The following is a 288,358-nucleotide window of genomic DNA, read 5'->3' as shown; positions in this document are numbered from 1 at the left end:
AATAGTGTACAGTCTAGTAGTGTTCACTGAGTAGATAGTGGTTACCGAGCTTCATAGTGTCTACTAAGCCATCAATTTGTGTGATGTGAAGCTAGTGTCTACTAAGTGATGGAATGAGTAGTGTTTATTGAGTTCCAGCAAGGCAAACAAAGTAATTAGTATCTACTAAGTAACACTATATCTATTGAGTCTCTAATGGTTACCGAGTTTCAAGCTACATTATGTGATTAGTATGGACTGAGCCTCTAGTTCTATCGAGTGCATGATGATGCTATGTAATGCAATGGACACCAAGTATTAGAAGTTCACCAAGTTAGCTTGCAGAACCCGAGTTTCTGTTGTTTGGTTGACTCAATAATATTTTGTTTGCTTGTGTTTTAGCTGACCTTGTAATTGTAAATATTGGAATGGTATATATGTAATGTATTATATCATTTTCAATGTGTGTATGAATGAAGGAATATATAGATGTATGGATATGTAATGTTTTGAGAAGAGTGAATGTGAATCAGTAGCAATGCAGAGTATTCAACAAGGTCTACAAGGAGCAATAAAGTTATATCAATTACAAGAGGTCATCTGTACTTCAAGATCTAATAAAAAATCAAGTTATAAATTAGATCCACTATTTCATCCTAATAGGTGAATCAATTTTCTAAATCCTTTAACAAGGTAGACTTAACAGTCTTTCTTTAAATCTCTTAACAAGGTGCATACTTTATTGTATGTTTGTAAAACCTCTAACAAGGTGGATCTAGCAATCCAAATTGCTCTTAATAGGGTAGATCATCAAAAGTGGTCAATGTAATCCCTAATAGGCCAACTTTATACTGTAGTAGTGAAGTTTTGTGGATATCTCTGCACCCTAGTTTTACTTTCTATTTGGAAGGTTTCTGGTTCCCCAAATATTATGTTCATGTGTAATGAATGTTTATTTTTCTCATGCATGTTGTAGATTAGATGAATAAATGGTGAATGGATTAAGTGTTGTATTAATTTAAAGTTGTTGAGGTAACTGATTCACCCCTCCCCTCTCAGTACCTTAGCTAGTCTTGATTATTTCCAACAAGCAAGGCATGCAATGCTCAAGAAAGGGAAGATATGCTCAAATTGTTCACAAAATATAAGGATGTCATTGCTTGGAGCCATGAAGAACTAAAAACGTATGATCTTGAAATCATTACATGGGACATTCTATTAAAGTTAGATGCCAAGCCTTTTGAAAAAGGAAAAGACCTGTTAATTCCATTATTGAACCATTGACAATGAAGGAAGTTAAGAATTTTCTTGATGCCAAGATCATTTTTCCCATGCACTATTCTACATAGGTGGCTAATCTAGTCCTAGTAAGGAAAAAGATAGGAAAGATTCATCTTTGTGTGGATTTTCATAACTTGAACCTTGCATCTCAAAAGGAAAATTACCCTTTACCCTCATTGCATGAAGTACTACAAATTGCTAATGGATCCAAGATGATGTCTTTCTTGAATGGATATTTAGGATATAACCAGGTAATGGTTGAGGAAGAAGATATGCTAAAGACTACTTTCACAACTAAATGGGGCACTTTTTCTTATAGAAGGATACCATTTGGGCTAATTAATGCAAGGGCTACATTTCAACAAGCCACGGATGAAACTTTTAAGGGATTAATAAATAAGTGTATAGTCATCTACATGGATGATTTAACAATATTTTCAAAGGATCAAACCACTCACATTGTTGATTTAAGATAGGTATTCAATAGATGTCATAAATATGGCATATCACTCAATCCCAAGAAGTGTTTATTTGGGGTTACTAAAGGAAATCTCCTTGGCCACATTATCTCTAAAGAAAAAATCTCCATTGATCCTGGTAGAATTGAAGCCATCCTGAAGTCCTTCAGGAAGATAAATTTCATACAAAAGTTCATAAGCATGTTTGCAGAGATAGTTCACTTCCCTAATGATTTACTCAAAAAAGGAGCAAAAATAGAATGGGTTCTAGAAACTAAGAAATCATTTGAGGATATCAAAGTGGCAATATCCATTGCCCCAGTATTGGTGAGTCTAGATTATGGACTACCTTTTAAAATATACTCTTTTGCTTTGGAACATTCATGTGTTGGGATTCTTACATAGAAGAAGGATAAAGAAGATGAAAAACCCATTGCTTTTATGATTTTCCCTCTAATAAATGTCAAATTAAATTATTATAACCTTGATAAAAAATCCTTTGCTTTGATCAAAGCAATAAAGAAATTCCATCATTATATACTAAGGAGCAAGGTATATGCGATTGTGCCTAATCCTATGATTAAGACATTACTGATGCAAAATGATCTAGGTGAAAGGTGAGGAAAGTGGATGGCAATCCTTCAAGAAAGTGATTTAGAGTTTCAACCCATGAAGTTGGTAAGAGGGAAATGATTATCAAGAATGATTGTTGATAACTAGATCTAGGATGAGAAGAAATTCAAATTTGAGGATGAAATAGATGTGGAAGATCAAAAGAATATTGTAGTATCTCAAGTTGATATTGACCAAGGTATAATAATAGATGTTTTTTACCAAGATATTGTTTACTATCTTTTACAAAATTAGTGACCCAATTGGATGAATAGTTCATAGTGTAGGGGATTCAAAATGAAGTGTGAATCTTACATGCTACAAGATAGAAAATTATACAAGAGAAACTATGAAGGGATTTATCTAAAGTTCCTAGGATAAGAAGAGGTTAAAGAAGTTTTCAAACAATTAAATGATAAATATGGTATAGGTCATGGTTCAACAGAAGCTACCACTCATACAATTTTAAGATCAGGTTATTTCTGTCATATGATCTTCAAGGATACTTTTGAACATTTCCATACTTGCCACATTTGTTAGACCAGTGCTAATAGAGAAAGACATCCTACAATGCCATTACAACTAGTGTTTGAGGTATACCCCTTTGCAACGTGGGGGTTGGATTTCATTGGTCTAGTGAACCCACCATCATTAACTAGACATACCTTTGTTCTCATAGCTACTAATTACTACATGTGTTAGGATAAAGTTGAGACTTTTAGAAATTGCACAGTAAAAGTGGTTACAGACTTCTTGGAAAAACACATTATTACAAGATATGTTATGTCATTCTTTCTAGTTTATGATAATGAATTAGCCTTGGCATCAATATTCCTTACCCAATGGGCACTAGAAAATTAGGTTATGATCAAGTTCTCTTCAAATTATTATCCACAAGGAAATTGTGTGGCTGAATCTACAAAGAAGAACTTGATTAGGGTAATAAGATGATTATTGAAGGAAAATCCTAAAGATTGGCATACTTAACTCAAATATTTGTTTTGGACATATCGATTCAGGGTGAAGAATACTTTGGGAACATCTCCATATTTGCATGCCTATAGACAAGAGACAGTATTCCCACTTAACCTTAGGATTCCTATTTTGAAATTCATGAGTGGGTACATCAAAGATGCTAATAGGGTTCAGATCAGACTAATGAATCTCTTGGAGATGGATGAGAAATAGACAATTACTTTAGAGCATATGGTGAAACATCAGGTTGTCATTAAGAGGTGGTTTGAAAAGAGGGCCATGATAAAATATTTTAGAATATCCAACCTTGTTCTTCTGTGGAACAAGGAAACCACACTAATTTTCAATGCTTGTCGATTGGTCCTTATTTGATTGCAAAAACTTTGGGAGAAAATACTTTTAGGTTGAGTTCCTTAGAAGGGGAATTGGTTCTATTGCCACTCAATGGGCAGTTCCTAAACCATTACTTTGAGGCCTAAAATCAAAAGCAAAAAATATATATATTTTTTCTACAAGTGTGTTTACTTTCACTTGTGTGTTTTCTTTTAGTTGTATGCTTACTTTCAAAGTTGTGTCAATCTGGGGGTTAGGTGCACTCAAGATTTTATCTTGACATATCTCAGTAAACTATTTTTTGGTTTCAAATTTTGTGAAGAGGTATATCCTTGTCAAAAAATTTAAATGATTTTTTTTCTTATACCAACTGAGGAATGGATGTTACTTGCAGTAATAGAGGACTTTTAGTCTTGAATTTAGAATTGCAAATCAACAAGTTTTCAACACTTTGCAAATTTAAAGATCGATTGTCTTACATGTTTTTGAACCAAGGTCGATAGCAGCAAGGGATAGTCCAAACCCTACCAGTTCAAACAAAAGGGTCTTCTTGAAGGACTTGCTAAGATTTTTTTTTGCTATGAGAGTTTCTATAAAGTTCTTGAAAGAGGAACACAATGTTTACTAAAGATTGAATCTGAGAAATGACACCAATGTCTTGGCCACACAGTTTAAGCACAGTTAGGGTACAAAAGGAAAAGGAAAAAGGAAAAAGGCTTTAAGAATGAAGGATTCTACAAAGCCTGTGAAAGGTCATTTGACTATAGGGATATACACTCCAAATAGGCTATCTAGTATCAAAATAATTGCTTCATCGAAGAATCAAATGGCGACATGCAAGCTATGCGAAGAAAATATTCAGAAGATTACCCAGGACTTCAAATGAAAAGTGATAACCCATTAAGATCCCTCAGGACTGATGCTCTCATTTGGTCATACAAGTGATTGATAAATAGCTTTCATGAGGATTCCCAATGAATTGACCAACAGGGTGGAAGATTGTTTCCAAGTTGTTGGAATTTTTCTAATAGATCACATTCTGAGATGTCAAAGAAAATGGATACACTGAACACATACAAAACTTGAAGATTTGAGATTCTAAGGTTTTGACTATGAAGTGACTCAAAATACACTTGGATTATTTAGGATTTAGTTGGTATTTGACACATATTAGAGGAATTTTTGCTGATGAAGAAATGCCTTTGTCATTTCTTTCCTTTTTGTCAGGGATATTTGTTGTGGTTTCACAATGCATGCCTCATTTCTAGTAGAAATGGGGACCCCCTAGTAAATTTTTTATCTTTCTCGATCCCTGGTCTAGGGTCTAAGTCTTTTTTTAAGGTTCTACCTAGTGTCTAAGCCTAGTCTAGCCCCCTGCCTAAAACTCTAGTTTTCAGATTCTGGAGATTTTTGAGAGAAAAGTGAGTTTTGGTAGTTAAGGTTGCATACTAGTGCACCTAGTGCACTCCTCAAGGTATGCTAGTGTGCTAAATGCATAAGTATGGGAATGCTTCCCTTTGGAAGTGTGCACCTATGTACCTCCAAAGGTGTGCTCCATCCTGGGCCTATAAAAGCTTGGGACTCCACCCTCCTCCTATCTCATTTCCTCTTTGAAATCTTCAGTGAGCGAACCTCCACACCTTGTGAGGTGTGCTTCATCTCCTACACCTACACACAAAAATAGGTTAAAACAACTAAAGAATGGTCCACACCTTGCAAACCTATCCAAGGTGCACAAGGTGAACACCCTTTTTTGCAAAAACTTAATAAAAAACTTTTAAAAAAAAACACTTCAACTAAGTGAGAGGTGAGCATGTGCACAACTATGCAAGGTGCACACATGGGCACCTTTCAAAGGAAAATCATCCCCACATGCAAAGTAAGGGTGCACACATATCACACCCCACAAGGTGCACTATGTGTGCATCCTTTTATTTCACACTTAGCCTACTCTTGCATTTTAAGGGTGTACACTTAACGCACCCCTCAAGGTGTGATATGTGTGCACCCTTAGTGTTGAAGGTGTGTTAAAGGGTAAATGTGCACCTAGCACACCCTTAAGGTGCACAAGGTGTGCCAAAGTTTTAAAAATAGGTTTTTTAGGTGTTTTGTGAATAGTTTTCAAGATTTAGGGTTTCTAGTTCATTTTTTAGTAATTAGGGTTTGTTTCAATTAATTTTTTCAACCTTCAAGACTAATTAATGTCTATTTTGTGTAGATAAAATGGCTTCCTCCTCATCCTCCCTTTCTACAAAGATGGCTTCAAAACTAGTGATCTTCAAATTTTAAGGTGTTCCATCAAAGTCACTCTTCCAAAATACTTATTCAGAGATTTGAGAAACTAAGTTAGGCCATATTGATTGGAATGCATTCCTAGTCCTATGCAACAAACCAACTAAGAGGCCTCCAATGGTATCTATACTCATTAGATCAGGGTTAGTAAATGTAGCTTCAGACCTAGTTTTAGTACAATCATTTGAGTTGATTATGGCATTGGTAGATAATTATGTTTCAGAGGAGAGAGTTGTGGAAAGCATAACTAGAGAGGTCATCCTAGATCTAAGGGCCAAGAATATAGAGAAAGTATTTCATCTTCTAAGGGAAAATCAATACATTAGGTTGGCATACCATCAAGTGAAAAGGTGGTATAGATAGCATGAACAAGAAGCCTCAAAAATTATTCAATCCTCATATCTCATTGATAAGACCCCTTTTGGGAAAAAAGAAGCAAAATTAGATATGACAAGAGGCCATATGAAAGATGATATCGGACATTCCATAGTGCTCCTAAGAAAAATCATGGGATTACCAATAGTGGGACAATTAAACATATAGATTGTACACTTCATTGAAACCATTAGAATGACAAAGATGCCAATTGATTGGGCCTCAATTCTCAGTGAGAATTTAGATGAACAACTGGTGGAAATAAAAAATGATAAAAGGTTTTACATGACACTTTATTTGGTGTATCTATTAGCTACAAGAGCAACATATTATCCAGAGTTGTTCAAAAGGGGCAACTTGCAAGACACAGATGCATGACCTTATGTGGTATACCCCCAACTAGTGAGGAAAAAGCTCTTAGAACATAGCAAGGAATATAGAATAGTGAATAATGCCTTCATTTTTGCAATCTTCCAATTCATTGAGGGAGATTATGTGAAAAGGATGTTAGAAGAGGCAATGGAAAAGATTACAGAAATAGGCACCTACTACATCTAATTTAAGACATTCACTTATTTGAGAGCAGTGGTTACAACTATAAATCCAAAGAAACTCCCTAGGTATCCTTGTGATAGACTTATATTGCTAGAGATTGCATGACAACTCTTGTATGCATATGAAAGAGTAAGGAAGCAACATAAGAAGACCTAGGTATGGCCCATCACTATAGGTCCATTTGGTGTTAAATAGAAGTAAGTTATCATGACTTTTGAGTTAGAATGAGATTAGTATCCCTTGGAGGATTATAAATCCCCTCATCCTTGTTTTGATAACATTAGCAGAGTTCAATACTTGGTAGGAAAATGAATCCGACATGAAGATGGCATAAAGGATTATTGGATGGATGAAGTAGATGACTACGAGATCTGAATAAGGGATTATTGTAGGATTACTCTTTATTTGGTAGGTAGTGCTCTAAAAATGAAGGTCCCATTAAAGGTTGTGTAGTAAGATACTTAAGAGGTCTTAGATCCCTTATATAATAGAGATAAGATATATTATTGGCCTATCATGAATGCAGAGACTGATAGAGAAGAAAGTACAAATATCAATCATAGGGTGAGGTATATCATCTAGTTAACCAAGGAATGGATTAAGAGACATTTCAAGCTGGATCTAATTCCACAAACAATAGTTCTTCAAGCTGCATCTCACCTCATGGAAGGTAGAGGAGAAAAAGTGATAGTGCCAACATTCATAGATTAATCTCCAATAAGGCTAGAAATAGTGCATCAGCTTAATAGAGAAGTAGGGTACTTCATGGCACAAAAGGGTAAAAGGAAAAGAACTTCCTCTTATCAAGTTGAGCCCAAAGAGGAGGTGACTCAAGCACCTAAGAGCCAAGGGACAGAGAATGTAGAGGGCACCTAGACCCTATTTAATCCAACAATGCCACTACCAAAACAAGGGCAAGAAGCTAAAGAAGAAGCATAAGAAGTTTCTCTACCTACCCAAGAGAAAGAAGCCTCTCCATTAGCTCCCAAGAAAAGAAAGATGAAAACTCTAGTTAAAAGGACAAGGAGACAAAAGGTGATAAGAAAGGTTATTCCTTTTTCATCAGTTCCAAAAGTTATTTTGGAGGAAGAAGAATAGGATGATGAAGATGGAGAGGATAACCTTCCATTGAGTTAAAGGACTCAACTTGTTAGGGCTACTAAGGTTGAATAGAGAACGATCTCCATGATAACACCACCATCTATTCCTACACAACCTATTCAGATTACAACTTTAGAGGATGAGTTACAACAATTGATTGACGAGCAAGAGGATCAAGGGGTTGATGTTTTTAAGATGACAGATTTTGATTTTATGCCTATAGGCCGTAAACTTGTAGAAGGTCAAATAAGGGATACACTAAAAATTCAACCTCCAAAAGAGGATTGGAGTCAATTTCCACCTCAACCATAAGGACCTTTAGTTACTCCATCATCACCAAGTCAATATTTATATTTCTTGGATAAAGTTTTAGTTACTCCTCTCCCTCTGGATAATGAAGAATAGGTACAAGTTGAACAAGTAGAAGAGCCACAAAAAAGACATTCCAATGAAGTATCAAAGGAGGGGAAAATAGATGAGGAACCTCAATAGACTTCCCAAGATACGAAGGTGAGAATTGTGGACTCAATAGACACAAAGAGTCCTGATATAGATCTCTCACAATAGGAGAAGACTTTGGAGAGGAGTGATAAAAGGAAAGGGCCTATTAGTACAAGCTCCCTCTTCATCTAAGAATAAGTTTCTAATGGAAGATACTCCAAGATGGTTGAGAAAAGAGGTGATGGTTAGACATAAAATGTAGCTTTATTGTATTGAGGAAGAGGGAATGAGATTAGTTAAGGCTCTCAAGAAACTTGAGCCACCCATGGCTGATGGATGAACATTGGCCTATGTTATGAGTAATTAAAATTAGGACTCATTTGACCATGTTTCTATCCCTCCTCTACATGTAGATATTGACAATTTTACCCCAAAAGATTATAAATCAAAGAGGTCTTTCTTGGAAAACTCACTACGGATACTACCAAATTGATGGTCACTACAGGAATCAAAGTAGTGTTTAGGTACTTAGAATAAGATGAGTATAAATTGTTAAACCTCTGAAAGTAGAATGAACTCCTAAGAGGTTATTTGTACAAAGTAGTTGGTCCATTGGATCTTAAAAATCCGGAGGATACTTTAGGTGTGGTACACGATAAAGGGGATAAGGAGAATATACAATTAGATCCATTTTTGAAGGCTTGTTAGAAATGGTGGGAAAGTTTTGAAGAAAAAGGTGTGTAGATTATACAAGGCAATCTTAAACTACTACACCACATGTAGAATAATTCAAATAAGTTGGTTGCTATATTGAACCAAGATTTTGGGTTAATGGAGGAAGTACATACTTGGGGGAACAACCTTCGAGCATTGCAGTCAATAAAAGGTCAAAGGTATTAGATGTTAATGGATGTATATATGGTAGATGAGTTAGATAAGATAGATGATTGGATTGAGAAGATTTCATATGGTAATAAAGTAATGGAGACATTACATGTGGATATTCATAAGCTCAAGGATCAAACCCAAGAGCATATTTTGGAAGTAGGGAGACATTATAGTAATGCTTGCCTTGAGATTTTTGAAGATGAGTCAAGGGATAGACTTATGACTATGCAAGAAATTGTAGAACAATTTTAGAAGACTTTTGAAGATGCTTCCACTGATTAGGATATTAGATAGGCATTTAAGACCAAAGAGGCATTGCTAGAATTGGATGTGAAATTGGGAGATTTTGCAAAGATTCGCATAAAGATGGGAAATTATCGACAAAAAGGTAAAGGATAAATATGAAGCTTTAGATTTTTCAGATGCAACCCAAGTCATAGAGATCATAGAGAAATTTAAGAGAAAATATCCAGACATAGCTCTGGTATGAAGGGGAAGAAAACCCAAAAGCTAGAATTTCATTTTTGACTTGGTAAAATTTTGCATTTTTTGAACCTATCTCCTACCAATTCTCAATTAATATATCCCTACAAATCATTAGTAGAGCCCCCAAAATGTAATCATTTATTGGATGTTCCTCTCAAATATTTGAGAATCCATTTTACTACATTCTTAATATCATTAGCCTAAGATAGATTCAATTTCTTTTTTTCCTATCTCTACATATTGTTATACCAAGGATTTATTATGTTGCCCCCATATTCATCATAGCAAATGAATGTGCTAACTATTATTTCAATCCCTTAATGTGATCCATGTTAGACCTAACTATAATCATATCATCGACATAAAAAAAAAAATAATGTAGCTATTTTTATGAATCAGTTTCTGGATTAGATTGTGTGACAATTTTTACCATCACATTAATGTAGCTATTATCATCCATCCTCTCAGAATGAACACAATGGTCGGATGACACCCAGTGTAACTGTGCTCATTCATAGAATTGTCAAAATTAAGATACCATTGTCAAGTTTCTTCCTTCAAACCATATAAACATTTCTTCAATCTATACACTAAGTTTTCCTTACCTTTGACCTCAAATGCCTCTAGTTGTTCCATATATATTTGTTCATCCAAAATACTATGAAGAAAAGTTGTTTGAAAAACAAGATTCTCCAATACAAATCTTTAGTAGCCACAATACTTAAAATAGTATGAATAGAATTCATTTTACAAACTAGAAAAAATATCTCATTAATATATATTTCTTTTCTTTTCAAATCATTTTACAACTGCCATTTCTTGAAAAAAAATCTTACCTTCATCCTCCTCTTTCAGCTTGTAAACCCATTTATTCTTTCAAGCCCTTTTACCTATAGGAAACTCACATAAATTCTAAGTGTGATTTTTTAGCAAGGAGTCAATTTCTTTTGTCATTGCAAACTCCCACTGAATCTTCATATCCACATATACAACTTCGTTATAACATTCTAGTTCACCTACATCTGTTAATAAAATAGAATACAAAGACAGAGAAACTCTTTCTAGAGATCTACTTAGCCTTGTTAACCATGTAACATTCACTGGGTTTTAAAGTAAAACATAAAAAACTAATAAAACATCATCTTTTAGAGTATTATCTAGTACTGCATAATCATTTTCTTTCTTCTCATGTTGTTGCAATATATCTTTTTACACCACTTTCTCTTTGAAAATTATATCTCTTCTTGCAATTTTATAGTTTAAAAAATCCCAAAGTCTATAACTAAATTCATCAATGCAATATCCAATAAAATTCACATTTCTTATATTTAGTTTCTAGCTTGATTCAATTTTTAGAATCTATATGTTCAAATGCTTCACACCCGAAGGTTTTGAGAAAAGAATAACTCACCTTTGTACTATTCCATGCTTCCTTTTGAATACCACAAGCCAAAGGAGAAGAGGGACCTCCATTGATAAGATATACATCAATATTTTCATCTTCTACCCCATATGTTTAAGGACAACCTAGCATGCAACCTCATGCTCCTTGCACACTCTATTATTGTCTCATTTATAAATTCAACCACCCTATTTTCTTGTGGAGTCCTTGGACCAATTTTCTACCTATGAATACCATTAGAGGAAAAATAATTTTCAAAATATTTGATGCAATACTCAGCATCTTTATTAAATTTGAGATATTTTCATCTTTTACGAGTCTCATTCTCAACCAAGAATTTCTATTTCTTATAAGTTTGAAATACATCAATAATTTATCTAAGAAAATTAACTCAATACTTTTCTAGTTATATCATCAATGAATGTAACATAATAATGAGATCCACCAAGGGAAGATACCTGAACTACTCTCCATACATCTGTATGCACAAGGTCCAATTTTTCATTTTATTTTCCTTCCCACTCTTCACAAAACTAACTCTCTCTTTTTTCCATAAACACTTTCACAAAAACCCATATTGACACATTTCATACCTAGTCAAGCTTTCTTTGAATTAAGTAATTTTATACCTATTTCACTCATGTGCCCAATTTTTTTGTGTCATAGTGTTATTTCAGAATCTCCAGAAACTATTTTATGTTCTCCCTGCTCAAATCCAACAATTATTCATGAATGTTCATATTTCTCTGAAATAATTAAAGTAGGAAGAATAATATGACCTGTACAAAGATATAACAAGTCTACTTTCACAATTTTTTCTACTATTAAGGAACCTTTTTTAACCTTCCAATTTTTATAATTAAAAGTAACTATGCAACCCTCATTACCTAGTTGCCCTACTGAAATTAAATTATTACTCAGTCTTGGAATGTGTCTTATCTCCTACAATAGCCAATGATTCCCATTTTGCTATTTAATTTTAATTCTTCATTTTCAAACAATCTGAAAGGGTTTATTATCTCCCAAATAAACTAGCCCAAAATCCCCTTGGACATAATCAAGAAATTAACCTCTATAGGGAGTGGTATGAAATGAAGCTTGTGAATTTAAAACTCATGAATCATCAAAATTTTAAAAGAAAAGAAGCAAAGAATCCTCTTCAAATTTATTACTTACCACATTTTCCTCCATATTTCCTTTTTATTTATCTCCTTCATTGTTCTTCCAAGACTAGAAATCCTTCTTATTATGCCCTAGTTTCCCACAGTACCAACAATCCCTTGGTCCTCTAGATTGAGACTTCTTTCCCTTTGACTTTTCTCTTGATTTCCCATTATTTAAATAAAATTATTTCCTCTCATTCATTATCCCCCTACTTTGTGCATTCAAGATACTTCCTGAAGTATCTAGATCCACCTAAGCATTTCCTACAAATTTCCTCACTCAAAATGACACCAACAATATCATCACATTTTAGGGAATTAGAACCAAAAATAGAGTTACTACGATTACTGGAAGCTATTCCATCTTTCAAGAAAAGAACATAGAATCTAGAAAACCTTAATTTCATCATCAAAATTAAAATTTATAAAGGATAACTAAGAGGTAAAAAATTTAAATGCATTTAAATGATCAATAATAGATTCACCCTCTACCATCTTTATATTAAATAAACACTTCATGAGAAATACCTTGTTTGAAGGATAAAGGTTTTCATACAACCTTGCTAGGGTTTGCATCAAATTTTCTATCATCTTCTCTTTTGTATATTAAATGCCACCAATTGTATGAAGAATAAACAAATACTTTCATGTGCCTTTTTGTCAAAAATATCCTATTCCTCATCTATCATATTTGGGTCCTTCTTATATTTTCCTTCCAATGACCACCATAAATCCTTATGATAAAGGTAGTCTTCCATTTTCATTTTTCATAACTAAAATTTCTTCATGTTAGACTTTTCAACATTCCACTTACTCTTGTTTGTCATCACTCCTACTCAACTATGTGATCTTCCTGAAGAGGATAATTGAAAGAACCTCACTCTGATACCACTTGTTAGGATTGGAGGGACATAAATAATAATTACATGTAAATATAACCAATATCAAAAAATAATAAACCATACAAAAGAGACCACAATACACAAAGATTTAACATGGTTCACCCAATCCATGGGCTACATCCACTAAATAATGAGTCCAATATTCTTATTATCTAGTGATTACAACTTGATATAATCTACAATCCCTTGTGACTCAATATTGCCACAAGAAGCTATTATTTCATTATATATTATGAAATCCCCCATCCTAAGCCATTTTATACAATATTGTTTCATCACTTACAAAGTTAGGGCTATAATATTCTAACCAATAGAAAAATATCTCTTGGTGCCTTTTACAATAATAAAGTAATTTGAACTTTCTAGACACCGCCCCAATAAACCCTCATGGGAGTATTTCACCTCAACCTTGCCCTACATTGTAACAAGGAGTGCACTTAGGGCTTTTCTCTAGGACCCCACAAGGGGCAATGCCCCTTGACCTCCTATTGGGGGTGTTTCTCCCAAATGCCCATAGAAGAATCTAGGGGGGGCTAACTAATTAAAGTGAGGAAAAATTAAAATTTGAGTATGATTAGACTGCACATAACAAAAATCTCCCACTTTGAGACTGATCAAACTCCACAATAATAACCTCCCACTTGGAGATTGATCATAGCACCGGTTAGCTTATAACTATCATTGGAAAGTAAAACCACCTTTAAATGTATATCTTTTTAATTCTATTCAATCTAGAAGACCAACTAAATTTGAAGAGGAGTACTTCAAATTCTTTCTTGTCACTACCTTTGTAAACATATCTATTGAATTATCATATGTATGTCTCTTTTCCATCTTTAATAATCTATCATCAAAAATTGACTGAATAGAATGGTACTACAATTGTATGTGTTTTGTCTTGGAATGTAAAGAATTCTTGGCAAGATGAAGGGTACTCTAGCTATCTGTAAAAAAAAAGTGTCCCTCTGTAAGTGTCCCAATTCTTCAACAAAGAACTAAATTTTTATCATCTCCTTTTCTTCCTTTGTAGCAACAACATACTCTACCTTTGTAGTGGATAAATAATTTACCTTCTATAATTGAGAAATCCAACTCATTGTTGTCCCACCTACAATAAATACATACTATAATACTCAACCTAGTACTAAGATCTCCTTAAAATTTTGAGTCAACATATCCCTTCAAATTAGTGGTAGAGCCCCCAAAATATAAATAGTCACTAGATGTTCCTCCAATATCTGAGAATTTGTTTTACTATATTTCAATGGTTAGTCTCAAGGTGACTCATATACCTGCTAAAAAATCACATTGCATGTGAAATATATAGCCTAGTATATACAATAACATACACAAAACTTCCTATACTTGAAGCATAAGGTACCTTGGACATTGTATCCTTCTCTTCTTCTATCTTTGGACACATCTCCTGATTTAATTTCAAATGACCAGGCAAAGATGTGCTAACAAGTTTGGCATACTTTATAGAGAAATGTTGCAACACCTTTGAAATATAATCAACCTAAGATAGAACCAATTTCCTATTTTTCCTCTTGTTGCAAATCTTTATACCAAGGATTTTTTTGTTGTCTTCAAATCCTTCACAATAAACAAATGTGCTAACTATTGTTCCAATTCCTAGATGTGGTTCATGTTAGACCTAGCTACCATCATATCATCAACATATAAACATAAAATAATGTAGTTTTGATCATCCAACCTCTTAAAATAAACACAATGGTCTTAATGACACCGAGTGTAACCGTTCTCATTCATAAAATTGTCAAGATTTAAGATACCATTGCTGAGGTGCTTCCTTCAAGCCATATAAAATTTTCTTCAATCAACACACTATGCTCTCCTTACCTTTTATCTCAAATCTCTATATTCTCTCCATATATATTTTTTCATCCAAATAACCATGAATAAAATATGTTTTATCATCAAAATGCAAGTATTTAGTAGCCACAATACTTAAAACAGTATGAAATAAAGTCATTTTAACAACTGGAGAAAATATATCATGAAAATCAATTCCCTTTTCCTATGCAAATCCTTTTACAACTAAACTAGCTTTAAATATTTTCTTAGCTTCATCCTCTTCTTTCAGCCTATAAACCCATTTATTCTATAAATTTCTTTTACTTACAAGAAACTTACTTAAATCTGAAGTCTAATTTTTTAGCAAAGAGTCCATTTCTTTTGTCATTGCAAACTCTTGTTGGATCTTTGTATACACCTACACACCTTCATCATAAAATTTTGGTATTTTTGCTTCTTTTTGTTGTGGGGCATAAGTAACTACTCAAACATCATCTTTTGGAGTATTGTCTAGTACCACTTAATTATTCTCTTTCTTATCATGTTGTCGTAATAGATCTTTATACAATACTTTCTCATTGAATATGACATCTTTACTTCTTACAATTTTAAGATTTTTAAAATCCCAAAGTTTATAATCAATTCATCAATTCCATGTCCAAAAAATACACAATTCTTAGAATTAGCTTCAAATTTGGTTCAATTTCTAGAATCTGCATGCACAAATATTTCACAACTAAATGTTTTGAGAAAAGAATTACTCGCCTTCTTACCAATCCATGCTTCCTCTAGAATACCACAACCCAAAGGAATAGATGGACCTCTATTTATCAAATATACAATAGTATTGACAACCTCTATCCACATGTTTAAGGGAGTCCTAGCATGTAACTTCATGCTCCTTGTATGCTCCCTTATTCTCCTATTCATGCATTCAACCACTCCATTTTCTTATGGAGTCCTTGGAAAAATTTTTCCCTACAAATACCATTAGAGGAACAATAAAATTCAAAATATTTTTTGCAATACTCACTACCATTATCAAATCTAAGACATTTTAGTCTTTTACTAGTCTCATTCTCAACCAAGAATTTCCATTTGTTAAAAGTATAAAATACATTTGAATTTTTTCTAAGGAAATAAACTAATTCTTTTTTAGTTACATCATCAATGAATGTAACATAATAATGAGATCCACCAAGGGAAGATAATCGATCTAGTCCCCAGACTTCTGTATGCACAATCTCCATTTTTTTGTTTTTCCTTTTCTTCCCACTATTCACAAAAATAACTCTCTTTTTTTCCATAAACAAAACTTTCAAAAAAATCCATATTGACACATTTCAGACCTAGTAAAAATTTCTATGAATGAAGCAATTTTATACATTTTTCACTCATGTGCCCAAGTATGTTGTATCATAGTGTTATTTCTAAATCTCCAACAACTGTTTTATGTTCTTGCTCAACTACATCAACTTCTCTAGAACATTCATTTTTCTTTAAAATAAATAAAGTAGAAGAACAATATGACTTGTACAAATATACAAGGTTCTTACATTCACACCTTTTTCTACTACTAAGAAACCTATTGTAACCTTTCAATTTTTATCATTATAAGTAATTGTGAACTCTCATCACCTAGTTTCCCTACTAGAATTAAATTCCTACTTGACCTTGGAAAATGTCTTACCTCTTATAGTATCCAATGATTCTCATTCTAAAACTTAATCTTAATTCTTCCCTTTGCAATAATGTGTCATTATCTCCCAAATAAACTGGCCCAAAATCCCCTTTGACATAACCAAGAAAACAACCTCTATAGAGAGTAGCATGAAATGAAGCCCCTGAATCTAAAACCTGTGAATCATCAACATTTTCTAAGGAAAGAAGGAAAGAATCATCTTCAAATTTATTACTTACCACATTTTCCTTCTTATTTCCTTCTTTTTTTTCTCCTTCATTGTTCTTCTAAGACCAACAATCCTTCTTCTTATGCCTTGGTTTTCAAGAGTACACACAATCTCTTGGTTGCCTGGATTTAAACCTCTTTCCCTTTAATTTTCCTCTTGATTTCCTATTATTTTTTAGAATTGTTTACTCTCTCATTCATTCTACTTATGCTCTATGCATTTAAGACACTTCCTAAAGTATCTAGATCCACCTAAGATTTTCTTGCAAATCTCCTCACTCAAAATGACACTAATAACATCATCAAATTTTAGGGATTTAGAACCCAAAAAAAGGTTATTCACAACCATTACCAAGCCATTCCATCTTTTAGCCAAAGAACATAGAATCAAGAGAACCCTAATTTCATCACCAAAATTAAAATTTACAAAATATAACTTGTAATCATATTAAATGCATTTATATAATCAGCAACAGATCAACATCTACCATTTTCGTATTAAACAAATCAAATAATGTTTTTGAAGTAGAAGGCTTTGCATACATCTTTGCTAGGGTTTTCAGCAACTCTTATGCCATCTTTTCTTTCATAATATTAAATATCACCGATTGTGCCAAGCACAAATGAATACCTCCAAGCACCTTTCTATTTAAAATATATTAGTCCTCATCTATCACATTTGGGTTCTTCTTGGATTTTTTTTCCAATAACCATCAAAAATCTCTCTAATAAGGTAGTCTTTTTGCATTTTCCATAACTAAAAGTTTTTCCCTTTAAACTTTGTAACCTTCATCTTACCCTTATTTTTCATCACTCCCACACAACTATGGGACCTTTCTACAGAGGATAACTAAAACAACCTTGCTTAGATACCACTTGTTAGGATTAGAGGGACAGATATAAAAATTACATACAAGTATAACCAATATCCAAAAAAAATAAACTAAACATAAAAGAACACAAGACACAAGGATTTAACATGGCTCACCCAATCCCTAGGATACATCCACCAAACAGTGAGTCCAATATTCTTGTTATCTAGTTATTACAACCTAGTTACAATCTACAATCCCTTGTGTCTCAATACCGCTGCAAGAAGCTACTATCTCATCATACATTTTGAAAACCCTAACCCTAAGCCATTTTATACAAGCTTTTTTTTTTTTGCTTACAACATTATGGTACAATATTCTAACCAATAGAAAAAAACCTCCTAGCGCCTTTTACAATTATAAAGTCATTTGAGACTTTGGAGGGGCTTCCTCAAAAACACCTTTGGGGACATTGCCCCTTGACCTTGGCCTATATTGAGATAGGGAGTGCACTTGGGGCTTAGCTCCAAGATCCTACAAGGGGTGCTTCCCCTTGACCCCATCTTGGGGGCATTGCCCCCAAACCCCCATAGAAATATTTGAGGGGAAACTATGTTGAATGAAGGGGGGAAAAACTAAACTCCAAGTCTTATTAGGATCCACATAACAACAATTAGTCTAAAATTTAGCTAAAAGATAAACCAACTATACATATTTAAAATAGTAACTCTAAACTAAGGAGATTTCCATGTAGCAAGTGATTTTCCCATGTTTGATTAAATTTGATATCTTTTGATGGGACAACTTTGAACTTGATAACAAAGAATATGCATTCAACACGTATAAAAATTTATTAATTTCCTCTTGGTGACTTTCAACTAATATCATGCTATCATCCAAAAAATTGAGAATAAAGTAAAACAAAATTGTCAAGAAAGGAAATCCCTTTAATGAATTTTATTCAATCATATTTTTCTGCAAAGTATCTAATTGCATCAGTAGTAACATTTTCCAAGAACAAAGGCAAGAGCCTACAACACAATGATAAATTGTGAGCTTCTTATTTGGGTGGTCTTGGATTTGAGTCTACTCAAGCTTAGCACATAATAATAATTAATCTCAATAAGTAATAGTAAATAATCTAGGATTTGACCCATTTCCTATCCAAAAATAATAATATATAATAATGATGCTAGCAAACACTAGTACATTTGGGTTACATTTTTGACAGCATGCCAATTTGGCTTGTCAAATTGTGTTTTTTTAAAATATGATCCTAATAACATCAAAATTTTGACATCAGTTAATTTTATCATCTAAATTTTGACATTTTCAAGGATATAAACAAAAAAAAAAAAGTGAAACTTCATTTATTCACATGGCAAAGTGCGCATAGGAAGCTTCAGAGGCATGACAAAGAGTCATTCAAGGTAAGGGTTTTCAGTGATTTGAGCTTGCATAATGGAACTATTTATTTTTTGGAGCCATATCTTGCATATATGGCATTGTAGGGTTTGACTTGGCACATCGATAAAAGAAAATTCAAATGGTGAAACCCGTGCTAAATAAATAACCAACATAATCAAGAATGTCTCCCATGCCCTGCAATATTGAACAAACTTTAAATTTTTAGATATCTTTGAGCATAAATCAACACAGTCACTTTTTGAAAATGTTTTGGATTCACCACTTATTAAACTTCTCTCATAGCCCATTGGTATTTAATGGTTTCTACGGAGCCCTTTGTATGAATGTTTGGAACTTCACAAACAAGATTCGAGATTTGAGACTCAAACTAGGGTGATAAATAGGGACCATTATGGGGTTGACCACTACCTTAATTAAATTTATCTCTATTAATATCCTCTTTTGAACCTTGGAATAATATAGGCTCTTGCTAATTCAAGGGCATTGGTGGCCAACCTAACTAAATGCCCTAGCTAGCAAGAAAAGAATTTTTTAATAGATGTTGCTTAAATTCTTTGTGAATCTTTTCTTTGTGCTAATGGCCCCATGATATTTATGGCTCTTTTCTTATCTATACACACTTTTGTTTTAGGTAAGTATGTCGAATCACCTATATTTATGGACATAAAATTTAGAGGGAAATGTTAAAAAATGATGGAATGATTAAGCAGTGACTACATATTTCAAGCATGCCCTTATTAGCCCACAATATGAATTCTAATTCCTAAGTTGTTATTTCTCCCACTTTTTAGGAGAATATTTGACGTTATACCTTATGATTGAAAAATAAGTGGCAAGTAGTTGCATGGCCCATGAGGCAAAGGAGATATCATAGAAGTTATGCAAAAGACCTTGAAGCTTCATCTAGGATTAGTTGAGTCAACCATATGCCTTTTCTGTTAGTTCTTAAATAATAATATTGAATCCTCATTACACCTCCAACTTTGTGAAAGCTTTCTTAATTGTGATGTGAAGATCTTCTAGCTAAGATGTCACTCCTTATATGGGTTTGATTTCATGTGTAGGGATATGGTATGGTGGTTTGCTAATGGTTTTGCCCCATGTTCCATAGGACTTGGTCATGGTTGTATAAATATTTATAAAGATTCTAGCCATGTAAATAAAAATTAATCATATTATGCAATGAATAAACAAATTCAACCATTAAATAGTACCGAAGGATGACAGTCTAATGCTCTAAGCCAAAAAATTAAAATGGTTTATAAAGTTATAGCTTCTAGTAAATATAGAATAATAGACATTAGGATAATAAAGGAAAATTAGTCACACTAATTCTTCATCTCCATCTACAAAAATAGTTAATCCTTGTAGCCTTACCAACAAATAAAGAAATTGTGGCTAGTTATGATAAGTATCACTCCCTTCCTCACAAGATACAACACATGCTTTCATTCACGCAATTTTTGGGTATCAAATCAAATGTAAAAAGTAAAAAAAAAAATCTAAATATAGTAATGAATCATTGGGATAAGTGAAGAATTAATTGTGCAAGAACAAGGAAAGGAAAAGGGTCACTTGTTTGAAAATTTTGAACTACAACGCATCAAAATCAATGTAAAAGTCAATCATCATGTGGTATCCATAAAGAAGGAAAAAATCCTTGGATCAAGAGGAGGCACATGGTACACCATTGAGACTTCATGTTGATTAAAAAATGGATCAAATTACGATCATGGCCTAGCCCATTATAAATGTTGAAAATATGTAACCAAGGTATGACATTTATTCTAATTTTTGTAAAAATAGTTTTGATCACGAGGTAGCATCCATTTCACATGAACTCAATAACATGGTTGAGTCTTCCTATGTTCATACTCAAGTTGATAGTGGTGCGCATGAGATATATATTTTGGACTCAAGGCATAAAGGTCATGATTTTGTTCATCACATTGTTGAAGATGTTAAAAGGACACAAGATATGTGTATGGGTGGTCACAAAAAGCTCAGAAGGCCAAAATGTTTATTGCCTAAGCAAGACAACACTTACAAGAGATCTAAGAAGGCCAATTTTACATGTTTTCATTTTTTATTGTTATATAAGGAATATATCATTGTAACTAATGGGTTTTGTAATTCATCCTTTCATAAGAATTTTGACTATAAGGAACTATATGTCTTTGCAAGTTGGCATCTTAAAACATCTTAGGTGGCTTCATCTCTTGCACTGTCTCTACTTACTTGTCCTCGAACTAGGTACTCCAAGCAGGTGGGTGTTTTGAAAATAAAAATAAAACATTCATCTCCATCCTATACCCCTTATACACAAAAGAATTAGGGTTTTCCACCCTGGGGATTAGGAAGGAGACTCCATTTCAATTAAAACCCTATGCACAGATTAGGGTAACCAACAGACACAAAATAAATCAAAATTACTTCAAGCTTGGGTGAACCCACAATAATGGGTTCCACTTTAGTGGGACGAAGGAAGGAAAAAGAAATTACAAAAAATGGAAGTCAGATTTTATGTACATTTGTGCAAACACTTAAAATATGTTCGTAGTAAACATATTTTAAAAAGTGTTCACTACGAACACAATCAAAAAATTTAAAGAATGTTCACGTGAACATATTAAAGTCGAATTCTGGCATTAAAAATGTGATTTTTACCCCCTCACTGTTCATTTTTATGGCGCTGAATAGTGGTTAGAGTGAACGTGCAATATTGGTGAGCCCCCCCATCATTTTCCTTTAGATTCTCATCCTCGCACTATTCAGGTATGTTTTTGATAAGATAAATAGGTTTTAAGAAATCCTAAAACCCATAAGTTTTACAAAAGTAAGGTTGATAATAAGCAAAAGAAGCCCAGCCAAAATAGAGGTCGAACAGCTGAAAAAAAAAAAAAAAAAACCCAAAGTCCTAGCCCAAAACAAAGGCCCACAGAAAGGCCAGAAAACAAACAAACTAAAACAAACTACAAAAAGCCTATCCAAAAGCCAAAAGCCAAAAAGATGAAAAGACAAAAGACAAGAAAACTAGTCTTTAGTTATCTTCTCCATTTCCTGCATAGTTTGAGCTGCCTCGACTATCTTTTGTTGCTCCTTTTCCATATGATCCTAGACCTTCTCCATGCCTTGATCCATACTGGTGAACGTATTGATTGTGGCCTTGTCATCATCTGACCTGGCCTTATCCCTATTCTGTCCTCCCTCCTCAACCAGCAAGCCCCTATCCTTAAGTTTACCAGCAAGGGATTGGATGTTGTCATTCATCGAACTTAGGAGAGAAATCATCTGACTTGCCAAGTTGTGGTTGTAGCTTTCAAGATTTCTAAATCTCCTTTAATTTAAGCTTTCTCTATTATCTTGGTCCTCCTGGCTATCATTAGCTGTCTTATTCTTAGTACTTTCCATTTGGGATACCCTTTCTCTAACTTCCTCCAGCTCATGGAAGAACCATTTGATTGATCTAAAGTTGTTAATCATACTACTGTGGGCATTATTTATAAGGTTCATTCCAGTCTCCCTTGTGTTGTCTTAAATGGCCAGGATAGCTTGGTCTATGAGCTCATTGAACCTAGGCTACTCTAGGTTGTCCACTAGGATCTGAGGGTTCATAACTTCCCTAAAAATCCCCATAGTAGCAATCCTCACATTGAAATTTTTCCAGGCCTATATTCTATTTTTGACCTACACTTCCCCCTCGTTCTCACCAGTGATGACATTCACTTTTTCCTCCGAAGGAGGCTAAGATTGGACAAGGGAGAGGGGAAGAGGAATAGCATCCATCCTCTGATTTCTAGTCTCCTCAACTCTCACTACCTCCCTCTTCCATTTTTTCCCAAGTTTCTCCTCTTCCAACTCCTCCTCTGAAACTTTGTCAAAATCTTCCATATCCATTTCCTCCTCCTCCTCAGCATAACCCTCTTTTGCTTGAGCTTGGCCATGATCCCTAGGGCTTTTCCAATTGGGAATTGTAGCTATAGACTATTTCCTGTCTTGACCTTTTTTCTTCTTTCCTGAGGAAACATTCTCCTCCTCCGAGCTAATGCTCTCAATGTCATCAGAGTTTGAAGAAAAGTTGGAGCTGCCTTTGTCAACATCCTCAACTTGAGGAGGGTTATTGCATATAGACTGAGCTTTGAAATGCTCATGGATGAGGAGCAATAATCCCTCATGCAAAGCAGGGTTAACAGTGGCTTTCTTCTTGAAACTAGAGATTGCCTTGTTCATAGAAGTGAGAAGGTAAAAGGGAATGGAAATTCTACTCTTATGGAAAAAATGATTTAAAATCACAAAATGGTGAGTTTTGACCCGATCAAACCTAGGGTCCAGGGTAACATAATCAATGAGGGCATATAAAACATACCTCCAAAACTTCTTTAAAGTCTCCATTACATAGAAAGACTCTTTCTTTACCAACTTTTTCATCTCTGCAGAATTTTTCACGAACTCCTTGACTGCATTGGATGAAAGTTTCTTGTCCCTGTAGAATTTGAAACCCTCCATAAGGATACCAGTGACCTCCACAACCACCTCCTCTGTGATTTGGAAAGAAACCCCATTCACCTTGACCTTGCCATTGTTCCACGAGTTCACCATGCTGTTGGTGACCTCAGGGTCAAAACCATGGATTTTCTTAAAAAAATTCGCAACCCCACCCTTTTCCATTTTTTTCCAGACTTTACCCATATTCTTTCGCTTCTCCACTTCACCCGCTAGCTCCTTTCTGCTCCGTTCTCCAATCATGACATCCATTTTTTCTTCAACTATTCTCATGAACCCCAATCTTTGCAATTTTTTTCCAGCCAAGATTTTGGCTTTGTTTCTATTATTGGGTTTGTGACCATTTGCCTCTTTGATACAATAGAAAGTGAAAATGATAACAATCCTCCAAATGTGTTGAAATGACGAAAAAAATCCCTTGAGATTACAAAAACCAAGAAACTTATTATGGCATGTGCCAACATCCAATCTTTCTTTATTAAACATGATAATAGTTAGATTGACCCATACTTCCATGGATTTTCTCTAGATCAATTAGTGACTTAGCCTCCATCAAAAAATCTTTTTCGGAATGCCAAATCATCTCTTTGTCTACTCCCACCCCTTTGTTAGGGAACCAGTCAGCAACTGGGTTTGCCTCTCTAAACACATGAGTGACGTAGACCTTCTTAAATTTTGTGAGGGTGGCACGTGTCTCATCAATTATATTTGCAATCGACCACGAGGGGGGGGGAGATTCCATTAATATTGTTAATTATGTTTTGGAGTCCCCTTCAAGCCAAAGTTTGGAAACGCCAGCTTTAACACACTGCACGCGGCTCTAGCTTCGGCCAAATGGTTGGTTTTGGTTCCAAGCGGGAGAGCAAAGGCCGCAATCCCTCCCCAAAATTGTTTCTTATAATTCCACCACTTCCAAAGGGGCCACGGTTGCCCTTAGAAGTTCCATCAAAGTTGGCTTTTAACCATCCTTCCGGGGGTAGAATCCATCTGGCATCCTGTCTTTTTCTTTAACTGTCTTCTTGTCGCCTATATCAACTTCCCCCTCCTTCATCACTTGAAGGTTTTCTTTTATATTTTTCAAAATCTTCCTTCCTAGAATTATTGCCGGCTCCTCTCTATCCCTAAAAATTTTGTTGTTCCTTTCCTTCCAGATGCTCTAGCAGAAGTGAAGCAAAAACCAGGCATAATTATCCTGCCAGCCTGCAATTTTACAAAGGCTTTTCAAATGACTGAAAAAGTCGATAAGGTTATCCGGCCAGCACCAGAGAATATTCATTTCCTGATTAAGAGAACTCCACACCTCCCTTGCAAAGTCACATTGAATGAAGATATGATTTCCTAACTCAAACAGGTTTTTACAGAGTAGGCATCTGCTGGGCATAACATGGCCTCTCTTCATGAGATTATCTTATGTTAGGATTTTTTTCTAAAAGGCCAGCTAATAAAATATGTTGATCTTTAGAGTGAGGCCCGTGAGCCAGGCGTCTACCTAAGGGGGTTTCTCCTTTAAACCCCAGAGAGAGTTGTAGCCAGAAGCAACAGAATAACTTCCATTGGGATTATCCCTCCAGACCAGCTCATCCTTATTATTACTAGGGCTCAAAGAGTTAAGCATAGTCATTACTGGTTTCAAATCCTCGAAAATGAGGGAAAGGTCTCTCCATTCCTGACCAACCCTATAATTTCTTACTTTAAACCCATATAGCTCTGTGCATTCTTGCACCCATCTCTCAAATACTAGGCTGTTAGAAAGTGGGCCTTGACATAACCACCTGTCAGACCAAAACTGAATATCCTCCCCATTGCCTAGTTTCCAAGAGACCCTCGCCTTAGCCAGGTTCCTAGCCTTCAGGATACCATTCCAAATAGTCGACCCTTTAGGGATGTCCTCATTGAATAAAGTAAAATGAAGAGAGGGTCTTCTGAGGTATTTATTTTCTAGAATGTCTCTCCATTCACCAATGTTATTGAAGATTCGCCAGATTTGTTTTGCAAGAAGCGCCTTATTGAGATGGGTAATCTTTTTGATGCCTAGACCACCATACCTCTTAGGGAGGCAGGCCTTCTCCCATGCAACAAGAGGGTACCTTTTCTTTCCTTCAAGTCCAGTCCATAGAAAGTCTCTTTGGATTTTCTCCATTTTCTCTGCAAATTTCATAGGAATTCCAAAAAGGCTCAGAGCATAAATCGGAAGGTTCTGAAGAGTGGATTTGACCAGTAAAAATTTTCCAACCTGGCTGAGAGAGGCACCTTTCCATCCAACCATCTTCTTGTTGAATATGTCCAGAATACCATTCTAGAAAGAGTCAGGGGGAGAGGAGCCCAAGGGGAGCCCTAGATAGGATGAAGGGAGAGAGCTCACCCCACAACCAAGGATTCTGGAAATTTTCCTTTGTCTGACTTCAGGGGTGTTAACAAAGAAGGTCGAGCTTTTGTTCCATTTAATCAGCTGTCAAGTCCCTCTGGAGTAAGTATCAAGAACCTCTTTCAAAGTCTTAGCTTCTTTCACAGAAGCTTCCCCCCCCCCATTATAGTGTCATCCACAAATTGCTGGTGAGTGAAGGGGACATTTCTCAAAGAAGGCTTAATCTATTTAAGACTTCCTTCAGACTTTTTACGTTCAATAAGCCTCCTAATGCATTTAGCTAAAATAATGAAGAGGATAGGAGAGAGGGGGTCTCCCTGCCTGAGACCTCTAGAAGGTTTAAAGAAATTAGAGGGGGCTCCATTAATCAGAACAGCAAGAGAGGAGGTAGACACCAATTGAGAAATGAGTTTACACACTTTATAGTCAAAACCAAAGGCTTGAAGGACCTTCCCAAGAAAGGACCAGTCCACCCGATCATAGGCTTTTGAAAGATCCAGTTTGAGCAACATACCTTCATGCTTGGAAGCTTCTAAAGAATGAATAACCTCATGAACCATTAGCACCGAGTCCAAGATTTGTCTCCTAGGAACAAAGCTAGCTTGTTGCTGCAATATGATTAGATGCAGGATTTTAAGCATTCTGGAAGTGAGAACTTTAGAGATGATCTTGTAGAAAGAGTTGCACAAATTGAGAGGCCTGAACTTGTCGAAAGAGTCAGCCCCTAGGGATTTAGGGATGAGAACCAAGAAGGTAGAATTTATCTCCTTAAGAATACTTCTAGCTCTGAAGAACTCCTGAACTACCTTAACCACATCCCCCATGACCACCGGCCAGTACATTTGGAAGAAAAAGGTGGGAAACCCATCCAGACCAAGTGATTTGTCACCAAGTAGGGAGAAAAGGGCCTCTCTAACTTCCAAAGCATTAGGAATAGCATAGAGAAGTTTATTATGGTGGGGTTGAATAATTTGAGGAATACAAGAGATGATATCCTCTTGGTCCAACTTGGAAAGCAGGGGGTCCTCGGAGAGAAGAGAAGAGAAGAAGGAGACTGCTTCAGCCGAGATATCTGGATCTTCAGACAATAACACCTGCCCCTTCCTAATTCCAGAGATCCTGTTGTTAGCCCTATGATTTAGGGTGGAGAGATGAAAGAACTTCATGTTCCAATCTCCATCCTTAAGCCATGTGATTCGAGATTTTTGCCTCTAGAACTTTTCCTCCCTGTTGATGATGTTATGAAGATCTGACAGGATCAACAACTCAGCCTCCCTGTTACTCTCATTATATCCTTCCTTCTGTATACTATCTTGGATAACAGATAGATTGTCTGAAAACTCCTCCTTGTCATGGAAAATATGGCCAAAATCAGACTTGTTCCAAATTTTTACCATCCTCTTCACATTGTTGAGCTTTTTGGTGACTCTGAACATGGTTGAGCCATCAACACCAATCCCCCACCATCTTTTGACATTATCCAATAGGTCGGGGTGAGTAGTCCACATTTTCTCGAACCTAAAAGGGCAATTTCTCCTGGGCTCAAGAGGGGACACCAAAAGAGAAATGGGGGAGTGGTCAAAACCAACTCTAGGAAGTAGAGATAATCTACAGCTAAAAGAGTGCAACCAATCTAAGGAGATTAAAGCTCTGTCCAATCTGACCTGAATGCAGTCCTTACCAGCTCTCTTGTTAGACCAGGTAAAGGTACCCCCCGAGAGCTCCAAATCCATTAGGGCTAGGTCATTGATGATATTGGAAAGATCCTACTTACTTTCCCAATCTGGGGGAAAACCTCCCGTCTTCTCCTTGTCCTCCAGCAAAGAGTTGAAGTCTCCCAAGATTATGCCTTTCTTAATGTCACTGGCATGCACCAACTTTCCACCTTTGACCCAGTAATTTTTTCTATCTCTCTTGTTGTTGGGAGCATAAATGTTCACTAAAAACCAGCAATCATTAGTTTGCAAATGTTGAACTCTACAGAAGAGGATGTTATCCTCATCATACTTGGGCACAATATTGAAATGTTTGTTATTGAATAATAGCAACAGCCCTCCAGATGCTCCTTCTGAGTTTGAGGAAATTCCATTCATATTTCTATTGAATCTAATATTTTCCAGATTTTCTTTCTTCATTTTCGTTTCTTGAATAAGAAATATATCAGGCCTTTGATCCCTTATCATATTCCTTACAACTTCTTGCTTGTGGATTCCATTGAGTCCACGAATATTTCATGAGAGGATCTTCATGCTTTAATTGATGAGCAGGCTTCCTGGATGGTGCGCTACGTTCCATCCATGGTGTTTCTTCTTGCTTCCTCCTTCCTAATTTCATTCTTGTTTTTCCTTCCCACCAGGTTGGTTTTATGACCAAGATATGCCTTGGCCTTGCTTCTAGTTGAAGTAGGAGAGGCAGGAGAGGGGTCCCGGCTATTATGCCTTAAATTCAGGTATGTTTATATATTATTATTTTAATGTTTTTTATGTTTTTAGTGTTTTCAAAGCATATTTCAATGTTTTTTTACATTTTTAATGTTTTCAAAGCATATTTTAATGTTAATGTAATATTTTTATAGTTTATTTACATTAAACTTAATTATATTAATTTAAAAAATAGTAGAAAAATATTAGAAAAACGTTATAAAAATAATTAGAAAACAAATTTAGAAAACATTATAAAAAAACATTAGAAAAGGATTATAAAAAACATTAGAAAACATTAGAAAAAACATTAGAAAATTTATAATAATATAAAACTTAGAAAACAAATTTAGAAAAAACATTAGAAAAACATTAGAAAATTTATAATAATATAAAATTTAGAAAAAAAAAAAAAAACATTAGAAAAAACATTAGAAAAATATTTAAAAATATTAAAAAAATAATAGTGTAGAAAATAAAATTTAGAAAAATATTAGTTTTATTAGAAAAAAAATTATATTTTTAAATATTAGAAAAACATTAGAAAATATATTTAAAAATATTAGTTTGAAAAATATTAGAAAACAGTGAGAAAATATAAGAAAAGACATCAGAAAATATTGGAAACATATTCTCAATATTCATATAAATTTATTAATGTTTATGTACATGTTATTGATCTTTTAATGTCGTAATCTTTTATGTTTACGTATACATTTTATTCATGTTTCTGTATTCATGTTATTCATCTTAATGCCTTAAATTCATCTTAATCTAAACTATGTAATTAACTATATTTAATGACATACATCTTAAGGGGAGATCCTAAATTATACATAAAAATGTATATTAAAATGTACATATTTTATTTCATAGATACATGTATATATGTTCATGTTAAATGTAGACATGTATGTTTTCAATATTCATGTTTATGTATATGTTAAACTCATCTTAATGCCTTAATCTAAGTGTAATTAAATGACATGTCTTAAGGGTCCAGATCCTAAATTATACATACGAATGTAGATTAAAATGGATTTTTTATTTTGAACATGTAGATGTATGTATATTTCTTCATGTTAAAAGTAGACATGTATGTTTTCAATATTCACATTTTTATATGTATATGTTATTGATCTTAATATCTTTATCTAAGTGTAATTAACTATATTTAATGGCATGTCTTAAGGGGAGATCCTAAATTATACATAATAATGTAGATTAATTTATATTTTATTTCATAAATGTACATGTTAAATGTAGACACATATATGTTTTCAATATTCATGTTTATGTATATGTTATTATTTTTAATGCCTTAATCTAAGTATATAATTAACAATATTCAATGACATGTCTTAAGGGGAGATCCTAAATTATACATATATAAGAATGTAGATTAATGCATAGGTAAGAATATAACATACATGTACATAAGAACACATAAAGAGTATGACCTACTTAGAATACAGGTTACAACATTTAATTAATAAAAGTTAATTATAAGAACATAACTTGATTATATACAAACATAAAGAATGTACATCATATAAGAACATAAAGATTATATACATAAATACATAACAACATTAACAATCATAAGAAAACATAAACAATGTTTGCACATAACCCTAAAACTAACTATAATCAGGATAAAAGATAACACTAACCATAACCCTAACCCTAACTCAAACTCTAACCCTAATTTCTAACCCTAACTTGAAAACTCTAACCTTATTTGTAACGCTAACCCTAATTTCAAACTCCTACATATATTTACACTTTCTTAAGACCAATTATATATACATCCACACTAGTAGCTCGAAAACAAAGAGAAGTACCTAGATCTACTTCTATTAAATATGTTAACAAAGAGAAGGAAGATATTAAATAGAAGAAGTTCATGCAAGGTTCACAACATTGTCTATCCATTTTAATTCTTTTGTATCTACCTAATTTAGTCATCACCATCATACCCATAGATCTGAATGATCTAATTGTAAAGTTACCAGTGTTATGGTGCCCCTAGAAAAATAATAATCAAATTGGAGTATGCACATGAGTTGTATTTGATATACCTAATCATTCACCAAAGACCATAATTCACAATTCCTTACTATAAGTTTCTTTAATCCTCAACTAAATTCAATAAACATGTTAAATGATACCAAATGAGAGAGCTTTAGAAATGTTTTGAATTGCACTTCTTAGAACATTATAAAAACATATTACTTAAAGAGAATAAGATGAACCCTTTATATTTCTTATACAATTAGTAATCAAACTAGACAAAATAAGATAACTATATATATTTTAGAATTTAACTACTCCAAATATTTGATCTAGGCCTAGTAAAATAAGATCTAATAGCCTAGATCATTCTTATTTTATATATATTTTAAATGATGGATTATGGAACAATGTGTTCAAATTAATAATTAATTACATGTTTAGACTAAATTTAGAAGGATGACAAAATTCAAGTTATGAAAATTACAAACATAAATAATCCCCCAAGATTTTGGGAGTGTATAATTTCTCCTAGTCAATAATAAATAACCTATTCTTGAATCTTTAACTCCTAGCCAAAGGAATATCCTTTTTATTTCCTCAAGCTTGTTGAACCACATGCCAAGTATATGTAAGAGATACATGATATAGATAGCTATGTAATTTTAATTAACCTTGTGAGTATTTTGAGTTACTTGCATTACTAAGAAGATACCATTTCTAGGCTTAGATAAGGCTGTAGAGTCTAGAACAAATAAAATTTTCCATTTTACCAATAAAAAAGGGCATACCTAGAGATAAGAAGAATTCCAAGATTGGAAATGTGGCTATGCAAGCTCCTAAAATGTTAGCACCCATTATTAGAGGCTCTAATAACTATTAGACCCCATTTTTGTGATTTTGAGGTGTGGATGTCTTTAATGTGTGTTTCTTGAATATATCTTTTGATTTCATTCCCTTATTTTTATAACAATACCAAGACTTGGCTGACTAGGTCTACTTTTAGGTAATATTTGAGCCCAATGTGAGGGATCTTCTTCCTAATCTTTATGTTCTATGATGCTGACAATGTTGAATCCAAAATTTATATAAAAGGAGCTTTCCTGCTTTCACTTTCTATAACATGAAATCAATAGATCAATAAATTTAAATCTTCCATGAATTTTTCAAGTTTTTGTGTAATTGAAGACTTCTACTCAACATTTGAAGGAAAACACCCAATTAAAGAACTCAAAGTCTTCATTTTTTTAAGATCCATTCAAAATATAGAAATATTCTACATCTGATGTACATTTTTCTTCATACATGATTACCAATTAGAAAAATTCTCAAGAAATAATGAAGATCCAAATTTATCCATTATTCTTATCTCTTCTTGTCCATTAATGACCATAAAGAACACCAATTTATTCTAGATCTAAGATTGGAAAGTGTATATATAAACATGCATTTAAAAAAGAATCCTTGATTCCTAAATACATTTCAAGCACATGTATTCAACCATACTTATGGATTCTAATATTTATTTCTTATTACTAAGAAGATACCATTTCTAGGTTCAAATCATGAAATTACTAAGAAACTATCTATACCAAATTTCTAGGTTGAAATCATGAATTTTTTTCTAGGACTAGGTTGACCAGACATGATCCATCTCAAGGTAAGTTTACTCTTTCTATCTTACCTCGTGTGCCTACTTTTATACATTAGATGTAATATCATACCTTTCTATTTTGCAATTTCCTCTATAGTATCACAAAATACTTTAATAATTTTATATAACATAAGCACATATTTATCTTGAAAGGAATACATCCTTGACTCCCCCATGATCCTTGAATCTATATCTTGCACTAGAAAAGGCCTCTATTCATTTTGGGTTGTGATAATTCACTTTTGGTTTTAGGGTGAGCCTCAAATTGAGGTTTTTATGTTTTTAGCATACCTAAAATTTGGTGAGTGATCATCACCATTTCATACTTCTCAAACATTCTTAGTTTTTATCATTTTCATCCGCAAATGATTAATATCTTCACAAAATGAAAAAAGGGTATTTAAGCATCAAATATACCCCTTGGTACATGACTTAGATGGATGATGATACTATTGCACAAGTGCAACACCATCGATTATCACAAAATTCACAAGTAGGGTAACCAACCTTTATGATACCACACGTGATATCTCAACAAAATAAAAGTAGATTATCATGAAATTGAGCAATATTTTGAATTGTTCAAACTTTTAATTACATATTAGCAAGTTTTGATGAACCACTCACTAGCTACTTTGAATCTTCATTAAAAATGACAAGTCTTAAAAATAATTTGTTTACATGCAATTACTTTGAACCCTAATCTAACTCATGTTGAACCATTTAAGTCATTTACCTAGGTACTAATCTTTAATTCCTAAAGTTCTGAAAACCCAAGAACTCCCTAAATAACTCTAACTCTAACTCTCATGTATGTATATGTGATCATATTTAAATTTTATTGGATATGTACATGTTATAGATTATCTAGACATGTGATGTAGGCTTAATTATATGTATAATTTTTAATTTTTAAATAAAAAATTACATAGTAGACTTAGCTCTTGATACATTTGTATAGATATGACTTCACACAATCAGCTTGCTACGGCTCCTAGTGTGGCTTCTGCTGCAGCTCCTATTGCAACTCCTGCTATGCCTCTTGCTACAACACCTAATGTAGTTCCTGTTGTGGTACCTGATGTAGTTCCTATTCTGGCTCCTCATGTAGCTCATTTTGCTACTCATGGTGGGGCTCATGGTGTACCTCATCCTATGGCTTGTCATGTAGCTCATGTTGTGGCTCCTAGTGTGGCTCCTAGTGTGGCTCCTAGTGTGACTCCTGGTGTGACTCCTGGTGGTGTAGGTCCTAGCGTGGCTCCTGGGGAGGCTCCTATTAGAGGTTAGGTTGCACCTGCAACTCTTGCTAGAGGTCCTGCTGCACCACCTCCATGCATTGATGTCAATGCATTATTTGCATTTTTAGAGCAGGAGGTTGCTAGACTATAGCATTCTATATTGTCCTCTGATGATGGTCTTTAGAAAGACATATGTGCTACTATATGTAGGAGTTTATAGGATTTGACTGCTAGATTTAGAGTGCACCATTCATTTACTCTTGACATATTAGCTTCCATATCTAGGGAGCTTAGGGCTAAGATTTTAGGAGATGCATATTTTGATGACATCAAGAGGGTGGCCCCCAAAGATGTCATCAAAAGAGATCTCTTTCCATCATATGAGGGAGCACATGGTAGGGTTAGAGCCTACCGAGTCACACAATGCATAGATCCTGTTATTGCTAGCATGATTTATCCTCATTTTTTAGCTGCACATGTTCATTATCTTAATAACAACTAGATACCTCTTTATTTTGCACAGCAATTGTACGTTGATTCTTGCATGGGACTCAACGTCGACTACTTGGACATTCCATATTATTGCAGATAAGGGCATGGTCAAATCATAGATTGTGACCAATATCATAGTGCATAGCATTTGCCACCTCCAGATGTTAAATAGTTTGTTGGAGAGAGATTGCCTCCAATGACTCTAGCACTGGCACCTATTGCAAATAGAGTTGTCATTGCTTCCCAAAGGGGAGCAATTAACACTATTGGACACATTGCATCTGTGGTCACTAGTATCACACCTAATTCTCTTATTCATTATATTCATAGTCGACATCCTAGTCCACCTAGTCGACCATCTTTAGAGGCATCTAGTAGCACTTCAGGCACCTCCTCTGATGATGCATATAGAGTTGTTGAGCTACCACTATCAGGTGATGTTTGTGCTCTTTCAAGATATCATACACATATGGATTTAACACTGTATTTTTTGGAGGATCCATTGCATAGTATCAATTATATTTCTAATACATAGGAGATGCTAGTTCACTTAGTGATGGATACCATTAGATAGCATTAGAGCCTCATAGTTCCATAGACACAAGCCAGCACACCAGTGACAGATGATACACCTGTGCATAGCTCACAGCATTCAACACTAGGTTCATGACACTCTACAAATGACTCCAGCATACGAGTTGGAGATGTTAGGATCATAGCTGAGGGTCTTGATGATTTTGGTGAGAAATTATGAGGCCTGTTTGAGATTGATACTAGTTTGAGCATGGGTATTTTATTGTACATGGAGATGTTATTTTGACCTAACAGCCATGATTCTACACCATTACCCAGCTGGTTACACAGTCCACTTCACTCATCATTACTAGCAATTGGACATGGTGTTGAGGGTGGTTCAATAGGTGTCAGAGTTTCAAGAGGTGCATCGATAAATGATACGATGGAGTCTGCCAATCATCCTCCACCTCAAGAGACCCAGGTACACACACACACACACACACACACACACACACACACACACACACACACACACATATATATATATATATATAGACATATATATATATATATATCTATATATATATCTATATATATATATATATATAGACATATATATATATATCTATATATATATCTATATATATATATGTGTATATATATATATATACATATATATATATATACATATATATATATACATATGTATATATATATATATATATATAATTTATTTTTAAATTTAACTATACATAAAATTAAAAAATATGAATTTATTTAAAAATTCAATTCATATAGATATTTAATTTAATCTTTAACTATAATAAATCATACAGGCATAGGTCACTGAGCACATGGTTACATCTAGTGTTGGTTTAGGGCATCATGTACATGAGAGAGATGATTCTATTGAGGCACCCAGTAGTGCTTAGGTACAAGTTTTAAATAGTTTGTTTAAAATTATTTATGTTTCAAACTAGATATATATGTGCACTTGTATTTAATTTGAATGTACACACATGTATATATATGTTTAGATAGAACTCTAATGTGTGTGTGTGTGTGTATTTGCAGGGCTTGGTTGATGCACCTCGATGAGAGGATGTACAAGAGACTCGATTAGAGGGTCGTTCTATTTGTATGCATCTTGAGGGGTCCCTCTAGTAGTAGTAGATTTTAATATATTTTTTGATGCATCTATATATTGGAGATAGTTTACATACACATATATGTGTATTTTAGTACCTTGACATGATACATGTATACATATGTTTCACTATTTATTTGATTATTTAGTACTTCAGTAATTAGATGGTCACATGTATATATGACTTTTTATATTTTTCTATGTACATGTATTTATTCAAGATTTACAGTTTGCATATGTATGCATTTCAATTGTAGAGATATATTAGATGTAGATGTTTATTCTTGAGATGTGTATATGTGTATTTGTATTTTTTATTATTATAGCTATAGAATGTTCATGTTCTTGAGACGTGTACATATGTATATACATGTGTTATTTTTTTGTATTATAGTAGAACATTCTTCATGAATTAGATTATAGCTTGTAAACTTTAGATTTTATTGTCGTCATTATAAAATAATCAAATTAACTTCTCTAAATACCTACTTCAATAGTTAAATAGTCAAAAAAAGGTTCCAAATTGATCTCTATGAGCCTAATTTAAAATTTTGAAAAATAATAATTTATAGGGTGATAGAATTGAATTAATATAGGTGCTTAAAACTACCAAATTAACCCAAATGATTTAGATTATAAATTTAAAACATTATATTTATTTGTAATCATTATATGAAATAAACAAGTAGTAGGACTAAAGATACGTAAATTTGGTAAATCAATTAGTAGGAATAAAGATAAAAATTTGGTAAATCAATTAGTTCGAAAAGATACAATTTTAAAAACACATTTAATTCACTTATGAAATTCAATAGTTTGAAAAAAAAGTTGATAAATGAATTTTAAAATATATATATTAAATTATCTTTGATATATACATATGTATCTTTAACTATTGTGTAAGTTTGAACTAACTTGTATTGCCTATTTATATCAAGTTGTTAAATTATTAAATTCATCCATTGTACAATTAATTTATTATTAAATTATATAGTTTTTTAATAAACTAATGATAATTAAGAACTTATGATCGTACAATTAAAAACACATTTAATTCAAGATGAAATTCAATAGTTTGAAAAGAAGTTGATATTTAAGAATTCTAACATATTAAATTATCTTTGGTACATGTATCTATAGATAATGATTGTGTAAGTTCGAACTAACTTAGCCTATTTATATATCAAGTTGTTAAATTATTAAATTCATCTATGGTACAATTAATATTATTAATTTATATAGTTTTTAAAAAAACTAATAATAACTAATCTAGTATGATCGTACAATTAAAAACACATTTAATTCAAGATGAAATTCAATAGTTTGAAAAGATGTTGATATTTAAGAATTCTAACATATTAAATTATCTTCGATAGATATCTATCTAATGATTGTGTAAGTTCAAACTAATTTGTATTGCCTATTTATATCAAGTTGTTAAATTATTAAATTCATCCATGGTACAGTTAATATTATTAAGTTATATAGTTTTTTAATAAACTAATGAAAACTAATAGTATGATTGTACAATTCAAAACACATTTAATTCAAGATGAAATTCAATAGTTAGAAAAGAAGTTGATATTAAATTATTATAAAATAAATCTCAAATGTCAGTTCAACCATGATGTACACTTATAACATGTAATATCTTCTCATGATCTTCACTATCTAGTCTCCACTTGTGATGTGCACACTTAACTTTGACTGAATGTAGAAAAAGCTCGGTAGCAATACCAGGTGGTTTTATTGTAAAACCTTGTTGTTGAGTTCCAAAGTTTATTCCATGTTGAACTATTTTATCTTGCTTCAAATATGTTCCCTCTCTCACAATAGAACCAGCGCCACAAATTTAAGTATTTCAAAATTTGATAAATATAAGTTACCTATATATATATATAAAGTTACCTATGGGGAACAACATACCATCACTTTCTTTAGGGTCATATAACTTTTTCCTCTATGCAGTACATTGCAATAAATAATAACTGACACCTTCATGATTTCTAGGCTCAGCAATTATTGCAAAGACATCTCCTGCATAACAAGTATACATGTGTGTGCGTATAGTACATATATAAGACAATTAAAATTGATAATTAAATAACACTTGTTGAGATTAATTTTTATGACACTTACCCACTTTTACCAATCCAGAGATATGATTACAATCATTAGAAATCAATGGAATATCATCAAAATTTTCATCATCTTTATCAAATGTATCAGTAACATCAATTGGTACTGAAATCCATGCACTTGTATATCCACATGCTTGATTGATGCATTCTTCATAATCTTCATCAATGCGACTATCACAAAAACATGAATATTCTCTTGTCTTCAATGTCCAATTGCAATTATTTGTACTCATGACTGAATGTAAGGAATGTGTCTTTTCTATCCTCTTGCAACCATGCATGTTTTTTCTATTAACACCTAAAAGTTCATTAAATTGAAAATATGGACAAATTAAATTTAAACTTTAACAAATTGAAAATTTTGAAAAATAAAACTTAACAATAAAATTTTATAACTTAATTGCATAAAAAATAAATAAATGTACACATCCATACATGTTATCTCCCAAAAGACTCTATATGGTACCTGTCGACTTGTTGTTGATGATGTCCCAACCTCATCTAATGCAAAATGTGTCTTACACCATTCAACAACATCATGTGCATCATTTAAATGAACTCCCTGATAATTCATTTGATACTTTCACAGAGAACGTTTGATGCAAGCTCTAGCACCATCATGTTCACCTTTTCTGTGGCCACTCTCAAAGAAATTCCATATGTGCTTTATAGTCTCATTGCAATGATATCTACATAATGCATAAAATGGTCTAGATGATTTGAACTGTGCAGCACATCCATCAAACCAAACATAATGTTTATCAACATTTGTGTTTCTTTCTTTCAAATAAGAAAAGAAGATATTGAAGTAATGTTTGACATAGTGAATGTCATGTTATTTATCATCACTTATATAAAAATGATATTCCTTTTTAATTACTTGTGCTTGAACTATACTTAACACCATCTGAATCTAACTATGCATGTCTATAATAAAAATGTACCATAATAGTAACCTACTTAGAAAAGTAATAATCTAATTGAATTGCTTTCTAATGAACAAAGGAATAGTTCTCTGCAAAATTGACAATTGATACAATCGTTCCAAGTGGAAAATTATCTCTGAAAGTTTGGAATTGTTATGCTTGCCACTTTGGAAAAAATGTGTGACAAACATAATGTTGAGTCAAATTCTTAAATTTGTCCATAAATGTTAGAATAGGTAACTTCTCTTCAACATATTCCAACCTTTTTGTCTCTTTCCCAAACTTTGTTTCATTCTTAGCATACTTGTAACTTTTGCAATTCAATTTTTTTGTTGCATCAATATTTTCAATTTTCAAAGAAAATAGAGCCAATTCACCACATGTTTCACATAATCCTTTGATGCAATTTATTTGACCAGCTAGATCATCTACTTTGTCACATAGAATGGATGATATAAACTCACTTCTCCTACTAGAAGGAGTAGCATGAAAACCATATGTGTCTTCTACAAACTTTCAAAATAATTGATAGTGGACATCAAACTCAATATGATGATGGCAACAACATGTTTCAAACACTTTTTTTGACCTCACAAAGTATGGCTTCAATTTTTCAAACAATTTTTGCCCAACTTTTACATTAGGATGTTCACTACAAAACAACACATAGAACTCATGTTGTGTTGTGTCCAACCAATGTTTTGTATGATGTTTGTATTGACTAGATGCAATCCTATGCCTAATAACATCTCTATTATTTGATGAAGGATGAGTGTTATCAATCCAAAATTATATAACTAAATTTTTTAATGGCTCTTTAATCCTATCAGAACAAGGTGCTCTACACATGATTTCCCAATTCCCCTTCTTAGTACTGTCATCCACAATTAATCTTCTCTTAACATATTTTCTCATTGTTTTCCTACTAAAACCCATTTCAGACAAAATTGAAGATATCTGACTATTTTGGGTCATATTCTTATTTACAGCAGACATCAACATCACTTTTCTTGCCACGGACTTATCTTTAGTTCGAGAGTATTTTCCTATGTTTCTCAAACCTTGTTTAACATTTTCAATCAGATTAGTTTGCATGCTAGAAAATTTTCTCTTCTTTGATGTTGTTTCTACACCTAACAATTTCAATGTCTCTTGCAACTTCTTTTGTGTAAGTAAAAGTGAAAGTAACTGAGCTTGTTCAAGTGTTTCAGTGTTATCAAATTGAGTCATAATTTCTCTTATCTTCTTATTCATTGACCTTTTCTTAGACAAACTTAATGGTTGAACAATAGCTGCAAGTCTTCTCAATTTATCCACATCCATTTTAAGTAAATGATCTAAATTTTTTGGAGAAATAGCATTCTTTATAGATTGGACAATATATAGGAGTTCATCCATACCAGTTCTTACACCTGATTCTGACCCTTCTCTGACTTCTATTAGTGGAATTTCTATAGGGAGCGATCTTGAGCCTTCTCCAACATTCATTGTTTGAGATTCTATAGGAAAAGATTTTACCCTTCTCGAACCTTTGTAGGGATCGATCTTGAACCTTTTTCAACATTCATTGTTTGAGATTTCGTAGGGAGTGTTCCTGACCTCTCTTCCATATCCACTTCTCCTACTTCTATCGAGCCTTCTTCAACATTTCTTTCACCTTGTTGATTGGTTGCAACAAATTTATAAATAAATCAAATTAGATAAAAAAATAAGATTGAAACATAATTAAATTCACAACCATAAAAAAACTAATATATATAATTACATACCTTGTTTAATTCGATGATAACATGCCACAGTATTCTGAAGATGTCTTTGTTCTACTTCATCAGATATCTTCCTTGCATATTTGTTTTGCCTTCCTTTCTTGTTTCCCATTATAAAATCATAAAAAAATAAAATTTACTACTTTCCTCAAGATAAATTTCGTGCAATAACTATATAAAAATGTCACTGTACAAATCTACACTACGGCTTCACTATTTTTAAGCTAACCTATTCGAAGCCAACATCGGCATTTTTTCTTTTATACATGTTCATACAAATGCCAAGAACTAAACATGTTTGTGTGAACATGTTTAGTTCAATTGTTGGTGACTAGAAATTTTTGGACCACATGTTCATTGCCAACATGTGTTCACAATGAACATGCGTTACATGTTTGCAGCGAACAATGTGTTCATGCGAACATGCAAAATTAATTTTTTTTGGGCCTTTTTTTCTTTAAATTTATTTTGGCTCTTTCAACACCCATAATTGCATATGAATGATCTCCTATTGTAAAATAAAAAATTCCAAAATGTGTTGCTCAAAGCAAGCTTTCTAATGTATAATTGTAATAGATATTTTAATCATTAAGACTTTCAAATATGAGTTTAACTCATCATAGGTTCATTACCAATTAAACATCAACAGACTTTGACACTTTGGGAAAATTAGTAAATTAGGTCAATTTTTTTTTGAAAAATATCTAGGAATTAGCTTATTGAGATAGCTTTCTATTCAAAAAAAATAGATTTATGATAAATTAACTTCAAGTTATCTGTGCCAAAACAAACATATGTCTGAATTACGATTGGTGTCACTCCAAAACTTCATAAACTATTAAATATTCAACCAAATTGAATCAAACCAAATGCATCCTCTAGATATTGATGTTACAAATTCAACATTGAAAGAATTACCTCATTATCTTTTTTAGAAAAAAAGTTATGTGTGTCAAGCAGACTGTCACTCTTTAAAAATATTGAATTTTATTATGTACCACTTTTCAAAGGAGAAGAAAAAATTGACATAAACAATTTTTCTTTTGAGATTTAAAAATATGGTTACAAAGTAGGAATAGGGTACTAAAAATCACTAGTTTATGTCATCTTAAAATTATTTCTAGTTTTAGAGATATAGTCACTCAAACATGAAGTTTGTTTCAAAAATATTGATTGTAGTGTGAAAATTGGTCAAAAAGTGAAACCCATTATTGTGGGATCACCCACTTAACCTACATGCCTCAAACTAATTAGCACCTTTTCTAGGAAGTAAAAACACAAATTTTCATAATATAAGTATGTGCATACTATAAAACTACAAGGAGATCTTAAAATTGTACTTGTTGTTTGCCAATATTTTTCCACCAAAATTGCTTTCTTATTGATTCAAATCTATACATATCAACTCCAACCCTTTCCTATGTTGAAGAACATTCATTTATAGGCTATATCTCTTGACCTTACAATTTATATATTCATTCCTACTTATTCAACCAAAAAAAAACTTTGATCATTGACCTTCCAAATTTGCAAAAAAAGTTGCTCAGTAACAATATTTGTTGCATGACAACTTTTTGCCAATTTTTTCAACTTTTCCATATTTATAATCAAATGCCTTCTAATGCCTACCAAGGTGATAAAATTACATATGTAGATGTATGTATGTATGTGTATATATATGTATGTATGTATATGTATGTATACATACATACATACAATTATATATATATATATATAGAGAGAGAGAGAGAGAGAGAGAGAGATCTTGTAGATTGTGCAGATCAATGGAGATCTAAGATTTTGTTGTCATGCACTTGTGATTTCTATATATGTATGTATGTATATAAATAGAGAGATCTTAGCAGAAAAGATCTCTCTATTTATATACATACATACATATATAGAAATCACAAGTGCATGACAACAAAATCTTAGATCTCCATTGATCTGCACAATCTACAAGATCTCTCTCTCTCTCTCTCTCTCTCTCTCTCTCTCTCTATATATATATATATATATATATATATCTCTCTCTCTCTCTCTCTCTCTCTCTCTCTATATATATATATATATATATAGAGAGAGAGAGAGAGAGAGAGATCTTGTAGATTGTGCAGATCAATGGAGATCTAAGATTTTGTTGTCATGCACTTGTGATTTCTATATATGTATGTATGTATATAAATAGAGAGATCTTAGCAGAAAAGAAAAACAATAAAACTCACTTAATAGGTAGCATGGCCATGAGTATTGTTACAAGCTTTTAAACATAACTATATAAGGAGTGAGTTAGGATGTATATAGGTTAAACTTACATAAACTGTAAACTACAATAGAAAGGTTGCACCAGTGTATTACATGTAGTATTAAATGCCTCCAATGCGTAGATGCCTTGGACATAGTTAGGTAGAACTTAACTATTTTAAGACATTATATGTTAACTCATGAGGTTCATTCCCTTATAGAAGCCTCTTGCCAAATCACCCAAGATGGCTAGAATATTTGGCTGAGAACCTCCTATATTGCTCAATTTCTTGAGTTCATCTTTGACATAATTTTGATTGTGTATAAGATGATAATATGTTTCTTCATTGTTGCCAATATCTATGTTCATTATAAATATGTACTAAGTGGAATCTTAAAAAATTTCATTTCAATTCTCCATTGGGGACATAATCATATTTTATTCCTTAATTTTGGATGTAGTAATGAGGGTTTTAGCTCAGGCCATGGGAGAGCATTTGAGTTGTGAACATGGGAATGATTTATGTCATGTTTTATTTTTATTTTTTTATATCTAAAATCAACTTCATATTGTGTTCTAACTTTGGCATAGGTGTTTGATCCTCGATAGCTTTCATTTCAAGTTTCAAGTTTTCAAGTTTCCTCTTCATTATATGTTTGGTTTATCAATGATTTCCTCTGGTTTGGTTACTATATGATCCAGAATGTTGTGAAGTACTAAAGCCAGTAGTAACTTGTCTCATGTCTCTAGAAAATGTAGCATAGGTTTAGAGTCCATTGGCTCCTAAGAATTTGTAGCATATGTTCAGGGTAGTAACTCCTTACACTTAACTCTTCACTAAAGTTATTCTTACTGCCACAATAAAATTACCTCTAAACCATGCAAAGGATGTTGAAGTGGTTCCTAACCTTGAAACACTATTATAAGTTAAGAAATGGCAAAGAAGATGCAAATGTAATACATGAAAAATTGCATAACTTGTATTCTTTATATATACAAAGAGATCTTTTTAAAGGTATTTTTAACATATTAGCAGAACAAGAAAATTGTTCTAGCTGGATACATATTCTAGAATCCAAATAATAAAACAATAAAAATCACTCAACCCATGCTAAGTGACAAGCCGTAACCTAGTTCAATTGGTCTAGTTGTTGATTAGTTGGGTTGATTAAAAATTCTTGTAGAACTAACATCAAACAAGGTATAATAAAATTAACAATCAGTTGTTCCCAGCTAGCATTAACTTGACTGGTCTATTTAGACCCATTGATTATTATCACAAGATTTTAAACATAACTATATAAGGAGTGAGTTAGGATGTATATAAGTTAACCTTACATTAACTATAAACTACAACACAAAGGTTGCACTAAGGTATTACAGGATTGTAATTATAGAAAGCCACCTTATTCACCCAAGTGGGTGTATGATGGAGAATAAATGTATTAGGTGAATAAAGCTCACCAATGGTTATAGGAATACAGCTACATGAAAACAATTAGAAACTTATTCATTAAAGTGAGTAGTTTAAGGGTCTTAATCCCATGGATATGGGTATGTAGGTAGCCTAGTAGGTGGAGTATATCTCCACTATGCAGATGCCTTGGACATAGCTAGGTAGCCTTGGAAATAGTTAGGTAGCACTTAACCATGCATATATGTATGTAACTGTTCTCTATAAATCAAAGGTATATAACTTTATCACTTGTAACTATAATTTTCAAATAGTACAAACCACAATAGTTTCTTATAATTCTATGGTTCTCTTTGTAAGTTTATAAAATTGAATTTTGAAAATTAATTGCATTTATGTGCATTTTTTTCAAGTTTGATATTTCTCTTTTTCTTGACTCACAGTCCAAAAATAATTTTTTAAAACACATACTAACTAGTTGGAGATTGAGCTAGAAAATTGTAAGAACAATTGTGCCAAAAGAGCTAAAAACATGATTGATGCACAATAATCATCTTTTTATGCTTTTTTTAGCACAAATGTTCTTACATTTTATGATTTTTGGTGAGAACAAAATTCCAAACTAATCAGGTAGGTGATCCAAAATTAAATCATAATTGGTTGAGGCATGTATAAATACCTTATTTCACATGTTATTGAATGTTATGTGTTTATGTGCCACTATTAATGAATGTTAAAGGATGAATTTTCTAGGCTGTTGTATCAATTCTTAAGCCCAAAATAGATAAATCATGATTTGAAATGAAAACTTAGGTACTTAACTTAATGAATGAGTACACCAAGCAAAAGACCTTGTGTGATGAAGGATTATATGATTTTCTACATATTTCACCACATAGCAATACATTGCAGGTTTACATACGTTCTTAAGTAGACATTTGTGAGCACTAGGTGTCTGAAGGCTCCATGCAAAAATGTGTAGAAGGAAAAAAGGTCATGATGAACATTTTCAATGACATGTTTTCCAAGAGCATACACAAGTTCCTCAAGGTGACTTTTCATTATTCAATTTTCATGTTTGCTACACCATTGCTCTTCCTCCATATCCTACACAAATAAAAAATGTTTCATCCAATATTGCAACCATATGATAAATGGGAATTGCATATGCTTGAGCCATAACCTAGTTGAATTGGTATAGTTGTTGATTAGCTAGGTTGATTATAAATTCATGTAGTACTATCATCAGATTAGGTACAATAAAATGAACAATCAAGTGTTCCCAACTAGCAAGATCAAATACAATTTTCTAAGGTAATAAAATTGCATATGCAGATGCATCACTTGATAGACTAATTATATAAAGGATGTGAAAATCATATGAGCACAATAAGAGGAATACTTGATCACACCAATCACTTTTTCTTCAAATTTTTTCAGATTCCAAAGTACAGTAATATCATTAATGTTTTGAGATCATCAAATTTGTGTCACTTAATAAAATTTTCTTCTAATCACATTAACTTAAGAAATAATAGAGTTCAAAATCCAAAAAACTTACTAATATTTGATAGCAGTCAAGTCATGTTTTGTTATCATTAAAAAGAGTAAGAGGGTGTTGGTTCATGGAATAGATTATTGACCTATTAATAGTACAATAATAGCACTAGTACAATTTCAGCACAACAACAACCTATCAAAAACCAAAAAAAAGAGTCAAAAATCAAAATTTTCTAGTAATGATGTTATTAGCCGATGGGCTTTTACATTGGGACAAAGCCCATTATTAAAGTCTCACACTATTGGGACGTTGGAATTGTCGACATCAAAAATTGGATCCATTGATGGGAAAGCAACTATCGTCAAGTTAGAATTGTTGACATCATAAATTCCTTACGTTGACGAAAACCCAACTGCGCTTTAATCAAGCATTATAAATATTCTTTCTAGATGCACCTCCATAGCTTCAAAATTAGTTTTCCAATGGACATATCTATGGAAAACACACAAACAAACATGTATATGAAGTGTGGGTTTGTTGATTATATGCATTAGGTGTTTGATTGATATATGAATAGAATGTTGCCTCATGCACAACAATGATTTTAGGATATGCTCAAAATTGGCATTGGGAGGAAACCCTTGAGCTTTATAGGATGTTTGTGTAAATTTGGCATTGATAGAACATGGGAAGAAGGTCCATACCAATGCTATTAATCTTGATTTTGCATGGATTGTCACAATGTGGTATGCACTTGTTGCCATGTATTCAAAATGTGGAAATATGGAGAATGCCCTCAACTTGTTTGTCAAAAAGTATGAATCAGATAAATTTTTGTGGTTAGCATTGATTGCATGGTATGGTCAAAATGGACATAGAACTAAAGCCAAAAATCTCTTCTCACAAATGTAATTGGAAGGGGTTGAGTCTGATAAGAAAAGCAAGTCCACTCTCTATAGGTAGCACTCTTATTACAAAGTATTCCCAATGTAGTTGCATAGTATGGTAGATGTCCATATTGTTTTTGAAAAAATGATTAGGTTGAATGTTTTATCATGGGTTATGCTCTACATGGGTTGGACAAGGAGGGAATCCAACTTTTTGAACAAATTCTAAGTGCTAGAATCAAGCCACATCATGCTAGGATCAGGGTAGGGAATGCTTATGAAAACATAAACCCAATCAATGAAACAACATGCAAACAAGCATGCATCAAGTATTTCTTTTGCATAGTCATGATCTTCACCTTTCTAGATAATGTAGGTGAAGTAAGTGGTACCAAAAATGACTTTTTCAAAGTATACAAAGAATATCCAATCCGAGGACATCAAAGTATCAATTAAAGCTACCATGGAATAGACCAAACCCAGCAATGGGATTTCCCATCCAATGTTACCATCACTACCTCATTATTCTATACACAAGAAACCTATACAAAAATGCCCAACTCAATTTTACAATCACGACCATAACTAGACCAATCTTGGTCTTCTCCCCTATATAGATAGAAGCTAGTGAGTCGAATATTGATGCCCTATCAAGCAATGAAAATGTGAAAACAAGAAAAGAAAACAAGAATGAAATAAATTCTTGTGATATGTGTATGGTGCCAATTGGGAAATCCAATCACTTGAGTAGAAGCCTAAATTTGTACTAGGTGTGGGAAAAGAGGGCATGACAAACAAGAATTTCAGTACAAACATGAGATAGAAACAATAGCGTAATTTTGGTCAATACACACAAATTATGTACCAAAACTATTGTAGATGTCGTGTACATAAATTTTCATGCATATCCTATCATATTTCTGAAATGATTGACTGTTATTGGGTATAACTTGCACCTATTCTTGGGGTAAGTGCTAGTTGGCCTATTATTACCTTGATATACAGTGAGAATATTTCTTTTTTTTTTTCAAAACTTTGGCTATCATTGATATTTTGATGCGGCCTATCATCAATGGTATGACAAGCCTATCAAATCATCTCTAGATGTCCTCAATATTTCAACACGAAGTGACATTGATGGTGTGATAAACCCATCGAATCATCTCTGGCTGGCATTGATAGTTTAACATTTACAATTATTTTTCTGATGCCTCCATGTGACATAGATGGGGATGATTTTTTACGGAGTGGCACGTCGATAAATTGACAACCGTGGAGTGTGTTAAACTTTTGACACAATTCTAGCATCATTGACTTTCAATGTTTAAGTGTTGAAATTTTGACCACCCACATGTTGAAAAATAGGTCCAAATTTACTAGTGAAACATCGTTTCTCAATTGATCATTACAATGGAAATGATTTATATGGAGAATGATTAGAACAAATAAAACATTAGAATCATGAAAAATCATCTTGTGACCAAATATTAAGTCAAAACACCAACTAATGTAGAGTCTTAAGGATGAAATTCCCCTATATGATATCATATGCTTTGTCAAAGTCTAGCTCAACTAGTAACACTTTTTTCCTAATTGGTGACATTGATCATTGGCTTCCCATGTAGACATTGAGTTATCAATAATAAATTTATTCTAAAAAAATTATTTGTTCTTGTATGAAAATCTATTTTATTGTATGTTTTATCCTTTAATGGAAAGAGGTTTCATAATACTTATATAAGAGGTATTCAAAAGAGAATTCCACCAAATAGCATTAAAGATAAAGACCATTAAAGCCTAGCATAAAGATATCAACAAATCAAAAATAGGCATGGAAGATGATAAAATCCATCCAAGACAAGACAACATGAACAAAAAAGGGTAAGCCCACAAAAAACACCACCAACCAAAATAAAAAGGGACAAAAAAAAACATAGCTAACCTAGGCACTCCAACAGCTTTATAACTTCAAGTTCCAACTTTTCCATCTCCTTAGTAGATTTTACTATCTCTTTAGCCTCATTAGAAATAGTGGATTCCTTCTTCTTTATATTTTTTTTGGTACTTCTACTAGGGCTAGAATGAGTATCCACCAGAGACTCCTTATCATTAACAACTTGAATGATAACTATATTTGTATTGGGGTTCTCTATCTTTCCAAGGAGCATCTTAATCTATTCATTAGAAACTTTTATGATCTTTTATCTTTGATGAAAAATAATTTTCAAAGCCAAACCAATGTTGGAAGCCTTACCTTCTACTACCATGATCCTATAATGTATAACCCTTTAACATCAATAGTATCCTTCCCTATCTTGATCATATCATCATTGTCTCCCATGTTTAGGTTGACCACATTTACCAAATTCCTAGCCATAAAAGTTGCCTCTAGAATGTCCACCTTGCTTTGAAAAGCCCTAATCTTTAGATAAACATCCTTGAACTCATGGAAGGACCATTTAATTTCTCTATAAAAATATAGCACCCCATCCCTAGAAGTAAGGAGAACATCAATCCCATGATCTCTATTGGAATCACTAAGAATGAGCATGAAGGGGTTAATCATCTCATATATATGTATATCACCCTTCTCTATAGAATTGATAGAAAAATAATTATTCTTCCTTGGGACCATTATCTTTATCTTATCTACATTTATGGCCTCCCAGTTATCAAGATCCATATTCTATGGAATGTTAACATTAATGATATCATCCTAAATAGGAGTGGAGTCCTCAACATCCAAGGCATTGCAAGGAGGCAACAAGGAACATGTAGAAGGCTCATTCAAGATTTTTGTATTATCATAGGGGTGGGTCTTCATATTCCTCTTACTTTTCATCCCCATCTCATCCCTATCAGTATTGTTGAGTTGTCATTTTGCACTATGCTTAATGGCAGGAATCCTTTCAAACTCCTCTCTTGAAAACTTAATCTAGGATCAACTCCAAGGTTTTGGGTGATCTTGCAACCTACTGGAATCCACTCAATTGAAGATAAATGTGTATATTCATGAGGAGACCTTTTCTAGTTCAACTGATTTTAAATAAGATGATTGATTTGTTGTTTTGAAAAGTAACCACAAAAGAGATATATTTTTGGTATTTTTTGTTTTATGATGAATGAAATTTATTGATGTAACTATACGAATTCCTATCTTAACCAAGTTTTAGCAAAGAAAATAAAAAAGGTAAGATAATGAGAGATTAAAGAGAATAACTTGAAAGGTAAATTCCTAACGAACATAAATCATGGTAAAAACACGTCAGTGGGTTAAATCATAAAAAAGATAGGTAGAAAACCAATGAAAATAGGAGCAGTACTTCCTCAATTCCACTAATGTAATCATCAATGGGAACTCAGTAAAATTTGAAAAATGTTTCACTTCTCATCAAATTGTAAGGTCATAAAAATTGTGTTCATGTGAGACAAGAAGCTATGTAGGAACAATAGGTGATCTTTTCTCCAACTCAGTACATTAGTAGAATTTGTTAGCATAAGGAAAACACCAAAACTAAAAGGTCATACAAACATGAAAACATAATAAAACCATTGGCTCCATTATTATTCATGAACATGCATTCACAAAAATAACACACTATGGAAAAAATAACTACACTCAAAATGAGATCACCAATAACATATATTATTGCATCAAAATAATGGCCTAGAGTACATATTACATCCATGTATTTATAAAAAATCATCTCCTCCCTTTGTGTTAGGAGTGAGAGCTCTTAAAATGAAAACTCATGTTGAAAACTAATAAAACAAATCTAATTATTTACAAACTCACTCTCTAAATGGTGCTAAGTAAGTCTCCTCCCTTGTTTATATTTATTAATGGGTGCATGAGCTTTTACATGACACAAAAGAATAAAAGAATGAGAAGATAAGAAGAATGCAGCTACAAGATGATCTAGGAGTCTTTGGAAGCTCTAAAAATAGAAGCTCAACATTCACTAGGCATTTTTGGGAGTTGAACTATCGTCAAAATGCATTTTTGGTGCATGGAATGCTCTAAATTAGGAACTAGAAGTTAACTATTGGAGCATTTCTTTTTCTAGAAAACTATTTGTGCACCTCTAAGAAAAGTGTACCTACACACCTTCAAGGAATTTGTGCAAGGTGCTCAGTTCACCAAAAAATCAAAGTTCTCAATTTTGAAAATGGTTTTTGAGTTTTTCTCAGACAAGGTTTGGGAGCACTCTTGTGTACTTATTTCACCCTTTTTAATGATTTATACCCTCTTTATAGCAAAATTTTTTTTATAGATTTGAGCTCCTACTTGTTCTATCTAATATTCCAAGTCGTCTATTATCTAGGAGTCTCCGGAAGCTCAACATTCACTAGGCATTTTTGGGAGTTGAACTATTGTCAAAATGCATTTTTCGTGCATGGAATGCTCTAAATTAGGAACTAGAAGTTAACTATTGGAGAATTTCTTTTTCTAGAAAACTATTTGTGCACCTGCACACCTTCAAGGAATTTGTGCAAGGTGCTTAGTTCACCAAAAAATCAAAGTTCTCAATTTTGAAAATGGTTTTTGAGTTTTTCTCAGACGAGGTCTGGGAGCACTGTTGTGTACTTATTTCACCCTTTTTAATGATTTATACCCTCTTTATAACCAAACATTTTCATAGATTTGAACTCCTACTTCTTCTATCTAAAATCCCAAGGTGTCTATTTTGAAAATGCACATGCAATACCATGGATATTTTTTGTGCTATGGATAATGAGGATGCCTTTTTATCTGCATAAAGAAGAAAACATTAGTTATCTTATGTTGGAAGACCTAAAAGAGGACTCCACAAGACTTGGACTAACAAAAAATTGGGTCCACACTAGTCAAAACAAACAAGACAGTAGATTTTTCTCCCAAAAAGTTAGTTTTGCACACTAGCGCACCTTGCCAAGTGTGCTAGTGCACTAATTTTGCCTTGGAAATGGCAAAGTGCATAGTTGCACACTAGTGCACATGTGCACCTTGACAAGGTGCACATGTACACAACTATGCACATGTGCATATGGAATTGTGCAAGGGGGGAGTCTTATATAAGCTCCCAGGGGGGACCAGAGTGCGCACCTCCAAAGGTATGCAGCTCTAAAGGTGCGCACCTTTGAGGGTATGCACATGCACATGTGCAATTCCCTAGAGCAGGGTTGAGGTGTGCATATGCACACTTAGCACACATGCACATGTGTGCAAGTGCACATGTGCGCACTTTAAGCATAATAAAGTCCTAAACTTGATTTTGTTACTTGTGTCTAACAACCCAACCCTTCCCAATCAAAGACCAAGGTTTGACCTAGACCCAAGGGAGGGTCCAAAATGACTAAGACTTTGGACTAGATGCCTCATAGGAAATTTTGAAACTAGGGAGACCCTATTTTGTGACTCAAAATGGGGTTGCATTGTGAGGCCATGAAAAATAGCCCCAGCAAAAGGGAAAAAATAATAATGGCATTTCTTCATTAGCAAGCATTCTTCTAGCATGCTTCAAATAAGTGAATTCTAAACACTTCAAGTAGCTTCCAAGTTCCTTAATAGTCAAAACTTCAGAATCTTGAATCTTCAAGCTCAATGTGTTCTCAATGTATTCATTTCCTTCAACTTCTTGAGGTGTAGTCTATCATGAGTATCTAGTAACTTGGAAAAAATCTTTTGCTCCATTGGTCCATTCATTAAGAATCTTTGTAAACTTGTTTATCAATCACTTATCTGATTAGATGAGAGAATCCATTTTGAGGGCTCTTGGTGAGTTATAAGTTCTTTCATTTTTGAGTCTTTGGTAAGCTTCTTTATCTTACTTTGTGAGAGCTTGTGTGTTTCCACTTGATTCTTTCTTGGAGCATTTTCATAGAATAGGATAGCCATTTTGGAGTGCATATCACTATATATTTGATTACCTTTTAAAATCATCTAGAATCTTTAGATGTAACACCTTTGTGATTGTTTTTTTCTTTATTTTCTACCCTGACCACACTTAGACTATGTGGCCAAGGTATTGGTGTTATTTTCAAGATTTTTACTTCAGTTGATAACTCTTGCATTCATCTTTTGATGAAATTTTAGGAAACTTTGAAACTAGATAGTGATCTTAGCAGTTCTTTGAAGAGACCCTTTGTTTGAACTAACAAGTTTTCAATTATCCCTTGCTACTATCAACCTAGATTTGAAAATTACCTAGACAATCAATTCTTAAGTTTGTAAAGTGTTGAGAGCTATCATTTTTTAATTCTAATTTTAAGACTAGAAGTCTCTACAACTACAAGGAACACCTATTTTCAGTTGGTACAAGAAACAAAATCATCTAAATGCTTTGATAAAGAAATACCTCTTCCCTAAAGTCAAGACTAGTTGGGGTGGACTACATGTTGGGAACAACCCCAACAAAACATAGTGACTCCCTGACTAAAAGACTAAAAAAGAAAAAAAAAGAAAAAAGATATGAAACCCAAACTAAAAGACTCAACTCAAAAAAAACTAAAACCTAACTAAAAGACTAAAAAAAACAAAAACAAAAACTTATGTATAGAAAACCTTGAATAATAAGAATGTGGGGTGGTTTTCAGTAGATTTCTCATTATTGGCAATACTAATAAACCACCCCATATAGTTCTAAAAAAATTTGATTGTCTTTGTACTCAAAAAAATAAAAGTTGGACAATCTTGGCTCAAATTTTGGGTACAAATCACACAAAATAAGAAGTTGTGGTAACTCTCTATAGCCATGATTAATCCATAAACAAGTTCTCTTACCTTCAACATCATGTTCAAACTGAAAATTATCAAACTAAAAAGGGATAAAGGGAAGATATCACCTAATCTAGTGAGTCCCCCACCATAGGGGTACAATCACACATTGTAATTTCTCCTTCTATTGGTCTTATCTCATGGTACACAACTCCTCATGCACATGGAAACACTAGCATCAATGGTGTAATATAGTATTAGAACAAGACCCAAAAGATAGAACATTGTTTTTATGGCCCTTATTATCACCATCATTAGCCTTAAACCATGAATTGTCACCTTTAGGATCCTTGGGACTAGAAAACTCAATCATAAGCCTTCCTTTTGAATTACAGGATTCATTAATGTCATTAATCAAGGCATTTCCTCCTTCATGTCCCAAAGAAGCCTGTTCAAAATCATACTTACCCTCCATTGCTATCTCACAAGCTAACAAGAAATTAGGACAACTTCCCTTTGAATGGAACCCAAATGGATGGATTCTACATGACTCTATTATTGTATAGTTTGATATATGTGTAAAATACCCACAAATAGACATTTCCTCAATCAAGCTTCATACCAAATTAAGCACTCTATCCATCTATTCTAATGGCATATCTTTTTTTGAGAGAGGTATCTTAATAAGGAATCAATATCACAGTAGGAAGCATTGGTATATTCTTCTTGATGACTTCCTGATTCAAAAATCTCACCAACCTCAAGATCTTCTACATTTTCATCATTTTTTGCAATTTTGAGAACTTTTACAACTCCATGGAGTTTTGGAACTTCAAAAATTTTTGTGTCCTTAAAATTTCTTAGCATATCCACACTAATTGCAACACTAAAACTTGGAAGAATTTCAAGGTTTCCAATAATTCTAGTAGGTTGATCTATCTACATTAGATACTACATCATGGCAACTAGCACATTCCAACTCTGAATGAATCCTGTCATGGAGATGACAATGGTTAGGAAGCAAAAGGATGTTTGGATTCTGACCTTCAATTTCTTGTTATGTTATTCATAAAACCTTTCAAAATTTCATCTTTTACATGTAAATCCTTCTGAACTATAGGGGTAATGTTTGTTGGAGCCTCATAATGGATTGGAGTATTACAAACCTACATGTCTAGAGGAGTGGGTTGTAACCATTGAGATCCATCATCCATTAGAGATTCTTCTCTTATTTTCAAAAATTTTGTGTTCATATTATTGCTGAAATAAACATGTATCCCTGAGTGGCCATGCTCTTCTTGTTCATTGAATGGGAACACAAACTCCTCTTGATCGTCTTTTTCATTTTGTCCTTCTGCAGATTTTTCACATGACTCAAACACCATTGCACTAAACTACAAAGGTTGTTCCTCCATGATTTGGGGAGGCTGATCCAAAACATCATTGTGCCCATATCCATTTTCACTTGGACTCATAACTATAATACCATTATTCTCATTATTGATGTTACTATAAAGGCCAAAATTTCCTCTCTGATTTTGAGCATAATTGTTTTAGGTAGCAAGTTTTCTTGAATGATTTCCTTGGTTTCTTGAGGAATTCAACTTTATTTTGATGAGTTTATTGGATAAAAGAGACATCATTTCCTTCATGGCCTTAACCTCAATAGCCATATTTTTTTCAATTTTAGTAGGTGGAGAAGTCCTTTTCTCAAATAATATAGCCTTTTGGGGCTCATACCCTAAATATGTAATTGTTGGCATTGGAGCAGTAGTAACTTGTTGTAGTAAAGGTATTGGATTCAACAAGGGCATTTGATTGAGCATAGCAGATGCTCCTACAAGAAATGGCGGTATGGCTATTGTATTATTCAAAATGAAGGAAGACACAAAGTTTCCTCCACCATGGGTATCTACTTTCTTTGTGAATTTAACAGCCTCTTTGAAAACCTTTTCAATGGTATCAATGCCTCTATGTGGGAGCCTTCTTAGAAAAATAGAGGTTAATGAATCCATTATTCCCAAATAGATCTGGATGGTAGCCTCTTCTGGTACAATGTAAGGAAACTACATTCTTTGATACATCCTATAGAAGTGACGATTAAACTAGGAAATAGTCTTGTAGGGATCCCTCCTAATTGAGATGAAATTCTTCTACAAAATTTCTCTCAAAAGAGTTCTAATCCGTTATTGATGCTAGTGGCAGATAGAGATACCAATTGAATGTCGTTTCCCCCAAAGTATAATGAAAAAGGTGATAGAGCATGTCCATACGCTAAATCTGGTTTCTATTACATATTTCCTTGAAAATTTTAATATGATCTTCTGCTATTTGTGATTCTCCATAGATGAAGTGTGGGAAAAAAAATTTAGGATTTTTGGACAAGTCATGTAATGGACCAGTTAGGTTCAAAGGAGAACTTTGGGCATTGAAGAAAGACATGGTGCATAATGATGGGAATGTTTGAAGAAGAATGTAGAGTGGATGATGATGATGCAATTTGTAATGTGAATGGGTGTAGTTCTTGGTATCCCTTTATCACTATGAGGCTTGTGAAAGTGATTGAGTTCTAGGAACTTATGTTTATTTTAGAAAAGCACACCTTTGAAAAGTGCACCTACGTACCTTCTAATAGTTCACAAACTTGAAATAATCTTCTTTTTTAACTTTCAAAATTTTTAGAACTTTCCAACAGTAACTTGAGTTTTTGAGTTGAATGGTTTCTAGGCCCTCCTTCTATCACCACTTCTATTGTGTTGTCATTTTGCATGATGCTTAATGATGGGAATCCTTTCAAACTCCTCTCTTGAAAAGCTAATCTAGGATCAACTCCAAGGTTCTAGATGATCTTGTGACCTACTAGAATCTGCTCAATTGAAGATAAATGTGTATGTTCATGAGGAGGCCATTGCTTGTTCAACTGATTTTAGATAAGATGTTTGATCTATTGTTTTCAAAAGTAACCACAAAATATATATATTTTTAGTATTTTATGTTTTATGATGAAGGAAATTTATCAATGCAACTATATGTATTCATATCTTAACCAAGTGTTAGCAAAGAAAATAACAAAGATAAGGTAATGAGAGATTAAAGAAAATAACTTGAAATGAAAATTCCTAATGGACATAAACCATGGTAATGTAAGACATCTACAAGTTAAATCATCAAAAATATTGGGTAAGAAACCAATGAAAATAGGAACAATGCTTCCTCAATTCCACTAATGCAATCATCAATGGGATCTCAGTAAAAATTGAAAGATGTTTCACTTCTTATCAAATCGCAAGGCCATGGAGAGTGTGCTCATGCAAGACAAGAAGCTATGTAGGAATAATAGGTGATTTTTCTCCCGCTTGATACGTTAGAAAAATTCGTTAACACGAGGAAAACACCAAAGTTGCACAATCATAACAACACAATGAAACCATTGGTTCCATTATTATTTATGAACATGCATTCACAAAAATAACACACTACAACAAGAATAACTACACTCAAAATGAGAGCACAAATAGCATATATTATTGCATCAAAATAATAGCCTAGAGTACATATTGCATCCATGTATTTATAAGAAATCATCTCCTCCCTTTGTGTTAGGAGTGAGAGCTCTTAAAATGTAAACTCATGCTAAAAACTAATAAACAAATCTAATTATATACAAACTGACTCTCTAAATGGTGCTAAGTAGGTCTCCACCCTTTTTTATATTCATTAATGGGTGCATCAACCTTTACATGACACAAAAGAATAAAATAATGAGAAGATAAGAAGAATACAGTTGCAAGATGATCTAGGAGTCTCTGGAAGCTTGACCTTCACTAGGCCTTTATGGGAGTTGAATTGTCATCAAAATGTGTTTTTGGTGCATGCAATGCTCTAAATTAGGAAATAGAAGTTAAGTATCAGTGTAGCTCTAAGAAAAGCACTCATGCATACCTTTTCACCTACACACATGTGCACCTTTAGGAAATTTGTGCAAGGTGCTCAATTCACCAAAAAATCAAAGTTCTCAATTTTTAAAATAGTTTCTGAGTTTTTCTCAGATGAGGTCTGGGAGCACTCTAGTGTATTTATTTTTCCCTTTTTGATGATTTATACCCTCTTTATAGCCAAATATTTTCATAGATTTGAACTCCTACTTATTCTATCTAAAATTCCAAGGTGCCTATTTTGAAAATGCACATGAAATACCATGGATATTTTTAATGCTATGGATAATGAGGATGCCTTTTTATCTACACAAAGAAGAAAACATTAGTTATCTTATGTTGGAAGACCCAAAAGAGGACTCCACAAGACTTAGACTGACAAAAAATTGGGTCCACACCAGTCAAAACAAACAAGACAGTGGATTTTTCCCCCAAAAAGTTAGTTTTGCACACTAGCACACCTTGCCAGGTGTGCTAGTGCACTAATTTTGCCTTGGAAATGGCAAAGTGCATAGTTGCACACTAGTGCACATGCACACCTTGACAAGGTGTGAATGTGTGCAACTATGCACATGTGCATATGGAATTGTGCAAGGGGGGAGTCTTATATAGGTTCCCAAGGGGGACCAAAGTGCCTAGTGGCGCATGGGCACATCCCCAAAGCAAGGGTGAGCTATGTAAGTGCACATGTGTGCACTTTAAGCACAATAGTCCTAAACTTGGTACATGTGTCTAACTGCCCAACTCTTCCCAATTAGAGATTGCAGTTTGACCTAGACCCAAGGGAGGGTCCAAAATGACTGAGGCTTCAGACTAGATGCCTGATAGGATTTTGAAACTAGGGGGTCCCCATTTTGTGACTCAAAACGGGGCATGCATTGTGAGGCCACAAGTATCCACACTAGTATCATTCTCATTGTATTATTTTTCAGACGAGACTTTCCTTTAGGATTCTTTCTCTTCTTCCCCACAAGATTTTTGGTCTTAGGATTGGAATTATTCTTATGGGTATCTCATTTGCCTTTTTTTTATTGGTACCCTTCCCCTCTTCTTCCCCTAACTTTGAATCCCCACTAACATCAATATCAAACAAATTCCCACCATCAAAGGAATCAGAGGCTCTCGTCTCCTCCCTAGATTTGGCACTACCTTGAATGGATGGTCAAAAAGAATTTTCTTTGAGCTGCTTGTAAATAAAGATCATCAGTCTGTCATGTGTAAGGGTTTAGTGACTTCTTTAGAATTGATCTCATTAGTAGTCAGATTTAGGGAAGTGAACAAGTAGTAAGGGATGGAAATTTCATTATATTGTCGAAAATGGTTTTGCAACACAAAATGTTGGGTGAAAAATCTAAGAAAATGGTCATCAAGTGTAACATAATACATAATCACCCTGAGTACCATCCTCCATATTTTTTTGATAGAGCTCAGAGAGAAATAATTTTTTCCCTTATCCTCATCCTTGACACAAGTATTCATAGTAGTATTAGAGTTCTTGCTATCCCTATAGAATTTTTCCCCAATAGCTAGAATGCATGTAACGTGGGATATCCTTTCCTCATTAAGAGTAAATTTCTTCCCTTGAAAAGCTAAAGAACCCTCATCCAAATTTTTATATAAAAATCAAGTGACCATAGGGTTACCTCAATGAAGATGCTTCATGAATAGAGTAAGACCACTAGCTTCAATGATCTCCCAAGTCCACTTTCTATTCCTCCACTTCTCATAGGAGAAAAGTTACATGTGCCTCCTCTAGCTACCTATTCTAACAACATAACGCTTCCAATACCCCAAATAGCTAGCAATATGAGACCAATCTACAACAATATTACAAAAAACATAATAAATCTAGTGGTATTGCACATAATGAACAATAGAAGAATGGTTTTAAGGATAGCCGAAATTAAAAAACACCCATAAATATGTTATTTAAAGTGGCAATAATTATCACAACTAATATGAGGATAGCTCACTTTCCTCGTGATCATAGAAACTCCTTTTGAAATCCTAAGTTATTCATTTTTTAATAATCCTTCCCTCCTATTGATCTTATTAGAATTAATATGGGACATGACCTCAATGAGAAAGTCCACCTCCCCATACCACCTCACATATTGATTAGATTTAACTACCTCATAAGTCAAAGAATCAATAACCAAATTTAATTCTCTAAAGGCATGGGAAATATAATATTTTTCCATAAGCTTTAGAATTTTCTAAGCATTGAAGATCATATTAGAAGTTATCCAAGAAGGTTGACATAATCCATTCAAACATCTAACTATGTTGTTAGAGTCTCATTCAAGCCAGATCTTAGTGAATCCCATCTCCTTAGCCAACCTAATGGCTTGATGGTCCAAATACCCAATTTTGGTCTAGTAAACTATAAGTCCTCTTTCCAATAATTTTTTAATCTATATGCTAGACCACATTATGAACTTAATCAATTTTGCATAACTAAAAAATCCTTGATCAAATCATCACATAATCATTTATTTAATTTTATCCTAAAGTTTGACCACTTTATCCTAAATTTATTTAACTAAAAGAACATGTTCCTTTTTAATTAAATAATAAAGGAACCCTTTATCCTAAGTGTATGTTAAAATTACTTTTATAAAATAAAAATAATAATAAAAGAAAAAGAAAATAAAATCCTCACCCACTTGGTGCACTTCCTAATGAGATGGAACATTTTGACTTTTCAAGAAGGTTTTTTACCTTTTTATCTCAACCACACATTGTTTTGCCTCTTAATATCAACCACTCATTTTTCCTCTAAAGACATGAGCACATGGATCAATCAAGAATTAGTCTCCACCATTACTTATTGTTTTTCCTCTTAATCTTAGTCATCCATTCATTTCTTGATTTCTATAAAAGGAGGCTCTCTTCTCACTCTTTCATACCATCTTTCCCTTAACTATTACTATACTATCACTTTGATTCTTGAATTCTTGAGCACTTACATTATTGCATTCTCATATGGCTATGTATTTCATTTTCTTGTACTTAATTAAAGAGAATCTACTCTAATTGGAATGGAAAGTAATGTTTCATCTTATTATTTTAGATTACTCTTCTTGTACTCTTGGATGTCATCTTAGCTTAATCATGCATATCTTAGTTAGACTACATTTCATTTAAGGATCATTGATACTTTCATTCCCATTTCTTGATATCTATTGAATCTTTCATTCTATGGTGCACCTTGCAAGGGTCACATCTATTGGGTTCATTTGAGAGCCATCGCCTATATCTCATTGATTCTTTCATATCATAGATAGGAAACTCTAAGCCACCATATGGGAATCAATATCCATATTCTAGGGGATTTTATGATTGATTCTCACAAGGAGTTTGGAAAAGAGTTGAAGATTGAAATTGAATGATTTAGAGAACCAATCATGAAATGAATCCCACCATTGATGAGAAAAAATAGAGAAATTTATGACCAAGGAAAAATGCATTGCAAAATGCCAAAAACTACTCGAGAACACCCTTGTTGCTACCCAAAGTGATAGTTTTGAGGTAAAGGAAGGGACTAAGCATGGAGAGGTTCATGGAATTGGAGATCATGTTCAAAATGTTGTGGAAGATGTGGATACTTGTATTTCTCCAGAATACTTGCAGCATGTGGTTGATTTTGGAAAAATTGCAAGGGATTAAGATCTGTGTAACTAAATTTATTTTGTAACCAAATCCTCATTTATATATAGAAGAATATAAAATTCATGTGTGTGTGTGTGTGTGTGTGTGTGTGTGTGTGTGTGTATGTACATAAATGTATATATATATATATATATATATATGTACATATATATGTATGTATGTATATATATATGTAGATATATATATGTACATATATATATGTACATATGTACATATATATATGTACATATGTACATATATATGTACATATATATATATGTACATAGATACATATATATATATGTATGTATATATGTACATATATGTATATATATGTATATATGTACATATATATACATATATATATATATATATGTATGTATGTGTGTGTATATATATATATGTATGTGTGTGTGTGTGTGTGTGTGTGTGTGTGTGTGTACATACTCACACACACACACGAACATGCGCTATTAACAATAGGTAATAAAACAATTGGATTTTGTCCCTTTGAAAATGCAAAACTGTAAATAGACATATGTATGAGAGTAGTTGATTGATTTACTTTACTACAATATAAGGATCAAGTGATTAGCATTTTGGTGATTATATCTTTCATTTTTTTTGAACAAGTTCTCTTTGATAAACTTCTTTGCAAGATTTACTTCAATGTGCTTCTTTGACGATATTATAGTTTAAGTTGAGTTTTCACTTTGAAGATCAATATGAAATATTGGTTTTCAAATTTCATTCTCTCTTATTAGCCTTTCTGAAAAGAGTTAAAACCAATAAGACTAACTGTAAATTTAGATTTATATTATAATTCATTTAGGTACTTTTGAAGTGATAGTTTTGATATCATATTATTAAAACTATCTCCAGAGCCATACATTTTATCAAGTAAATTGAATTGATAAGGAGTCACAAGGGATTGAGGCACCAGTCTAAGTATTCATTTGAGATAATATTACTAAGGCATTTCCAAAAAATACGTCTAACCTATATCTCATATTTACTATCACAACAATTCTTTTGACAATTTTGGCATTTTAGTACTAAGTAATTAAATAGTACAACTTGATTAAACTCAAGATTTAACTTGCCAACTTGAGGGGTCATATAAGTTTTCACAGTATCTCCTATAAAAAGCCTATGAGGTGTTGGCCTAATTTTTCACCATTCAAAAATTTTCCATATTACAGTGAAAATTCAGCCACTTAATTAATTTTTAGGGTTGTGTTGCAAGATTTATTTGCCTTAAATCCAAAACCCTCAATTTTGTGTTAACTTAATATTGTTTGTGCTCCTTGTTTCCAAGGGTAGGGTTTTCTTTTGTTTGATTTCAAATATATCGGAGAGGTTTTAGTTTTTCTTAAAATATTTTATTTCAAAATTTTTTGCATATATCTTTTAAAATTCCTTTCCCAACCATTTTACCCCAGTCACCTTTATCCTAACCTTGGTTATTTTATTTTGTTTTTCACAAAGCATCTTAACTATGATGGTTTGTTTTGGGCTAACCATTGATCTCTCCTAGATCAATGGTGGGCACATACCCACAAGATGGATCTGCTCAACTTTTATGTAATGCGGGCAAGCACCTTTGTGTCACGTAGCACCTAGTGATGTTGGGTTATAACTGCACTACTAGGACTAGGACTTATCAGTACCTTGTTAGAACTTTTCAGAGTTGTCAGTATGGTTAGAACACGTGCAACTTGCCAGAAATATCATTGGTTGAGTCATATAGTGGGTTCACTTTTTGGCATCACATCTTTATGTTGTTAATCTTTGGAAGATCAATGGCCAGTGCTTGCCCAAATTTTCAAAATACTAGAGATTTAAACAATGCAGGGAAGCGCCTGTTCAACACGTGGGAAGATCTTTAAAGCTATAAAGCAATTTTGCTTTTTGAATTAAGGTCATCCAATTGAATGAAATCAACAAATAAGATTCAAATCTAAGTGCAATATGGAAATAACAACTAATGGAAGTTAATATTGCTCAGAGCTCATTTGTGTGATTTTAATGCCTTGATATAGTTTATGATCTCACCATTATTGAATCACATACTAGTAATAGGCTATCAGAGCATAAGGGTTTTTAGAGTCAGGGCATAGAATTTCACTAGGAGATTTAGTCAATTATAGCAAAAATTCTACAAGAAAGAAGTGTAATTCAGTGGGTAAGTACTCTACAACTTCTAAAAATCAAGAATTTGGTGTTGTATAGAGCTTAGGGTTTTCAAGATGCCTCCACGAAAGGAATTTTATGGACAAGCTTATTACCTTAAGAGGGCTATACATGATGATTTCCTTGAACAACTCCCACTATCTATAAATGAAATAAATAAGGGGAGAGAGCTTATTCCAAAGAACCCTAGGTTAGTCATAGCAAAAGGTTTTTATGACAGAGCTAATTGGGTAAGAGATGCCAAGGTTTCTATGGGAGGTCTATAATTGTTTAAAAAATGGTTTGCTAAGAGAAACCTTGACACCCCATTGAGAAATGTTTGGGAATTTGATATTGGAAAGTTAGTAGTACCTGGGCTTTTCTTTGACAGTGATCTACTTGTTGATTTGGCTAAAAAGTATGATCATATTATTGGATTTGTGAAGAATTATGCTAGAGACAATTTTTTTAAGGTTTCTCCTAAACTGATTAGGGAAGTGTTCAATCTTAACCCTAACCGTGTTGTGCATGAGACCATTGAAATGGATGACCTTTAGGAAAGGTATGATGCATAGAGAACATAACTAAGGACAGTGCCTCTGCAAAAACATTTTTCTAGGATTGGTACATTACCTTTGGTTACAACCCAAACACCAAAACCATTAATGAGGAAACGTTTCAATCCTAAGGCTCAAGCATTATACTTCACCCTATGCAAAAATTTTGGGATGGATGAGGAGGAACATATTAAAGGCTCTATTGTTCTTATCATGGCTCAGACATTACAATTTGGAATGAGTAGTATTCTTGATTTTTCCACTTTGCTTGCATAAGAAATTCATAATGGTTTGGTGGTGATATCACAAGGAAAAGTAAATAGACTTTTTTGTTGGTATTCATTGCTCATGCATATATGTTTGTTTAAGGGAATTACTTTATTATCTAAAGGTATGGAATTGGAATTAACAAAGGATGGTCAAAAGAATCCAGTTCAATTATGGAGCGTTGATATGACTTTAGAGGCTAGAGATGCCAGTTTTGTGAGATTTAATAGATATTTTGCATCTAGGCTTAGACTGCTTTTGAGAGGGGATAGACCTAGGATTCCACAATCACTGTTAGAATTGGTCAGACCCAAGGACCATGCAAAGGGGCTTTTGGTTAGTCATAACTGGGGGGATATAATCCCATACAATGTTTCTATAGTGATTAGAGTATATGGTTTTATAGGGAAGCCTCATGTGCTACCTTTCCATGTGCCTTTGAAGATAGGGATAGTATAATTGTTATGGCAAATTGGGATTATTGATGAAAGAGATTTGCCTAAGAAAGGTACCTTCTTCCTAGTTGTTACTGTGGCACATGATTTTGTTTTTTTAAGAAAGGGATGAAAACATCTTAGTTTATTTCTGAATAGATACAATATGGCAGAGTCCCATGTAAGATATATACATCCAGAGGGATTTTATGATCTTTTAAGAGAAAGGAAAAAAGCTTCCCATATGACACAGCAGGTGTATTTTCTTGAGGATATTATCCAAAATATTTTCTCTTTATAGGAGTAGGAGGTTAGGAAAGAAAAGTGGATAGTATTCAATAAAATTTTGGAATTCATCAATGCTTTTGACTCTGCCTATGATCCCTTGAAAGATAAAAAAATACTAGGGAGCCAAAATGCATGTGTTGATGAACAATTTTTCTGCAATAATGCAAACAATGAATGAGAAAAAGGCTACATTTGCCAAAACCTATCCAGACAAAGCTGCAAAAGTACAAAGAAGAATAAACAATAGGAATTTAGTTGATCCTGGTCAGTATACATTGCAAAAGAGGGTAGGATATGTGATGGTGTAGCACATAAAATAGGTTCCCCCTCATGGAAGACCAAGGCCAGAGAGCCCATCTGTAGCTAGTGCCCCAAAGAGGCAGAAGTTGGAACAAGGATCCTCTTCTCATGTAGAAGAGTACTACCCAAGCCAAACCCCAATCCAAATAGAGGATGAAGCATCCTTAAGGGAGCAACTAAGACAGACTGGTGGAGAAGAGGATGTCATTGTTACCACTATAAACTTGGAAAGTGGAGTACCTCAAGAACCTCCTGTACCCTCCTTGGAGCTTACAATTGTTGATTATATAGGTAAGGAGATAGACCCAATGATTGCTCAAGATTCTAAGAAGTTTATCAATGATGAAATTTTTGTTAAATCTAGGGCTTTTGCATAATTTTTGTGGAGGAAAAATATAGGAAATTTTGAGAAAACATGTGAGAAAATAAAAGTAGAGAAACCTAGCAAACCAGACTCTATTATTAAGGAAGAGGTAAAAGCCAAATTTTTGAGTGACTTTTCCCAGTTCACACCTAAGGCTGGGAGGCAATTAGTCAAAGAGTCAGGGGTCCTAATTTTTCTAGAATGGGACATAGGTAATGCTATGATTTTTTATTCAATTAGAAAGGAGAAAGATGTACAATATAAAATAGAGGAAGAAATACTACAAGCCCACAAGGGAGTTAAATTTAGTGATGACCACCAAGCCCTAGTAATCTGGTCAATTGAGAAGAGAGACAAAACCAGAATGCAGGAAATCTCTAGTGTAGAGCATACTGGTACACTTATAGTATATAGGGTTGGTGAGGTTAGTAGCAAACAAATTTTTGGAATGGCTTTAGAAATAGTAAAATTTGGGAATGTGTTGTCTGGACAAGAAGAGGATAAGTTCTTGGAACTTAATGCTAGATTTGAAGAGGTTTTGAAAGCATATGAGGAAAGGGGTAAGCAGATACAATTATTGGAAAACCAAGTATCTCAAATGGAAAAGCAACTTGGGAAAAGAAAGGTGGGAGAATCTAGTAGGCCCAGAATTGTATACCCCCAACCACCCATTGAACCATTTAAATCAACTCCTATTATTGAGATACCAGACACCCTAGAGAGGCTTGAATTATACACAATAGAGGAATTTGAAGAAGAAAAGAATAAATTATATTCAATGCATGTAGAGTTGAACAATCAATATGAAGAAAAAATAAGACAGGGTATAATGTATTTGATAGATAGAATTGAATGGCCAACATTTTTTGATCAGTTGGCAAGGATTGCAACAATCAAAGATGAATTAAAAGGAAATGAAGATAGATTAAAACCCCTTGTACAAAAGTTGACTAAAAGAAATAATGATAATATTACTATCATGAACATTTCTATCATCCAACTGCCATGTCATTAGATAGAGAAGACTTTTGATTTGTTAGATAAGTTGGAGGGTTTTGATGACAAACAAGATTCATTTAAAAAAAGAGTGACAATTTGTTTCTCTAAATACATAGCTGAAAAGTTTGATCTATTTCCTAGTGCTCTAAAAACTATTGATAAAATAAAGGAAAAGGAAGAGTGGAAAAAGGAATTGGATGAAATATTTTTTCAAAGAATGAATAATGTTATAAATGAAACTGGGCATTTATTATGGGCAATGACCAATGACGAGTTGGTTAAAGTGCAGTTATTCTATAGCACCATCAGAAAAGACTTCGTTGAAATATAAGCAATTAGAAATTCTTTAATAATTGTACAAAGGGAGATCCTAAATTTTGATTGGCCTAATGACACTATTTTCAACAAATGGAAGGAACAATTCATGTCTATAGAACAGATGGTAGAAGGTGATGAGGCAGAAGAAGATGCAGATGTAACTGTTACCTTAACAGTTAATGATGAAGACAAGGACAACCCCCAAGTTAAAGTAAGCTTGTAGGTAACTGAAGAGGACAGATCACTTTCAATCTTGATAGCCACTTATTTCAAAGATTCATAATCATAAGAGAATCAAATCATAGAGTTTTTATTATTCCAAGAGATGTAATAGAAAAAGAGCCTACCAAAAGAATGTAATTATGTATAAGTTTTTCTATTACATACAATTTTGTCTTTTTGTGATAGAAAAATGTGAATATCTTTTGTAAAAGGACACCTGTCATTTCTCTATGCCGAAAGCTTGTTGCATCTCACATTATATAAGTGAGATTATAGGGCTAGAGAAGGGTCCAATTTCTAATGCATTTTAGTTTTATACTTAGGATGTTTTCGATCTAGTTATTGAGCAAAACTTTATGATGTATCTTCTCTATTATTTTTTTGAGAATACATTAATGTTGTGTGATCCTTGTGTCTCTTTCTAGAGTCATTATAAGTTTACTACAATTGTATACAATTGTCAAAGAAAATTAATACAAAATTGAATTGTCTGCATATCTGTTCTTATTGAAGTTTTTCTCCTTTGTTATTATCTGGTTATTTTGATATTGTATGAGTAACGCTTGTCCAATTGAATGCAATTCATTTAGGTTCTATGTTAATTCATTATTGCTATTGATTCAAAGAATTATGTAAAGGCTTTAATGAATTTGATGGGATTGCTATGATTGTAGAAAGGATGTCTATAAGAATGAATTCCAGTAAGAACTACTAATAATATTTTTTGTAATGGAACAAATTAGATCTATGGATTGGAGTAGACTATGAATCCCCATGGAATAGGCACTGATCTAATTAATCTAGTTTGTAAATAGGTATGTCATGAATAAGCATCAAGTCTAAAATCAAAATCACCTTTATTTTACTACTTAAAGAGCATCAAAGATGGTCAACACTGATTTGCATGTAGCATTTTAGCTTTAGTTAGCTACTATGGTTAGAAATACTTACAAATCTGAGAAGAATAGTGACCAAATCTGCTTATAGGGATACATATCATCTAAAAGCAATAAGAAATGAATAAACTATATATATGTTAGAGGTATGAGATGAGAATCAGAATGAAACTAATAGAATTCTAATGCAACAACATTCATTTTGGATTATCTCTTAGGTATACCCACCTCGATTTTGAAGAGCCTAAAGAGTAGAAAGCCAATCCTGGCTTTGTTGAAGTTGGTTCCAGATAATATGCAAGCATAATTGTTAATAGGACATAGCTAATCCTTAGATTTGTGAGCATTATTATTTTGGTATTGAGTCTTTGTTATTCAATAGTTGAAAAACACCAACATGAGGCATGCCAACAAAATCTCCTTGAGGTGTAGGCTGACCCACTTAGGTCTTGTAGAGCCTAAAGTGCAAAGGAATTGGATCTCTTAAGATCATTCTTGTTAGTTGAACAAATTAAGTTTGAAGATCCCATCACTGGATAGGCAAGCTCATAGGATTTCCAACCAATCAATTTTAGTACCAATAGATTGGTGACTTGACTAGGAAAAGTTTCTCATAAAAAGTATTGTGAAGTTACCCATAGATTATTATTTTGCAAATCAAAATCAGAAGATATGTGCACTTTTCTAGAGGGAAGAGCCCAAAAGAACAAGTACAGTAACATTTTCCTTGAATAGGGTGGTGACTCTATGTTAATTTTTCTATTTTATGATCAATTGCTCCATGTGGAGTGAAAGAAATTTTATAGACATTTGACTCTAAAGTTTGTGTGGGGAATAAGGTATGTTTATATAGGAGGAAATGCTTGGACTTAAGTCATAAGAAGAGAGATCAAACCAAGAAAAAGAAAACTTCAAACATGTCTTTTACAAGATATAGAATATTTTCTGACCAGGAAAGTGGGGCTTTATTTGGGGATGATGCTCAAACAAGTAATCATACCCTAAAATATGATAGGAATTCATTTTTTGTGGATCCAAATGATGAAGATCGACCTAAGAGTAATCAAGAAGAGGATGAAAGGGGGGAAGAAGAATGAGATGAGGATGATGAAGAAGATGTATGGAAGTTAGATACTATGTAGTATAGCCCCTAAAAAAGAAACTAAAGCTTTAAGGAGAGTCCTAGATTGAAATAGTGACTCCCAAAGAGAATGAAAATACTAGAGATGAGGCAGCAAATAAACTGCCAAAATATGCACCACCTCATAAGAAGAATGGTGAGCATACTTTGAATACTAATTATAAGAATCCATTGTATGAGGCAAATAGGAAATGATAAAATGATGTTCGGCTAAGAATTAAAACCCAAAATGATAGAAGGGATGACCAGTATCATCACAATGGGAACTATTGACACATGAGTCAACACCCCTACCCAATGTGTTATCCTTAGGCAACCCTGTGTAACATGGAAATAATCTCAAAAGTGGGGGACTTTACAATCAGAAATTGACTCTCTGGAGAAGGACAGATTCCTCACAATCTGGGTACACCTAAGACTTAGAAGGAAAAGGGAGAAGGAAACAGAAAATAAAATGCTGGAAGTAAAAGCGGTGATGCACCAAATAGATTGTTTGATTCATCCCTGCATGTAGATGCACATAACATCAATAAACACTCAAACTTATACAAATCTCACTCTAATCTATTATGTAAGGAATCATATGCAGGTCAAAGTCAATGGGGTGTTGTAAGGAAATGAGATTCACAATACAACATCCATAGACTAGATTGACACAATACATAAACTTAAAGAACATAAAAGAAACATTTAGAAATAGGCAAGGAACATGTACAGATAACTAAATGGGAGAAAAAATAAAAAATAGAGATTTTATTCATGCATGGCAAGACAAAGCTACAGTTGTAGAACAAAAAATTCTACAAAAGGACCCAAAAGAAGAACCCCAAAAACTTAAAAAAAACTTGTCTTTATGGGGTGCAAGCATAACCTAGATATAACCTTGAGTTTAAACTCCAACCACAATGGAGTTGAGGTTACAAATCATACAATAAATAAAGAATCATAAAAAAAATGTGGGGTGGGGTAACATGAAATGTTACTTGCCTGTGAAAATGTAGAGTTGACCCGCCCAAAAAAAGATCAAATTTTCCCAAAAGTGACGACCGTCGATGTAGATCTCTTCATTTGAAATAGATGGCTCAAATGCTTAAAACATAGTCATTGATCAAGATTTCCTTTATATCAAATAGACAACTAAGATGCATTTAGGAATCTCCCAAAGATGTATCCAAATGTGACGGTTGTCACATCTTTGCAAGGGTGAAAGGCAGAGATGCAAAAATGTGAGAGTCGTTGGATCAAAAGCAACCCAACAAAAATCTTGAAATGGGATAACATTTCATGTTATCCCCCACCGCCATATGACACAACCCTATTTGTCATAACCTAATTTCTCTATTTCGAGAAGGAAAGAAATGAAACCTTCTAAAATAGTGAAATTCACTATTTCGTGAAGGTAAGAAAAGTCACTTTCCAAAATAGCAAATTTCTCTATTTCAAAAAGAGCATAGAGGTCACTCTCTGAAATAGACAAATGGTTAACACACAATGTTATCCCATAAAAAAGCATGTGTTAACCCAAAATAAAGAAAATAACCCATTGAAAATATCTTAGATCAGTTATCATTGGTGGGCTGAATGAGGGGCAAAATGGCCAATAGGAACCAACATGGAGAGAATGGTAATGGTAATAACGGTAGAAATGGTCACTAAAATAATAATAAAAAATTGGTTAATAATCATAGGCAGTGTAACCCACACCAACTAAATATGGGTCATGTGATAAGAGCCCCTATGGTGATTGAAAGATATAGACAAGTTGGCTTCACAGGTATAGTGGGATATCCTAACAGGATCACAAATGAGTTGAGGACTATTATCCCTTGATTTGTTGGAAATCAAGTGCAATCAAAAGTATCACATGTTATTAATTTAAAAAACATAATTGAAGAGTTAGAAGAGAACCATGAGGATGTGTTCTTCAAATTATTTATCCAATCTTTGATAGAAGATGTTGCATAATGGTACAAAGGATTACCTGATAGATCAATTTCTAGTTAGTTGGAGTTTTTTGACCAATTCATTGAACAATTTGGTGATCACAATGATACATCCTTTGCATATCATGAGTTAACAAGTATCAAGAAGAATCAAAATGAATCTATTGCAGAGTTTAATGAGAAGTTTAATAAGGTCCTTAATAGGATACCATGAGACATCATACCTATGGATTCATTTTTTATTAATTTATATTTAAGTTTCTTTGACAATAAGATGCATTATTAGATGAGATCTCATAGATTGAGTACATTACAAGAGGCTCTCAAGAAAACATCTACAATTGAAAATGATCAAAAGGCAATGGGTAGGATCGGAAAAAGGGAAGATCTAAAATTGTTTAATCCAAGAGCACCTAGGAAAAATAAGGAAAATATTGACAATTTGTTAAATAGGCGAGGGAACAACCCAAGACAAAATGAACACAATAGGAAAGAAGATTTTTATTATCAAAAATGATATGCTAATACATTCATTACAGTAAAAATAGACTCAACTATATGCCCTGTGGGCTTACGACATAATCAAATCATTTCTTCTCACAATACCTTTTCCTGAACTCCAAAAAAATTGCCTTTATAATGCAAGAAATGACCTTAAGTAACCTGAATTACGTTTAGGGTTAGGAATACATTTTAGAATATGTCATTTGGCATCTACCGCCAAAGAAGAACATTCTAGAAGAGAAATGTCAGAAGTCAATGCAAAATTAGAAGAATCCAGAAATGGTAGTCCATTTTTCAAGAGGCATAACTTTTGTTCTGGGGCTCTGATTGATGAACTATTTACATTTCTGAAAAGCTCTCCTAGCAATCTATATGCCTATGGACCAGCTTTGTTGACCCCCATTTTTTGGGCCCGTACAAGATCGCTTTGTGTCTCAAATCTGACTTTGAAGCATTCTTAGGAGTTCTCTAGGTAATTTAAAACTATAATAACTCTCAAACCATGAAGCCTTTTGACCTAATTCATTCTTTGGGGTTCTTGAAATTACAAGTACAATCATCCCTCAAACTTACACCCTCTGAAACATCATAATTATGGATCAATTATAAAATAACCCATTTTCTACACTGACATGTATCCCGAGGTACTCAAAAATGCTAACCCAGAAAACTAATAGTAGAACTATGAGAGTTGGAATCTCTATTTGGCCCAAATGGGTATCCAAAAATGAAGACACATTAAACAGAAACTAATCACTAAGAATATGTTTGGGTGATACATGATTGTCCTTGCACCAGTAGATGCTCCCACATCATAAACATGGTCAAGGAATTGTAGAGAAAATAGAATAAAATCAAAAAAATTCCACCAAATAGGAATGAATGCCCCTTTTTTTAAGAATGAAAGGTATATGTTGTAGGATATGCCTTATAACACAGCATGGAAAGAGATAGTAAGCCAGATACTAGTAAGAAAGATGGGGATACTCATGTTCCTTTGAAGAAAGAAAATATTTTTTCTTGACACTGGATTGTGGTGTAAAGTGCATGAAATGCCCCCATACACAAGAATAATGTGTAATAGCACAAAATATTTTGGAAGAATAGAATTAGATTGAAGATGAACAACCTATGATAAATGCTTTATCTTCCAATCCTTGGTGGAGTGGAGATGATGATGACTCTTTAGAGGATGGTCATTTGCAGGATATAAATGATAGGAGGATGAGGCAATAGGGTTTGCAATAGGTATTCCTTGATAATGATGAAAATGCTAGAATCAGGTAGTTGACAGATGAAGAAAAAAGGGCATACACAATAGCACCAGTTGAATAGGATTGTAGCAATTGCCGCTTGAGAAATCAAACTATAAATGTTGATCAAGGGAAACTTCAATGAATGTTTTCCAAAAATACTAGAAAGGATACCAACAAAGAAAATAAGAAGAGGAAGAGTGCTGAGCAATTCCCAAGGAAGCAATGTGAATAGGTGCAAGCCCCAAAACTAGTTAAACTTGTTGACAAACATTTTTCTGGTAAGAATGTTTCAAATTGTAATTCTTTTATGTCTCAAGCATTATCATAGGTAAAGATTTTTGTTCCCTTAATGGAAATCACGAAATTTCCTAATAACAAGAAGGAAATCTTAAAAATATTACCTGATGTAGGAGTTCCAAGAGAGAATGATGAAGAACCACTAGTGATTTATTTAGGAACTACTATAAATAAAATTTCATCTCAAGTAGATCTGTTTTATCTAGCATTGCTAATCAATAACAACTTGGTCGAGAATTGCATGATTTTTAGGAGCAGTAGTGAACATTATGCTAGTTGAGCTCATGAAACGTATATACCACTTATGGGAGATGCTATGCTATGGACAATACATCAATCCCTATGGTAGGCATAATAAAGAACATAGAATTCAAGATACCTGAATGCCTTGAAGTATCCTACAAAATTAATATCACAATGGTTGAAGTCCTTGCATACTATGAGATGCTACTATCAAGGAAATGGTCTAACTTGGTTGGAGGTCATGTCCAATCAGATCCCTCATATGCAACCATCCTAATTAATGGCAAAGATGTGAGGATTAATAGAAAACCAAGGTCATCATACATTATTGAACATGTTGATCCAAGTCAAATGATGTGTTTTTTCCATATGGACATGGACAAATTTCAAGTAAGTATAACCAAACTTGCTTTAAAAAATATTGAACCCATTGAAATATGTGCATCAAAGATCCAGAGGGAGTATAGAATATGTATATAGATGGTGCACATTGTAAAATTATAAATGGTGTAGGAATTACTTGTATCTCTCCTGAAGGTAAATCGTTTAAATATTCCTCTCTATTAACATTTTAATGCACTAATAATATTGTTGAATATGAGGCACTATTATTGGGACTTAAGATTGCAAATAAATATGGAATAAGGTCACTAGTTGTCTATAATAATTTTGAATTAATTGTCTCTCAAATTAAGAATAAGTTTGGTATAGAAACACAAGATTTAAAAGATATAGAAATGAAACTTGGGATATGATTGAGTTATTTGATGTCTTTGAAGTGATAGTTTTGATATAAGATTATTAGAACTATCTCTACATTGCACATTTATTTATTTAAATTGAATTGATAAGGAGTCACAGGATTAAGGCATTGGTCTAAGTACTCATTTGAGATAATATTAATAAGGCATTTCCACAAAATACTTCCAATCTATATTTCATATTTACAATCATAACAATTCTTTTGAGAACATTCTTGTGGCATTTCAATACTAAGTAATTAAATAGTTACAATTTGATTTAACTCAAGATCTAACTTGCCAACTTGAGGGGTCATATAATTTTTCATACATTACATTATCTATTATAAAAAGCCTTTGAACCATACCAACAGAATTACCTTGAGGTATAGGTTGACCCACCTAGGTCTTATAGAGCCTAAAGTGCAAAGGAGTTGGATCTCTTAAGATAATTCATGTTAGTTGGAAAAATTAAGTTGGAAGATCCCAACATTGAGTAGGCAAGCTCGTAGGACTTCCAACCAATCAATTTGAGTACCAATAGGTTTGTTGAGTCTTACTTGGCATTTGGGGTGCAAACTTGATGGATAATAGTTTCCGGCAAGCCCAATAGGACAAGAATGATGAGAATCATCATTCATTAATAGCTTTAGTGTGATTCTTAGTGCAATCAGCCTTTAGAGTTAGTTTTGTTAAATGCTATAGTGACTTATGTTCATATTTGTTGGTTTAAGCAATCTAAGTGTTGGTATGTTTCACAAGAAAACCATTTATAACATCTTTTGTAATGTATAAGTATGTCTTTATATAATGAATATTTTTCTAATCACCCTCCATTTCAAGAGAATGGGACCTATATTCCTTCATACTTATCATGCAAGCTAATTAGCCACTTTTTGTAGCCAAAATAGCCTATCAACATGACTATCATGCATACAACCTACTCACCTTAACGCAACCTTTTTAACAACCTATCCATGCATACAACTAGTCTCAAAAAGGTCATTTTGGTTTCAAATCGGCATGATAGCTATTACTATCAACCACAAAGTGTTCAAATCATGGAGCTTAGAGAAACAACAAATGTGATCAATGATATATTGCCAGACTTCAACAAAAAAATGGAAGACATTTAGAGACAGGAAGAGTTCAATTTTCAATAGGATGAATGGTCTTATCGAGCTAATCTTTACAAGAAAGAGGTTAATTATCAATCTTATCTTCATGAGAAAGAATTAGAGGCACAAAAAAGACAATATGAGGAAAATATTAATAGGGAGATTGCTGCAAAATAAGAATAAATGAGATTTTTTCTTGTTCAAGTACAACAACAAAAAAGCAGCATAAACTTCCAAGTTTCATAACTTGGGCCTCATGAGTCTTCTAAGTTTTATATTCCTCATTTGAGAGGGTCCCCTTCATTGCAAGAACATATTCTTAAAAAGAAAACCATCCAGTTAATACCTTTTCCAAATTGATTCTTTGGAAAGGAGATCCCTACGTTCAAAACAATATGCTTCATACAAGACGAACACTTTCTAGCTTCTAAAGTTAATATCTCAAGATTTAGGACTCATCCTTCTTTTCAAGATCCTATAATACCTCAAGATAAGCCTTATCAAGAGCACATTATCATTCAAGAAAATAAATAAACCCCCAAGAATTATTTACCAAATGAGTTTATTCAAGAGAGTTGTAAGGAAAATATGAAGTTTATTAACATAGAAGGAAAAGCTTTTTCTAGTAGTGTACTTGTCTCTGAGTTTAAAATTGAAAACTCAAGGTTCTTGGAAGTGAATGATGAACATTTCTAGCTAGGACAACAAGGTGAAGAGAAAATGGTGATTGTTGAAAGGGAAGAATCCAGAATCAATTGATTTCTCCCAATGAGATTCCTAGTTTTATTGAGCATAATGATGAAATATTTACTGATTTTCTTGATAAGCCTCCTAGTTTTGTTTATAATAATGAAGATAGCATGCTTGAGAAAGAGTATCAATGGGTAGCTTGAGAAAGATCATTTCCCTAGTATCATAGAAGAATTTTGTTTAAAACTTGATTAAAGGTTAACATTTTTTAAAGTAGAAGTTTACGAGTAGCATGATCAAATGGATAATCCATTGTTTCAGTTGATTCACATGGAACAACTCTTTGCACCAAGAAGATGATTTCAAGGAGATGGTTCCTAGGCTTGAAGCAAGTATTTTGTATCAAGAAAATGTTGTCAGGAGGGAAAATTACTAGTATAAGATCATCTTTGGAGTTCAAACAAGAGATTGTCCTATTAGACACCTAATGAGAATTGTGGAAAACAAAGCATCACAAATCATGCTTGCACCTAATTATGAAAACATAGTCGATGATGTAGTTGAGCATAACCTTGTAGTTGAAGAAAAGAATATTCAACTCACTAATCAACAAATAGAGCAAGTTCTATTCACTTATCAGCTCAAAGAAATAAGACAACTACATGGTGTCCTTAATGAAGTAGTGTGGTCGCTAGTTGGATGCCTTTTTTTATCTTCATTTCTCATTAGTTGTCCTCAACTAATGAGAAATATTGCAAGATAATAAGAAAGGGGATATATATTAGTCAACCACTAAACGATTTTGTTTAAAAAAAAGTTATTCATGGGTAGTATAGTGTAGGTTATCTTTTTAATTCCTCCAAGTGTTGTTTGCACATGTTTTAGTTTTAGTTTTGCTTTCTCCAAGTGCAATTGAGAATAGTTAATCAATTTGTTTCCAATTAGTTGTTTCAATTTTAGTTGTGTTACTATTTTGAAGCTAAGCTGGATAAATACATCATACTATCTGAAGGGATGTCTATCATATGAAACAGAAGCTAGTCAGCTCATTGTTTCATACCATACACATTCACTCCACACAACGTTGAAAAGTTTCAGCAGCTCAGTTTTTGTTTTGTTTTGTTTAAGCATTAGTATAGTTTTCTGTTTTAGTTTTGATAGGGATTTCTTGTTGTTTACCATCATATTTCAATCAAGGAGATACAAATCATTTATGAATAAGGTATATCCACTTCAGTAGAATATGTTAAGAATGTAATTGCAGTTACAATTTCAACAAGTAAAGTGGATCTATTATGAAAAGGTTTCGCCAAGTTTTGAACTTTGTGACCAATGGATTCACAAGAGGCAATTGATCAATATGCTAAACAGGAAAGCGCACAACATAAATCACTAGAAATGTTACCAATTCACACCCATGGCTCAAATTGGTATAATAGATTCAAGTTCTATTCATTTTAAGTGAAAAATCTTAATTTATTTGTGCTTTGTTCAGCCCATAGGTGAATAGGAAATAAACATATAATGATTCAACAAAGTAAAATACTATTCATTAATCAAATGTTTTTGGTACATAACAATAATGTTTCATATAATGATGCCAAATACATAAGTGTTCACCACATTTATAATATTTGATATGGTGCTAATGAAACGACACAACCGTGTCCACACCGGTAATTGTCTAACTACCCAATTTGCCGAACAACATCATCCCACCCAAAAAAGAAAAGTCATCTCCTAGAGACTCAAAATTGACAAAATTAGGAGACAACATACAAACATAGAAACAAAATAGACTAGGGAGGACGTTGCATCCCTAAAGTGTTTCGCTACTAATGCAACTCATAAACTTGATTAGTGTGGATGTGTAAGTCCTTCTGCATCTGTGTGTTAACTTCCACTACCTCCTTTAGGAGAAGCGCTGCCTCCATGGCCTGGGCCTGGGTTGTCTGCAATCCTTGTTTGGCCAATTGCAATCCTTGTTCAGCATTTTCCTTATCTCGCAGGAGTGCTGCTCACTCAAGCTCCCATGTTGCCTACCAATTCAGCACCTAACTTGTCTCGAGCTTCTATCTCAATTGTTGTAGACCTCACAACTGCAATTCTCTCTGCTTCCCTATCTAACTCTGCACATCGATGAGCATAGTAGACATCTTTATATGCCCCTACTATCTCATGTGCAAGATTCTCCATAGTAGTGTTGCACAGTCCCAACTCAAGCTCTATAGCCCAATCACCCAACATCTCTAGTGTTTCCATGGCTGGCCATCCTCTAGCCTCAAAGCAAGAGCGAAAATGCTCCAAATAGACCCTCCAAATATAGCCTCAGACCAACTACAACTCTCTCATATGGGTCAAACCCTAATGCCTAACAATTCAACCTCTCTCCAACATAACATCCATGGCTTTGATGTATGCCTTGTATCTCTCCTTATCCGACTGATAATCCTTTTTGACCTTAATGTTGGCATCCTACTCCATATCTATATCCATCTCTGCCTCTTCTATCATAGCCACATCCACAGCTAGTGTGGCCTCCTCATCTTCAACGCATCCTCGAACTGTGGTACTCTCACCTCCTGTGGCTCTAATATGGTAGCTACTCTTGGGGATACCTCTCCCTACCTCAGGGACTAAATGGAGGAACTGACATCTGCAGGAATGAGCTAGAACTGCTGCCTTAAGAATTCACTAGCTCAGTCTATCACCTCAACTTTCTTCAGTTGTGTTGTTTGGGTTATTCCAATGCTCTTGACTAGTTGTGTTGTGTACATTGGCTTGGCCTTAGCTAACAAAGATGAAGCTATGGTGATAATAGCATCAAAGCCAACCACTTCTAGTTGAACTTGAGGCTTGGGCTCTAGCACTTGTATCTCCACTAACCCTATTGTTGTCAAAAGTCTAGTGCAACTAGATCTACTGAGACATTCCATGAAGTCATAACATCTGGGGTTTCTATCATGCTTGTGGGTGGAGTCATGACAACTGGTGATGCATCTAGCCAAATGGAAGAATAAGCGGTGTGGTGGTTGTCAAGTGTGTCAAAGTTGGGAATTGAGGAGTGAAAAGTGTGGACCCTCCAAATGTCACATCATTCACACTCTGTCGATGTACTCTCTTCATCTGAATGGGTCCCACTACCCTCTATGGTCTCCTCCCTTCTATTGTTTGTGTCACCATACACATCTAAACCCTACAATACCCACTTTTGACTAGTTACTATGCCACCCATATCTAAATGCCTCCAGTAGAATACTAGGGGTTCACCTAGTACCAATTTCCCTCTTGGTGGAACTTCAAAATTGTCTGCTGGAATGTGATGAAGGGATGTTTCTAGAAACAATCTGATGGCTTGATGTAGCATATAAAATGTCTGATGTTGTAATGTCATAGACTCCTCCATTCATGATGTCATAAACCGTACCATTCACTATGTCATTCATGAATGTAATTTGAGGCAAGGTGATATTTGAGGCCCTACTCACCCTGACTAACCTATTTTTTATTACATCCATAATACATCTCCAATGGCCCTCTTGAATGAAATCCCATCATAGTCCTCGAATCTTGATAACTTTCACGACGGACTCAAATTTCTTTGGTGTGAGGTCGCATCCCATCAATTTTACCCAATACTTCTTGTGTTCTTGCGGCAACTTGTGATTTGTGGTCACCACTTTGTGACCTCCTTGGCCAAGAATGCCAAGTACCCTGCTAAAATATCAGGCTTTGAAGGAGATCATCATCCGATGCTTCTTGTATATAAATGTGTTTATTCGGCTATTCATGTTGTACATTTCGGTCATGGTTCTTAGGATCATCTCAAATAGTCGAATGGAGAACACAGGGAGTTGTATTGCCCAATGTACTTGTGCACGGATCAAAATTTGTTTATTAGGTCTATGTCCATCATTTCATGCCACCATCTCCAACACTTATTGCCACTCAACCCTTTGAACTGAATTGTGAGGTGTGATAGGTCAGCCTTCGCCTTCTATTTCTTATTGCTCGATGTTGTCAGCCCTGCAACTCGAACTCCTAAAGCCAACACTCTTGCCTTTTTGTCCATATCTATACTATTCCCCTTCAACTGAGCCTTCCATTATTTTCATTTTCCTGTCAAGTGCATAGTAACGATCTCTTGTTTTGTCTTCTATTATAACAAAATGGAAATGGTTAGGTTTTTCTTCTCCTCTGTGGCTTGCTTCAGCCCTTCGTGTTATTGTCAACTCCTACAAAATGCTTCCTTCTTTTACTCCTTAGCTTATCTGGAGGGCAATGGTTCCCTTGTCATTCTTTGACTCACTTCTTTCACTTTTATGTCTTGTTCCCTTTACCTAGACCTCCCCTTTCCATACCCTATGAGTGCTCCAGTTTCATTGTTTTCTCCTTTGTGATTATGTGGTGGTCCCTTTCTTTCCCGCAGCCCTTTGTCCCTCTCTATGGACACTTCTCCGTAGAGGACACTTTACTCTCTTGTCAACAAATGTTGTTGTTTTGAGCACTTCCTTTTATAATTACCCATGGTGTTCCTTTTCTTTTTCTCCGATGTGAGCACAAACACCTTCTCTGCAGACACCCCTTTCTTCTTTCCCTTGGATACTGCTCTCCTTTGTCATGGATGTGCTCTGCAAATGTGTTTTCATTCTCTACGGATGGCCTTTATTCGTCGCAGTTGCTTGTTATTTGGCTGTCGTGGATGCTTGTCCACCGAAGGGGTCCACAGCCACATTTCTATAGTCATGTGTCCACGACACAACATGTCGACAACCATGTGTCCACGAGGAGTTTCTATTTTTTTTTTAATTTTTTTTTTTTTTTTTTTTTGTTTTTTGTTTTTTTGCTTGTTTTTTTTTTTAAACAAATTTTGGTGATTATCACTCCTGACATTGTCTTCTTGTTGTTCATGATACATTTTTAGCTTCAATCCATTGATGGCGTCAAGAATTTCTCACCCTTCAAGGGTCCATAGTTTTATGGAACCATTGTCGCCTACTTCTCTGATTTTATATGATCCAAGCCATTTGACCTTGAACTTCCTCTATTTTATCTCGTTGCGGCTATTGTATGGAAGCACCAGTTAGCCTGGTTAGAACCTTGTTCTTTTCAAATGTTTTTCATGCCATGTCTTTCAATGGGTTTGCGCCACCTTCATTACTCATTGTGTTGTTAATCTGCGTTCATCCAATTTGTTTAGTTGATATAGGCATTCACATAGACTCTCCATAGCTCCGAGTCTATTTTCAATTGCAATTTGTAGGCTTGGGACCATGAATTTAGCATGTACCATGGCTCCTTGGCCAAACATTAACTAGAACGACATCTGTCTAGTTGTGACTTTGAATGTTGTGCAATAGGCCCATAGTGCTAAAGGCAACTTTTCCTCCCAGTCTGCTTGTTCCACCCCACATGATTTATATATGATAGCCACAAGGATTTTGTTTTTGGCTTCCACTTGGCCATTAGCTTGTGGGTAATACAGACTCGACAATGAATGTAAAATCTTGAATTTCGTTGTTAGTAATCTAATCACGTGATTCACAGAGTGACCTCCTCTGTCACTTGTCAATTGAATGGGTATGTCATACCGTATTATGATTTGTTCAAACAAAAAAATTGGGGTTCTTATTGCAGATTTGTCAGGTAGTGCTCATGCCTCTACCCATTTTGTTAAATACTTTGTGGCCACCACCACATATTGACAACGTCAGGCCCTACTGGCCTTCAGCGGACCCACGAAGTCTAGTCGCCAACATTCAAACAACTCTTGGGCATGGGATGGGTTTAATGGCATTAAGTCCCTCTTGAGTGGTTTGTTGGCTCTCTGGCATGTATCACAGCTTAACACCCATTCTCGTGCATCGTTGTAAAGTGTGGGCCACCATAACCCAACAAGCAGGACCTTTCATGTCATTGTGTCAGGTCCCATGTGGCCACCTGCCAGACATTCGAGTGCTTCCCTCAAAACATTCTACACTCCTCTTCCATTACACATCGCCTTAGTACTTGGTTTGGGCCCATCTTATATAGGAGAGCATTTATCAGTTGAAAAGTCTAGCTCCTTAATACTAGCTTTCGTCATTTACCTGGTAGCATCTCCCTCATAAATTGAGACGTCGATAGATATTCCCCGATAGGCTTGTACCATCCTAAAAGAATGACGATTCTGAACAAGTGTGCATCAAGAAAATCATCATTGACTCCTTCTGGTGGCTCTCCAGACCTGATTCAAGAGAGCTGGTCTACAATGACATGACTCTTCCCAGGTCACACAACAATGGTGAAGGTGAATTCCTACAATAGCAACAACCATCTACTAATTTTGCCTTGGATAAATGGTTTGTTCACCAGGTATATTAACACCTAGTGGTCCACATAAAAGGTGAATGGTGTACCAAGAGGTAATGTCAAAATTTTTGTACCGAGCACACCATCCCAAGGGCCTCCCTTTCAGTGGTGTTGTAATTCTTCTTGGCCTTTGAAAGTAGTCAACTTGCAAAATATTGAGTGATCCAAGCCATGGTCACCAGTCTATGCCAATGTTGCACCTATGGCACATTTTGAAGCATCCACATGGATGTGGAACTCATTGTCCTAGTTTGGGTATGCCAAGATGGGCACCCCCAACAATCTATTCTTCAATTTTGTGAAGGCAATCTCCTACTCGGAGCTCCAAATGTATGGTTCTCCCTTCCGTGTCAACTTGTCCAAAGGAAGAGCAATTAAGGCGTAGCTCTTTATGAACCATCTATAGTATCCAATGTGCTCGAGAAAATACTTGACTCCAATTACCTTCATGGGGGCTTCCATTTCCACGATCACCCTTACTTTATCTAGGTTAGTCTTTAATCCTGACTTGCAAAGAATGTGCCCAAATAGCTTGCCTTGAGGAACCATGAATCAACACTTTTTAGAATTCAACACCAGCCTTGCACGCCAACATCTCTCCATACATTCTTGGAGTGCCTTCAAGTGGTTGTCTTGTCCACTAAAGATAGACCAATCATCCAAAAATACTCTGAAATTTCCTATTGACATTTTGTCAAATATGTGTAAAATAATCCTCTGAAACGTAGTAGGGGTGTTACACAATCCGAAGGGCATTTGGTTGTAAGCATATACTCCATCCTCCACCACAAAGGTAGTTTTTAGTTTATCTTCTTCGACAATGGAGATCTACTTATAGCCAGAGAATCCATCCATGAAGGAATACATCTCGTGTCCTGCCAATTCTTCCAGAATTATGTCCATGAACGGGATTGGGAAGGAATATTTTATTGTGAAAGCATTCATGCACCAGAAGTCCACACATATCTAGATTTGGATCCCATCTTTCTTCATGGATATCACGATTGGTGACACCCACTCCCTTGTTTGGACCTTGAATATTATGTCGAATCCCAACATTCGTTGTATTTCCTCATGTACATGTGCTATGTAGTTCTTGGTAATTTTGTATGGTCGCTTCTGCACAAGTATGGCTCCAAGTACCAAAGGTATGTGATGGACACACATCTTTGGCAAGACCCCTTTTAGATCATTGTAAGTCCAGGCAAATACATCTTTATACTCCATAAAGATTTTAAATGTTACGGCCTTTAGTACCGGGTTCCAGTCGTCTCCAATAAGTAAGTTCCTTAGGTTCTCTGCATTGCCAATATTGGTAGCCTCCACTGATGGCTCTTTGTATCTTATAGCTTTCCCTTCAAAGCAATGGGTAAGACACTCGTTGATCTCTATGTTGCCTTCTTTGTATTCCATGAAATCTGGTAGAAATACCTCCTCATCTTTAGGGTCCTCAATGCCAAGCATGTAAGAATGGAAGAGCTGATAATCTTCCATCTGCCAATGAAAAATTCCATTCAGTGAATTGGTCTCATCTCCTAAACATTCCTCCAATTCCAAAACGCCTTCATCGTTTGGATCCATATGGCCTCCTCCCTCATCTGTCTACTCGGACTCCAATGACGACATCATTTCTTCACTTACTACTTGAGTTGGGAGATCAATGGCAAACTTTCACCCTCTACTTTCCATCAACAAAATATTTTTCTTCCAATTGTGATTCACCTTGGTTGCACCCAACCATCCTCTTCCGAGAATAGCATCATATCCCTTTTTCTTCAAGGGAATCACCACAAAATCTAGCACAAATGGTTGTGTTTGATGGTTACCTATTGAGCCACCAGGGTCCTAGGGGCTTTATCCCCTGTTGGTTGGCACCAAGTATGTTAAATGTGAGTGGCCATAGGGTAGGCTTGTGTGGTTTCTTCCATGTCTCCTCAGGGAGAACATTCACCCCAAACCCACCATCCACAATGGTGTCCATCAGGATGGTTCTGAGGATTCCCATCTTGACCACCACCGGGTGACAACCATTGCTTACCATCAGCAACATGGGATCTATGGCTGACCCTCCTAGTACAATTGGTTGTTCCCTCATCTCTGAAGAGTTTGTGTGGGCATTCAATAATGTCGTCCTTTAATTGTGGTACTATTTGTAATAGGTCTTGAAGTCTAATGAGCACCTCCATATGCAACATCTGATTCACCAAGTTGTTCTCCAACTCTGATTGTCTAGGAATAGTACCTTTCATATATTTTGTATCCTTCGTTGCCCTTTCTATTTCTTCTCGTGCCTCTCTCGATCACTGCTTCTTCTTGCGAGGGTCAGGATAGGTTGCTTGCTTGGCCTAGGTGTGGGTGACAACAAGAACTTTCTCCTCGTCAATGTTAAGGAAGGTTTACTTGTTTTGGGCAGTTGGTGTCTTTGTGGTCCCTTGGACCACAACATCGACATAGTTTTTGAGGAGTGTCGTTCTTAGGACACTCTCTAGTGAAGTGGCCCCATTGGTTACATGCTCGGCATTGGATTATGGGCCTTCCCTTGGACTCATATTGTATCTAATTCATGTTGTCATTTTTGCCCTGTTCTCCTCGACAATTGTTTTTGTAGCCGCCGGATGTGGCATTGTTGTGGCCCTGGGTCTCATTAGTGTCAAAGGTAGATGGTTGTTCCTATGTGAACAATATTTGTCAATTTCATGTCTTCATGTTGAACGAGCACTCCTTCGTAGAATGACTCAAGATCTAACAGATATCGCACATTCCCTTTTTAGGGAACACTCCGTTTGGGTGACCTTTCTCTTTGCAATTCGTACACCATATGTCTCCTTCCTCCATGTGGCCAATGGTTCTCCTCATGAACTTGAACTTCTTCCTCATCCACTCCAAGTCCTTTTGGAGGGCCCGTACTTTCTTGTTGGGTTCCTCCTCGCTATTTGCACTACTTTCCTCATTAGAGGACTCATCACTTTCAAAGAAGGATGAGGATTTTCTTTTCTTCTTCTTTTTCTTTGTCGTCTTGCCCTCACTTTCTAAGTTTAGGGCATGATCGTAGACATCTGTGTATGATGTGGGTGGAACTATCTTCATTTTCCTTCTCAATGCCTCGCAGAGTCCTTCGACAAACCAACATTTCTTTAGTTCATCCATGGGTTGAGTACGCATCCAGCTAAGAAGATCCTCATGCCTTCGATTGTAGGCTCAAACGGTGTCCTTCCCTTGTTTATAGTTGTAGATCTCCACGAGAACCTCGTCGTCATCCCGTAGCAGTTGAAATTCTACTCGAAATTCTTTCTTAGATCATCCCAAGTGGAGATCTTTGCATTGTCCATGTCAGAGAACCAATCCACCACTACTCCTTGTAGGCTAGCTAGAAACTGGTTCGACCACTCATCAACGCCAGTGATAGAGTTGGTGGTCCATATGGTTTTGCATGTATGGCAATGCCATATAGGGTCTTTCTTCCCCTCGTGTGTGAACTTCAGGAGTTTTTTCTTTTGAGACATTGTTATTCTCATCCTTTGATGACCACTCAATCGTGCCCTGGAACTATTAGGAGTTGGTCCCGACAGGTTACTCTAACCACCGTGCAGTGTCCCTCTGATACTTTCTTGTGCCCTGATGTCTTATGTTGGCCTCAGTGCCTTTCCTACTTCTTCAAAGGTTCCCTCTCGTAGTGGTGTACAGGATTAATACAGAAATTGTTCCCTTGTCTCCTCAAGCATAATTAATTTGTGTCATGTTTCCTCAAGCAACTCGTTGCTTCGTACTCATCCTTCCGACGAATTGTAGCACCCTTCGGCAGTTCCTGTGCCTCCTGCATGGTTGCCTTCTATCACCCTTGGTGATTCCTCCAACTGCCCCACAATTTGATCTTTGGCAAGTTGTCTTAGTCATCGCCTCACTCAGCTTGGATTAAATCTCCCTGCACAAATTATAATTCATCAACATCCTCCCTCAAGTTCCTATTTTTATTTAAGAGATTGGGCATTTATCATATACCATTATATTAAAAAAAAAAAAAAACACTCTTTTATTTATTTAATCTGTATACATCATGTGTCGACTCATGCAACAGTTACAGACTCCTAAATGCTCTTGACACCATGGCTCAAGAGCTCATGTTCAATTTTCCAATGCCATCCGTCTCTCATAGAATTTCTTGAGGGTTTCTTGACGACATTCCTCTTGTTTCACTTCTTCCCTGCATCTCTTCTATGTCAGGTATGCTTGTGCAATTAAACAAGGGAGTTGGTCTAAGAATATGTTCATGGTTGGGCTTGCATGCATAGCATCCCACATGTTTGGTGTAACCTTGTTCTCCACAGCTTCTCTCTGTACAAATGTTTCAAGGCTCACACAATACAGGATGTGGAAGTTCTGGGTTGCCTTGTGCTCACCTTGTAAGATTTCTATTTCATTTTTCAATTGTCTGGTACAATTATTCCCATTTATCTTCGGCCTTTCATACTACTCCGGATTCAAACTGGCAACAATACCAAATGTTTAGCCTATGGGTGAACAAGAAAGAAACATATAATAATTTAACAAAGTAAGATACTATTCATTCATCAAATGTTTTTCATACATAACAATAATGTTTCATACAATGATGCCAAATACACAAGTGTTCACCACATTTATATCTGATATGGTGCTAATAAAATGACACAACTGTGTCTGCACTAATAACTGCCTAACTACCCAGTTTTTTGGACAACATGCTTTGTTCAAACCATTGCATTTACTGGAATTAAAAATTAGTTTTCAGCTTCATTGTGTAATGTGTTTTTATTAAATAAAAAACTAAAATATCTACATCTTAATTAGTTGGAAAAATCATCAATAACATATAAATTCATGTAGGAAAATAAATAATGATTATATGTTGCATCACTGCATCTTAAAAGACCAATCACTGCATTTTTAGTTTGAGCTAGTTCATTTTTTTGCTAGCTACCCATGGGTCTCATGGGCTGTTTGGCCTCGTGAACATTATTAAAAACTTTCATTCATTTATTCAATGGCTTTGTGAATGACACTTATCTATCACTAAGAGTCCTCTTTTGCTCCTTTAAACTCATTTGTATTATATATCTATTTTGGAATCTAACAGAGATATAAGATTGATTCCTTACACCTCTTAGCTATGGAAATTTTGCCCAAGCCAATAAAGGTTAAAGTTTGCATTTCAATCAAAGGAATGGCTGAGTGAAATATATTTCCTCAAGCCACAGTTTTCTATCATATGTTAACTATCCCATTTATTAGACAAATTAATAATACAACAATTGCCATCATATAGAAAGTTTGACAAGAAAACTAAGGAAGGAAGCTGATATAATTGCTTATAGACTTTCTATTGCACATTTATCAACTAAGAGCCCCCTTCAATTCCAACAATAATATAAAAAGTTCAAAAGCTCCTCCAGCATACATTATAAACCCATCATCCGGATGATATGTTGTTCTCACACTGGTCCTGTCTTGTGCAGTCTTTTCTCTGGGCTGCATTGTATTTTTAACGTAATTCTTTCAGCTTTACTCAATAAAGGAAAATATTACAAACACATCAATATAGTGCAAAACTCAAAAACTTGAAAACACGCCTATAGCTTACTAATTTTTGACTCAAGATAATGGCCCCTTGAATGAGTATTTTAACCAAATAATAACCATTTAGACAATGCAACCAACATAATAACTGACATTTGGACATCAGCTTGGGAATACCAGACATATGGGCTACTAAATATCATCTAGAAAATTCATATAAGCATCTCGTTTCATAAATGTACACAGGGAAATCAAACTTAGAAACTACATAAACTCAAGTTCAAATTCAAGCTCAATCAGATATGCTTGTTCTATTCCACTAGCAATTATCAAGCTCTACTGTACATTAGTTATAGGGTAGAACATCAGGCTGGATACTTGACCATCAAGATTTTGAATACATCATTGCTATCTTGAATTTTATGTCCCTCAATAATTTTAATTCCAAAGCCTCTGTATATAACAACCAGCAGACTAGAATTATATAAACTTTTCCAGGAGTAAACCGTAATGAGATGGACTCTCCATAGGCTTCCAATTCTCAAACAAACATCAGACTTCCATTTTCCTCGCCCTTCTCTTGGAACAATATATAGCTATGCATGTACAATTATATCTTTTTGCATCCCAAAATGCAATTTCATCTTTATGGCTTTATTCGTTTCATTCCTCTAAAAATTTTGAAATGCCTTTCTGTAAATGCAAAATTATGATGCTAAAAGCTTTGATTGGCAGAATCTATCAAATCAGCTCTGTTTGAAACATTCAATCAAGGTATCCGGTACTGCAGCCTGATATCTTGGGCGATGTTTTTCACACAGAAAATTATACTCAATTCTTATGTGCTATTGATTCTTGTAACCTCATAATGCAAGTTGGGTTGGTACTTTGAATAAGGTATTTGTTAGGCACAACAAAGTGGATTTTGTTTTGAAAGACCATCAAGATGATAAAATGCTACTGACGTGGCTTCTTGAGTACTGGTCCACTTGGGGCTGCTGCCTGAAAGATCCAATGCAGATATAATAAGAGCCTCACATTTTTCAGAAAACACTTGCTGAGAATACAGTCCTACCAGAACATTATAATTTTTTACATCAAGAAAAAGAATTTAACATAGACAACTGTGATCTGTTTACTCTTTTTTGAAGAAAAATGACAGAAGCATAAACAAAAGTGTGTACTTACAGCATTTGACAACTGATCTCTTATATAATACATAGATCTCAACATTGCCTCCAATGTATCTCTTGATAACTGGAACTTGATCTCTGTTTCTCCAGATGACGGCTTTGTGTAATCTTGAAGCTGCATGTAAAAATGCAATTGTAGACCAAATAGGAGAACAAGGTTTAAAGAAAACATTGATCTTTTTCTACGCAACGGTTGATGAGATAATCACGTTCTTAATTTTCTTCATATGATAGCACAATAGAACCTATAACCACTAGTGACTACAAGGATCATATGATAGCACTAAAAAAGCCAGAATATCCATGGATGTAATTTAGCATGTTCTGAATACTGGAAAAACTCAACAATCAGAAATGTACATATGAGAACGAGAAGACAAACATACATATGTGCAGTTAACTTTGAAGCGAATAAGCAAACAGATATGAACAACACTGGAATACACATACACCAATTAGTACAGAATCACAATGTTGTGAAAATCAGCAGATAACCCAGTCCCATAAGCAGGTCTCACAGAAGCTTGCAACCAAAGTCGTGGGTTTTCAAGAGGAATGGGCAAGGTGAGGTGCACAAGATCTAGACTGTGTCGGAGACAATATTTTCTAGTGAAAGATCCAACAGTAAAGTGCTCAGATAAAAGCCTGCTCACATTCATGTTTTTGGATTATCATTGAAAGGAGGTAATGACCGAAATTAATAAAAGATCAGACTACTGCTCATCAGCATAATGATCTTAGGCAATGAATTCCAACTATATATTAAATATGTTAAGAATAATGTTATGTTCATCATGATTTAGGAAATTATAAAGTTGACTTTGTGGTTTCGTTGTGATATATCCCAATGTCACAACCCTTATTTTATGTTATTATTTTATATTTATTTTTGGTATATATATCATGTTAAAAGAGGCCATTACTTTTGGACAATTTTATTTTATTCACTCGAGGAGTGAAATCCGGGGATAATTAAATGTTAAGGGGTCTCCCTCATTACAGTAGGTACAACCAAGTTTAGCCCAAAATTAAGAACAAATGGCAGCATGACTAAGTTTCATTCCTCAACTACACTTTAAGAAACGAATATCTTGTTAATCATTACTACTTATATATTAAAATAGTACATAAAAATACTTTAACAATTACCATATATGAAAAATATATTATTTAAATATAATAGTATATATTTCCTCTATTTTTGTTCTGAACGTAAAAGTCAAGAAGCACATTAACACCTATCACATCCACAAAATAATGCAACACTTAAACCAGATATTTTTGTCTTGTGGAAACCCAACTTGGGTGAAAACCACGGTAGGAATTAGTATCCACAAATTATGCACCCTTATGAAGTATGCCCTTTTAGGAGCTTAACCTTGTTATGAATTCACAAAGACGCTATTAAGTGCTACTCAATCAAGGGATTTACCTCTAGCCATGTTAGGAGCTTTACCCTATCAAGAGTAGCTTTGTTAGAGGACTTAGAACACTAACTAAAGTGCCACCTTGGTAAAGGATTTACAATAAAGGACCTGTTAGGATCCACCCTGTTAAGGGATTTTACTGCTGCAACTATTAGGGAACAACATGTAGAATGATCTAGTGAACAACACCTCCTTTGCCTAATGAGGTCCAATGTAGCGCACACAAACACTCCGCTTCATTCCACACTAACCTTTGGCTTGATCACACCTTCACACTTCAACAACACCACGATCAACACTTCAATTCTTTCGCCTTCATCAAATATATAATGTTTTGTGAAACCTTAAACATTTCACCGCCTTAGACTTGCCCTAATATGTTTTCCTTCTACTTTCAAATGCATCAATCGCATATCATGCATCCAACCACACATCTCGATGTACACAATGAATTTCCTAAACCACATCATCCCACTATTAACTTTACATTCGCATTCATGAATAATAGTCAAACACACTTTGACCAAACAAACCCTTCAAGAGTCTTCATGACATGCATGCATTGATCCTTGGAATGCCAAATCATCACCCACAATCATTGAGACGTGTCACCACATTGTGTCTAGCTCAACCAATTTCACTAATTCATCCTTACCGGTCACCGATCTCCAATCTACTATCGGTAGCTCAAGAACACAAACAGATTATCTAGAAACTTTGTTTAATTTCGTAATACCTAGTCAAGGATCATCCAAATGATTTTCGATAGTAACCACAACATCTACAAGCCATGTTTTCCTTACTCCTGTGACGAATCCACTTAACTCTTCATAGATTTGATAAAACAATCAAATCGCCTATTGCATGTCAATAACTATTCTAGCAGTTTCCTTATTAACCTTCAACATACCATAACTTATTCAAACTTTCTCATCAAGAGTAGCAGTGATGCATTTGACTGGCAAAGACACTCCTAAGTCTTCTATAAAGATAGCAACCATTAAAACTCGTTGCAACATTTTACATCCCAAATTTTTGATCTTTTAAAAATAATATTATAGCCATTGTAATGGTTAGTTAGAAACTCTTGGATATCATGATCTTGTGAAATGGAAGTTATGATTAACCAATTTGATTCATGTATAAATAACTTGTTAGTTAATAACTGTTATTTCAACTAAAAATGAATGCATATATTTTAAGATAAAGGTTCATGGTGGTTAGCCGTTGTGGCAGTTATCGGTTATTTTGTTTTTTTGATATCTTAATTTAAATGGAGGAACATGTTCTTATTGTGTAATATGCATTTTTGGTTGCAAGAGTAGACGAAGGGGGAAAAGTATTGCTAAACGGGAATCAAGGAATGGAGTGCCAAGTTTAGTCCATCGTTAGACCCTCGGGTATGGATTTTAACTATCTTGATGGAGGATTTATCGATAGGCAACGGAGTATACCTTGGACAAGTCATGAGCTATTTGGTCAACTTTTGAAAAAAAAGGGCAAAGAGAATATTAAACATTTAATATCATGAAAAGAACTATTTCCTCACTTATTTTGAGACTGGAAGTGATCAACATTATGAATTTTACATATATATAATGATAGTTATGCATACTCTAAAAAATCACACACGCATATAGATATATGTATATATGTAGGTACAAATATAGATAGAATTCAATAGCATAATGACATTATATTTATATATGTACATATATGTGTGTGTGTGTGTAAATACATTTGTAGAGTGGAAATATAACTCAAGTTCATAGAGATATACTATGCTAACCATATAGAATAACCCAATTGCAATACATATGAAGTAAAACACAGAATATACCATTCATACCACAATACCAATAGGCGAGGAAATGATTTCTTTATTAATACCAAAATCAACATAAGTAAAATGACAATAATCCAAGTACTTATAGAAAGGTCGGTTGGTTGGAAACCAACCGACAAATTCCCTCACCTCCTACCTACCCAACCCAACTAATTCTAATAAGAACACATCACAATAGTTATTTTATTCCGACTACATCTATCCCCCCAAAAAACTGAACATGAAAACAACAAAAAGAACTTTGACATCAAGAAGAGGGATGGGATGACATACCTGTGCTCAGAGCTCCCCTTAGCCGTTGCAGGTCTCGTTCAGCTGTCTTCTGCTTTGTCCGAACACCTTGCAATACCCGTAAAGCGTCCATCTTCTTGGCTTCGGTGGTGGCGACCTTGCTCTCCACTTCAGCTTTCTCTATCTTCCAAGCTTCCTACATGGCGACTTCCTCGACTGCCCATTGATGTTGAAGATTCTTCTTTTCCAGCCCCCATGCTTTAGCTAGGCCTTTTTCTTGTTGAAGTTTCAAGAAGGTTCCCCGAAAGGCAACTTCCGTAGCTGCAAGGGCTACCATGAGAGGCAATTGTTCCTATCCACTGGAAATGATAAAACTGCCTATCCATGTAGTAGCCATGTCCTCCTCTGAATATCCACCCTATTCTAAAAGTCCCCAACTTGTATGGAATCAGTCTACATAAACGCAGCCAACACCTCTATTGCTGTTATGATAGCTTCCAGATTCTGAGCCCTAGCTTGCTGCACGAGCTCCCTGGTAGATTGCTCCATGGCATGTAGCTCAGTGAGGAACAATTTTTCCTTGGCTACAAAAGAGGCCGTGTCCGGAGGTTCCCCACACTCACTTTGTATCTCGACCTGTTCCTCAGTAGCTGCCCCTAGAGGGGAAGACACCATGCCTTCTTCCTCGAGTAACCTAACAGCCTCCTTCAGGACTGTATCTGCCCTGGCCACATCTGGCCCAGTCATAGTCATTATACTTTCCTAAGTGTGAATTTCCCCATTTTGTTTATCCTCTCCTCCTATTGGTTGTACCACAAGAGCAACCGGATGGACTATTTTTAGGCCAAGAGGTGTTTGTAACCTCACTTTATGGGCATACTTTGGCTGGCATCTTAAGTCAATTACCTTAGTATGGGAGTGTTGTTTCAGATAGATAAGTGGGGCCAACCTCGGAAGTGATATTCTCGAAGCCCCCCATGTCGAAATTTGTTGCGTATCGCCTGCTCCTTGATTTGGTTCAGAAATATCTGTTGTAATAATTCCTTTCGGATCACCAGTCATGTTAGGGTAAATCTCTGGGAATTATGATATTCCCGTTGGGAGTGGCCCCACAGGTGGTAAAAAAGTAACTTCTCATGGAGTCCCCTGTAGGTGACTTAGGCGGATTTCTGCCTCCTATGAGTCCGAGGAAGATGAATCCGTATCGCTGCCCTCCTCTTCTGAACTCCCTTCATCCTCTTCATCTTCGATCACCTCTGTTTGTTTCGGTTTCTTTTTCTTTGGTTCACCTCCATTGTGAGATCCTACACCCATGGTATCTAGGTGGAGCCAGTATGTCATAGCCGGCTTGTAGGGTTCTACTCTATTAGCTAGTACCAATGTCCCTCGATGCTCACTGCTCACCTGAGTGCGAACTGCTTCTAAGAATAAAGCCACAGTATGATGAGGCATGTAAAAGGCTTTGTGTTTCAACTCCATGAATTCTCAAAGTCTATCAGAAAGAAATTTAGCCCAATTATATGCCTATCCTTTATACAGTCCATCCACTACAAGCAACATCCAAAGGGCAATGTCGAAAGTGTGGCTGCCCGCAATGAGCTTGCTTTTAACCAAATCTACAACACATCGTCATTCATCATTTGCAATGAAGATTTTCTTCAGACCCCTACTGTTCTTCAAAATTCCTTCCCATTCCAAACTTGTAAGATCTTTCCAGCACATTAGTTTCAACCATTTCTTCTTGTCTTCTACTGTCATAGAGGTTTCTTCAAGGGATGATCCGCTTCTACTTTCTCCCACCAAGCCCTGCACTCGCTTCCCATCATACTTTCAAACATAATATTCTCAGTTGTGATTGTGATTTTCTGTGCCATTTTCCCTTTGCTTTTTGTCATTTTCCTTATCTCATTTTTCAATTTCAATGCCACCAGTTTCTTCTTTCTAGAGTCAATAATGTTTCCTCTGCTTGGATTTCCTATGCTTAATTTCACCATGGTGTGTTGAGGCGTCAATTCCAAGATTTCTTTAACTATTTGTATATGCCACCTATACCACCCTTTCCTCTGATGTGATTGCTTGTAACCAACTTCCACGTGTAGCACTAAAGTCCGTGCATATAGATTGCCACCGTACGACCTAGAGTTTCTTCCTGTCTCGAAGATGAGAAGTGCCTCCACTATTAATGTCCCATGTCGTATATGTACGGATAACCTCCCTAGTACAAAATTCGATATGGCTGCTTCTATGGATTCACTACGTATGGCTGCCTTCTCTCCTCCTTTCTCTGCCTCTCGTACGGACTCCTCCTGTACTTGTATGGATGTCTATGTCCATCGTACGGCTACAAATGCCTGTCGCACAGCCTTTTTTGCCTCCCGTACGGATTCCTCATGTACCTTTCCTTCCTCCCATACAGATTCCTCACGTACGTGCACCTTTTCTTCCTCCCGTAGGGATTCCTTATGTACGTGCACAAATGCTTGTAACTTCCGTACAAAGTTACCACATGCAGACTATGCCTGTCGTACAGATGTCTACCCTACGGACACCTTCCGTACTCTGAAATATTCTTGTACAGCCCCCTTTTGCTCTCGTTGTACAAATGTCCATACAGCTGCTCTCTCAACTACTTCTTCCTCTACTTCTCTGTCAAGTACAGTAATGTTTTGTGACTCCATCTCTTTATAAGAACTTTGTTTAATTTTTTCTCCTTGGTCACTTTCACTTCTTGCTTTTTGTACTTGTCTTTCTTCCATACTTATAAAATAGCTCCTCACCAATTCATTTCTTTTCTCATATGCTTTTAAGTTGGACCCATTTACTAGGTCTCTGATAGGTTTATTATCCAAATTAGATAACTTTATTGCTCCATTCTCTTTTATTTCTAATATTCTAAATGGTCCTAGCCATCAAACTTTAAATTTTCCTGGCTTTATTTCATTTTTCCCATTATACCTTAGTACCAGTTACACTTTTTTTAAATTCATTTTCTTCAAATGCTTGTCATGCCAAAATTTTCGCCTTTGTTGGGCCACCCATGTACTCCATTCAGCAAATATCCTCTTTTCATCCAGTTTGAGTAAAGTACATAGTCTTTCCTTGAGGCTGACCTCATCACCCAATCTTTTTTGGATTACCACCCGTAAGCTTGGTACTATATGTTCCATCGGCACCATGGCCTCCTATCCGTACATAAGATAGAAGGGAGTGTGTCTAATAGTGGCTTTATACATAGTCCTGTATGCCCAGACCACTGTCGGGATTCGTTCTTCCCAAGTCCTACCCTTCTACTCCACAAGTTTTATATAGGATTGCCACTATTACTTTGTTCGTGGCCTCTGCTTGGCCATTTGCTCTTGGATAATGACTCGAAAAAAATGAAAAATTTTATACTCGTCATCCTCCTGATCGTATGATTCACAAAATGTACTCCTCTGTCACTTGTCAATTGGAGTGGAATCCTAAATCTCATGACCCTTTGTTCATACAATAATCTGGCCATGCTGAGAGCCGTGTTGTCTGGAAGGGCCCGTACTTCATTCCATTTCATTAAGTACTATGTTGTCACCACTGTAATTACACCAATGACTTTTGCTTACTAGTAAGGGTTCTACAAAGTCTAGTCCCCACCGCTCAAATAATTCTTGTGGTTTGGACGGAAATAGTGGCATGAAGTCTCTTTTAAGTGGTTTTCCTACTCTCTGACAAATGTCACAACTCAATACCCATTCCCTTGCATCTGCAAACAATGTTGGCCACCATAGTCTTGCCAAGAGTACCTTCCTCACCATAGTATCTGGTCCCATGTGACCTCTCGCTAGTCCTTCATGGGATTCGTTTAGAACACCTAAAATTTCTTCCTCCAACACACATCTCCTCAGTATTCCTTCCAGTCCCATTTTGTACAATAACCCTTCAATTAGCTGGAATGTGCTACTTTTTAAGGCAATTTTTCTCCTTTCCACTATAGGCATTTCTTTTGGAAAGGTTGTTGTTGATAAGTATTGTCCAATTTTTTCGTACCATTGAGGTAACATTGCAATCTAAAATTAATGTACATCTGGAAAATCCTCACACCTCACTACTTTAGGCTTCTCCTAACTTGATCCTTGACAATTGATCAGCAATAACATGAAATTTTCTCGGCCGCACTATAATTTTAAATGTAAATTCTCATAGTAGAATTAGCCATCTACTTACTCTCCCTTGGATCACCAGTTTGTTTACAAAGTACATTAGTGCTTGGTGGTCAACAAAAAATGTGGAGGGTGTAGCTAGTAAGTAATGTCTGAATTTTTGTACCACATACACCACACCTAATGCTTCTCGCTCCATGGTACTATAGTTACGCTCTGCTTTAGATAGAAGCTTGCTTGCAAAATATACAAGATGATCCAGCCCTTCCTTCCCTGTTTTTTGCCAAGGTGGCACCTATTGCATAATTGGAGGCGTCCACATGGACACGGTATTCTTTGTCCCAGTCAAGATATATGAGGATAGGGGCCCTGACTAATCTTTTCTTTAGTTCTTGGAAGGCATCTTCCTGCTCTTATACCCAAACCACTCTCCTTTCCTGGTTAATTTCTCCAGTGGCATTGATACTTTGGCAAATCCTTTTATAAACCTTCTATAGTATCCTACATGACCGAGGAATGATTTGATACCTATTACATTGGACGGTGCTTCCATTTCCAAAATCAGCTTGATCTTATCAAGATCTGTCTTCAATCCTTCTTTGCACACAATATGCCCAATAAGTCTCCCGTGTGAAACCATGAACCTACATTTTTTTGGATTGAGGGCTAGTCTTGCTCTTCGACATTTCTCTATGAATTCTCCAAGAATTTTGAGGTGTTGCTCCTACCCACTGTAAACTGACCAATCATCTAAGAATGCTTTGAAATTCCCCACAAACATGCCATTGAAGATATTTAGTATGATCCTCTGGAACGTGGCTGGTGCATTGCATAGTCCAAAGGGCATCCTATTATAGGCATATACCCCGTCTTCAACCACAAATGTAGTTTTAAGCCTATTTCCTTGGCAATGCTAATCTGATTGTATCCTCAAAATCTGTCCATGAAAGAATACATCTCATGGCTGGTTACCTCCTCCAAAATGCTATCAGTAAATGGAATGGGGAATGGGTCTTTTATTGTCACCACATTCAAACATTTGAAATCTACACATTTGAATTTGAGTGCCATCCTTCTTGAGTGATATGACTATAGGAGATACCCATTCACTTGTTTGTACTTTGAATATTATCCCTGCTTCTAACATCTTTGTGATTTCTTCCCCTACCCTTTTTGCATAGTTTTTATTCATTCTATAAGGCCTTTTTTGCACTAGTCTTGCTTCGGGTACCAATGGAATCCGATGGACACAGTTCTGGGGGTACTCCCTTCAAGTCTTTGTACATCCAAGCAAAGACGTCCTTATACTCCAAGAAGATTCTAAGGGTTGTCGCCTTCAACACTGGGTCCTAATCATTTCCTATCCATATTTTTGTAGATTGATCTCCTTCTCCGAGGTCTAAAGCTTGGAGCTTAGCCTCTTCGTATTCCACCTTTTTTTCAAAAATGTGGGCAAGTGTCTTGTTGAGAGTTGGCATCACTTCCTTATACTCTGTGTACCCTTCCGGGTATCGTTCCTCCAAGTCAGATTCATATATTAAATTCCACATGAAAAACATCAGTCTCCCATTTGCCAGTGAAATAATCCATTAAGGGAACTTGTGTCGTCTTCTGAGCACTCCCCTAATCTAAGTACTCTTTCCTCATCTGGTTCCATCCCTCCATAGTCTTCTCCTTCAAAGTTTGATGCCAAAACCTGACTTACTAACTGGTTCTTGAGATCTATGATGTACTTTCTACCTTCGGACACAACAGATAGAGTGTTTTGTTTCTAGTTATGGGTAGCTTTTGCTGCACCCAACCATCCTCTTCCTAATAGAGCATCATATCCTTTCTTTTCTAGGGTGATAACCACAAAATCAAGAAAACATTGTTGCATACCAACTATGACTTTTTGTCCCATCAGCATTCCTATACTCTTGATTCCATGTTGGTCCACTCCCATTAGTTGAAATGTCGGTGGCCAAAGTGTAAGTTTCCCTATTTCCTTCCATGTTTCTTCTAATAAGACATTTACACTGGAACCTCCATCAACAATAGTATTTGAGAGCTTGCACCCTAGTATCTCCATCTCTACTACCGCTGGTGTTTTCCCCATTCCTATGGTGAACATGGTATCGTCTTCTATCTGTACTTCTCCTTCTCTTTCTTTGAGGTTATCCCTTTCGGGTTTACCCCCTGTGTTAGTGCTACTTGCAATTGGGGTAATGTTTCTAATAAATCACCTAATTTCACTAGGATAGTAGTTTCCAATACTTGCCGCACAGTATTCGTTACACCCCTATTGAAAGTAGGCTTTTCTGGCTTTGTCTTACCTTCATCTCTCATGCTATCTTGAATGTCTTTCTTTGTTTCCTGAAATCTTTCGATCTCCATAGTAGCATCTAAATAGATTAATTTTCTATCTTGCATCCTGGTGAGTGCAAGAATCTTGCCTTCTAGATCTTCAATGTCTAGCATATTTACCCCCTTCTGTCTCGGGCAATTTGCATCCTCATAATTGCCTAGCCCACACCATTTGCAGAGCATTCCTCCATTTTGTCCCCCTTCGCTTTGACAATCTAATGCAAAATGTGCCCATTCATTGTATCTCCTACATTGAATCATCGATCTCCCCTTGCAATCATACTGGAGTGGCCATCGTTGTATGTTGTTATTGCTATTGTTGCTATTATTATTACTTCCTCTTCTATTATTTTTGTATCCTTTTGGGGAGGCTTTTGTATTTGTGTTCTTGGGCAAAGTAGAGGGAGGTGTAGATTGCCCCCCTTGGGTCAGGAATACTTGAGTGCTTCTTGTTTTTAAATTATAGGGGCAATCTTTAATTACGTGCCCCAGTACCTAACAAATCTCACAAAATGCTTTCTTCAGGCATGCTCCTTTTGTGTGGCCTTCTTTTTCACACTCAGTACACCAAAGTTCTCTCCCTTCTTTATTTTCTTCTTTACTCCTTGCCACTTCGTTCATCAATCGCCTGAGGTCTTTTCTCAAAGCTTGAATGGTTTTGGATTCTTCTTCACTCTACTCTGAACTTTCACTTGCACTTCCATGCCTTCTTGCCTTGGAAGGTTTACTCTTGCTTTCTATGTCCATGGCATAGATACATGCATCTCCAAAGGTCAATGGTGGGACTATCTTCATCTTTTTCCTGAGGGATGATGTTAATCCTTTGATGAACCATTGTTTCTTTAGTCCATCTATCAACTTGTTGTCTAGTTTCCCTATCAGCTCTTTCATTCTTCTGTTGTAGGCTTTGACAGATTCAGTCTTCCCTTGTCTTGTGTTATAAATGTCTGTTACTATTTCATCATCATCCCTCAGGAGTCTGAATTCTTCCTCAAAGGCTGTGCGGATATTATCCCATGTGTTCTTCTTTGTTGCCTCCAAATTGGTATACCAATCAATCGCAATACCCCTTAATGTGGCCAGGACGGCTTTTAACCATTCCACTACATCATTTTGTCCATTCGCTTGCCATATGGTTATACATGTTTTACAGTGACGAGCAAGGTCCTCTGAGCTGTCCCCTATGAACCTTGGTAATTTTTGTTTGCCTATTGCCATTATGTGAAGCTTTTTCCCTCCTGTTGAAACACTTCTTCCAGATGGAACACCTCCTCCCGATGGAACACTTCCTCCCGATGGAACACTTTCTCCTGATGGAACACTTTCTCCTAACTAGAAGTTTGTTCTCGAGGAGGAACTACTGAAAGTATCCTCTTCTTCTTGACTTTGCTCTTGTCAGAGATCTCTCCCTACAGGTGTCTTTGGATTTCTGTATCCCAACTTCCTTGCTAGTGTCTCTGAGATGACCAAATTTGCTATACCTTCAATTGTATGCTTGATCAACCCTTCTTGGATTCTCGTAGAATCCCATTGTCCTCCCTTCAATTTACGACATCTCTCCTCCTGCTATTGGAGACATAGTATCCTCAAAGCTACTTCTTCCTCAGTTTCTTCTCCTTGCACCCGCCTGGGGTATTTTTTTGGAATCAAGGGCATGAATCATTTTATTGTTTGTTTCCCTTTTTGGAATCTTCACATTCTTCGTGCTCCCTGGTCCTCCTTTGCACAAATTATTGTAGTACTTGTTGTCTCCTCCATGCCCTTTGTGTCTCAACTCTTTTCTCTTCCACTCGTAACAAATTGTGTGCTAACAGGCGAGGGATCTCTCCCAGGAGATCGTACACCGCTGGTGGCACCAAAAGTTCATTGTGTACTGTACCTTCAGGGACCGTTCTCTCACGAGCTTCCCTTTGTACGTACTGATCGACCATGGCTTCCTAGGCTGTTACCAGATCACGTGTCAACTGATCTTCCCTAGTTATTTCCTCCTCTTCCCCGTCACTATTTGTTACTTGGATGAGTAGTACAAAGGGCCTTCCCATTACTCCATCTTGTCGATCTCCAAGTTCGGACTTAGGCAACAGCACCAAAAATGTAGAGTGGAAATATCTTTGTACTCAAGTTCACAAAGATATACTATGCTAACCATACAGAATAACCCAATTGCGATACATATGAAGTAAAACATAGAATATACCATTCATACCACAATACCAATAGGCGAGGAAATGATTTCTTTATTAATACCAAAATCAACATGAGTACAATAATAATAATCCAAATACTTATAGAAGGGTCGGTTGGTTGGAAACCAACCGATGCATTCGCTCATCTCCTACCTACCCAACCCAACTAATTCTAATAAGAACTAAACACAATAGTTACTTTATTCCAACTACAACATTTGATTTAAATCATGGTAAAATATAATCTTTATGTTTTAATATGACTCCGAATGGTGAGCGTTGCCACCTTTCCTATTGGCACCTGCTTTTTAAATTTGATATTGGAGTTCTTGTAACCGATATCGAGCTCCTTGTAACCAAGCGAGAGACTACATCTCCCTTCCAGGCAGCTGAAGGATCATTCAATCGCATGATCTTGTCTCATTCTTGTTCCATCATTTTTCTTCAAATCAAGTATTTTTCTCACCCTTCCACCTAAGACTTGGAGCATAGTACCACATCACTCTGTAGTGTTGAGCCGAACAGGCAGAAGTCATAAGCGTGCACAATAGGATCACTTCAGCGATTGCATTTGTTAACCATTCTCAAGTCATGAACATTTCGCATGTTGCTCTCATTTTATGCTATGCCTTTTTACATTGTAAAAACTCCCTTCTTATTTCATGTCACTTACAAATGACACAATATCATGTTCACATGTTCGATTTCATATCTAAGAATAGTTTTTCTCTCTATTGTATGTTTGACATAGTATCTTGTTCATATGCTCCATTTCATATCTGAGAAGCATCGGTTCTATTCTTTTCTATATGTTTGACATAGTATTATGTTCATATGCTCAATTTTATATCTAAGAAGCATTGGTCCTCTTTCTTTATAAATGGCAAGTTCACATCTATGCATTTCGGGTATCTACCCATAGGAATGGAACTGCTATAATCCCTTGAGGAAGAAATTCTCAATAATTGATAATGAATAATATTCTTTCACTATATGAGGCTGGCTATAACAGCCTGAAGTATTCCTTCTGATTTCTATGGAGCTTTACACATACCAACAGTCTCGTAGGATGCACCCAAGACCGGTAGAGCCAAGTATAAATGGGTGAAGAGGAAAGATATACTACAAGAAATAAAAACTATTAATTAGTATCTTTTATTATATGAACACAACAAGAAAGAAATTGCTTAAGACTAAGTAAGCTCATGTTTATCCAAGATATAATCGGTTGTCAAGTCGAGTGTTGGTGATCAGGCTAATCAGTGCCCACCTAAATCCTCGGCCAAGGTAGGTTAGAGGCATGCTTGCCACAAATGATCACTAGAGGTTAGGAGTGCTAGCTAACAGAGAGAAGGTTGATGAAGAAACTCCTCAGCCTTCTCTGTTGCTTAGCCGACACTCTAACACCAGTGTGCTCAGGATGGCAGGACTATGGTGCCCCAAGCCTAACCCCGGGTAGGGAGGGCCTTTCTCGTAAGAGATTGTGTGGGGATATGTTAAGGTCCACAGTTGGGAGGTTAAGCCTATGTCAATGCTTCTCCTCTTCGCCAGATGCCGAGGCTTGCACAACTTGTCAACAATTATTTCAATTCATGTATGAATTTTAAATCTTTTACTTGCATGTACCTTTATTTTTACTTTGAAATGTATAGATGTAAATATGGTTAAATATATTGCAACTGTAGAATTCAGTTATGGAAGTTAATTCAGTTGCTTTTCCTATGAAATGGATGTAGTCATTATTTAATGTAGTTTCCATGTTTTGTTTCTAAATTACTTATGTCATTCAATTATGATATTTGGTTATAGTTTTAGAAAATGTTCTTTGTTTTCAGCATAGAAAAAGTGGCATGTCAATAACTATTCTAGCAATTTTCCTATTAACCTTCAACCAACCATAACTTACTTAAACCTTCTCATCAAGAGTAGCGGTGAACATTTGACTGACAAAGGCACTCCTAAGTCTTCCATAAACAAATAGCAACCATTTAAACTCACTGCAATACCTCATTCATCACATTCATCCTTAGCAACCTAATATGAACACTAGGTCAATACTTGACATCAATGACAACACAATAACTAATCATCATGCAAAATCTGTATCATGAAAGCTCCAATCATCTCCTACCATCAGTGCATCAATTACGCCAATAGAATGGTCCAAGAGCACCTAATGGTTTATGGAAGACCAATAAGTCATTGAGGTATGGAGAATGTAAACAAGGGTCTAGAGAACCTAAACTTGATGTAATAAAGCCTTCTAAGGCAAAAGAATCTAATAGGTTGGATAATGGAGTTAAAAGTCCTAAAGGACCTAATAAGGGTCACTGGACCTAACTGCGTAATAATGGCATGAATGGTGCATAATGGATTGGGATAGGTATGTCTAGGTATGTTTGATGTAACAAGGTCAAATTATTTGCCTTCAAGATGGAAAGGTCCAAGAGGTTATAGAGTTAAAGTTAGCAAATTCAAATTTTTAAAACATAATGGCTAGTTAGGGAAATGGCAGTTATTGGTGGTTTGGTTGGTTTGGAGCGAACTTTTGAGAAAGGATGATTGTAATGAGAAGTGGATGCAAAAATAAGACTCGAGAATCCATGAATAGGGGGAGAAGTATGTATTGAAACAATTACATAATAAGGAGAGTCTCGGGCTCCTTTCTTATAGTGCTCTTTAATAGAGTGGTTTGCAGCGGCTTCCCCTACTCTTGATCACAACACATTATCTATCCAGTGCATAAGTCCAAGCTAGTTTTTGACCTCGACAATTATAGGACCATCATGGTTTTACCAAACTCTACCCCACTGTGTTAAACGCTATCTTATCTAGGGAGCTTGATTAGCAACACTGTCAAGCTAGAAGTCAAGCTGGTTTTCATATAGATTTTCAAACCATGGACCACATCTTCACTTTATGGGCCATCATTGAGGAGGTTCGACACTGCTTAGAAAAAGTTTATTGTTGCTTTGTAGACTTTCACAAAGCTTTTGATCATGTTCCTCGGGTAGCTCTCTTCCAAAGACTTAGGGCCATTAGGATTTGTGAGATTCTCTTGACGACCATTATGAGGTTATACGAGAGTGTTGTGGGTAGATTCGAGACTCCACATGGATTTTTAGATCCTATTTAGAGCACCATCAGGGTGAAGTAAGGCTGCCCTCTCTCCCCCACTCTTTGTTTTATCTATATTGACAAGCTTGAGGCCTTCCTCTAAGATTTCTTGCTCCCTGGCGATGGTTGCTACTTACACTAGGTTTTGATCTCCATTCTTCTATTTGTTGATGATGTGGTTCTCCTAGTTTCTTCCCTTGATGGGCTTCAGTGGCTTCTGTATGAGATTGCCTCCTACTCACGACAACTAGTAGTGAACCTAGGTAAGATCCGAGTTATGGTCTTCAATTTTTTGAAGACCTCACATCTCCATTTTCACTTCCAGGGCATTGAGATTGATATCACATTTTCATATACTTACTTGGGGGTTAAGTTCTCTGGACCTTGTTTCGGTTTGAGACCACCCATGTAGCTTTGGGTTTGTAAGGGGCTCAGCTCCCTTGCTATGCTTGAGAGATGGTGTTTTCATCACCACTTCCAGGATACCACGACCAAGATGTACCTTCTGGACTCTTTGGTCAGGCCGACTATCCTATATAGCTCTATTGTGTGGGCCCTGGGGTCCCTCCCTCTTGGAGTCTAACTGAGCTTCAGTTGAGAGAGTCGAGGCTACTTTTCTTCAACGCATTATTAACTGTCACTAGTCCACACTTCACAGTATCACTTTGGCCAAGTTTAGGGCTCATCCTTTTAGATTAGGGACCATTTTTTCTTTGATTTGGTTTCTTCACCGACTTTGGAGCTTCGCTGACTCTTTCGAGGGTCCTCATAGATATTCCTACCTAGCATACTATTCTTCTAAGGTGATTGTGGGCTCGGATCTTGATAGCAAGTCTCGCAGTTGGTTTGCTCAAGCCTTTGCCCTTCTTGGTTCGATTGGTATTGCTATGGATTGTGTTGTGAGGTTTTCACACCATCGCCCCAAAATTTTTGGGGACCCCCTTTTTTCTAATCGCCTTGGCAAATTTTTGGATTGTCCAACAATTTTGAGTTTTAAAAATTTTGAGCCTTTGACACTTTCAGGCCAGTTGGAGAAAGGTTAGATTTATTTTCACCCGATTTCAACTTGATTTTCCAGAGCTATCAATTTTGTCCTTAGGCCGAATAATTTTCTAATTTAATTTCAACTTGGTAGGATAAAGTTGTGAATTTTGTACTTAGACGTTTTCTTTTGAAAATTTGGTCTTAACTCTGTAAATTTGGATAATTTTCAAAAGAGAAATTTTAGTTACGCTTAAGTTTTTGGAAAATCTCAAATTTTTCTTTGGTGAAAATTTTTAATTTTGTTGAAATGAGGAAAATTGCAAAAAATCGATTTTTGGTTCTAAATGCAATTTTTTTTTTTTTTTTTAGTTTGGCAAAATCGATTTGGTGGAAAATTGCAAAAATTGGCTTTAATTGGATTAAAATTGCCTTGAAAGTTTTTTAGTTTTCAATGAATTTGGTAATTTAATATTGAAAAAATAGCTTTTGGTTAGCCAAAATCCAAATTTAATGACGTATTAATTACTAAACCCTCATTAAATGGAAATATTTAACACCCTCAAGGCCATTTAATTTTGTTTTGCAATTGGGGCTAATTGGTAAATTTAAAAGTGTAATTTTCTTTTGGCAAAATTAATTTTTTTGAGCTAAGTATTTAATTGTGGGCCTTAACTTGAATTTAATTTTTGTATTTTGTTTTCTCCTAGACCATGTAGGCCAGCTTTATGGAGAGAGAAAATTGGCTATAAAGGGAGTCTCCTTCTCATCTCATTTTCACAAATCATTTCTTCCTCTCCATGTGGGCGAATTTTGTGGAGGAGCAGATTTTTTCCAGACTTGGGCGAATTTTGTGGAGGGCAGTTTTTTGCATGCTTGGGCAATTTTTGCTTGCATTTCTCCATTTTCAGACCTTGTTGATTTTTCTTGTGGGCAGATTTTTGCATTTTTTGGTGATTTTCTCCTCCATTTGTGGGTTGCGATTTGTGCCCTAGGTAGCATTTTGGGCAGATTTTAGACTTCATGCATGGGCGAATTTGAGACAAAGGCAAAATTTTCCATTCTTGGCATTTTATTGAGGCAGATCTAATTCTGATTTTTGAGCAATTCATGGTGAAGGTCTGATTTTTTCCTACTTAGGACTGCATTTTTTATATCAGATTTTGGCAATTTTGTTGGGAGAAGAGATACATATGAAAGTTTGATTTTGGCATAGAAGGCAAGTGTTGGATAATTTTATGAGTGTAAATTTCTATTTGCAGAGGGATTTGAACTACTTGAAAGTCATATCCTAAGTTCCGAAAAGTCGCTGTAAGTTTATCGGTTAAGGTGAATTTTCATCATCTAGAGTTGCAAGAAGTGCTTAAGCTGACATCCATGTTTTATTCTAGTCTAAGGAATGCTCCGCTTGGTTCTTCTTGCCTTTTGGTCCACCACTCTACTATCCCGTAATAGGGTGATGAGCATGGAAGATGATAGTGCAAGTAAGAATCCCAAGCGGGCGAACACTAAGAAAGACAAAGAGGATATGATGCCCAATACTTCCTTCTTCTTGAAAATGAAGAGAATAACTGACATCAATATCTGTACAGTGGACATGATACGGATGAGGGATAGACTGAAGGAAGGACAATCCCCCTTGGCAAAAAGGATTTACAAGAGTGGAATTGTACACGCAGCGGCCTTTCCTCCCACATTGCCCTGTCCAGAATTGATTATGGAATGTGCATTCAGATTTGATCTAAACAGTAATTCCATCATTTTTTATGAAAGGAAGAGAGTGTTGGCCAGCATTAGCGAACAAGCGATTGAAGAAACATTTAACATTCCCCAGTACAAGGGCATGATGATTGTAATGATGGATCAAGCAACTAAGTCATTTCAAGATAACCAAGGGGCCTATTACACTCATCTAAAGCAGAATTGGATACGCGAGGGAAGGAAAGGAGTTAACAGATCATCGAGGCTTATAGTAGCACTTGTTTTTGAGGATAATAGAGAAGAGGATGTCAATGAAACAGATTTCGGATCAAGATTGGATGAGTTGAGAAAGGTTGCTCTCAAGAAGAAGCATTTGGGCACCCTCTCCTCTCTCAACGCTTTTATTGGATTTGCAAAGGAATATGAGAAGGATCACGAAAAGATACTACAAGCAGCGAACAGTGTGGCGAAGTCAACGGAACTCAAGGTGAAGCACACACCTTGTCCTCCTATGGAAGAAGTTAACGAAAGGCTAGCTAAGTTCATTGCCTTAGCTAAGAAGATGAAAGAAAAGGGAAGAGTTATATTAGAAGATCATTTGATGTAAGCTCAAGTGGCAATTTCCCTTTCTTCTAGAATAGGACAAGTGTCTATTTCTGATTGGCCACCATTTTGGTGCCTTCTCATTGGTTGCCACTTTTTGCACTTTTTTCATTGGTCCATTGATGAGGTGGCAGCTTCTCATTGGCCGATGGGGTGGCAACCCTAATTAGGGTTTTGAGGATCCAATCTGGATTGTTGATCTTGTTTTGATCTCCACCGTTCGTTGTATTTTTGGCCCCTATAAAAGGCCATTTGCTCTCATTTGTAAAAGGTTGGAGAAATTGTTGCAAAGATAATACCAAAATGCTCTCTTTTCCATTGTTGCGATTGGCATGTTGATCAAGAACATTGGGTGTTATTGCATATTTTCTACTTCCACTTAGTTAGATTTCATTTCAAGTTGTTTAAGTTGTTCAAGTGAAAGTAAAGTAGGTGGATATTTGTGTGGTAGCATTGGTAAATGTTTGATAGGGATCAATACTAGACCGCTAGCATCCTAGCGGCTGGTTGGGAAGCCTGGTGTGGTAAACTAGTCTATTATTCCTTTGAATCATTGCAACTATGGAAGTGAGGCTGTTGGTCAGCTCTCATTAGGTTCGATCTCCGTCTATTTGCTAACCTTCCATTCATAGGTAGGAGTAGAATAGTGAGTAGTTGGGTAGTCGAAGCTTAGAGAAGTAAGTTAAGTGATAGAACTCATCCATTCACCTTCCACAACCATTGCTTTCCCATCAACATCATCACTGGCAGAGACATCCTCCATCACCACCATCATCAACATTATCTGCCTCCGCACATTTCACAAACCGAGTCACCATCACCTTCATTCCACCAAAGTCCAAGTCATCCTTGAATGAATAGCGTAAGGCCGCCTACGTGATTACCAGCAACTCACAAAGATAAAACTGAGCGAGTATCCAACGGTGTAAAGAACATTGGAGCTATTGCTTATGTCTTCATGAGTAATAACTTTTCAAGAGAAAGTTGCATGTTTGATATCCCATATTGAATATTCAAATCCTAATATGTTATGTAAGTGATACAAAACTCGCATCAACAGACCGCCTTCTTCCCTTCCAGTTTTCTCTAGACACCCCTGCTCACCTCCTTTAGCCTCAGTAGGAGTTGAATGAACACGTCAAACTTGACATCTACAGACAATATACTATCACGACTTCGAGTAGCCCTTCAAGGAGGCTCTATCTGCAGATGGCCTTCTACGCTGAGCACTTCCTTGACATCCACAACGGGGTCATTATGCACCCTTCCCACCTCACTCGTCACTGGACTTATGCCTTCCGCATCTTCTTGGGATCTTTTTAAGTGGGTTCTCAACAGCTATGTATCTAGACTAACCACCAGATTGATTGAGAGGACAAGACCCGCCGCCTTTCCCCTTGAGGAGGTGGAGACTATGATTCACTTTATTTATTGTTGCTCCATCTATTATGAAATTGGGAGAGGTTTCACTACTTGTTTAGAGAGTGAAGGTCCCTTTCTTTATTCTTCAGATATACCGACTAGCGGTGTCTCGCACTTACCTTCAGGAGACCTTGCGACTACATGATCACATTGTACAACTTCAGTTCCCATCTAGACAGACTCTTGAGCAGCTCATCGCCTCCTTCACTCTTGTGGCTCCTACCCGAGGGACTAAGCGGTCTCTCTGCCTTATCTTGAATCACACCAGATCTGTGAGACACCATAGAGATCACACTCAATAATACCACCCTACTTCCAGTAGGCTCCAAGGACGGCATTCCAAGGCGCCTTCTCGTCCTAGATCGTACCCTTCCATTCTGGAATACTACTCACTTGTGAGGAGTATTTAGTTCTTTCTTTGTTATGTTCTTTTGCTTTCATGCTCTTTCCATGGACACCATTTGGTGCTCCCCTTGTTGGTGTTTGCCTTTTGTACTGTTTCCAGTCCCTTAGACCGTTGTTGGTCTCTTGTTGGACATTAATAAATTTATCTTATTCATAAATTTTGTCACTCTTCCTTCAATGCATTGAAATGAGACTCAAAGGGGTTTCCAAACATGTTTAAATTCCTTTAAAGAGTTTTCTCATTCATTTTGCAATTCATATCTTGACTGGGCTTAAAACAAAATTTAGACAAGGCACAAGGTTTTTGAGAGTCATTATGAAATAATGACCCATTCTACTTTATGTTCCTATTGTAGCTTGTACAATGGGTTACACGTGTCGTATAATAATGATTACTAACAAGATCCAATGTAGGGAAGAATAGAAAGTTGAAGGTTGAAGCCCTAGGGTAAAGATTGAACGGTGAAAAGGTATGCAAGATGAGGCTATGGTGAAGGTTTGAGAGTTATACCTTAAGGAGGGTATGTTTTTCTGATGGAAAACATTTAGATATGTTGAGGACATGGTGAAACAACTTAGGTTTGATTCTAGAAATATTGGTAAAGTGTCTTTTGAGGAAGCCCTAGGTTGTGAGGCCTAAAAGTAAAGGTACATGAGTTGGGAGAACATGGGGGACATGGTGTAATGGCCCTCCTCAAATCTGCTCTTAAAAAATGTTGATGAAAGCTCAAGGAATTTCATCAAACAATTCACATGCAAAAGACGTATGACTCTTATAGTATTTCAGCTGGCTTTAAATGACTCTTTTTTCAATTTGCATCAATGAGAATCTTGTGCTAGAAGACTCCAAATGGACTACACAATGACCTAACGTGAGTGTGCTACTAATTTTGTCAATATTCAGTGCATATATATGATCTAAGCATGAGAAATGAACACCTACAGCCAACTGGCATTTTTACAAATAGTTGGTATGCAAACTAACTAGTTGATAAATAATGATATTGAATTGCTTAAATGACACCAGCAACTATTATATTCTTAATTTGCAATGAAATTTCTAATACAATGCTCATGAGATATGGCTAAGACTTTTGGCATTTACATGGATTACAAAATGATAATGCTGGTATAATGCTCACTTACAGCTGAAACTTATAACACCTAAGAAAGCAATACTAATAAAGGAACCTGGTTGTAGATGGCTGTAATAATTTTTCTTCAATGCTGCCCCTTCTGCTTTGCTTTTCCGATTTTCTTTTTCGAACTGCTTTTTCGGATCTGCTTTCTGAACTGCTTTTACGGACTGCTTTTTCCGCCTGCTTTTTCGATTCCCCTTTTTCAGACTACTTTTTCGGACTGCTACCATGTTGAATCTCGAGACCATATCTTTCAATGGCGTCAAGATTTCCAGCTTGAAGGGATTTTGTCCTTCAAACTATTGAGACATAATCTCTAGAAAATTTTCCAATTTCTTTGATATTTCCAAGCATACTTAAAAGAAGCTCTTCCATTTCTTTTATAGTATTCTCACAAGGGCTCCATCCTTCGTTTTCTCAATGTGGGATAAAACATAACTCCCTTTATGTAACTTATGTCTCCAATGTGTTATAAAATAAAGGGGACTCTTTTAATTTAAATATTTCCCACAAACTATAGTCTATGCATTAATAAAGTTAAATATTTAAATTTAACTTTATAAAATAGCTTTATCAATGCATAACAAATCTTATCAATGATAAACAAGTCTTCTTGTCGATTTTAAACAATTACCATCGACATACCGTTGCCACTGGATATTCGCCCATGTCCACGATGACTTACTATAAATAGTAAATATGCCCAAAGTTGCCTCAAAACCCCTCAGAAAGACCTGCAACTGAAACTATCTAGGCCAAATGGCCTCTACGCCCCTTTATTGTCTTGGTTAGCCTACGGGACCGTGGGGAAATAGGCTAACGACAGCATCATGCTATGAATGCTAAAAAGGGGACATTACAGTCCGCCTTTCCCAAAATTGCTTGTCCCCAAGCAATGGTTGAACAACAACCCAATCAATCCACCTGAATCCCAAATGTAGTCATGAACTATACTGCTGTTAGTCAACATAGGCTCCTGCAACAACCTCTGAAAATTAACCAAGAGGAATCCATAATCAAATTGGCGAATACAACTCACCCAAACTCCAAAGTCAGGAACCCATGAGAAACAAGCTCTCGAAATATCAGAACCCAAGTAGAGTAGATAACCCAAACTGCCAACATAGTAAATACCATCAACACATCCCACTAGTCTATGTGGAATGTACAATACAATTCTACAATAACGATGAATACTCCCGCATGAAACTGCACCAAATACAGAGAATCCACACACTGCACACCTACTGCAATTATCACAACTCTGCAGATCACCGGTCACTGTCTCATAACCATAACACCCATGCACTGCTGATGGTGAATAGTCATTACACGGTAGATAGCAAAAACAAGAGCCCAGACCAAACCTGTCTGCCATCAACTCCTCAACACATGGATCAAAAGCAAACCCATGAGCATATCCTACAGTATAATGCCGGTAAAAAGAACCAATCCCAGTCAAAGACTCATCCTGCAGACCTGATACAACCAACTGTGACTGATCATCAGCTAAGTCAGAGGATGATATAGCCAAGAGTGCAGAATCAACAACAACATCACTAGTCTCGGTGCCCTCCAAGTCAAACATATCACAATGCTCAGCTGCAACGCCCAACTCAGTTGAACCTACCTTCAATGGAAAACGACCAAATATGCCAATACTAGTGTCGTGGACAGATATATCCTCATCTCCACTACCTCTATCAACCTCGACCATGGACATCCGCGGATCACCAGACACCACGGTCCGTGATTGTACAGAATCTGGTAAAGACTGAAGTCATTCTAACTCCATGGTCACCTTAGCTAAATGAAACTGTGACTCCTTGAAAGCCAACTGTGTACTCTCAAGAAACTCAGAAGTCACCTTGAGTTGTTGAGTAAGCTCACTCACCTCATCTTCTTTGGCCAATAATGCATCGTATGCTGTACTCTCCCACTCCATAAGATAATCTCTGTCGGCTACCAACTGCATATAATTCTGTCTCAGAATCCGAATAGCCTCCCATAAAGAGTGGACCTCTGTCAAGGAAAGATAACTACGTCCCTGCTCATCACTAGTAGAAGAACCCCATCCATAAATTGCTAACAACTAACAAGCGGCATTGAAATGCTGGCAAGCGATAGCAATGTCTCGTTCACTAACTCTCAACTAATTAGACACATGATGGCACTGGCTAGACTCTCCTACAAACCTCCTTTGACGCACTGTCTAAAGGAGTATCCTCAAAGTTACTGGCCTCTAAACTATTACCATCCATATCCTGCGAATCAACTCCAAAGCTCATATCAACATACGGAGTATCAAAGTCTGTAGCACTGCTGTCCAACTCCTCTGTACCAAAAGAAACTGCCAAGGAAACTAAGTCTTCAAAACTACCCACTGCATCCTCCTGGATGTCATCAATGCCAATATGATCCTGGGACTCATCTGTACACACTGCCAAATATGAAAGATCATCAACACATTCCAGCAAGAATGGTCGACTGGATATATGAACAAACCCTAACACCGGTGTATAAAAACTAATACCAACATCGGACAATCTGTTGGCACAAGAAAAGACAACACCGTGCAATCTGCTAATCAAATCAATGATAGCACCCAAACAATCACTGCTACCAAAAAGTGTTAAAGATCTCCGGTCAACTGAATCCCAAATGCCAATGAAACAATCTCGAGTCCATATCCGTGAACTAGAATCAGCTGGTAACTCAAGCAAACTCCTCAACTAAGTAATATGACCAATACCAACTAATTCCACATACCTATCTGACATTGTCCTTGTATCTTGGATGTGAATGCAAGATGAACTCACAACATTATCAACGACCACATATGATTTACGTGCCGCAGAAAGCTAAGTATCAAGAGTGCAAGATGAAACTAAACTCAACTCCATGCCATACTTATCCCCATGTCTCTCCCAGTCCTGTAATGCCAATGGAGTATTCACCAAAGAAGCTCGAGTGTCCTCAAGCTCGCGAGAAAGCCTATCAACTTCCTCCTCCTTTCCTCCTCAAGGCATCTGAATAGTCTCCAACAAGGCTAAGAAGATGGTCACGATCTGATAGAAGATGTAAATAACTCAACTTCATCGTTCCCATTCCTTCCCTAATCGCCTGTAAGTCAACACAAGAAGACTTTGCCTGAACTCCCTTATGTCTACCCTGTAACTGAATCATCCGAATGTGATCCTCTATCATATCCCGCATCCTGTCATGATGAGATAATAAGGTCACAATACTGTCTTTGCTCACCTTCAGCTAGCTGGACAAATCATGCGGAGTTCTACCAGCCTCAACCTCATGTGACGAAGCATCTAACTGTGCCTGGTACTCTTTCTCAGCAAAGTCATGAATGCTCACTTTCTGATCAACTGTACTATCCTCAAACATGACAGTATCCTCAACTGCAGTAACTTCATCCAACCCAACTGTACTGGAATCACTATCTGTGTCAATCACGCAATCTGGTGTGTCTGTGATATCACCTTCTGATGCAACTGGCTCAACCTGCACAACATCTTTAACCCCTTCTGCCTGTGAAGATGATGCAGATAAACCATTACCTGAAGATGTGCTAATGTCTCCCTGTATCAAATCCGCATATCTGTTAAACTTATCATACAAGTTTCTACCTATCATAGGGAAGGTACGATCCTTAGGCCTATCAATCAAGCTCTTTAACCACGTACATGCCATAGGTAACAAATTCCTCTCTTTTGTCCAAACACACCATAAGTCTTCTGCCAAAAGTTTAGAAATTTCATCCTCCCCCTCAAACAAGATTGTGAACATGATGGAGTGCATTGATGCCAATACTCTGCTCAGATGAAACTCGTCCATAATATTCCAAAATGTATTAAACATCCTGCGAATGTCACTAATACAACCAATTGCCAGCATAATATTTTCAAATCTACACCTTGCAAATACTTCAAGTAATCTTGCCCTCTTTGTGAAATAAGGATCTCGAATGTTGTCCAACTTTTCAAAGCTTTTTACCATGGCATGAAGTACATCTTTCATAATCTGATCGTCATAAGAATCAAGACCAGCTATTATCCTCATGATTTCACTAATGCAAGAGAGAGCTGTAAGTCTTATTACCTCATCATGATGTCTCAATAATCGGGGCTTAACCAACGAACCAAATGCTGGAGATAAAGCTATTTGCATAGCATCGGGTCTTGACTGATCAAACTTGCCTAAATAAGTTTCCAACTCCTCCAAAGTTCTTAGAAAGTCCTCTGTTTGCTGAGATGGACAATCTAATTTCTTCTTTACATTGTGCATTCTTTCTTCCAAATCCTTGTCTCCTGTTAAAGCCATACTGATAATTGAATTCAATCTGAAATAACCCAATCAAGCTAACAGGAAACCGCTCTGATACCACTGTAATGGCCCTCCTCAAATCTGCTCGCAAAAAATGTTGATGAAAGCTCAAGGAATTTCATCAAACAATTCACATGCAAGGGACGTATGACTGATATAGTATTTCAGCTGGCTTTAAATGACTCTTTTTTCAATTTGCATCAATGAGAATCTTGTGCTAGAAGACTCCAAATGGACTACACAATCACCTAACGTGAGTGTGCAAATAATTTTGGCAATATTCAGTGCATATATATGATCTAAGCATGAGAAATGAACACCTACAGCCAACTGGCATTTTTACAAATAGTTGGTATGCAAACTAACTAGCTGATAAATAATGATATTGAATCGCTTAAATGACACCAACAACTATTATCTTCTTAATTTGCAATGAAATTTCTAATACAATGCTCATGAAATATGGCCAAGACTTTTGGCATTTACATGGATTACAAAATGATAATGCTGGTATAATGCTCACTTACAGCTGAAACTTATAACACCTAAGAAAGCAATACTAATAAAGGAACCTGGTTGTAGATGGCTGTAATAATTTTTCTTCAATGCTGCCCCTTCTGCTTTGCTTTTCCGATTTGCTTTTTCGAATTGCTTTTTCGGATCTACTTTTTGAACTGCTTTTACGGACTGCTTTTTCCGCCTGCTTTTTCGGTTCCACTTTTTCGGACTGCTTTTTCAGACTGCTACCATGTTGAATTTCAAGACCATATCTTTCAATGGCGTCAAGATTTCCAACTTGAAGGGATTTCGTCTTTCAAACTATTGAGACATAATCTCTAGAAAATTTTCCAATTTCTTTGATATTTCTAAGGATACTTAAAAGAAGCTCTTCCATTTTTTTTATAGTGTTCTCACAAGGGCTCCATCCTTCGTTTTCTCAATGTGGGATAAAACATAACTCCCTTTATGTAACTTATGTCTCCAATGTATTATAAAATAAAGGGGACTCTTTTAATTTAAATATTTCCCACAAACTATTGTCTATGCATTAATAAAATTAAATATTTAAATTTAACTTTATAAAATAGCTTTATCAATGCATAACAAATCTTATCAGTGATAAACAAGTCTTCTTGTCGATTTTAAACAATTACCATCGACATACCGTTGCCACTAGATGTCTGCCCATGCCCAAGATGACTTACTATAAATAGTAAATATGCCCAAAGTTGCCTCAAAACCCCTCAGAAAGACCTGCAACTGAAACTATCTAGTCCCAATGGCCTCTAAGTCCCTTTAATGTCCTGGTTAGCCTACGGGACCGTGGGGAAATAGGCTAACAACAACATCATGCTATGAATGCTAAAAAGGGGACATTACACATGGTCGCCACTTGAACCTAGAAATTCATTGGTTTAGGATCGTAGCTTAATGCTGCCCAATGGTTTGGGGCTATGATCATATATATTTTATTAGTTCCTTTGTGAATTTGACCTATTTTGGGCTAATTTGGCCTAATTTGAGAGTTGCAAGGTACCGATCCTATGTGGCAGTATATGCTTTTGAGATATGTTGAATATCTTCCAAAAAGGTATCTAAATGTAATTTTTTTAGCAAGTGTTTTGGAAAAAGTTGGTGAAACTTGTAATTTACCCGATTGATAGGGCTACTAGGATTAGGTCTAGATAGTGTTGCATAATATAATGTCCCCATTTTTAACAGGTTCCTGCAGTTGTCTAGGTCAGGCCATCATTGCGACTCTTTTGAGCGGATTGAGTTTTGAGGGTTTCTGAGATAGACTTGCTATTTATAGGAAATCTATTTTGGGTGAGTGCTATATTTGGCAGGACAGTGGTGGCGTTGGCAGTTGGTCATCTTCTGCATATGGTTGAGCTATTTATTGATGGAGTTCATATCTATTAATTAATTAAGGAGGCTTCATTATTATTAAAGCACTTTATGTTACTTTATTTTATAATTTGGTGTTGTGAAATTGAAGCCTCTTAAGTGAAAAGCATCTTCATGAGACCATGTGCTAGAAAAGTTATTTATTTAAAAGATTTAGATGGGAGCTTCTAATTAATGGTGTGTTGATGAAGCAATTTTAATGATAAAAAGATGGATTCATGAAGCAAATAGATTATCCAATTGTCATTTGCTTTTATTATCTCTTGTGAGGGTTTGTATTGAGTTGTGAATTCAATCCATTGCTAATGGATTTTGATTGAGATTTTGGTGCTTTCTCGTACTGTGGCTACTATGGCTGAGAAGCAATTGACTTCTGAGAAATTTGGAATCTGAGTTATTTAATTAATCTACTGCTGAGGTATAGTTGATTAATAATGAGCTTTGACAAATTTGGATTCTTGTGTCTTGCCTCTGTACTTACTGTGACTAGGAAGACGTTACTGGCGACTATAGAATTAATTGCTATATTACTTGCAAATAGTGGAGATTGATCCTGCATTTAGGTGATCAGAATTTGGGTTTGGGTGTGGACATTGGGCGTTTGTTATATCTGCTATCTGGTGCAATTTCCTCTATGCATTCTGAGCGTCAGTATTCTTGTTATCTAGCACTTGTTTAATTTGCATTCGGAAATGCCTAATATTTTGTTAGTTGGCAACTGATTCATCCTACTGCTAGGCGTTTGAGGTCACTGTTTTTTGGTACCTCCATCATCTGCATTCAGTCACCTACCATTCTGCACTTTGGGGTGATTGGCAACTAGGAGAATTCAGGGGTTGCTCGCTAGCATTGGGCATCATTCAGTAAGGGTTTGGGCTGAAATTAAAGGGCACTATTAATTCATCTTCGTGGGCCCGTTACAACGCCCACACTAGGGTAATTGCCTTGCTGAAGCAGACACCAAGATTGGCGTTGATTTGGACTGTTGTAGCATTATCATTTCAGGGCTGCAACTTGAGAAGTTGGACATCCATTTGTGCATATCGTTATGAGGTTCTGTTTGATTAAAATAAGAAATGCCTTGACTTCAGCGAATACTCTGTGTTAGCAATAATTGTAGTGGAAATTGTTCATTTTGCTGCTCATTGATATTCAAGTATTGTAGTTTCAGACATCATATATATGCAATGAATTGGTTGAACAAGTTATCTCTATTCTGGCATTGTGTTTAATAATTTATATATATTAATTAAAATAAAGAAATCAATTCTCGAAAATCCACAAGATTTTTTCCAAGCCAAATAGTTTTATTCAACTTTACAGGGGTGTGAGCTAGTTGGGCTCTTCAAAGTGGTATTAGAGCAGTTTCTTGCCAGCCTGCAGGGAATTGAGCTCAGTGACATAGTGGTCAGTGCACTATTCAGAGGTTTGATTTCAGTGCATTATGGCTCAAAGGTTTCTTTTGGGTAGACACTATACCCGTAGAGACCGCACCTTTCCACCTTGGGATGGAGAGCCAGATATTCAATTTGGTAGTTTGAGTGATAGAGCTGCTGGTAATCCAGAAGGTTCAACTGATACACGTTATATAGAGATATTGGCACTGGTTTTGAGGTGCATAGAGAGTCCTGGGAGACATTGTCGGATCTTGTGCATAGTCAGCACCATGTTGCCAAGGTGTTGCAGTAGCTTTCTAACACATTGCAGCAGATCGCACTCCCTAGAGATCAGAGTAGGGAGTGAGGTGCTTGAGATGCTTCTGTCAATTCTCATAAGTCCTGAGTGAATGACAAGTTTAGAGATGCAAAAGGATTAGAGCCAATATCTCTATATAGGTTCATGCTAGATATAGGCACTGATATAGGATATGATATTGGCACTGGTACTAGATATAGGTTCATGAAGCAAATTGATCATCCAATTGTCATTTGCTTTTATTATCTCTTGTGAGGGTTTGTATTGAATTGTGAATTCAATCCATTGCTAATGGATTCAGACTGATATTTTGGTGCTTTCTCTTACTGTGGCTACTGTGGCCGAGAAGCAATTGACTTCTGAGAAATTTAGAATCTGAGTTATGCATTTAATCTACTACTGAGGTGCAGTAGATTAATACTGAGCTTTGACAAATCTGAATACTAGTGTCTTTCCTCTGTACTTGTTGTGACTAGGAAGACGTTGCTGGTGACTAGAGAATTAATTTCAATATTACTTCCAAATTGTGAAGATTGATCATTTAGGCGATCAGAATTTGGGGTTTCGGTGTGGACATTGGGCATCTGTTATAACTGCAATCTGGTATGATTTCTTCTATGCATTCTGAGCGACAATCTTCTTGATATCTAGCACTTGTTTAATCTACATTTAGAAATGCCTAATGTCCCATTAGTTTCCTAATGAGTTATCCTGTTGCTAGGCATTTAAGGTCAGTGTTTTTCGGTACCTCCATCATCTGCAATTAGATGCACACCATTCTGCACTTTGGGCATCATTCGGTAAGGGCTCGGGCTGCAATTAAATGGCCCTGTTAATTCATCTCCGTGGGCCTATTAAAACTCCCGCACTAGGGTGACTGACTTGCTGAAGCAGGCACCAAGATTGGTGTCGATTTGGACTATTGTAGCATTATCATTTTAGGGCTGCGACTTGTGGAGAAGCCGGACACCCATTTGTGCATATCCTTATCAGGTTTGTTGTTTGATTAAAATAATAAGCGTCTTGAGTTTAGCAAATATTATGCATGTTAGCAATGATTATAGTGGAAATTGTTCATTTCACTGCTCATTGATATTCCAGCATTGTAGTTTCAGTTATCATATATATCATATGCAAAGACTTAATTGAATGAGTTATATCTATTTTGGCATTGTGTTTAATTATTATACATTAATTAAAATAAAGAAAATTCCCAAAAATCCACAAGATTTCAACTTGACTTCAAAGCCAAACAATTGTATTCAACTTTACAGTGGTGTGAACCAGCTGGGCTCTTCACACATAAGGTATTGTAAATGAAACAGTCATATGAGTGAGTGTAGTCTATTGAGACAAGTTGAATAGGCCATGTTGAGACCCTAGAAATTGACAAGACAAGTGGTTGAAGTTGGGAACCTAATTTGTGTACTTGGGTGGAGTTGTGTGAAGGAGAAGGGCTGGTGAGGCTAGGGAATCTTATGGTTGTGAAGCCATAATTGAATAGATCCTTTTGATTTTTGTTGAAGCTTGTGTTTGGACAAGATAGCTTTGCATCTAATAGTCAAAGTCTAGTACATTCCTAAGGATGAACAAATAGAAAACATCCTGACAAAGGCTTTGTTGAAGAATAAGTTTGTATTTGTCAGGGATAAGTTATTTGTTCTTTGTTTAGCTCAAAAGGTGGAGTGGATTTGTTGGATATTTAGCAACAATATTATTTTTAATTCTTTACAAGAATATTTTTAAGTTTGTGAGGTTGCATAAAATAAAGAGTGATTTTATATATGATTTAAAGCCAAGAAAAGCAAGAAATGATTGTGTGCAAGCTAAGATAAGCAGCTAGGCTCTATACATGTAAGATTGTAGCAAAAAACTTGTATTGGATTTTGAAAAGAAAGTTGGATGTTAAGCTAAATAGAAGATCCAACATTTGTAGGTTTTTCCCTACACTAGAGTTTCCTAGGTATATTTGTATTATTGATTATTTGTGATTGACTTTTGTTATTATTTTCACTTCTATTATTTACAATTAATTAATCTAGAGTATTGATTGTTATAAATAAGATAGTGTTTCTATCAATGAAACCCGAGGATGTGAACCTGACCCAAAACACAAGAGTAGTCAATGCGGGAACATCCCTAGGACGGGTACCTAGCATACCCCAAGTAACCCCACAACCGCCCAATCGTCGCCACACTACAGCCACAATTGTTGTCACACTACTTGGGTGCTTTGGGACATCAAAGTTACTTGGATGCTTGGGTACTTGTGTGCTTGGGTGCTTCATCCACTATGTTGAGAGGGACAAACTTACCTCTAATTGGATGCTTGGGTGTTACATCCACTGTGTTAAGAGGGACAAATTTACCTCTAAGAGAGTAGAGAAGCTAGTTGTACACACTCTCTTGCATATCATAGATTGCAAGACACACATGTACAAAGAGCCTAGCAGCATAATGGGATGTAGAGCTAAAGGATCTATCTCATATTAATGAGGATGAGATTGACACACAAACAGATGTAGGGTTGTGATGGCCTATATTTTCACCATTCCAAAAAAATTGAAAAAAAACATAGTGAAAATCAGGTAAATATAGGCAAACAGGGTTTCATGTACTTTATTGCAAAGTTTTAGCAAAGAAACCCTAAATTGATTAGCCCATGCCCTATGTTATAGCTGAGCGGGAAGTCGTAAGTCATAATAGGAATATTCATTATCCTTTCTTGATCTCCCAATGAAGTGTTAAGCATAGAATCGTAAAGGCTATTAACCATGTATCCCAACCTTACACTTAGGCTTTGAGCGTATCACCGTAAGTCTATTCTTTTAAAGGTTAAAATGTTTCCTGACCTTACGTTCCAAGGGTTGAGTGTAGGGTTGTAAGTCCAAATCCTTAAGTGTAAAAAAGAGTCCCAATGATACAGCTACAGTTTGAGCGTAAAGCGCATAAATAGTTTTTCAATAAGGCACCAAATTTTTCAATGATATGATTTAAGGTAAAGCGTAAGAGCATAAGGTCTCTTGCAAGGTCTTCCAAAGCTACGACTTAAGTGAAACATAAGATCGGAGGATCATTTTAAAATGTAACATTAATAGCCCCGATACTACAATGAGGAGACTTTAACCACCAACATAAGTTCGTGGGTTCAAGAGGGATATAACAATTACGGTCTTCGACTATACGATAAGTTGTGGGGCATAAGATCAGAAGGCTATGGCAGTAAGGGTCACGAGGTTACTATAATGTCCCTATTTTTCCCAGCATGCAAGGATTGGCCTATTTTTGTGATCCTCGTAGGCTAATTAATGTGGATAGAGGGTCTTCTGTGGCAATGGCTTGGCTTGGGCGGGTCTTATCTTCTCCACATCTCAGTAAGCTAGAGGTTGGTCTTCATTTGGGCCAGATCGAACTTTGTTTGGGCTTAGTTTTGTGTACTTACTATTTGTGGTAAGTTGGTGTTGATCAAGATGGGCCCCTTCTATTTTTGGAAAGTGCATTTGGTCACATGGAGAAATGATAGGTATGACTCCTATTTCAAACGGCATATTTAAATGATGAGTATTTTGGGAGTTATTATATTTTTAGTGGCCAAATTATTATTAATTATTAAATGGCTTATTATAAAGTTATAATTTAACTTTATAATTTCACTTAAGTAGAGAGTTGAATTATCATTGGAAAGTGTCATTTATTAATTAGTTAAGCCAAGTCAAGTGAGAGAATCTAATGGAAGCTTCTAATTAATGTTGTATGGTGAAGCTTCTTGAGTGAAGTTACATTTTGGCAACAGAAGGAAATCCAGAGGTTATAAATACAAGCTCATTTCATTGGGAAAAGCATGCTTGGAAATTTATTTTCTTTTGTTGCCTTTGTAGCTTTTTTGAGTTCTGATTTTTTGTGCCCTTGCTGAAGTATAAGGGACTGAATTCTGAGTTGTTCCATTAGATCTACAGCTGAAGTATTGTAGATTCAAATCTAAGATTTTATTCTAGATTATGTTGCAAATAGTTGCTGAGGTAAAACTATTTGCTATCTTCTCCTACTGTTCTCACTGTGTCTAAGGAGGAATTTGTTTTCATTGACTGTTGAACGAATTGGAAGTAATTCATTGACTGAAGATTGTCTTGAAGATCTGAGAATTGCATCTAAGCGTAATCATTGTGCATTTGAAGAAGATCATTTTCCTTCCTGGCAGCGATTTGTTTTAATTTAGTGATATCTATCATTGGGCAGCTGCAATTGTATCGAACAGATTCGAATTGGTATCTGCAACTAAGTATTAAGCATATGCCATTTTGTGTGGGGTGGTGTTTGGTATTATAGAGCTGGCTGATCCATATTATAAAGCCTACGTTTGATAGAATGTGGCCTGCAATTTCCCATTAAGGCTTACATCTGATGTTTTTGGGTCTACAATCAGTGTTGGAGGTTGGTGAGGGTTTTAATAAAAATCGCCCAGTATTTAAGGAGAGTGTTGCAGCATCTCAGGGCTGCATTTTCATTTGGGAAGAAAATTGCAATGTGTATGGCCTAGCGTCTAAACTTGGGAGTGAATTTCTGCCAATAACATGTTCCCATTTAATTGTTTGCTCGTTTCAAATCATATAGTGTTGGGAGTAATTTGTTTTGCATTTGTTTTTCCAAACATATCATTGGAGGATCAGATAGAATAGCTACACTGGGTGTGACAAATAAAAATCAGGTTCCTTCGTTTTTGGGAATTGAATTTAGTTTTGAGCAAACTTTATCATATTATGTTATTTTCCATTGACAAGTAAAACTCTGGAAATTCATTTTGCAAAGTTAACACTTCTAAACCAATTCCAATATTCTGAAATTTAGTCTATGGGTTTAAAATGCAAAGCAACAAATTCAATCATTAGAGGTTGTTCGCCAAGTGATTGATAAAATGTCAAACCTAGTTGAGTTTTGATTTGGGACCATCGGGAGATATTACAGTTATGATGAAAATAAAATTCAACGGATCGTAAGTTTGGAACCCTAACAGGACAAAAATGCATAAAATGACTTCACTAAATTGAAAAAAGACAAAGGTTTCCAGCCAATCAGAAATATTGTATATAAAATAAAAAAGGCTTTGTTGGTTGTCAACGTCACCAAAATTTGAAGTGACATTCATACTAAAAATTTTGAATCCTCCTGCATTCAAACATTTAATGTAGTAAATGAAGTTGATGAAGCACACACATACATAAAGACATTCGCTGTGACCAAGAGGAGTACCAATTGTCAGGGTTGGAGAAATCATTGAGTTGTAGAGTGTCAAAGCTACCAAATTGCTGAATTGTTTCCTGTAAAGCTTCAGAGTCCAAGATCTATTTGCAGTAAAAAAATGTCTGAGATTGGAGGAGACGGGGGACAATCCAAGGACATGGAGGTGGTCCAAACATCAATATCAAAAGCAGGCAAAACCAGACAAAGAAAGCCGAACAAATATGTAGAGGAATGGATTCGACTCTGACCTGGATCATCAAATGAGATTTCAACAAATGACTATGATTTTAGGGATCCATATATGTATTGCAAAGACGCTATATGCCTGGGAACAAATGGGTATGAGCTTTTCATGTTCTTTTACGGCAATAAATTCAAGAAGCCACAAACCTCGAATCGATGGGAGAGAAATTTGCCAGAGCTAATATTCCTAGAAGTGTATGTGGATGTAGATTTACTGATGGCTCTTATAGCATCCTATAACCTTGCAACAAAATCTTTTCATAAGAAGGATAGGAGCATACTATGTACACTGGACTGCGCCTCTTTCATTGAAGCATTTGGGCTTGAGGGCCAAATGAGTGTAGAAATTAATGTCTAGGAGTTTTAGGAGAAATTTGAAAGGAATGTTTGATGCTCCATCAAATTCCATATGAACTCAAATCAATGGGAGATATTCCACAGAAGGTCGAGAAAATGCTCCCAGTGAGTAAGTTCCGTAATTATCTTCAGAATACAATCTACGGCTTGCATAAGGTGCATGGGAGTGATGGTTTGGATGTGCTATATGGAGGACTGTACCTCATGGCTCTAAATATTCAAGACCCATTCATGAATATTGAGTATAATTATGTGAAGTATATTATCGAAAAAATGCAAGAACAAATTGAAGCTATCCAGAGAGGAGAATTTGGAAATTTCAAATTCCACCATTATTTATTGTTGATGTATTTGCTCTTGTACAAGAACATTGGCTACTTTAGTACACATTTCATTGATCAAGCTTCAGACCTTGATGGAGATCTGCCAGTTCAGCTTTGGACCTGGGTATGGGACAGGCATTACCCTTATTCCAATTCTGGGTCATTTTTTAATAATTTCAAATTTCAATTATGCTATTATGAGGATGTTAGGTGCCCAACACGCTAGGGCTCCAGAAACTTTAAGGAAATTGTTAAGGCCTACCCTATTAAGAGATGATACCAAATTAGATCATAATTGGGGAGATGTGTTTTTGTTTCAAAAAAAATCAGTTATGAGAATTTATGCTTGCCCCCAACCCCCACACATATTGCCAAGATACATGCCTACGAGGCTGAGGATAACAGAGTTCATGTGGCAACTTATTATAATGGATACGGAATAGTTAGGCCCAAAGTTGCATAAGGGAACTTTCCTATGTAGATGTTTTAAGATTGGTGATTTCACAATTGGAAAAGAAGCCATTGACCAAATTCATGAATTTTTGAGACATTATAATTTGTCTTCTACTCCATATAAAATATATAATCCTAAGAATTTAGTCAGGAGTGCCTTGAAAGAAATAAGAAACTACACTCTCTCTAACAACAAAGAATTGCCCCAAGAAGACATAATTAGAAACAATCTGATTGGAAGTGATGTAGAGGAGAGGTTCAGAAAATATGAAGATATCCAAAGGGTAGAGAGGGAACTGACAAAGAATAGCCCTGATTTCAAGGGTTTTTTGCTTGGAAATTGCCTAACCTTTCAAAATAGGAAAAGTTATTAGAAAACTATCACCACATTATGTCTCAGATACCACAAGACCCATTAGGGGAAGAAGATAGAGTAAACCCAAACTCTCCTGAGCCAGATGTAGTTCTGGAAGAGACAAATGATCAGCCTAAGACATCTGCTTGGGTAGCAAAAGGCAACAAGAGGCAGAAAATTGTCCATATGCCTGAGAAGATTGAGGAGAGGACAATGCAACTAATGCCTGGCAAGAGCCAATACTTTGCTGATATGAGGCACAATTTCTTGCAAGAAAGGGTTAAGGCAGCTGAAAGTTCCTTGACAGACTTGCAATTGACTGCAGCAAGACTGGATGATAGGATCATTTAGGCAGAAAAATTCTTAGAAGATGATGAATTCATCAAATTAGAAGAATTTAGAAGTTTCTAATATAAGGTTAAGCAAAGTCAGTTGACACTGACACTAAAGCCAGGAGAGTTAGAGGAAAAAACTAAGGAACTCATTGAAAAACTACTGATATATGACCCTGACAGTGAAACAATGACAGTGAATGAGGCAAGGAACTCATGCAAAGGAGTGGGATGCTACTCATGCTTGGATGGGACTTGGGAACAGCATTTGTGCTGGATCAAATAAGGAAGCAGGAGAAGTCAATATCATATGAAGCATTTGGTGCACAGGGTCTGCAAAGAGGCTCTAGTTTTAATATTGACACTAAAACATTAGATGCGTGAAGCATTGCTCCTAAATCAAATAAGCCCAGATTGATAGATGTACAGGATACAACTTAGGGCAGTGCAATAATATTGGCATTGGACTCAACTACTAGTAGTGAGATCTCAAGTGCTTTGATGCACTTCTCTTTTATGAATGAGGACAAGGTTGAACAGATTGAGAATCGACTTGCCCAGACATTCAGCAAATGCATTGACATTCGAAAGTTATATGAAGAGGAGCTCAAGAAGAGCTATGTGCTAGAACAAAAGATGAAGGAGTTGGAAGATAAAATACAAGAGTTATAAAGTGAAATCGCTTCTTTGAAGGAGCAACTCAAAGTTCAAGAAGAAAGTAGAATTTAAATGAGGGCTGAGGAATCTAAAAGAACAAATGAACAAGTTGCTCCCATGACTAAAGACAAGGAAATTGAGACTAAACATGCAGTTGCTGTGATGGAGATTGAAGCTCCACGTCAAAGAGATCAGCTGAAGATGGATGTGTTAAAGGGCATGCTATATCAAAGATTAGAGGTATTGAAAAGGATATCCCAGCAAGTTCACAGTGTTTTCATCTCCTTACAAAGTGCAGAACATGTGTGCAATGAAGCTCTGGCATGGCATTCCCCTATTTTTAATCAATGGGGCCCATACATTCAATTCTTTGATAGGTTAATTATTTTGATGGCTAAGAAACCAGAATTGCCTGATAAGATTTTCATAGTAAAGGAGGCTTTATGGTAAAAGAATTGATTGGTTTCTTTATGTAATGTCCCTTTTTTTGCATTCATAGCATGATGTTGTCGTTAGCTTATTTCCCCACGCTCCCGTAGGCTAACTACGACATTAAAGGGGCTTAGAGGCCATTTGGCCTAGATAGTTTCAGTTGCAGGTCTTTCTGAGGGGTTTTGAGGCAACTTTGGGCATATTTACTATTTATAGTAAGTCATCGTGGACATGGGTGGACATCCAGTTGCAACGGTATGTCGATGGTAATTGTTTAAAATCGACAACAAGACTTGTTTATCATTGATAAGATTTGTTATGCATTGATAAAGCTATTTTATAAAGTTAAATTTAAATATTTAACTTTATTAATGCATAGACTATAGTTTGTGGAAAATATTTAAATTAAAAGAGTCCCTTTTATTTTATAACACATTGGAGACATAAGTTACATAAAGGGAGTTATGTTTTATCCCACATTGAGAAAACAAAGGATGGAGCTCTTGTGAGAACACTATAAAAGAAATGGAAGAGATTCTTTTAAGCATGCTTGGAAATATCAAAGAAATTGGAAAATTTTCTAGAGATTATGTCTCAATAGTTTGAAGGACAAAATCCCTTCAAGTTGGAAATCTTAACGCCATTGAAAGATATGGTCTTGAGATTCAACATGGTAGCAGTCCAAAAAAACAAATATGAAAATGCAGTCTGAAAAAACGGAACCGAAAAAGCAGACGGAAAAAGCAGTCCGTAAAAGCAGTTCAAAAAGCAGATCCGAAAAAGCAGTTTTCGAAAAAGCAAATCGGGAAAGCAAAGCAGAAGGGGCAGCATTGAAAAAAATTTATTACAGCCATCTACAACCAGGTTCCTTTATTAGTATTGGTTTCTTAGGAGTTATAAGTTTCAGCTGTAAGTGAGCATTATACCAGCATTATCATTTTGTAATCCATGTAAATGCCAAAAGTCTTGGCCATATTTCATGAGCAATATATTAGAAATTTCATTGCAAATTAAGAAGATAATAGTTGCTGGTGTCATTTAAGCAATTCAATATCATTATTTATCAACTAGTTAGTTTGCATACCAACTGTTTGTAAAAATGCCAGTTGGCTGTAAGTGTTCATTTCTCACGCTTAGATCATATATATGCACTGAATATTGACAAAATTACTAGCACACTCACGTTAGGTCATTGTGTAGTCCATTTGGAGTCTTCTAACACAAGATTCTCATTGATGCAAATTGAAAAAAGAGTAATTTAAAGCCAGCTGAAATACTATATCAGTCATACGTCCCTTGCATGTCAATTGTTTGGTGAAATTCCTTGAGCTTTCATCAACATTTTTTGAGAGCAGATTTGAGGAGGGTCATTACAGTGGTATCAGAGTGGTTTCCTACTAGCCTGATTGGGTTATTTCAGATTGAATTCAATTATCAGTATGGCTTTAACAGGAGACAAGGATTTGGAAGAAATAATGCACAATGTAAAGAAGAAATTAGATTGTCCATTTCAGCAGACAGAGGACCTTCTAAGAACTTTGGAGGAGTTGGAAACTTATTTAGGAAAGTTTGATCAGTCAAGACCAGATGCTATGCAAACAGCTTTATCTCCAGCATTTGGTTTGTTGGTTAAGCCCCGATTATTGAGACATCATGATGAGGTAATAAGACTTACAGCTCTCTCTTGCATTAGTGAAATCATGAGGATAATAGCTGGCCTTGATTCTTATGACGATCAGATTATGAAAGAGGTACTTCATGCCATGGTAAAAAGCTTTGAGAAGTTGGACAACATTCGGGACCCTTATTTCACAAAGAGGGCAAGATTACTTGAAGTATTTGCAAGGTGTAGATTTGAAAATATTATGCTGGCAATTGGTTGTAGTAGTGACATTCGCAAGATGTTTAATACATTTTAGAATATTATGGATGAGTTTCATCCGAGCAGAGTATTGGCATCAATGCACTCCATCATGTTCACAATCTTGTTTGAGGGGGAGGATGAAATTTCTAAACATTTGGCAGAAGACTTATGGTGTGTTTGGACAAAAGAGAGGAATTTGTCACCTATGGCATGTACGTGGTTAAAGAGCCTAATTGATAGGCCTAAGCATCGTACCTTTCCTATGACAGGCAGAAACTTGTATGAGGAGTTTAACAGACATGCGGATTTGATACAGGGAGACATTAGCACATCTTCAGGTAATGGTTTATCTGCATCATCTTCACGGGCAGAAGGGGTTAAAGATGTTGTGCAGGTTGAGCCAGTTGCATCAGAAGGTGATATCACAGACACACCAGATTGCGTGATTGACACAGATAGTGATTCCAGTACAGTTGGGCTGGATGAAGTTACTGCAGTTGAGGATACTGTCATGTTTGAGGATAGTACAGTTGATTAGAAAGTGAGCATTCATGACTTTGCTGAGAAAGAGTACCAGGCACAGTTAGATGCTTCGTCACATTAGGTTGAGGCTGGTAGAACTCCGCATGATTTGTCCACCCACCTGAAGGTGAGCAAAGACAGTATTGTGACTTTATTATCTCATCATGACAGGATGCGGGATATGATAGAGGATCACATTCGGATGATTCAGTTACAGGGTAGATATAAGGGAGTTCAGGCAAAATCTTCTTGTGTTGACTTACAAGCGATTAGGGAAGGAATGGGAACGATGAAGTTGAGTTATTTACATCTTCTATCAGATCGTGACCATCTTCTTAGCTTCGTCGGAGACTATTCAAATGCCTTGAGGAGGAAGGAGGAGGAAGTGGACAGGCTTTCTCGCGAGCCTGAGGACACTCGAGCTTCTTTGGTGAATACTCCATTAGCATTACAGGACTAGGAGAGACATGGGGATAAGCATGGCATGGAGTTGAGTTTAATTTCATCTTGCACTTCTGATACTCAGCTTTCTGCGGCACGTAAATCATATGTGGTCGTTGATAATGTTGTGAGTTCATCTTGCATCCTCATCCAGGATACAGGGACAATGTCAGACAGGTATGTGGAATTAGTTGGTATTGGTCATATTACTCAGCTGAGGAGTTTGCTTGAGTTACCAGCTGATTCTAGTTTACGGATATGGACTCGAGATTGTTTCATTGGCTTTTGGGATTCAGTTCACTGGAGATCCTTAACACTTTTTGGTAGCAGTGATTGTTTGGGTGCTATCATGGATTTGATTAGCAGATTGCACGGTGTTGTCTTTTCTTGTGCCAACAGCTCGTCCGATGTTGGTATTAGTTTTTATACACCGGTGTTGGGCTTTGTTCATATATCCAATCGACCATTCTTGTTGGAATGTGTTGATGATCTTTCATATTTGGCAGTGTGTACAGATGAGTCCCAGTTGAAGACTTAGTTTCCTTGGCAGTTTCTTTTGGTATAGAGGAGTTGGACAGCAGTGCTACAGACTTTGATACTCCGTATGTTGATATGAGCTTTGGAGTTGATTCGCAGGATATGGATGTTAATACTCTAGAGACCAGTAACTTTGAGGATACTCCTTTAGACAGTGCGTCAAAGGAGGTTTGTAGGAGACAGTCTAGATAATGCCATCATGTGTCTAATCAGTTGAGAGTTAGTGAGCGAGACATTGCGATCACTTGCCAGCATTTCGATGCCGCTCGTCAGTTTTTAGCAGTTTATGGATGGGGTTCTCCTACTAGTGATGAGCAGGGAGGCAGTTATCTTTCCTTGACAGAGATCCACTCTTTATGGGAGGCTATTCGGATTCTGAGACAGAATTATATGCAGTTGGTAGTCGACAGAGATTATCTTATGGAGTGGGGGAGTACAGCATACGATGCATTATTGGCCAAGGAAGATGAGGTGAGTGAGCTTACTCAACAGCTCAAGGTGACTTCTGAGTTTCTTGAGAGTACATAGTTGGCTTTCAAGGAGTCACAGTTTCATTTAGCTAAGGTGACCATGGAGTTAGAACGACTTCAGTCTTTACCAGATTCTGTACAATCACGGACCGTGGTGTCTGGTGATCGGCGGATGTCCATGGTCAAGGTTGATAGAGGTAGTGGAGATGAGGATATATCTGTCCACGACACTAGTATTGGCATATTTGGTTCGTTTCCACTGGAGGCAAGTTCAACTGTGTTGGGTGCTGCAGCTGAGCATTGTGATATGTTTGACTTGGAGGGCACAGAGACTAGTGATGTTGTTGATTCTGCTATATCATCCTCTAACTTAGCTGATGATCAGTCACAGTTGGTTGTATCATGTCTGCAGGATGAGTCTTTGACTGGGATTGGTTCTTTTTACCGGCATTATACTATAGGATATGTTCATCGGTTTGCTTTTGATCCATGTGTTGAGGAGTTGATGGCAGACAGGTTTGGTCTGGGCTCCCGTTTTTGCTATCTACCGTGTAATGACTATTCACCATCAGCAGTGCATGGGTGTTATGGTTATGAGACAGTGACCGGTGATCTGCAGAGTTGTGATAATTGCAGTAGGTGTGTAATGTGTGGATTCTCTGTATTTGGTGCAGTTTCATGCGGGAGTATTCATCGTTGTTGCAGAATTGTATTGTAAATTCCACATAGGCTAGTGGGATGTGTTGATGGTATTTACTATGTTGGCAGTTTGGGTTATCTACTCTACTTGGGTTTTGATATTTCGAGAGCTTGTTTCTCATGGGTTCCTGACTTTGGAGTTTGGGTGAGTTGTATTCGCCAATTTGATTATGGATTCCTCTTGGTTAATTTTGAGAGGTTGTTGCAGGAGCCTATGTTGACTGACAGTAGTATAGTTCATGACTACATTTGGGATCTAGGTGGATTGATTGGGTTGCTGTTCGACCATTGCTTGGGGACAAGCAATTTTGGGAAGGGTGGACTGTAATGTCCCCTTTTTAGCATTCATAGCATGATGCTGTCGTTAGCCTATTTCCCCACAGTCCCGTAGGCTAACCAAGACAATAAAGGGGCTTAGAGGCCATTTGGCCTAGATAGTTTCAATTGCAGGTCTTTCTGAGGGGTTTTGAGGCAACTTTGGGCATATTTACTATTTATAGTAAGTCATCGTGGACATGGGCGAACATCCAGCGGCAACGGTATGTCGATGGTAATTGTTTAAAATCGACAAGAAGACTTGTTTATCATTGATAAGATTTGTTATGCATTGATAAAGCTATTTTATAAAGTTAAATTTAAATATTTAACTTTATTAATGCATAGACTATAGTTTGTGGGAAATATTTAAATTAAAAGAGTCCGCTTTATTTTATAACACATTGGAGACATAAGTTACCTAAAGGGAGTTATGTTTTATCCCACATTGAGAAAACGAAGGATGGAGCTCTTGTGAGAACACTATAAAAGAAATGGAAGAGCTTCTTTTAAGCATGCTTGGAAATATCAAAAAAATTGGAAAATTTTCTGGAGATTGTCTCAATAGTTTGAAAGACGAAATCCCTTCAAGCTGGAAATCTTGACGCCATTGAAAAATATGGTCTTGAGATTCAACATGGTAGCAGTCTGAAAAAGCGGAACCGAAAAAGAAAGCGAAAAAACAGTCCATAAAAGCAGTTCAAAAAGCAGATCCGAAAAAGCAGTTCGAAAAAGCAAATCGGAAACGCAAAGCAAAAGGGGTAGCATTGAAGAAAAATTATTACAGCCATCTACAACGAGGTTCCTTTATTAGTATTTGCTTTCTTAGGTGTTATGAGTTTCAGCTGTAAGTGAGCATTATACCAGCATTATCATTTTGTAATCCATGTAAATGCCAAAAGGCTTGGCCATATTTCATGAGCATTGTATTAGAAATTTCATTGTAAATTAAGAAGATAATAGTTGCTGGTGTCATTTAAGCAATTCAATATCATTATTTATCAGCTAGTTAGTTTGCATACCAACTATTTGTAAAAATGTCAGTTGGCTGTAAGTGTTCATTTCTCATGCTTAAATCATATATATGCACTGAATATTGACAAAATTAATAGCACACTCACGTTAGGTCATTGTGTAGTCCATTTGGAGTCTTCTAGCACAAGATTCTCATTGATGCAAATTGAAAAAAGAGTCATTTAAAGCCAGCTGAAATACTATATCAGTCATACGTCCCTTGCATGTGAATTTTTTGATGAAATTCCTTGAACTTTCATCAGCATTTTTTGAAAGCAGATTTGAGAAGGGTCATTACACTTTACAAGTAAGTTACAGCTAATCCAAGGGAAGATGAAGATAATAAATGAGGGTATTGTTATTTTTATTCCTTCCATTGTTGATGATGAAAATAAGTTGAAGGATTCGCAAGAGTGGTCAACATCCTTTAATCACATCATGACGTTGGAAAAGGTTGCAACAATTTCTGACGGGGATGTTGATGACAACTTATTTTATGATCTGATTGATTCTTTGTTCAGGGTAGAAGTGGATATGAATAGGTTTGTAACTGAATCAAAGGCCATTGCAGATGTTAGGTGCAACAAATTTGTTAATGATCTAGAAGCTGTTAGAGGTATTGAGTGGCCAACTAAGAGAGAAGTTTATGTGTGGGAAGCAGTTGGTGAAATCAAGGCCTTGCCCATAGGAAGAAGTTAGAAGACAATTGATGAAGACAAATAAAGACAAAATAGAGGAAGGACAGAAATCATATTAGGGTATCTTACTTTTGCATTGGCTTGCTATGGATACACCTATATTACAAACAAGGATTGTACCTGAACATCCAGATGCCAGCTGTCGAATTTTGAGCTATTTCCCATATCATTTTAGTTGTAGAGAATATTTGTAAAACAATATTTTGTCTTCTCTGTAACTTGTTTTTGAGTCATGTAATGACATGTATCTTCCCATATCTGAAGCTTGTTGCAATCCTTATTCTATAAAAGGATTTCCAAGATTGGAAAGGGTCCGAATTCTAGCTATCTGATGAATATTATCATTTCAGTCGGTCCAATTTTTTTGGTGTTAAGTCTTGAAGTGCTTAAGCTTGTTTTCTTTGGGAATTTTGGAGTTAATGAAAGGCTGGTTTTAGTCTTACATTTTGTCATAATTCTTATATCAGAGTTGTGTATAACTCTCAAGGAGATTAATACAAGAAATGTTGCAGAGTATCTGTGTCTTAAAATTCTATCTCTATTTTCATGGTTTTATGATTTTGAGAATGAATGAACAAGTTTCAATTTATTCAAATGCAATTTAAGTGAGTTGTATAGCATTTCATTGTTACTTTTAATTCAAGGAATTAAGTAAATGCTTATGAGGAATGATAGGATCATTTAAGGTATGAGAAGGATATTGTAATTAGAGAATTTGGAGGTCAATAGCTGATACATTAGTTGCAAGTGAATTAAATAGATCCATTAATATTGACCGATATGACTCTATTATGAAAATGGATGAAGGCACTGGTCATTAAATGAGGAATCAAGAAAATCAGTTTCAGCTTTGCATTGATTAAAATTTCAAGTCAAAAATCATTAAAATCATTGTCAAATGGGATATAAGAGTTGTTCATCACTTGTTACATTAGTTTGTCAAGTTTATTGTTGGCTACTATAAACGTGTCAGTAAATTGCAATTATAAGAAGATTTAAGGCCAAATCTGTTGTGAAGGGTTTGTAAGATAAAATAGAATATAAGAAGTGACAAATCCTTAGGTTGACCCACCTTGAAACCAGATTTGTTCTCTTGATACATAATCCTTAGGTAGAACAAAGCACTGAGCCTAAAGAGTTGAAAGCATTAGTGCTTTGTTAGTTGGTCCAGGCTCAAATAAAATGTACCAAATATGGGAAGTAGATAACCCCTAGGTATTATTCTATTTGTTGTCCCATAGTATTATTAAATCTGTTAAATCAGAAACCAACAAAAATGGTAACTCTATTGACAACTATAGAGGTATCTTGAAAGTATTACAATACTTGTCAGGTCTTTTTCCTATTGGATAATGCACAATTCTTTTGTGTCCAAATGCTTGCTTCATGAGTATTATCTAGTGAAAGCCAGTCCTGTGTATTTTGTGATACGTGACTTAACAGATTCTCAAGATTTGTTTATTTCAAGGTCACAAATTCTCATAAGTAGTGGGTGGCAACTCAAAGGTTATAGTGTAATGTTCCATTGTCGTCGAAGACCAGACTTTACTGAATATCAATGGGAGGGTGTGGTACAGATCAACTATGACGACTGGGATGACTGTATACGGCAAGAATATTGATGCAGATGGGTCGTACGATATCAATGGGTTGGTCATACGGTGTCTCTATAGTGGCCATACGAAGATGAGGAAGGTGTACGGTGATAGGGCTGAGACAGTGCGGTGGAGGTAAGTGGAAGGTGTATGGTGTACGGTGTCAAGGCCGTACGGTGGAGACAGTGGGAATGGTTTTATGGTGTGGGAGTAGCCATGGGAGTTGGTCATACGAGGGTATATGAAGTCGTACAGTATTTGATGCAAACTGTACAGTGATGATTGGAGGCAAATGTGCCCATATGATGGTACAGGAGGGTGTACGAAGGTAGGGGTGATGCAAGGGATTCGACGATGCCACTCAAAATGCAGAATAACATATATTAAACACGCATAGTTTGCAAAAGCCAGAGTATAAAAGATACACACTTGTTATCGGATATTATTTCCACATACAGATAACACTCCGATTTGCCAGATCTGAGTTGAGTAGTACAAAGACAGAATAGGGTGAGGGATGAATGCCACCGAAACCGCATGAGCCAAATAGAGAAAGTCTTCCACTTCCGAAATGGCGAATTACAGAGAATTCCAACAGGAATTCAAAGTACAAAGAAATAATCCAAATAAATTGCATACTTAAAAACTACCTACAAGTCGTGCTTAAATATCCATCGGGAAAACTTTCCGAGGGTATTATGAAGATAGCCAACGGCAACACAATCTACGGAAACAAAATAAAAATGGGTCTGAGATATATTAAATCAATCGGTCCATTAACAATAGTTTGATATATAATTTATTTTATAATGGGAATATTACAGTACTCCCATCTTAAATTTTGCTTGTCCTCAAGCAAATGCAATGCCAGGTGTTGGAGAATGTGCTCACCCTCTCACATTGTGTCGCCCAATGGCAAGCACTTCCAACGTACCAAATATTCCTTCATTGTGTGCTTTTGCAAAGTCTTCTCACGTACTTCGATGATTTTGGCTGGTTCCAATATGAGCTTTCCTTCTTCATTGAGTGGTGGAAGGTCTATGGCTACTGTGACGTTCTGCCCTACGACCTTCTTCAGGCATGAAACATGAAAAATGTTATGTATACGGCTTCCCTCCGAAAGTTCCAGCTTGTACGCAACTTCACCAACGCGACGAACTACACAATAGGGGGCCATAAAATCATGGCTTCACTTTTTCTTTTCCCTTTTCCTTCAATGAGGGTTATCGATATGGCTGGAGCCTGAGATAGACCAAGTCCCCTACTTCAAAACTCCTCTCCATTTTGTGCCTGTTGGCATACATCTGCTGTTGATTTTGTGCCCACTATAAGTTTCCCTTCAAGCACCTTAGTATGTCCTATCCCTCCTGAAGCCAATCCCTCGCCCTTGGTGCGCAACTGTCTCCCAGAACTATGTAGATGAAGGAAAGGGGTTTGTACGCCTACAGAGCTTTGAATGGTGTCATTCTGATGGACATGTGGTACATGGTATTGTAGCAATATTCCCATAGATGTATCAATTTGACCCACGCCCGTTGTTGTGCCAAAACATAGTTCTGAAGGTAACCTTCGAGCCACTTGTTCACAATCTTCGTTTGTCCGTCTGTCTGCGGGTGGTAACTAGTACTTGGTAACAATTTTGTCCCTGCCATCCAAAATAGTTTTGTCCAAAAGATACTGATAAATTGCCCATCCTAATCACTAACAATGTTTTGGGGTAACCCATGCATACGAAAGACTTTTCTAAAAAATAGATCGACACCTTGTGCAGCCTGAAAATCTGAGAGGATGGAGACAAAATGTGCATACTTTGTCAATCTATCAACCACCAGAAAAATACAATCCTTTCCATTTACCTTGGGAAGCCCCGTTATGAAATCCATTGAAATACTTTGCCACTTATGTTTTGGAATTGGCAAAGGTTGCAATAACCTAGCAGGTAGAGTATGTTCGGATTTGTTCTGCTGGCACACTGCACACTCTCCTACATACTGCAATACGTCTCCTTTAAGTTCTTTCCATGAAAACCTCTCCCAGAGACTTCTGTAAGTTTTGAGGAAACCCGGGTGTCCTGCCAAGGGTGAGTCGTGAACCTCCTTCAGGATTTTCTACTTCAGTTTGGATTCTGACGCTAAAAATATCCGACTCTTATAGTAAATAATGTCATCCACCACTTTGTACCGATCATCCTTAGTGTTGCCATCCATTAGCTCACAAGCAAATGTGTTTTTGGAATATTCTACCAACAAATGTGCTTTCCAGTCGGCTGAAATCTTGGTTAGTAAACAGACGGTGGGTTTCCTAGATAAAGCATCTGCAACCATATTGTTTTTCCCTTTTACATATTCAATGTCAAAATCAAAGGCTTGAACCTTGCTTACCCATTTCTATTGCCTCTCGTTCAAATTTTATTGCTCCAGAAAATATCTCAAACTGTTGTGATCCGTACAGACGACAAACTTGGCACCCACCAGATACTGTCAAAACTTGGTTAGTGCATGTACGATGGCCAACAATTCTTTGTCGTAGATGGAATATAAGCATTTTGTTTGTGTGAGCTTCCTACTCTCATAAGCTATGGGGTGTCTATACTACATTAGTACTACGCTAATGCCTTTAGATGCATCGCACTCCAGAATGAATGGTTGAGTGAAATCAGGTAATGCAAGTATAGGACAAGTGCTCATTGCCTCTTTTAGTTTATCAAAAGTGAGTTGTGCCTTTTCGCTCCACTGGAAAGACCCCTTCCTTGTCAGATCCATTAAGGGTGCACTAAGTTGAGAGAATCATTTAACAAACCTCTGATAATAGCTGCATAATCCAAAAAACCCTCGCAAATCCGTGAGTGATTTTGGGGAAGGCCAATCAAGGATAGCCCGAATCTTCTCCTAATAAACTTGAACTCCATATTTACTGACAACATGCCCTAGGTACAATATTTCTGTCATACCAAATTCACACTTGGATTGCTTGGCGAACAAAGACTGTTCCTCCATGATCCTTAGGACTTCATCCAGATGCTTCAAGTGCTCCTCCCATGTCCTACTATAAATAAGATCATCAAAAAATACCAATAAGTACTTACACAATTGTTTGTTGAGCATGATTGGAATGTAGTAGGTGCATTTGTCAATCTAAACAGCATGACCAAAAATTCATAATGTCCGTAGTGACAACAGATGGCCATCTTTTCTACGTCTTCCTCCCTCATGCGGATCTGATGGTATCTAGAATGAAGATCTATTTTCGAAAAATAGACCACGCCATGCAATTCATCCAGCAACTCATCTATCCTTGGAATGGGATATCTATTCTTTATTGTTTTTCTATTCAACGCACGGTAGTCCACACACATGCGCATCGTCTCGTCCTTTTTGACCAATACCACTGACGATGCGAAAGGGCTAGAACTGGGATGGATCCATCCTTTCTCTAGCAATTCCTGAATCATCTTTTTGATCTCATCAATGAATTTCTTGGGATGGCGGTATGGTGTGTTTATGACCGGCTTGGCTCCTGCTTCCAATTCGATAGTATGTTCAAACCCTTGATGTGGTGGTATGCCGGGGGGAATGTCTACAAAAAATTTATCATGGTCGCTCAAAATTTTCTGGAGATCATCTTGGGGAGGTGTCTATTGCCCTTTTATAGGTTCCACCGAGACAAAACAATTTGCAGCCCAAGTCATGCCGAAATATTGCCTCCATCCAATGTGCAGAAACTTCCTTCAGACCTTCATTTGCCATTCCGCGGAGAACAACCTTTTTTCCATCGACAACAAAAGTGAAATCCATCTATTTGAAACTCTGAGTGTATTCATCAAGTGTCTCCATCCACTATAGGCCTAGGATAACCTCCATATCATCAAGATCCACTATGAAGAAATCTTCGGTCACCATATGATTCGCCATTGTAATACTTAGCTAAGGAACAAGGTGTGTGCAGGGCAGGAGAGTCCCTCTGAAAACCTTGTCCTAAAATCCTGCATGCATCTTCGTAGATAGACCTCTTCGTTTCATTAAAGAGGAGTTTATGAAGTTTAGCGTAGCTCCACTATCGAGCATCACCATAACCCTTTTCCCTTGAAGGGTTCCTCGTACATGAAATACTATGCACCTTGGTCTATCGGCTAGGGCGATGTTTCCTCCACATCATACTAGCGCTGCAATTCTTTCTGTATGGTTCAAACCAACCATGTTGGTGTCATCGTGATGTTGATTGTCTTTGGCAGGTATTTCTTCCTATTTATCCTCATCATCGGACATGACCTCAATGTAATGGATCTTCCCTTTTCCGAGGCCTTTTGTGGCCTAGTTCCCAAGGTCTCTTGCAATTGAAACATAGTTTCTTCCTTCAGAGCTCTTGCCTAGTAGCTTCGTCCAACAACGGCTTCTTGGGCGGAGGTTTATTATCTTTGTCCCTCGGAAACACCGGTGATTTGGAATGAGAGAGCAAGGATGATGTTGATGATGATGCCATACTCTGTGCCTTCTTAATGGCCTCCAACAGGGTGGTAGGATTGAACCCCTTTACCCAACCTTTCAATAGTTTTGTCAATCTATCCATGAAGAGCACTACTTGTCGTCTTTTAGAAATGTCCGTTACCAAAACAGAGAGTTTCTAAAATTCCACAATGTACTGGTCGATCAATCCAGTTTGTCTCAGTTATGCCAAATCTTTGAAATTGAGTTCTGGATCTTTACCATCAAATCGATCTATCAATCTCTCAGTGAATTCTGCATAAGTATTTATTTGATCATGCCCTAGTGTGATGGTGTCGTGATGCCACCATTCATGTGCAACTCCCTCCAAGTGCACTGTAGCAAATTTAATTGCTTCTTCTGGCACGGGATTAAGCTAGAAGTAAGTATTGGTCTTCATTACCCATGCTTGTGCAAATATAGTTCCGGATCCGTCAAATGGAGACAGATTTACTTTACTCAACTTTCTTCTAAGATCATCGTTAAAATATCTTCAGTTTCCGCCTCTCGAATATCTCATTCTCAAATCCGCGTACTCTTTGCAGGATATATCTTCCTCAGAATTCACATTCTTCCAGTGTTCTCTCAATTGTTCTTGCATCTCTTCAAAGGTTAGTTGTTTCCCTCCACGTGGTGCCTCCGTCCGTGGGAGAAAAGATGGCATGGAAGGTCGAGAGCATGTTGAATGAGGGTTTGATGTACCCATATCGAGTCCGCGCTATGACCATTTTGTTCTCCAAATATTTTATTGTCTGCCAACTTCTTGAGAGTCTCTTCCATGAGTCGATGAGTATCGGTGATCTGTGCTTGATTCCTGGCAAGTTCCCTCAGTAAGGCCACGAGTTCAGCAGCTATCGATTCTGGTTTGGCAGCCATTCTATCAACGGAATGTGTTCTTTGTCTCTTTCGGCTATAAACTCTCATTCACTATTCACAGGATGGCAAAATCAAAGCGCTTTGATACCACTGTAATGTTTTGTTGCCATCGAAGACCAGACCTCACTAAATATCAATGGGAGGGTGTGGTACGATCGTACGAATCAAGTATGATGACTGAGATGACCGTACATGGCAAGAATATTGATGCAGATGGGTCGTACGATGTCAATGGGTTGGTCGTACGGTGTCTTTGTGGTGGTCATACGAAGGTGAGGAAGGTGTACGGTGATAGGGCTAAGATAGTGCGATGGAGGTAAGTGGAAGGTGTACAATGTACGATATCAAGGCCGTATAGTGGAGACAGTGGGAATGGCCATACAGTGTGGGAGCAGCCATGGGAGTTGGTCGTATGGGGGAATATGAAGTCGTACGGTATTTGATGCAAACCGTACAGTGATGATTGCAGGCCAATGTGCCTGTACAATGATACAGGAGGGTGTACGAAGGTAGGGGTGATGCAAGGGATTCGACAATGCTACTCAGAATGCAAATTAACATATATTAAACATGAATAGTTTGCAAAAGCCAGAGTATAAAAGATACACACTTGTTACCAGATATTATTTCCACATACAAATAACACTCCGATTTGCCAAATCCGAGCCAAGCAGTACAAAGACGGAATAGGGTGAGGGATGGATCCCACCGAAACCGCACGAGCCAAATAGGGAAGATCTTTCACTTCTGAAATGGCAAATTACAGAGAATCCTAACAGGAATTTACTATACAAAAAAATAATCCAAATAAATTGCATACCTAAAAACTACCTACAAGCCGTGATTAAATACCCATCGGGAAAACTTTCTGAGGGTGTACAAAGATAACCGACGGCGACACAAACTACAGAAAAAAAATAAAAATGGGTCCGCGATATATTAAATCAATCGGCCTATTAACAATAGTTTGATACATAATTTATTTTATAATGGGAATATTACATATAGAACCAGTGTCATTCTAGTTTGAAACTATTGACAAAAGAAAGAATACACGAGCTTTTGTTAGGAAAAACCCAGAAGTAAATCTTCAAGAGGAGCTTCCTCCAAGATGAAGGGTTGGTAAGTAAAGAAAAATGAATCACCAAGAATACCAAACCCTCAGGAACAAGCTGCAATCAGTAAGAAGTCACATCTTTCTCAGTGAGAAAGAGTCTTCATATAAAAGTTCTAAGTCTTTTAGTGAACTTTCTAATGATAATTTCTATGACACCTCAAAAGTTATAGGTCAAGAAAAGGTGATACATCAGGATCCATTGAATGTAGAACAAAGGAGAAATATAAATTTGTTGCATACTATTGATGCCAGTTTTGTACCACTACATAACATATAACAATCAAATACTTGATATGGAATATCAAACACTCAATTCCTCTCTTGAAAAGTTAATACTCATGAAGACATGAGATAAACTCCAATGTTCCTTACACCTATGGATACTAACTCAGTTATCAATGTGATTTGTTGGTAATCACGTAGGCAGCCTTACCTTGTTCATTCGAAGATGACTTGGGTTTTGGGATGATGGTGTGATGATGGTTTTGTATGAGTGCCAGATGATGTTGATGGCGGTGATGATGGGGGTGTGTCTGCCAATGATGTTTCTCCTCTTCTAACTTTCTAAAAATGAACTCCAATTAATCAACTACTTGCTGCTCTACTCCTACTCCTATGAATGGAAAGATTAGCAAATGGACGAGGATCGAATCTGATGAAAGCTAACCAGCAGCTCTACCTCCATAGATGCAATGATTCAAGGGAAAAGGACTAGTTTACCACACAAGGCTTCCTAACAAGCCGCTAAGATACTAGTGGCCTAGTTTATAGATCCCTATCAAATATCCACTAATATTACCATGCAACTATCCATGTACTTTTACTCTTACTTAACAACTTCTTGAAATAAAATCTACTTTAACAACTTCAAAGGAAATCTAACTAGTGGAAGTAGAAACCATGCAATAACACCCAATGTTCTTAATCACCATGCAAGTCACAACAATGATAAAGAGAGCGATTTTGGTATTATCTTAAGCAACAATTTTCTTCAACCCTTTACAAATGAGAGCAAATGGCCTTATATAGAGGCCAAAATTACAACCAACGATAGAGATTAACAGGCAAAATCAATAATCCAGATTAGAGCCTAGAAACTCTAACTAGGGTTGCCACCCCATCGGCCAATGAGAAGATGCCACCTCATCAATGGACCAATGAAAAAAATAGGAAAAGTGGCAACCAATGAGAAGGCACCAACATGGTAGCCAATCACAATCAAACACCTATCCTACCCAAAAGAAAGGAGAAATTGCCACTTGGGCTTACATCAAATGATCTTCTAATATAGTTCCACCCTTTTCCTTCATCTTTTTAACCAAAGCAATGAACTTGGCTAGTTTGTTGTTGACTTCCTTCATGGGAGAACAAAGTGCATCCTTCATCTTGAGCTCAGCTGAATTCATCATGTTGCTCGCTGCTTGCAGTGTTTTCTCATGATCCTTCTCATATTCTTTCGCATATCCAATAAACGAATTGAGAGAGGCAAGGGTGCCCAAATGTTTCTTTTTGATGGAAACCTTCCCAAACTCATACAACCTTGATCCAAACTCTGTCTCATTGACATTCTCTTCTCTGATATCTTCAAAATCAAGCGCAACCCCAACATCTCTCATCATGTTTGAAATTGAAGTGTTGGCCTAGGCTGCGTTGTGCAATCTTGTTCTGTATTTCTTCAAGTGTCCTCGATCTGATGGTCAAGGCAACAAACCAAGACTCCACCGTACTCAATCCTCCTTCATCTACCAACTTGGCTCTTTCCAAATATGTCTTCGGTAGTTCAATGAATGCCTGTAGCCTGGGAATGGCTAAGTCCTTAACTAGAAGGAAATCCTTCCACTCAGCTTCAAATGTTCTGAATTTGTCTCTAACAACCACTAATGACCTGAATGTCGAGACAAAGGAAGGCAAGAAATTTTGCCATCTTGGATTGTATCGTGGATCCAATCCTTGACTTTGTCCAGCTGAGCCGATATTTCTTTTGTGATGCTCCCACTGTCTTGAGGAACGGTTGCCTGGTGCAACTGTTGGATAGGCTGGCAATCTCTCCAATACTTGTTTTCAACCTCCAACTTTACAATCCTTTTGTTTTTCTTCCTCAACCTTTCTCCAATTGAAAGCATGCCTTCCTAGATCTCCTCACATTCCATGTCATCTATGACTCTTCCCAAGTTATGCTCTAATATCTCATATTCCTGAGTTGCAATCTCATCCACTGCCTTGCTAACCGTTGGTATAGCAATATGAACTTTTCGGTGACCATCATTGTCGCTCTTGATTACCTTTGCCACCATTTTTGCAATTTGTCTTTGGCTCTCACTATCACCCCTTTCCACTAACCCTTGGATATCTTCAACTGTTCGGGTAGTCACGACCTCGCCTCTTGGCATTAGCATTTGCCTTAACCATAGTGGTGCTATGCATCTCCCCAAATCTGGATTCAATTCGACTAACAAATCATTACCAACAGCCTCAAGCACCTAGCTTATTTCTTCAATATCAATTGGCCTATCTTCTTCTTCACTAATGACTGTCACATCTTCTCCATGTTGGTTCTCCGAGAGAGAAGAGTACTCAATACTGTCATTGTAACCACTTGATTCTAAATCAGAGCTCACCTCTACTATGGCCCCTTGTTCACTTGTATTAACCTATTGGCTTCTAGCCTCAATTATGCTCTCCCTTGATGTTGCTACATTCTGTTTCTTTGCTAGAGGTTCCTGATGTTCTTTACTTTTCTCAACCTCCAAACTTCTCTTCTTGCTCTTAACTGTTCTTTGTTTTTGGCTACTGCCTCCACCTTTTTGTCTGATTGACTCTGCTGGACCTTCTTCCTCTGGCTTCATCTTCTCATAAGTAAGGTGTACCCTTTGACTTTGTCATTTCCTTAACTTCCCATTATACCACAACTCGGTGTGCGGATAAACTGTCCTTGTAACTACCTCTAAGGAAGGATCCTAATGATCATCCCAATCCACTCGACTCAACTCTGTTCCATCCATTGTATCATAATCTTCTCTCAGCACATTTTCATCATCTTCCAATTGATCAGGAATATCAAAGCCTCTCCATCTAATTGCCTTCATCATGCCCACTGATAACCTTGAGAAAGCTAGCTTTCTCACATGAAAGTCATCCCATGCATTAGCCCAAACATCCTCTATAGTAGGAACATGTTTGAATGTATTTCTATAAGATGCCTTGATAAAACCATTAGGAATGAATCCTTGTCTTGCTCTATACCATCCTAGATGATAACATTCTAACTCTTTCTCTACAGTTGCAAAAGCGACAAGATTGGGGCAAGTATCATTGCCTATTCCAAATGAGAAGGTAATCCCTATCTCACCTCTAAGTTTCATTATTTTGTTATAATGCTCAAGTTGCCTAGCCAACTCCATCAAAACTACCTTGTCGGGTGGGTACCTTGGAAGTCTCTTGGGACAAACTGTACTTCCTGCTACTCTACTATATGTGAATTGCGGAAATTGGATGAACCAACTCCCATACTTCTTAACTTTTACTTCTGCTTCCGATGAGAGCCTCCTAACAGGTGTCCCTTGTAATATCCTTACCGTCTTCATGACAAAGGCGTCATAAAACATCTTATAGTCTTTGGTGTTGTGCAAATGAAGCTGTGGATAGCACTCACGCACCAAACATTGCCCCAGCCCATTTGCCAATCACTCCTAAAGCCTTAAGTCCAAGATTTTTATATAGTCTCGCAATCAAATAGAAAAGATAGGACTCCATATAGAATTGCTTTTGATTTTGCACTGTCCTTAGTTGCAACTCTAAATTTTCACTTATGATTCTAGCCCAATCAAATTTTCTCTTTCCATTTTCAATTTCATCAATAAAGAAGTACATCCAGTTTTCGAATTGCATACCTTGAGCTAAGCCCATGATCCAACTAAGAAGCACAATGAGATCGCCATACTCTAGTTTGAAATCTGACATGGTGAGCCTTGATGATCTGGTAACTTCCTTCTTGCCTTCATGTAGCCAATTTTGATTTAGATGAATGAAGTAAGCGTCCTGATTATCCTGAAATAACTTAGCCGCCTGATCCATCACTACTACTAACATGCCTTTGTACTAGGGAATATTAAATGCTTCTTCGACCACTTGTCCACCGATGTTGGCTAACACTCTCTTCTCTTCATCAAAAATGATGGATTTACTAACCAGATCAAACCGGGATGCACACTCCATTACCCATTCCGAACAAGGCAAGGTAGGAGGGAAAGCCGCTGCATGTACGATTCCGCTCTTGTAGATTTTCTTTTCCGTGGGGGATCGTCCTTCTTTCAATCCTTCCTTCAACTGTATCATGTTCACTGTACCGATATTGGTATCACTTATTCGCCTCACCTACAAGAAAAAGGTGGTCTTAGTCATCATGTCTTCCTTGTCTTTTTTGGTATTCGTTCCCTTTGGGTTTTTGCTTGCACTAACATCTACCATCCTAAACACTTATTTCTGCCCCTTCGGTCTAAATGATATGGACTACACTTATCAACCTCCAATCTTCTTTCTATCGATGGAATCTAGCTTATTTCTGCCTCACCAAGTCCTATCTATACACTTATCAATCTCCAACCTTCAACTTAGGGGTGGGACTACCACTTATTTCTGCCTTTTCGTAACCTTAGGATGGACTACATTTATATCTCCCAACTTCAACCGAGGGTGGTCTAGTTTATTTTTGCCTCGCCAAGTGTCCTATCATGAAATCTACACTTATCTCTCCAAACTTAAACCTATAAATGGAATGATGAAGTGGTGGATGATGAATGCAAGAAGAATGTAAGGGAAATGAAACCAAACAAGAACAAGGAGTGGAATCCGCCTTTGAGAGCAATCTTAACCTCTAAAATGAATTGAATTTGTTTTTACCGATAATCGGACCCTCTTCAAGTTCGGATCAGATTTCAGAAATTTCAACCTCCTTGCAAATAATGATGCCCTAGCAAGAAATTAGAATTTTGTCTCCTCGAAATCGCCCATGCACTTGCCACCAATCAGATCCTGGACCAAATAACTTCTTCATAAATAAAATTGCCCAACTTTTAGGGCAAAATTTGCAGCTCTTAGAAAGAAAAATCAATCTTTGAAAAAATCGCCAAATAAGAAGTTTCAAATCTGCCACAAATCGCCTAGGGCAGAAATCATAGCCCCAATGGAAGAAGGAAAATAATGCCAAGCAATGAAAATCTACTCCAAGGAAAATCACCAAGTCTGAAAGCTGCCCTCCAATAGAAATTGCTAAACACATGAAAGCTGCTCCTCCAAAAAAAACCGCCAAACATAGAAGAAGAGAAGAGGTGGAATGAGAAATAAAAGAGGGGGGAGCCTCTCTTATACCACAATCCTCTTGCTCCTTCAAGCTGGCCGACTTGCCCTGGAGGAGAGAAAAATTAATTTAGTGTCTTCAATCATGGCCCAAATTTAAATGCATTATTAAAATTACCTCTTCCATAGTGAAAGTTGCCCGTTTAATTGCTAGTTGTGATCAAAAATTGCAAAATAAAATTAGGAAAGCCTAGGAGATGCCAAAATTATCAATTAAAAGCATTTTAGCAATTAAAATATCATTAAAATTGAATTTAGCAAGCTAAAATCAATTTTCAATTTTAATTTACCAAATGCCAAAATTATCAATTAAAAGCATTTTAGTAATTAAAATATCATTAAAATTGAATTTAGCAAGCTAAAATCAATTTTCAATTTTAATTTACCAATTTCTTCCAACATTTAAAAATCTTCTAGGCAATATTTCAACCAATTTAATGCAAATTTTGCAATTAAAGTCCACTTTCAACTTTGCAATGCAATTTTAATAAACCATTTTTCCAGCATTCAAAAAATTGATTTTCCAATTTAATTTCACTATCACAAAATTTTCTTTTTCACCAAAAATTTCCAAAACAATTAATCTAAAAATTCCATTTTGAAAATATTCAAGTCTATACAATTATTTCCAATTTCCAAAATCCATCTGAGTACAAAAATTTGCAATTTTATCCTACCGAGTATTGTTCTAACCATTGAAAAAAATGTTGTTTTTTAAATTTGTTTGGCCTAAGGATAAGATTACATGCTCCGGAAAATCAAGTTAACACTGGGCAAAAGAAAAAAAAAAAAGGAAATCAAAACAAATCAAATCCCTCTTGGCCCAAAGGCATCCAAGGTGTGAAATTTTCAAATTCGAAACCTCTTTGACCGAAAAAAATGCTAAGGCAACCATAAAAAGGGGAACCCCCAAATTTTGGGGTGATGGTATGAAAACCTCACAACACATACCAACCAAGCTCCTATTCTTTCAAATCTTCCTCAAATGGAGTCAGGACATGTCCATTCAATTCATATAAATCCTGTGGATACAGATATGACTCCAGCCCCAAATGACTTGGGAATATAGAGAACGCAACTTGCTAAGCAGTTGGCAATAGAAAGACGTCTCCAAAAGGAGAGAGAGGAAGAAATCAGAAAAGCAATAGAAGGGAAAATTTACTCAGAAGCATTGCTGCCCTGAAGGAGAAAAATAAGAAAGTTGTTGCTGCTTGGCAACCAACTATGTTGAACGATGTTGATTTGAGGAAGGAGCAAGAACGCTAGTTGAACAACCAAGAATTTGAAAAGGAGGGCCCTGTTGTTAGACAAGTGTAGAGTTATAAATCCATACTAGTTGAAACCCATGAAGATAAAAATGCAGGATCCTCTGTTGTTGAAAAGGACAAAGGTAAGCAAGAGATGACTGGTATTACAATCAATGAACCTATGAAAGTGACAAAGACTCAAGTTACTATGTCAGCCTCTGATATAGAATTGGAGAAGAAAAGAGAGGGAAGATTTGGCAAAGGAATTAGAGAGACTAGAGAATAGTGCCTTTATTGCTGAAATGAAGATGAAAATTCAATTTCTCACAAGCACTTCCAATATCTTGACAACAACTACTCTTGAAATAGGTATGCCTTCAAGTTGTATTTCAAAAACTAATGCTGATAAGACTATTACATTTGATATTCCTCCTTCATCTTCTCCAAAAGTGGATGTTAATGTTAAGATAGTCTCAAACATTAGTACAAATAATACCTCTACCTCTAGTGGTAATACTAGGGTGGGAAAACAAAGAAGACCAATCCAATTAGAGGGATATAGGAAATTGTGTCTTAATGGGATCCCTAGATATCCAAATACTATTGCACAAGAATTGAGAAATAAATTGACTAAATTTTCAGGGAACAATGTTGCTTCTTGTGAAGATCATTTGAGATGTTGTAATGGGCACCCCTGAATGTCCCAAAAACTAAACCAAATTGCTGAAAGGAATTATGTCAAACAGTTTGCATTCAACCTCTTATTTCTCCGTTTAATGTTTTAAACCCCTTATAACTCTGAAAATCAAACGTTTATTTGTTTGTTGTGTTTTGTGCATGGAATTGGTATCATACAACATAAACAAGAAAGAAACTACAATAATATGCAAAGTGGAAATGAACTGCTGCCAATAAAATGTTATTTTCAGAATTCATAAAACCAAATACATGGCAAATTTATCAACTCGCTAATTACTTCAGCATTATTGACATAATACTCCAGTCCACGCTTTCGAACTTGCTGCTACAGTGCCACGTGAATAGTGCCGCGTGAACAGTGTCGCGTGAATAGTGCCACGTGAATAGTGTTGCGTGAATAGTGCCGCATGAACAGTGTTGCTACAGTACTTTGTCCTTCAATCAGTCCACTACCTTCGTACTATCATTCCCTCAAAGCAGCATAAGCGTCGGACAAGTAGTGAAGAAGATATGAGCAAAATACCAAATCTGCCTGTAGCTGGAAATGCAACTAAACTGCCTGATAATGAAGCCGATAACAAAAAATTCCAAAGGCCAAACCCCAAGGGAATGACGTCTAGAATGTTACAAGAGAGGATAAATGTCCTCAAATGCCAAGAATGGAGCTGCAACTCACACACCAATTTCTTCTCATATTCAACCTGTCTAATGAAGCCACAAATGCTTCCTTCTATTCTATTTCCAAGGGTCCGCTCAACTCATATGGGCAATGTGGGATAAAAGATGTGTAATATATAAAACATATATTAAAATACCCCTTATGTCTCCCTTGGGTACACATCCCCATAAAATAAATATTAAAGTAACACTTTAATATTTTACAATTAAATTAGACGTTACTTTAATAAAACTTCAGGCATTAAAATGTATTAGCAATCGGACTCCGAATAATGCGAGTGATAGCTCATCAGAAAGCTCTCACCAAGGAGTATCAAATCCAATCACCAAAATTGACCTGCACTGTGTCCTGCCACCTTACTAAAAATAGTAAGTATGCCTGAAATTGAGTAAATCAACTTTGTTTTGGCCCAAACTGGAAATGACTAGGCCAAAACACTCCAGTATCCCATTAAAACCTTCGTTAGCCCTCGAAACCATGTAGAACAAGGCTAACGCGCACACACTTGGTCAACTGCTAAAATGGGGACATTACAGATGTTTCTTAGATTTGTTAAATAACCATGAGGTTGAGCATGAAGATGTAGTTATGAAATTGTTTGTACAATCATTAGCAGAGGATGCAAGGGAATGGTTCAAAAGTTTGCTTGAAGGGTCCATATCTTCATGGAAAGAGTTGGAAAGAGTTGGAGCATTGTTTTAAGGAGCAGTGTGGTGATAAACCTAATGCCAGCTATATCTTGAATGAATTCAATAATATAAAAAAGCTCCAAAATTAGTCTGTCCCTGAGTTTAATGCTAGGTTTCAAAAGGGCATGTACAAATTGTTTCAAGTTATGAGGCTCGATGATAAAGTTTGTCTTACCACTTATTTTAATGATTTTGATGGTAAGATGGGATACCAGTTAAGAGATAAGGATCCATGAACCCTCAAAGATGCTTTTAGGATTGCAGTAAACATTGAAAACAATATGAGGATCTCTGGTAAGTTGGAGAGTAAAAGAGATGACCCTAGATTGTTTGGGGGTAAGGGTAGCAAGAAAGATGATCATAAGCCTCCAGGGAACAAAACACAAGAAGTAGATAAGATAGATCAATTTCTTAGTGCCATTAAGGATCTCAAGGTTCTTACAAATAGAAATGACAAAGGCCCATCCACAGAAAAACCTTTCAACCAAGGGAATTTCAATAGGCAAACTAGGCTTTAGAACTATCCTTACAATATCCAATGGAAAGATGGTGAACCTATTATTCCTCCTCCCAAAAATACAAATGAAAGGACCAGCCCTAATCCTCTGCAAAGAGTTTCTATCAACGTGGTAGACGATTCTCAATGGTGCACGGTATGTCAACTACCCCATTCATCAAAGCATTGTGTTGTTGCAATGTCTTTTTTCTAACTGTCAGAGTGAAGATGATGAGCAATCTGACCAAGAAAATAACACTAACGATATAGGTTGTAACATGGTTGAATCTTACTATGATGATGTGTTTGATTGTGATGATACTAAAAATGATGTAAATGTAAAAAGACAAATTCATGATATTGTACACTAGCAAGTTTTCTCAGATGAAGATGAAGTAGATTATGTAACTTGCAATATGATGTCTTCAAAGAATGAAGTGGTTTTGAGAAGACCTACTAAGGAAGAAATTGATAAGATCACTAGTAACATGGTTGCACAGGTGCAAACCAGGGGTATGCTGTCTAGAAATCATGGTGGTAAGGCAGCCAGTATCTTTGCCAAGAAGACTGATACTACAAAACTTCCTAAAGTTCAAAACAATGATAGACCAAAGGGAGGAGAAAAGTCATCTAATGCAATTGATGGAAGTGAAAAACAACAAAATCATAGTGTTGTTGTGAAGGGTTTGTAAGATAAAATAGAATATAAGTGTCAAATCCTTAGATTGACCCACCTTGGTTTAGCAGAGCCTAAAGAGTAGAAAGCATCAGTGCTTTTTTAGTTGATCCAAGCTCAAATAAAATGTACCAGGTATGGGAAATAGCTAACCCCTAGGTATTATTTTATTTGTTGTTCCATGGTATTATTAGATTTGTTAAATCAAAAACCAACACGTTGGTTGGTGCCCCTTTTGTAGAACTTGAGCATGAGGAGTCCAGCAATTCCAATGATGAGGACTTTGGCTTGGGGAATGATTAGAGGCTTCCCCTCACAACATTGTCATTTTGACATGACTTTGTACTCATTTTGATATTAATCGTGATTCATATCATGCATTATGCTACTCATTGTAATCATCTTTATCATTATGATATAATTGATATTTGATAGAAATAATAGAAATCCTATTTGCTGATAATTTGGATTTCCATTTGAATCTTGATTTATGAATGTTAGTATTGGGTATGTACTATACTCTTATGTTGAGTGTTCAATGGTTTTGGTTCGTGTTGCAATTTTGCTATGTGCAAGTACTCCAATTTGGTATGTTATACAGAAACATCATTTCCTAGATTGCATTTCATGTTTTATATGTATCATATGCAGTACACCAACCCCCTATTATTACCCCTTATCTCCAAATTGAGGCCTTTTTTCCCATCTCAAAAACTCGTTCCAGCATCCCATAGTCCCGATGTATCCTCGTGTTGGTGTTATACTGGTTTCTATTCTATGAAATTATTGTGCAATTAATCCGTAGCTGGGATATAAGAAATTAACACTTACATTGTTCAATCAATGGATACCAACTTGACTTCAACTTCTTCCAACCAAACTCACTCCAAAAGATAAGGGTTTAGGAAGACCTAATATACTCCTAAAATGCAAGAAATTGTGAATGCTTTTGTTACTCTACTAGACTTAATTTAGTCATCGACATCAACCAAGCTAGTGTGGCAAGCAATAATCAAAGTAAAACTCTTGACTATGTCATTTGACCATGCAAGGTGTACTAATATACTCCTAAAATGCAAGAAATTGCGAATGCTTTTGTTACTCTACTAGACTTAATTTAGTCATCGACATCAACCAAGCTAGTGTGGCAAGAAATAATCAAAGTAAAACTCTTGACTATGTCATTTGACCATGCAAGGTGTACTTACATTCAGCAAGCAACTAGTGCTTTGGCCTAACCAAGTTCACCAAAGATGCATCCAAAATATCTTTCATTCACTGAAACACTAGTTCTAACCAACATCAAATGAAATCCTAATCTAAGTGGGGAAATGAAGAAACCTTGCAATACTCCAAAGCAACACAAGTAATCCACCATGAAGAGCAACAATAAATTACCAATTACTTTGATAGCATTACGACAACAATTTCAACAAGTCTCTCCCTCGGATAATCTAATCTAGTTCTAATCTCATCTCTAATATCCTAATCTCATGCCTTAAAAATGATGAGGCCTTGGCCTTCTATAGTTCAATTATAACGAAGGGTCAAGACTGATTTGAAATTAAGGGCTAAGATTTGTCCACCAAAACCCTAATTCAGCTACCCCTTACAACCATTAAATGCCCACTCAATTGCATTTAAGGCACCGCTATGTGGGCCAATTAGAAAATCGTATTGCCTTCATAGGCAAGTAAGAAAATAGATAAGGTAGAAGCAGAAGATAAGGTGTAGAAATAAATGGACCAGTAAAATAATTACAATTTTTTGTGCACTAATGAGAAAGGTTAGGTAGAATCTTGTAGAAGAAGCCACCATTTAATGAACCAATAAGATGATGCCACTTGCATTTACACAAAGTTGTCTCTAAAAATATTCTTCACTTCATCCCTTTCTCTCTTGGCACATTCGATGAATCTACACACAATATGGTGAAGCTCTTCACTACAACACTTCGTGCATTCCAATTGGTTGGGGTGGGATGGGTGCCATCTCAACGTGCTTATCTCGTAGCCTTGATAAATACCCTTTGTCTTCTTCAAACTATTGTTGAAACTTAAAATAATCACTTACCTGCGATATTTTACTGCTATGGATGTTACGACCTCGGGATTTCTGGTGTGGTTACGGTTGTTGTTTGCAATGGTTTGCAACTTGGTTGATCCTCCTCCTTCCCACAACGTATTGATACTGGGGTGCTTTGCATTGCAGCCTGGCTCCTCCTCCTCCTTCCTACCAAAGTGTTTACAAACTTTGTGAGACTTGTCAGGACTGAGACTGTTGTTCTATTACGACAAGAGGTTGTTTTGTTTGATACTACTGTTACGGATTACTGGTGTTATGGCAGTGGTTTGTTTTGATACGGCAATGGATTGTTTCAATACTACAGTGGTGGGTTTGATTCTCCTGTTACAGGTTACTGGTGATACCTATTGGGACTGTGTTTGTTGTTTTGATATGGCAGTGGTTTGTGGGTCACAAGTTTGTGTTTTTTGGTGTTCTTGACTATGTCTAACACTGGGGACTCTTGCTCATCACAAGGCCAACAACCTTTGACTTATCAAAGGCTTTGTGATAAGATCTCCAAGCTGGAGATGGATAATCTGTAGTTGAGAGAGCAAATTACCTCTTTGACTAATACTATATCTGAACTCAAGACTACCGCAAGGTCCAATTCGTGTTTGATCCAAAGATTTTCAGATACCTTCACCTCTGAGACTGCAAATCTTCAAACCAATATCCACTCCATTATCGCGCAACTTGAGGAACTTGATACCATCAAAGAGCAACAATCAATTATCGCAGCAAAGCATTCTTCTCTAATCTCTGAAACTGAACAGAAAGTTAAGTCGTGGGCCTCCCTCTGCAATAACACAAATACAGCCAGTTTTGACAAGATGGTTCAAGGAAAGATTGAAGATGAGCACATGAGGCGGGTTCATGGACTCCCTCCTACTTCTGATCCTCTCTCAGCTGGACGATCTTTCCTCTATGATCAGCTTGGTTTCTCCGATATCATAGTGGATAAGTGTTGGGTTGGTCATAGTGACGTCTTTTTTATCCGGTTTCTCACACTTGCAGATAGGCTCTGTGCTCTCAGAGCAAAGAGGAAGTTGTTCTCTCTTCCTTCTAAGATTTTACTAGATGAAGATCTTACGAAGGCTCAAGTTGTAGAGCTAAAACATGCTCGTGGTAATGTGGCTGAGGCTAGACAGGCTGGTAAATGGGCATTTATTAGAAATCTCAAAGCAGTTATTCAGGATTCCCCCCTAGTGAATGGGAAGCAAGATAGGCTCCCAAGACCAAATGACAGTCCCACCAGCAGTCAGACAAGAGGGAGACCCCCACTTGCTCCCTTCTTGTTAACTATTGGAATGGTAATGGATCTTTATGGTCATTACCCGATCTTTTACATGATGCTGTGGGGCCTGCAAATATACTTGTCATTACCAAGACTCATGAGAGTCCTGTGCGTCCTCTTCCAAGGTTTACAGGCTATCAGTGGTTATCTGTTTGTAGAGAGGAGGTTCGTACTTCCTTCTGCTTCCCATTGTCCATGTATGAGGACATGTCTTTTGTAATTCCTTTAATAAGGATATTAGTTTATCATCCTTACAATGATCTTGACATTTTGCACACACTTATTATGAATGGTGGTATTCATAGAAATGGGAGTTACACATGCAACTACTTTCTCATCTCTATTTAAGAGATGTCTCCCTCATTCTTTTACACACATCACATTGATGTTATTGTAATGAGCTTTTTGCTGCAACTCTCTCTCTCTTATTGCTGCAACTCTCTCTCTTTCTCCTTCATTCTAGGCTTTTGACTTATTCATAATACTCACAAGGGGTTTTCTTTGCTTTTCCCCTTTCAAAATCTGTCTCCTCTTGTTGGCTTCTTGGTGCATGTTCTTGAAATTTGGTTATCTCATGGTAACAATTCTTCACACTCTTGGTCACTTAGATTTATTTGTTTTCCTTTCTCTACTTTCATTTACTTAGATGGTATCAAGAGCTTGGGTACTAATTCATGTTTTGAGTTTCAAAGTGTTCAAAGTTGTCATTCTTTGTAACTCACCTATTTGGAGATAGTCTTCAGAAGAGGGCTGATTATTTTATAGCTCATTCTAACTCTTTATGTTCTAGGTGTTTGATTTTTTTTTAACATCTAACTCTCTTTATAAGGCTTGCCACCAAAGAGTCTTTTCTCTCTGTTTTTTTTTTTGTTATGTTGGTTTGCAGCCAAACCCATTTGATATATTTTCTTGTTTTGGAAGGCTTGCTGCCAAAACTAAGAGAAACATTGTTTTAACATTTTTCTTTGCAAGCTCTCTATTTCATTTTCTTGTAGATTTCATTAACAAAAACTAATCCGTTGTGATTGCAGTTTTTTTTTTTTTTAATTCTAATGTATTTTGTTGCAGCATTAAAAGTCTAATATTTTTTAGACTTTCTTTGTTCATTACTCTGCAGATTTAAATAATAATAATTTCTTTATTTTGCTACTTTTAGAATTTTCATTAAACCATATTGAATTCAATATTTTAAATATACATTTAATATTAAGTCTTTGTCTTTTTTGTAATATTGATTTTTCATTAAATATTAAATGATATTACTTTGTTTTCTTTGTTCAAGACCCCTACCCAGCTCACATCAACTCTACAGCCACATTCTTTGGCACCACCACTGTTTTTTTCTGCAATTTTTTTTAGACTTTCGCCCTTTCCCTTCACAGGCACCTGCCTTCCCTCTCTAAATTTTGCATTCCAACTGCATCTTTGCTTCAACTAGTGTTGTCACGAAGGGAGGATATTGCAATCCCAGTGGTAGTCGACATTCATAAGTCATTGTTCATGGTCTTCCTGTCTTCCACAGCCTCCGAACTCCATCTCTGTTACCCAGCGGGTTGGAGACCCCTAGTGTTGTCAAACTTCAGGGATTCGATTCAGCAGGCACTTTACATTATAGATTGTGCATACACAAGTCAAGCAAATACCACAGAGCTCTAGTCTGCATTAAGTCAGCAAAATCATGTGATGTCCACTCTTGGAGGAGGTTGTCCCTTCAAAATAATTAATTCGGCTCTTCACACTTACTCTATCTAATTTTGCACTAGCCTCCTTTGACAAAAGTTTAAATAAGTATATCAAATGATTTATGGTTGTCTGTAATGCCCTTGCTTTATAAACAATATATCCATGTTGTGAGTCACAGATGCTGATATCATCACCAGATTGGAAATAACTCCTTATATGGGTGTGTGTGTGTGTGTATTGATGTTTTTGACATTTAAAGTAATATATCTATGACAATGAAATTTCTATCATGAATATGCAGTGACTCACTATGAAGGATTTAATAATTGACGGTCTTATAATTCTGTATCTCCACTTGATCAATTTCATTGATGATAACCCACTCTCAATTCATAATCGGTACTGTTGATAACTCACTCTCAGTTTGCCTTTTATCTCTACAATGACCCTTTCCTTTAAATGGACAGACCATATTCCCTATGTCGATGCTTAATCTCTTATTGAGAATCATTTACAAATCGGCTTATGCTACCAACATAGATCTGCATTCACCCTCTTTGTGTGATGCATATGAATGAAGTGGGCTTCTTATTGATCATCGTTATTCTAACTCTTAAGTCCATTCACTAACTGTAATTACTCATTCCACTTATACTCTCATTCTTCACTCTTCTGATTTCATGTTTCTATTCTGATCTTCAACTATTGGCAACCATTGTGGATCTGCAAGAATTGCATAAGTACTCATGATTGTCACCAGATTCAATGCAATTGTTGTCTCTGTCTTACGATCACTAATCTCATATGGAAATGGATGTCCATCAAGCCTTAGGGATAAGTATATATCTCTTCCCATCGCATGATTGTCCTGCTCTCACTTGCACCTAGGAAAAATGGTACCGATATATATAGCTCTAACTGCAAATTCGATATGGGATTATAACCACTAGCTATTCCTCCGCATTTGTACCATTCTTCCTCTTTATGGCTCACTGGAGTCTTCTCCTTATTCTTCATTTTTTGTCATGGCTTCATTCGTGTTCCCATTATAGTCCTCCACAACTAGTCTTTGTGCTCCTCCTATGTGCACGTCTTCCCATTCTTCTGAAAGCCAATTGCTTATTTTCCGCTGACCTAAAACTCTGAATTCTTCATACCACGATGAGAGTAATTTTGGCATTGTCATGGCAGATTTACTAACTGCCTTAGTTGTCTTCGCCACCATCTAGACTAGGCTAGTTTCGTGTACTGTACATTCTTGTTCATGTTATCTCCTATGTTTTCTATATAGCCGGTACCTAGTGGAAGGAAAACGCATGACTATTCCTTCTAATTATTTTATTTTATTTTTTGGTATATGAATATGTGGTCTAGTTCGAGATCTATCAATATAATTTATTCAGGATTATAAGTATGTGTTGATAGTCATCCTCAGCTGTGACAACTTAATGTGATAATATAAAATATTAATATTAATATTTTGTCTTCTATGATGATATAGGATGTCAATTAGTTTTTATTATTTATTTAATATCACTAAATTAATGTTAATATGAATGAAATAATATAATTATAATATGTAATATTATATGACGGTTCATTATATGCAGTCTTATAACTATTATATTTTAATAACTCTTGACTTTACAAATTGTATAATGTTATACTAGATTATCATTATATATCTATCTATCTATCTATATTATACAATCTATTTGTTGGCAATGTTATTATATGTAATGTCCTCTTCTCCACGCTAGACATAATGACGCCTATCCTCTTCTCCGCACTAGACATAATGGCGCCTAGTTGGTCTATCTTTGTGTCCAGATAGGCTAACGACATTTGTTTTGAGGATGCTAACCAATCACAGCGATAAATCTGGTTTCAATAGGGAAGATATTTAAGTGGGAACTCCTAAGGTTAAGTCACTTTATTCTATTACATTGATTTATAAAGTACTTTATCATTTAAAAGTCACTTTATGACAAAAATGACTTAAGTGACTAAAAGGCAAAATAGGCTTTTATCCCACATTGCTTAGTTGTTCGCACCTTCCCTCACTTCGAGGTTATAAAAGCAAGCATTTGCTTTGGGATTATCAGCACAAATATATGTTATTATTCAAACCCTAAAAGGTTGCTTAAATGTGACTGTGCCTTCTTGAGGACGAAACCCCTTAGGAAATTTAGGGATCTGAATGTGGCCCCAGTATTCCTTGTGAGAATTGCATCAGATTATGGAAAATCGATGGATATTATATTTGTTTCAAGACAGGGTCTTTATGTAGCCGTGAGGCATACTGAAGAAAGTGACTACTCATTAACAAGGAAGACTCACAAGACCAAGAATAACGTGAGGTGCAGAAAGGTGGTGTATGAGGTATCAGACATGGCCCGATAATCCTTGTTTGCACATACATTCTGCAGTGTAGTAGGAAGGCGAAAACTCTGCTACAGAAAGACGACACTTATATCACTACAGTAGTCATACCCTAGGAAGTGAAGGTGAAGCCAAGCTTAATAGAGGTGTCTGCTGGAATTGTAGATACCGCGGAGCATGAACAGATACAGACCCCATGTCTAGGCACCAAGCGCAACTTCATCTAGCAGGAGTGACACCAGACAGTTGTCTAGACTATCATTGCCCACGCTATACTTTGAGACGAGGACCCCACATCAACGGCAAGTCATAAACACAGGAGAAACCATTAGTCTACGGTTAAAACCAAGTTTCATCCTCTCATCTTGCTTGCATCTTATTGAAATCTATATAACAGTATTGTCTTAAGGATAGAAATATCTGTACGGGTATGTTGGCTAATGCAAACCCAGTCTAGGATATTACATACGAGATAAGTTTGTCTTTTGGGTTGGAAATTTATGCATTGATTGCTGGTTGTGAACTCTGAATTGGTTCAATACTATCACATTTGCATTATACTTTTGTTATAATTGTGAAGTTTCCTTTCTACTGGTTCGAATAAAAAATTTCTCTTACCCCGTGTTTGGTCTAGACCAGTTCATTTTTCATTATTAGCTAAATTGGAATGTTATAGTAGTAGTAGAGCTGAATACCTGGGTTACACGCCAACTGTTTGACAAAATTCTGCTAGTGCAAGTTTGAATTCTTTGATCAGACCAAGTAGGGATTCTTAGAATGGTATCAGAGCCATAAGTCCTGTTAACTTGTGGGAAAAATTATCACGTAACAAGCTAGATTAAACATGAAAAATGACAGTTAGGCATGAGAAGGAAACCTTATAAATTTAGTCACTTCTAGCCTGAACAGACAAAATCTTCAGATCAGATTGACATTGAGGATAGTTATTCAGTTGATGAGAAGTTAATTTTTGAGGCAGGTGAATAGGTTGAACAGGGTGAACAAGTACAAGACACTCAAATGGCTCGTAATGAGAATGAACAAGAACAAGAAGTGAGGGAAACCTTGTCGGCTATTAGAGATGGGTAGAATAATATTGCAACTGCACTTCAAAAACTTACAAGTGCTATGCAACAGTTAGCTTTGCCTCATAGGGCAGCACCGAGTCATCACAGTGGAAGTGGTAGTGTGGCAAGATCACCCCGAGTTGTTAGGGCCCCCACATGGAACATTGACAAGCCTTTGATGCCCATTTTTAATGCAGAGGAAGAGGTAGCACCACCCGCGGCACCAGTTTTACTGCCGAATAACGTTATGGCAATGTATGATGAATGGGATCTATTCCCTGATCTGATTAAGCAGAATTTGTCTTTTGTTCAATACTTGAATCAAAAAAGGGAGATAGAGAGACCATAGCAAGACAGGAGGCCTAGCACATAGAACAAGGACTTGAAGCACGCCATGAACAAACTATCTCTCCCCACTTTTGATGGCAACAGTAAGACATCTATGGGAGCTTGGATTCACAAGCTAGACACCTACGTAACACTTAAGCCCATGTCAAAGACAGAAACCATTAGATTCACCACAATGCATTTAGAGGGAGCAGCATATGATTGGTGGCATCATGGGCTGCTCACCCAGGATCACAGTCTCATTACGTCTTATGAGACTTTCAGCTCTAAGCTGATTACTCACTTTAACAAGGAAATTGAGGTCTATTACAAGGATTTGGCACAGTTGCGACAGGGTGGATCTCTAGATGACTTCATACATGAGTTTTAGCGGATTTCGGTGATGGTTTCGGATATGTCAAAACAGCGTAAGATAATGTTGTTTACTGAGGGTTTACAGGCCAAATATAGAGGTTTGGTTAAGGTACTTATGCCAAACACTTCGGATGATGCTATTAAGATCACACATGATCTAGACTCACCCTCTTCGATATTACAGCCTCCTAAGAAACCTTATAAGGGATCCATTTCGTTCCAAAAGAACAAGAACCAGCATAAGGCTACCCCTCCCAGATTAGACTTTGAGACACAGAATGAACTCAGGAGGAAGAAGCTATGCTTCACTTGCAGGGAACCATGGACACTAAATCATAGATGCCTTGGCAAAGGCAAAATACATTATGTCGAGGTACTCTCGGAGGACGATGAGCAGCAAAAGGGCAACGATGTTGATGGCAGCGATGAGGAAGAAAGTGAGGAACGACCACCTAGAAAGAGAAAGAAGGAATCCATTCAAGGACAGCCTCCTATCATAGCTTCCCTTTCCAACGATCCCAGAGGACATCCTTTTCATTTGAATGGAATAGTTAGGGGACAGCGTATTGTGTGTCTATTAGATACAGGTGCATCGCATAACTTCATAAGCACACGTTTGGTTACAAAGAGAAAGTTACAGATTGATGACATACCCGAGTTCAAGGTTAGAGTGGCAGGAGGTGAGAGATTGAGATGCATAGGGAAAGTGTCAGGACATCCGATTCATTTTGATGACTTCCTTCTTGAGGCACTTTTTAATGTGGTCGATTTGGATGGATTAGATGCCATGTTGGGAAGACAGTGGTTGCAGACCATTGGTAGGTACATAGTTGATCATGCTAAGATGTTGTTGGAATTCTTACAGGATGGCCAACAGGTGATCCTCAAGGCTATGCCAAAGGGTGAACCCAGGTTGACTTCAACCCACAGGATGGAGACCATTACAAGGCATGATGACATGGAGTAGGCAGCACACTGTTTCATTTCCTCTAAGGCCACATTAGGCTTAGGACAGCATATTCATATTGACATTCAGTTGATGCTTGATAAGCACAAGAGAGTTTTTGAGGACATACCTCCAGGCATTCCCCCAGATAGAGGGTTTGAGCATATCATTGAGTTAGAGGAGGGCGCCAAACCTGTCATCACTACACCTTATCATCATCCCAAGCACTATAAAGAGGAGATAGAAAAGATAATTAAGGAACTCTTAGACATGGGACACATCAAACCTAGCTCCAGTCCCTTCGCTTCTTCAATCGTATTGGTGAAGAAGGATGGCACTCTTCGCATGTGTATTGATTACCGTGCTCTCAACAAGGGGATCATCAAGAATAGGTACACTATTCCTCGCATTGATGAGTTACTAGATGAACATGATGCAATTTATTTCTCTAAGATAGACCTCAGATCTGGGTACCATCAAATACGGGTTTGCAAGGAGGATGTGCATAAAACAACTTTCCAATGTCACTAAAGGCACTACGAGTTCTTAGTTATGCCATTTGGACTCACTAATGCGCCAGCTACATTTCAGTCATGTATGAACCATATTTTTAGAAAATAGTTGCAAAAGAGCATGTCAGTATTTTTTGATGACATCCTGGTTTTCAGCAAAACTTGGGAGGAGCACCTGCAACATCTAGGTGAGGTACTTAGTATTATGGAGGAGCATTTATTGTTCATGGAGCCAAAATGTGAGTTCGGTTTGACCAAGATTCTTTACCTTGGTCATGTGATTGGTGTAGATGGGGTGAAGGTTCACCAAGAAAAGATTCAAGCAATCCTAGATTGGCCACCACCGAGGAACGTATCAAATTTGAGGGGCTTCTTGAGTCTTTGCTCTTATTATAGGAGGTTTGCTAGAGGCTTCTCATAGACAACAGCTCCCCTCATTAATCTCACACAGAAAGGGGCATTTAGGTGGATAGTTGATGTAGAGGTGACCTTTGCCAAGCTCAAGAAGGTGATGAGCACATGCCAAGTCTTGGCACTGCCCAATTTCTCTTCCCCTTTTTTACTAGAGTGTGATGCTTCAGGGAGCAGGATTGGTGTAGTTTTAATGCAGGACAAGCACCTGATAGCTTATGAGAGCAGGAAGCTCAAGGACAGTGAGAGACTATACTCGACCTATGACAAAGAAATGTTGGCCATTATGCATGTGTTAGCCAAGTTTAGACAATACTTGGTGGGTGGCAAATTCACAGTTAAGACAGATCACAATAGTTTGTGCTACCTCTTAGAATAGAAGGATCTAAAAGAAAGACAACAAAAGTGGGTCAGCAAGATTCAGGCCTATGATTTTGACATCAAGTATGTCAAGGGTAAGAAGAATGTAATTGCTAATGCGCTTTCTAGGAGACCTTTAGTGGCAGAATGTTGTGGTATTTATGAGATATAGGCAGATTGGAAGTCCCAATAGCTGGTTGAGTATTCTAAGAATACCCAAGCATGTCAAATTATGGACAGACAACTTCAGGACAGCAAGTACAAGGCAATCAATGATGTGATTTTTTATAAGGATAGGATCTACCTCGTACCAAGATCTAAACTCAAAGGTAAGATTATGGAAACTCTTCATGATGCACCATCAACAAGACACCTAGGTTTCTTCAAAACCTATAGACAGGTCAAGGAAAGATTTTAATGGAAAGGCCTCAAGGACGATGTCCTCCAGCATATCAGACAATGTCAGACTTGTCAGCAGAACAAGTCAAATCACAAGTTTCCAGCTGGATTATTACAAACTCTTCCTATTCTAACACAGAAATGGGAGAGTATCTCCATGGACTTTATTACATGGTTGCCTAGGGTGCACGACAGAGATTCCATTTTTGTGGTGGTGGACAGATTGACAAAATTCGCTCACTTCTTTGCTATAGCAGCAAATTGGTCAGCCCCTCAGGTAGCTGAGTTATTTTTCCGAGAGGTTTTTCATCTACATTATCTTCCTCGCACCATTTTGAGCAACAAGGATAGCAAGTTCTTCAACACCTTTTGGCAGGAACTATTCAAATTGATAGGTACGAAGTTGACACCCAGCAAGAGTTACCACCCCCAAACGAACAAGCAAACTGAGATAGTAAACAAATGGGTGGAGGGTTATCTTCGGAGCTATGTAGCTGGGTAGCAGAGAGCTTGGGTTAAGTGGTTATATTTAGGAGAGTATTACTATAACTCCTACCACATGTCCATCCAGATAACTCCATTTTGAGCTCTCTATGGTAGCGAGCCTCTGTTGTTCGTAGATTTGGCTTTGCAGGACAGCAGGGCACCACTAGTTGGGGATTGAATACAGGATCAGCAGGACATTCTCAGATCTCTTCGAGAGAACATTCTACAAGCTTAGAATCAAAAAAAGATGTACGTTGATCGTCATCGGACAAAGCGGAGTTTTGAATTGGGTGACATGGTTTATCTTCGTCTCCAACCTTACAGACAAAGTTCCTTGAAGAAGAGTGGGTCTCGAAAACTTCAACCTTAAATTTTCGGTCACTATTGCATTACTCAAAGGGTTGGGGAGGTCGCTTATGAGCTGGACTTGCCAAATGACAGCAGAACTCATAACGTTTTCCACATTGCTTGCCTCAAGAAAGAGATTGGTCAGCATGTAGTACCCTCCATTGGATTGCCTCCACTTCATGAGGAAGGGAAGTTAGTAGTAGTTCTAGCAGAGGTGATAGAGGTCAAAGAAAGGAAGCTGCATAACAAGTCCATCAAGGAATATCTAATTCACTAGAAGGATTTTCCATATGAAGATGTCACTTGGGAAAGCGAGTCAAACCTGTAGCATCCGACATTGAGATTGCTTGAGTGCAAGCAATCTTGGGAAGGGAGGACTGTAATGTCCCCTTCTCTGCACTAGGCCTAATGGCGCCTAGTTGGTCTATCTTTCCATCCGAATAGGCTAACGACATTTGTTTTGAGGATGCCAGCCAGTCACAAGGATATATTTGGTTTCAATGGGGAAGATATTTAAGTGGGAACTCCTAAGGTTAAGTCACTTTATTCTATTACGTTGATTTATAAATTACTTTATCATTTAAAAGTCACTTTATGACAAAAATGACTTAAGTGACTAAAAGATAAAATAGGCTTTTATCCCACATTGCTTAGTTGTTTGCACCTTCCCTCACTTCGAGGTTATAAAAGAAAGCATCTGTTTTGGGATTATCAACACAAATATATGTTATTATTCAAATCCTAAAAGGTTGCTTAAATGTGACCGTGCCTTCTTGAGGACGAAACCCCTTAGGAAATTTAGGGATCTGAATGTGGCCCCAGTATTCCTTGTGAGAATTGCATCAGATTCTGGAAAATCGGTGGATAGTATATTTGTTTCAAGACAAGGTCTTTATGTAGCCATGAGGCATACTGAAGAAAGTGGCTGCTCATTAACAAGGAAGAGTCGTAGGACCAAGAATAACATGAGGTGCAAAAAGGTGGTGTATGAGATATCAAACATGGCCCAATAATCCTTGTTTGCACATACATTCTACAGTGTATTAGGAAGGCGGAAACTCTATTACAGGAAGATGGCACTTATATCACTACAGCAGTCATACCCCAGGAAGTGAAGGTGAAGCCGAGCTTAATAGAGATGTCTGCTGGAACTGTAGATACCACGGAGCGTGAACAGATACAGACCCCATGTCTAGACAGCAAGCACAACTTCATCCAGCAGGAGTGACACCAGACGGTTGTCCAGACTATCATTACCCACGCTATACTTTGAAACAAGGACCCCACATCAATGGCAAGTCATAAACACAGGAGAAACCATTAGTCTGCAGTTAACACCAAGTTTCGTCCTCTCATCTTGCTTGCATTCTATTGAAATCTGTATAACAGTATTGTCTTAAGGATAGAAATATTTGTATGGGTATGTTGGCTAATGCAAACCCAATCTAGGATATTACATACGGGATGAGTTTGTCTTTTGTGTTGGATATTTATACATTGATTGCAGGTTGTGAACTTTGAATTGGCTCAGTACTGTCACATTTGCATTATACTTCTGTTATAATTGTGAAGTTTCCTTTCTACTGGTTCGAATCAGAACTTTCGCTTACCCCGTGTTTGGTCTAGACCGGTTCATTTTTCATTATTGGCTAAATTGGAATGTTATAGTAGTAGCAGAGCTAAATACCTGGGTTAAGTGCCAACTGTTTGACAAAATTCTGCTAGTCTAAGATTCAAATCTTTGATCAGACCAAGTAGGGATTCTTACATTATATCAACAAATGATATAATGTGAATTATGATTCTAATTAATTATATTATTTATTTTAAATATTATATCTATTATTATGTTTTATAAGTATTGAATTTGATCTTTGGAATAGGGGACATACAAATCGGCAAGTCAGCAATCCCTTATTAGCACTGCATCGAGTTAATACCTTACATTGTGCCTCTATCACCTAACACCCAGCTTTGTGTGTCGAGCAAATTTCAACCAGGCTGAATCACCCAAATTGGGCTGCAAGGCGCACCCATGTTGCCCAATTTGAGGGTTTACTAGTCATATCAACGAAAAGCCACTACATTTAGTGATTGCTCACCTGCGTATTTCATTCTTGTTTCTATCTGAACTTCTCAGTTTGGGTTGTATCGCATGTTTTTGTCTAATATTCTCTGTGTAACAATTTTCTATCATTACTTTCCCTTGTTTTTTGTGTCTAATATTCTGTATAACAATTTTTTATCATTACTTTTATTCCCTGAGGATTTCTATAGATAAGTTTTTTTGTTTTGTGTTTTTCAACTTTTGTTTTTAGATTTTTTTAGATTTTCATATAAAATTCTTCAGTTAAATGAGAAAGTTTGGTTTTTTATCAAAATTTAAAATAATTTTATTTTAATACTTTCAACTTAAGTCTTTTAAATTTTCTATCTATTTTAAATTAAAAGTTAGTTTGAAGGACTAATTAAATGTTTTTACTGTTGCTTCTTTTTAAATCTTGTTAAAGCTTTAAATACATAGAATTTATAATGGTACAATTATTATAATCAAGGGGGCTATTTTTTATTGTGGTATGTTAATCTTGTAATCTTGTCTACATTAATTCAGAAAATTAAATTGAATAGCTCTAACTATCATTCATGGAAGACCCACATTTCTTTTATTTTTTCATTTTAAACATATATCAGATGTTGCCACTAGTCCATCTATTGTACCAGCTGCCTTGGTTACTCAAGCTGAAAAAGATGCATGGAGGGCTAAAAATAAAGAAGACTTAAGGTTTAATTGGAATCTCCGTGATTCTTGATTATATGTTTTAATTGCAAATTGTACTAAAGATCATGAAGCATGGGCAACCTAAAAAAATACTTATGATAGCACAGACTCAAGGATCCCAGGTATACTGACTTCAAAACCATGGATGAATTTCTTTTAAAATTTGATGCTCTTAAAAGTCAATTAATGGGTTTAAGTGTTACATTAATTGATATTCGTTTAATCCATATAATTTCAACAGTTTTTTACTAATATTCATGCTCAACTTGTTATTCCTAGTTTAGCCACTCGATTAACTTATGTAACTTTTCAAAATTTATTGCTTCAAGAAGAAGCTAAACTATTTCAATTTGGTACTCTTAAATCCAATGAACATGCTTTCATATCTAGGAATCAAAATAATAATTTTAGATCAAATATCATCATCATAATAATCATAATCATCATAATAACCATAATCATAGTCATCATAGCTCTACTAGTCATAGTAATTCAAAAAACAAATCTTGCTCTAAGTCCTATAATAATACTAATAATCGTTAATAATACTACCTATAATAATAATCAAAGGAATGTTTCTAACTCCAAACCTCATTGCACTTATTGTGGCAAAGATGATCATGTGACCAATTATTGTTTCAAAAAGCAAAATGATAAGAAGCTTATGAACCACAATAATCATAATCAAAACTCTACTCATAAAAAAGGTAACTCTAATGGTTCTCATTCCCGTCATGCTTTTACATGTAGTTACAATGTGTCTAGACCTTTAGAATGGATTGTGGATAGTCGTGCTTCTCAACATGTTACTTCAAAGAAGGAAGTGTTTGATTCTTTACAACATGATTTGTCTAGCATTCCTATTCAATTAGATAATAATCATACTTGTAAAGTTGAAGGATTAGGTGAAGTGAGTGTTTCTAATTACACGATGTGCTTTATGTTCCTGATTTGAAAACAAATCTTCTTTCTATTGCCAAGTTATGTCACGATTATAAAATTGAATTTTATAAGGATATGTGCTAAGTGATTGATCTTCAAACTAATCAAGTCATTGCTAATGGTAAAATAGATTTTGAGTGCTTGTTTAAATTCCCTGAGTTTGCAAATTCAAGGTATTCTTTACATACTGCTATTAAGTATGGCATGAGAGGCTTGGAGATTTGAATAGCGCTTATATTACCTTAATGCAAAAAGAAAATATGGTTAAAGGGTTGCCTCATGTTATTCCTTCCATAGTTGTTTGCACTGGTTGCAAGAGTAGTAAGTTGCATAGGGAGCCCTTTCTATGTGATCAATCTTGGAGGGCAACTCATAAGTTGTTCCTTGTCCATAGTAACCATTGGGACCCATGGAGAATAACTCCATCCAAGGATCAAGGTATGCACTTACTTTTGTTGATGACTTTTCTAAAAGAACTTGTACCTATTTCTTGCATGGTAAAGATCAAGTTCTTGATACTTTTATTGAATTTTATTTATATGTTGATAGGCAATCCAATTTTGAACTTAAGATTCTTAGGACCGATAATAGGAAGGAATATGTGAATAATGCTTTTTATTCTTATTTAAAATCATTTGGATTTAAACATGAGCTACTATTCATTATACACCACAACAAAATGGTGTGGCAGAAAGAAAGCATAGGACAATTGCGGAAATGGCTAGATGTATGTTACATGCAAAAAATATGGATTATAAATTTTGGGCTAAGGCCATGGCTTGTGTCACTTATCTTATTAGTAGGAATCCTACCAAAGCTCTTAAGGACATAACTCCCAAAGAGGCTTGATCAGGTAAGAAGCCCAACCTTAAACATTTAAGAATATTTGGTTCTACTGCATTCGTTCATAACCCAAAACAGAAAAGGCACAAACTAGAAGCTAAATCTTCTCCTTGTATTTTTTATGGGTATGATGAAAATAATAAAGGTTATAGAGTTTATGCTCCTATTTCTAACAAAGTAAAAGTTGCAGGGGATGTGCATATTGCAGTAAATGGAATCTATGATTACTTTAATGTGCAAGAGGAAAAGTTTAGTGGAAGTAAAATTATGGTAGTGAAGAACCAACCTCCTCTAAACCCTACTCCTAAAGCATCTGATTCTATTCCTACTTCTAGTGATAGTAATGATGATAATGATACTTCTACTCCTAATGAATCTTCTTCTAGTGATGAAACTGTTACTTCTAAAAAAAGCCTAAATAGTTTAAGGATTTACTTCTAGAAGGTGAAAATTATTTAACTAGAATAGGTGGAATTCAACCTAGGCGAGTTAATTGTTGCAACTATGCTTTAATGTCTGTTCTTATGCATTGTAATGATCCTAAGTCTTTTGAACAAGTTAATTCTCAACCTCATTGGCAAAAGAGCATGAAAGAGGAATATGATTCTTTAACTACTAATCAAACTTGGGATTTAGTTCCCTTGCGTCATGGTAAAATTCTTGCCTCATGGTAAAATTAAGTTTTATGCAAAAGGTTATACAAAACAAAATTGAATGCCAATAATAAAATTAGCGAGTTTAAAGCTAGACTAGTTGCTAGAGGCTTTTCACAAATTGAAGGATTAGATTATAATGAAACTTTTGCACCCATTGCTAAGATGCCTCCTGTAAAACTTGTTCTTGCTTTAGCCTCTAAAATGAATTGGCCTATATCATGGTAAAATAATGAATGTGTTATTAAACAAAGATCATAAATGATCTATATATACAAGTATACACAAAAATGTTTCTATAACGAACAAAGAGAGAGAAATAGAAACATTTTGAAGACAGTAAGAGAAAGTTTCCATAAAGAGCATAAGGAGTTAATGGAAGCATTAGAAAAAGAGTGAACATTAGAAAAAGACAGAAGAGAATAAATAGAAACTATCTGATATCGTAATACCCTCCCTTAATGGTCAATCTATGGTCAAAAAACAGAAATCGATATGCCCTCAAAAAGTGTAAAAGGCAGCCTTAGGTTGATCAAAGAGGCCTTCATGTTCTGCAATGTTGGCTTATTCTTCAGAAAGAAGAATGTGCTTTTATCTGATGTCTCGTGGAGATCCTCCAATGTTGTCCAAATCTCTTCAGCTGTCTTGACAAACGAAACTTGAGGCAGCTAATCATCAATAACTAAAAGCTTAATAAGCATAACTGCTTCATGATTACACTCATCAAACTTCTCTTGAGTAGCATCAACTGTGATAGGATGAGTCTTGATACCCAGAACAAGTGCCTCAAGGTGAAGGTACTCAAAGAACGTCATCATTCTCTATTTCCAGGTTTTGTACTTCTTTCCATTGAAGCACTGACTACCTTCTAAGAGAATATTGGTGAGAGATGCCATGGCACGTTTTTCAATGAAAAAGCATAAAAAAACTAAGATGGCATGAACTTCGAGGCAGATTGATGGAAGACACAGAAAATTTGAAGAGACACTCAGATAAGAGCTCAAAAAATGTAGAATCTATTGTCAGATTTTGATTCCGTTGGCTTAAAACTTGAGGCACAAAAAAGGATGTAGCCAAAAAAAAGAGAAACTACCCAATAAAGATTTGCAAAAACCCACCAAGACTTCAAAAATTTTGTTAATCCAACACAGGAATCAAGGGTTTTCAAAAAAACCTTAGTTGTATTTAAAAACTTGAAAAATTTGCAGAGTTCTTTAATAGAGGGCGGATTTGAAAAAAAAGGCAGATTTTAATCCATACACAAAAAAAATTGCAAAAAAAAAAAAAAAATTGAACATTGAATCCCTAGTCAAGTTTGGAGGAAAAAAAGATGCAAATTTTGAACACACTAGAGCAAATATTTCAAAAAAAATTGAACATGCTCAATTTCAAAAAGAAATTAAAATTATTCAAAGAAGCCAGGAATTTTCTCTAATACCATTGGAGAATATTTGCTTGATATTAACAATGATCAAGAGATCAATTTATACAAGAGACTAAACGATGTTTCTTTAGGAAACAATCGTAAAGAATAGAATCATTCTATTCTAGAAACAAGAAACCAAATATTAGAAACTTTCTAATATTTACAGGAGATTACAATAGATAACCATTAGATACTTAAACAAAGATAATAGAAACTATCTATTATCATAATAGCCTAGTCATCAAACGGATGTTAAAAGTGTTCTTTTAAATGGTGATTTGCATGAAAAGACTCTATGGCTCAACCACCTAGTTTTGTTAAAAAGGTACTAAACACTTGGTTTGCAAATTGAAAATATCTATTATGGTCTCAAACAATCTCCTAGGGAATGGTATTCAAAGATCAATTCCTTCTTTCTTTCTCAAGGTTTTGATAGAAGTAAAAATTATCCTAACTTATATATTAAACATACTAAAGACAATATCGTCATTATTATTCTCTATGTAGATGATTTGATTCTTACTTCAAGTTCAAATGCTTTAATTTTTTATTTTCAAAATAATCAAAAATTTCAAATGACTGATTTAGGAATTTTACATTACTTCTTAGGAATGCAAATATGGCAAACACCTAAGGGTATTTTTCCTTCTCAAAGAAAGTATGCTCAAGATCTTTTGGAAAATTTTAAGATGAATGATGTCAACCATGTTTACATTCCATGTGAATTAGCAACTAAGTTAAAGGTTGATATGGACACTCCATTTGTTGATGCTACTTTGTATAGACAACCTGTAGGTAGTTTGAGTTATCTCACTCTTACAAGACCCAACATTGCATATATATTGTTGGTTTGGTTTCAAGGTTTATGTCAAAGCCTTAACAAACATATTTTAAAGTTGCTAAAAGAATATTAAGATATATGAAAGGAACTATTAATGTAGGATTAATTTATGATGCAAATTCTTATTTTTCTTTACAAGGATTTACTGATTCAGATCTAGGTGGAGATCCCAATGATGGGAAATCTACTTGTGGTTATTGCTTCTTTGTTGGGTTAGCTGCAATATCTTGGAAAAGTAAAAAAGAACATTCTATTTCTCTCTACTTAACTGAAGGTAAATATAAAGGTTGTAGTAATGCATCTAAAGAAGCCTTATGGTTTGGAAGGTTACTTGAGGATTTGGGTCTACCTCAACAAGCACCTACACCATTATATTGTGACAATCAAAGTGTTATTGCATTGGCCAATAATCTTGTTTTTCATTCAAGAACTAAGCATCTTTCTCTCTAACATCACTTCATTAGAGAGCAAGCTGAAGACAAGCAAGTGGCACTTCTCTATTGCAAAGGGGAAGATCAAGTCACTGATATTTTGACAAAGCCTCTTTCTAAACAGAAATTTCAATTTCACTGTAAAAATTTGGGGTTACAACCCATCCATGTAAACTCCCCAAGTAAAGATTAAGGGGAGGTGTTAGAAATTAACCTTTCCTTGGATGTATTAAATATGGGATATGCCAAGGATCCCTAAAACTTGTTTTTCCTCTAGTCCAAGTGTGAGGACATGTTGTTTGCTTGTCCTATTGGCCATGTGTAAGGACATGTCATTTTTGTAATTCCTTTAATAAGGATATTAATTTATCCTCCTTAACAGGATCTTGACACTTTGCACATACTTATTATTAATAGTGGCATTCATAGAAATGGGAGTTACACATGCAACTCTTTTCTCATCACTATTTAAGAGATGTCTCTCTCTCATTATTCTACAGACATCACATTGATGTTATTGTAATGATCTTATTGCACGCACTCTCTCTCTTGGCTTTTTCCTTATTCATAATACTCCCAAGCAGTTTTTCTTTTCTTTTCCCCTTTCAAAATCTTTTTTCCCTCTTGTTGGTTTCTTGGTGCATGCTCTTGGAATTTGGTTATCTCATGGAAACAACTCTTTACACTATTGCTCACTTGGATTTATTTGTTTTCCCTGCTCTACTTTCATTTACTTGTAAAAGAATTCTGAATTAAAAAATAAATAGAATGAATTCACAGTGTTAGTCATAGTAATAACCTATATGGAGAAAATGCACATTTCCAAATCAAGGATCATATTGGCATTTAGGGATATGTGTGCCTCACAAATGCTAGGAAAGTCATAAGAGTCAAAGAATTAGATTTATTTCACGACTGTGCATTTGTGTAAATTAAAATGGTGCTTGAAATTGAAGCCTTTAGTCACATTGTGAGGCACATGCTTGGTAAAGGATGAGAGGATTTAAGCTAAAAAAAAATGAAACCATTCATATAGGTGTGTCCCTTGTAAAGCAATAGGAGTTAAGTTTTTGAAGTTATGATTGGCATATAGTGGAACGTGGGCCAATCAGGTTTTGACTAAGGTTACCCAAAGTCTTGAGGATGGGTATGTAATAACCCCAATAGGTTATAACTTCTTCAAACACCAAAAATCTTTATACTTTAGTTGTTTGACATTTCGTCAAACACTTTGCAAGCAAGCTCTGATACCACTGTAATATGCCACCTCAAATCTGCTTTCAAAAAAATGCTGATGAAAGCTCAAGGGATTTCATCAAACAATTCACATGCAAGGGACATATGACTAATATAGTATTTCAGCTAGCTTCGAATGACTTTTTCTTCAATTTGCATCAATGAGAATCTTGTGCTAGAAGACTACAAATGGACTACCAATGGCCTAACATGAGTGTGCTACTAATTTTGACAATATTCAGTGCATATATGTGATCTAAGCATGAGAAATGAACACCTACAGCCAATTGGCATTTTTACAAATAGTTGGTATGCAAACTAACTAGCTAATAAATAATGATATTGTATTGCTTAAATGACACCAGCAACTATTATCTTATTAATTTGCAATGAAATTTCTAATACAATGCTCATGAAATATGGCCAAGACTTTGGCATTTACATGGATTACAAAATGACAATGCTGGTATAATGCACACTTACAGCTGAAAGCTTATAACACCCTAAAAAGCAATGCTAACAAAAGAACCTAGTTGTAGATGGCTGTAATAATTTCCTTCCCCCTTCTACTTTGCTTTTCCGATTTGCTTTTTCGGCCTACTTTTTTTTTCGGTTCTGCTTTTTCGGACTGCTTTTTTGTACCCGCTTTTTTCGCCTGCTTTTTCGGTTCCGCTTTTTTCGGACTGCTTTTTCGTACCCGCTTTTTCAGCCTGCTTTTTCGGTTCCGCTTTTTCGGACTGCTACTATGTTGAATCTCAAGACCATATCTTTCAATGGCGTCAAGATTTTCAGCCTGAAGGGATTTCGTCCTCCAAACTATTGAGACATAATCTCCAAAAAAATTTCCAATTTCTTTAATATTTCCAAGCATACTAAAAAGAAGCTCTTCCTTTTCTTTTATAGTGTTCTCACAAGAGCTCAATCCTTCGTTTTCTCAATGTGGGATAAAACATAACTCCCTTTATGTAACTTATGTCTCCAATGTGTTATAAAATAAAGGGGACTCTTTTAATTTAAATATTTCCCACAAACTATAGTCTATGCATTAATAAAGTTAAATATTTAAATTTAACTTTATAAAATAGCTTTATCAATGCATAACAAATCTTATCAATGATAAACAAGTCTTCTTGTCGATTTTAAACAATTACTATCGACATACCGTTGCCACTGGATGTCCGCCCATGTCCAAGATGACTTACTATAAATAGTAAGTATGTCCAAAGTTGCCTCAAAACCCCTCAGAAAGACCTGCAACTGAAACTATCTAGGCCAAATGGCCTCTAAGCCCCTTTAATGTCCTGGTTAGCCTACGGGACTGTGGGGAAATAGGCTAACGACAACATCATGCTATGAATGCTAAAAAGGGGACATTACAGTCCGCCCTTCCCAAAATTGCTTGTCCCCAAGCAATGGCCGAACAACAACCCAATCAATCCACCTGGATCCCAAATGTAGTCATGAACTATACTGCTGTCAATCAACATAGGCTCCTGCAACAACCTCTGAAAATTAACAAAGAGGAATCCATAAATGAATAGTGAATCACGGTGCAACTGAACTCCAAATCCACTACTGCCACAGTCAGGAATCCACGAGGCACAAACCCTCAAAATATTAGACCCCAAGTAGAGTAGATCACCCAAACTGTCAACATAATAAACACCATCCACATAACCCATCGTGTTATGCGGAATGCACACTCCAACTCTGCTACAATGGTGACCACTCCCACATGAAACTGCACCAAATACAGAGAATCCACACACTGTACATCTACTGCAGTTAACACAACTCTGCAGATTACCGGCCACTGTCTCATAACCATAACACCCATGCACTGCTAATGGTGAATAGTCATTACACGGTAGATAGCAAAAATGAGAGCCCAGTCCAAATCTGTCTGCCATCAACTCCTCAACACATGGATCAAAAGCAAACCAATGAACATATCCTTTAGTATATTGCCGGTAAAAAGAACCAATCTCAGTCAACAACTCACCATGAACAAGTGATACAACCCACTGTGACTGATCACCAGCTAAGTCAGGAGATGTCATAGCCAAAGGAGTAGAATCAATAACAACAACCGCTGAAGCATCACTCCCAAACTCCTGCTCTAAGTCATGTATTATCAAGCTATCAACCATAGAACCTATTACCATGTCATGCCCATCACAACTCTCATCCTGTGGCGTCAAATTGTCCCATAACTGATGACAAGCACTAGAAATCAAAGTATATCTATGTATCATCATCTCATCAACATGGTCATCAAAGGTAAATTGATGAGCATACCTCACAGTGTAATGCCGATAGAATGCGCCAATCTCAGTCAATGGCTCAGACTGCAACCCAGATGAAACTAACTGCAATCGATCACTAACCAAGCTGGAACTGACTACTACCTCCGAAGACATCGCCAAGGGAGTAGTATCACTAGCAGGAACCATGCCAACTACCGGATCACCAACATCACACATGATCTTTGATACAACATCTCTAGTCTTCGTGCCATCAGTACTAGAGGCCACCACCATGTCAGGCATACCACAACAATCTGCTATAGCACCCAACTCAACTGAACCTGACTCTAGTGGGAACGGAACCGATATGCCAATGTTAGTATCAAGGATGGATGCATCCCCATCTCCACTGTCTCTGACAATCTCGACCATGGACATCCTCGGATCAGCAGACACCACAGCTTGTGACTGTACAGAATCTGGTAAAGACTGCAATCGCTCTAACTCCATGGTCACCTTAGCCAAATGAAACTGTGACTCCTCGAAAGCCATTGTGTACTCTCAAGAATCTCAGAAGTCACCTCGAGTTGCTGAGTAAGCTCACTCACCTCATCTTCCTTGGCCAATAATGCATCGTATGCTATACTCCCCCACTCCATAAGATAATCTCTGTCGGCTACCAACTGCATATAATCCTGTCTCAGAATCTAAATAGCCTCCCATAAAGAGTGGATCTCTGTCAAGAAAAGATAACTACCTCCCTGCTCATCACTAGTAGGAGAACCCCATCCATAAACTGCTAACAACTGACGAGCAGCGTCAAAATGCTGGCAAGCGATAGAAATGTCTCGTTCACTAACTCTCAACTAACTAGACACATGATGGCACTGGCTAGACTGTCTCCTACAAACCTCCTTTGACGCACTGTCTAAAGGAGTATCCTCAAAGTTACTGGTCTCTAGAGTATTACCATCCATATCCTGCGAATCAACTCCAAAGCTCATATCAACATTAGTATCAAAAACTGTAGCATCGCTGTCCAACCCCTCCGTACCATAAGAAACTGCTGAGGAAACTAAGTCCTCAAAACTGTCCACAACATCCCCCTGGGTGTCATCTGTAATAATTAGATCCTGGGACTCTCTTGTAAACTTTGTCATCTTTGAGAAATCATCAACATGTGACCTGACTGTAAAAGAAAACTGAGTCCCTGCTATATGCACTAACTCCCGAACTGAGCTCACCTCAAGACAAAGCTCGTCCACATGTCTCTCAGAATCCTGGAGAGCCAACTGAATAGACACCAAGGAATTCCGAGTATCCTCCAGCTCATGAGAAAACCAATCAACCTCCTCCTCCTTCTTCAATGCATCTAAATAGATCCCTGCAAGATTAAGGAGATGATCGCGATCTGAAAATAGGTGTATGTAACTTACCTTCATTGCCTCCATGCCTTCCTTGATCTGCTGTAAGTCGTCACAAGAACCTGTTGTGACTCCTTTCTGTCTCTCCTACAGTTGAATCATCCAAATGTGATTCTCAATCAATCCATGCATCTTGTCATGATGAGATAAAGCCGCGACAATATCTTTGTCCCCTATCTTTAGCTGGCTTGCCAAACCAAGTGAAGAGCTACTAGCCTCTATCTCATGTGAAGAAGCATCCAACTGTGCTTGATACTCATTTTCTGCAAAGTCCTGAATGCTCACTTTCTTATCAACTGTAATATCCTCAAACATGACAGTATCCTCAACTGCTGTAACTTCATCCAGCCCAACTGTACTGGAATCACTATTTGTGTCAATCACGCAATCCGGTGTGCCTATGATATCACCTTCTGATGCAACTGGCTCAACCTGCACAACATCTGAAACCCCTTCTACCTGTGAAGATGATGCAGATAAACCATTACCTGAAGATGTGCTAATGTCTCCCTGTATTGAATCAGCATGACTGTTAAACTCCTCATACAAGTTTCTGCCTATCATAGGGAAGGTACGATCCTTAGGCCTATCAAAACGTTCAATCAGTCTCTCCGTAAACTCCACATATGAGGTAATGTGTGCATGACCCATAGTGACCATACCATGATGCCACCACTTGTGTGCTAACCCATCCAGGTGAATTGCTGCATACTTAATAGCTTCTTCCTCAGGCATAGGGTTCATTTGAAAATATGTGTCAAGCTTTTGAACCCAAGCTCTTGCTGTAGACTTCCCCGAGCCATCATAATATGGTAACTGAAGTTTCCCTACTTTCTTCCATAGCTCATAACTTTGGTTCTTGTCATGTCCACGTGGCATATGCTTCATCCGCACATCTATATATTCCCTAAAGGTACTTGCAGCTATAAAATTTGGACCTCCGGCTTCCCAATCTCTCCTCAGTTGGTCCTGTATATCAGTGATCTGGGACTCTGGTATGGGCTGCTCTGGAGCTCTAGGAGGAAATGTTGGAACCATGGGCCTCGAACTCACTGTCCTAGTTTGCTGGAGTGCATGACCGAAATTGTTCTCAACTTGTTCACCTCCATTATGTGCCCCATCCTAATTATTACCATTCTGATTATTTCCTCCAACCACATTAGCATTCAACCCCATTTGACGAGCCATCATCTGCATCATAAGCTCAAATCTCTGACTCTGTTCCTGTGCTCTTTGCTCTGCTGATCGCTGTCCCTGTGCTAAGGTGTCTAATAATTGTAAGAATCTTTCCTTTCCCTGATCTGGACCAGCATTCATTTTGTCAAACATTTTTCTCTCTATCTGGCTAATCCAAATTCCCAATAAGACCTCCACAGGATGGCAGGAAACCACTCTGATACCACTTTAATAACTCCAATAGGTTATAACTTCTTCAAACACCAAAAATCTTTATACTTCAGTTGTTTGATATTTCGTCAAACACTTTGCAAGCAAGCTCTGATACCACTGTAATAAGCCACCTCAAATCTGCTCTCAAAAAAACGCTGATGAAAGCTCAAGGGATTTCATCAAACAATTCACATGCAAGGGACATATGACTAATATAGTATTTCAGCTAGCTTCGAATGACTTTTTCTTCAATTTGCATCAATGAGAATCTTGTGCTAGAAGACTACAAATGGACTACCAATGGCCTAACATGAGTGTGCTACTAATTTTGACAATATTCAGTGCATATATATGATCTAAGCATGAGAAATGAACACCTACAGCCAATTGGCATTTTTACAAACAGTTGGTATGCAAACTAACTAGCTAATAAATAATGATATTGTATTACTTAAATGACACCAGCAACTATTATCTTATTAATTTGCAATGAAATTTCTAATACAATGCTCATGAAATATGGCCAAGACTTTGGCATTTACATGGATTACAAAATGACAATGCTGGTATAATGCACACTTACAGTTGAAAGCTTATAACACCCTAAAAAGCAATACTAACAAAAGAACCTAGTTGTAGATGGCTGTAATAATTTCCTTCAATGCCGCCCCTTCTACTTTGCTTTTCCGATTTGCTTTTCCGGCCTGCTTTTTTTTTCGGTTCTGCTTTTTTGGACTGCTTTTTCGTACCCGCTTTTTCCGGCTGCTTTTTCGGTTCCGCTTTTTTCGGACTGCTTTTTTGTACCCGCTTTTTCAGCCTGCTTTTTCGGTTCCGCTTTTTCGGACTGCTACTATGTTGAATCTCAAGACCATATCTTTCAATGGCATCAAGATTTTCAGCCTGAAGGGATTTCGTCCTCCAAACTATTGAGACAATCTCCAGAAAATTTTCCAATTTCTTTGATATTTCCAAGCATACTAAAAAGAAGCTCTTCTTTTTCTTTTATAGTGTTCTCACAAGAGCTCAATCCTTCGTTTTCTCAATGTGGGATAAAACATAACTCCCTTTATGTAACTTATGTCTCCAATGTGTTATAAAATAAAAAGGACTCTTTTAATTTAAATATTTCCCACAAACTATAGTCTATGCATTAATAAAGTTAAATATTTAAATTTAACTTTATAAAATAGCTTTATCAATGCATAACAAATCTTATCAATGATGAACAAGTCTTCTTGTCGATTTTAAACAATTACTATCGACATACCGTTGCCATTGGATGTCCGCCCATGTCCAAGATGACTTACTATAAATAGTAAGTATGCCCAAAGTTGTCTCAAAACCCCTCAGAAAGACCTGCAACTGAAACTATCTAGGCCAAATGGCCTCTAAGCCCCTCTAATGTCCTGGTTAGCCTACAGGACCGTGGGGAAATAGGCTAACGACAACATCATGCTATGAATGCTAAAAAGGGGACATTACAGGGTATGGTAGGGGATAAGGGGATGAGTTTTGAGCATTACATTCATATGAAAACATGGATAAAGCTTAATGTGATCAGATTTCCACAATCCATGATAGCTATGGTACTTAGTTTCTGGATTAGATTGTGTAAAGATTTTTGCCATCAACGTTTCAAATCACACTACGTGATCCATCAGCAGGATGAGAGAGCAAGAGATGGATAAAGCTTGTTATTTAAACATCACAAAACCTTAACAAACAACATTTCAAAACCTAATTTGCATTCACAATTTGGAATTCATTGTTCGTATGCATATCATATTAATATAATAACATACAAAATTAAAATACACCCAAGAACATAATTTGGAGTTCATTGCCAATAGCAACAAGAGTAATAACCCATCTTCCCAATTGAAGTCCACTACTATCATTTAAGTGTGATATAAATTAGCAGTGTACACATTCTAGTGTCACATTGCATTGGAGGATAATCATTCACACAGTAGTGCTAGTACATGAGATAGCATTCCTATGAAATACCTTGGAAACTGTGCTTCAGTTGACTGTCATGGATTTGAAGTTCACTCTAGAAAGGGATGCTACAAGCAAAGGATCAAGTATATGTCTCCCTATGCTCTTCTAACTCTTAACCAAATTCACCAATGATCTAAATTGGGGTTAAACCCATCAAACTACATCTTCAACTCATTCTAAGTTCATTGATATTAATATAAACAAGTCTTCTATGCAGTTCCAATCATGATATGGGTCCGCTACAGCAAGATGGCACCCTAATGCAACCTCCAATATTCACCAAATCTTCCAGAAAGGACCCAAATCAACCCAGCAGTGATATATTGCCACAAACTGACTAAGATGCATGTGTCGGGTCTGCAATTCACTTTTCAGACTTTCCCAACACCTTGCAAACAGTCTGCTATATGATTTGGAGCATGTACCATGACTGTAACAACATCCTTAATTTCATGATTATTAACGGAATGTTACCCAAAATATCAGACACTTTAATTTTTTCCCAATGCTAATAAGAGGATCCCAATTAGAAGGAATTAACTACCAAACAGCAGTAAGCATGTCAGGGCGAACTTGGAAGGAGAGAGCCACTCTAAAATGAAAAGATAAAGAGTTTTATAAAAGAAAGAATTAATATGTGTTTTTTAAGTTGGGATCAACTATCCCATCAGTGTGCCCATCTGCCCTAGGGACAGTCAAGGGACATCCGAGGCATCCCCAGCCATCCCTAATATGTACAGCTGTGCACAAAAGAAATTGAAGCCATCCACGTGTTTTGAGCGGATATGGGGAGAGAACAGCCCCTGGCTGTCCCCAAGTCCCTGAATCGTTTCCAGTACAGGGACTGGGGTTTTAGAACTTGGGATGTGTCCCCGGGTAACAAAGGTTTTTACAAAAGATACAACGATAGACATAGGTATGCACCTACATTAGGGGATGCCTTGATTTTACAAAAGTTGCATCTGGTATTGTTGAGCAGGTGCTTTTCCATGAAAGGCTCCGATTTGTTTTTCAATTTTGTATTAAAGGTGCACAACTCAAAATAGGAAATTCCTTGTTTTATCAATAGCAAAGACTTTGTCTATAAAAAGGTAATAGCAGTGATTAGATATCTCTCCATAGTTCTGAGAAGCAATAAAAGCTTCATCAAACAGCTGTAATCATAGTCATTTGATTAAGGTTCGAACAGTCAAAGAAGCAGTCTTTAATGATTTATGAAAACTTGTAACAGCAATTAATTATAAAAAGGTCAGATTTTATTAGTTTGCAGCATCACTTTAAAAAAGGGCACTTAGTTAAGGTTTTTAAGCATACATCATCATTCCAGGAGATCATCTTCCCAGAAAAGTTTATGCAGCGGTTATTTGTTATTTATACTAGAAAAACTTTTGTCACTATTTCAGTGGCATGCCATGATTAACCAAAAACAATGATTTCCGTATGCATAGCTTCATCATATTAGCATGTTCTAGCAAATGTTTAAGGCAGAGAGGTCAACAGAACAAAGGATTTATCAGATTCAAATCATTGGTTTTCAGAACATCAAACTTCAAACTTCATCAATGGGTCCAACATGATCAGAAGAAAGGAAAATGTTATTGAAAAATAATCTCCAAAGGCACCAGTCAGTAGTCCAATTTTAGCTCTGTATTTTCAAGAAGATGATATTCTATAAAATGCTGCATTTAGCACCTATTTATTGAGAGACTATTACCAGATGACCTTCTAGATCTGCCATTTGATGTATGTATCCATGATCCTTATCAAAGATTGCCTAAGTTAGGATTATTACTGGAGTTAATTTTAGTAATAGCTTGTGTTGCATGCAGCCAATATATTCTTATGAGATAAGTGGTGTTTACCCTTTTTAATACCTTTCATGCAACAGATTTCTAAGCATTAAACAAAGTTCGTTTCGCACTGTGTTGAGGAATCTAGTATCATTGATTCAGTGTTATTTGGCAATGTTTATCTTGCTTCTTAATTGCTATTATGTTGTCCTGTATCATTTGTTATGTGGCTTGAGGTAGATAAAATTGTTACTTGCAACTTTCAAGCTTTGAACAGCCCATTTACTCTTAGATTTGGAGCTTGTAGCTTTCTACTGATGTTTAATATCAATTATGTGCTTGAATTCTAGCCTATCCAATCCTTATATGAGTACTTGCATTGTTGAATGACATAAATATGATAGTTGTAGGGTTTAGTTTCTGTCAAATAGCATAAAATCCTTTCCACCTTGAGTTGACCGCACATCAACCTGCACCCTAGGTGAGTCCAAAAGGACACACCATAAGTTTGCTTAGCACAAGCATGAACAATTCAGAAAAACATTGTACAGATTGTACGTAGCAATACATACTGTTCAAATTAGATTGGTGTTGGCTAAGGCTTACAAGAAGTTCCCCTTCTAATTCAAAGAGCAATTATAGCATACATCTGTTTTATTTTATCACACTAAAAGGTGCAAATTAAATTATTAAAATGCTTATATAATGTAAGACATTAGAGGTGCATGAGTGAATATGAAAAAAATAAAAATACAAAAAACGCATTGCAAATATCAAAAGAGTTCTATGTAAGATAAATACTTTAAGATTAATCACAGCCACTCGATTTGCAGGGGTAGAATTTTGATTCTCCATACTCCATGTCATTGCCTTGAGACGAGGCAGAGACACCTATATGGCATTAATAAGTCAAAGTACTCTTCCATAAGTAATTTAACAAAAAAGGAACAAGCTAATCATAATTTCATTGAATCTAGTATATTTTAATATATATGAATGGAAACCAAATTTTGAACAAATTTTATGTTAAGATCATGCATTGAATTTCTATGTATTGCACATATAAAAAGAAAACCATTATAGAGACTGAAATTGTAAAATGGGATTTATTTCTCTACTAAAATCAGTTTTTAAAAACTTATTTCCCTCCAGTTCCATAAAAATTTACTACAGTTCATTTATCCAGGAAAAGTCATAATCTCATTAACTAGTTTATTGCAATGAGAGGAATTCTTTAGCCACATAAATGTTCAAAGAACCTCTGTACGTAATAAAGTATACTAAAAATGGTAATGTAGATGTTATGTTTCTTCAAATTTAGGTTTGTGCAGTGATTAAATTTGGTTTCATTGTCTCAGAACCATTAAATGAAGCAGTTAAAATTGATTTTTCTGTGTTTCTCTTTTGTTCATAGTTTAGCCACTACGCAGAGAAAAGTTGGTGTGGAGATTTAAGAAATTAAGTTGCTGCAGATTTTAGCAAAAAGTGGGGTGCCATCCATCACCTCAAAATAGGAATGATTTTAAATAAAGAGATAAAGGGGGGAAAGCGTGCAACATTGTGGGGAAATACTATGGAGAAAAGGAGGAGCACAGGAGTATTCAAGGTGGATACACATGATGTAGCAAGACAATTTTTCGCAGATTGCAGGAAATCAAGTGAGAAGGGAAAGAAAGAAATTGGAGGCAAGTAATTGCACGGAGAGCCATCCTTACAAAGATAGATCACAATATACAGGTTAGATAATTTACTGCTGTCTTTTAAGTCACAAGCACTCATTCTCTCTCAATGAGACCTTATACCATAGAATTTGCAGAAATTTGGACTTCAGCCTGTGGTTGTATAAATGATTTAGGTACGTGTCTCCAGCCCTACGAGCTCCATGTATATTCATTTGTCTTGCATTCAATAGAAGGTTTCTTTTTAAAATATTTTCTTATTCGATTTTCCTTTCGGCTACCCACTCACACAAATTCCCTTTGTGGTGCAGGCTAGAAAATGAATGCAGTGTCAGTTGATTTCATTAACTTTTATCAGCTCTAGTAGTTGTCTAATCAGACCAGCTATAAAAGTTAGTCTGTCTACTGCATTTCTTGCATTCTATGCAACCCTCCATTTCACTTTGCCTTATATCATATCAGTCTTCCAATTATATGTTATCAATAGTCGACTCAAAATCTTTCTCAAGATCATACTTTAAGCTTCTATATTTTGTTAAGTGTCTAATAATGTTGCCGATGATTCATGTATCTTAAATAACCTCTATTAATGATAGAATGTTCATCATTGCCAAGGACGTTGTAGAGATTTTGCTAGCAATAAAATCCGCTTGGATTCAATCTTGACCAGTACACATTATTGAATTCATCAAACACTATATCTATGAGGCATTCCATAATGCGCAATGTGTGGGTGTCTACTTTGCTCATGTAAGGTCAATAGCAGCATAATCTAGCTTTCCACCAGTTTTTCACATTACTGGTACCTTGTGCTTATTACGATAATAGATAATCGTCTATTATTAGTTAATGGTAATCTATTTTAAATAACTAGTTAGCTTTAGTTAGCTTTCGCTTTTTTTGCTTTCTGTGTTAGAATAGAATGTTTCTATTCTTTACAATCGTTTCCTAAGGAAACATCGTTTTATTCTTTTGTATATATTGACCTTTCGGTCCCTGTTAATAACAAGCAAGTATTTACCAATTACTTCCCTAATATGGTTTTAGAGCCAATACTTCAAATTTTTTTCAAAAAACTAAATTATAATTTCTTTTGAAATTATTTCTTAAATTTTTTTTTGAAATAATTTCTAAGTTTTCTTGTTTCACAAAAATCCAGCTAGGGTTTCCGTTCAAATTTTGGAGAATCATCAAAAAAAAAAATCGAATTCGTCTAAAACTTGCATGATCTCTAGTTCATGAATGAAAACAAACTTGCATCCCATGTGATTTTTCGTCTTTTTGCAAAGTAGTCATCCCTCAAAATCGCGATTTTAATAAACTCGTGTTTTCTTACTACTCTTATTTTCACTAGCTAAAAAACTTGGTGCTGCTACAAACCGTGATTTTCTTTGCTATCTCAACTTTGTGTTGTAGAATCCTTTTTTGTGCATCACGTTTTTGGGGGCAAAAACGTGTCGTTCTTGCAAACGGGTTTTTGCATTTGATTCTTCAAACTTCGGCTTGTTAGGCCATTTCTTTGGTGTATGTTCAACACTCTCCAATCATGTTCTTCCATCCTTGAAGAAAAGTCGGTGTTTTTATTAGAAAACCTCATTATTTCTGCAATTTTTGACCATTCATGGTCGTCGGCTAGGGTTTTGCTCGAAACCCTAAAATTTGAGCTCAGAAAAAATTTTTGATTTCAAATTCTTGGTGGGTTTTTCGAGAGCTCAACTAGGTCATTGCCAAATTTTTCTAGGTGCCTCAATTTTCGAGCTAGCAAATCCAAAAAATGACACTATATTCCTTATGGGTTTTTCGAGCTCTCTTATAGGTCACTCTCTGATTTTTCTAGGTCTTCCTCTTTTTTGCCTTGAAGAACATGTCTTCACAGATTTTCACGTCTCATCTCTGACAAACATTTTGCTCAAGCACAACTCCAAATTCAATGGTTGAAATTATGGCACTTGGAAGCAGCGAACCATCACCATTTTTGAATATTAGAACACCAATCAACTTGTACTGGGTGTTACGAAGCATCTAACTGCTCCTAGTTCTGATCAGGATACGTGGGATTTGAATAATCAGGAGGCAATGATACTTCTCAAATTATCCGTGGCTGATGATCAGCTTTCACAGATTCCATCCGACAAGACAGCTGCCGAGATTTGGACACATCTCAAAGGTCTTCATGAGACTTCTGACAAAAACAAAGCTTTCTTTCTAAAGAACACTTGGTTTTCTATTGTCATGGATGAGCACACCACACTCCAAGCACACCTAAATCGGATCCAAGAAATCCACAATCAATTACTTGCCATCAGTCTCAAGATGGAGGAAGAGGATATTGTGGTCATCACTCTTCGAAGTTTACCAAAGTCCTATGAGCATTTTATCAAGACTCTTAACATCACGTCTTCTAGTGTTCATTTGAAGTTCACTGATCTCTGCACACTTCTGCTTCAGCAAGATCGTTGGAAACAACAGTTCAGTAATAGCTCCACCTCCACCTCCACAGAGAAAGCCTTTGTTGTGAAATCCTTTCAGAAGGATAAAGGCAAGTTTCAATAGCCATCTCAACAGAAGTCTTCTGCTCCAACATCAGATGGTTCCCGAAAGAGGAACATTCAATGCAACTACTGCCACAAGTTTGGACACATGAAGGCTGAATGTCAGAAACGCTTAGCTGCATAATCTAAGCAATCAAGTTCATAGCCCAAAAGGAATAGTGCAGAGCACACTAAGCAGACGGAGTGTGCCTTTTCTACCTTCATGGCTAAAAAACCTACAGATCATGTGAAGTTGTCTGCCTAGTACATTGATTCAAGTGCCTCTCGTCAATTCACTCACCACAGAGACTAGTTTACTGACTACAATCCTTATTCAGACTCTGTTATTTTTGGTGGTGGAGAAGAGTACATGATTGTCGGCAAAGGCAACATTCAGATTTAGTCTGCAAGGAGGAATCTCATATTCCTCGATGTGTACTACGTTCCAGGTATGGAATTAAATCTGCTCTCAGTCAGTCAGTTGTTGTGACATTCTCCCTTCTTGGATGTCACCTTCAATTCGCATCAGTGTGCCATCATTGATTGGGCAACTTAGTCTATTGTTGCAATGGGTCTTGAGGACCATGGTCTTTACAAACTTACTAATTCTGGTGATTCTCAGGACTTAGCTATGGCTGCTCGGCGGTCTTCTATCAACACACTTTGGCATTAGTGATATGGGCACTTAAATGTGCTCGGGATGAGCTTGTTCTTGGATTGCCAGAGATTCAGACTCAACAGCTTGGAGTTTGTGATGCATGCCAGGCTAGGAAGCAACATCGCACACCTTTCACCAGTGGTGATTCATGGCGAGCTTCCAAGGTACTTCAACTTGTTCATGCCGATATCTGCAACCCTATGGCCACTCCTATTCTTGGGTCCAGGTATTTTCTGTTGTTTGTTGATGATTTTAGTAGAAAAATGTGGGTGTATTTCCTTAAAAAGAAATCAAATGCATTTCCTGTATTTCAGAAGTTCAAACCTTTAGTTGAAAAAGAGTCTAGGAAATCTATTATTACTCTTAGATCAAACAAGGGGGGGGGGGGGGGGGGGGGAATTTTGCTCTAATGTTTTCTCCAGGTTCTTAGATACACATGGCATCAAACGCCAGTTAACCACACACCACAGGCCACAACAGAACAATGTAGTTGAACATCGGAACCGGACAATCACCGAGTTGGCTCAATCCATGCTCGAACATAGACATGTTCCAAAGAAGTTTTGGGCAGAATCAATTAACACTATAGTTTATCTGTTGAACCTATCACCCACAGTGGCAATCAAGGGTAAAACTCCAAAAGAGGCTTGGTTAGGTTGCAAGCACAGAATCAATCACCTGAAGGTTTTTGGCTCCCTTGCTTTTGTTTGGATCCCTGATGTGTCACACACCAAGTTGGATGTCAAGAGTCAGAAACTCATGCTTGCTGGATACAATAGTCTTCATAAACCCTACCGCCTGATCGATGTTGAGACATCTCGTCTCATCTACAATCATGATGTAGTCTTTGATGAGCAGCGAGGACCTCTCATGCCTATTTCTCATGTTCCTAATCTAGCATACCAACCTATGAAGGCTCGTGATTTAGGAGTTTGGCTTCCATTAGATCCACCTGATGAGAGGGTTCCAGTAGCTCTTGTAGCTCTAGTTATACCAGTGATACCTGTACAGACACCTCCAGATTCTTCTAATGAGGAACCTAATCATCACGCATCTCCTGATACTAATTTCGGTCATTCTCCTAGTTGGCCCAAGTGGTAGGCTAAGATACTTACTGATCTTTGTGATGATGAGCTCATTGATGAGAGAACTGCTTGGAAAAAGAGCAAAACTACAAAGTTTGTTAATTTTTCTCTCATGGCTAACATTCACAGTGTGCTTGAACCTCAAGCATACTCCGAGGCTAAAGGAATTCCAAAGTGGGAACAGGCCATGACATCTGAACACCAAAGCCTGCTAAAGAACAACACCTAGGTCCTTTCTAATCTTCCACCAAGGAAGAAACCCATTGGTTACAAATGGGTTTACAAAATCAAATACAAATCGGATGGTACTTTGGATAAATACAAAGCAAGTTTAGTGGCAAAGGACTTTTCTCAACGTCATGGCATTGATTATGAGGAGACCCTTGCTCCTACTACAAAGATGAGCACCATCAGATTAGTCCTAGCCATGGCAACACAGTTTAGCTAGAAGGTCCATTAGATGGATGTCAAGAGTGCTTTTCTGAATGGTGATCTCCATGAAGAGATCTATATGACGCAGCCTCTAGGTTTCAAGGTTGCTAGTAAAGACCATCGGGTTCTCAAATTGGTAAAAGCTCTCTATGGCTTGAAGCAAGCCCCTCGAGCATGGTACATCATAATTGATAAGTACGTCAATGATCAAGGCTTCAAGAGGAGTTCTTCAGACTCAAATCTGTACATCAAGACTACTGAGTCACTGACAATGACATCATCCTTCTGGTTATTTATGTGGATGATTTGACCATCAATGGCAGTTCGGCATTTTTGATTCAGGGAATCAAACAGAATTTTTGCCAGTCTTTTAATATGACTGACCTTGGGCTCATGCATTATTGCCTAGGTGTTGAAGTTTGGCAACAGTCTTCTGGTATATTCATCTCTCAATCCAAATATGCCAGGGCCCTTTTAGACAAATTTCGTATGCAAGATTGCAAGCCTGCATCTACACCTATGGAGAAAGGTCTCAAGTTATTCACAAAGTCTACTTCTCCTTCTGTTGATGATACTACATACAGGCAACTATTAAACAACCTCATCTGCCTCTCTACTATTAGGCCTGATATCAACTTCGCAATCAGCTATATCTCATGCTTTATGACAGCTCCTCAAGCTGATCATTGGATGGCAGCAAAGCTTGTGCTTCGTTATGTGAAGGGCACTTCAGATTATGGACTTCTATACTCTCAAAGTTCTAATCCTAAACTCAGTGTGTTCACAAATTCAGATTGGGCAAGCTATATTGATGATAAAAAGTCAACTTCTAGATATGTGTTCAATTTGGGATCCGGTGCAGTCAAATGGACTAGTAAGAAGCAGCAGGCAGTTTCTCTCTCCTCTACAAAGGCTGAATACAAAGGAACCGTTAAGGTAGAAGTGAAGCTATTTGGCTTCATCGGATACTTGGGGATATGCAGATGTCACCAACATGACTGACTACTCCATTTGTTGATAATGAAGGCGTTAATAGGTTAGCACGAAATCCAGTCTTCCATGAACGAACCAAGCATGTGGATGTTCACTATCATTACATACGACAACTGGTTGAAGACGAGACTATAGATTTGCAGTATGTTCCTACCATAGATCAAACTGCAGACATCCTCACCAAGCCTCTTGGTCCTGATAAGTTTGTCAAATTCAGAGGACAGCTTGGTGTTCTAGATAGATTAATCATTAAAGGAGGGTATTTCGATAATAGATAATCATCTATTATTAGTTAATGGTAATCTATTGTACATAACTAGTTAGCTTTAGTTAGCTTTCGCTTTTCCCGTTTTCTCTGCTAGAATAGAATGTTTCTATTCTTTACAATTGTTTCTTAAGGAAACATCGTTTTATTCTTTTGTATATATTGACCTTTCGGTCTCTATTAATAACAAGCAAGTATTTACCAATTACTTCCATAATAGTGCTAACATTGAAATCCATGAGATCACAGATTCCTGTAGAATTTTGCATCTTCTTTATTAAATTGCCTAACCTCGCCATTTTTACACAAAATTGTAAGCACTTACCTGTGTCACATTTTGTTGACTAATAAACAAACTATTTCTTTGCTTCTTTCTTCCATTCACAGGGCACGGAGGCAGCACCTATCATTGGGCAAATAGGTATGAATCCTAAACCACCATGGCTAAGGGTAAGCAGTTAGGCAAGCAAGAGTATACTTTGGACGACCATGAGCTAACTAGGTCAATATGTGCATATCTTTAAATCATAAAAGTATTCACTTGAGCTTGAACAAACTAGGAACAATTGTAATTTATAAAACATAAGGAATAAAATTATTATTGTCATCATATGTCAATGTTTTATTATTTCCAACTTATGCCAATGTTTTTATAATACTATTTTTCCAATGGCCTTTTTATATTATTTTCAACTTTGGGTAATCTTTCAATATTACTATTAGTTTTCATTGTTCAACCTTGGTAAAAGTTTTATTATTCAACATGAGTGGTCATATTTCTATACTTTCATTTCATTGGCCTTACATTATTTTTGGTGGCCACTTTAATATTATTGCCACATTGAAACGATGGCATTGTTTCTTGTAACTCCTTGCCACCTCCACAATCTTGTTCGTAACCGAGCATGCAGCCACAAAGGCAAAGTTTATGATACAAGAGCTCATTTAGTTTAATGAACCCGTGATTTAAGATTAAAAAATAATTATTTTTAACAAATTTAATAATAAAATCATCACTGTAAAGAAAATATAATAATTTCATTATTTGACAAATTTAACAATCCTTATTTAATAATGGTCAATAAAATCATGATTGTAAAGAAAATATAATAATTTCACTATTCGACAAATTTAAATCATTATTTAATAATGGTCAAATTTCTTTGTAATTATATAATTACTAAAATACATACTATTACATAATAATAATTATTACTAAAATAAATATTATTATAATGAAATAACATACAAAAAAACAAAAAGAGTATTCAAAATATGTTTATCATATACAAGGTCGATGAGTCATGACCAACTACCCCTAAACCAACCCACGTATATAAATGGGACAGCGAGGCTTAGATTGGGGGAGACAAAAAAAAGAAAAAAATGGAGAAAAAGATCGAGAAGTAGAGATAGAAAGATCCAAGTACTACCCTCCAAAATGATTCATCACCACTTCACACAACGATATACCACCTAGACATCAATATTTCCAGTTCAGAATTACAACAAACTCAACGTCTGCAGTCCTATGCAGATGTGACCGAAGGAAGACAACACAAGGGAAGTATATATCCTTCGACAAACTCCATTCTCAGTCACAAACGTTGCATAAAGAGGGAGCTTTGAACCCGTCAGTGAATAACAACATCAAGAGAAATCTAATTGAGCACGTATAATTTCCAAGACACATCCTAAGCCTTTATGCCTGACAGAGATAATTAACTACTAGCCTCAGAACAACGAGAGCACACAAAACCAAAGAAGCAATAACGTGATTCTTATCCACCAGGTACAGTCCACAAGGTTCAAATACCTCAAGGATGTTGAGCACCCATCATACAAACAGTCACGAGTGGTAATCAAAAGACGATCAATCCAATCCATTCTAATCCATCCCTTGCATTAGACAAAAGTACAATCATTAACACAGACCCTACAGCAACCGAGATACATACTATCAATACACAAGCATAGAAATAGTAGAGTAACTCATAATAGAATTCTCTCAAGATTAAGACAGAGATCAAGCACCTCTAAAGGTCAGTATTATATTGAAAGAACTAAACCTATGCACATGATAAGATGAACCTACCAAAGGTAGTTCATAAGGCTTAGGTTGAGAGTAATCTCTCCTAAGAAGGATGGATGTATCTAATCAATCATCCATAAGGCTTATTGAAAGGGAAGACCGTGGGATGATGTCACTTAGTGAAGTGTTGTTCCAATATAGGAGCCCTAGGAGGCACTCCTCAGGAGCTAAGTGTCGGATCATGACCTCTCCTTAAGATGGGAGCAATGGTTAGGAAATAGGATCTATGTTAAATTCCAATATATATAATGTTTTAGATAATTTTTATTATAATTGTTGAGAACTAACATACTTGCAAGTTCATTAGCTAGGAGACTACGAAATTCTTTCATTTATGTACAAGGGACATTACGGTGGTGATCATACCATCTTGAGAACAACATTTTATGCAAACCTACAAGAGAAGTAGGAAAACTACGATGAATGAAATGGCCAATGAATTAAGAGCTTTCATGGAACAAACCAATCAAACTCTCATAAGTCAAAACAAAAGATTAGATCAATCCAATCAAACCCTTCTAAAAGCTTTGCAAAATATGGGGAATTCTATTAATAACCTCAGGAATAACTCTTCCCACGGGAGAGATATAAGTTCAAATGAACCGGATATTAACAAGTCATCATCATCTAGAATCTCGAGATCCCCCTTCTTACCAAGAGAAGAAATTCAAATGGAAGAGAAAGGAATAAACCAACCTACCAATAACACAGTAGAAAATGCAAGAGCCTATGCAAACCTTGAGCCCAAAATTAGGGAACTCATAACATTTGTAGAGTTTTGTGAGGGACAAAAACATGAGGCCCCTAAAAGAACCATAAGGCAACTAAACAAAGAGCTTAAATATAAGGTGAACAAAGTAATGCTACCAAATTTTGATGGATCAAGAAAAATAACAGCCCGCAAAGGGCTCCAAAATCTAAACACCTATTTTACTCTTAGCCCAATGACGAAGGAAGACGTGCTTCAATTTGTTGTACTCCACTTGGAGAGTACAGCATATGAATGGTGGCACAATGGGCTTCTCTCTTTAGACCATCAGAACATAACTTCTTACTAGGAATTCTCTCAAAAGCTTATCAAACGATTTGACCAAATCAAATCTGAATGGTACTTCAAAGAACTAACCCATTTAAAACAACACAGAACCATAGAAGAACTTTCTAACGAGTTCCAAAAACTTTCGATCGTGGTCCCTAACTTATCCCAAAGAAGGCTTACATACTTATTTGTTGAAGGCCTAAAAGACTCTATCAAAAACATGGTTAACCCTTTAGAACCTCAAACAATGGAAGAAGCCATCCAAAAGGCCAAAAAAGTGGAATCTAATGTATCCAAAGAAAGATTTAGAACTTACCCCCCTAAAAATAAAGATAAAACATGTTACTTTTGCAAAGAACAATGGAATCCAGGGCATCGATGTCAAGGTAAAGAAGCAATGAAGAATAGGGATGAATTATCTAAGAAAGGTTTGTGCTTCAAATGCAGAGAACCATAGGCTCAAGATCACCAATGTAAGAGGGGAAAACTTCATAGAATGGAAGAAATTAAAAAGGATAAGACGCCAAACAAAAGAATAAAGATGGATGAGAAGCAATTTGGAACACCAGCCGTAATCACCCAAGAGAGTGGGAAGAAACCTTTTTGTCTAAAAGGAATATTAAAGGGCCAAAAGGTGATTGTGTTAATAAATTCAGAAGCCTCTCACAACTTCAAAAACAGGGATCTAGTAGTTCAAAGAAGGTTAAAAACACAAAGATTTAAAGGCTTCACGGTGATAATGGGCAATGGTTCCATTGATCAATGCATGGAGATCATCCCCCAATTAGAAATTTCTCTAAATAACTACACCATTAAAGCAGATTTTTTTGTTGTGAAACTACAAAATGACATCATCCTCGAGATGTCTTGGATTGACTCCTTAGGGCATTTCACCATAGATAACCCCAATCTGGAGGTATGTTTCAAGCATGAAGGAAAAGATATAACATTAAAGGGACTGCCTAATGGATTGCCCAAAGTAGTATCTTGCAATTGAATACAATGCATCCTTAGACATGATCAAGGAAAGTGGATAGTTGAGTGTATGATTCTTGATAAATCACTCACTAATGAACCAATGATACATGTAGATATACATCCCATCTGGAAGAAACACAAGAAGATTTTTGAAGATATTCCCCCATGCTTACCACCCAAAAGAGGCTTTGATCATTGCATAGAATTAGAGGAAGGGACCAAATTAGTCATAACCGCCCCTTACAGGTACCCCCATAAATACAAAGAGGAAATTGAAAACACTATTAAAGAACTATTGGAAATGGGACACATTCAACTTAGTAGCAGCCCATTTGCCTCTTCAATAGTACTCGTCAATAAAAAGGATGGAACTATGAGAATGTGCATTGAATATAGAGCCTTAAACAAAAAAAACCATCAAGAACAGATATCCAATCCTAAGGATAGACAAATTAATGGATGAATTACATGGTGCGCAGTATTTTTCAAAAATTGATCTAAGGTCTGGATATCACCAAATCAGAATTATGGGCATTTTGAATTTCTAGTACTCCCCTTTGGCCTTACAGCCACATTCCAATCATTTATGAACCATAATTTTAGGCAGCCATTAAGGAAGTTTCTCATATTTTTTGATAACATACTCATTTATAAACTTGGGAAGAATATTTGCAACATATTGAAGAAATCCTAAATATTTTAGAAACAAAGTCATTATATGCTAAAATCTCAAAATTTGAGTTTGGACTAAATGAAATTCTTTAATTGGGACATAAGATTAATGTAGGAGTAAGTGTAGATGAAGAAAAGATCAAAGCCATTAAAGAATGGCCGAAGCTAAAGACCGTAACTCAACTTTGGGGATTTGTTGGGTTATGCAGTTACTACAGATAATTTGTAAAAGAGTTCTCTAAGATTGCAGCCCCCCTTACAAACTTAACTAAGAAAGGTGCTTTCTCATGGAACGAGAAGGCTCAGCAAGCATTTGAGCAATTAAAAGAAACAATGAGTAATGCCCTATTTTAGCCATACCCAATTTTACAATGCCTTTTGAACTACAATGTGATGCATCAAGGGAAGGGATTGGAGCAGTCCTCATGAAAAGGAAACACCCCATAGCATTTGAGAGTTGCAAACTCATAGAAGCAGAAAAATATTATTCCATATATGACAAAGAAATTCTAGCCATAATGCATACTTTAGCCAAATTCCAACAGTATCTAGTCTGTCGGAAGTTCATTGTTAAGCCAGATTATAACAACTTATGTTTCTTCCTAAGCCAAAAAGATCTTAATGATCGACAACAAAAATGGTGAGCAGAATTCAAGCATATGATTTTGACATAGAATATGTTAAGGGGGTGAATAATGGAGTTGCGGGTGCTCTATCTCGACGCCCCCACCTCAATATGATTACCACTATTTCAGGAGATTGGAAGAAAGATATCATTGCTAAGTATGCGAAAAATCCTGAAGCTAATGAAATATTAGAAGGAAAAATTCCAAATGAAGACTTCAAAACCTCAGATGATATTATATTTTATAAAGAAAGAGCATTTCTAATCCTGCAATCAAAAGTTAAAAAAACAATCTTACAAGAGTATCATGATAATCCCTTGTCCAACCATCAAGGGTATTTCAAAACATATAAACAGAGAAGAGAGAAATTCTCATGGAAAGGTCTAAAGAAAGATGTCCAAAAATATGTACAAGAATGCATGACTTGCCAACAAAATAAGGCAAAACACACACACCCTACAAGGCTACTACAACCATTACCCATTCCTAATCAGAAATGGGAGAGCATTTCGATGGATTTCATTACCGTCTTACCCAAAGTTCAAGTGAAGAATAGTGTTTATGCAGTGGTGGATAGACTCACCAAATACACTCATTTCTTTCCCATTAGTACCAAGTCATCAGCACATCAGATAGCTGAACTATTTTTAGATAAGTATTTAGACTCATGGATTTCTATAGAACATAATCAATGATAGAGACAGCAAATTCATCAGTCAATATTGGCAAAACCTATTCAAACTAGCAGGGACCAGTTTGACCCCCAGCACAAGTTACCACCCGCAGATAGATGGACAAACTGAAATAGTAAATAAGTGGTTAGAAGGATATTTGAGTAACTACGTAACAGGGCAGCAAAAAGCATGGATCAGATGGCTACATTTAGGTGAATTTTGCTATAATACAACCCATCACATGTCCATCGGAATGACCCTCTTCAAAGCTTTATATGGGTATGAGGCACTCACATTTGCAAACCTAATCCCACAAGAGAGTCGAGTACCAAGTGCACAAGATTTTATTCAACAAAGCACAAATATTTTAAAAACTCTTAAAGAGAATTTACAAGCCCAAAATCAACAAAAGATATATGCCGACAGGAAACGCATTGAAAGGACATTTGTTATTGGTGATTTAGTGTTCTTAAGATTGCAGCCATATAAACAAACATCAATTAAAAAGAATGGGACAGAAAAAATCAGATCCCAATTCTATGGACCATATCGAATAATCAAGGAAACATCGAGAGGTGGCATATGAATTGCAACTTCCTAAAGGGAATAGAATCCATAATATTTTCCACGTCTCCAGGCTTAAGAAAGTAATGGGAAAGCAAATAGAACCCTACATAGAACTACTCCCACTGGATGATGAAGGTCAAATTGTCCTAGAACTCAAGGTTATTTCGGATACTTGGGAGAGGAAGCCTAGGAATAGAACCATTACCGAGTATTTGATCCAATGGAGAAATCTACCTAAAGAAGATGCCAAATGGGAGAAGGAAGAAACTATCAAATTGCTTGAGGACAAGAAAAGTAGGGCGGGAGGGACTATAATGACCCCTGTAATTTAAGATAATAAATAATTATTTTTAACAAATTTAATAATAAAATCATGATTGTAAAGAAAATATAATAATTTCATTATTTGACAAATTTAACAATCATTATTTAATAATGGTCAATAAAATCATGATTGTAAAGAAAATATAATAATTTCACTATTTGACAAATTTAAATCATTATTTAATAATGGTTAAATTTCTTTTTAATTATATAAGTACTAAAATACACACTATTACATAATAATAATTATTACTAAAATAAATATTATTATTATGAAATAATAAACAAGAAAACAAAAGAGTATTCAAAATACATTTATCATATACAAGGTCGATGAGTCACGACCAACTATGAACCAACCCACTATACATGGAACAACGAGGCTTGGATGGGGGGAGAGAAAAACAGAAAAAAAACGAAGAAAAGGATCGGCAAGTAGAGACAAAATGCATTGGGTACTACCCTCCAACGTGATTCATCACCACTTCACACAGCAATATACCACCTGGACGTCAATATTTCCAGTTCAGAATTACAACAAACTCAATCTCTGCAGTCCTATGCAAATGTGACCGAAGGAAGACAACGCAAGGGAAGTCAAGTATATATCCTTCGACAAACTCCATTCTCAGACGCGAACGTTTTGTGAAAAGGGAGCTTTGAACCCGTCAGTGAATAACAACATCAAGAGAAAACTAATTGAGCATGTATAATTTCCAAGACACATCCTAAGCCTTTATGCCTGACAAAGATAATCAACTACTAGCCTCATAACAACGAGAGCACACAAAACCAAAGAAGCAATAACGCAATTCTTATCCACCAGGTATAGTCCATAAGGTTCAAATACCTCAAGGAAGTTGAGCACCCATCATACAAGCAGTCAAAAGTAGTAATTAGAAGATAGTCAATACAATCCATTCTAATCCATCCCTTGCATCAGACAAAAATACAACCATTAACTCGGACCCTATAGCAACTGAGATACATACCATCAATACACGAGCATTGAAATAGTAGAGTAACTCATAATTAAGTTCTCTCAAGAATAAGACAGAGATCAGGCACCTCTAAAAGTCAGTATTATACCGAAAGAACTAAACCTATGCACATGATAAGATGAACCTACCGAAGGTAGTTCGTAAGGCTTAGGTTGAGAGTAATCTCTCCTAAGAAGGATAGATCTATCTAATAAATCATCCATAAGGCTTATCAAGAGGGAAGACCGTGGGATGATGTCACTTAGTCGAGAGTTGTTCCAATATAGGATCCCTAGGAGGCACTCCCTCAAGAGCTAAGTGTCAGATCACGACCTCTCTTTAAGATGGGAGCAACGATTAAAAAATAAGATCTGTGTTAAATTCCAATATGTATAATGTTTTGGATAATTTTTTATTATAATTGTTGAGAACTAACACTTGTAAGTTCATTAGCTAGCAGACTGCGAAATTCTTTCAATTCAGTGACAAGGGACATTACATTTAACTATAACAATCTTACCACCAGCAAAAAATTACCACATGTGATCATTCTTACTCTAAATCGTGCTTCACATTATCGCTGCAAGCTCCATACTTTCTTCCAACAGACATACCTTCTATGATCACCATTTTATATTTAAGTTTTGCTTCCGCCTTCTTCAGGCATTGAGTTTATCACGACCAATAAATTCGGTGCCAAGCTTCCTGCACCAAATTGGAAGTAGCCACTTGATATCTTCCTTGTTTCATAAGCATTCAGTCATCGTGCATTCCAGCATGGTTTCAAGAATCATTCGAGTTGTGCAAGGACGACCTCCAATCAAGTCATGGAATCACTACTACTTAACTTATGTTTTGTTTTCAAAATGATATAGTGTGGCATAGCCAAAACTAGTATGAAGTTTAAGTAATGTTGTTAGAACTGCTCAGATGTGATCCAATGCTCTCTTCTTTATGTTTATATCGTAAGAATGCTTCAGAAATATGGCTTTTGCTCATATAAGAAATTCTCTTTTCAGTATCATGAATACCTAGAGTGTGACTTATATGAGGATATCTAAAAGATATCCCCTGAGATAAGAAACCGCACCTTGTGAATCAATAATAGACTTTCCAAAATTCAATTAGAATATCTTTTATAATGCCAAGGCCAAATCGGAAGATGCATTCACTGTGATTATGAATGCTTATACATCGAAATTATCCTTTATAATGCCAAGGCCCAAGTCGACAAATGCATTGGTTGTGATTACAAATGCTTATACATCCACCCAATGATTCATCCAGGAAGACCAACATTGTCAAGATGAAGGGTGAGAAATGGAAATCATTAAACTGTGCTTTATTCCTGCATGATAAAGAAAGAAATAATTAGTAACATATGAAAGTAACAAAAGATGTTTAAGGTTGAGTCAGCTCATGGTAGTCCTTTGTATAGGTCTTGTTGTCTAGTCAAGCGGTGGGTTGGCCCTTTAACACCAGGATGTTCAATGGTTGGACAATGGTGCCCCAAGCCTAATCCCAAGGTAGAGAGGGTCTTTCTCAGTAGAGATTGTGTGGGGATACTTAAGGGTACATGGTTGAGAGGTTAAGCCCTTGGCAATGCTTCTTCTCTCCACTAGATGCCAAGGCTTGCACAAGACAAAGATATGATCTACATTCAAACCTCTTCTAGTAACGGGCAATTTACATTTATGAATTTGTGATTTTCAAGTTGAAGATATGTTGGATGGTTAATATCGTTTAATCGATTACTTCTTTCTAGTTATTTTGTTATAGTCATTGATTCTCTTCCATCTGAATATGTAAAGTAGTTGTAAAATTGTCTTCATTTGAAAAGTAATGTATCCTTATTTCCATTAAGAAATGGTTAGTAGTAATGGCAGCTATATCTATTACATTTGTTGGTTAAATGCTCTTCCAAATGTTGGCTAAGAAAAGTTAGTTAAACTGTTATAACCATTGATCTCTTTTATATGAACATGTAAAATAGTTGTTATAAACGCCTTCCCATGCTCATGAATAGGAAAAGTAACTATGCTCAATAATATGATAGTTGTTATTTAAGGCTGGGAAAAAGGGGTTGTTACATGGCTGAGCAAGAGGGAGTTGAAGGATTGATTTGTGAATCTTCATCAAATGTTTGTGTTGCATTCCTACTCCTTCGCATGCTTCTATTAGGTAAAAGTGATAAGTTTAATTTCATTTTATTCATTTTTTGTTTAAGTTTTTGTTATTTTTTTCAGTTCTCTTCAATTGTCCATAACATCTACATTTTTCTTTTACCATTCTCTTATTTTTATTTTGAATGTTTACAAAATTTCTTTCCATAGGAACTACAATGTGTGGATATGTTGGAAGGGAAAAGCTGAAAATCCCTAGAAAAAAGGTGCTCCTATACCAAATGAAACGGTATTAAAATAGATTGTGGAGCATAAAGAAGTAGAAGAGAAAGAAGTATGTTAAAAAATATGCCCACTAAAAAAACGCAAAGGGAATGTAGACCTCCATCTTCAAATATTGTAATAGAAGAGCACACCTTTTATACTACTATATTGAGCCCAAAACTAATACTTAAGCACTTGTTTCATGCAAAGAAAGGGACCTTTGGACACTTCATTTTCAAAATAGATGTTAAAAAATATGCCCACTAAAAAAACGCAAAGGGAATGTAGCCCCCCATCTTCAAATATTGTCATAGAAGAGCACACCTTTTATACTACTATATTGAGCCCAAAACTAATACTTAAGCACTTGTTTCATGCAAAGAAAGGGACCTTTGGACACTTCATTTTCAAAATTAGAGTTGCAGCATTGTCGACCAAGAACAAGATGCATATATGCAAATAGATTCCCTCTGACCGTTCACTCCCCATAGTGGAAGAAAATGTTGAAAAATGTCAATGAAGCTCCAGCAGGGTATAAAGGCCCCAATTATGAGAAAATATGCAATAGCTTGTTGGTAAGATAGGTCAAGGGGGTTGAGAATGCATTGAAGCCCATAATGGTATCATGGATTGAGACAGGGGTATCAAATGTTTCTAGATGGAAAGATGTATGAAATCATCCATTGATCAATGTCATAGCGGATTCCCCTAAAGGGACAATGTTTTGCATATCCGTGGTTTATGAGGGGCAAGTGAAAGATATGCAATTTATTGCTAATATCCTAATCTCTATCATTAAGTCAATGGGACCTAGAAACGTTGTTTAAGTCATAATGGACAACACAAAGAATTGTAGGGCTCCTAGCTTGTCAGTCTTAGAGTGATATTAACATATCTTTTGGACACCTTATACAGTCCACTTACTCAATCTTATGCTACAAAAGATTGGGAATATGATTGGGTGGATCAAAGAGGTGTATGCAAAGGTTAAAAACATCTAGATGTTCATCCAAAGCCCCCATGTCTGAAGGAATTTTCAGATTATTCTCAAATTTGGAGCAATTAAAGGTAAGTGAACTTGAACTTGAATTAGTAATTTAATTAAAAAAATTAAAATTAATGTATTTTATATTTTCTGATTTCAAAATTTGATTGTAATGCATATTCTTTTTTGAAGTTTATCTCTACTTAATTGTAATTTTTTGCTCTAATTTTTATTACATCTTGTTGAGACTCATTTTGCATCAAACTTAATGGTCTTAAGACGGCTTGTGAAAGTGAAAGTGACACTTTGCAGTATGATGATCAGCAATAATTGATCTATATGGAGGCGAAGCAAAACTGAAAGGGAAAGAGAAACTAAGCAAAGGATATTAGATGACTCATGGTCGGAATATGCAGAGTATCTCCTTAGTTTCATTGGGCCCATTATGAGTTTGCTTCTCTACACTAACATGGATAGGCCTTGCCTTGGAGAGGTGTATGATAGCATTGGCTCAATGCTTGAGAAATTAAGAAAATGATAAATTACAAAGAATGAGAACTTGAGGAGACCTTAAAACAATTCCAAGCAATTGTTGCAAAATGATGGAAAAAGATGACAATTCCTCTACATCTTCTGGCATAGGCATTGACACCAAAAATATTAGCAACCAATATGTTGATATGCTAGGAAGGATTACACCATATCGAGAGGTAGAAGTGTTTGATGGGTACAAGGCAACATTCTTTAAACTCTTTCCTAATGATGATATGTAGGATTTGATAACACGAGTTCATTGAGTTTGTGAATATGTTGGTAAACTGATTTGACAATACAAGTGGTTCTTTCAAAATGACCTTGTTCACCCAACGAGTAATGACAATTGTGCCAACAGTTGGAGAGATTGAATCTGATCACAATTAAATTGCACCCTTCCTCTACATATGAGAGGGGCAGAAGCTCCCTCGTATAATGGAGGTATTTGTATTTTGGAGTACTTTTCACCTAAAAATACAGATAGGAGACAAAACTAAACTAAAGAAAATGGTTAGCATAAACCCCAATACCAGACAAACAAGTGCTATTTGAGATTCATAATGCAAAAAGATTACAAAGGGGTATTTAGCACAGAATGCAATGATAACAAAATAACAAACCTTGACATATGGAAAGATAGGTTATTCTAACACATTCACATCAAGATATAAAGAAATGAATGCATTTCATCAAAAAAAATACATAAATTAGAAAGACTATTGAATTCCATCAATACATAAAGAGATTACTAATCCAACATATGAAAAACTAGTACTAACAACTCATGAACACATTTGAAACATACAACTAAATGCATTCTTCATTATCTCTTTAAAGATATACAAATTCAAAGAAACTTTTATACATGATGTAAATCAAAAAAAATCTAAAGAAATTTCTTCATAGTATTCCCTTTTTGCCAAAAAGTCTCCCTCTCTTTGCATTACATAAGCCTTGTATTTATAGGATTTCTTTGTTAACCAACATGTTACCACTTGTTGTAGTTCCGTGACACACACCCCATTTTCTAAGTTGAAAATGGGGATCCCCCTTTTTTTGTTTACATTTCTTCCTCGCATCTTGCATTTTCTCAATGTGTCAAATTATGAACACTTTCAAGTGACCTCGATAGTCATGAAAGTGCTTAGTGATGCTTGGCAAGCTTTTGGCTCAATGGTCTTGTTTTTGCCTTTTGATTTATGAGTGTTTTCCTTGCTAGACTAAATGTTTTCGCACTTGCCGAGTTGCACACTTGTGCACCACTATAAGTGCACAATTCCCTCCACTTCCCCTTTTATTCATTTTTTCCCAAGTCATTTCAGACCTGTGGAGTTTCACACTTGTGCACCTTTGCAGGCTTGCAAGGTTCAGTCAAAATGAAGCAAGATTTTTGGGAACCTGTGGAGTTGCACACCTCTGCAGAGGAGTAGATCAAATGTGTAGTAGAGGTTGGCATTTTGTGCAGTTGCGCAAATCCAAGGAGTGCAAGATGCACAACCCCTAAGGCTGACATCAACCCACCTCAAGGGCTATATATAGGGTTCAAAGGCCTCTTTTCACTTATTGTGCTCATTTGTCTTCAAAGACTCCTCCAACCTCATTCTACACCTTTTTCTCGAGATCCGCTTGTGACACTTTTCTATCAAGTTTCTAGGGTCGGTCTTCTTTTTCTTGCCTCGCGATTTCATCATTTGTCTTCCAAGTTTCCATGCTAGGTCGTCGCTACTCCTCACACTACCAAAGATTAGGGCTAGGGCTTCAAAGAACCCCCTCATTTTGACCACACCCCCTCACCTACACAATTGTACATTATGGTGACCATTATTGTAGCCGCAATATTGTGATCTATGCCTCCGACTAAACATCATTGTCTTCCTTTTTCACTTTTTGAATTTTCAGAAGTCCATGGTTCCATCGTATTTGCGCAAGTGTGATGTTTTCTATTCCTTCCATCTTTTTTTTGAAGTTCAATGCTTTTATGGAATTGTGCACCTAGACAAGTGCGCGTATTGTCTTCAAGTCCTTTGATTTTTTCTTCTAAGTCCTAGAGAACTTGCGCACCTCCGCAAGTCTGCCACTCTGAGCCATCGTTCGTAATCCTGGAGGTGTCATTCAAACAATCCACAAACTTCACCTATTTTTCGCAAGTGCAAAAAATTGCCTTATAAAACTAATCTACAGTGCTTTTCTATGCATTTGCACAAGTGCACAGCTACACAACTCTAGGATTCCCTTGTTTTCGTCTATTTTTGCATCTTACTATCTTGTATGTCAGTCCTCTATGAGTCTTCTTAGTTATTTTTCATGCATGGATTTATGGCAAGATTCTTGAAGTCTTTTTTTTGGGGGTGCAGATAATCAATGGCTTCAACATCCGTAGCAAAATCCAAGGTGGACTCTCCTAGGCCAATTCAATACAAGTTCAAAGGTGTACCTCCAAAGTCCAAGTTTGTGGATATGCACTAAGAGATTTAGGACACCGAGGTGGATAATATTGACTAGTACCACTTCCTGGGCACCTGCAATAATCCAAATGAGAGGTCTAACATGCTGACATCAATGGTGTTGGTAGGTTTGATCAATGCAGCCTCACTGATGGAAGTATTGTCATTGATGTCAAAGGATGAACAAAACTATAAGGAAACAATGACAAAGGTTTGGCCAATACTTTAAAGGATGTACATCAATAGTATTGTCATTGATGTCATTGATGTATGAGGATGAAACTTGGGTTCATTGCTATAAAGCCTCTAGATGAGCCATTTTTTTTACAAGCTAAGTCCTTAATCTAATCTCAAGGAGCCTGCATTTATCATTTGGTTGGAAGTATTTTTTTTGGTGCAACATTTTTTTTCTCAATACTAATCGGCTAAGAGCCTATGTATTACTGTTGAATACATTACTTCAAGTGCTGCTATTGGTTATTATGCATTCAAAGTCATATATTTGGATGATGATTTAATTTAAGTTATAATATCTCCTAGTTGCAAGATGCAACAAGAAGTAATGAAATAGAACTATGCAGCCTTTGATTCAGAGGGAGATGTTCAACTTCAGAGGGAGGTTTCATTTGCTATCTTCTTATGGTGATCAAAGTTATTTATGTTGAGAGGGAATCATTATAGAATCCCCACCATTCTTATATATGTTGTTAATGCTTGGTATTATAGAATTTGAGACTCTTGTTGAAAAAACAAAAGTTTCAGCTGTGATTTTCTTTCTTGTTAGATTTTGAGACTCTTGTTTGAAAAGAGTTTCAGCTGTGATTTTCTTGCTTGTTAGACTTTGAGACTCTTGCTAGAAAAGAGATTTCAGCTGTGAATTTATGAGTTAATATTCACATAAATTTAATAATAACTTGTAAGGACAACCTAATAACTCTTTCACTTATGAGAGATTCATAGTGAACTTCATGTATAGAGAGTCTATGATGTCATCGTGTTGAGATATTCTATGATGCCAGTCGGAAGTCATGTTGAGAGAGTCCATGACTGTATTACGTTGAGAGAGTCCATGATAAAATGTTGGTTGTAAACCTTACTAACTTTTCATGTTGAGAGATTTCATGATAGCATCACATTGAGTGAATCTATGATGAAAGTTGAATGTGATTTTTGCAAGTTTTTTTTCATGTTGAGTTATTCCATGGTTATTAGTTATGAATAAATATTTCCATCTATTATGTTGAGTGATTCCATGGTTATTAACAATGAGTAAATTGTTCTCTTAGTGTCAAGTTGAGAGATTCCATGACAACATCATGTTGAGAGAGTCTATGATGAAAGCTGGTTGTGCTTCTTGTCGGGTTTTCATGTTAAGTGATTCCATAAATTTTATAGGATCTATGTGATGAGATTTTATCATTGACATTTTGGTTACAGCCGTGTGTGACTGTTCCGCTAAACATCTCACTCTCGCTAAGAGGGAGTGTTGGAGATTGTAGCTGCGATGGAGATCTTTATCTCTAGGCATTAATACCATTATGGTCACCTTCAGCTAAAGAGGACATTTATGATAACAACTGTAATATTAAATATAAAGACAGGTGTCTTGTTGGAACTCTAAATTTTGGTAAAATTTGAAGTCCCAAATATCATGAAAATGGAAGGATCTTCATGTCTGACTGTGTAAATCTTCATTGTTCTCACCATATCCCAAAAGCCTTCAAATTGATGAGCAATAAGTTGAAAATTTTATACAAGATTCTCTTAGTGTTGATAAGATACACCAAGAATATGCAGTTGCATGGGAATGTAAACTTCAGAGGCATGTCCACTACAGTTCTTATGTGCATATAATCAGAAAAGAATGGCAAATAATATGGTTAGGAATATGATGCCAGTTTGTCAAATAAAATAACAAACCACATTATTATGTTTCTATCAAATGATGGGTAGTGACAAATGGTAAATCAATTGATAAGCCTATGTGGCCTTTTATGTGCATAAACCTCTGTTCTATAAGACTTTGCAGGGTTGCATTTCAAAAACTTGACCATAAGTTGATGGAATACAACAAGAAACCTTCAATCCAATACCACAATAGCACCACAACAGGTCTGCGGAGCACACAAAGCGACAACTGACAGTAAACACCCAGTCTGAAACAAATAAGAAAAGTGTAAGCAGAAGGGTACAACCTCGTCAAAGGAGCAAATCATCAATCTAAGATATTCATCGCAATGATATCCACCACATTAATTGAAGTTAGATGCAATCGTCATTCATTCTAAGCGCAAGGGGAATTATCCAAGTCATCAATCGTGAAAACAGGAAAAGATAAGAGGCGTATAAGAATCATGCTAGCCACATAAGTCAGAGAAAAATTATATAGACAAGTCTGTGTATGGAAACAATTTATGGAAGCCACGTCACATATTATTAAGGAAAAGTCACAACAATATAAAGTGAGAAAAGACATCATGGAAAGCATCATTGACCCTAAAAAACAATAAGCAATCTATTATGAAGTTCCAACTCAATGGTGCAACCCGGAGAAGCTGTCATTTGTGGAAATTGTATGGAGTTTGACAAATTGAATATGAAGCCAATGATTCGATATAAGACAAAGGGAGGAAAATATCACATGGAAAAGGACAGATCTTGCAGATAAGATAAGAAACGATGGCTTAAGAATTGAATGGGCGGTGTCTAAGTAACTAATGGTAATCAGAGGTATTGAGGATTAAGCAATAATCATTCATGACCATTTATCAAGTTAAGACCAGCATTGAACAGAAAAACCTTTTGCAAAACTATCATGCCTCATTCTTTTAAAAAAAAATTGACATATCTGTTAATTAAAAGTGGTTATTAAATTCATGAAGAGGTACCACTTTAGGAGGTTCGATTAGAATTATAAAAGATTTATAAATTGTAAGGATCTGTCTTTTCCTTTAAAAATGGCACAACCTTTAGAGTTGGAAGATATATATTATGAATTCAAAATCATTTTATAATAACAAGACATATTCGAAAAAGACATTCCAAAGAGGAGATTTATATATTCATTTGTAGGGAGGGATAAGGAGCTCAAATATGGCTTTATAATGTAAATTCAAATATTTTATTTTAATAACGAAATAAAATGTCCTTTATTTATTTTTATTAAAGGTATGGAGAATTAAATTGCATTTGATTCGTCCTTTATAATCATTTTTCAATTCCATGAACAATTTATGTCAGATAAGTGGACAAGGTCATCTATGGCATTTTAAACTCAATCATCACAGATATTGTGATATATTTAATTGTTTCCAAAACTGTGTCCAGTCTGTCTCCCCGACCTCAGGTGTTAAAGTGCAATCTAGACTAGTTTAAATTGCGTATATATATTTGATCCGTCACGTCTTAATTATTGAACTATTTATAGTTTATGCCCATAGAACATTATAAAGTTGTACGTTAGAATCTTCATTGTAGTTAACTCTGTTGCCCGAATAAGCTAAAGCACTGGTCTTTTTATCATTATAGTATTGGATCTATATTTGAAGTAAGAAAATCTATAACTTCCTTCTTACAAACCTCAAATCCATTATTTAAAAACCTTATACAAAACATTCAATTATTTCAAATACTCAGCATTCGGTTTCATTTTGATCGAGTTCAAGGACTTTGCCAACCGAAGAACTCATCAAAGCTTAAATTGGCTATAGAAAGCACAGTCAGCGTTTGAGGTGAAGGTCTACCCGCTTGGGTGTAGCGGAGCCTAAAGTGAAGGGGAATCAAGGTGATTCTTGTTCGTTGGCCACAATTGATTGCAGAATCCTATAGGAGAAGTGGCAAGCTCTTGGATTTCCAATCTACAGTTTTGGGAACCAACATGTTTTACAACATGTGTTGAGGCATGGAAATACGAAGAGTTGTAGTTGAAAATAAAGAGTCATATTTTGAGTATTTGAAGTGAACTTTAGTTGTAACGTGAAGAGTCTCTCTATCTGTTATATATATCGCATCAAGCAAAAGACATTGTATACTTAAACATTTTATTATCAATAAAGTGATATTTTGTTGTGTGGTTCGGTTTTCCCTTCATTTTAGAAGGGTTTTCCCAAGTAATTTTGTGTGTCTTGTATTTGTTTTTCTTTATTGTTGTTTATCATTTATTTCTTGGCAAACTTAACAGTTGCGACCTACAAGAATATAATGGGCTAGAAGTTCATTCATGAGATAGCGTCGAAGGATCATTGGGTTAATTGTGCAAAAGACTATGAAGTGAGGATCAGAGATTATTGTCAGATGTGTCTCCCATTGACTAAGGTAGTCCTAGATTTATAGGTCCCTCCCAAGACATGGAAAAAAGATTCACCAAATGTATTGGATCCACTCTACAACTAGGATAAGATATGTGAGATAGTGATCACAAATGCCAAGGTGGATAAGCCAAAAAATGACGACATCCAATTCCAAGCCCAATGTGTGAAAGAGCTAATAAAAAGGTGGGTAACTAAGGCTTTCCACCTAGATCCATTACTAGTCAAGCAAACCCTAGCTATGCCTGCACAACCTGAAAAAGGGGAAGTGGATCAAGGTTACCATTTTGACATGGGAACCTTCTACGCCTATTAAGCCTCGATTAGTGTTCAGACACGAAAGAGATGTTGCATATGAATGCTAGGTGGATAGAGGCACAGGAAAGAAAAGAAAAAATTTGGCAGTTGATGAAGCATCCACACAAGAGCAGGTCACACCTAAGAAGCCAATGCACAAGAGATAACAGACGGTGCCTGTGATGAGTAGTCTCGAGCCCATAAGACGAAGGGATTACAGAAGGAAGAAGGGAAGTTATATTTTGTCCTCTGAGATGAATGTTGCCATTGAAGAAGAGGAAGAGGATCTGGAGGACAATGTACCTCTTATCAAGAGAGTTTGAGCCCAAGTAGCTTCCAAGGAGGAGAAAAGAAGAAAGAGTCAAACTTAGACTCTCCTACCACTCAAGAGTAGCCTATATAGATTGAAGAATCAACAGATACTGAGGGTGATGCCTTGAATGAATGGGTCTCAAATGTGTTAAATATCGAAGACTTCAATTTGACACCTAAGAAGTGGGTAGAAGTGGGAGGTAGTACCCTTAGGGTGATTCCACTGGTAGGAAAAGGCAAAGCCAATGTGGTTGAGGAAGGAGAGATAAAGGAAGAGCAACACGTGGAGGAGCCTAAGGGTGATGACTCCCAGAATATTCCATCTACTTAAGAGACACCTCAACCTCCTCTCGAGCAACAACCAAAGGTACCTCTGCCACCTCCTTGTAAGCCAAACACCCCACCACCTCCTCCTCCAAAGCAAGAAGATGTAGTTTCGCCTCCACCTTCTGAAAATGAGCAAGATCAAATAGTAGAGAGAGGAGAAGTGGGCACTAAACTGACAGCACAGGTACCACCAGAGATTCAGATTTTGAGTGTGCCATTATCACCTTCTCCACCCAAGCAAGCAAAAAATATACTAGTGTCAGTGGCAGAACGATGGCAAGTTGAGGTGACTACGAAACAAAGAGTTAATAACTAAAACGAAACTCTATCGATCACTCTCACTTCACCGAAGAAACCAGAATCGTCATCTCACAGTTCCCTACCAAGGTGGTTGTCCAAGGCAATTTAGTCGAGGAAAGAACATACACCGCAGTTGAGGACGTGGATGTAATCACAATTGGGGAGACATTTCAGGTGCCAATTACCACCACAAAACCTTTGAAGATGGCATTTGTTACTAGAGAACGACAAGGTAACTAGAAAGCACAGGTAGTTGTGCCTCTGACACAGGGGGATGTATCCAATTTGGCCCCAGAGGATCATAGGATCAAGGAGATTGACCTCGAAAGGCCCAGGCATTGACAACTCTTGGTGAGGCACTTATTTCAAGAGTTCGATAAAGATGAAGCAGAGATTTAGACCCTAAAAAACAAAATGAAGCGTTAAAAGATTTTGTGAGTAAGATAGCGGTTCCAATTGACCCTACTAATCTGGAGGTTGCATTAAAGGTTGCACTCAAAAAGAGAGCCCTAGCCTCTATACATAGTGATTCTTTTCTAGATACATGTTATAGATGGAAGCACAATTTTAAAGAGATAGGTGATGAACGTATAGAAGAATTAAAGACACTAGTACATTCCATTTCTGATAATAAGGCCGAATTGGCAAACATGGTCGAAGGCCATAACAATATATTAGACCAGACTCATGAATGTCAAGCTATGAGGTTTGTGCTACATAAAATGAAGAAGCAGAGTTATAAGCAGTTGTTGGTAGTTTTTGATGGAGCTAAACTTGATAATGTCAATGAATGGATTTTGAAGTTTGGTGCTAGTAGCAAGAAGATGATTGAGATGTTCTTAGATATCCAAGATGTTAGGGAGAAGGTGGCCAATAAAATTGTTGAAACTAACAAGCTATTTAGCAGAGCAAGTCTAGAGGTTTTTAGGGATGGCTCCAGGAGTGATTTACACCCCATAGCAATGTTGGGGCAACCATTTTGTGCCTTTGATGGCATGTGGATTGTTGAAAGGTTCAAATCAGCATATCTAAGAATCTTTGTGGAGCAATGAACATCAAAACCCATATCTTTGTTTCTTCGATTTTGGACTTAGAAAGACTTTTGCACTTTTGGCCTAGTCATCTCTTCATGCACAAGTCTGCAAATTTTCACTCTGCAACTCTATAGGTCTGCAGCTCCACCAAAATTTTGTGTCAACTTCTAACGATTCTGAGCTCCGCTACAAGTTTGCATGGTTTCACTACCAGTTCTTAATTTAGAAGGTTTCTAAGTACGATGTCGTCGTTTTTGAGTTTGTTGGGAGTTAACTACATGATTGCCAAAGTTATAGAAGATTATATTTTTAGGAGGCTATTTTCAAGGATGGAGCGATTGGGAGAGCAAGTTCAAAGTCTATATTAGCTGGAGCATCTTCTTCTTCTTCTCTTCGTCTTATTTTGTAGATATCATGCCATGTAAAGGTCCACGGATATTAAATTAATGAAAAACAAAAAATGCAAGCCTAGTTAGCGTCATATTAGGACTTAGTTTTGCATATAATTAGATAGAAATGCATTGCATTACACACTTTGTGCATGGGAAAAACCCTACCTCCAAAAATCTTATCTTTGAGGAGGGTCGCCTACATAAACCACATTGTAATATGTATTATGAGCTAGTATTTTTATGCAATAAAGTGTATTTAATTTAGCGCTCTTATTCTTCGTGCGGTTAAGCCTACTTGAATATGCGTCTTCATGAATTCATTTTGTGAATGATGATAGAGCTAGTCATTTTATTGTGTACAAATGCTTATGCAATCATTAGAGTTATTGGGTTTGTCACAAATAGCCACATAATACCTCTGTTGTGACGCACAAGAGAGGGGAATTCCTACAACACGATCATATCAATTTGTCTCATGTGCATGCATGTTAGTAGTGGCTGCACAATTTTGATAAGTTGTGAAATATCTTAGTCTTCAAAAATTCCTTTGACAATTGCATTGGTGAGATTACGGTTGCACTGCTCTGGATTTTGTCAGTTTTCCTCCACTTTCCCTCAAAGGTTTAATTCGCAGATGTGTTGCTATTATGGCTTATCTCTGATGAGGATTTTGTTTTCATGCAATTTGCTTACAATTCTCATTACCCTATATATTTTTTGCAATTTATTTACACAAATCTAGTTAATTTAGGAATTCATAATAGTTGCACATTGAATCTGCATTCATCAAAAATCAGAAAATACAAAAATATTGTTTTTCCACAGTTGTTTTCAAGTTTTCGCAGGATTACAGATTCATTCTCCATAACTAGAAAAGGCCTCGTTGATAACAGAAACAGTAGTCTTAAACTGAGTTATCCAGGCGGTTGAAAAACAGCCTCCCAAAACCTTGGAGTTGGTATTTTATCAGTTTTTCAAGAGAGAGATTCGCAAGAATTTTTGCCACTGTCATCATGCAATGACACTCAACACCACTTAGCATAACCACCTAACCAATTTTGTAACTCCCTAGGATAATTACCTAGAGCAACTACTTAGGATAACTACCCAAGTGCTCACTTAGAGTAACTACCCATTTACAAACAAGTTAGGTTTTACACAAATTTTAAAATGGGAAAACCCAAAAGGTAGCTTTAGTTACAACTTACAATAAGTGACATGAGTCACTTTTAAAAGAATATAACAAGAAACTCTTTACTTTCATATTAAGGTTTTACTGAGGTTTTGTCTCCATTTGTTTCTTTTGTACTTGTGATCATTGTCCTATCTAGCCATTTGAGAACGTAAAACATGTATCTCTTTATACTAATGAACAAATACTTTTGAAGCTCTTTATAAAGATGAAGTGTCTTAACATACTGGAATATCTCTCTTGGTATTTCATCAACACCACCATTTTTCGCAAGCTAAAATGCTAGTATCTATGATGCTTCAACTTCAATCTCTTGATATCTTTTGTATAGATTCGTCATACAATGCTGCATCTTGTCTTGCATTTCAAATACATTATGAACATCTCTCCAAATACATACCAATTCCTCTCTTCCTTTCGCAAAATGTAGTGTCATTATTGCTCAAGCTAGATCTAGACACAACTAAACTTTGCTCACAACAGAATGCTCGTGATGACAAATAATTGTAACCAGGAAGATATTTGTTTCCAAAGTTAAATGGATTTCCTGTATATGTTGATGTGTTCCGTCTTTTACACTAAATGCATGTATTGTTTTGCAACTGCCCATGTATTCATAAAACGTGTTATCTTATTCTTGCACATTTTACATTCCTATGTTGAGCAAGGAAAAGGTAGTGACAACATCTGATAAATTTCATTCTATTCTTTAAGAGGGTAGTGGGTTTGATGAAAAGACCATGAGTTTTAATATTACATCTGCCAGCTCTGATTGTTTTTTGAGGTTTACAAAGATTCCTCAACATTTTGTGACATGCCCTGGCAATCTTTCTATTCCACTAGAGGATACTTCTTTGTGGGAAATTGTAGAATGGTTCTTGAGAATGTTTTACGCCTATACTTTTAATCTGTGCTGATTTGAGACATTCTTTCAAGCTATTTACCATGCCCCTTTATATACTTTGATTGACGTTAGCCCTTGTCATGAAGTCGACATTTTGTCATAAGCATAGATAATTTTTGTAAAGAATTATGAGATGAGATGAATTTACAACTGCTGGTCACATCTCTAAATCACTTTTATTGAATTCATTTTCATCTTGTCAATTACTATGAAATATCAGGCAACATATCTTTGACGCATTCTGTCAAACAGCTGAGGCGCCTCACATTTGATTCTAATTTTTTTTATGAATGCATATTAACCGGTGCATTTCCAATTATAACATCCAACCAAGACCCTTCAATATGCTTTGGTGGATGTCAATAATTTATTCTAAAAGCTTCGAGCATAGTGCAGGGAGAGAGATTGCTGTTAAAGGTGGCCAAATTTGCCTTTTACATCTGGAAATACATTTGTTTGGAAGTTTCTGACATCTTTACAAAAACTCCATTTTGTGCTTTGGTTGGAGTCATTTTATTCCATTCAATAAGAGGGTGTCTTTTTCTGGCATTCTGTCAAAAGGTTCACATGTATTGTCCATGATTTCTCATTTTGCGTTCATTGGAGACTTTCTCAAGATGCTTCAACAGATCTAATTAGTGTGTACTCTTAAAACCAATATATATCCTGAAATCATTTCATTCTGCTCCTTGAGGTGACATATCTTTGAGGAAACAAATGGCAACAATTTACAGTTCACAACGAGATCATTTCAAGCAATGATATCTAACAAAAATCATCCAATCTATATTTTCTCACACACATCCATAGAATGCCTTCAAAGCTCATGTATTTTACAGATCAAGAGGATTTAAGGAAAAGGTGGCATGTTTTGGCTTTATGCCTGATAATCACATTTTCTTGAAAGTTTCAAAAACCTATTCAACAAATCCATATTGCACAGATCTTTCTCTTATTGGAATACATGAGATAACATTTCTTTGAGGCGGTCTATGAATTATCCACTTTGTCTATAGTTCCACATTTTGCATACAATATCATAGGAGCCATTCAAACAAAACCACTTTTTCCAAATCTTGAAATCATTGTATCTACGAGATTGCATTTTTTTGAGACCTTCTAATAAATGATTTGAACTGCGCTGGTTTGTTTTTCCAAATTATGCATGCATGTCATCAAGAGCTCTTCAAACTGATATAAAATTCTCCTTTTATCATGATATGATGGATGACCATAACCTATTCCCAAGCTTACAATTTAGTGTGATACAAGGGATGGTGACCAGGGTTATTAGATCAGTCTTTACATCTGCAACGTGCATTTGCTTGATGGTTTTTAAAGGAAATAATCCATTTCCTGCAGATTCTGTTACTAAGACCCATTGTGAGGGTGGAGTAGAAATTAACACTGCTCATTATATTCAACATTGGCTGTAAGGATGCTGACAAAAGTTGTAGACTAGATTTATGCTGTCCAATTTAATTTGCTAGATGTTTACCATATGGGGTAAATAGATTAATGCATACAGACAATGCACAAGAACATGTAACACAGCAGTACTCCTTTTATTATTCACATATATGCCAAAGAGATTACATAATGCTTACCATGATGATTACAATGATCTCGGATGTTGTACATATACTTCCCGAAGAACCTTCCCAAAGGGGTCCGTCGGCTAGATAACAATTACCGAAGGGCCCATTGACTACATAACAAGAACCTTCCAGAAGGGCCCCGTCGGCTATTTTATAATTTTACCGACAACATCATCCCCCCCAAAAAGAAAAGTCGTCTCCGGATGACAATACAAGAAAACTCAAAATAACCAAAGTACATCAATACATAAATACTAAACAGAGGGATGCATTCCCAGCGTAGTGGCCGTCCGCGCTCTCAACTCGTTCAGCTCCGCCCGTAGCTTGTACACTTGCTCATTCCTAACCTTCAGTTCTGCTTTTGCCTCCATTTGGAGCTCTAAAGCTGACTGCATCATCTCTGCAATTTCTCCCAACTCTTTCTCCTTTCCTGCTGCCACTTGTTCCTTTTCCGCTGCCAACTTTTGTAGCTAACTCTATCTGTCTAACAGGGCTGTCCTCTTGGATTCCCAAGTGGCCCTCTCTGAGGCTAACCTTGCAGCTGACTCCTCCTGAGCCCTCTTAGCTGCTACCTGATCTATCTGACTTCTCCGAAGAGTGTAATACGCCTCCCTATAAACTTCACTATCTCGTGAGTCAAAGCCTCTACTCGGCTCTCCATCCCAAGATCTCTTGTCATGGCCCAGTCCTATCACATCTCTACAGTCTCCACATCCGGCCATTCCCACTCCTCAAAACAAATTGTAAAGGCAATTGGGCATCCCAATCTCATAAAAGATATGACTCCCTCTAGCTCCTTCACTACTGAGTCCAACGCCTGAGTCTCCGTCAAAGCTAACACTTGGCGAGCCCGAGTCGCTAAAGCTGCTACATCAGCAAGAAATGCATCTCTCATCCCTATCTCCTGTGCTACTGGATGTTCCTGTTGCACACCCATAGCCCTCTCCACTGCTTCTGCCATACGCTATGCAATGGTCCCACATCCTATACTGGCTCTACTACATGTTCCTACTGAGTGTCTTCCTCCAGAATGTCATCCCGCGTAGATGTCTGCATGTAGGCCATCCAAGGTACTGGAATACAATGAAACCGCGTACTCACGTAAGTACTCAACCTTTGCGCTCTACTCTCCCTATCACGCTCAGGTGATGCTAAGAGTGTTGCATCCACCGTAACTACTGCATTCGAACCCACTACATCCAAGTGCACACCAAGCGTATTCTAGCTCTCCGCTATCTTTGGTACTGGAAGTTCAGGTGCCTCCATGGTAGTCTCCTCTCTCTCCTCAGGTACACTCTATTGTAGGTGCCACAGATTCTACTACTAGTTGTGCTTTGATAGGTGCCACCATTTCTGCTACCGGAAGTGCTTCGGCAGGCTGGCATACTCTCTCGGTTGACAGGTGCTGCCACCCGTGCAAATCCCACAGCAAACCCAATTGTTGGTCGCATTGGGGAAGGCCTTACCCCGTGCTGCCAAGGTGTTGCTACTGTAACCGCCTGCTGGGGTGTTGTAGTCATCACTATTGGCTGTCATGTCTATCCAAACTCTGGTATATGTGCCATGTATAGACCTGTTGGGACTAAGCAAGAAGTGGCAGATAGTGTAAGGCACAGAAATAACAAGGGAGTGGCTATGACAATCTCAACCTCTTCATCATCGTCTTCCCCTTCTTCCTCTCCCATGCTATTCTCCTCGAAAGATGTCTCCTGCCGTCCGCTGTCCGCATCACCTCTTGTATCAAGCCGGGGTTTCTTCTGTCCTACAAAGCCCTTTTTCCCAGTGGCTGAGTCTAAGTGTCTCCACTGCATGATAGGAGGTTCCCCAGGAGCTAATGGTCTAGATCTCGCCTCCAACCTATCTTCTGGAATCATCCATGTTGTAGCATCAAGAAAGAGACCTATGGCATAATGTGGAATATAAAATGTCTTATGTTGGAGTGTCATAAATTCATGCATACATACGTTCAGCCAGCACAGATGCCCAATCATACACCTTCCCATTCATTATGTCGTTCATCATGGATACCTGCGAAAAGGACATATCAGATGCCCTACTTGATCCTGTAAGTCTCCTCTTTACCAAATCCATCAGGCATTGCGACGGTCCCTCCTAGATGTCTATTTTCTTCAATCCCCTACCTTTTGATGTCTCAACCAACACTTCCTGTTCTGCTTCAACCAGGGCTCCACATATTAGTCTGATCAAAAACATTTTTACCTCTTTGGAAATTTTCTTGGGCTATACCTTCTTTCCCTATGGCCCTGGTATGTCAAATACACACGTGAAATCTGCTGCTTTGAATGAGACTACTAGGTCTCTTCCCAAGTACTAAAATGTGCTTTTCTGAGAGCCCCTGCTATAAGTCTCGATCATGGTGTGCAAGAAACCCTCGTATTATCGGATGCAAAAAAAGGCATCCAAATCGACCATTTCACTTGTGCCCTTTTGATACTTTCTTTTACTGGATGACTATCCTAAGTTTCCTGCCACCACTTTCTACATTCCATACTGCTGAATCCTTCAAATGCTACATTTTGTGGTGTGATTTCAGTGGTTATAGGTGCCTGTGCTTTACGTTTCTGCTTGCTACTACTGCTGGTGCCTTCACTTTGGTTACCTATTGACATTTTCATGCCCTTCCCAACTGTAGATTCTTCTAACTCTCTTTTCCACTTTCTCTTGCTTGCAAACTCCATTTATTCTTTGGTCAGTTCTCAACACAAATTCTTTTCCTTCCCTGGTGTCCGTATGGATCCGTATGGCCCTTTCTTAGGCTTTATGGATATATAGCTAAATAATCCTTTACTTGCACATATAGGCATATTGTAATTTGTTCCAATTACTTTATTTGATTGATCGTATGGCCTTTCCTTCAATGCCTTGCAATGGATACCAAAGGCACGGCTGGTTTGGCTTCTTATATTTTTTAACTTCTCTCGTACGTTGTATGGCCGTACGGTGACTTTAATAATTTATCTTCTTTTTTTCTTTTTTTTCCTCAATTCGCTGAATTTTACTGCTCCTCGATATTCATTAACAACGGAACTAGTCATGCATATATATTTTCAACTTGGAACTGTTCACCGTTTCTAAAATTTTTTGCCCATCCAGTGTCCATAACTTGATTGCTCCGTTATCGCCTACTTCTCGGATCTAGTATGGCCCAACCCATTTGACTTTAAACTTGCCTGGTTTGATTTCGTTCCATCCGTCATACTTCAACACCAGCTGTCCCGGTTGGAACTTGTTCAGTTTCAAGTGTTTATCATGACATGCTTTGTGCCTATTCTGCGTCACCTTCATGGCCCATTGTGCCAATAGTCGCTTCTCCTCGAGTTTGTTCAGATTATGCAACCTTTTCCTTTGGCTTTCCATGTCACCCAACTTATTCTCCAGTGCGATCCTTAGACTCGGTATCATTAATTCTACTAGTACCACTACCTCCTGTCCAAACATCAATTGGAATGGTGTGTGTCCCGTTGTCACCTTGTATGCCGTGCGGTATGTCCAGAGGGCAGAGAGCAGTTTCTCCTCCTAGTCTTCACCTTCGACTGCACATGACTTGTAGATGATTGCTACCAAGATCTTGTTCGTAGCCTCAACTTGTCTATTTGCTCGTGGGTAGTATGAGCTTGATTGAGAATGATATATCTTGAATTCTATCGTTAATAGTTTAATGACGTGATTGACAAAATGCCCTCCATGATCACTCATTATCTGAAGTGGAATCCCATACCGAGTGATTATTTGTTCATATACAAATTTTGTTGTACTGGCCGCTAAGTTATTTGGTAGAGCCCGTGCTTCCACCCACTTCGTTAAGTATTCTGTAGCTACGACTATATATCGACATCGATGCCTTCAACTTACTCTCTGGGGTCCCACGAAATCCAATCCCCATCATTCGAATAATTCCTGCGCATGTGAGGGGTTAAGCAGTATAAAGTCTCTCTTTAGTGACTTTCCTGCCCTTTGGCAAGTGTCACACCCGACGACCCATTCGCATGCATCATTGTACACTGTTGGCCATCACGTCCTACCAGCAATATTTTCCGCACTATGGTATCAGGTCCCATATGACCTCCTGCTGGACCTTCATGTGCTTCCTTCAACACCCTCAGTATTTCCTCCTCTAACACACATCGTCGCAAGATATGATCAGGTCCCATTTTGTACAGTAATCCATTAATCAATTGAAATGTCCAGCTCCTTACTACTGATTTTTGCCTTTCATTTTGTGGCATATCCTCTGTTGGTTGCCCCGTGGAAAGGTACTCCCCAACACTCGTGTACCATTTTGGCAGTACTGCAATTTGAAACAACTAAGCATTAGGAAAATCATCATTCACTCCGTCCACCGGTTCACTTGTTTTAATTCATGACAAATGGTCTGCACTAACATGATGCTTCTCGGGCCGTACAATGATCGTGAAGGTGAATTCCTACAAGAGTAGCCACCAGCTGATTCTTCCTTGGATGACAGGTTTATTCACCAGGTACAACAGAGCCTGATGGTCTACATAGAACACGAATGGTGTCGCCAACAAGTAATGTCGAAACTTCTAGACTGCATAGACCATTCCTAAGGCTTCCCATACTGTTGTACTGTAGTTATATTCTGCTTTTGATAGTAGTCGACTAGCAAAATATATCGGGTGATCTAACCCATGGTTGTTTGTCTATGCCAAAGTTGCTCCTATTGCATAATTGGATGCATCGACATGAACATGGAATTCCTTGTTCCAATTTGGGTATGCCACTATAAGTGTTGTAGCCAATCATACCTTCAACCCTTCAAACAACTCATCCTGTTCTCCCATTTGAATGGTTCCCCTTTTCATATTAACCTGTCCAGTGGGTATGATACTTTGGCAAAGTTTTTGATGAATTTTCTATAATAGCCTATATGTGACAAGAATGATTGTATCTCCATTACATTTGTAGATGGCTGCATTTCCATTATCACTCAGACTTTGTCTGATTCTGTTTTCAATCCCTTCTTACAGACTATATGCCCCAACAATCTTCCCTATCGAACCATGAATCTGCATTTCTTTGGATTTAAGGTTAGTTGCGCCCTTTGGCATATTTCCATGCATTCGCCCAACACCGCCAGATGTTTGTCTTTGGTGCTGAATACGGACCAATCATCCAGGAATTCTTTGAAATTTCCGATAGACATTTTGTTGTTGTATCAGACTAAAAGCTTATATTACTCAAGGCAAAGATATAATTAGATTCTGAAGATGATTAATTTAACTGAGATGAAAGTGAGAAGATCCAATGCTATTCTTATCTACAATTCGCAATATATATACTGGAAGATTTGTTAATGTTATGTGTGCACTGTATATATTAAAGCAAAGAAGATCGCATATTATGTATGCAGGCAGATGAAGGAAGTCACGGCTAATAGCCGTGACTCATATATGAGTCACGTCTATTAGACGTGACTGTTATTAAGTCACGGCTTAACTAAACTCATTAGTATAAGACTTGCGCCCAACACATAAGAAACTATGCAAGCGTAATACAAGCACTCGATATTATATCGAGTTTAATATAAATTGACTCACCATAGTAATAGTCAGTTTTATATATAATATTAATATGAATAGATATGAAATCAGAACTTATGTCATAATTTATATTTAGAATATATATATATATATGTTTATTAAATATCTCATATATAATATAACATAAGTCTAATTATAAGAGTTATAAATAACTCTTCAACTAATCTATACATCAACACTCCCTCTTAGATTAGTAGAGTATACAGGTATAAGAAGTCTTTGATCAGAAGACTTCTTTTATCCAATGTCAAATATAAACATTGTAACACATGAGAGTTTGGTCCACAAGAATATCACTTTCATGATATTCACCAGTCTCTCAAAAGCAATGGCCTATCAGAAACATCAACTTAATGATGATCACCAAATGCTCAGTGTGGTAATGGCCTATCAAAATATCAAGACATGATATACACCAAGTACCGGAAATATATCTATACAAACAACTTATAGATAATCAAATTAATGATATCAACCGCCTAGTTGTTTGATTTACAAGATAAAGCCCTTACATGAAACACTTTCACAAAAATGAATCATGCTACAAGTTATTGTAAGGACGTCACATTACAACAACTTCTCCTGATACAAGTGGAAAACCTTTTGAAGTCGTCACTTCTTAAGAATTTAACACAGGTTTTATATATATATAAAATAATGTACAATAATCAATTTCTCTGAGACATGTCCTCAGATTTTACAATCATACCAAGTTCTTTACGGAAAAGTTCCACCTTCGTCTTAGCAAGTGGTTTGGTAAGAATGTCTGCAATTTGATCCTCTGTACTAATATATTCCAGCTTGATTACATCCTTCTCAACCATGTCTCGAACATAGTGGTAAGGTATCTCGATGTGTTTAGACCTGTTATGAAACACAGGATTAAGAGATAGCTTGATGCAACTCTGGTTGTCACAATAAATAGTAGTAGGTGGAAGAGGCTTCCCAAATAATCCAAATAGAAGTTTCCTCAACCATACGGCTTCTCTTGCTCCCATAGATGCGGCTATGTATTCGGCTTTTGTAGAACTCTGTGCTACTAAAGACTGCTTCCGACTAAACCAAGATATCATAGCTGAGCCCAATGTGAAACAACATCCCGAAGTGCTCTTGTGATTCTCTGAATTTCCTACCCAATCAGAATTTGTATATCCTTTCAAATTTAATTCAGTTTTAGAGTATTTGAGACAATATCCAATAGTACCGCTAAGATATCTGAGAATGTGCCTTGCTACCACCAAATGAGTTTGTTTAGGTTTGCACATAAACTGACCAAGAACATTTACAGCATAACAAATGTCAGGTCTTGTATTCACCAAATACATTAAAGAACCAATTATCTCTCGATATAGAGTAGGATCAACACTTTCAGAATCTTCAGTTGCTTCTTTTAGTTTCAGGAGATTTGTATCCATAGGAGTTTTCATTGTCTTGCTATCCAACATGCCAAATTTGTTAAGTAGATCCAGAGTGTACTTGCCTTGATTTAGAAAGATCCCTTCAGAATGCTGCCATACTTCTAGTCCTAAGAAGTAGTTAATCAAGAGATCATCAACATATAAAACCATAATTAACATATCCCCCTGTATTACTTTGTAATATAAATTTGGATCTGCAATGTTTTTAGAGAAGTCAAGTTTGGTTAGATGCTGATCTATCCATTCATACCAAGCTCAGGGAGCTTGTTTCAATCCATATAAAGCTTTTTTCAACTTGCATACATGAGTTTGTTTATTATACACTTCAAATCCTTCAGGTTGTTCAAGATAAACTTCCTCTTCTATAACACCATTCAAAAATGCAGTTAAATTTTCCATCCCTTGGATGCAGCAATGGCTAAAACAGTTCTGACTAAGATATATCTGGCTACTGGAGCAAAAGTTTCATCATAGTCTATTCCTTCCTTTTGGAAGAATCCTCTAGCAACAAATCTAGCTTTGTATTTATTAATACTTCCATCTGCAGCATGTTTTATTTTGAATAGCCATTTGGAGGAAACAACTGATTTATTTTTTGGTCTAGAAACAATATCCCAAACATCATTCTTAAGTATAGAGTTATATTCTTTTGTCATGGCATCTTTCCACTGTTGATGTTTTATGGCTTTTTTACATCAGATGGTTCAGATTTTGAAATTTCACTCATTAGTGCAATGTAACTTGAGTATATATTAGGACATTTCCTCTCCCTAATGAACTCTAAAGGAATGGAATTATTTTCTTCAATTAGCTTTCTGGCCCATAAAGGTCTTTTCCTTTCCTCGGAGGTGTGAGTAATGTCCATAGGTTCAATTTGTTTATTTCCTCATTTATAGACTCCCTCTCATTATCAGGATTTTGTTCTTCTAGAGTTTCTTCTGAATTAGATTCATCTTTAGATCTCTTGTAGGCCAAATCTTCATCAAATATTACATCTCGACTTAGTTCAATATTCCTTTGTCCAGGGATATAGATGCGATATGCTTTTGAGGTTTCACTATAACCTACAAAGATTCCTTTCTTTCCTGAGGGCTCTAATTTGGTTCTCTTTTCTTTAGGAATATGTACATAGACGGGACAACCAAAAATTCTTAGGTGCTTAAGATCAAGTTTCTTCCCGGTAAATACTTCTTCAGGAGTTTTAAATTCAAGATAAGAGTGGGGAGATTTATTTTGAAGGTAAACAGCAGTATTTGAAGCTTCTCCCCAAAGAAAAGTCTCAAGACTTTGATCATGAAGCATTGCTTTGGCAAAATGAACCATAGATCTATTTTTTCTCTTAGCTATTCCATTTTGTTGTGGATTGTAAGGAACTGAACACTCCCTCTTGATCCCGACAGTTTTACAATAGTCTATAAAGATATTAGAAATGTACTCCTTACCATTGTCTGTTCTTAATACTTTTATTTTCTTTCCAGAAAGGTTTTCTACGATGGCTTTAAACTCTTTAAATTTAGAAAGGATTTCCTCAGATTCTTTACTTTTAAGAAAATAGATCCATGTCTTCTTAGAGAAATCATCCACAAATATGATGTAGTATAGAGACCCTCCTAGAGATGGAACTAACATATGACCACATAAGTCTGAATGAATAAGTTCTAGGATTTCTTTGGATTTGGTTTGACTATTATGAAATGCAGTTTTGACATTCTTCCCTAGAGCACAGCGTTTACAAGTTTCTTCATGATATGGATTAAGTTTAGATATACCTGTTACCATTTTTCCTATAGAGGATAGTCCTCGGAAATGAAGGTGACCTAATCTCCTGTGCCAGATTTCATTTTCTTTGAAGGAATCATGAATTAGAGCTGAATGAACAACAAAGTTAACCTGATAGAGACATCCATGTCTTGAGCCAATTTTGTATGCATTTTTAATGTTAGAGTTCTTAGGCCAAGCTAAGACCTTTCCTTCCATAAATGTAATCATGAGTCCTTCATCTTCAAGAGCAGAGATAGAAAGCAAGTTTCTTTTTATGCCAGGTACATATAGTACCTTAGTAAGTTCAACTATTTTCCCTGATTTTAGATGTATGGTACATGTTCCTATTCCCATTACAGGGTAGCTTGAATCATCTCCAATGGTTACTTCATCAACAGTCTTCTTGAAGAGAGTCTAACTACCCTTTAAAACCTGTGATATGTCGAGAGGCTCCACTATCGATTACCCAAGTGCTTGATCTGGATGATGCTTCACTGGATAGTGCTGAATAGAAAGCATTATGTTCAAACTTTTCATTAGAGTTTTGAGTTGTTGCAAATGAAGCTTGAGTCTTAACTCTATCAGGACATCTGGATGCTGGATGTCCAAATTTATCACACCTATAACATTGCATTTTGGAGAAGTCAGTGTGCTTTTTCCTTCCTTTGAATTTTCTTTTCTTCTTATTTACTTGAGTAGATAGAGCATGTATTTCTTCTTTTGAAGAGGAAACATTTTGACCTCGAGCTACTTACATGCACTCTTCTTGTATACAATCAGCTTTTAGTCTTTCAAATTTAGGTAACTTGGATCGAGAGCATACCCCTTGTCTAAAGGTGTCCCATGATGATGAAAGACCTTTTAGAGCCATAATTGTTAACTCCTTTCCATCACATATATGTCCTACGGAAGACAGTTGATTTCGAAGATCGGTTATTCTTATGAAGGAAGAGGAAATTTTCTCTCCTTTATTCATTTTAATATTTGACATTCTATCTTTTAATGTAATGATTCGAACAGTATTGTTTATCTCAAACATATTTTCAAGAGCATCGTACATCTCATGTGCAGTATCTAATTCTGAGATTATAGGAAGTAAATGAGTTTTAACTCCGTCCACAATAATTTTCATAGCTTTGTTGTTATCACTTTCCCATTTTTCTGTTTCATTATCTCCTTTAGGTGACTGGTTAGATTTTTCAATCAACTTATTTAAACCATGTTCTTTAAGTATAAGTTTCAGACGTAGCTTCCAGCCTGCAAAATCTAGATCACCTTCAAGCCTATCTTCAAGTCTCATGTCGTTCACCATTTTATTAACAATATCTGATGCCTCTATAATCTAGAAAATTTATTGTCTGATATCAGGATACTTCTTTTAATCCTGCTCTAATACCATGTTGTTGTATTAGACTAAAATCTTATATTACTCAAGGCAAAGATATAATTAGATTCTGAAGATGATTAATTTAACTGAGATGAAAGTGAGAAGATCCAATGCTATTCTTATCTGCAATTCGCAATATATATACTGGAAGACTTGTTAATGTTATGTGTTCACTGTATATATTAAAGCAAAGAAGATCGCATATTATATATGCGGGCAGATGAAGGATGTCACGTCTATTAGACGTGACTGTTATTAAGTCACGGCTTAACTAAACTCATTAGTATAAGACTTGCGCCCGACACATAAGAAACTACGCAAGCGTAATACAAGCACTCGATATTATATCGAGTTTAATATAAACTGATGTTAGTGTAGTTTTTTATTTTTCCGATTTTGCTAGGTTTTTCCTACACTTTTAATAATCTCGCTTAGGTTAATAAAGCATGTCTTATTAGGTGAATGGTTGTGAGGTGTCACCTTCCTACATGTGAGCATCCATTAGCTATCTTGGAAAAATACTTTGCTATCTTTAGTCCAATAGATGGTTGCTCCTCATTGGTTGGTGTTGCCACCTCCTCCCTCTTCGTAGCCTATATAAGCATGCTACCTGACTTGTATTTGCATCTCTTGTTTTTGCATCCTCTTAATGCTATTTTGCTTCCAGCATTTGCATTACTCTCTTGGAGTCTAACTCTATGATGCTATTTTGATTTTGTATCATCTGCATTCATAGTTTAGATATTTATTCTTTGCACTAGTTTTCTGGGTTATTAATCTTATCAGATTCTAACATGGTATCAGAGCTTTTCTATGTGCAAGAGTAGATTTTAGTTTCCTTATTTGAGAGATTCGGGGGGGGGGCTAATAAACTTTATTGTAGTTTTTTGAAAAACGAAGTATGCTCTTCTCTTGCATCTTTGGATGATCATGAGAATCAGAAAAGTTTTGACAAAAACGGTTTTTCTCTGAGGTTTCAATCTCAAATCTGACAACCAACTTGCATATTTGGAGTTTTCAATCAGTATTGCAGGGTCCAGCATGCCATTGATGGACTTAGGAAGCTGATCCAGCATTTGCATGTCATATTTTGGTTGCTGGGGTCGTTTTTTGATTTTTGGAGCCGTTTTTTACTGTTAAAGGCATCTAATTTACACTACAACAACATCTTCTATACATCAGAAAGAAAAATGCTTTCTGGGTTTTGTTCGCAACCCCGAAAAACCATCTAGGTATCTTTTAGATTTTGCATGCAAGCTGTATATTTTGCAGAATCGAGCATGCAAAGCTACAGCCATACCCCTCTCCATTGGTAGTCGCAGATTTGAATGCAATTTTCAAATGTCTCGTTCTTGCTCATACAAACTCCGATTTTGATGATTCTTGTTATGAACTTGGCTATTTTTTTGTGCTCTATCCACTAGTGGAGTTGTTTTTTATTTTCATGCATGAATTCTTCAGAAATTGCAGATTCTCAGCCGTGACTGTGCACAGTTTTCGTTTTGAAAACTTCGGAGGATCATAACTTTCTCATACGACCTCATATCGAGGTGATTCTTTTTTTGAAAGTGCATGATTTTTCGAGTAGATCGCATTGGTGCTATTTGTTTTTTTGATTATTGTGCCCAAGTTTCACTTTTAGCATATGCTCTTCATGAGGGTTTGTAATGCATTGAAATCAAGACCACTAAGTATTTCTTTCTAGTGGTAGTTGTAAACGCACTAAAATAAAGTGCCAAATCATATTTCTTTTGGGGGGGGTTCTTTGATTGAGTAAAAAGGAGGGGGGCATTGTCGTCGTTGGGTTCTCTTCTTTTTAGCATTTCTTCATCATAGATCAAACAAATATATCCATCCTAACTCCATACAATTACTTTGAGTGGAAATCACGCATGACAATTCACTTAAAGAAAGCTGGATTAAATAGGATAACTATGGGACTTGAAACTGAACCTGCTAAAGATGAAGATAAGCCTAAGTGGTTTAACAAATGTGATGAGGCATATGGAACATTGTGTTTGTCTGTTTCTCCTGACTTGCTATTTCACATTGAGTCTTTGGATACACCAAATGAAGTATGGACAAAGCTAGAAACACAATTTGGCACACAAGATTCAATGAGGGGTCATATGTTGGAAAATGAATTAATTAGTTTGAGTCCAGGCAATTTCAACACAATCCAAGATTTCTTCACCAAATTGAAATCACTAAAGCTGCAGTTAAAACAATGTGGAATTGAAAAGCAAGATGAACAACTGATTCTTAGTATTCTCTCTAAGCGAAGTTCAGAATATTCTGTGGTTGTCTCTACCTTCTATGCTACTAAGGGTGCACTTGGTACTAAATTCACCATGCCATCTTTAGATGATTTTGGTGTAAATCTCGCTCGAGAACAGGACAAGCTAATCCAGATGGGCACTCTTAAGTCCTTTAAGTCACATGTCTTGGCTACCAACCAAGGCACAAAAGAACAACAAGGACAAAGTAGTAACAACAATGGTAAGGACAAGAAACAAAAGAATAGCGAGGAGAAGAAGGATCAGATATCGATTTCTTCAAAAGAAACTATTGATACACCATCTTCCAAGGGCGATAAGCCTAAGAAAGAAAAGGTCAAATGTGCCTATTGTGAAAGACCTGGTCATGATGAACATAAATGTTTGCAAAAACAACTTGATCACTTGACATACATTCTTGAGAAGAATAATACTAGTGTTTTTGAGTCTATCAAACAAAGTTCTAATGAAGGGTCTAACAAGGAAAAAGAAAACAACAAGGGGAAAGGAAAGGGCAAGGCCCTTTTTGCAGTTGCTTCCTCGCCATCCACTTGGGTTCTTGATTCGAGTGCTTCACACCACATGGCTTCATCTAAGGAAGAACTCGCATCCTTGGAGCCGTGTACTATGCCTTCTATGTTGATGGGTGATAACACTCCTGTTGAGGTGTGTGGGAGAGGGTCTGTTGATGTGGGGGATGGCACATTCCATGATGTTCCTTGTGTACCCTCATTGTCAACTAATCTCCTATCGGTATACCAGATCACTCACATAGGTTTAGGCAAGCGGGTTGAGTTCACTCCTAATTCAGTGGAGATACGTGAGTTGCACAATGATTCTACAGTTGCAGTTGGGAGAGCAGATCATCAGTCACGACTCTATATGTTTTCTCACCTTGTTCCTGATCCTCCTTTGACTGTTTTGCTCACTCACTCTAATGATGTGAGCAGATTATGGCATGAGCAGTTTGGCCATCTTAACTTCCACTACTTGCATCAGCTTAACCAGCAGAGCATGGTCACAAGGTTTCCTTCTACTTTGACATTGGAGTCACTTGGAATACATGATAGATCTTCTAATGGATCAGATTCACTTGAGCAGTCTTCTACCTCCACTTTTGATGCAGAGAGATTCAGAGGACTCACCTCCTTCCTCTCCTAGTCATCATTCACAGGTTGATGATTCTCCTCTAGATTCTCCATCTTTTGGTCCACTTTGGGCTAGACAGACCTTGCAGTTTGCAAGTGATTGGGTTGGGGATCCATCAGACACCAAGCAGACTCGTTCACAATTCCAGGATGCTCTACATATCTTCATTGCTACTGCCTCAAATCCACAGTCCTTTCATGAGGCTTCTGGTATTTCTGAGTGGGATACAGCTATGCAGGAAGAGTATAGTTCCTTGATGAGGAACCACACTTGGGATCTTGTCCCTTTTTCTAAGGGAAGAAAAATTGTTCGATGTAAGTGGATCTACCGGACAAAATTTGCAAGCTTTGCTGGGGGTATGGGATGCTTCATCTTTTGGGGGGGCCGCTTCCTCTCACTTGGAGTCCTGATTTTCTTTGGGGAGTCTCTTTTCTCTCTCTTTTGGGGGAATTTTATGTACATGGGTACCTCATCAGGCTTGACTTGCCAAGACCCATTTCTACATCCACCTAAGCTTCACTTATGGGGGGGTGTTAGTGTAGTTCTTTATTTTTCCTATTTTGCTAGGTTTTTCCTACACTTTTAATAATCTCACTTCGGTTAATAAAGCATGTCTTATTAAGTGAATGGTTGTGAGGTGTCACCTTCCTACATGTGAGCATCCATTAGCTATCTTGGGAAGATACTTTGCTATCTTTAGTCCAATAGATGGTTGCTCCTCATTGGTTGGCGTTGCCACCTCCTCCCTCTTCGTAGCTTATATAAGCATGCTACCTAGCTTGTATTTGCATCTCTTGTTTTTGTATCCTCTTAATGCTGCCTGGCTTGTATTAATCTTATCAAATTCTAACAACTGACTCACCATAGTAATAGTTAGTTTTATATATAATATTAATATGAATAGATATGAAATCAGAACTTATGTCATAATTTATATTTAGAATAAATATATATATATATATGTTTATTAAATATCTCATATATAATATAACATAAGTCTAAGAGTTATAAATAACTCTTCAACTAATCTATACATCAACACATTTTGTAGAATATTTGCAAGTATGATTCTTTGAAATGTTGCCGACGCATTGCACAGGCCGAATGGAATCCGGTTGTATGCATACACCCCGTCTTCTACCACAAATGTTGTTTTCAGCTTGTCCTCTTCTGCTATGCAAATTTGATTACATTCCGAGAACCCGTCAATAAATAAATAAATCCCATGTCCTACTACCTCCTCCAATATGCTGTTTGTGAATGGTATCGAGAAGGGGTCCTTGATCGTTATTGCACTGAGACATCTGAAGTCGATACATATCCTGATTTGGATGATATCCTTTTTCAAGGATATGACTATGGGTGACACCCATTCACTTGTTTGGACCTTAAAGATAATACTGGCCTCTAGCATTCAGTTAATTTCGTCTGTAACCCGCGCCGCATAATTTTTATTCATCCTGTAAGGTCGCTTCCATATGGGCACTGCACCTTCGACCAACGGCATGCGGTGAACACACAACTCCAGCGGAACTCCTTTCAAATCCTTATATGTCCAAGCAAATACATCTTTGTATTCCAAGAATATTTTAAATGTTGCTGCTTTTAGTACTGGATTCCAATTATCCTCCACCAGTATGTTTTTTTGTTCTGCCTCATCTCTCAAATTCATGGTTTATACTATGGCTTTGCCGTATCTTATTGGCTTCCCCTCATCGAATACATGTGCAAGTGTTTCATCCAGTGGTGCGTCCCCTTCTTTTATTTCCCTGAACTCTTTTGAAAATCCATCTCCACTGTGCCCTCCCTCTATCATTAGTATGTTGCAGCTCTAGAATACCTCGTAATCCTTCATCTGTCAGTGAAATAATCAATTCACCGAATCCAAATCATCGTCCGTCGATCCACCTTCCAACCATAGGACTCCTTCCGAATCTGGTTCCATTCGCTGCTTCCCTTCATCCTCTTCTTCGGAATCAGATGAGAGAGCTTCCTCGCCCACCATTTGTGTGTGTAAATTAATAATGAATTTTCGCCCTTTGCTTTCCAATGATAGTATATTCTTCTTCCAGTCATGCTTAACCTTTGCTTGTACAAGTCATCCATGGCCCAGAATGGCATCATATCCTCTCCTCTTTAGCAGGATGACGACAAAATTGAGTAGGAATGGCTGTGTTCCCATAATTACTGGTTGTGCCATCACGACGCCGAGAGGTTTGATGCCGTGTTGGTCTACCGTCAATAATTGGAAGGTAGGTAGCCACAACGTCGATTGTCCCAACTTCTTCCAAGTATCTTCTAGTAACACATTCACGCCTGACCCTCCGTCCACAATTGTGTCTATCAGAACAATTCCCAAAATTCCCATCTTGACGACCGTCGAATGCCGTCCAGATGCGAGGGCTAATAGCATTGGGTCCTCTGCACTTGCGCCAATTTCCTTCTCCCTTGTTTTGGTAATTTAGCAGTTGGAGCGATGTTTGTGAGTGCCGATCGAAGTTGAGGCATTGTGAGTAGCAAATCATTTATTTTGACTGGTACTTCAGTTTGTAGTATCTGTCGTATGATGTTCTATTCTGCGTAGTTCCTTGTTGAGGTACCGGTAGTGTCTTTCAGTTGTGATTTTGCCGCCTGCGTTGCTTTCACAATTTTTGCCCGTGCTTCTTCCAATCTCTTATTTTCTTCCGTTAGGTCGGGGTATAGTTTTGCTTGTTTCCGTGTGATCGCCAAAACCTCCTCTTCATTCGTCCCGATGGTGATCAAATTCACTCCTAATTTCAAGCACTTGGCATCTACATGATCTCCAGGACCGCACCATTGGCATAACAACTTTGGTGTATTCACTAATGTACAATTCTGTGCAAAGTGACCCCACAAATTGCATGCTCAGCATTGAACCATCGGGCGGCTGTTCACATCGTATTGAATTCGGCTACGACCCCCATTATTATTGTTGGTATTGTTGTTTTGCCCTCTTCTATTATTTATGTACCCACCCAAAGTGGCACCATCACTACTAGTGTTTCTACTCCTTCCTAATGTGGAAGCCTCCTGTGTTAGGAGCACTTGTTGATGCCCTCTTGTCTTCATATTGAAAAGGCATTCCTTTGTGGAATGTCCCATAATTTGGCAGATCTCATAGAACTACTTCTTCGGACAGGATCCCTTTGTGTGACCTTCTGTCTTGCATTCTATGCACCATAGCTTGTTCCCCTTCGTCTCTTTCTGCATATTCTTAAATTTTTTCATCATTCTGATCATCTCCTTCTGGAGAGCTCGAACCTTCTTGCTGCCCTTTTTGTCATCACTACTATCTTCTTTTGAAGACACGTCATCTAAGTCGGATGAGCTACTCTTCTTCTTCTTTTTCGTTTTCTATTCGCTCTCTAAGTCCATCGCTCAATTGTATGCTTCAGTGTATGATGATGGCGGCACAATCTTCATTTTTTTCCTTAACTCCGGGCATAGTCCTTTAATGAACCATCTCTTTTTCAGCCTATCTATCAGCTTACGCTCCATTTTACTTATTAATTCTTTTAGTTTTCTGACATATACACGGACTATTTCATTTTTCCCTTGCTTTATGGTGTAAATTTCTGCTACGATCTCATTGTCGTCTCACAGCAATTGAAATTCAATGATAAACTCCTTTTTAACTCCCGCCCATGTAGTTAATTTTTGGGGATCTGCGTTGGCAAACCAATCAACTACTACACCCCATAGGGTTGCTGAAAATTGTTGGACCCACTCATCTGTGTCAGTTACGCCATTCACTATCCAAATTGTTTCGCATGTCTTACAGTGTCGGATTGGATCGGTCGTTCCATCACCATCAAACTTTGACAATTTTTCCTTTGGTTCAGCCATTACTATCCGAGTTGGAGGTACTTGTTGTGTAGCCGCATTGTTCTGCACACCCGTGTTGTCCTACACTCCCACACTATTCTGAACACCCACACTGTTTTCGCCAGTCGTTTTATTTCCAACAATCGTGCTATTTGGTAAAGAAGAGTTTTCCTCAAGCAAAGTTGTTCCTTCCGGAAGTGTATCGCGGATGAAGAGTTCACTCCACACTCATGCTCCCTCAGCACTCCGAGTCGTGCGAGTTGATTCCCTTCCATCTGGATTCTCTTCCCTCGATGTACACAGGTTCAGAAATTCCTCGTTTTTTCCACCAAATTCAACCGCTGTCGAGTCTCTTCCAACAATTCCTCAGTGCTTCGGTGTCCATCCGCAATCTGCTGAAACCTCTGTCTAAACTCGGCCTGTTGTGCCAAAATTAAAATTTCTTGTGCAGTGCGTATTCCATCTTTTCCCTTTATCTTATTTCTATCCTTGTTGAGTTGATTCGGCATTAGTCTTTATTCCTCTGCCTTCGTTCCAAGTCCATTGGGCAACGGCGCCAAATGTTTACCATATGGGTAAATAGATTAATGTATACAAACAATACACAAAAACATGTAACATAGCAATACTCCTTTTTTTATTCGCATATATGCCGAAGAGATTACATAATGCTTACCATGATGATTACAATGATTTCGGATGGTGTACATATACTTTTCGAAGAACCTTCCCGAAAGAGTTCGTCAGCTACATAACAATTACCAAAAGGCCCGTCGGCTACATAACAAGAACCTTCTAGAAGGGCCCCCTCGGTTGTTTTATAATTTTACCGACAACACTAGAAAGCTTCCTAAGCCTTTTCGCAAATACTATTTTATATAAATCTTGCACTCATCACATTCCAAGAGATTGTGTTTCTTTGAGGTATTCCCTTAAACAATCAATGCTTCGTATATGATTCCACATTTCACATTCGTGTAGAACAGAGCTTTTGGAAAAGTACTTCTTGTTACCAAATGTTGATGGATGTTCATATGCTGTCCCAAAGGCTCTTATTGCCAACTTCATCATTCTAACTTATAGTAAATGGTTGCCCAAGTAGTTATTAAAACTACCTTCTTGTTATTCTTTTGTAAACTACGCGGACTTTTGTAAACTACGCGGACGCTCCTTTTGTTGGTACCTTGTGCAACTTAGCTAATTACAATTATGACTGCCGAAGAAATATACCATTTGCGACCTTTCAGTGAGTTTTGCTTGCTGTACAAAACACCGATCAACGCAATTTAAATTGTTTCCTTCATTGTTTAATTCGTTAACCTTTTGAACAGCTTTCACAACTTTCCAATATTACTTATAACTTATTGGATTTGGCCTCTTGGTAATCTCTTGGAGTTTTAAGTTACTTGTAAAAGTTTATAATCTGCCCAAAATTCAACACATTTATCAGCTTTTCAATAAACAAAACCTTTAAAATTTCCTTGAATTACTGCCGATGTGATTTGTACGTATAAATATTTGAGTTTATTATCGATACTTGAAATAACTTGAACAGTTTGGATCCATATCCAGTCCACCGATTACATGATCTTGCTTTATAATCAATCTCTTCTATATATTTGTCAGCTCATTTACAATAGTATTGTTTGCCTTTGGTAATTTGGTATGAAGACACAACTTGTATCATTGGCAATTTCATACAACCACCATCTTTCCGATCAGACAATACCACCTTTCATGCATAGAATTTCTTAGGGACTTCAGGCATTTTTGTAATAACCTCATTGGTTATAGCTTAACAACACTAAACTTCTTTATTTCGACATTAAATCAAACACTTGGCAAGCAGCGCTAATACCACTGAAATAAACTCCAAATGTTTGTTGATCCACAATTTCCTCAATTCCAAATTACCACACTCAAATAATTAAAAGATAACGGGAATTTTCTGAATAACAATGATGATGGTCAAGCCAATTCAGATTGCATGGAAAGATTTTGCAGATTGTTTGCTATGCCAAATGAACACTAAAATTCTGAATTTTTAACAAACAATAATTCTGAAATTTACTGCAAATCTATCTATTTTCAAGCTAATTTTTAAATCATAATTGCAACATAAATTCGATGCACCTGATGATCACTACATGCAATTGCAGCAGATTCCACAAGCATGCCCAAATTGGTAACCAAAACTGCACATAGACTGGTGTCCCAAACAGAAGAGATGGACACCCAGTTGCAGCAGTTCAACGCCTGGACTGTGGAATTCAAACAGGCCCGTGGCAAATGGAAAAACAGTGAAATGTACTGCCCAAGAACAGGTAACCACCTAGGGATATCAATACCAATGTGTAAAGCTCTAGTATTCTGAAATGCAATGCCAAAAACCCCCAACAACAGTAACACCAAATCTGGAAATGCAGTGCCAAATTTCACAGTGACAATCACCTTCTTCGCAACAATATAGGTGATCAATAGCAGGCCCTAGTAACACCAAAAGGAATGACAATCTCCAATGCCCAGCAGCAAATGTAATACAAAGTAATTAATTCTACCAATTTCTCCCAACTCCTCGACGTCTCCTTAGCAACAACATATACAAAAAGAAGACTCAGTTTTCAGCCTTGAACAAGTCTCGGGGTTTAATCCACAATACTTCAGTTGTGGATTAAATGCACACCCAAAATCAAACCCTTATACTTCAGCAAGGGCACAAACTTCAGGCTCAGAAATGTCACAAAACCAAGAGAGAAATAAGGTAATCAAATAATCGGATGCTTATAATCCCTTGTTTGAAAACTTTCCCCAAAAGTATCCAACTTCAGAAACTGCTAAAGTTTCTCAAAAGAACTCAACTCTTGAAACTTTCCAACACAACTCTTTTAGTAACATTTAACACTTGGCTTAGGCATATAATTAATTAAATTTATGGCCCTTTCCATTGTCCAACGATGACTCAACCCTCAACTTAAATGAAGTTATAAAGTTAAATTATAACTTTATAATAAGTCATTTAGTAATTTAATCATAATGTGGCCACTTAAAATATTATAACTCCCAAAATACACATCATTTAAATATGTCATCTAAAATAGACACCACACCTATTATTTCTCCATGTGACCAAGTGCACATTCCAAAAGTAGAAAGGGTTCGTCTCAATCAACACCCGACTTACCACAAATAGTAAATACAAAAAACTAAGCCCAAGCAAAGTCCAGTCTAAGCCGAACGAAGTCCAACCTATAACTTACTAAATTGTGGAGAAAACAAAACCCTCCCAAGCCAAGCCACCGCCTCTAAAGACCCTCTATCAACAATAATTAGCCTACGAGGATCACAATAATTAGTCTACGAGGATCACAATAATAGGCTAATCTCTCAAACTCCAATGCTAGCAAAAATGGGGACATTACAATTTTATTAAAAGACTGATATTGTTTTTTGATTATCAATGCATTTACTTTATAATCGGCTTCTTTAATAATCTTCGCCTCTAAACATTTGACGAGATAGTTACCATAGGAATCTTGTTCAATTTTGCCAACAATAGCAAAAGATTGATACACTCATTCAAAATAGAAACCTCTATTCATTGGCAACTTGGATATTATTTATGCTTTGCATAACCATTCCATGCCTCCCTTACCGAACAAGGAAGGAGAGATACAAAAAAAATTACTAGTAAATGGTAGACTTCATGCACTCCCCGATTTGATCACATTTTCCTATCATGTGATCCATGAAAACTCAAGGCTTTCACTTTTTAAAATCTTTTACTTTGCCAAATCATTCTAAGATTTTAAAATTCATTCTAAGATTTTGATATCATTGGGTTCATCATAGGATTTGTCACCAACCTTAGAGCTATTCACCACTTCAAACCTCAAATTTGTGAGGAATCATAACTTTGCAAAATTACCTTGCTTTTTAAACATTAGAGGCTACTTGAAGACTTTGGACTCAAAAGTTCTTGCACAAGGACTTTGACATGATTTTATTTTTTTATGTTTTGCAAATGTAAAACTAGGGCTAACAGAATGCAAGAGGTCTAAGTAATGATGTTCTTTGTCATCAGTTTAGGAAGGATGTCCATGTTGTCAGCAAAAGTGTAATATACCATCAGGATTAGTAAAACATGTGTTAAGGTGTTAGTCACGGAAGAGATCTCTATTATGACGCGATGATTCAGTTACACCCCTTCGGGATATTTATGTACACTCTCCGTTGGGAGAGAGGACTCATGCAATATTAGTCATTGCTATCTATCTTGTTATGACATATGATGTACTTGAAGCATTTAAGCATTAATGAAACATATATCTAGTTCGTGAAGCATTATATATCTTTCTATGTTGTCTCATGTCTTGATACTGTAGCATGTATTTATCTAGTTTACCCTAGGCGGTAAACATTTGGCATCATTGCCCACTTGAATCCGGAAAGAGCAATGCAGCGAATGGCATACGCAGAATAAATGGGAATACCTATATGGAGAATATCGAAACTAATGAAGATGGAGTGACCGAGTTCTTCAAGGCGACCATGCGCTCACGAAAAACTTCCAAATATTTTTTCGAGCAACGATTGAAACATTCGTATGGAGAAAAGTTGTACGTGCAGAAGTTCCTGAGGACAAAGTTTCGGATGCCTTGAACGTGGGTCCCACGACAAACCAGCTTCTCCATCAATTTCCCCAACTATTCATGAAGAATTCCTTACACATGTGAGGCAAAAGGAGGAAACTGAGAGGGAGAAACATCAACAACAAACTCTAAAAAACTTTGTCAAACGTAACTGTCGAGAAGAAGAGGAACGAGATGAGACCCGATAGAGGTCTAACCCATGAGCCTTAGGCCTTGGGAATGTTGAAGGAAAAGAACACTTGTAACTTTGCAACAGTCACATAGAAGACCCATGATGTACAAAAATTATAAATAAGTAGAAAGTGTTCTTTGTTATTTATGCTGTTTTGAATTGATGACAAACCAATTAAATAAGTATAGGAATAGAAAAGCACAAAATGATGTTGTACACATTGCACATCAGGCTTTAATCCTTGTACAACAAGCTAAACAGAGTCAAAGGCTCAGGCAACTCACTGAAGGGAACCATGGTGTTGTCATGGAGGGTGACCACAATGCCACGGAAGGCGCATTAACTGATAAAGAACACAGTTTGCTTGACAGTTGATGGGTGAGAAGTAGTGAGGACTTAATAGAAGAGACTCAGCAAAGACTAAGTTGGATCAAGGAAACAAGGGAGGAGTTCATCAACTTGTCTCGCACACCACAGGTGGAGAACCAGTGCAAGAGTGAAGAAGGAACCAGCATGGCTAGAGGTGTCGAAGCAACACGAGCACGAGGTAACCACACTCTGTTCTTTCCCCGCACACAAATGAGGGAGTACAGTAGGGCAACCAAACCCTATTTTCATAACCTACCACACCACAATGCAACACAGGTGCACAAGCACAAAGACAAACACAAACCCCGCATAGGGTACAACAAAAACAACCATTACAACCAACACAGCCAACTATAACAACACAACAACCACCTGCTATGGCAGAACAGAACCAAAAACTGCCTAAATTCATGGGTGATAGTACAGAAGACCCTGTGCGACACTATAAAACATGTGAGACTATATGGATGGCCAATGGTGGAATAGACCAGGATGATTGCATACAACAATTCCCGGCCACTCTAAGGGGAGTAGTGATCGATTGGTTCTCTAATATCGATCGGGCGAAGGTAGCCACATGATCGGAACAAAAGGAGTTTGGGCTTGGGGTAGAGTTTCGACTATCAAGAGATGATAATGAAATCGTAATGAAAATCTACAAGACCAAACAGGCAAAGGATGAGACCGTCCACGGATATGGGTAAAGACTAAAGGAGTTGGTGGGGAAGATGGAAAGCCCACCAGCCAATGGCTTGAAGAAACACTTGTTCATCGAAGGATTAAAGCCCGCACTTCGGAGAGAAATGAAAATAGTACCCCCGACGTCATACATTAATGCATATAACAAATTAGTGGATCTCGAAAGCGAAAGCAAGAAAGGGAAGAAGAAGAAGAATAGATCATCCGATGAGGAAGATGATTCTTCTAGAGAGAGCAATGATGAAGAATCAAGAAAGAAGATCCAAGCACTACAAAAAGACATGCTACGCATGATGAAGGAATTTAAGAACATGAAGAAAAACCCTAGCCGAAGCACCGATGGGGACTTAGGTGTACGGTTTGTAGAGAGGAAGGCCACACGAAGGGCTCTTGCCCCAAAAATCAGTTCTACAACATCTACCAAATAGTTGAACATTCAACTAAAGAATTTTCGTTCAACATGAAAACTAAAGGCCACCAACAAGTTTTAATAACACAAAAAGTATCTAACTCAAGCGTTGCGGGAACGGGGAATGCAAACACTAATGCAGCATTATTAAGAGGATCTAGGAACAACTGACGAGGAAGAGGTGGAAATAACAACAACAATAACAACGGAGGTCATAGTCGTATAAAGTACAACCCAAGTGGGCGGTTGATACAATGTCACACCTATAATCAATGGGGCCACTTTGCTAGAGACTATACGAAGAGTGAAGCACCGCAATTTCTATGTAGATGGTGTGATCCTAGAGACCATAATGAGTCAAAATGCCCGAAGCCAGGGGTGAACCTATTGAACATCGAAGGGAACGGTGAAGAAGTGTTAGCAGTCACTCGAGCACAAGGGAAGAAAGTTGTGTACCCAAACCCTAAAGAGGAAAAAAGGATGGGGGAAGCAAAAGTTGAAATAGAAAAGGAAATAATGGTAGAAAGAAAGGAAACAAGTGATACTGTGAGTACCTCAATGACGACTCAGGCGGAGCAAAACATCATAAGGCAAGTGATGCAAGCTGAAATCCCCACAAAACTAAATGACCTTCTTGCAATGCCATAATTGAGAACAGCAATATTAAATATTCCACCAACCCAGAAGGTATTGGACAGGCTAGCGAAGAGTACTTACAGTGAAAGGGAAAACTCCATCAAAAAGAAGATTCCTCTCGGGACAAAGCAAGACCTGATGTTACTTGCAATCAATACAGAAAGACACGTTGCACTAGCGAAGATGGGCATCCTTGGGACCATCCCAACGGACACCATTGTAGATAGAGGCTCTAGTGTTAAACTTATTGTTGGAGGAAACATGGAGGAAATTATGGCAACCAACATTGTGGCCATCGAAAATAGTTCATAGTTGGTGGTACCTCCATGGCAATGATCTATTTGTTGCAGGCCCTTGCAATCAAGATTATATGACTACTTTTATTTATAACTTTAATTTAATTTATCTTCATAGGTTGCTAGTAATTTTATAGATTTAATGATTTTAATTTGATTTTTTACTTTTTCTTGTCTTCTTAAGTTGCTAGCTTATCCACATCAAATAGAAATTGGCGAACATATTCCATCTACTCAATAAAGCACAATAGATTGCAATCAAAAGTGCAGAGAACTTAGTATATGTGCATTCCAACTTGCGTCTCCTTTCACACAAGAAGAATGAATACAAAAAAGGGTAGTCGAAGATGTGGGGTATAAATGCAGAGCATAAGGACTTGGATGCTTGCAATTGCTGAATTGGAGTAATTGGACAGAAAAAATGTTATTGGTGCAGCTGATCCCATTTGCCTAGGCACTATTTGTGAATTAACTAATGTCATTGGCATTGAAGAAAAATACATTACATGATTGAAACTTAGTATAAAGTTCCAATTATTGCAAGTTGAAATTGAAGAGCACACGAATACTAGGGTGGAGGAAGCGAGGGGGTGAATCAGTATCATAACAACTGTTCAATTTAAAACTTGTATCCACACAATAGCCTCACTAACAAAAATAAGCAATGATAAACATGAGCACAAGAACACAATATTTACATGGAAACCCAATGCGGGAGAAAACCACGGCAAATAATTTCTTTATATATAAACTTGTTCTTTTACAATGTTTTGTTAGCTTCGACCTACTTGAGGCTCTAACCCCTATGTTTATAAGCACCGACTCATAGGAAGCTCCAACTCTCACACTTTGTAGGCACCGAACTACTGGAAGCACCAACCCCCATTGCTTTTCTTCATGAGCACCAACCGACTGCACAAAAATTGTTCTTCCACCTTGACATTGTTGCTTACTCAATTGATGATGGGTACTTTTATTGCTTTCTTTTCTCTTCTTATCTATATGAATATATACACTCCTTTCTTTTCTTGAAGTCAACCTTTAATTAATATATTTTTCTGATTTAAACACATACTCATATTTTTATATAAATCAGAATTCAATCTAATTATAAATTTTATATATATATCCTTTCTACTTCTTTTATACTTATATCTGACTTATCCATCCCCTCCACTCTTCTTTCTTACATTCCACTTGCTTGTTCTCAATACTTCTTTATTTTCTTCTCTTGATACACATTTCTCATTTATTCCTTTGTTCTACAATCTACTACTTGCCAATTACATTTTATATATATATATATATATATATAAACTCTCTCAAATGATCACACCTCTTAATGAAGAGAGATATTTTAATATAATCACACCTTTTGACCATTTTAACTAATATCAATCTGGTCTTTGATCCTTTTTTTAATAGTTCATAACCATGGAGCTATTATCTCTTATTAACCCAGCTTGATAATAATTATTATTGTTTTAACAAATATTAACTTCTCCCAGTTCTAAGAATGTTCGATGCACATATCTTTTGTATTCGATTCCATCGCTGACTTGGCAGATGAATCATCTATGATATCATTTATTTGATCTAAACTCCAGACGCTACATCTTGCAACTCAAAAGTCTACTCCATACTTAAAATCAATGAGATAAAGATAGCTGCCTTTGTTTACATATTTATTTCATGACTTCATTACTGTCGACTCTTGTCTTTGTTAATATTGGCCTTCAATCCATTGAAGACACCCGACAGCATCTCTGAGTTTAATGGAATCTCTTCAAACTTGTTTTACATATGCTAACAATAATAGTCATCACTCCATGCCATTAGTTTTTGGCATTGCCTCTTGCCATTTACATACTCATTGCGGTCTTCACAATTAAAGATGTTTATTGTCACCATCTTATCCTCACTTTCTAAATTGGACAGTACTATAGTTACTATCATGGCTTCGATCCAGATGATTTTGACATGTTTGCAATCACCTTAACTCTAGGGTCTGTTTTTCTCTAGTGCTTTTCCATTGTAACAATTGTAATTTTCAGTCTTGTTGACATATTCTTGATCATTAGGGCACATAAAATATGATTCTTTGTTTTTCTAACCATCTTTAAGTAAAGAGTTCCAATATCAGCCACTTGCGGCTTTCTTCAAGGGATGTGTTTTTCCAACCAACACTTGTTCTTGAAGCTGTGGGAATAATTCTTGAATACATTTCCAATCAGCTTATGAGTTTCAAATTATTGATTACATGAACAATTCTTTTTCTTTTTCCTCTCCAAGTGCATATAACTCAATCATACACATTTTTATACATTGAAAATCGCACAATCTTCAAATTGGCCTTGAACTTTAAACTCGTCATTTGAACAAACCTCCTTTCTTAAAATCATATGTATGAAGATCATCCAACTTGGAGATTGGTCCTATCAACCTTCTATTGTTTGTATCTACCTAGTTTTTCTTCCCTTGTTCGGTGCTATAAATCTCTAACACAATCTCATCATCATGTTGAAGTTACTTAAGCTCCTTTTTCAAAAATGTTAATGACCAATACACATCATTGGAAAATGTTGGAAATGATCCCTCAATATCACAACTAAGGTCACCTGCAATTAAACACCTATCACACTCATAGAAAAGACTAGGCTATGGAGACGGAAGTGATCCAAAAAGATGAATCGTAGTGATGATGCATTAGAATATCCAAATATCTAAATGAGAAAATAAGGATAGAATGGATCCTTATAAAGGAAACAAAAACCTAATATATAGAGCATTCTATGAATAGGAATAGCAGCCCTACTAATGCTACATGAGGATGAGACTAGATAATGGCATGTGTCCGCATCCTACTAAGACATGAGTACCAAACCAAGTATTACCTTAATAAGCTTAAGCCCTAAAATATCAATTTACTCTAACACCACCCTCCGCCTCCCCCCCCCTACTAACTATGACTTAGGGGGTGACTAAAACCTCCAAATGTGAATGCAAACAATGCACTACACAGTACCCATGTACAAAAAAGATCTCTCAAAACTAGAGTAAATGAGAAAAGCTCATGGGCAAAAACTCTTCTCCAAAAGAGAAAAATGAATTAAAGAATAATAAATCTCCAAAACAATGTCCCACAAAGAATAGGAACATGAACATCACTGAAGCACAAAGAAACTACAAACACCAATAGAAAGATGACTACTATATGCTAAAATGAAGAAACTCCTTTAAATTAGAATGAAGACCGGGATCACGAAGACAACAATCTACACGGGTGCCTCTAACAACACTAGATGCACAATGATCAAATGGCAAATAAAGACAAACATCTAAAAACCAAAGATACAAATGGCACATGAATCTACATTAGTGATCCCAGCAACACTCCTCAACCATGCAAAAGTAAATTGCCAATCAAAAATACAAGTACCATTAGCTTGAAAAAACTAATCAACCGAAGATGGAAAAGTGCCTCCACAGAACTTGAATGTAAAAGTCTCTCTATGGTATGTGCTTTATCTCACCAAAATGCATGGGCAATCAGCTGCAACATGAGCCTAGAAAATAGGAACAAATACTAGATACAAAGCTCACTTCAAAGAAAAACTTAGCACGCATTAGCACCAACAATAGAAACTGTAATGTCCCCATTTTTGCCAACATCGGAGTTTGGGAGATTAGCCTATTAGTGTGATCCTCGTAGGCTAATTATTGTGGATAGAGGGTCTTCTGAGGCAGCGGCTTGGCTGGGAAGGGTCTTATCTTTTTCACAATTCAGTAAGCTACAAGTTGTCTTCGTTTGGCTCACATTGGACTTCGTTTGGGCTTAGTTTTGTGTACTTACTATTTGTGGTAACTTGGTGTTGATCGAGATGGACCCTTCTAGCTTTCGAAAGTACATTTAGTCACATGGAGAAATAATAGGTATGACTCCTATTTCACTCAACATATTTAAATGAGAGTATTTTGCGAGCTATTATATTTTGAGTGGCCAAATTATTATTAAATAATTAAATGGCTTATTATAAAGTTATAATTTAACTTTATAATTTCACTTAAGTTGAAGGTTGAGTTATCATTGGAAAGAGCCATTTATTAATTAGTGAAGCAAGGTCAAGTGAGAGAATCTAATGGAAGCTTCTAATTAATGTTGTGTGGTGAAGCTTCTTGAGTGAAATTACATTTTGGCAACAAAAGGGAATCTGGAGGTTATAAATACAAGCCCATTTGTTGAGAAAAGCATGCTTGAATATTTGTTTTCTTTAGTTGCCTTTGTGGCTTTCTGAATTCTGATTTTCTGTGCCCTTGCTGAAGTATAAGGGTTTGATTTGAGTGTTTGATTCTAGAGTTTCCTCTACTGTTTCTACTGCGGCTGAGGAGCTGATTGTCCATTGGTAAATTCAATGTCTTTTCATATTGTGCTTCTTGTAGCTGAGAAGATAAGTCTTTGCTGAAGAGGTTTGGTACATCCAATTCTGTGCTGAGGTATACAGGATTTGTTTGATTATTTTTGCCAACCAGATTAGGGCATTTTCCTTTCTATAATACTGTAACTTTAAGGCCAGTAAATCTGCATTTTGAGGTGTTAGTGTGTCTTGCAATTCTGGATGCCAATTCTATTGCTATTGGGAAAGTATTTAATTTGCATTCTGGGTGTATTGGCTAGGTATTTGGACTCCCAGAATTTCCTGGTTTGTGGTGTGTGGTTCTCTGAGTTTCAAATGTCATAATTACATATTACTAGGCATTTGTTTAACCTACAAATTGGGTGTTTTATCTGTGTTTTTTGGGAGCGGTTTCATTTGCATTTTCAGACATTACTATCTCTGCTTGGGGCATCCTGAATACTGAAATTTTGGGCAGCAAGTATCAGTGATTGGTGTGCCTGAGCCTGGGCGGTAATTTATCTTCCTTTCAATCTGTTCTGGACTGCCTGCTATCATTTCAACAGGTCTGGTGTGAGTATACAAGCTGGGCAGATTTCCTCCTTGCAAACAACAGTGGCTATCTAGGGGGGAATGACAAGTAAATGTATGCATTTTTCAGTCTGCTGCAATTCATGTGTGCACTCACAGTCTACAGCAATGTGGTGCTGGTAATTTAGACCGGGTTCCTTGTTCAAATTTTAATAGTTAAGGCAAATAAAATGTGTTGAGAATATTTGTATAGTTTGCAAACTGATCAAAATTGTGAACTGCTGCAAGTTGCATTGTTTCAAGATTCTCTTGCATATTGAATAACAGTTTGCTAGATCATGAGCAATTGCAAGCTTAAGCATATTTTGATGGTTGACTTAGTTGCAAAAGAGTCTAGAAATTTTAGAAGGATCTTATTTCCAGTAGCAAGAGCCAGTTGGGGTTATCACAGAAACCCTCTAATTATGTTGACAAGGGAGAGCCATGGCAGGTCCATTGAAATTGTGTGTCACCATGCCATGCCTAAAGAAGAAAAATGATTGTATATGCAAAAAGAAGTGCCTACAACTGAAAGAAGGTATGCAAACCAAGGCACGCACAGATGGGGCAAAAATGTCTAGGATTCAACATTGTTAGGGACACTCACGTGGCAAAGGTATTGATGGAGCCCTAATTTTTTGCAAAAATTTAGGGCCTCTATTTGACGCATATTATTGAAGATTCTAGATGGAGAATGATGAGCCTAAATTCATAGAAGCATCTCACCTCTATGTCCCACCTCACTTATCTCTTACATAATATATATTATATATACACCTTACTTATATGTTCTGCATATTCATTGTTCTTCCTACCTTTGTCAATTATCTTCCTCGTATTTCTATATTCTCTTTGCTACTTTCTCCTGCATATATATCATTATACTACACCCTATATGTACCCTACTTTTTATTAATATTTTGCAGCAGCAGGAGATATCAATCACACCTGAGGCAGATTCTATACATTGCTCCTACAGGAACAAATACGCTCGGCAATGAAGTCTAACAACTTGAAAAGCAACTAGGTGCATTAAAAAAGCTACGGGAGTATATGAGACAATTATATATCAATAAAATATACTCATTACACAATATCATCAACAAGGCTGGAAAAGGACACAGCATTTCCACACTTACATGCCGTATATCCTCATACAAATACTTCACTTTTGCCACAATAGCTTCTGAATATATTTCTCCTATGACTATGTTTGAATCAGGATACAAAGAAGGGTCTAATATTTAGAAAATATGAATTCCATTTCAAAACTCACTTCAAGTACAATCACATAGAAAGCAAAATCTGGACAAATTGAGAGGAACCAGGATCTCATTATACAAAGCATGAATGAAAGACACTGCTATGCTTATCAAATGATTGGATTAATGCATAAGCTAAGAAGAATATCATTGTCTCAAGTAGAGAGAAGTAGCTGGAAATTGTTATCAATATGAAGTCTGTATATGGTCCCAGAATACAGCAGCTAAATCTAATAAGCACCCGGAAGCCACACAGAGTAGTTGGATGTTAGGGAGGCACGTAAATGATGATATTCTCAAAGGACTTCAGAGCTCATTCTTTTCATAATTCAGATTGAATAGACTTGTTGGGAGTAAAGATCCTGTAGACTGAAGTTGCTTTCTTAAAATTCTTGCTGGAGAAGGGAATCTGGTTGTGAATGGTGCTGGTGGATTGGTAGAATGTTTGAATTGTCCTCTCTGCGACAACCTCCTGAGAGAAGCTACACCAATATGTGAGTGCCTTCAGATATTTTGTAAAAAATGTATTTATCATAAGCTTGCTGAAAAAGATACATATCATTGCCCTATATGCAATGAGTATCTTGATTGTCTGCCTACGAAGAACACTGGTATGCATTTGAAGTCACCATAAGACAAAGACAATTCATGCAAGGATCATAATATTCAAATGAATATAAAGTATTGAGAACCCAATAAAGAACAAGCCAATCATGCGTTTGAAAACTATATATTATAAACCTTCGTGTTTACAAAAATATTTGAAGAAGATGGCAATGGAAGCTTTATTGATAACACACACAATAAGAATATTAAATAGCAATCTGCTTTCACACAGTTAACAATTCATATGCGAAAGGGAAGAGGCGACAGATGTGTTTGAAAATATAAGATGTGTTGGCAGGTTTGAGTAAATAGAAGTCCATATTACAGGCAGCAAGTTAGGTGTACAAGTCAGTGTTAGAATAAAGCAATCATCAGGATGCATTTCTTGTAAAACATATACATAGGTTTATCCATGGAAGGTGAGCGTAGAATTTCAGGAGTTCTATTAAAACAAAGAAAATGATGCAACAGCAGTCAAATACACATAACGATGGAGATATTTGCGTAGAGGACATCATACTTCACTGGAAATGCATAATATTGAGGTTAAAAATGATTGCCAGCATAATCTATCATTCCGGTCTTCATCTGCTATGGTTGAGAGAGAGAATCAAATATAGCATTAGCCTGGAAGAGGATTACGCAAATATTGAAAATATCAAAAGTTTTGAAGACAGTTGCCACTGTACACTAAGGGTGCTGCCCATGACAAAACTAGGTATCATTACATTCTAAATGTCAAAAGCTGCAATCATACCAAGTATTGTATAAGAGAAGCGGCTAAAAGATGAGCCTCTGTAAAAGACAGGTTGACATTGACACTGATGACACAGCATCAAGATTATCTTTGAAGTTTGTGTGTTCAATAAATTAACAATTATCAAAGCCGCACTTTATTAAAAGATATAAAGCATAAAAATAAATTAAAGAGATTAAATGTAAAGGTGCAATTTGATATGTTAAAGGGAAATGTTGTTTCATTTTAAAAGTAACACCTATATGAAATAGAAGATATAAATAAGAAGAGGTTTTACTTGTCAAAAGAGGATTCAGAAACAAGAAAGACATTCAGAGAATAGAGAGGAGATATATTCACTTGTAAAGGGAAAATTGAATATTAAAGCATGACTTTAATATAATTTCAAATATTATATTTTAATAATAAATAAAAGGTCCTTTAGTTTATTTTCAAAGCAAAGAGCTTGCAATTAAAATGTGGATTCATCCTTTATGATCAATAAATAGATTATTGAATTATTCTGACAGGGTTTTTTTTTTTTGCATTGGATATTTCTGTGTTTTGTGTTCAACAAACAGGGAACAGTGTGAAACATATAAAGTTTTTGCATCTCTGGCTGATCGGACTTCCCACCAAAGAAGTTTAATTCCTTTTGCCTAGCATAGAATTGCAAATAAAAGGTATCTCTTGCAGAGCTCAAGGATAATTGATGATATTTAAAATAAATATTGTCTCATAGAGTTGTACATAATAATCTTCTGAATAGTTGACTCTGTTGCTCGAATAAACTAAAGCACTGGTCTTTTAAAATCATTGGAATATAATTATTGGAGCTATTAATTGAAGTCATAAATCTACATACTCCCATCTTGTAAGCATCTACTCAATTGTTGACAAAGATTATACAAAACCAAAACATTCAATCAATTCAAACATTCAGCATTCAACTTTTTTTAGTCAAGTTTGAGGACCTTGCCAACCAAAGAACTCGCAAAGTTTAAATTCGCTATATAAAATCTTTGGACCAGGTGACCAAGTTTGAAGTGAAGGTCTACCCACCTAGGTGTAAAGAAGCTTGAAGTGCAAGGGAATTTGGATTGTTCCCGTTCGTTGGCCAGAACTAATTGGGTGTTCCTATTGGAGAATTGGCAAAGCTCTTGGATTTCCAATCTGCGGTTTTGGGAGCCAACAAATTGGTGACTCTACTGGGGAGAGTTGCTTACAAAATATATATTGTGAAGTTACCCAAAATTTCTAATTTTGTAGATCCGAAAATAGTTGAATCAATTGTTTACCGTACAGGGTAAACAGATAGTTATTGCATTAAGAGGCTAGAATGTAACACAGAACCAAATAGTACTTTATTAATATAAGCAAAGTATACAATCACGAGTACAATGACACTTCATAGTTCAATTCGGATGATGTACATATATCTCTCGAAGGGGTGACTCAACCATCACGCAACCTTTCGGATGCTAACTAATCATGTTCGCTGTAGTATGGTTTTACTGACGACATCATCCCCCCCAAAAAAAAAGTCGTCTTCGAACGACAAAATAGAGACAACTAACCTACTAAGTACATCAAGACAAAAACTAAGAAGAAGAGGGGTGCATCCTTGTTGGAGCGGGTGTAGTAGCCATCCTTTGTGCCCGTAACTTATTCAGTTGTGCCCACAACTCATGCACCTATTGCGTCCGGGTATTCAAATCCACCTTAGCATGCATCTAAAGCTCTAATCCTCTCTTCATCATCTCAGCTATGTTTCAGAGCTCCACTTCTTTGGCATCTGACTCTGTCTGTAGTCTCCCATTGGTTTGCTTTGCCTCCTCCAGTTGAGACAAAAGTGTTGCTTTCTCTAAGTCTCTTGCCTCTAGCTGGGCCATGAGTGTTGCACGCTCTAACTCCCAAGCTGCCTACTGCGAAGCCAAACTGGTAGTTATCTCCTCCTGAGCCCTCTTTGCTGCTCCCTGATCCGCCTCACTCCTTCGTAGAGCATAGTACGCATCTTGATACACTCGTACTATCTCTCGCGTCAAGTTCTCAACTGTACTCTCTACTACAGGCTCCTTAGCAATCCACTCTTGCCGCATCTCTAGAGTCTTTGTGTTCAGCCATCCTCGTGCCTCGAAACATACTAAGAAGGTCGCTAGACAACCAACCTGCATGAATGACAAAACCTACTCCAACTTCCACACCACTGCCTCCAAAGCACAAGCCTAAGCCGAAATCACTACTTGGCGACCTCGAATCACAACATTCACTAAGTACGTCTCGACATCCTCCCCAATAGCTCTCGAGGGGCCTGATGATGTCGGGTGCTTCATAGCCATCGTTGACTCTACTACTTCTAACATTCTCTCCGCAATACTTCCCGTCAGAGGTGGAGGTGGTAGCTCAACTACAATGATAGGATGACTCTCCTCTGGTGGGGCTAGACGATCCATCGCCTGAGATACTTCTCTCATAGGTGAGAGACTACTAAATGTTGGTGTTACTGGTCTAATGCTAAATCTCCTACTCAAGTATGCACTGAAGTCCTACTCGCTCAAGTCATGTGCTGCAGTACCCTCACTAGTAGCCAATTATGCATTATCTATAGTGACCACCGCATCGGATCCCACTACCTCCAGTCTAACCTGAGGTGCCCCCGAACTCTCAAGAACCTCCTGTGTGGGTATCTCCATCACCTCATCTGGTAGGGTTCTAGGCAATGATGGGTGGGACTCTGTTTGAACTATAGCTACGGCCTCCGCAATGGTCAAAGTCCTTGCGGGTACTAGCTGAGTTGCGACTGTGGCAGGGGTCATCACTACTAGTTGTCTAAGCTGTCCAAATCCTGGAATGTGTGCACTGTGTACCCATAGGGACCAAATGTGTTTCGTTGAGAGTGCAAGCCGTGGGAATAGCAATGGTGCCACCATGATGACTTCCACCTGTCATGGCCCCTTTCTAGCGACACAATTCCTACAATAGATTTGCCTATCATCGACTCTCGTAGGCAAATGATTTTGGAGAGAGAGTCATCTCGTCGCCAGAAGATTGCATTTTGCTACATCCAGTAAATGGGGCCTACATGTTCTAATGTTGAATTAAGATTGCACTTTTAATTTAATAAAGTTATTTAATTTTTTATAAAGCTATTTAATAATAAAAGTGCATTATAATAAGATATTATAAAAGACGATTCTGGAAACTTCCAGTGACTTCTCAAAAAGTGAATAAATAGAGGACAAGAGGCACCCATTTGCACAAGTGATTTTGTGGATTCTACTACTTATCATATTGGAGCAATTTGTGGTCTTCGGTCTGCAAATTTCCATTAGGTCTTTGGGAACGAAAACTCCCTTGGATCTGCATAACTGAGGAAGTGAGATATCTTCTGAAGGGTTGCTCATTGGAGATGGTATTCTGCCATTTCATGAAGGATCATTCCTGAAAGGTGGGTTTGTAGATTTTAGTTCTTTGCAAGGGTTTGGAGGTCATCCGCTTCTTACAGCATCAACTGGCCAAGTTTAGGAGAAGAAATTGTGCTTTTTCGGATGGGGTTTTGATCAGGACCGAACTCATATTTGTTCATAACTCTTCACAGCATAAGAGTCCGAATTTCTGCTTGGGAAGGGTTTTATAATACCCTAAGGCATCTCAGATTTTACCAAGGAAAGCATCCAATTCACAGCCGATTATTTGATGAACAGGGCCGTACATGTCAAAGCCGTACAGGGCACAGGTCACAAAAATTGTCTCCATATCACAAACTGTCTAGAATTACCTTCGTCATTTTTGGAGGCTATTTAATTAATACTAGGCGATTTATCATATATCATTTGGGGACTGTTTGGAGGGCTGAGGAATTTATTTTAAAAATTGTGCCAGAGCCGTACAGGTACGACAATACTGTAACAGACAAAATCAGACTTGAACCTCATTCAGCGATTTACACCAGCAAGGTTGCAAACAGTCAGGAAAAAGGTGCCATCTAAAGATTCATGCATTGCAGATTTCCAGGTTCTTGATTTTCTTTAAAAAAATTAGGTGTAGGACTGTAGATGCTTAGACCCTGTTACTTTGAACCATTGCAAAAATTGCTATTGCCATTAGAAGTTTGTATAAATCAATCTCTGAATGCTAATAACAATTAAATTTTTCCTAAATATTGTTGGTATCCACTGCTTTTGTTTTCATCTCTTTACTTGGTGAATTGTTCAAACATTATATCTTCACGCATATATGGTTGCATGCTAAGTGTTTGACGAATTGCCAAAAGTCAGTTTGGATAACCCTTATAGCAAGGGTCATCTCAGTGGTATCAAAGCAGTGTTCCTGTCATCCTATTGGGTAGAACATCTTATGCAACCTTATTCCAGATATTATATTCGTAGGAGAGCAACACTTAAGGGCGAACAGAAATTCAGAGATATGGGTGAGAGACAGTCACAGAGTCCACCTAGATTTCCCAGAGTTGATGATGATGAAACCAAAGAGTTTTACAGAATCATGACTACCGGACAGCAAGAAATAGCTCAGTCACTACAAGCATTGACTACCATAATGGAGAGAGTTGTTCAGCCCAGGATTCAAGAACAGGGTAGAGGTACACCTGATCATGATAATAGAAGTGTGGCAGGCTCACAGGGTGCTCCTAGGCGCAGATCATGGACAGAAAATAGGCCTACTCGTCCCACCTTCCTAAGGGAAGAGGCTCAGGAGATAGGAGAAGACGATTTGCCGGATGATTTTCAAGATAATCTCAGAGCTGCTACTGCAGAATGGCAGGCATTACCACCACATGTGCGTGAATTATTAAATTTTGATCGCTATCTGAATCAGAGGAGAGAGCATATGAGGAGTAGCCGTCAGAATAGGAGGCCTAGAGGAGGTCATGATAGCGAGTTGTAGCGAGCTGCTGGCAAACTCATTTTACCATCTTTCGATGGTAGTGGTCAGATGACAGCACAGGCATGGATTCATAAGTTGGAAACCTTCCTAGCATTAAGGCCTATGTCTGAGATAGATGCCATCAGGTATGCCACCTTGCATTTGGAAGGCACAGCTCATGATTGGTGGTCACATGGGATGGTTACTTTGCAGCACAATCAGGTAACATCATACCAAGACTTTGTGGATAGATTGGTTGAGCGTTTTGATAAGAAGGATCCAGAGATTTATTTTCGCGACCTCGCATAGTTGAGACAGTCTGGCAATTTGGAGGTTTATATCAGTGATTTTCAGAGGTTGTCAGTTATGGTACAGGATGTGTCTGAGAGACGGTTGGTTATCTTATTCACAGAAGGATTGTCTGAACCCCTCAAGGGGTGGATTAAGGCATTTGATCCACCAACACTTCAAGAGGCTATGAGGAAAGCACGGAGTATGGAGCTTACAGCACCTGCTAGCAAGTTCACTTCCAAAAGTACCACTTCTTTCAGAGACAATAAGAAGTTTGATAAGAATAAAGGAAAGAACATTGATACCAAAGGAAAATCTACTACACCCCTAGATGCGGAAGCATTAAACGACTTGCGCAGGAAGAAACTATGCTTCTATTGCAAAGGCCCATATGACAGGGAGTCGATTGTCCTTTGAGACCTAAGGGAAAGGCCAATAGAGTTATGTGGGCATATTACGAAGGGTCAGATTCCGACAGTACGGCAAATGAGGATGATCACAGTGATTCAGAGCCTGAGGGAGAAACAGGTAATTCAGAGCAAAAAGAGGAACCTGAGTTACATTTACAGCAGGGGCGTTTGTCTAGTATTCAGCAGGAGGGATCCTTTAGGTTACGTGGTGTTCTAGCAGGACAGAAGGTGATTACATTGGTTGATACAGGTGCTACGCACAACTTCATTGATGCACGTCTGGTTGAGCGCCGTGGTATTAAGACAAAAGAGTTTGAGGGTCTCCGAGTACAGGTTGCTGATGGATATACTCTTAAGTGTAACAAAATGGTTAGAGACTTGCCTTTACGCCTGAATAATTATGAGTTCAAAGCAGATTACCATGTGGTCAATATGGGTGACTTGGATATCGTTTTGGGTATGACATGGTTACGTTTATTGGGTGAGGTCACTTTCCGACTCAAGGACATGGAGATCAAGTTTGAGGTAGATGGGAAGCAACATGTGTTGAGAGCTATCAGGAATAGTGACATCCGAACTATTTCTCTTAGACGATTGGAAAGATTGGTGAGGCATAACGATATTGAATGGGCAGCCATGTGTACTCTCATGCCCACAAAGGAGGAACAACAAAAGACAGAATATCATCCAAACATCCAGATATTGAGAGAAAAGTATAGTAAGGTATTCAGCGATATTCCACTTGGTACACCACCTAATAGAGGGATTGAGCACATCATCGAATTAGAAGAGGGTGCTAAACCAGTTATGATTACTCCATACAGGCATCCAAAGAGGCTCAAAGATGAAATAGAAAAAACCATCAAGGAACTTCTTGCAATGGGACACATTAGACCTAGTAAGTCTCCTTTTGCTTCTTCAGTAGTTTTGGTAAAGAAGAAAGATGGTTCTCTTCGGATGTGCATTGATTACAGAGTGCTGAATAAGAAAACCATTAAGAATAGATATCCTATTCCACGGATTGATGAGCTGATAGATGAACTACATGGGGCATGCTACTTTAGTAAGATAGACTTGAGATCCGGTTACCACCAGATTAGAGTCAGAGAACAGGACATAGAGAAGACTGCCTTCAGATGTCATTGTGGACACTTTGAATTTGTCGTGATGACATTCGGGTTGACCAATGCACCAGCTACTTTCCAGTCCACCATGAATAAGGTCTTCCATCATCAGCTGAGGAAGTTTGTATTGGTTTTCTTTGATGATATCTTGGTATATAGTCGGACATGGCATGAGCATATGGAGCATTTAGAGACAGTATTGAATACCTTGCAGGCAGAGTCCTTGTATGCCAAAGAGTCTAAATGTGATTTGGGCATGACCGAGTTATTATACTTAGGACATATTATCAGTAGAGAAGGAGTACGGATGGATCCTGATAAGATTCGTGCTATTGTGGAGTGGCCTATTCCTGAGAACCTGACCCAGCTGAGAGGATTCCTTGGTTTATGTGGCTTCTATCGCAGATTTGTTTGCGGATATTCACGACACGAGGCTCCTATGACAGATTTGCTAAAAAAGGGAGCTTTTGTTTGGACAGCAAAGGCACAGGCTTGTTTTGACAGATTTAAGGAGATCATGACTTCATGTCCGGTACTAGCATTGCCTGATTTCTCGAAGCCTTTTGAACTCCAGTGTGATGCCTTAGGAGATGGTATTGGGGCTATTTTGATGCAGGGCAAACACCCTATTGCTTATGAGAGCAGGAAACTCCGTGGGCCAGAAAGATCATTCAGCATTTACGATAAGGAGATGTTAGCTATCATGCACGCATTAGCTAAATTCACGCAGTATCTAGTAGGTGGTAAGTTTTGTATAAAAACTGACCACAACAGTTTGAGACATTTCCTTGGACAGAGAGATCTCAATGATAGACAGCAGAAATGGGTGAGTAAGCTGCAGGCATACGACTTTGATATATCATACGTTAGGGGAACTCAGAATGTGGTAGCAGACGCCTTGTCACGCAGGCCACATCTTAGTGCGATGGTTGAGATCTCTGAGGATTGGAAGCATTTGATTGTTGCAGAGTATGCTAGAGACTCTTGGGCATCTGGGATAGTTGATGGGACAATTGTTGATACCAGGTATTCACTTGTGGATGACTTGATCATTTACAAGAGTAGGATCCTTTTAGTCCCAGGATCGAAGGTGAAGTGGTCTATTATGCGGGCTCTTCATGATTCACCCATAGCTGGTCATCCCGGGTACTTTAAAACATATAGACAGGTACGAGAACGGTTTACATGGAAAGGACTCAAGACGGATGTATTGCAATATGTTCGTGAGTGTCCTGTTTGTCAGCAGAATAAACAAGAGCACACCTTCCCAGCAGGACTCCTACAGCCACTTCCCATTCCAAATCAAAAGTGGGAATGCATATCCATGGATTTCATTACAGGGTTGCCCAAGGCTCAGGGACGCGATTGCATTTATGTGGTGGTGGATAGACTAATGAAATATGCTCACTTCTTTCCCATCATCACTACTTATACAGCAGTACAGGTAGCTGAGGTATTCTTCAGAGAGGTTTTCAGGTTACATGGGATACCCCGCTGTGTTGTCAGTGACAGGGATAGTAGATTCTTGAGTCATTTTTGGCGGGAGGTGTTCCGATTATGTGGCACTGAGCTCACACCCAGTACTAGTTATCACCCGCAAACTGACGGACGGACGGAAATAGTGAACAAGTGGGTGGAAGGCTACTTGAGAAATTACGTGGCTAATCAACAGAAGGCATGGGTAAGATGGATTTACTTGTGTGAATATTGTTACAATACCACTTTTCACATGTCTATTCAGATGACACCTTTCCGAGCGTTATATGGGTATGATGCACCGAGCTTTATTGACTTGCTGATGGGTGATGTTCGGGTTCCACGAGCCGGGGCTCTGATTCAAGAGAGTAAGGACATTATTAATGCTCTCTAGGATAACATAGCTCGGGCACAGAATCAGTATAAGCAGTACGCAGATTAGAAGAGAATTGAGAGAAGCTTTGAGGTTGGTGACATGGTTTACCTCATGCTTCAGCCATTTCGACAATCTACTCTCAAAAAGAGTGGGTCAGAGAAGCTTAAGCCTAGGTATTATGGGCCTTTCAGGATCACCAGGCGAATAGGGGAATTGGCTTATGAGCTTGAGCTTCCCGCAGATAGCAAAGTGTACAATGTGTTCCATGTGTCGCGCCTCAAAAAAGTGTTGGGACAGAATGTGGTACCTTCTACGGTGTTACCTCCCTTGGATGATGAAGGGAAATTGATCTTAGTGCCAGAATTCATTTTGGAAACTAGGGAAAAGCAGCTCCGCAGAAGGATGATCAGAGAATATTTGGTTAAATGGAGAGATCTACCAGTTGAAGATGCCACTTGGGAAAATGAAACAATTTTGCAGCATCCAGCTTTGAGATTGCTTGAGGGCAAGCAATTTCAAGAAGGGCGGACTGTCATGTCCCCTTTCTAGTGACACAATTCCTACAGTAGATTTGCCTATCACCGACTCTCGTAGGCAAATGATTTTGGAGAGAGAGTCATCTCGTCGCCAGAAGATTGCATTTTGCTACATCCAGTAAATGGGGCCTACATGTTCTAATGTTGAACTAAGATTGCACTTTTAATTTAATAAAGTTATTTAATTTTTTATAAAGTCATTTGATAATAAAAGTGCATTATAATAAGATATTATAAAAGATGATTCTGGAAGCTTCCAGTGACTTCTCAAAAAGTGAATAAATAGAGGACAAGAGGCACCCATTTGCACAAGTGATTTTGTGAATTCTACTACTTATCATATTGGAACAATTTGTGGTCTTTGATCTGCAAATTTCCATTAGGTCTTTGGAAACGAAAACTCCCTTGGATCTGCATAACTGAGGAAGTGAGATATCTTCTGAAGGGTTGCTCATTGGAGATGGTATTCTACCATTTCATGAAGGATCATTTCTGAAAGGTGGGTTTGTAGATTTTAGTTCTTTGCAAGGGTTTGGAGGTCATCCTCTTCTTACAGCGTCAACTGGCCAAGTTTAGGAGAAGAAATTGTGCTTTTTCAGATGGGGTTTTGATCAGGACCGAACTCATATTTGTTCATAACTCTTCACAGCATAAGAGTTTGAATTTCTGCTTGGGAAGGGTTATATAATACCCTAAGGCGTCTCAGATTTTACCAAGGAAAGCATCCAATTCACAGCCGATTATTTGATGAACAGGGCCGTACATGTCAGAGCCGTACAGGGCACAGGGCACAGGTCACAAAAATTATCTCCATATCACAAACTGTCCAGAATTACCTTTGTTATTTTTGGAGGCTATTTAATTAATACTAGGCGATTTATCATATATCATTTGGGGACTGTTTGGAGGGCTGAGGAATTTATTTTAAAAATCGTGCCAGAGCTGTACAGGTACGGCAGTACTGTAATAGACAGAATCAGACTTGAACCTCATTCAGCGATTTACACCAGCAGGGTTGCAAACAGTCAAGAAAAAGGTGCCATCTAAAGATTCATGCATTGCAGATTTCCAGGTTCTTGATTTTCTTTAAAAAAATTAGGTGCAGGACTGTAGATGCTTAGACGCTGTTACTTTGAAACATTGCAAAAATTGCTATTGCCATTAGAAGTTTGTATAAATCAATCTCTGAATGCTAATAACAATTAAATTTTTCCTAAATATTGTTGGTATCCACTGCTTTTGTTTTCATCTCTTTACTTGGTGAATTGTTCAAACATTATATCTTCACGCATATATGGTTGCATGCTAAGTGTTTGACGAATTGCCAAAAGTCAGTTTGGATAACCCTTATAGTAAGGGTCATCTCACCACCTCTTCGTCATCCTCTTCATCCTCCTGTCCGTCAGTCTCACTATCATCAAATGATGTCTCCTATTGGCCTCTTTTAATATTCCCATGCTCCAAACCTACGTCCAACTCCTGTCTAGGTTGCTTATACCCGACTAGTGTGTCTAAGTGTCTCCACTACATGATGGGGGGCTCACGTGGCACGAGCAGGCCAAGCTTGACCTCCAGCCTGTCAAGAGGAATCATCTATGTTGTCACATCTAGAAATAATCCAATAGCATAGTGGGGCATGTAGAACATCCTATGTTGAAGTGTCATGAACTCATACATTCGTTCCGCCAGTAATCTGGCCTAGTTGTACACTCTCCCATTCAAGATCCCATTCATCATTGCTACCTACGGAAACAAGATCGATCCTATGAGCCTACTCTTAACAAGGTCCATGAGGCAACGCCAATGTCCTTCCTGGATGTTAGACTTCTTCAATCCTCTACCCTTCAAAGTGTCCATTAGGGCTTTTTTTCATGTTTTTAAACTCTTTCATCATATGTAGCATGTCCTTTTGTAATGCTGTAACCTGTTTACTCGATTCCTCATCACTACTTTCGGAGGATGAGTCTTCAAAATCCGAAGATTTGTGTTTCTACTTTTTGTCAGTTTCATATTCACTCTCTAAGTCCATTGTGCACTTATATGCATCAATGTATGATGCTAGAGGTACTATTTTCATCTTTTTCCACATTGTTGGTCGTAGCCCTTTGACGAACCATCTCTTCTTCAACCCATCAGTCGGTGGGCTTTCCATCATTCCTACTAGTTCCTTCAGTTTCCTCATGTATAAGCGGACTCTTTCATTGTTCCCTTTCTTTGTACTATTTCTGCTACTATCTCATTGTCGTCCCTAAGTAGTCGAAACTTTGCTATAAATTCTTTCTTGACGTCCACCCATGTAGTTAGCTTCTTCAGGTCGATGTCTGAAAACCAATCAATTGCTACACCTCGTAGGGTAGCTGGAAACTGTCAGATCCAATCATCTTGGTCCGTTACGCCATTCGCAATCAATATTGTTTCACATGTTTTAAAATGTCAAACTGGATCGACTGTCTCGTCACCATTAAATTTTGGTAGTTTTCCTTGTGGCCCTGTCATTGTTATCTTCATCCTTAGTTGTTGTGCTTGTTACGTACCTGCATTGTTCTACACACCCGTGTTGTTCTGTATGCCCACGCTATTTTACGTACCCGTGTTGTTCTGCACAACCGTGCTACTTCAGACAACCGCATTATTCTGTGGTGTGAAGAGGTCTTTTATAAGTGAAGTTGTTTGATTCTCAACTAGTATCCATTCATCTAGTGTATCAGGAATGAAGAGTTCACCCCACGCTTGTGCTCCTTCGACACCTCTAGCCTTGCGGATTCCTTCTCATCCGTCTGGATTCTCTACCTTTGGCATATACAACTTTAGGAACTCCTCCCTTGTCTCTTCCACTAAATTCAATCTTTGTCACGTCTCCTCAAGCAAGTCCTCGGTTTGCTAGGTGAATGCACTTCGTCGGTCCGTGCTCCTTCACCACTTCGATGCCCATCGGCGAGCTTATTAAACTTTTGCCTTCATTTTTTCTGTTGTGTGAGAAATAATGCTTCCCATGCTGTGTGTACATCATCCTTTTATTTTATTTTATTTCGATCTTTATTGAGAAAATTCGGCATTAATCTTCAAAGCACATCTTTTGTACTAGGTTCAATAGGCAATGGCGCCAAATGTTTACCGTATAGGGTAAACGTATAGTTACTGCATTAACAGACTAGAATGTATCACAGAACCAAATAGTACTTTATTCATATGAGCAAAGTATACAATCACGAATACGATGATGCTTCATAGTTCAATTCGAACAATGTACATATATCTCCCGAGGGGTGACTCAACCGTCACGCAACCTTTTGAACACTAAATAATCCCGTCGGCTGTAGTATGGTTTTACCAACAACATCAATTTGTTCAGAAGTATAATTAGTGGAAGCAAGAACCCGGAAGATCAACAAATCAACACATTCCTCGAAAGAGGTGGTGACTCTATTCAATAAAGTTTCAGCTGGTAGCTCTAATAAGGGAGAAGACTCAAAAAGAAATGGTAGACAGTTTTTCAAATGTATCGATCCTTTCAAATAAAACCTTTTATTCCATATGGCATCAGGTCATAGGATTTCAGCAATTTTGATTATGAACCTAGCAAGCTATCCCCAAAACTTTCACAACTTGTACCAAAGTTCCATGGAGAATGGGATGAATCAGCACTTCAACAATTGGATGCATTTTATACATTTATAGAAAATTATGAGATTTGTGCAGAAGATCGGGTTATGAAGTTGTTTGTCAAGACATTGAAAGGCAATGCAAGACAAGCATATGAATCAATACCTACACAATGTATCTCATCTAGGAAGGATTTTGAACAATGTTTCCTATATGAATTTCATGATGCAAGGGAGGAAGATAACGTGTTATGAATGGTATAAAGACCAAAGCTGCAGCATGGAAGAGGGTCAATGTTACACCATAGAGGAAGCACACATACACCCCAGATGCATTTTTCAATTTGGAAAGCTATGAAGGTGAATCCGCAACACATTTGTTTATAAGGATGGTGGATGTTAATCAGGAAATGCCCTCAAACATCATGCCTCCGCAAAAGGAATTCATAAGAAAATTTCATGAGTTGGGAATCTTGGCAGATGACCTTGCCTTGAAGTTTCTATTTCAAATATTAGAAGAAGATGTGAAGAATACAAGGAAAAATATGCCAAAGTGAGATGAAAGCAGGACTCAACAAAGAAAAAACAAAAAAGGGGATTTAAGTTTGTTTTTGTTGTTTCCTAAAAACTCAAACTTCCATCCTAAAAACTCAAGAACTCGCAAGTCACGAAAAGTCCATCGAGTCCTCAAACTATGATTTATAATACAATCCAAGTACAAAATTAGCACAAGTTGTGCTAAATCTCCTAAAATCATATGCAAGGGAAGCACTTTATCTCAATGCATCTATGAATAAGAGCATACAATCAAAAGATGCTCAAGATGCCCAAGAAGTACAAAAGATTGTAAATCCATGTAGAATAGCCTAAATGAAGTCTTCCCATGCAATTAGAAAATTTCCAAATCCCAGATGAACCAAGTAATCAACCAAAATTTGAAAACACGAAAAAAGTTGAATAAAAATGTACTTGACAAAAAATCTGGAAAAAGTGTATGAATAGTCGAACAAATTCTAGAAGACCTTTCCAATATTGTAAGAATTATCAAAACTAAAGGAAGCAATCAAAAGATAAAACCTCGGAAGCAGAAACAACGAATCTAACTTTGATAGGCAAAAATGTACCAACAGGGAAAAAAAAACTCAAAAACCATCAACACCACTAGAAAGAGGATTGAACCAGATGATATCTTGTTCCCAAAATTTTACAATTTACACCCCCAAAAGGAAAATGCCCACCCTCTCGACAATACTAAAAGGGTCAAGGGGCCAAGATAAGGTAGAAAACAACTCAAAATCATTGAAAAATGCCAAAACTAGACAAAAATTGCCAAAAAATGTGGCATCAGAAAACACTCAACTCACCGAGAAATTTCTATTGGATAGAAGGATACACAATAAGTGGAAAGATCATTGCACACCAAGACGGAACATCAGCAAAGAGTGGATCGCAAATGACAATGAGTTGAACCCATCAATCACACTAAGTAAAATCATGCTAAGTTGCCAATAATGAGGGTAAAAATTTGGCCCAAATTAGAAAACCATTGACTGCCAAAAAAAAGATATTGCTGATAACAAGGGCCAAAGAAAGAATAGAGAAAGGTTAAAGGAACCTTAAAAAAAGATGATTAATGCATGCCACCAAGAATAAACTCATCATAGATCCATGAATGAGTAAAAGGACATCATCGATGAACAAAAAACATGGCCAAAACCACACAACCACAAGTCATTCAAAAAAGGACACAACACATTGAGAAACAGTTTAAACCTCTACCCAAACCAAAGGAAAAGCAATTTTTGCCAAAAAACTTGGAGATGAAAGCCAATCCGATGACAAATGAAATTGACAATGACAAGAGTTTGTCAAAATATGTGCTTGAAAAGCAATGAAAAGTTAGATTCATGCATATAATAAATCCGGTCATGCATTTACTAAAAAGCTCATGCATACAAGAATTTTCTGCGAGAAAGGTGTGCTTAAGTCATTGTCCAAAAAAAATCATGTTGCCAAATAGAAAAAAAAAGATCATCAAGCAATAACCATACCCATAAAAAAGTCAAGGTCACTATTAAGGATTCAACTTGCAAGGAAAGAAATAAATACTAGTAAATTTCATTAAAGAAACCAAGGATGTCAAAACTATGAAATTGTTGTGTGGTGAAGAAAGTTTGGCCACTGGCATCAAGAATCTCTCATCACTCCAAATTTAATGAGCTTGCTGCCAAAAAATTCTAGGCTGCCACAGACAAGGCAAGGGCCAACAACAAATAAAAGCCTCTAAGGAGTAGAAAATGGGGGCATAATTAGAAGTTAGAAACAAGCTGCTGACCAAAAAAAGAATCGCAAGGATGTTTGAAGTTTAAACCCTCTATAGTTAAAGCATGCAAAAGCTAGAAAATCCAAAAGGACCACAAGTAGACTTTGTCAAGCACCAAGAAAATCAATAGGCTGAAGTAGTCAAGGATATTATGAAGTAACTGGAAAATATTTGCTTGTAATTAACAAAGACCGAGAGGTCAATATAGACAAAAGGAAGAATGACATTTTCTTAAGAAACGATCTTAAAGAATAGAAACATTCTATTCTAGTTAATAGAAAACTAACAGTTATCTATAGGCTAACTAAATATTAGAAACATTCTAATATTTACAATAGATAACCATTAGATAATAATAGACGCTATCTATTATCATAATACCCTCCCTTAATGGTTAATCTATCTACAACACCAAGCTGTCCTCTGAATTTGACAAACTTATCAGAACCAAGAGGCTTGGTGAGAATGTTTGCAGTCTGAATCATTCTAGGAACATACTGCAAGTCTATTGTCCCGTCTTCACCAATTGTTGTATGTAGTGACAGTGAACATCCATATGCTTGGTTTGTTCATGGAAGACTAGACTCCAAGCTAATTTGATAACGCCTTTGTTATCAACAAACAGAGTGGTTGGTCCTATTAGCGACATTTGCATATCCCCAAGATCCATCGAAGCCAAACAGCTTCACAACCTCTCTTAATGGTCTCTCTATGTTTAGCCTCGATGGAGGAGAGAGAAACAACCTGCTACTTCTTATTGGTCCATGTGACAGCACCGGATCCCAAACTCAACACATATCTAGAAGTAGACTTTTTATCGTCAATAGAGTCTGCCCAATCTAAATCTGTGAACCCACTGAGTCTAGGATTAGAACTCCGAGAGTAAAGAAGTCCATAATCTGTAGTGCCCTTCACATAATGAAGCACACCCTTTGTTGCCATCCAATGATCAGCTTTTTGGAAACTATTATAAACCGCAAGATGTAGCTAACTACGAAGCTGATACCAGGCCTAGTAGCAAAGAGGTAGATGAGGTTGCCTACTAGTTACCTGTATGTAGTATCATCAACGAGAGGAGAATCGGATTTGGTTGATAACTTCAGACCTTTCTCCATGGGTGTAAATGCAAGCTTGCAATCTTGCATACGGAATTTGTCTAACAGAGCCCTAGCATATTTGGATTGAGTGATGAATATACCATAACACTGTTACCAAACCTCAACACCTAGGCAATAATGCATGAGCCCAAGGTCAGTCATATCAAAAGACTGGCATAAACTTTGTTTGATTCTCGAAATCAAGGATGCTAAACTACCAATAATGATCAAATCATCCACATAAATAACCGGAAGGATGATGTCACCGTCAGTAGTCTTGATGTACATATTTGAGTCTGAAGAACTCCTTTGGAATCCTTGATCACTGAGGTAGTTATCAATTTTCATGTACCATGCTCGAGAGTCCTTCTTCAAGCCATAGAGAGCTTTCACTAATCAGAGAACCTGATGTTCTTTACCACCAACCTTGAAACTAAGAGGTTGCGTCATGTAGACTTCTTCATGGAGATCACCATTCGGGAAAGCACTCTTGATGTCCATCTAATGTACCTTCCGGCCAAACTGTGCTTCCATGGCTAAGACTAATCTAATTGTGTTCATCTTTGCAATAGAATCAAAGGTCTCCTCATAATCAATGCCCTGATGCTGAGAAAAGCCCTATGCAACTAATCAAACTTTGTACTTGTCCAAAGTACCATTAGATTTGTATTTGATTTTGTAAACCCATTTGCAGCCAATGGGTTTCTTTCCTGTGGGAAGATCAAAATGGACTCAGGTGTTATTCTTCAGCAGGCTCAGGTGTTTAGATGTCATGACCTATTCCCGCTCTGGAATTCCTTTAGCCTCGAAATATGTTTGAGGTCCAAACACACTATGAATGTTGGCCATAAGAGCAAAGTTAACAGACCTTGTAGGTTTTCTCTTTTCCCGAGCAATTCTCTCATCAATGAGTTCATCATCACAAAGATTAGCAAGTGTCTTAGCCTACCACTTAGGCCGCAAAGGAGAATGACCAACATTAGCATTAGGAGATGCTCTATGATCAGGTTCCTCATCAAAAGAATCTAGATCAAACTCGAGTGAAGCATCTACAAATCTAAGTGATCCTAGAGGACAAGTTGGAGGTGTCTATACAGAGATCACTAGTATAACTAGAGCTTCAGGAGCTATTGGAGCCCTCCCATTAGGTGGACCTAATGAAAGCCTAACTCCCAAATCATGAGCCTTCATAGGCTGGTCTGTTGGATCAGGAATAGGAGAAACCGGCATGAATAGTCCTTGCTGCTCATCAAAGACTAAATCACGATTGTACAGGAGACAGGATGTCTTAGTGTTGATCATGCGGTAGGCTTTGTGAAGTCTATTGTATCCAACAATCATGAGTTTCTGTAATGTCCCCCACTTAGCTAGTCTGGATATATGTTGTCGTTAGCCCATTCTTTTCATGGTCCCAAGGGCTAACCAAGACTTCAAAAAGGGATCCTGAGGTTATTTGGCCTAGTCAAATCTAATTATAGGCCAAATGAAGTTTGTTTGTTGGGTTTTAGGGAGGACTTACTATTTTTAGTAAGCCAACAGGGGATGCAGTGCCTTCATTTTTTGGTGGCAGGATGAGATGTATTTTGTCAAGCTCTTTCCGATGAGCTATTATATGTGGGGATTCTAAGTTTATTTGGTATATTATTTTAATGTTTTAAGTTTTAACGATAAAGTGACTACTAAATTAAATATTATAATGTTTTATATAGTCACTTTATAAAAAATGAAGTCCCCCCTTTTAAAATACATACATGGGCATTCGTGAAAGGGAAAAAGTAACATTAAAACTCATGTATTATCCCACATTGGCAAGAGGGAAGCATAGAACTAAAAAGGAAGGGTTAAAAGAAAGAGGATAGCTCTCATTTGGGCATGTTGAATATTATTTGAAATTGGAAGTAATTGTGGAGATTATTTCTTCGGGCCTAGAGGACGCAAACCCTCTGCGCTTTCAATCTTGACGCCATTGAAAGATATGGTCTTGAGATTCAACATTGTAACAGCAAGTTCTTGTAGCGCGGTACTATAGCAGTCCGAATCACTGTAGCGCGGTACTGTAGCAGCGGGTTACTGTAGCAGTCCGGATCACTGTAGCTGCAAGTTACTGTAGCAATTTCAAAACTATAACACTGTTGTAGCTGCAATGGGTATGGACCATCATTGAACTCTATAGTTGATATAATGTGTTGAGTTTAATGAGAAGATATGATTGTTATGGTAGTTGTAATTTTCTAATAATCTGAAACAAGAAATAAATGAATGGTCATTGTTATTAGTTGCATATGGTTCTATGTTGCCTTCTATTTGCATCTCATGTGAAACACAAACAATCTTGAGAAACCATTAATCAACATCAAGCTGGAAACTATAAGAAATTTAGTTGCAAGCCAATTGTTTGACAAAATTACAGGAAGAAATAGACATTAAAATAACAGAACAAGGCAGACTATTACAGTTTCTGACTCTTGGCATCCAACTTGGTACATGACGCATTAGGGATCTAAACAAAAGCAAGAGAACCAAAAACCTTCAGGTGAATGATTTTGGGCTTGCAACCTGACCAGGTCTCTTCCGAGGTCTTACCTTTGACCGCCACTAACCGGTTTAAAAGATAAACTATAGCGTTAATTGCTTCTGCCCAAAACTTCTTCGGAAGATGTCTGTGTTTGAGCATGGATCGAGCCATCTCGGTGACTATTTCATTCCAACATTCAACTACACTGTTATGTTGTCATGTGTGGGGTATTGTTAACTAGCGTTTGATGCCATGAGTATCCAAGAAGCTAGAGAATTCATTAGAACAAAATTCCCCCCATTGTCTGACCTAAGAGTAATAATAGATTTCCCAGGCTCTTTTTCAACTAAAGGTTTAAACTTTTGACATACAATAAATGCATCCGATTTCTTTTTAAGAAAATAGACCCACATTTTTCTCCTGAAATCATCAAAAAACAACAGAAAATACCTAGACCCAAGAACAAAAGATATTAGAATGAACAAGCAAAAGTACCTAAGAAGCTTGTCATGAATCGCCATTGGTGAAAGGTGTGCGATGTTGCTTCCCAACCTGGCATGTGTCACAAACTCCAAGCTGTTGAGTCTAAATCTCTGGAAAACCAAGGACAAGCCTTTGCCAACAACAGTGTACTCTTCTCCACCACCAAAAATAACAGAATCTGAATAAGGTCGGTAGTCAGTGAACCAGTCTCTACGGTGAGTGAAATGACGAGAGGCACCTGAATCAATATACCAAGCAGACGACTTCACATGATCCGCATGTCTTTTAGCCGTGGAGTAAAAGGCATATTTTGCGTGCTCAATGTGCTCTACACTGTTCGCTTTGGGCTGCGAGATAGATTGCTTAGATTGGGCAGCTAAGCGTTTCCAACATTCAACCATCATGTGACCATACTTGCGGCAATAGTTGCATTGAATGTATTTCCTGGAGCCTTCTAAAGCTAGAGCAAAGGACTTTTGTTGAGAAGACTTCTGAGACTTGCCTTTATCCTTCTGAAAGGATTTAGCAGCAAAGGCTTGCTCTGTGGAGGTGGAGCTGGAACTACTACCGAACTATTGTTGCCACCAATCTTGCTAAAGAAAAATTGTGCAGAGATTTGTGGACTTCAAATCAACCTTAGTAGAAGTGATGTTGATAGTCTCAATAAAATGCTCGTAGGACTTGGACAAACTTTTGAGGGTTATGACCAGAATGTACTCTTCCTCCATCTTGAGTCCAATGGCAAGCAAATGATCACGAATTTCTTGAATCCTATTCAGGTGTTCATAGAGCGATTTTCGCTCATCCATGATAATAGAAAACAGAGTGTTCTTGAGAAAGAAGGCTCTGCTTTTGTCTGAAGTCTCATGAAGCTTCTTGAGATGCTCCCATATCTCTGTAGTTGTCTTATCGGATGGAATTTGAGGGAGCTGATTCATTAGCTACAGATAATTTGAGAAGCATCACCGACTCCTAATTATTTAGATCCTTGATCAGTACCAGCAACAATCGGACACTATGTAACACCCAGAACAATCTTATCAATATGTTGATATTCAAAGATTGCTAGTAGCCGCTACTTCCATGTGTTATAACTCTGACCATTGAATGTTGAATTACCCTCGAGTAGAATATTACTCAGAGATGCCATAGCACATTTTTCAGTGAGAATCTATGAAGGCACATACTTCGAGGCCAAAAAAGGAAGACCTAGAAAAAATGAATAGGTACCTAGAAGAGAACTCAAAAAACCCAGAAAGAATATGTTGTCAAATTCTAGATCTGCTGACTAAATTGAGGAACAAAAAATGAGGCACCCAGAAAAAATGAACGACAACCTAGTTGAGATCTAGAAAAAACCACCAAGAATCTACACACCTCCAAATAAGCAAAAAATGACCAATTTTTAAAAAATGGAAAAAACGAGCCATAAAACAAACATGATTTTTAGAGAAATTTGGTCGCAAGTGGCAAAAAATTCTAGGCTTGAGTTGCGGAGAAATGGCACCCAACAGACCTCCACATGAACAGCAGAGAATAACCCTCAATTTTTAGAGGATTCAGTCACACTAGTTAGATAGAAGGGCGCAAGTTTGCAGACTAGAAAAAATCACGGGAGTTACAAACAAAATGGTGCGATTTTTTTGTGGCAAAAAACCCTTTGTCAAACTAGAGATTTTGGAAGCAAATATGCATGAAAATAATATCAAAAATAAAAGGCAGATAATTTAAACCAATAAATTATAATTATTTTCAAAAAAATTTAGAGCATTGGCTCTAATACCATATTACGAAGCAATTGAAAAATATTTGCTTGTCATTAACAAAGACCGAGGGGTCAATACAAAAGAATGAACAATGCTTCCTTAGGAAATGCTCATAAAAAATAGAAACATTCTATTTGAGCTAATAGAAAACTAACAGTTATCTACAAGCTAACTAAATATTAGAAACATTCTAATATTTACAATAGATTACAAATAAATAACCATTAGATAATAATAGATGCTATCTATTATCGTAATAAAGGAAATATTCCTATGGATAAAAAAGCATGCCAATGACCTACATCACCCATGGCAAAAGTAAAGAAGAACATGCCCTAAAAAGCTAGAAGATATTCTAGTCTAAATGCTAGACATGACCTAAAAAATAAAAAAATTGTCATGCTTTGACAAACAACTAGATTGTGGAACAAATAAACGCAAGGTTTATTAAGCAAGCATACAAATTGTACAAAACCATACAACTACACAATAAACTCAACCTTAAAATTTGTGCCTATAAAAGTTTGCAAAAATTTCAACTACTCCAATTGACTTTTGAATAGTTAGTCCTTAAGTATTTGGGCCTTCCAAATGCAACAATGATTTTTGTTTGGTTTGACAAGGTATTAAAAATTTGCCCAAAACCAAATCTCTTGAAAGATGATCAAGGAACGACAAATCTAGAGCTCTAATACCATGTTGGAGTAAATCCGCCAAACCTACAACTCATGAGGATTATTTGCAATCAAACACGTAACACATAGAAAAAACTAGGCTAAGAACACTAAACTAATCTCAACATATTAATTGTATTCATTGTGCATGTAAAAATCTAAATATAAGAAAATTTGAACGAGAAAATACTAATAAAATGAATCCTTAAAAAGGAAACAAAAACCTATAAATAGGAAAACCAACCGTAGAAACTCTAGGATAAGTATGAGACTAGATCATGACATGTGTCCTCATACTAAGTCTTGAGACACCAATCGAAACATGACCTAAGTAAGCTTAAGAACTGGAATACTAATTTACTCTAACAATCACTATGTCCATTTACCATTTGAACTATAATGAATGTGTTACAATGTCATGCAAGATCTTGGTAACCTTTATTTATGACCTTTAAGAACTTCTATATATCCCCCAAAGGTGGAGAGTTTTCCATCTCCATGGTTTTGTAAGTGGCCTTTATAAAATCCTCTTCTTGTTCAATGAAGACTACCCATCGTCCTTTGTCTTCCAACTTATCAACCTTGTCTCCTTGTATAATAATAGATTGTTAATAATCATATTGCTCCCCATTTGTGCCACTAGTCCCAATCCCCAATCCTACTATTCTCAAACCAAAGGATGCATGCTATAACCCAAAGTCGTATACACCTTAAGTGACTTCACTAACATTTTGTTCAAGAACTCGATCATGCAATAAACCTCCCATAATTAAGATTCAGGAGAGTTGCTTTAAAAATTCTTGTGAAGATACGTAACATATCCTTGCTTCCATACTTTCCCTCTGTTAGAATATATAGTCCACCAATATAATTGAGTGCGAGGGGGGCGGGGGGTGAGTCAATTATCCAACTATTATCACAATTATCAACCTTAATAAATCTTAACCATATGAGCAATATAATCAAAAACCACAACAAGATACTCATGCACAATAACACTAGATATGTTAACTAGGGAAACCCTTGATCAAAGGGAAAACCCCAGTGGGAATGGTACCCACAAGATGATGTACTAATATAAATATTCCTTGTTAGAGGATGGACTCTATTAGGAGTCTATAAAAACATTCAATACATATCAGTCCCTATTAGGAGACTTTTGAATCCCTGTTAGGAGTTGTAGAAGGCAGATGGACCCACTGTCCAAACAGCTTCAGGGGCAAAACCAATGAACCCACTATCCAAATGATCTTTGTATTATTCCTCGCAGAATAATAGAAATGAACTGTACCGCTCCTTTCTCTTTCTTTGTCCTGTCAACTGAACTTTTGCTCCTTCTGATCTTGATACTAGATCATGAACTTCGCATCCAATAATCCCTTGGATCGCTTACTCACATTTTCCAAATACTCTCCTCTTGTTTGCACTACTCTCTGTACATCACATGTAACTTCTGTATCTCTTTGACTTAGGTTACACGCAGTTAACCTCGCTATCAGGACACTATGAAGAACACGTTCTTAACTTCCTGTCATCTGATTGTCAAACCTCAGTCCATACGACCACGATCTTTGTTTGCTACTCTGTCAGTCTTCACAGAATTACTGCTATGTTGACATCAATGACAAACACGGTCATGAATGCAACATGTCAATACTACCACATGCTCTCCAATGCTTACGATACTCCCCCAAAGGAATAACATCAGCATTCATGCTAACAATCTCCCTTTTTGGCATTGATGGCAATATAGATGAAGAACCTCTAGGTTCCAAGAATACCAAACAATATTCTATTGTTGTTGTTCTTATCTTTTCGAATCCTCTTCATCAATCAAATCTAAAATCCTCTGGAACACTGCTTTCCATACATCAAAATTCTTCATGCTATACATCTCACCCATAGAGATATTCCTTCTTCTTTCTTACACGAATCTTTCTGAATCTCCCTAATAAAAAATTCAACTGTCTCTCCCCCCATTCACTTAGAGGATGTTTTTCATATATATTTCTCCCCCATTGACAATAATAACAAAGACCTCATTATGTCAATCAACTGCTTCAAGTCTTCAGCCAGCTCAAGTGTCCAAAGACACTTTTCAAGACCAATTACCAAGAGTCCTTAATGCCTCTACTCATCACAGATACTCCCCCATACATGAAGCATCAGCATTCAATCTAGTCAAACAATAGTGCTCTGTACTATTGGATTGATGCAATCTCTACATCATCTACTCTGAAGTAGGCAAGGGCATAACCCCAAGCATACCTCTCAAGTACTCAAATGTATCTTTGGGTAAGGGCTTTGTAAAGATATCTGCAATCTAATATTTAGTACTCACATACTCCAATCTGATCTCCTTTTCTACTACCTTCTCTCTCAAAACATAATACTTAATAGATATATGCTTAGTCTTAGAATGCAATATAGGATTCTCAGACATATTGTACTTGTGTTACCACAGTATATGATAACAGGTTCTGAAAATTCTATCCCAATAACTTCCAGCATCTGCTTCATCCACATAACCTGATTACAATTATTTGCTGCTACTACATACTCTGCCTCAGCTATACTCTGTGAAATACAATCTTGTTTCTTATTTAGCCAAGAAAACAATCTTCCTCCAAGAAATAATGCTCCACCACTAGTGTTTTTTCTATCATCCATACTACCTGCCCAATCTGCATCAGTATAAGCACATAGAGTGAAATCACTCGATCTATCATACCATATTCCATAGTCAAATGTTCCCTTTAAATATTTGAATATCCTCTTTACTGCTGCATAATGGTACTCCTTAGAATTAGCTTGAAATCTAGCTACAATCCCAACTACATTTGCTATATCTGGTCTAGTGTGAGTCAGATATTGCAAAGCTCCAATCATGGATTTGTACTTCTTCTACTCTATTGTAGGTGTCTCACCTTTGCTAGATAACTTGTGACCAATTATCATTGGTGTACCAATAGGCTTACAACTTTTCAAGCCAAATCTCTTTAACAAGTTCTTCAAATACTTCGCTTGTGAAATGAAAATGTCATCATTGTTTTGCACAATTTGCAAACCTAGGAAGAACTTCATTGCTTCTATTATACTCATTTCAAACGCATTCTTCATTTCTTCAGCAAACTTATCACGTGCTTCATCATTGCCACGAAATATTATGTCATCAATATTACTATTATTAGCAAACCATTATCAATTTCTTTCAAGTACAAGTTACTATCTGTCATACATTTAGCAAATCCAAGCTTTGCCAAATATTTGTCCAACCTTGCATAACAAGTTCTAGGTGCTTGCTTTAGGCCATATAGAGCTTTCTTCAATCTGCATACCATATCTTTCTCTTCTATCAGAGGGAAACCTTCAAGCTGCTCAATGTATATCTCTTCTTCCAGTTCTTCATTCAAGAAGGTTGATTTAACATCCATCTGATACACTTTGAACTTCTTATTTGCTGCATAAGCCAGGAACATTCTCACTGCTTCCATTCTGGCTACATGGGCATACATCACCTCATAATCTATTCTTTTTTGTTGTGAATATCCTTACAAGTCTAGCCTTGTTTCTTAGAACTTTGCCTTGTTCATTCATCTTGTTTCTGAATACCCATTTAGTTCCTATAACATTCTTGTCTTTAGGCTTAGGAACCAATTCCCATGTTTCATTCTTCACAATCTGATCTAACTTTTCCTTCATTGCTTGAATCCAATGATCATCTTTGCATTCTTCATCTATACTCTTAGGTTCAACTTGAGAAATCAAACATATTTCTTCATTAACTCTATTTCTTGTCATCACTCATTTGTCTTTGCTTCCAATTATCTGCTCTAGAGGGTGGTTCTTTGTCAGATTCTTGTTAGAGGTAGGAGTTGCTAATTCAACTCTTACTTCTTCTCTTGGCTCAGATCTTTCTCCTCTTTGCTCAACAATTTGCACATCATTCTGCAGATCATAATTTGTCTCAAAGAAAACTTCTACATTCTCATGGTTAGCCTTTGGATCAACAATAGTTACCAAAGCTATCTCTACTATTACTTCACCTTTCTTAACCAATTCAATCTCATTATCCTTATCATCATAGTCATTCAAGAATCTTTCCATACTTGCTTTAAATTCTTCATCTTCATCAAAAAGCGAATTCTTTCTAGTTTTTCTTACTCTCTTAGAACATCTAAATGAAAAATGACCAAACTCTTTACATGTCCAACAAACAAAAATTCCCATACCTTCTAGCTCCCTTTTCATAAGCAGATCAATACCTTCTTTAATCTTGTCTTCTTCGGATCTAGATTTGTCTTTACTTGTGCTTCTATTCTTTTGTATGCAACAAAAGGATTCTGGATCAGAAAACTCAATGCTCAATTCTGTACACAATTATGATATCTCACCAAGAAGCTCCCTCTTCTGGGTGTTGAAATTTCCTCCATTTGATTCTAGACTTTCTTTTCTGAAGTGACTCGCCACTGATCTCCCAAAGCTATTAAGCTTTCTCTTCAAGGACCTGATGCTCTAATACCAATTGTTAGAATATATAGTCCAGCAATATAACTGAGAGGGGGGGACTAAATCAGTTATCCAACTATTATCATAATTATCAACCTTAATAAATCTTAACCATATGAGCAATATAATCAAAAACCACAAGATACTCATGCACAATAACACCAGATATGTTAACTAGGGAAACCCTTGATCAGAGGGAAAACCCCAATAGGAATGGTACCCACAAGATGATGTACTAATATAAAAATTTCTTGTTAGAGGATGGACCCTGTTAGAAGTCTATTAAAACATTCAATATATATCAGTCCTTGTTAGGAGTTGTAGAAGGTAGATGGACCCACTATCTAAATAGCTTCAAGGGCAAGACCAATGAACCGATTGTCCAAATGATCTCAGTATTATTCCTTGCAGAATAATAGAATTGAATTGTACTGCTCATTCCTCTTTCTCAATCCTGTCAACTAGACTTCTGCTCCTTATCTCAATACCAGATCATGAACTTTGCATCCAATAATCCCTTGGATCACTTAATCGCATTTACCAAATACTCTACTCTTGTTTGCACTTCCTTGAACACTTTGCATTCCACACTTTTACTTACAGACAAGGAAAATACTTTCCTTTATACCAAGTCCTCAAAACAATTACTTGAATCAGCGTTAAGGTTTTCCCAATTAATTATAATAGGACCACAATAAGATAATTAATTATTTCACAATTACAATAGCATTGTCGACTCACAATCTACACAACTTCTCACATGTGTGACTTCAAGACTTGCGCACTTACAAACGTCATCATCAGACTATCTTATACCACTGTATAACTTCGCATATCCAGATTATATCTATGTAAAGAGATAAATCATAATCATCAGAAACTGCTTTACAAGTACTATGTTTCTACACTGCGCTCTGTACATCACATATAGCTTTTGTATCTCTTTGACTTAGATTACGCGCAGTTAACCTCAATATCAGGACACTGTGAGGAACACTTCCTTAACTTCCCGTCATCTAATTGTCAAACGTCAGTCCGTACGACCACAACCTTTGTTTGCTACTCTGTCAGTCTTCACAAAATTACTGCTATGTTGATATCAATGACAAACACAATCATGAATGCAACATGTCGATACTGCCACATGCTCTCCAATGCTTAGGATACTCCCCCAAAGGAATACCATCAGCATTCATGCTAACACCCTCCTCATAAGCACTCCCATATTGTCCCTAGTAATTCATCATTATGTTCAACTATATTTCACCTATTGTCCTTATATAATGTCCTTCTAAAAATTCAGGAAGAGAGCTTTATATATTTCTCTATTTGACAAATGATTTAGTAGAGACCATACCTTGGTGACAAACAAAACACCAAATGTGAATCAACAAATAAAAGCACAAAATGAAAATGACCTAATCAACGTATCACCAAGATGAGGATCAACGATATCTTGTGATGAGATTTTATGTAAGTAATGATATAATTATACCATGCGTTGCTGATTAGTTCTATCATGACTTGTCAATTAGCAATGTTCCCAGCCATTGTATTGAGTCGGTTGGATACACAATATGAGGTAACTACTAATGTTTCTATCATGTCAGAAATATATTGAAAGTATGACAAGCAAACCATCTAGAAAATATCTTTTAGTTCCAACATCATCCCATCATCCCTTCTTGGTGATCCCCTGCCATTGTGTTCTTCCAAGACATGAATGACTTGTCTCGTTGTATAGTACTTAAATGCTGAATGCTTGTGAGAAGCAATAAAGAATTCCACGAATAACATTTGTGTCTCTCTACATGGTTGAGTGTGCCCAAATTTAACTCAGCATACTACAAAATACTTACCTACATCAAACCTCGATTTCTTTTCTCACATAATTGGCATTCTTTGGTCATTTCAATTTGTATCCTTTGTTAATATTATAAATTTCTGCTAGGTCTTTCTAACTAACTCCATACTTATACTAAAGAGACTACTTTTTTATGTGTGAAATTCAGTCTAACGGTTTATAAATTATAAATTAGAATATCAGCACTTGCTATGCATACTACACATACTATCCAAGCTTATCTCAAAAATAAAAGGCACTAAATAAAACCACTTCACTTAGTGATGCTGGGATATATGTATGGACATTGAAAGGCAAAAATTGTAGGGCCTAATAATACAATGCTGTAATTAAAGATAGTTAATTTGGGGTTGGGTAGTTGTTAGCAAGGGGATGTGTCGCTAACAACTACCCAACCCCAAACTAACTATCTTTAATCAGAGCATTGTATTATTAGGCCCTACAAAAATCATGGTAAATTTAACTAAATTGCATAATCAATTGTGTCTAGAAAAAATTAGTATACATCATGAAATGCATATAATTTCCCCATTTTTTTATAAAGTGACTTAATTAAATAAATTTATTAATTTGTCCAAGAAAAATGTATTATTTGAAAAGGGATGATTTTAATTGTTTAATTTAGTTAAAGAATAAAATGAAATAATAAAATGGGATGACCCATATACAGCAGTGGTTGAAACTTGAAACACTTTGTTGGTGAGGCTGCCACTAAGGGCCAAACACCCGATGGGCCATTGTGCTCGCGAGCTTTGTTCCTGCACTGGGCTGTTGGACTTGTGGGTTTGAATTTGTGGAGTATTTGGCAGCGAAAAAGGCTGCCAAATACTAATGAAAAAACAAGAAATAAAAATGAATATAATAAAATAATCACTTTATTAAATGAAGTTCTCCAATTGTGACAAATGTTTATCAAGGCCTTGCAAAAATTAAACATGGCCTAGTCTTCTCTATAGAAATTGAATTTCTTTTAAGGTGTAATGGTCTACAATATGCATGGATTTGATATTGTATGATGATTTGTGAGAAGCAAAGTATGGCTACCTTCAGTGGATCAACAAGGGTTGGATTAAAACTTGACTCTTCCCAAAGGTGGATTCATGATAGGTTTACAGTTAGGCCAGATTTGTGAAGTCTCCGTTAAACACAAATTTGTAGGGGTTAAGGGTTTGATTCAGAAACAAGGTACTTCAGTAACTTTCATAATAAAGTGTCAAATTTGTGAATTGCAGGAGTTATGGGTTTGATTCAGAAACAAAGTTACTTCTGTAATTTTCAGAATAAATTTACTTTGATTGGACCATTAATTATATTTTTTGTTGAGAATAAAGTTTAGTGCTGGGTCAATTAACTATCAGATTAGAAGGTACAAATTTGAATTAATTATTGCATGGCACCTCATATTTCTGAGCCTTCTTGAGGATGACAATAATGCATTTTGTCTTGGGAGTTTGATGCCATATTTGGTGGCGGCTAGGGTTGAACAAGTCTGAGATATTTTGGTATATAAATATCTCTGAGAAAAAATAAAGAAAAATCACTGCAATACATTTCTCAAAAAACTGGGCAAGAATTTAAGAGATTTTTTGTACTTTCCCTAAGTTTGGTAATAATCAGAAATTTGTTTCACTCAGCAGAAAAATCAGATCAGTAATCTGATCACAATTCTGAGTTCATTGCAGAATTTCTTATAAGAAAAGAAAAGTTTTAAATTTTTATATGCCTGAGTTTTGGAAATATTGTTGTTCTTCTATTGTCCCTATTTAGGAATATTACAGTGCTTCTGTTCCAACCTCTTAATTAATGCAGTGATAAGACAAAAATCATCATTTTTTATCAATAGCATCCAGGCACTAAATCAAACATTTCTTTAATTCTGTGTACAAGATTAATGTATTTTCTATGGCTTCACCTAATTTTGAACTCCACAAGAAATCTAAAGCTACAATTCTCATACACTCAGTTGCATGAATCCAATATGGCGAGTTCTCAATGGCACTAGTATGGAAGGTTCTCATCCGCAGAAGACAGAAACTTGAGTCCCAGATCTCTGTCCTTTTCACAATATCAATCATTTTCATTGCATGTGCCATGCCTCTGCCGTATAAGATAAGACATAACAGCTTATCACCAAATTGTTATCTTAACATCATTAAAAGTGTTAAATAAAGGATAGCGCTTACATAGGAAAGGAATAGTTATTTATCATATCGGTTGACAATTCCCTAGGTTGACATTAATAATCCTTAAACACAAGCAAAGCAGTGATCATGAACGGCAATGATTTATTGCCAGGATGTATCTTTTCAAACAGAAGGTTCTGACGCTTCCCACCTTTGCATTTATAAAGGAGGAAGACTCATTTGGTGAAGGGCATAAAATGAAGATTGGATTTGTATCATTCAAGAACCCTGCAGCGATTGGCAATTGGGATAATTGGTTAGCATTCAAGGGGATTATATATTGAACCCAGCATATCCATAATTATCTTCACGTACACACATGTGCATGTGTATGTGCGTGTGTACTCCTTGCAAGTTTGCTTCAAAGAGAACAAGAGGTATTTATTAATATTTATTATAGCAAGTTTCCTTTAGCAATCTACTTTGAATTTACACCAATATTTTGCAAATAGAAAGGATAGCCAGCCTTCCAAAGTTCATGAGATATCAAGTACACCACTTCAAGATGGATGGACAAGAAATCTTGCCATGCTCATGGTACAAGGGGTGTTGAGGACCAATTCCAATCATGCCCTAGGCTTAAAACGGTTTATCAAGTATGCCACTCTAAGATAAATTGAACAGAGTCTTAGGATGCTCAAGGTATAAGGGGTGTTGAGGACCAGAAATCCAATCATGGCCCTGGGCTTGGTCAAGGAAGACAACCAGCCTCCGAGATGGACTAAGAGATGGAATGGACCTGAAATCATACCATGCTTGTGAGCTAGGGGATGTTGAAAATAAGAAATCCAATCATGCTCCTGGGCTTTAGGATTTTCTCAAGTATGCCATGGATGCATGGAAAATCCGCCCATGCTCTCGGAATACAAGGACAACTATTCTTGAGATTGTGGTTTGCAAATATTCTTAATGAATTCCTAGCATGATTGACTATAGAAATATGCCTTGATCAAATAGTAATTATGTACCTGTTGCATTAAATTAGATATTAATGATGAATATCAATATAAATTGTCTTAACGTCCTAACATGAGTTTCTAGTGATTAATGGTGTCTGCAGGCCTAAATCAGAAATATCCCAAAAGAGACCATATGGTTGGCAACTTTATTCTAAGAGTATATTAATAAAGATAATGCAATTCTCATCTTATGTTGGAATTGCTGTTTTAGGACTAAACTCAGATATAATCCAAAAAGGGTCACTGTATCATGGAAATTTGATGTAATTCCAGGACAGGTAAATCCGCATTAAAATTACATACTGTATATTCAGTTAAGCTGATTTGAATATCATCAGAGCTCTGGTTCAAAATATATTTATGCTTAAACTAATTAGAAATGGCAGCAAAAAAGCACAAAATTTCTGTATTCATCAAAAAGTTTTTTATCTTTTTTAATTTCATCCAGTCAGTTCGTTCTAACTTCTCAGTGGAAAAATTCTAATCTTTTTTTCTTCTTCTTCTTCTACCCATCAATAGCTGTTCAATAAATTTCTTTATGTGCTTCCCTATATAAGCTCACAGGGGGAAAAATACATGAAATGTACACATTTACACGATCTCATTTAATACTTTGGTCCAGAGTTTCATTAAACATCACAGATTAGCTTAAGAAACAATCACATAAATCAATGTTTTCCATCATTCTTAGTTAGCATATGGTACACATATCTTACTTTGATTACCTAACAAATAGCATCAATTTGGAGGCAGAATAAGAGCGAGAGACGACTGAATCAATACCAGAGAGCCATCTCCATTGATGTCATCTTGCTGTGGCTGCTGGGGAACCAATCTTGAAGAATTCAAATTTCCAGAGGGCATTCCCGAAGGAACCCCAAGTCCACATCGGTTGAAGGGACGTCTGTTATCTTCCAGGCAGGGCCATACTGGAGGTAACATGTTCACAGGTGAGGTTTGAGGCACTGTTGGACCCACTTTAACCTGATAGACTACCCTTGTCCGTGGCCATTCAAGCTGAATATCAATCAATCAATGCAAATAAAATTTTACAAGTGATTATGTCATATAGGAAAAACCAAAAGGGGAGAATTCTATATCAATGTACTATAATCATGCATGACACAAATAGCAACTACTGTAGAAATGAATATATGAATGGAAGATAGCATCCTAGAGACTGTCACCAAGGCTCCCTTTCATTTATCTGCATAGTGACTAGTAAAGAAACTAAACCTAAAGATGGTTTTCTTACATAACAAACTACCAATAAGAAAGCGGAAAATCTCCCATCAATTCTTAGAGCATATTAAAAATAAGAACAAATCAGGGGGAATAAATGACTTACTTGATCTTTAGCCATATCTTCTCCCCACTCAATCTGAAGCTTCTTTAATAATAGCACAAGCAAACTCTGCAATTCAAGGGGAAACTCAGGTGGAAACAGCTTTTGGAGTTCCTCTTCACCAAAATTCTCATGAATACACTTCCGAATCAACATTCGTAGGCATGCTACAATCTGTGTGAAGTAATCACCATTGAACGAAACTAATTTGAGTGCAGAAACAGATATGATGACAACAACTTGTGTTCATTTACATTTACCAACTCCAAGGTAAACTGACCTTTAGAACAATTAGTTAGTCTATACTAGCCATCAATCATCAAATAATGAAACCAAATTGGTTTTGCACTTCTTTGTCTAACTTCTCTTTGTACGATGGACAAGTAATCAAATTTTGAAATTGGATGTATCCACGCAGGAGCAAAAGAAAGAATGTATAAACTCACAGGAAGTTATTGAGCTTAATGATGCAAAAGAAAAAATTTGTTTTAGCCTTCACTTAGTAGAAACCAAGATATTCTATCAATTTTTTAGCATTCTTCTAATTGATGGGGAGCACCGATCAGTAGCAAGTAAAAATCGCTAATTTCCTCAAATAGCTCAACATTAATGTGTCTATCAAACTACAAAGTTATAAAGTCACATGGAAAATTTCAACAAGCCCAAGAATTACGCAGGTGGTCTATGTTATGATAATTTCAGATCATCCTACAAAGTCTAATAAAGATGCCCTATAAATTATTCTTAATTTTGGACTGTATAAGTAGCTTCTTTCTGCTAAAACCATTTTCTGAAATTGTCTTTTAGGATACATTTGAATGTCGTCCAAATGTTCAATTTAGTTTTCTTATCATCTCATCTTATTTTGCAGCATGGAAAAAACCTTTTTCAACATCTGGATAAAATTGCTTTCCCTTGATTACAAGAGGTTCAAACTCATCCCTTTCTTTGCAATTAAATTTGAAAACCACCTACCCATTTTATGCTCATTTAGGCGATTTAAAAAAGCCTAAAAGATGCCTTGACCACAAAGGGCTGTGAAGAGTATACCCTTAAAAAAATATAGTAATTCGTGATGTAAACTCCTTTGGCTCTAGATTCTCTATTCATTAGTCATTTTTATGACTGAGATTTTCCCTTTCTCCTATGAATATTCTTCAATTTTGCCATGTTTTCCTCAGCATATGCTAACTATTAATAAACCTGATAATTTATACATGCAATACAAAATTTTGTTATATCCTACCCAGATATCCCTTTCTGATTTTTCCTCAAATAAATTTCAGAATCTTAAACAAGATTTTATGCAATAATAACCAGCAATATTGACCAGTAAACAACCAGCAAATACTCATTAAAATGCTCAGAAAATGTCTCAGATGTATAGATAGCATTAGTGAGCTGCGATGTCAGGCAATAGGTTCGGGTAGACCAGGTTAAACAGTGACAACAGTCGGATTGGATAACCAGAAATGAACCTGAAATGCAACTGGGAACTCCGCCACAAATTTACCAGATGATGAATCAAGGCTACGTCAAATCCATCAAGAAGAATCAGAGGGTTTGCCTCCTCGGATCCTCAATAGAAGCTGAAGCTTCCTTAATTTCTCCAAGAGAAATCTCAAACCAAATCAATATCCAAGCACAATCAAAATGAATGAAGCTTTCCTCTTTTATGCTCAAAATGGTGACCCTTCAGTTTTCTTCTCCTATCCTTCATATTTCCTTCTTTGTCACTTTTGAGTTTTGACCCACTTTCTAATATTAATTTGACTCATTTTGTAAATTTGCATTAAGCTTCCTTAAGCCAAAATTAATATTGTATTAATTGGACTTCAGAATTTCTAATGTCTCAAAAAGGGCACATTACAAATTTTGAGCATAAAAATCATTTATCTCAATCCATCCATCCCTGTCTAATGTTAGGCACAAGTTTCCATGGCATTCCTACTTAGCAGAATTTACCATGGATTTGTGAGAATCAAAAATAACTGTTGTAAATTTATTTTCTATTTCAGCATAAATATAATTTAGTTATTATATAGCACTGATAGATTTTCTCAGTTGCTAACCCATAAGGACTGAATTTCAGGCTCGGCTGCCAGGAAATTAAACAATATGAAATTCACATTTGCCAGTGGAGTCACCCAATCTTGGTGTCCTCTGCGACTCTATCTAGTCACAATATGGGCACCCTAACCCTACAAACAGTGAAGTCTCAAAGGTCTCACCTCTACGTCAAGAGGGATTTCCTACCCGATTGAACACTAGCTCAAAGTTGACGTCAGTGTCTTCTAACTTCACTATCATCGACAACATAGTTTACTTTGAACAGTCTACTGAATTAAGAGAATCAATGAGAACATGATAATCTCATCTGAATTATATCCAAGTTTAGAAGTAATGTAGTAGCCCGACTACTCTTAAACGTTGTCGTGTAATGTAATGATGGACACTTTAGGAGCAAAATACACTCACTGCAACATGGCTCCCTGTGCCTCCAGCAGACATATAATGAGATTGCGGTGCACCGATAGTGAGGCATATCTATGCATGACTTACACGGAAAGTTGTTTAAGAATGCGAATTACTAAATGTGAACTTACAGGGTCTAATTCTTCGTGCGAAGGTAGTTGGAGGAGGTCTTGCAAATGGGCTTTCTCGGCTGCATCGAGACCAGATTTGCGTGTCCTCCATAGAGACCTCAGAATGAGTTCAATTGAGTCCCGGGTTTTTGCCCTCACCAGCTTTGGAAGATGCTGAAACAGGGATTGCTCCATATCATCCGTGTTGATTATTGTGATTCACTTGACTTTTTCTTTTTAGCAATGCTTTAATTTATGGAACAAAATAAGACGTCGAGAGACCTCCTTTTTCGTAATTAGAGATGAGCATTGTTGAAATTAATTTATTTTCGTATGAAGATTCAGTTTGTAAGTGTGGTAGTTTAGCGAAGGTACAAAGCTCATGAGTACACTTTTTAAGGACTAAATTTGTAGAGGGATGATCTTGGTTTCATTTCTTAAGATATCGAAGTCTTAGGTTAAGCAAGACTTGATCTCTGGTGAGCTTATTTGGAATCATTCAAATTCACCAACAAATCAAGTACTTGTTGTCCTTGTTGAACTTCTAAAGTGGATGCTCTCATTAATTTTGTAATATAATTTAAGCAATAAAGTTTAACCTATTAAATTTATGGATGATTATGCTCTCATGAATTTTATTATTGTGTATTTTTAGTTTAGTAGAGTTTAAAATATAAAGTACTATAAAATAGTAGTTGGTAGAAATATAAAAGCCTCATATGATTGGCAAGTAGTAAGAAAAAACCCAAGCATGTAAGGGGATCTCTAACCTCTCCCTAATTATACTCGATCAATTTTTAAACTAAAAACTAGGTACTACTATTTTTGAAAAAAATATTTATTTAACATTGTAGCTTTTTTTCTTTTTGCTCCATGGGATATCTTGCTCCTATAAAGTAGATCAAAAAGCTCCCAAATAAGACTCTACCCTTAGTCTCATTTAACTTGTAGTTGTTGGCAATGTGTTAGTGTCTCTTGTGGGGATTCACAACATGGTTTATTAACATTGCATGTCTTCTATAAATATAACAATTGTATTGGGCATTCACGAATCAATCTTTTGGTGCAACAACAACCACTACTTCTAATAAGTGATATTAGAGCTTAGTCACAAGTTTAAATCCATGTAGGTCATGATGAATAACATTATGAGGGGGATAATTGGCAATACGACATGATTTAACAACCTCGCATGTCTTTTATAAGTATAGTGGTTGTATTGGGCATTAACAGGTTAATCTTTTGGTGCAACAACAACCACTACTTCTAACAATAGTAGGCCTACCCTAAACTCAATTATCTCCTTTAGCATCTTTGATCATTTTAAGGGACATTCTCATTATCATTAATCTACTTTTCTTTTAAAATTGTTGGCATGTAAGTAGTGTTTATATTGGGTTATAAAAATTAGAAAAAAGCTAATGTGAAAATATAATGGAAAATAAGCTTAGCCCATGTATATCCCAAAGTTAGGGAGAGGATAGTTCATTAATAGCTTTGGGATTACTTCATCTAGTCAAGATTAATTCTTTAGCTCAATTTATCTAGTGGTGAAACTATTCAAACACAATTTCATCACCATGGGGGTTTACAAGCTTGGAGCTTACCTTATCTAGGTCTAAACTCCAAGTCATTAGACTAACTTATCAATCCCCTTGAGCAAAAAAGATAAATTGTAAAGAAAATAAATTTTTCCCAAACTTAATCTAGGATAAAAACAAGTAGCAATTAACTTAGATCAATAGTAGATGGTTATGGTTAGCATATCTAAATATAAATTAAGTATTATATTAAGAAAAATAATTTAACACATACAAATGTTTAGCTCAATTGTAGAAATAAATGATTGGTGAAGATTGGTAAAATCCAAGTTATTTGTATAGTATAATGCTACCTTCTTATTTGCAGGTTGTGTCAAATCTATGCTTTGTAATTGGGCGAATCTATGTCTTTAGGGGTTGTTTGTGTCTATAGTTATTTCCTTGCATCCTACAAAATTGATTACTTGTGCTCTTACACTCCAATTTGCAAAGTCCACCATTGTTTAATTTAAACTAAAGGGTAGTGATATTAGAAAGTTACCAATGTCACTAGGATGCATGTTCTATTAGGTCAACCCTTGGAAAACTTCTGTAAGGATTTGTGGCTAACAAGTAATGCCCTAAAAATGACTATGCAATTTTTAGTCCTTTTAGTGTCCTAAACTTTAAAAAATAGTATTCATTATGTATTACATGCTTCTAAGATGGGGTACGATGCCCAAATATGAGAGGATGATAAGAAAATATAATACCTTAAATATAAAGATGAAGCCCTTGATGTAAGAAGAAGAGTTATACAAGCAATGTGGAAGTGACACATGTAGCTACAAATATAAGGAAGATGTTTCTAGAAGCAATGTGAAGTAATATAGGTACAAATAGCATTAGGAAAAGTGATGTAATACTTTCCATATATAGGATGTGGCAATGTAGATTTGATATGTTAAGGGGAGGCATATTGCCTCTCGTGCAAGCTAAAATGATAGAACTATAATAGGAATAATGTGAGTAATGTATAGGAATAAATAATGCCCTCAATGTTTATGTTGGAATAATGTGTAAATATGTACTTCAAATATTTTTATTGCATATTTGGGAGATGTGTTATCATTGATGTCAACATATTTCTTTGTTTGAGAATCATTGTTAATAAGTTCAGTATTTTATTGGTCTAGTGTAGCTTGTATATTGAAAATCTAAATTTATAGATGTACGCATTGAATAGAGGGATGTTGCAGTTGACTTAGTTCATCTTTTAAAATTTTGCATAAATATTTGAGTAAGCTACAAGCTTCTCTATAGGGACTCGCATTTTGGATGTTCAGAGGTGAGACTGTGACAACATTTGGCTCGATATGGTTCATGTTGGTGTAAATAAGTATTTACTATTTACATTTTACTTAAATTTACCTAGGTTAATGCAATTTTATATTAATTGTCATGTAGACACCTAGGAGTTTACATATTCATATGAGTTTTCTTATAGACAACACAGAAGTTTGTAATCCAATTGTCTAATTAATTCATTCTCATTTGATCATCTCTTGTCTCTCATGTGCTATCTTTTGTGCTTCTTGATCTTGGCATTTCATTCTTGCCTTAGGAAAGTTCTTACATTGTATAAGAGCTTGAGGCATATTCTTGCATGGGATTAGAGTCGAAGGAGTGTTCATTGCATAGCCATTGGAGATATTATTTTTTGTAAGTCAAGATTGGAGCTTGTTGGAGCAAATCAAATGTTGGCATCACATTCAGAAGGTCAAAAAACCCCTAAATCAACTTTTGTTTCATCAAGATTAGACATTTGAGATGAAATTTAGAGTCATTTAATTTTTTGAGGTGCGATGGCGGTGATTCAGGAAAAATAATTATAGAGGTGATTTTCAAATTGCGATATCTCACTCACCTAGACTCCTTTTTTCGAGCAATTTTTTTTTTGTTTTGGGGTAGAATTTTGTGATCTACACATTGATGTAGGTTGTTTGTAATCTATATTCCTGAATTTTTCTAAAAATCAAAAATCTCAAATCTTGTAACTTCAAAGGCTTCGTTCAGGCTCATATGGATACATATTCAAGTGATATTTTTTTGAAAGTGCGTAATTTTTTGTCTACTTTCTAGATATGGTATCAATTTGGAGTAATTTGAGTGGACATATTACTTTCAACATTTATTCATTTTTGGCTTATTTTGGCACTTGTAATTAATTAGATCCTTGAGAGATCTTGTGTCTTATCTTGTTGAGTCTGATATAGCTTCATATTTGTTGTTGCAACCATCAAAATTAGAAGTCCACTTTGGTTCATTTTAATAAGTGGCAATTGTACATGCACAAAGTATAAAGTGCCAAAATCATCCATTTTGGGGGGTTCTTTGATTAAGTGATTTGGGGGGTGTCTTCTATGCTTGTGCTTCTCTTTCTCTTGTGTTCTTTCATTTTGCAACATGGGTTCTCCTATATTTCTAGTTTTAACTCCACATAATTATGCTACATGGAAAATTAGAGGATGGAGTAAAATGATGGAAAAAGGTTTAATTGATTATATTGATGGAACCATGGTTGCACCATCTGATCCTGATAAACTAAATGAATGGAATCATAACAATAAGGTTTCTATTGGTACTTTGAAGAAGTATGTACATGATGATCTTATCTTCCATATTGATAATTGTAAAACAATAAAGGAAGCATGAGATAAGTTTGATGACTTGTATGCAAAAGTAGACAAAGCTAGGGGTTTTGAACTCAATGAAAGTCTCATGTCATTAGATCCTAAGGAGTTTGACACAATTCAAGGCTATATCATGTAAGCACATGAGCTAAGGTCAATGGTTAAGGATTGTAGAATTGCCATAGAGGATGAAAAATCGATCCATAATTTGATGAGAAAATTTCCTCCAAAGTATGCACCATTTGTTTCTAGCTTCAACACTCATAAGTTGACCTTAGGCTTCCTACACCATGCCTTCATTTGATTCCTTCATAGAGATTTTGATGATAGGACAATCAAACTTTATGAGCATGGGGATTCCCAAGTCTTCAAAGTCTAAAGCATTGGTGGCTAGTAAACAGAGTCAAGAAAAAGGTTCTAACAAGGAGCAGAAATCATGGAAACAAAGTTCAAAATAAGAGAAAGAACACTTAACCTCCTCACCACAAGACAACTCAAACAATAAGGGGTAAATAATCCAAGAAGGAGTTGCTTACTTGTGCATATTGCAAGAAGAGTGGACATGAAGAACATCATTGTTATACGAAGGAGATAGATGAACTCAAGAATCTTCTTAAGAAGAATCAAATTAGTCTACCTTCAAGAATGATTACTTCACCCTCTTCTTCGCATTTAGATTTTGATAAAGGAAAGGATTACGTGGAAAAAGGTCAAATCTTAGTGGCTACTTCAAGTCAAGATTCAAGGAGATGGCTTCTACATTTAGGGGCTTCTCATCATATGGCATCTTTATAGTCTATGTTTTCATCATTTGATCCTTGTCATACTCCACCTATCTTGATGGGAAATCATACTTACATGAATGTGATTAGGAAAGGAACTATTGATAAAGGGGAGGGATACTTTAAAGATGTGGTGTGCATACCTCACCTAAGTCATAATCTTCTTTCCATCTATCTGCTCACTCATGGGGATACAAGGAGGACTGTGGAATTTACACCTGATTTAGTTCTTATTAGAGACTTGGAGACTAGAAAGATCATTTCTACAAGGTTGGTTGATCATGCATCTTGGCTATACTACTTCTCAGACTTTGGTCATGATGATGATGGTGATTTTTCAATAGATTTTGACCACATTTCTAGTGATGATTCAAATTTTGAGAACTTTGGCTACTTGAACTTGGGTGTTCTCACATATAATCGAGTTCTTAAGCCTTCCATTTCTTCTCCTCCTACTAATATACCATCTACTATTATTCCTAATGATACTTGTATTCACATATCCATGGACTCAGGTGATTTAGTGCAACAAGATATTCATTGTCTTCCAGACTCAGTTCCATGGGATGACTACTTGATAGACATTGCAAGTTTATTTGTGGAGTCATATATTGTAGATTTGAGAGACACTATTGATGGCATTGATCTTCTCTTTGGTGAAGATGATCCTCCTTTAGTTGTTGTGAGGGAACACTCTAACCCTTATCTTCATTCTATACTTGATCAAACTTTTGAGGTTGATATGATGGTAGATCCTTTGTCACCTTCTCTTCAAAGGAGACAATTCTTTGATTCATGTTCTACATTCATCCTCAGTTGATCTTGACTTATCTTTTTTAGAAGAGTGGCATAGTACACATAGTTTGGAGGAGGCACCTTTTAGTATTGACGTGGGGACACTTGAGAAGGTTTCAGAGATTCCATACATTTTGAGGTTTCTTCCTACAAATGGGGGAGACTTCATTGATACACCTTTGGTTTTGTTTCTTCCTAATGGTAGGAATGTTGTTCTACACTCATGGAGAAGTTTTTACATCGATCCTGGAGCATCTACCATAGGTGTACATTCTACATTAAGGGGGGCTACTTGGCCTCTCTTCTACTTCTTCTCTCTTATGGGGGGGATCTTTTCCTCACATGAGGTCTTCTTCTCTCTCATTTTATTTTATTATACTTATCTCTCTTTTGAGGGGGGGTTTCGCATGAGGTTTTCCCTCTTTCTTTGCTTTATGAGAGATTTCATTGCATCTATGTTTTGCACTTACAGTTTGTACATGGGTACCTAACATGGCCTAGTAGTCAAGATCCATCTTGCATTATTATCTAGCTTTTGTAAGCTTAAGTGCATTCTCCTAAGTTGTACTTATGGGGGGTGTTGGTGTAAATAAGTATTTACTATTTACAATTTACTTATATTTACTTAGCTTAATGAATTTTTATATTAATTGTCATGTAGACACCTAGGAGTTTGCATATTCATATGAGTTTTCTTGTAGACAGCATAGAAGTTTGCAATCTAATTGTTTGATTAATCCATTCTCATTTGATCATCTCTTGTCTATCCCATGCTATCTTTTGTGCTTCTTGATCTTGGAATTTCATTCTTGCCTTAGGAAAATTCTTACATTTATAAGAGCTTAAGATAGATTCTTACAGTTCAACATTACAATATCTTTGTATGTGTTGAGTTGTCATTTTACATGATGTTGAATGGGCAGGAATACTTTCAAACTCCTCCCTTGAAAAGCTAATCAAGGATCAACTCCAAGGTTCTAGGTGATCTTATCTCATCCATTAACCCAAAATCCTTGGGTTCATGAGCCTTTATAAGAGATGTACCTCATCCATTAACCCAAAATCTTAGTTCACTATGGATACCAGTTTATCTACACTCGACTGAATATGGTGTAACAGGTTCACATTACCCTGTATTATATGCACACCTTTCTCTTCAAAATTGTCATGCCATT

At 36.6% G+C, this 288,358-nt stretch overlaps 1 protein-coding gene across 2 annotated transcripts; it reads right to left on the bottom strand.

Annotated features, from left to right (window-relative positions):
* Positions 1-87,559: 87,559 nt before the first annotated feature.
* Positions 87,560-281,618, bottom strand: LOC149546508 (uncharacterized). Of its 2 annotated transcripts, XM_089791230.1 has the most exons (6): positions 281,415-281,618; positions 278,812-278,982; positions 278,247-278,480; positions 182,368-182,457; positions 88,563-88,682; positions 87,560-88,376 (listed from the first exon to the last, which is right to left on the bottom strand). In XM_089791230.1, the coding sequence occupies exons 1-6, from the start codon at positions 281,586-281,588 to the stop codon at positions 88,332-88,334; spliced, it is 834 nt and encodes a 277-aa protein (XP_089647356.1). In that variant the 5' UTR covers positions 281,589-281,618; the 3' UTR covers positions 87,560-88,331. The 2 variants fall into 2 exon arrangements, with proteins under 2 accessions (XP_089647356.1, XP_089647357.1); XM_089791231.1 differs by lacking the exon at positions 182,368-182,457.
* Positions 281,619-288,358: the final 6,740 nt, after the last annotated feature.

This window comes from Cupressus sempervirens, chromosome 7 (assembly GCF_028749045.1).
Source record: "Cupressus sempervirens isolate cs-2001-9-10 chromosome 7, ASM2874904v1, whole genome shotgun sequence".
Classification (NCBI taxonomy): Eukaryota; Viridiplantae; Streptophyta; class Pinopsida; order Cupressales; family Cupressaceae; genus Cupressus; species Cupressus sempervirens.
This window is presented reverse-complemented; position numbering and strand designations above follow the sequence as displayed.

What these genes read in the sequence shown, in the direction of transcription:
- LOC149546508 (XM_089791230.1), bottom strand. Translation starts at nt 281,588, where the DNA reads ATGGAGCAATCCCTGTTTCAGCATCTTCCAAAGCTGGTGAGGGCAAAA. An exon ending in CGCACGAAGAATTAGACCCT is followed by an intron (nt 278,983 to 281,414) that starts GTAAGTTCACAT and finishes TACTTCACACAG; the next exon opens with ATTGTAGCATGCCTACGAAT. An exon ending in AAGATATGGCTAAAGATCAA is followed by an intron (nt 278,481 to 278,811) that starts GTAAGTCATTTA and finishes ATTGATATTCAG; the next exon opens with CTTGAATGGCCACGGACAAG.